The following is a 288,358-nucleotide window of genomic DNA, read 5'->3' on the forward strand; positions in this document are numbered from 1 at the left end:
TGTTGCCACGGCCAAAAGCTCCAATGTCCACGGCGATGAAGCGACAGTTCGCATCAGCTATTGCCATGAGCACAACAGAAAAATATTTTTTGTAGTTGAAATACTCCGATCCTGTTCTGGCAGGTTTGATAATGCGGATGTGCTTTCCATCCACCGCTCCTAAACAGTGGGGAAATCACACACACTCCAGAATTTTTCCGAAATTTCAAGCCACATGTCGACGGTGGGTAGGGGTATAAACTCATCCCGGAGTACATTCCACAAAGCCCGGCAGGTGTCCGCAACTATTCCGGACAGGGTGGATATTCCAAGCCGGTATTGGAAGTGGAGGGATGATAAACTCTCTCCGGTTGCCAGAAATCTGTAACAAAAAGAAACCCCCAAAAAATTACAAACTATTCTATTTCTGGTGTGGTTACGCTAAAGAAAGAAAGGAAAATACCCAAAACATACATGTCAGAAAACACAAAATTTGGACTGTCATTGTTTTAGATTTGGAACATACCTTAATGTAACCAGCAGACGTTCCTCTGGTGGAATCGCTCTACGGAGCTGGGTGTCCTGTCTCCGTATGGCTCCTTGGACACGAGCAAGCAAATCCCGGAACGAGTCTTGCGACATCCTTGTATATTCATGGAATTTCTCCGGGTTGGCATTAAGCTCGCCATACAGTGTGTGATAGGCTCCACGGCTCTCACGTAGTTCGATAATGGGGTGTCTCCAAAAACGCCCACGTTGTCTCCTTCTCCATCTTTCGCGATTTCTGTCTTGCTCCCAAGCTAAAGCACAGGCAAGAAACAGCTTGATGCTAAAATCCAGGTTGAAATAAAAGCTCTCCATGCGAAGATCCATCACGACACAGGATACAGGAGCAAAATCTGAAGATTCCAGCTGTTCAGGGGTCTATATAAAGAAATCCCATAATACACGCCCTCTGTAGTCCCATTGGCGGTGTCTGGTTAGCTTGATTTTTCTCTTGTGAAATTTCTCATCATGCGCACCAAAACCGCAAACGCATGAAAAACGCATATAAACGCGTACAAACGCGGCGTTTTTTTAGCCGCATGCGGTAACGCATGCGTCTAAATAACGCCGCGTTTGTACGCTGCGGATTTAAACGCTAATGTGAAACTAGCCTTACGCTACTGGGCTTACAGTATTTACCATTACTTGTGACACACACCTACCCGGATCAGATACCTTTTACTATTTTTAAACATTTGATTTTTCTTTGATTACACTGGTCAACAGCATTTTTGGTGCCAAAGATATTTCATCGAATTTAGGGTATTTTTGGGGTGCTGATTCTGAATATGTCATCAGTTTTCCCAGATTGGCTCAAGTTTTTGAGATTTTTGGTATCTTATTTATAGCACTTGTTGGTAAATGCGACGCATCATCTCATTAATTTCTTTGGATTAGTACTTGAACTGAGCAGTTCTCAATATAGTTTTGTGTTAATTAGTGTTCTAAAAGTTTGTTCATAGCTTGATTTTTGCACTAACTTTATGTTGTTGTCTGTTTTCCAGTGAAAAGCATGAACTCATCAAGAAGAAGTTGTCTTAACGATCCAGACTCATTCTGTTACATTTGTGGTGAATACACACTGCCAAAACATAGAAGAAACATAACAGACTTCGTAAAAAAAGTGTATTTTGCCTATTTTGGGGTTATGCTTGGGGACCAAGACAAGTTTTGGGCACCACACATAGTGTGCAAAGCATGTATCGAATTATTACGAAAATGGAGCAAAGGAAAAAGAAAAAGCTTCAAATTTGGTGTTCCAATGGTGTGGAGAGAGCCAAAAAATCATCATGATGACTGTTATTTATGGTAAACACAGGTACAGGCACATCTTCACAATGAGGGACAGGCCTTCTTGCAGATTCCATGTTACTCCCATTTTCGTTTCTTATGCTTATTGAATCCTTGCACTTGCACTGCACAGAAATAACAGTCATCATGATGATTTTTTGGCTCTCTCCACACCATTGGAACACCAAATTTGAAGCTTTTTCTTTGTCCTTTGCTCCATTTTCGTAATAATTCGATACATGCTTTGCACACTATGTGTGGTGCCCAAAACTTGTCTTGGTCCCCAAGCATAACCCCAAAATAGGCAAAATACACTTTTTTTACGAAGTCTGTTATGTTTCTTCTATGTTTTGGCAGTGTGTATTCACCACAAATGTAACAGAATGAGTCTGGATCGTTAAGACAACTTCTTCTTGATGAGTTCATGCTTTTCACTGGAAAACAGACAACAACATAAAGTTAGTGCAAAAATCAAGCTATGAACAAACTTTTAGAACACTAATTAACACAAAACTATATTGAGAACTGCTCAGTTCAAGTACTAATCCAAAGAAATTAATGAGATGATGCGTCGCATTTACCAACAAGTGCTATAAATAAGATACCAAAAATCTCAAAAACTTGAGCCAATCTGGCAAAACTGATAGCATATTCAGAATCAGCACCCCAAAAATACCCCAAATTCATTAAAATATTTTGGACACCAGAAAAAAAAATTTTTTTTGTTGACCTGTGTTATCACCCCAAAGTTAGTATATCTGTGTTTGCGATGTTGGATTTTGCTCTCCCTATTCCCTCTTTTTTATTATTTCATTTCCCCAATATAGATTTATACTGTTTGTATTGAACTCCGTCCCAGCACACATTTTCACTTTGTTGGTTTTTATATCCAATAGGTGCTTGTGGGACAGTTACCCTGCCTGATTTTATAATCCTTTTGCTTAAATAAAGATATTACAAATGGACGGACAATGGCAAGAAGCTTCATCAGTTATGAATGAGTGACAGCCTTCCATGTATAAATAGAAGTATGGCTGTCACTTATCGAGTAGAATGTGACTTATACGTCCCAACCTTTGGTGAAAAAGGCACATGTATGGTTTCTTCTTATATGTCATTATTTTTTAATTAACATGTTGCGCAAGTATTGCATCAAACTGTTAAACAATAAACATATTGGTGTTAGAAAAAAAAAAGTTATTTTTTAGAGCAACATAGTAGATTTATTAATACATGTCTAATTGTCTATTTTATTACCTGTATAACTTTTTTGTGAAAATAAGTTATCAGAACAGAGCACTTTTCTCCCCGTTACAATAGTGCGACAGTGCATGGGCTCCACAAGTGCTCCATTCATTCTCTATAACAACTTCCGAAAATGCTGCAGCACTTGGCAATCCCATAAAGAGTGAATGGAGCAGTGGCCAGGCATGCACACTGTCTCTCCATTCTATCAGGGATGAAAGTGCTTTGTTTTGGAAAGCGGTGGGGGTCCCAGTAGTCGGACCCCTACCGATCTATAAGTTATCACCTATCCTGTGGATAAGTGATAACTTGTTTTCACCAAACAATCTCTTTAATTACTATCAAGGATCACATCATTATCTGTAAACTCACATTCAAGGATACATCATGATTGCAAAAAATGATAAGGAGATGGTAACATGCTATCAAGTAAGCGGAGGAAGGTCGATTGTGGGGCAGGGGCCATAATTGCTAAAATTTAGTTTGTTAACATAATATTTATGGTTGTCATTATTATTATTATTATTTATTTATATAGCGCCATTAATTCCATGGTGCTGTACATGAGAAAAGGGGTTGCGTACAGGGTTATAGATAACGTTTTCAGTAAACAAATTTACAATGACAGACTGGTGCAGAGGGGAGAGGACCCTTTCCTTGCGGACTTACATTCTACAGGATAATGGAGAGGAGACAGAAGGTCGGAGGAGCGGCAGCTCTGGCGGTGGTGAGGTGGCAGCTCCAGCGGCTGGAGAGGCGGCAGCTCCGGCGGGTGATGACGCGGCAGCTTGGGTGGTGGTGAGGCGGCAGAATGGTTATTGCAGGCTGTAGGCTTTCCTGAATAGATGGGTTTTCAGGTTCCGTCTGAAGGATCCGAGGGTAGTGAATAATCGGATGTGTTGAGGCATGGAGTTCCAGATGATGGGGGATATTCGGGAGAAATCTTGGAGGCGGTTGTGTGAGGAACGAATAAGTATGGAGGAGAGTAGGAGGTCTTGGGAGGATTGAAGATTATGTGAAGGAAGATATTGGGAGATTAGTTCAGCGATATAGGGAGGGGACAGGATGTGGATGGCTTTGTAGATCAGTCTAAGTAGTTTGAACTGGATTTGTTGGGGAATTGGGAGCCAGTGGAGGGATTTGCAGAGGGGAGAAGCAGGGGAGTAGCGAGGAGAGAGGTGGATTAGCTGGGTAGCAGAGTTGAGGACAGACTGGAGCGGTGCAAGAGAGTTAGCGGGGAGGCCACAGAGGAAGGTGTTGCAGTAATCGAGGCGGGAGATGATGAGGGCATGCACAGGAGTTTTAGTAGATTGTGGGCTGAGGAAGGGATGGATTCTGGCAATATTTTTGAGTTGAAGGTGACAGGAGGTGGCAAGAGTTTGGATGTGCGGCTTGAAGGACAGGGCAGAGTTGAGAGTTACCCCGAGGCAGCGGATTTCAGGTGCAGGAGAGAGCATGATACCGTTTACCGTAATAGATAGATCAGGTAGGGGGGATACGCGAGATGGGGGAAAGATGATGAGTTGTAATCATCCGTGAGCATGAATGTATCTGCTGACAGAGGAGATGATGAAAGCTCCAGTACCACTGGAGTACCACCATTCCACTGCACTCAAACAAGCAACACTCGCATTCAAATCAGCTCACACCTCTGCTAAACAGGCCTACTTCACAACCCTCCTATCTTCTTTATCCCACAACCCCAAACAGTTGTTCAACACTTTTAACTCCCTCCTCCGCCCACCACTGCCCCCTCCGAGTTCCCTAATTGTTGCCGAGAACTTTGCCACTCACTTCAAAAATAAGATAGACCAAACAAGGCAAATTTTTGTTGTCAAACCACTACAACCCCTTTGCATACCAGACCAATGCCCAAACCCCATAACTTCCCTCTCCAAAATCACTGAAGGGGAGCTTGCTCATCTTCTCTCCAAATCACACCTCACCACTTGTGCACTTGACCCCATCCCATCCCACCTCCTCCCCAACCTCACCACCACACTAATCCCATCCCTAACCCATCTCTTCAACCTATCACTAACTTCTGGTACCTTCCCCACTGCTTTCAAACATGCCACAATCACACCTATCCTCAAAAAGCCATCCTATGACCCAAGCGCTATGTCCAGCTATCGCCCCATATCTTTGCTCCCATTTGCTTCCAAACTTCTTGAGCAGCACGTCCATACTGAACTTTCCTCTCACTTTGCATCTAACTCTCTCTTCAACAACCTATAATCTGGCTTCCGTCCCCACCATTCCACTGAGACTGCCCTGACCAAAATTACTAACGACTGACTTACAGCCAAAGCTAACAGACAATTCTCTATACTCCTCCTTCTAGACCTGTCCTCTGCCTTTGACACAGTTGACCACTGCCTCCTACTACAGATCCTCTCTTCCTTTGGTGTCAAAGACCTTGCCCTATCTTAGATCTCCTCATACCTTACCAACTGCACATTTAGCGTTTCCTACTCCCATACTACCTCTTCATCTCGCCCCCTCTCTGTTGGTGTCCCTCAAGGCTCTGTCCTTGGGCCCTTACTCTTCTCAATCTATACACTTGGCCTGGGACAACTCATAAGGTCCTATGGCTTCCAGTACCATCTATATGCTGATGACACTCAGATCTACCTCTCTGGCCCAGATGTCACCTCTCTGCTCTCCGGAAACCCAGAGTGTCTATCAGCCATATCATCCTTCTTCTCCTCTCGCTTCCTCAAGCTCAATGTGGACAAATCTGAACTAATTATCTTTCCTCCATCTCGCATATCTTCCCTACCTGATCTATCTATCAAAATAAATGAAATCACGCTTTCTCCTGTCCCCAAAATCCGCTGCCTCGGAGTAACCCATGACTCTGCTCTGTCCTTCAAACCGCACATCAAAGCTCTCGCCACCTCCTGTCACCTCCAGCTTAAAAATATTTCCAGAATCTGTCCTTTCCTCAACCCTCACTCTACCAAAATGCTCTTGCATGCCCTAATGATCTCCCGCCTCGACTACTGCAACATTCTTCTCTGTGGCCTACCTTCTAACACTCTCACACCTCTCCAGTCCATCCTTAAATCTGCTGCCCGACTAATTAATCTCTCTCCTCACTATACTCCTGCTTCCCCTCTTTGCAAATCCCTTCACTGGCTCCCAATTTCCCAGCGTATCCAGTTAAATCTACTAATGCTGACCTACAAAGCCAACCATAACCTTTCTCCTCCATATGTTTCCAAACTAGTCTCTCAATATCTTCCCTCACATAATCTCCGGTCCTCCCAAGACCTCCTTCTCTCCTCCACGCTTATTCGCTCCTCACCCAATTGCCTCCATGACTTCTCCCGAGTATCCCCCATCCTCTGGAATTCTGTGCCCCAAGAAGTCCGGTTATCCACCACATTTGGATCCTTCAAAAGAAACATGAAAACCCACCTCTTCAAAGAAACTTACAGCCTGAAATGACCACACGGCTACCTCAACACCATCGGAGCTACTGCAACCCTCGACCTACTGTCTCCTTCCCCATAATCCTGTAGAATGTAAGCCCGCAAGGGCAGGGTCCTCTCCCCTCTGTACCAGTCTGTCATTGTTAGTTTTGTTTACTGTAAGTGATATTTGTATTTTTATGTAACCCCTTCTCATGTATAGCACCATGGAATTAATGGTGATATCTAAATTAATTATAATAATAATAATAATAATAATAATAATAATAATACCAGGCCATGTGGTGTTCTCTGGGTCATGTTCCTAAATGATCACCTAAAATAATCATTAAAATATTAATTCCAAAAATTCACTTACCATGGGTATCAAAACCTAAAACTGGAGCAAGACTTAGGCTATGTGCACACGTTCAGGTTTTTTTCGCGTTTTTTCGCGCTAAAAACGCTATAAAAACTCATTAAAAACGCATGCATTATGCATTCTATCATTTAGAATGCATTCTGCATGTTATGTGCACATGGATGCGTTTTTTCCGCAAAAAAAACGCATCGCGGTAAAAAAATGAGCATGTTCATTAATTTTGCGGATTTTTTGCGTTTTTCCCGCAATTCTATGCATCTGGGAAAAAACGCACAAAAAACGCATCAAAAATGCGTCAAAAAACACGAAAAAAAAAAACGGATGCGGATGCGGATTTCTGGCAGAAATTTCCGTTTTTTTGTCAGGAAAATTTCTGCAAGAAATCCTGACGTGTGCACATACCCTTAAGGTACCGTCACACTCAGCGACGCTGCAGCGATATAGACAACGAGCCGATCGCTGGAGCGTCACTGTTTAGGTCGCTGTAGAGATGTCAAACACAGCAGCTCCACAACGATGCAGGAGCGATCCAGTGACGTAACTTTGACTCACTTATCGTTCTCACAGGTCGTTAGCTCCATGTAAAACATTGCTGGCATTGTTGCTTTTGATGTCAAACATGACGATACACGCCGACCTGACGACGAAATAAAGTTCTGGACTTCTAGCTCCGACCAGCGATATCACAGCGGGATCCAGATCGCTGCTGAGTGTCAAACACAACAAGATCGCTATCCAGGACGCTGCAACGTCACGCATCGTTGTCGTTCTCGTTGCAAAGTTGCTGAGTGTGACGGTACCTTAAGCGTTCTCATCAAAATAAAAGTTAGATTAACAAGTTAACTGGATATATCTTATCTACCCCTGGACACACCAATCACTGGAGCAATCCTATTACTTTTCTTGAGATAAGTGACACAAGATGTACTTGGCAGTTCCTTATCACCCTCCTCCAAGTGGAGGGTCTGTGAAGATAGCAGCCCAATGTGCATGGCCAGCTTCAGGCTGTTTGTGTCACACGTTTTACCTGAGCTGAAGTAATGATTATCCATTTCCATTATATTGTTTTTTAAAACTTGTGCCTAATCTCTTGAAACTGCGTTGTACAGCTTGATGACATATTTGCATGCATGGGTCCTATAATTACTAGGTCTAATCCTTTTTTGTGATAAATCATTATAGTAACTCGGGTGTTTGGTCAACTTCAGATGGGTTATTTTTTACTAGATTTCACAAATCCTGCTATGACCCATTAAAATGCCAGAACTTGAGATATCAGAAGATCCTCTGGTAGAACCACAAAACAAAAACAGATGAAAAAAAGCTTAATTTTTGTCATGGAAAAGATGTGCTGTGCTAGTACTTTAATCTCTTAGACTATGTACACACGTTGCGGATTCGTGTGCGGATTTTTCCGCGCAGATTCAGAAAAATCTGCAGGTAAAACGCCCTGCCTTTTACCTGCGGATTTACCTCGGTTTTTGTGCAGATTTCACCTGCGTTTTTACACCTGCGAATTCCTATTAAGGAATAGGTGTAAAACGCTGCGGAATCCGCACAAAGAATTAACATGCTGCAGAAAATAAACCGCAGCAATTCTGCGCAGAATTTTCCGCAGCATGTGCACAGCGAATTTGGTTTTTCATAGCTTTACATGCTACTGTAAAACGCATGGAAAACAGCTGCAGATCCGCAGCGTCAAATCCACTGCGGAACCGCAGCCAAATCCGCAAAGTGTGCACATAGCCTTAAATACACAAGATCTCCACCCCATTAATTCCACAGCGCTTTTTAGACATCATCATCATTGTCCCCATTGGAGATCACAATCTAGGTTCCCTATCAGTATGTCTTTGGAGTGCGGGAGGAAACCAGAGAACCCGGAGGAAACCCATGCAAATACGGGGAGAACGTACAAACTCCTTGCAGATGTTTTCCTTGGTTTTATTTGAACCCAGAACTCAGCACTGCAAAGCAACAGTACTAACCACTGATCCACCATAGAGTGCTAACCACGGAGCCACCATACAATGCTAACCACTGAGCCACTATACAGTGCTAACCACTGAGCCACTATAAAGTGCTAACCACTGAGCCACTATACAGTGCTAAGCACTGAGCCACCATACAGCGCTAACCACTGAGCCACCATACAGTACTAACCACTGAGCCAACAGAGTGCTAACCACTGAGCCACCATACAGCACTAACCACTGAGCCACCATACAGTGCTAACCACTGAGCCTCCATACAGTGCTAACCACTGAGCCACCATATGGTGCCAACCACTGAGCAACACTACAGTGCTAACCACTGAACCACCATACAGTGCTAACCACTGAGCCATCATACAGTGCTAACCACTGAGCCACCGCGCTGCTGATATCTAGTTCTAATACAAGTCAATCATATATTTGTTTTTTTTTTCATGGTAAGAACTATTGGCACCATTTATTCTGACGATGCAATTGCTGGCATTGTAGGTACCAAACGTTTCCAATGTTAGCACTTCACTCACTTGAAAAAACACTATAGATTTTGGGTCACATGCTGCTTCATTTCTCTTACTGTATAGAAAGTACATTTCTAAACGATTATGGTGAAATGCATTTGGAATTCTCAAATATCCTATTATACTATCCTGTGTCTGTTCCATAAATTCAGTATAAAAAGTCGATAGACCTTACATAAAACTTTATTTATATTTCCAGTTGTCAAATACTGTGTAGTCTTTAGCAAAAACAGCACTACAGGGGCTATTTCTAGCAAATTTACAAGGAGGAAAGCTCCATCCAAAAACAAAAGTGCAGTTCTCACCCACATGTGGGATTACACATGGGAGGGACTTTTCTAACCTTTCTCAGAGAAATTCTTCAAACCGTACAGATATATTTCAAAATATTCAGACTGTTTGAATTACATTTCATTCCTGCAGGAGTGAATTTGTTCACTTTGGTCCTCCACTGAGGCTTCTTCCCAGGGACCCCCTGCCTGGCCTGACTGGGACCCATGAGGCTTTGATGTGTTGATGATGGTGTTGAAGGTGACAATTCACACCTCTGCAGACTGGATAAAGACAGGACTGCACACTTCTGCTCACAATTCCACAAGCACTTTGAGAGGAAAAGGAGACATGGAAAACTCTTCTGTGCCTCTCTACCAGCAGGACAGCATGCGCCAGGCATGGGCCACTGTATGCCAGCATAATTATCCTAGCTCTGAGGGATACAGCAGTCTTTCTCCTGCATCTTCCACAGACTCCAGTGGTTTATCCCCTCCATATACTGGTTACCAAACATCTCAGGACGCATTTGGTAACATTTCTATACCTGCTTCTCAACCAATGGACTTGAATATCCAGCCTTCAGAAAAGAAAATTAAGAAGATGAAAGGAAAACTGCCATTCACCCAACGACAAAGTGCAAGTGAGAGAGAGAAGATGAGGATGAGGAACCTCTCCAAAGCTCTGCAGAACCTCAGAAGATATCTACCTCCTTCTGTAGCACCAATAGACAAGACCTTAACCAAAATAGAAACACTTCAGTTGACCATAAGGTATATCTCATATCTGTCTGCACAGCTGGGTCTCAGTAAAGAAGTATTGGAGCAGAGAAGACAAACTTTCAAGCAAAGGACAAAATGTGCCCAAAGCATTAGCTGCTACATTGACACGAGTCCCTCACTTTGCTCAAAACCTGTAAAAGAGAATATGTCTCTTATGGCATCTAAAGAGCATAAATCTTCAACAAGCTCAACTGCTGTTAGATCTCAGTGCCAAAACACACGAAAAAGCTGCCAGATGCCGTATGACTTCCCTCAATGCTCCGAGTTACAAGTACGACCACTACAGAACTATCCAGTAACCTTTGCGGCATTGTCACAGCCATCGAATGACCATGTCACCAGCCACCCACAGATGGTAAGCATCTCTTTATATAGAATATATACAGTGATAAATCATTTATACATTGATATTTGAGTATACGCATTCTAGATCTTTTGTAACATAGTCTATTAACTGAAAATAAGTGTTCTCAATTGCCTTTATACTCCAAGAGTGTGCGCTCAAAGAACATCCGAATCTCAAAAGTAAATGCGTCCTAGGAGGCATAGTCTGCCATACAATAAAACATAAGTGTAACTGATAAGATAAAATGTACGGCCCACTGTTCATGGGCATTTCATATTATCAAGTATATATTTGCTGCTAACCTGAATGTTATATTTCTCAGCTCTCCTGTGAAGAATACTCACACCTGGTGGAGATGTGCAGGACAGAAGCATCTCATCTCTGAAGAAGATAAGACTCCGTGCCTAGAAAAAGAAGACTTGCCTAAATTATTGTATTAAGTATATACATATATACGTGTGCATTTTATTTTGTTTGCATTGAACTTTTAATATTTATATCATTATTCATTAATCTACGGTATTTATTAAATATCTGTATTTTTCTAAATCTTCATTTGAGTTAAGGTCTTTACATAAAACAATAAAGCACAATAGATGTGAATAAGGTTATAGACTGGTGCAGAAGAAGTGAGAGTAGAAGTGTGCCGCATTATCATTCTAACTTGATGGATAGGTTTATATAAATAATGTAAGGCCCCTTTTACAATGTGTAAATGTAATGGTTGTTTGTCGCTATACAGTTTGCATGTTCTCAGCGACATGGCCACTGATTACACAAGGGAAAGTGCTGATGACCAACGATTATTTTTAGGTCCGGAAAAAAAATATGATCAGCTGACAACGACGCCTGTGATTGATTGTCGGCTGATTCCTGCATGGTACAAGACAGAAAAGCAGTCAGTGCTCACTGGTAAATTTATTTATGGTTTTATAGAAAATATCCAGAAGAGATGAGCAAATCGATTCCATTGGCCATGTAAGTAGTCTACGGTTGCTGGACGGTAGACCTGCGAACCTCCTATGTGTCGAAATCTCTGGCATCTCTTCTGATGCATATAGGTCTGGTGGGATATCATCATTGCAGGGGCACGCATACATGATGCTAACAATCAGAAGGGGTGCTGGTGATGCCGGCAGATAAGAGGCACTTCACATTGCCCCTATTTGGTGGTCCTGGGAATCAATTTGCTCCTCTTATATCCAGTGGACCCTGTTAGCTTATTGAATGCCAAGAGTGTCTATTTGGCATAAGCCAGGGCTGTTTGTGCCCACATACTGTTTTTTAATATATAGTTGCCCATCCTATTCAACAGAAAGGCATCCACACCAAAATTATAATGTGCGTTTTAAAGTAATGGCAGTGAATCGGTGACATATAGCGCTGGCTACTTGTACGTTGGCCTACGTCAGGAGATTCCGTCAGAGGCAGACAGTACATCTGGATTATTTCCTGACATTTACCTTTGACATAAAATACAAACAGTGAACACTGCCTAATACAAATGCTGGATTGTGCAGTGTACTCTGGTAGTTATGCTCCCAGCATGGTTTTCACATAGTTCATGATGCTTTTAGTCTATGTTCACACACTGCGTTTTTGCAGCATTCTTTTTTCTCTGCAGGCAAAACCTGCTCTCTTAGCAGTAAAGAAGTTGCTTACTAAAAACTGGTTTAACTGCATTTTTGCTGCTTTTCTTGGTGCATTTTTGCTGCATTTTTTGGTGCCGATTATATGTGTCATTTGTCAACAGTACATGTTTAAGAAAGTTCGTTTATTCAACAACAAAAAACAGCAAAAATGCACAAATTGCATTTCCTGAAACATTTTTGCATTTTCTCTTTGCTTTCTATGGTGAAAAAAAGCTGCAAAACCGCTGAAAGAAGTGACATGCTGCAGTTTTAAAAAACACAGCAGTTTTTCAATTCAGTCAGGAAACAAAAAGAAACAATTGTGTGCATGAGATTACTGAAATTTTATGCTGAAACTCTAAAAAAAAGTAGCTTTTAATTTGCAAAAAAACTCTGAAAAAAAAAAACCACTGCAAAAACGGAACATATGAACATAGCCTAAGGGGTCTTCCACCAATGGACAACCCCAGCATAACCAATTTAGAACATCAATTAAAATAACACTCCCATCCTACAGTGACACCGTTCCAGTGATGTCGGCACCTCTGTTCCTATAGAGGGACATTTATTCTTGTGTTATGTGCAGGCTGCCAATGAGTGGCGCTCATTCGCCACAACAAGTCTCTGTGACCCCGACATCATTGGGATGGCGCTGCGGCAGGAGGGGAGCAGAGACTTTATTTCAATTGAGGTCTTGAATTGATGAACGCATTAAAACGGCAGTCGATTATGGGCCTTATTCCCTCATCGCCGTATTAAAATGGCGATCGTGAATAGGTAAATAACGCCCCTGGCAGGTAAAAATTCAGCAGGTGACAGCTGTATATAACAACTGACACTCTGCAGAATCGTCCATGACTGGTTTTGGAGACAATCGGGTTGATCAACCCCTTAAATACCGCTGTCATTTGCAACAGCGGAATCTAAGTGGTTAAAAAGGGGTTTAAAGGCCCTCTCTGACACCTCCAGCCCTTTGTGATCGTAATCGCAGGTACCCATGATTGCCATGGAATCCCAAGGTCATCTGCTGACCCCAGGGTACATTGTCAATAGAAGAAAAACCTGGAGTAACAGTCCAAGAAAATTGTACTAAAAAGGTTTTTTCTTTATTAAATCACAAAAAGGCACATAAATATACAAGAAATTAGTATCATGACAAAATAGTTTACATAGGGAGGGATGGACAACAAAGAATTTGGGTCTCAACATTCATGTAATAAGGTGGGCAGAGCATTCAGAAAAATGCATAAACCATGGCACAATGTTAATTATTTTAAGCCCTTCACAACAGGGATCCATAAAGTGCCATATAATAATATGCTATATCACTGCTACCTAAACCAGACATAGGAAAAAATGCAGGCAGCACTCCATAGCTTAAAGGTGAAAAAATGTGGTTTTATTTCAAACCCACATGCTGTGGCAACATTTCGGCTCAAATGAGCCTTGAAAGTCTTGGATATTTTGTCTGGGAGGCGTGCACCCACCTATTGGTAAAGTGCTGTTCCAATTTTCTATGCTACCTAAGCCATAAATACAGAAATGCTCTTACCCATAGTACCTCGGTAAGACACCACAAACGCAGCCCCAAAGCGCATTTCGCGTTGGCTTCTTCAGGGGGCCATGTTTGAGGTACGTCTCAACAGTCTTTAAATAGAGCTCTAGTGCGTGCACCGGTAATTGGGCATTTTTTGGCATGTGTATCTCATCAGTCACGCCCGAAATTACATCACACTATGTAGCTCATGACGGTGCGGGTCACAGGGAAATCCCCGGTGATGTCATTGACCTGCACACGTCACTATAGGGCGCCGAGTGCGACGCTACAGGCGTCAAGCGATGGGAGACATGCGCACCTCCCACTTCCTGTTACAGCGCACAACTACTCAGGTAATTGCCATATTGAATGTGGGCAAAAAGAGAAGACATTTACCTCTCTACTATTCCTATACCAGAACGCAATTACAAAAAAAGGTTGAAGGGGAGAGGGCAAGGATAATTGATTCTCCTGAACGTCAAAACCGACATTATTATAAACAAACACTATGGCCCCTTTATATAAAAGTGACAGTAAAGTGCAATAGTGCCAAATATATATCAATTATAAAGTATATATATATATATATATATATATATATATATATATATATATATATATAAAACTAAACTGTGCAAATCTAATGACATTATATATACAATAAATTTTAAGAAAACAAAAAAAGAAAAATATTAAAAATAAAAATGAAAAATAATAATAAAAAAGTGACAATATGCACAATCTTGGGGCATGTGACATTATTAAGGTGATGGTTTTGACATTCCATGATCTCCAATGTCCAGGAAAACACCAGATGAATGAAGCTTGAAAGGATATTAAGAATAAGGACACTAAGACGAAGAACAACTAAAGAAAAAATAATGACTCCCAATTAAAATCATAAATAATAAAATAAAACCATGGAAACTAGATATTTAAAGAAAAGGGACAAAACTCAGTTGCTCATTCAAACCGGACAGTACCATAGTATCAAGAATGGAAATCCATTAGCACTCACGCTGTGTAAGGATACGTTTATAATCCCCACCCCTTTTTCCCAAATGTATATGATCAATACCCCACACCTTATATTCATTAGGATTACAATTATGTTTTAATTTAAAATGGTGTGGGATTGTCTTGAGAGTACTCGGATCAGCGACATCACGTGCCGCTATAATATCTCACATGTTCACGTGATTTCACACATAGCTCTCTAGATGTCAATCCAATGTATATTAAGTCGCAAGTGCAACGAGCATAATATACGACATATGATGTGCTGCACATGATGTAGTCTCTGATCCTGTACTCCTTCTGACCATCTGAAGACATAAAAGTTGTTGCCCGAATCTAACATTGGCCTGTTAGATTCTGCTGTAAGCCAAGTCTAAAAGACACTGACATATTACTGCCGGTCACATGCAGCAGCTCTCACGCTCAGCTCAGTGTGTCCCGGCTGGCTTGGTGAGCGGTCGCATCACTGATGTCATCAAGCACCTCACCATCTGAATGTAGCTGAGATGGGGATCATCGTGGGACATAAGCATTATGGATTATGGGTGGAAAGGCAAGTGTTTATTTCAATTAAAGTATTTTACTCTGTCTGTGTCTTTATTACTTCTGACAATGGGGTTAGTAATGGGGGGTCTGATAGACACCTCTCCATTACTAACCCTGGGCTTCATGTCAGTGAACATAAACTAGCTGACATCAACCCCACAACTATTAACCCACTTGCCACCGCACCAGGGCAAGTGGGAAGAGCGGAAGTTAAGCACCAGAATTGGCTGCACCATTTCTAGGGTGGCTGAGCGTTGATGTTTTTAGCCTGTTAGGGGGCCAATATCCATGGTCCTGTCCCAGCCTATTAATATCCGCCCACAGCTGTCTGTTTAGCCTGGTTAGTAATTATACCCATATCATTTTTTTGGAGTCCCCCTATAATAGCCAGTAAAGGCTAAGCAAACAGCTGTGAGCTGATATTAATAGCCTGTGAAGCTTCATGGTGATTAGCCCCTTCCCATAATATTACCACCAGCTCTGAGTTGTTCGCTTTCCCTCAGCTATTTCGATAAATTAAGGGGGACCCGACGCGTTTTTTTAAAACAGAATTATTTATTTTATATGTGCGATACACAGATAGTGGTGCTGACTACAAGTCTCCTCACCTGCTCCCTGCCCTGACAACCGCTGTCCACTGAGAGGCGCTGACCGCCGCCGGCACTTCCGCATCAGGGAAGCACCAGCAGCGGGTGACGTTACTCACTGAGCGAGCGTGTGACAGGCTCTGGTGTTCTGTGCGGCCGGGTGTTCGGTGTTGTACTGGGACAGTGACGTCGGGCGGGGTGCATGCCGGTGGCCGGTGGTAAGTGCTCCAGGCCGCGGCCGCGGGGACCCTGGTAATGGAGCTGAAGTCATCATGAAATGAGCCTGCCTGGCTGGCGCCTGCATGCATGGGGGGGGGGGGGGGGAGATGGAGCAGCGGCCAGCCCAGCCCAGCCAGGGGCAACGCAAAAATGGATATGTGTCACCAATTGACTTGTGAGTGAGTCTGAGGACTCAGGACTGTGAAACAAAGCCTTAGCCAGGGCCCCAGGGGGCAGCAGGAAGCCCTGGATGAAAGGCTGAATATATCATGATATGGGGTGGATGCGGATGGGGGCAGCAGCACGAATCAGGACATTATGGGGGGCACAATTATCAGGACAGTATGGGGGCACAAGTGACAAATCAGGACAGTATGGGGGCAGGGCACAAATGAGATCTGGACATTATGGGGGCACAAAGGAGATCTGGACATTAAATATGGGGGGGGCGCCAAACTGATCCTTTGCCCCGGGTGCAGGAAAGGCTAGATACGCCTCTGGGAACCAGGGCAAAATTTGGACTTGCCACCGCCCCACAGCATGTTGCTCAGATAGTTGGTGTTGCTGTATAATATAACAAAGTAAACATAACAATACGATCATTTTTTAAGTAAGGCTATGTGCACACGTCAGGATTCTTTGCAGAAATTTCCTGAACAAAACCGGACATTTTCTGCAGGAAATCCGCATGCGTTTTTTTGCGTTTTTATTCGTGTTTTTTACGGAGCTTCCCAATGCATTAAATAGCGGGAAATCCGCGAAAAATCCACAAAATTAATGAACATGCTGCATTTTTTATCGCAATGTGTTTTTTTCGTGGAAAAAAACGCAACATGTGCACAAAAATTGCGGATTGCATTCTATTAATAGGATGCTTAATGGATGTGTTTTTTTCCCATTTTTATTGCGTTTTTATAGCGAAAAAACGCGAAAAAAGCTAAAAATCCGTAACATGTGCACACCGCCTTTAACTTCTAAATAATAGTTTCCATACAACAAATACCATCACTATTCTATTACTGAACAAAACCCACTATTCCAAGGCCAATATCACCAAAATTAACAGTACAAGGGACAAATAATATTGTCACACAATGACCTATTGACATATTATCAGCACCTGGTGTACAATAGAGACTTAAGAATATTACATACTGATCAATAACAAAAAAACAGAGTGCTAAGACTAATATTACCCACTGTAAGAGTCATGTCGGTCTGGTAGTCGGGGGCAGGTATATCTCGCCCAGGTATTTGTCCTATGTGAATTAAGCCGCTCAGTATCTTCAGGATACCGAGGGGTTAATAAGTGCAGGAATAAAGGCTGACCAGCTGGAGGTTTCAGGCGTCAGCCTGGGGCACACAGAATGCCTGTCTGTGTGAGACAAACGTGAGTGGGAGCTGTGCTCATGCACTGTGTAATGTTAGCTGGGTGGGAGAAGCCCCCCAGTTGTTAGATAGGAACGTATTTGTATAGTTAGCGCCGGACAGGCAAGGATTTATTTTTATGTTTTGTTTTCTGTATTTGCTTTCACTTTAATAAACCTGACCTGAGGTCAGTTTACTTGGAAACCTGCTGTCGCCTCAGAGTTTAATGCACAAACCACGTGACCTTTGACCCCAGCAAAGGCGATCCCGGAGTGTTTTGTTACACCACATACAACAATGACTATAGTAGTATGTATCATATATACAAAGTTCTGAAGATTGTATTAGTGTATACAGCACACATAAATCCAGATACTCACCATTCACATCTCCTATTGCAGTCATCCATTTTTTTCATTCTTGTTCTTCCAGTCAAGACTCATATCTGCAGAATGTAAAACACAGACATCTATCGGTTATCACTTCTAAAGGGAACCAATCATGTCAAAAAACGCTATTAACCTGCAGATATAGGGTTAATGTGCAGGTTAATAGAGTAATAAAGCCATGCGGACACCACACTGAAAGCCAAGCTACCTGGAGGAATTGAATTTTATTCCTCCAGGCAGGCTCAGACTTTCAGTAATGGAGGCATGGCTGATGCAGCTTCAGTAACTGATCTGTGTGCAGTAAGTGGCGGCTGCGAGTTTGCATCGGCACTGACAGCCAGCTCAGCAGAACATAAATGCTGAGCTGACTGTCAGTCAGTGCTGGGACGTGGTTACAGCCACCGATCATTAAAACTTTTAGTTTGCCCCTGCTATGTGTCCATTTGTGGGTTCCATGATGTCTCCTGTCCACTTGCGGCTTCTTAAGTGTGTTCGCCTGCAGCTTCCACTGTGTCTCCTGTCTGCTTGCGGCTTCCAGGACCTCATTAAGACTTTTAATTTGCCTCTCCTATGTTTCTGCCTGCTACTTCCAGGACATCTCCTGTCCGCTTGCAGCTTCCAGGACTTCTGCTACCCTCACCTACTGTATCCTCCCCCTTCCCTTGTAGGCAGTTAGTCCTCATGGGCAGGGTCCTCTATCCTCTGGTACACAGTTTTTAAAAAAAAGACAATATTAGCTCACCCTTAGTGGAAACTCCCTGTGAGTTTGAGTGTTGGAAGCACAGGATCACGTCTCTGACATATTTCAATGTATACTTGCAAGGAAGGTGAGGATCCAGTTTCAGTCCAAAAAGTTTGCACTACTGCATACAACTTAGCATAGGTGTGAGTTGGGAATAAGGGGTATGAGGAAAACGACGGAGTAGTGCTTGCTATATTTTAAAAAGAAACAATAAAACTTTATGAATTTTATGGACTGAATCTGGATCCTTATCTTCTCTCCTTTTGTACCAGTCGGTGACTCTTTTTGTTTAGATTATTGTACTTGTTTTTTTATGTATACCCCTTTTCACATGTAAATTGCCATGGAATAAATGGCACTATAATAATAATGTCCATCTGTGGCTGCCATGGACTCCTGCTACATGTCCACCAGCAGCTTACAAGACGCCTTCTGACTGCTTGCAGCTTCCAGGACCACATTGAGACTTTTAGTTTGCCTCTACTATGTGTTCGCCTATGACTTCCAGGATGTCTCCAGTCTGCTTTCCGCTGCCGGGACCTCATTAAGACTTTTAGTTTGTCTCTGCTACTTGTCCACCTGCGACCTCCAAGAACTCTCCGTTCTGCCTTTGGCTTTCAGTAACTGCAACTTGTCTGCGGTCTCCTGTACGTCTCCAGTCTGTCTGCGGCTTCTAGTAATTCTGCAACCTGTCTGCGAGCTCCAGGAAATCTCTTGTCTGACAGTGGCTTCCAAGAACTGTACTGTCAGCGGTCCCAGGACCACTCCTGTGTGCCTGTGGCTTCAGGTAACCCTGCTACCTGTCAGCGATCTCCAGGACATATCCAGTAACTCTGCTACTTGTTTCTTACATGCATCACCTACCTGCTGCACTGACGCCTGTTGCGCTTGTAACATGGCCAACCACTGTGTCACCTTGCTTCCCACATAAAAAAGAAGGTAAATAGACTGTAAAAAAACCCAAAATAAATAATTATTTGTAATTTTTCCCACAATTATTATGCACTGTGATTCCTGGAAAAGCTGCATGAGAATGAACAGCTTTACTTAAAAAATTTCTAGGTAAAAAAAAATTCTGAGTACGGTACTACATGATATAATTCCTCCTAAGAAAATCTTGTTACTTACAGAATTGCAGAGGATTCATTTATTGGTCTCCTACTAAGTGAGTGGGTTCAGTTTTAACTTTATTCAGATGTAATTACAAGGAAGAGTTATTAGTTAGTAAGCATGTTCACACTCAGCCGTGTTGTAAGATTGGAAAATTTTATAGAAATAACTTAAACAACTGTAACTATATTAACCCCTTAGAGACAGAGCCAATTTGGTACTTAATGACCGAGCTAATTTTTACAATTCTGACCACTGTCCCTTTATGAGGTTATAACTCTGGAACGCTTTAACGGATCCCGCTGATTCTGAGATTCTTTTTTCTTGACATATTGTACTTAATGTTAGTCATAACATTTCTTCGATATTACTTGCGATTATTTATGAAAAAAAAAGAAATATGGCGAAAATTTTTAAAATTTTGCAATTTTCAAACTTTGAATTTTTATGCCCTTAAATCAGACAGATATGTCACACAAAATAGTTAATAAATAACATTACCCACATGTCTACTTTACATCAGCACAATTTTGGAAACAACATTTTTTTTTGTTAGGAAGTTATAAGGGTTAAAAGTTGACCAGCGATTTCTCATTTTTACAACAAAATTTACAAAACCATTTTTTTAGGGACCATCTCACATTTAAAGTCACTTTGAGGGGTGTACATGACAGACAATACCCAAACTTGACACCATTCTAAAAACCACACCCCTCAAGGTGCTCAAAACCACATTCAAGAAGTTTATTAACCCTTTACGTGCTTCACAGGAACTGAAACAATATGGAAGGTAAAAATGAACATTTAACTTTTTTTTTCAAACATTTTACTTCAGAACCAATTTTTTTTATTTTCACAAGTGTAAAAAGAGAAAATGAACCACAAAATTTGTTGTGCAATTTCTCCTGAATATGGCAATACCCCATATGTGGGGGTCAACCACTGTTTGGGCGCACGGCAGGGCTTGGAAGAGAAGGAGCACCGTTTGACTTTTTCAATGCAGAATTGTCTGGAATTGAGATCAGACGCCATGTCGCGTTTGGAGAGCCCCTGATGTGCCTAAACAGTAGAATCCCCCCGCAAGTGACATCATTTTGTAAACTAGACCCTTTAAGGAACTTGTCTAGATGTGTGGTGAGCACTTTAAACCCCCAGGTGCTTCACAGAAGTTTATAACGTAGAGCTGTGAATATAAAAAATCGCATTTTTTCTACAAAAATGATCTTTTCACCCCAAAATTTTTATTTTCACAAGGGTAACATGAGAAATTCGACTACAAAAGTTGTTGTGCAACTTGTCCTGACTACGCCGATACCCCATATGTGGGGGTAAACCACAGTTTGGGCGCATGGCAGAGCTTGGAAGAGAAAGAGTTCCGTTTGGAGAGCCCCTGATGTGCCTAAACAGTGGAAACCCCCACAAGTGACACCATTTTGGAAACTAGACCCATTAAGAAACTTATCTAGATGTGTGGTGAGCACTTTGAAAACCCAAGTGCTTCACAGAAATTTATAACATAGAGCTGTGAAAATAAAAAATCCTTTTTTTTTCCTCAAAAATGATTTTTTAGCCTGCAATTTTTTATTTTCTCAATGGTAACAGGAGAAATTGGACCCCAAAATTTGTTGACCAGTTTGTCCTGAGTACGCTGATAGCCCATATGTGGGGGGGAACCATTGTTTGGGCACATATCGGGGCTCGGAAGGGAAGTATCTATCTCCATCTACCCCCCCACCCCCTGAAGATGGCTGGACCATCACTGTAAATACATGATTGTAAATACACACCTGTACTTTGTATCTCCCCCACCTCATTGTAGATTGTAAGCTCTCACGAGCAGGGTCATCTTATTTTGTCTTATTTTGCTTTATTACTGTATTGTTAACGTTGTTACCTATGACTGTTGTGTTTGAAACTGTTAAACTGTAAAGCGCTGCGGAATATGTTGGCGCTATATAAATAAAAATTATTATTATTATTATTATTATTAAGTAGTGACGTTTTAAAATGCAGACTTTGATGGAATGGTCTGCGGGCATCATGTTGCATTTGCAGAGCTCCTGATGTACCTAAACAGTAGAAACCCCCCACAAGTGACCCCATTTTGGAAACTAGACCCCCCAAAGAGCTTATCTAGATGTGTGGTGAGCACTATGAAACCCCAACTGCTTCACAGACGTTTATAATGTAGAGCCATGAAAAAAAATCATATTTTTTCAGCAAAAATGATAATTTCACCCCCAAATTCTTACTTTCACAAGGGTAACAGGAGAAATTGGACCCTAAAATTTATTGTGCAATTTATCCTGAGTACACTGATACCCCATATGTGGGGGGGAACCACTGTTTGGGCGCATGGCAGAGCTCGGAAGGGAAGGAGCGCCGTTTTGGAATGCAGACTTCGATAGAATGGTCTGCGGGCGTTATGTTGCATTTGCAGAGCCCCTGATGTACCTAAACAGTACAAACCCCCACAAGTGACCCCATTTTGGAAACTAGACCCCCCAAGGAACTTATGTAGATGTGGGGTGAGCACTTTGAACGCCCAAGTGCTTCACAGAAGTTTATAATGCAGAGTCGTGAAAATAATTTTTTTTCCACAAAAATGATTTTTTAAGCCCCACATCAGGCACACATCAGGGCTCGGAAGGGAAGTAGTGACGTTTTAAAATGCAGACTTTGATGGAATGGTCTGCTGAGGTCATGTTGCATTTTCAGAGCCCCTGATGTACCTAAACAGTAGAAACCCCCCACAAGTGACCCCATTTTGGAAACTAGACCCCCCAAGGAACTTATCTAGATATGTGGTGAGCATTTTGAATGCCCAAGTGCTTCACAGAAGTTTGACGAAGAGCCATGAAAATAAAAAATCATTATCATTCCACAAAAATTATTTTTTTAGCCCCCAATTTTTTTTATTTTCCCAAGGGTAACAGGAGAAACTGGACCCCAAAAGTTGTTGTCCAATTAGTCCTGAGTACACTGATGCCCCATATGTGGGGGTAAACCACTGTTTGGGCGCACGGCAGAGCTCAGAAAGGAGGGAGCACCATATGACTTTTTGAGCGCTAAATTGGCTGTCAAGTTTGGAGACCCCCTGATGTACCTAAACAGTGGAAATCCCCAATTCTAAATCCAACCCTAACCTCAACACACCCCTAACCCTAATCCCAACCCGATCCATAATCCTAATCACAACCATAACCCTAATCACAACCCTAACCCCAAAATACCCCTAACCCTAATCCCAACCCTAACCATAACCCTAATCAAAACCCTGAGCCCAACACACCCCTAATAATAATCTCAACCCTAACCTCAAACCTAACCCTAATCCCAATACACCCTTAACCCTAATCCCAAACCTAACCCTAATCCCAAACGTAACCCTAATGCCAACCCTAACCCTAATACCAACCTTAACCCACACCCTAATCCCAACCCTAACCCTAATCCCAATTCAACCCTAATTTTAGCCCCAACCCTAACCCTAACTTTAGCCCCAACCCTAACTTTAGCCCCAACCCTAACCCTAACTTTAGCCCCAACCCTAGCCCTAACTTTAGCACCAACCCTAACCCGAACTTTAGCCCCAACCTTAACCCTAACTTTAGCACCAAAACTAACCCTAACTCTAGCCCTAACCCTAACTTTAGCCCCAACCCTAACCTTAGCCCTAACCCTAACTTTAGCACCAACCCTAACTCTAGCCCTAACACTAACTTTAGCCCCAACCCTAACCCTAGCTTTAACTTTAGCCCCAACCCTAACCCTAATTGGAAAATGGAAATACATACTTTTTTTATTTTATTGTTTTTTCCTAACTAAGGGGGTGATAAAGGGGGGGTATTTATTATTTTTTCTATTTTGATCACTGTGATAGGATCTCACAGAGACCAAAATAAAACAAGAGGAAGAATCTTCATCTGCCGGCCGGCAGATCACAGCGGGCGCACTGCGCATGCGCCCATTTTCTTACCGTAGGAAGAAGAGGGGACGCAGGAGGACCCAGGGACACCGGTAAGTATAACAGGGTCCCCGATCCCCCTATTTCTGTCCTCTGAAGTGCGATCACATCAGAGGACAGAGAATGACAGACATCGCTTTTTTTTTGGGGGTACCGGTAAACGGTTAATTACCGGCGATCGCAAAACAGGGGTAGGTAAAAACCGACCCCGATCATGTTCTTTGGGGTCTCGGCTACCCCCGGCAGCCGAGACCCAAAAGATCTGGCAGGTGCCGGCCGGTGGGTGCACTGTGCCCGCCATTTTTTTCCTGGAAGATGGCGGCGCCCATCGGGAGCCACGAGGAGCACTGGGGGACACGGGTAAGTATCGGGGGCGATCGGGGACCCCATTTCTCTGTCCTCTGATGTGCGATCACATCGGAGGACAGAAATTAAATGGGAAATCGTGTTTTTGGTTTTTTTTGTGGCCGCTGGTAAACAGTTAATTACCGGCGATCGCAACCCGGGGGTCGGTAAATATCGACCCGAATCATGTTCTCTGGGGTCTCGGCTACCCCCGGCAACCGAGACCCCAGAGAAAATCTGACTCTGGGGGGCGCTATACACTTTTTCCACAGCTCCGTTAATTAACGGTGCTGTGGTTTAAGTACCCTTAACTGCCGCCGTTAAAAGGCGTATCGGCGGTCGTTAAGGGGTTAAGTATATATAGTATGTATATTTATATATATATAGCATATCTCCCAGGAAATTATTGCACTTACACATGTTTTGTTATACACAGATTTATTTTCTTTGTGTACTGGAACAACACAAAAAAACTGAGAAAAAAGGCAAATTGGACATAATTTCACACAAAGGCCCAAAAATGAGCTAGACAAAATATTTAGCATCCTCAACTTAATATTTGGTTGCACACACTTTGGAATAAATAACTCTAATCAATCGCTTCCTATAACCATCAACAAGATTCTAACACTTCTCAACTGGAATTTTGGACCACTCTTCTTTGCAAACTGCTCCAGGTCTCTCATATTTGAAGGGTGCCTTCTCCCAACAGCAATTTTTAGATCTCTCCACAGGTGTTTCTTCACAGACCCATAGACTTTCATTGCCAAGATTGAGCCAACGCTCGGATCAATATCGGACATGTCTGCGATTTTGCCTAGACCACTAGGTCCGCAAAATATCACGGACATATGAACAGCCCCATAGACTTTCATTGACATGAGTGCTAATCATGAAAAAAAGTGGCCTAAGGGTTATATTTGTAAGTCTTTACCCGAGTAGCTTTCATAGCCTCCTGCCCTAGTGCTGATGTAGATGTCTGCACATAATATATTACCTGATGGTCAGTAGTAGTTTGCAATATAACTTAATTTTCTGTATTTGTACTATTTATCTTATGTAACTATTTGGTCGTTTCCTTTGTGTAATTCTCCCAATTTTATTAATTTTTTTTAATTGTCATTCATTAATAAAGATGAGATCAATTTATACATATTTTTATTTTCTGAATTGTTTTTTGATCAGTATGACAGCTCTGAGTCAGACACAGCAGAAATTGGCTCCTATAGGATATATTGGATATTGATAGTGTGGAGAAACGGGGTCAGTGGGTGCTCTCGTCCGCTGGCCCGGCTGTCTTTAGCAAGACTGCATGGACCACGGCTCATACCATTGAACGCCAGCTCTATCTCCCAGTGGGCAATACACTACACAGACAACACAGGGTTAAGGTAAAACAGTGTGGCAATACTTTATTGAACCACAACACACAATAGCAAACAGAACAATCCCACCAATTACCCCAAGATGGTGCACATTACAGGGCCTCGCCCTTCCGCTGACTCGCCGAGATAATGGTAGATGTTACGTCTGAGCTCCCAGGGTCGCTACTTCATCTGTGGATGCACGCACAGAGAAGAGGTAATGACAAGCATAAGGAGATGACCAAGAACTGTCCATAGAGTCCATACAAGGTCCAAAGCCAGTTGACACGAGAGTCACCACCTGGCTTATCTGACCATCTCCATGGAACCAGGCGACCAGCGGGTCCCAAACCTGGCTTTCTCCAAACATATCCATGGTTCAGAGATGGTCACTGGATCAGATCTGTGTCCTTCCAACCGGAGCCGAAAACCCCTAGGTTGTTTCCTATAGAATCATAGATCAGTGTCCCTCGTGATGGTGCCATGATGAATTGGCTGCAGTCCTTTCTCTTGTCTGTTGGGTGGTTTGCAGAATGTCTGGCTGGTAGCTCTGTGTTACTTCAGTCTCCCAGGATGTGATCTCTGAGTCTTTTTATACCCAAGGCATGTAAGCTATTTTTAGAATTACCCAGGGTCCTTCAGTCCAACATCAAGATAAGGTAAACAATGGTGATGGGATCAAGGTAGCACTATTAGCATATCAGCACACATCAATAAACAAAGCTTAACACACTCAATGTACAGTCACTCTTACAGACTTACACAGTATGTTAGATAGTATATCAGTTGGCAAGTCTGTCTTCTTGACCCACCAGACATAAACACTTAAATTCACAAGCCAATTTACAGATAAAAAGCCAGTTCTTTTGGTTTGCAAAAACATGGTTGTCTGGGAAATTAAGATACAATCTGGTTTCTTCACATTCCTCCCCCATCTTAATTAACCAGACATGATAGGCTTCCAATCATCCAGTTTCCCTAGAGCATATTCCATATGCTCCTTACAAAAATAAACTCCATACATAATTGAAGAGTAACTACTGGTATCCATTGGGTCCAAGCATGGCTTCCTCCACTGTTGTGAATTTACTTTTTGCTCCCTCTAGTGGTTACTAGTTTTTTGACTCTGGTTTTTCTGTCATTCCTTTTATCCGCACCTGGGTCGTTAGTTAAGGGTGTTGCTATTTAAGCTCCCTGGACCTTCAGTTCAATGCCTGGCAACGTAGTTATCAGAGCTAGTCTGCTGTGCTCTTGTCTACTGATCCTAGTTCCAGTTATATCAGCTAAGTCCGCTTTTTGCTTTTTGCTATTTTGTTTTGGTTTTGTATTTTTGTCCAGCTTGTTCCAAATATATATCCTGACCTTTGCTGGAAGCTCTAGGGGGCTGGTGTTCTCCCCCCGGACCGTTAGACGGTTCGGGGGTTCTTGAATTTCCAGTGTGGATTTTGATAGGGTTTTTGTTGACCATATAAGTTACCTTTCTTTATTCTGCTATCAGTAAGCGGGCCTCTCTGTGCTAAACCTGGTTCATTTCTGTGTTTGTCATTTCCTCTTACCTCACCGTTATTATTTGTGGGGGGCTTCTATCCAGCTTTGGGGTCCCCTTCTCTGGAGGCAAGAAAGGTCTTTTGTTTTCCTCTACTAGGGGTAGCTAGATTCTCCGGCTGGAGCGTGTCATCTAGAATCAACGTAGGAATGATCCCCGGCTACTTCTAGTGTTGGCGTTAGGAGTAGATATATGGTCAACCCAGCTACCACTGCCCTATGAGCTGGATTTTTGTATTCTGCAGACTTCCACGTTCCTCTGAGACCCTCGCCATTGGGGTCATAACAGTTTGCCAGGCCAGTATTAAATGTTTAATGCATTGCAGAAGAGGGATTATAAGAAAGAAGATTCTGAGTTTTTTTTTTTTTTTTTTCTTCTTCCCCTTTACCTCAGAGTGGCTATGCTTGCTGCAGACATGAATGTCCAGACCTTGATTACAAGTGTGGACCAGCTGGCTACTCGTGTGCAGGGCATACAAGACTATGTTATCAGTAATCCTAGGTCAGAACCTAAAATACCGATTCCTGAACTGTTTTCCGGAGACAGGTTTAAGTTTAGGAATTTTGTGAATAATTGTAAATTGTTTTTGTCCCTGAGACCCTGTTCATCTGGAGACTCTGCTCAGCAAGTAAAAATTGTTATTTCGTTCTTACGGGGCGACCCTCAGGATTGGGCTTTTTCGCTGGCGCCAGGAGATCCGGCATTGGCTGATATTAATGCGTTTTTTCTGGCGCTCGGTTTACTTTATGAGGAACCCAATCTTGAGATTCAGGCAGAAAAGGCCTTGCTGGCTATGTCTCAGGGGCAGGACGAGGCTGAAGTGTACTGCCAAAAATTTCGGAAATGGTCCGTGCTGACACATTGGAACGAGTGTGCACTGGCCGCTAATTTTAGAAATGGCCTTTCTGAAGCCATTAAGAATGTTATGGTGGGTTTTCCCATTCCCACAGGTCTGAATGATACTATGGCACTGGCTATTCAAATTGACCGGCGGTTGCGGGAGCGCAAAACCGCAAATTCCCTCATGGTGTTGTCTGAACAGACACCTAATTCGGTGCAATGTGATAGAAAAATCGCAAATTCCCTCATGGTGTTGTCTGAACAGACACCTGATTTAATGCAATGTGATAGAATCCTGACTAGAAATGAGCGGAAAATTCATAGACGCCGGAATGGCTTGTGCTACTACTGTGGTGATTCTACACATATTATCTCAGCATGCTCTAAACGTATAGCTAAGGTTGTTAGTCCTGTCACCGTTGGTAATTTGCAACCTAAATTTATTCTGTCTGTAACTTTGATTTGCTCACTGTCGTCTTTTCCTGTCATGGCGTTTGTAGATTCAGGTGCTGCCCTGAGTCTTATGGATCTGTCATTTGCTAAGCACTGTGGTTTTACTCTTGAACCATTAGAAAATCCTATTCCTCTTAGGGGTATTGATGCTACGCCATTGGCAGCAAATAAACCGCAGTATTGGACACAGGTTACCATGTGCATGACTCCTGAACACCGCGAGGTGATACGTTTCCTGGTTTTACATAAAATGCATGATTTGGTTGTTTTAGGGCTGCCATGGTTACAGACCCATAATCCAGTCCTGGACTGGAAGGCTATGTCAGTCTCAAGTTGGGGCTGTCGTGGTATTCATGGGGATTCCCTGCCTGTGTCTATTGCTTCTTCTACGCCTTCGGAAGTTCCGGAGTATTTGTCTGATTATCAGGATGTCTTCAGTGAGTCTGAGTCCAGTGCACTGCCTCCTCATAGGGACTGTGACTGTGCTATAGATTTGATCCCAGGCAGTAAATTTCCTAAGGGAAGACTGTTTAATCTGTCGGTACCTGAACATACCGCTATGCGTTCATATATCAAGGAGTCTCTAGAGAAAGGACATATTCGTCCGTCTTCTTCCCCTCTTGGTGCGGGATTCTTTTTTGTGGCAAAAAAGGACGGATCTTTGAGACCTTGTATTGATTATCGGCTTTTAAATAAGATCACTGTCAAATTTCAGTATCCTTTACCGCTGTTGTCTGACTTGTTTGCCCGGATTAAAGGTGCCAAGTGGTTCACCAAGATAGATCTTCGTGGTGCGTACAACCTTGTGCGCATTAAGCAAGGTGATGAATGGAAAACCGCATTCAATACGCCCGAAGGTCATTTTGAGTACTTGGTGATGCCTTTTGGGCTCTCCAATGCGCCTTCAGTTTTTCAGTCCTTTATGCATGACATTTTCCGGAAGTATCTGGATAAATTTTTGATTGTTTATCTGGATGATATTTTGGTTTTTTCTGATAATTGGGATTCGCATGTGGAGCAGGTCAGGTTGGTCTTTAAAATTTTGCGTGAAAATTCTTTGTTTGTCAAGGGCTCAAAGTGTCTCTTTGGTGTACAGAAGGTTCCCTTTTTGGGGTTCATTTTTTCCCCTTCTGCTGTGGAGATGGACCCAGTCAAGGTCCGAGCTATTCTTGATTGGACTCAGCCCTCGTCAGTTAAGAGTCTACAGAAGTTCTTGGGTTTCGCTAACTTCTACCGTCGTTTTATCGCTAATTTTTCTAGCATTGTGAAACCTTTGACGGATATGACCAAGAAGGGCTCCGATGTAGCTAACTGGGCTCCTGCTGCCGTGGAGGCTTTCCAGGAGTTGAAACGCCGGTTTACTTCGGCGCCTGTTTTGTGCCAGCCCGATGTCTCACTTCCCTTTCAGGTTGAGGTGGATGCTTCAGAGATTGGAGCAGGGGCCGTTTTGTCGCAGAGAGGCCCTGGTTGCTCTGTTATGAAACCTTGTGCCTTTTTCTCTAGGAAGTTTTCGCCTGCCGAGCGAAATTATGATGTGGGCAATCGGGAGTTGTTGGCCATGAAATGGGCATTTGAGGAGTGGCGTCATTGGCTCGAGGGTGCTAAGCATCGTGTGGTGGTCTTGACTGATCACAAAAATCTGATGTATCTCGAGTCTGCTAAACGCCTTAATCCGAGACAGGTCATTGTTTTTCTCCCGCTTTGATTTTGTTGTCTCGTATTTACCAGGTTCAAAGAATGTGAAGGCCGATGCTCTTTCTAGGAGCTTTGTGCCTGATGCTCCTGGAGTCGCTGATCCTGTTGGTATTCTTAAAGATGGAGTTATCTTGTCAGCTATTTCTCCGGATCTGCGACGTGTGTTGCAGAGATTTCAGGCTGATAGGCCTGAGTCTTGTCCACCTGACAGACTGTTTGTCCCGGATAAGTGGACCAGCAGAGTCATTTCCGAGGTTCATTCCTCGGTGTTGGCAGGTCACCCGGGAATTTTTGGCACCAGAGATCTGGTGGCCAGGTCCTTTTGGTGGCCTTCCTTGTCAAGGGATGTGTGGTCATTTGTGCAGTCCTGTGGGACTTGTGCTCGAGCTAAGCCTTGCTGTTCTCGTGCCAGCGGTTTGCTCTTGCCCTTGCCTGTCCCGAAGAGACCTTGGACACATATCTCCATGGATTTCATTTCTGATCTTCCGCTATCCCAGGGCATGTCCGTTATCTGGGTGATATGTGATCGCTTCTCAAAGATGGTCCATTTGGTTCCTTTGCCTAAGCTGCCTTCCTCTTCCGATCTGGTTCCTGTGTTTTTCCAGAACGTGGTTCGTTTGCACGGCATCCCTGAGAATATTGTGTCAGACAGAGGATCCCAGTTCGTTTCCAGATTCTGGCGATCCTTTTGTAGTAGGATGGGCATTGATTTGTCGTTTTCGTCTGCTTTCCATCCTCAGACTAATGGACAGACGGAGCGAACCAATCAGACTTTGGAGGCTTATTTGAGGTGTTTTGTCTCTGCTGATCAGGACGATTGGGTGACGTTCTTGCCGTTGGCTGAGTTTGCCCTTAATAATCGGGCTAGTTCCGCCACCTTGGTTTCGCCTTTTTTCTGCAACTCTGGTTTCCATCCTCGCTTTTCTTCGGGTCATGTGGAGCCTTCTGACTGTCCTGGGGTGGATTCTGTGGTGGATAGGTTGCAGCGGATCTGGAATCATGTGGTGGACAACTTGAAGTTGTCACAGGAGAGGGCTCAGCGCTTTGCCAACCGCCGCCGCGGTGTGGGTCCCCGACTACGCGTTGGGGATTTGGTATGGCTTTCTTCCCGCTTTGTTCCTATGAAGGTCTCCTCTCCCAAATTTAAACCTCGTTTTATTGGGCCTTACAAGATATTGGAAATCCTTAATCCTGTATCTTTTCGTCTGGATCTTCCTGTGTCGTTTGCTATTCACAATGTATTTCATAGGTCCTTGTTGCGGCGGTACATTGTGCCTATAGTTCCTTCTGCTGAGCCTCCTGCTCCGGTGTTGGTTGAGGGCGAGTTGGAGTACGTGGTGGAGAAGATCTTGGATTCTCGCCTCTCCAGGCGGAGGCTTCAGTACCTGGTCAAGTGGAAGGGCTATGGTCAGGAGGATAATTCCTGGGTGGTCGCCTCTGATGTTCATGCGGCCGATTTAGTTCGTGCCTTTCATGCCGCTCATCCTGATCGCCCTGGTGGTCGTGGTGAGGGTTCGGTGACCCCTCACTAAGGGGGGGGTACTGTTGTGAATTTACTTTTTGCTCCCTCTAGTGGTTACTAGTTTTTTGACTCTGGTTTTTCTGTCATTCCTTTTATCCGCACCTGGGTCGTTAGTTAAGGGTGTTGCTATTTAAGCTCCCTGGACCTTCAGTTCAATGCCTGGCAACGTAGTTATCAGAGCTAGTCTGCTGTGCTCTTGTCTACTGATCCTAGTTCCAGTTATATCAGCTAAGTCCGCTTTTTGCTTTTTGCTATTTTGTTTTGGTTTTGTATTTTTGTCCAGCTTGTTCCAAATATATATCCTGACCTTTGCTGGAAGCTCTAGGGGGCTGGTGTTCTCCCCCCGGACCGTTAGACGGTTCGGGGGTTCTTGAATTTCCAGTGTGGATTTTGATAGGGTTTTTGTTGACCATATAAGTTACCTTTCTTTATTCTGCTATCAGTAAGCGGGCCTCTCTGTGCTAAACCTGGTTCATTTCTGTGTTTGTCATTTCCTCTTACCTCACCGTTATTATTTGTGGGGGGCTTCTATCCAGCTTTGGGGTCCCCTTCTCTGGAGGCAAGAAAGGTCTTTTGTTTTCCTCTACTAGGGGTAGCTAGATTCTCCGGCTGGAGCGTGTCATCTAGAATCAACGTAGGAATGATCCCCGGCTACTTCTAGTGTTGGCGTTAGGAGTAGATATATGGTCAACCCAGCTACCACTGCCCTATGAGCTGGATTTTTGTATTCTGCAGACTTCCACGTTCCTCTGAGACCCTCGCCATTGGGGTCATAACACTCCACATTCCGTAGTTCCTGCATTAAATTCTATTCAATCTGTTGAAGCTGGAACATCTCCTGTAGTTTCCATTTCTTGTTGAGGTCATATAGCCACTCTGGTCCTCTTCCCAAGGCCGATTTGGTGGGGTTGGATATAGTGGCATCCAAAACCTGCTGTGCATGCCTCATCAATGGTCTGCTGGGTCTGTCTGTATACCTCCCTTGTTGTGGAGCCCTGGATGGTGTGTGAGAACACCAGTCCCCTGCAGCTCCCCCGGTTCCGCCAGGCTGAGTAGTGTCCCACTGCTGCCACCAATTGCGGAGAAACGGGGTCAGTGGGTGCTCTCGTCCGCTGGCCCGGCTGTCTTTAGCAAGACTGCATGGACCACGGCTCATACCATTGAACGCCCGCTCTATCTCCCAGTGGGCAATACACTACACAGACAACACAGGGTTAAGGTAAAACAGTGTGGCAATACTTTATTGAACCACAACACACAATAGCAAACAGAACAATCCCACCAATTACCCCAAGATGGTGCACATTACAGGGCCTCACCCTTCCGCTGGCTCGCCGAGATAATGGTAGATGTTACGTCCGAGCTCCCAGGGTCGCTACTTCATCTGTGGATGCACGCACAGAGAAGAGGTAACGACAAGCATAGGGAGATGACCAAGAACTGTCCATAGAGTCAATACAAGGTCCAAAGCCAGTTGACATGATGTCAGAGTTCCCAGGGTCACTACTTCATCTGTGGATGCACGCACAGAGAAGAGGTAACGACAAGCATAGGGAGATGACCAAGAACTGTCCATAGAGTCAATACAAGGTCCAAAGCCAGTTGACATGATGTCAGAGCTCCCAGGGTCGCTACTTCATCTGTGGATGCACGCACAGAGAAGAGGTAACGACAAGCATAGGGAGATGACAAAGAACTGTCCATAGAGTCCATACAAGGTCCAAAGCCAGTTGATACGAGAGTCACCACCTGGCTTATCTGACCATCTCCATGGAACCAGGCGACCAGCGGGTCCCAAACCTGGCTTTCTCCAAACATATCCATGGTTCAGAGATGGTCACTGGATCAGATCTGTGTCCTTCCAACCGGAGCTGAAAACCCCTAGGTTGTTTCCTATAGAATCATAGATCAGTGTCCCTCGTGATGGTGCCATGATGAATTGGCTGCAGTCCTTTCTCTTGTCTGTTGGGTGGTTTGCAGAATGTCTGGCTGGTAGCTCTGTGTTACTTCAGTCTCCCAGGATGTGATCTCTGAGTCTTTTTATACCCAAGGCATGTAAGCTATTTTTAGAATTACCAAGGTCCAAAGCCAGTTGACATGATGTCAGAGCTCTCAGGGTCGCTACTTCATCTGTGGATGCATGCACAGAGAAGAGGTAACGACAAGCAAAGGGAGATGACCAAGAACTGTCCATAGAGTCCATACAAGGTCCAAAGCCAGTTGACATGATGTCAGAGCTCCCAGGGTCGCTACTTCATCTGTGGATGCACGCACAGAGAAGAGGTAACGACAAGCATAGGGAGATGACCAAGAACTGTCCATAGAGTCAATACAAGGTCCAAAGCCAGTTGACATGATGTCAGAGCTCCCAGGGTCGCTACTTCATCTGTGGATGCACGCACAGAGAAGAGGTAACGACAAGCATAGGGAGATGACCAAGAACTGTCCATAGAGTCAATACAAGGTCCAAAGCCAGTTGACATGATGTCAGAGCTCCCAGGGTTGCTACTTCATCTGTGGATGCACGCACAGAGAAGAGGTAACGACAAGCATAGGGAGATGACCAAGAACTGTCCATAGAGTCAATACAAGGTCCAAAGCCAGTTGACATGATGTCAGAGCTCCCAGGGTCGCTACTTCATCTGTGGATGCACGCACAGAGAAGAGGTAACGACAAGCATAGGGAGATGACCAAGAACTGTCCATAGAGTCAATACAAGGTCCAAAGCCAGTTGACATGATGTCAGAGCTCCCAGGGTCGCTACTTCATCTGTGGATGCACGCACAGAGAAGAGGTAACGACAAGCATAGGGAGATGACCAAGAACTGTCTATAGAGTCAATACAAGGTTCAAAGCCAGTTGACATGATGTCAGAGCTCCCAGGGTCCCTACTTCATCTGTGGATGCATGCACAGAGAAGAGGTAACGACAAGCATAGGGAGATGACCAAGGACTGTCCATTTAGTCCATATAAGGTCCAAAGCCAGTTGACACGAGAGTCACCACCTGGCTTATCTGAACATCTCCATGGAACCAGGCGACCAGCGGGTCCCAAACCTGGCTTTCTCCAAACATATCCATGGTTCAGAGATGGTCACTGGATCAGATCTGTGTCCTTCCAACCGGAGCCGAAAACCCCTAGGTTGTTTCCTATAGAATCATAGATCAGTGTCCCTCGTGATGGTGCCATGATGAATTGGCTGCAGTCCTTTCTCTTGTCTGTTGGGTGGTTTGCAGAATGTCTGGCTGGAAGCTCTGTGTTACTTCAGTCTCCCAGGATGTGATCTCTGAGTCTTTTTATACCCAAGGCATGTAAGCTATTTTTAGAATTACCCAGGGTCCTTCAGTCCAACATCAAGATAAGGTAAACAATGGTGATGGGATCAAGGTAGCACTATTAGCATATCAGCACACATCAATAAACAAAGCTTAACACACTCAATGTACAGTCACTCTTACAGACTTACACAGTATGTTAGATAGTATATCAGTTGGCAAGTCTGTCTTCTTGACCCACCAGACATAAACACTTAAATTCACAAGCCAATTTACAGATAAAAAGCCAGTTCTTTTGGTTTGCAAAAACATGGTTGTCTGGGAAATTAAGATACAATCTGGTTTCTTCACATTCCTCCCCCATCTTAATTAACCAGACACGATAGGCTTCCAATCATCCAGTTTCCCTAGAGCATATTCCATATGCTCCTTACAAAAATAAACTCCATACGTAATTGAAGAGTAACTACTGGTATCCATTGGGTCCAAGCATGGCTTCCTCCACATTCCGTAGTTCCTGCATTAAATTCTATTCAATCTGTTGAAGCTGGAACATCTCCTGTAGTTTCCATTTCTTGTTGAGGTCATATAGCCACTCTGGTCCTCTTCCCAAGGCCGATTTGGTGGGGTTGGATATAGTGGCATCCAAAACCTGCTGTGCATGCCTCATCAATGGTCTGCTGGGTCTGTCTGTATACCTCCCTTGTTGTGGAGCCCTGGATGGTGTGTGAGAACACCAGTCCCCTGCAGCTCCCCCGGTTCCGCCAGGCTGAGTAGTGTCCCACTGCTGCCACCAATTGCGGAGAAACGGGGTCAGTGGGTGCTCTCGTCCGCTGGCCCGGCTGTCTTTAGCAAGACTGCATGGACCACGGCTCATACCATTGAACGCCCGCTCTATCTCCCAGTGGGCAATACACTACACAGACAACACAGGGTTAAGGTAAAACAGTGTGGCAATACTTTATTGAACCACAACACACAATAGCAAACAGAACAATCCCACCAATTACCCCAAGATGGTGCACATTACAGGGCCTCACCCTTCCGCTGGCTCGCCGAGATAATGGTAGATGTTACGTCCGAGCTCCCAGGGTCGCTACTTCATCTGTGGATGCACGCACAGAGAAGAGGTAACGACAAGCATAGGGAGATGACCAAGAACTGTCCATAGAGTCAATACAAGGTCCAAAGCCAGTTGACATGATGTCAGAGTTCCCAGGGTCACTACTTCATCTGTGGATGCACGCACAGAGAAGAGGTAACGACAAGCATAGGGAGATGACCAAGAACTGTCCATAGAGTCAATACAAGGTCCAAAGCCAGTTGACATGATGTCAGAGCTCCCAGGGTCGCTACTTCATCTGTGGATGCACGCACAGAGAAGAGGTAACGACAAGCATAGGGAGATGACAAAGAACTGTCCATAGAGTCCATACAAGGTCCAAAGCCAGTTGATACGAGAGTCACCACCTGGCTTATCTGACCATCTCCATGGAACCAGGCGACCAGCGGGTCCCAAACCTGGCTTTCTCCAAACATATCCATGGTTCAGAGATGGTCACTGGATCAGATCTGTGTCCTTCCAACCGGAGCCGAAAACCCCTAGGTTGTTTCCTATAGAATCATAGATCAGTGTCCCTCGTGATGGTGCCATGATGAATTGGCTGCAGTCCTTTCTCTTGTCTGTTGGGTGGTTTGCAGAATGTCTGGCTGGTAGCTCTGTGTTACTTCAGTCTCCCAGGATGTGATCTCTGAGTCTTTTTATACCCAAGGCATGTAAGCTATTTTTAGAATTACCCAGGGTCCTTCAGTCCAACATCAAGATAAGGTAAACAATGGTGATGGGATCAAGGTAGCACTATTAGCATATCAGCACACATCAATAAACAAAGCTTAACACACTCCATGTACAGTCACTCTTACAGACTTACACAGTATGTTAGATAGTATATCAGTTGGCAAGTCTATCTTCTTGACCCACCAGACATAAACACTTAAATTCACAAGCCAATATACAGATAAAAAGCCAGTTCTTTTGGTTTGCAAAAACATGGTTGTCTGGGAAATTAAGATACAATCTGGTTTCTTCACAGATAGGTTGTCTGATGTTTTGAGATGTTGAATCAATATGTCCATATCATTTCCCATGTATTATTTGACATTCACCAGTCCCTCCTAGGGCCAAGTACCCCCACAACAGGATGCTGCCACCATGGGATATTTGTTGGCTTACAAGCCACTCTCTTTCTCCTTAATGTGTAACAATGGTCAGTATGGCCAACGGTTCTAGCTTTGTTTCATCCCACCAGAGGACACTTTTCCAAAAGTAGTATCTTTGTCTTCATGTGTAGTTGCATACTGTACCCTGACTTTTCTATGGTGGTTTTGAATACTGACTGCTTCCTTGCTGATCAGCCTTTCAGATCTTGATGATATAGGACACGTTTTAATTGTCGATATTGACACTTTTCTATCTTTTTTTCTCCAGCATCTTCACCAGATCTTTTGCTTTTATTTTCAAAATTCTTATATTTTGCACCATAGTATGTTCATCGGCAGGTGACAAAATGCATCTCCTTCCTGAATAGTATGATATTACCACCAGCGGACTTACAAAACAAGTAGTCCAAAGAAGTGAACCATGTACAGGTTTAAACACACAACTTTATTTTAAATGTATTTAAAAAAACTATTAAAATAATTTAACAAACAATGATTTGGAAAACAAAAGTGTCCAGTGGGGGGAGCCCTCGCCTTGGTATATGCAAGATCACATGAAAAGAGTGGTAAATATACAGCTCTAAGATTCAGTAGCAATATACAGTAGAACAAAAATAATTTGAAGTAAATAATACTGTTTATAAATTATGAAACCTAATGGATAAAATCCAATAAGAATACCTAGAACTGGAAAGACCTAAGTGCTGATCCCAATGAGTGATAAAAATCACAAGATATGTAAATTTAGTATCAGGCTCTTAAGGAGAAAATTAATTTACGAGGGGCATTCATTAAAGATTTCCCCTGACCCACTTCCTGTGGACTGAGACCAATGAAACTTGGCAAAGCTATTAGTCCATCTCTACATACAGTAGGTGCCACCTAGGGACACACTCTTCTCCCATCTCTTTAAACAACTATAAACACCTTGCTTGTAGAAGTCGACAGGTTGCTCCAAAAGCCATGTTGTGACTTCGGAAATCAGAGTCTCATCATCTGGAAAACGCTTGCCCTTCAAAAATAACTTAATTGTTGGAAAGAGGTGGAAGTCTGATGGTGTGAGGTCGGGTGAATAAGGGGATGGGGTAGAATTTCAAAGCCACAGGAGCATGCTTCCATTTGAGCAAATGTGAGTTGTGGAATGGTGCATTGTCTTGCAGAAGGCGGACACCTTTGGTGAGCATGCCATGTCTCTTGGTTTTGATGGCCTCCCGCAATTTCTGCAGCAGTGAAGCATAGTATGCCCCAGTCATCATCGTTCCCTTTGCTAGGAAATCCATCAATACTACTCCGTGCTGGTCCCAAAATACTGTGGGCATGACCTTGCCTGCTGAGGGTTGGAAACGTGCCTTCTTTGGAGGCGGTGAGTCATGATGCTTCCATTGCATCGACTGGACTTTAGTCTCAGGATCATAGTGATGGGCCGACCTTTCATTCTGTATGATCAGTCTGTTGATAAAGTCCTCCTGGTTTCAATGGCACATCGTCAATAGAGCCTGAGAGCATTCGACTCGTTCCTGCTTCTGGAAAGGTGTGATTGCAGCCGGGGAACCCAGCGAGCAGATACCTTATGAATGTGAAGATGGTCTTGGATGATTTTTTTCCACAGATCCCACACTAATCTTGGCATTTTGGGCATTTGGAATTTTGGGCTAGGTAGTGAATGGTTACGTGGCTATTTTCCAAAATGGCGAACTCCACTTGCTGGATGGTGTGTTCATCAATAGCAGAGTGGAGTTATGGGGAATCATCGCCATGAAGCTCTTTCATCTCATCAAACGTCTCCTTTGGTGTGTGGCCTTTCAAGTAAAGGAACTTGATGACTGCTCTGTATTCGACTGGGTCCAAACCTCACACCACTTCAGCACCTATAAAATCAAGACTGTTATCAGTTCTGAGTTGCAAATTGGCACGTAACCTATAGACTTATATCATTACACATGCGCACTTTCAGCGTCCTGTGATAAATACAGTAGAAGTGGGTCAATGGAAATCTTTAATGAACGCCCCTCGTATATCACATAAGATGTGCAGAGGACGTTCCATATAACAAATTATTAACAAATTAACACCTCAGTTAAGGACTCAATAAAGAGTACAAAAATAATTAGGAACATAAATTCAGAAACATTACCTGCATGCAGAGTAGAGTAAGGCGAGCACTGAGAAATATTGGGAGTGAAATATTGGGAGTGGAGGAGAGATAACCCCCACCCCAACGTACATTTCACCCTAGCTTCTTCCGAGGGCCTGAATAGTATGATGTCTGTGTGCTCCCATTGTGCTTAAAGGGAGCCTCACCACTGATACATGCTCCACAGAGAGCATATATAATTTATTTATTATATCAGACCGTGACTGCATGATTTCAGCCATATATGTGTAACTCTGAAACATAGTTTAATGGCCGCTGGGGACCAAGCCGCAAGGAAGACTAGTCAGTCAGGCAGGTCCTTAGCAGCTTCTCCTCGCCCGCTGCCTTGGAGTGTCATGTCTCTCCCTGTGTCCATGTATAGGGAAATGAACATAAGGATGAATGACCTCGGGGAGATCAAAACATCCAACACCGCGGAGACACCATCACGTGTTTCTCAACGTAAGCAATGAATAGCCAGGTCTTTTACCGGGAAGGAACAACCACGGGAAGGGCAGCATCCAATAAAGGAAAACCACCTATGCCAAAACATGGTATCCATCCACAGACAGCGGTTTCGGGGTATTTGCCCCTCATCAGTGTGGAGTAGGAAACTGGCTATTAGGAGCAGTGCCTAGTGAAAAGACTATGAACATAAGGGTGAATGACCTCGGGGAGATCAAAACATCCAACACCGCGGAGACACCATCACGTGTTTCTCAACGCAGTGATCCAGAACACTGCCCCCATGGCATAGGTGGTTTTCCTTTATTGGATGCTGCCCTTCCCGTGGTTGTTCCTTCCCGGTGAAAGACCTGGCTATTCATTGCTTGCGTTGAGAAACACGTGATGGTGTCTCCGCAGCTTTTCTACATGCATGTATAGGGAAAGACCTATCAGCCATTGGCAGCAGGCTGGGAGAAGCTGCAAGGAATTTGCCTGTCCGACTACTGTTGCATACGGCTCGGGCCCCGACAGCTAGTAAATAGTTTTTGTCTGAAACAAAGTAGCGTTTCAGAGTTAAACAAATATGGCTGAGATCATAAAGCCACAGTCTGGAATATGCTGCCCATGGATCAGGCAGAATGCATCAGCTCTCAGGTTCCCTTAAAACTTGCAGATTACTGTCTGAACAGATGAATGTGGGACCTTCAGAGATTTGGAAATTGTTCCAATTGATGGACCGGATGTGTGCAATTTCACAATTATTTTCCTGATGTCTTAGTTGATTTGTTTTAATGTAAGGGTATGTGTACACAAGATCTTTTTCTGGTGAATTCTGCCTGGACTCTGCCTGACAAAGGCCAAATGTTCTGTCTTTTGTCACTTCTTTTAACCGCTTGAGGTTTCGAAAGCCATGAAGAGGCTAAAAGAAGTGACTGGTACAATGTGGATATGCTACTGCTGTCCTATCTATAGAATTTTAAAAAAGATACCAGTCACAAAGATACCACAAAAATGACAAAAAAGCAGACAAAGAAGAAGCTTCAGGAAAGACACCATCAGTACTTTCTTGAAACATCTTATAGCAAAAATGATGCGGGTACACCGGCATCTAAAAGACATACCATATATACTCATGTATAAGCCGAGTTTTTCAGCACTTTTTTTGTGCTGAAAACGCCCCCCTCAGCTTATACATGAGTCATGGTCCCAGAAAGCCGGCGGGGGAGGGGGAGCGGTGGAGCAGTGGGTCACAGAGGCCAGAGCTGGCGGTTATGGCTAAAGCCTGTGCCGCTGCTGTAATAGCGCACAGTGTCAGCCGCAGCCGCCGGCTTCCAGCACTCATCATACTCACCTACCGGCGCACCCTCGGTGCTGGCACTACATCTCGTTCCGGCCGCTGGCGCCTGCAGCTCTTCCAGTCGAGCAATCACGTGGCACCGCTTATTAAGGTAATGAATATGAATGCCTTTCCACTCCAATAGGCATGGTGCGCATATTCATTACCTTAATGAGCGGGGCCACGTGATCGCTCGGCAGGAAGATCTGCTGGAAGCCGGAACAAGATGAAGTGCCACCGATGGAGCGCAGGCAGGTAAATGAGATTTTTTTTTTTAAACAGGAATCATACATAGGGATAAGGGGATAAGGAGCCATGCACACCAGGACAGGGATTGGGGGGCCATGCACATCAGGATAGGGACTGGGGAGCCATGCACATCATGACATGGACTGCAGAGACAAGCACACCAGGACAGGGACTGGGGAGCTATGCACACCACGACAGGGACTGGGGAGCCATGCATACAATGACAGGGTCTGGGGAGCCATGCATACAATGACAGAGTCTGGGGAGCCATGCATACAATGACAGGGACTGGGTAGCTATGCATACAATGACAGGGCCTCGGTAGCTATGCATACAATGACAGGGACTGGGGAGCCATGCACACCAGGACAGGGACTGGGGAGCCATGCACACCAGGACAGAGACTGGGGAGCCATGCATACAATGACAGGGACTGGGGAGCCATGCATACAATGACAGGGACTGGGTAGCTATGCATACAATGACAGGGATGGGGGAGCCATGCATACCACGATAGGGATGAGGGGACAATGCATACCCAGCCTATACTCGAGTCAATAAGCTTACCCAGTTTTTTTGTGGCAAAAGTAGGTGCCTTGGCTTATACTCGAGTTGGCTTATACTTGAGTGTATACGGTAACTTTAAAGAGTCAAATAGACCTCGAGGGTAGGTCTTAAAGTACTGCCACATGTATACCTCAGATTACCTAATATGACAATTATCTTATCAGAAGCTTCTAAGATCGGGACATCATTTTCTGGAATTCTCTGAGGTACTTAAATGCACAGACAACTGGGTGTATGTAAACTTCTAACCCAATGGAGTTTTGATATAGTCAATTATAAATGCAATTATCTGTTTGTTTAAGGGGTTGTCCGGCAAAGATAATGTCATGGGTTTATCGAGACAGAGAGGGGCTAGTAGACTGCAGTGTCTGATTTCAAGTACTCCTGCACTAATCAGAAGCACTTCACCATTGAGAGCTCCTAGTAATTTCCTGCTTTGATTGCATCAGCTGTTCAGTGTTGGCCACTCCCCTCGGCTCTATATATAAGCACCTATGGCAATCAGTGATAGCCAGGGTTAGTTTCATAATGACTGGTTCTGGAGTTGGATGTCTTGGTTGCTTGAGGAGGCATTTGGAGTGTTGTTCAGAAGACTGTTGCCTGTTGATTTGTCTGTGTACATGTCCTCATCCTCTCCTATTTGTTTCTTCCTTCCTAGTGTTCCACCCTGTTTCTTGTGAGTGCATATTTGTATGATTATTTTCATTTATCCCTGTACGTCTTCCCTTGTTAGTCTGGTTTGTTTATTCTTATACACTACAACTCCCCACTTCCCTGGATGGGGAAGGAGACAGATAAGGCCTGACTTAGAAGCTCAACAAGGCACATGGCCCCGGCGTCCTCACCATCAAAAGTGATCCAGGGTGCAGGAATAGCTAGAGCGTCCATAGCTTTAGGGATAGGGAGGGAAGGAGCCCATAGCCCTGGGATATCCTGCAACAGTGCCATGACATTTACACTGGCCCAAACCATTTTCTTTTATCCATCATGGATCCAGTACCTGCTGTGGCAGAGCAATTGCAGCAACTCAGCCTGGAGGTGGCAGACCTATGGACTGTTGTTTTTGCAGCACCCAAACACATCTGTTTTGGGGACCGCGACTGCCAGGCAACCCCTGGTGGAGCCCAAGATTGCTTTGCCTGACAGGTTCTCTGGAGGGCGAGACAAATTTATTTTTTTCAGGGAAGCTTGTAATCTTTACTTTAATTAATGGCCTCGCTTCTCAGGAACCGCGGAGCAATGGGTGGGGATTGTAATTTCTCTCCTTCTGGGTGACCCCCAAGCCTGGGCACTTTCCTTTATGGGGAGGTTAGCAACACGAGTGTACATATTTCCTCTGTGGATAGATCACAATTTTTTTACCTGCCGAGATCCATCTCCGTAAAAATAGTGTGGTTATTTCAGCCTTTCTGGACAGTGGGGCTGGGTTTAATTTAATCAATGATAGGTTCATCCAGGCCTCAAACCACATAAACTGTCTAGATTAATGTCCATAATCACCATTGACTCTGCACCCCTAAGCCAGGGGTATTTCACTCAGGTCGTTCGAGTGTTACATCAACAGGTAGGGGTCATGCACTCAGAATTTATTGACTGTTATGTGATAGAGGGCTTACTGTCTCCTGTTGTTCTTGGACTTCCTTGGCTTACGCTGCACAATCCTGTGGTAGACTGGCAGACTCGAGATATGGTAAAGTGGAGTGAGTATTGTCAAAGATACTGCTTTGGCACCTGGCTAACTAGGGTGGGTACCCAATCTCTTCCTAGATACCTGTCTAACTTCAGGAATTTGTTTTCGGAACAGTGGTGTCAAGAACTTCCTCCCCATTGTCCTTATGATTGCACCGTTAATTTTATACCTGGGGACAAGGTGCCAAAAGCAGGCTATATAATATCTCTGGTCCAGAGAGGCAGGCCATGAAGGACTATATAGAGGAAAGTCTGGCAAAGGGCCATATCAGACCTTCTTCATCTACGATTGCCGTGGGTTTTTTCTTTGACCAGAACAAAGACAAGGGGTTACATCGCTGCCTAGATTTTCACACACTTAATCGGATCACAGTCCGAGATGCATATCCTCTCCCTCTCATCCCGAACCTCTTTAACCAGATCATAGGAGCAAAATGCTTTTCAAAACTGGATCTCGGGTGGGGTGCATAATCTCATTCGAATTGAGGAGGGAGATGTCCTATCCTTACCATCAGGGGGACAGAGAGAAAGACATAACATCTACAAGAGTTGTGAGGACCTTACCGAGAAGCTCAGCAGGGAGGTACTACAACACCCAGGCGCTAGAGGAAGGCTACTGATTTCCACCTGGATAAGGGGACTCTGGATTTGCCTTCAGACTGGCCGGACTCTGCCAGCCCTGTGATCTGGTGCTCTGGACTGTGGACAATGAAGCCTTCAGTAAAGGTAAAGAGACTGCAACCTTGTGTCCTCGTTCTTCACTGCGCCTCACACCATCCATCATCCACACTCTGGGAAGCCCTGGGGATACATTTCACCTGTGGGAAGGTACACCATCTAGCTGCCATCACATCATCCCCAGCGGACCCCTAAGCAGCGTCGGTCACTCTGACCGAATACCACAGGTGGGTCACGAACATTATCCCTTTAAAGACCTTTCCCCCATTTACAACGGACCTCCCGAGGGCCACGGACTGGGTCAGCCACCATGACATCCCCCTTTCGAAGGACCCGGTACCGAGTACCCTATAGCCCTACGGGGGCGCTCCATATGGATCCCAAACAGTGATCCGATTTAGATCCTGTAAATCCAAGCAGCCTCCCTTTTTTTCTTAACAAAGAAAACTCTGGCTGCCAATGGAGATGAGGAGGGTCTGATATGCCCCTTAACAAGGCTCTCTGTAATATAATCTTTCATGACTTGCCTCTCAGGACCTGAAATATTATACAACCTTCTCTTAGGCAACTTAGCCCCAGGAATCAAATTGACTAAGCATTCATAAGGGCGATGAGGTGGTAGTTCTTGACAACCTTGTTCCGAAAAAAGAATCCTCATAATCAGACAAATACTTCCATAGGAACCTGGTAGTTTGCCATGGATAAACGAGTGCTTGTGCAGTTATTTTGACAGTAATTGCTCCACCTCACTACCTCCCGTGCCTGCCAGTCCACTGCAGGATTGTGTAATGTCAGCCAAGGTAGGCCTAGAACCACTGGGAAGGGCAAGCCTCCTAACACATAACATTTGATGGATTCAGTGTGCATGGTCCCTACCTGAAAACGTATATCCTGAACGATCTGAGTGAAATGCAACTGACTCAAGAGTGCAGAATCTAGTTCGGTTATTGGAATAGGTCTTGACAACTCATGAGGAGTAAGGCCATGGGTCTCGAGGAACCGGGTGTCAACCAACTGAAATCCCGTCCCACTGTCCAAAAAAGCAGAAATTGATGGCTTTCTTCCTCCCAAAAACTTTCTGGCTTTAAGAAACACTAAAAGAAATCAAGAACAAAAAATGTGGTAGTCAGTAATGGTTCCTTTTTTTAACCAAGCATAGGGGAAAAATTATGGACTCACCCAGTAAATTTTCATACCGAAAAATAACACCTGCATCAAGTTAGATCTGCTCGTTAGTCTGCATCCAAAAAGGAGTGATCACTGTTATGATCCTAGTGGCAAGGATCGCAAGTAGGACTAGCTAAGTAACTAAACCGACTACAAACTCTGGGGAAGTGGTAACTGAATTGACCGCAACCTGATCCTATCCGCAAACAACTATAGGCAGCCGTGGAACGTTACCTGAAAATCCTAGACGTCTCTTCACGGCCTGAGAAACTGACTATTCCTAGAGGGAATGAAAGTCCTCGCTTGCCTCAGTGAAATGACCCCAAAGATATAGAATAGCCCCCCACAAATATTAACGGTGAGTTAAGGGAAAAACACAAACGCAGAGATGAAATTAGATTTAGCAAATGAGGCCCGCTAACACTAGAAAGCAGAAAATAGAAAGGGAACTGTGCGGTCAATTAAAAACCCTATTCAAAATATCCACGCAGAGATCGCTCGAGCCCCCGCACCAACTAACGGTGCGGGGGAAGCAACTCTGTACCCCAGAGCAAACCAGCAGAAGAAATCACATATTAGATAGCTGGACTAAACTCATCATACACAGAAATCATATTGCAGACTGATGAGCAAAAAATAATTAAACAGAACTTAGCTTCTCCTGAAGAGACTGAAACCGAAGATAATCAGGAGTAATCAGAATAGCACTGAGTACATTGACAGGCGGCAACAAGTGGAAGTGAAACAGAGCTAAATAGGAAACTCCCAAGTGAATAACGAGGCAGCTGATCAGCCACAGACCCGCAGGATAACAAACAAAGCCACCAGGGGGAGCCCAAAACAAAAGTCACACAATACCACCTGTGACCACAAGAGGGAGCCTGAAAACAGAGTTCACAACAGTACCCCCCCCTTGAGGAGGGGTCACTGAACCCTCATCTAAACCCCCAGGGCGATCAGGGTGAGCCACATGGAAGGCACGAACCAAATCGGCCGCATGAACATCAGAGGCGACAACCCAGGAATTATCCTCCTGACCATAACCCTTCCATTTAACCAAATACTGAAGCCTCCGTCTAGAAATACGAGAATCCAAGATCTTCTCCACCACGTATTCCAATTCTCCCTCAACCAGCACAGGGGCAGGAGGCTCAACCGGAGGACCCACAGGCACCACATACCTCCGCAACAACGACCGATGAAACACATTATGAATAGCAAACGATGCTGGGAGGTCCAAACGAAATGACACAGGGTTAAGGACTTCCAAAATCTTATAAGGACCGATAAACCGAGGCTTGAACTTAGGAGAGGAGACCTTCATAGGAACAAAGCGAGAAGACAACCACACCAAGTCCCCAACGCGAAGTCGGGGACCCACACAGCGACGGCGGTTGGCAAAGCGCTGAGCCTTCTCTTGTGACAGCTTCAAATTGTCCACAACATGATTCCAAATCTGATGCAACCTATCCACCACAACATCCACTCCAGGACAGTCAGAAGGCTCCACCTGACCCGAGGAAAAACGAGGATGAAACCCCGAATTACAAAAAAAAGGAGAAACCAAAGTAGCAGAACTAGCCCGATTATTAAGGGCAAACTCGGCCAATGGCAAAAAAGTCACCCAGTCGTCCTGATCAGCAGAAACAAAACATCTCAAATAGGTTTCCAAGGTCTGATTAGTTCGTTCGGTTTGGCCATTCGTCTGAGGATGGAAGGCCGACGAAAAAGACAAATCAATGCCCATCTTAGCGCAAAAGGTCCGCCAAAATCTAGACACAAACTGGGATCTTCTGTCGGAAACAATATTTTCAGGGATCCCATGCAAACGAACCACATTTTGAAAAAACAGCGAAACCAACTCGGAGGAGGAAGGCAACTTAGGCAAGGGCACCAAATGGACCATCTTAGAAAAACGATCACACACCACCCAGATGACAGACATTCTCTGAGAGACAGGGAGATCCGAAATAAAATCCATGGAAATGTGCATCCAAGGCCTCTTCGGGACAGGCAAAGGTAACAGCAAACCACTGGCACGAGAACAGCAAGGCTTAGCCCGAGCACAAATTCCACAAGACTGCACAAAGGAACGCACATCCCGCGACAAGGAAGGCCACCAAAAGGACCTGGCCACCAAATCTCTGGTACCAAATATTCCAGGATGGCCCGCCAACACCGAAGAATGAACCTCGGAAATAACTCTGCTGGTCCATCTATCCGGGACAAACAGTCTCTCCGGTGGACAACGGTCAGGTCTATCCGCCTGAAACTCCTGCAGCACTCGTCGCAAATCTGGGGAGATGGCAGACAAAATCACCCCTTCTCTGAGAATACCAGCCGGCTCTGAATCTCCAGGAGAGTCAGGCACAAAACTCCTAGAAAGAGCATCAGCCTTTACATTCTTCGAACCAGGCAGGTACGAGACCACAAAATCAAAACGAGAGAAAAACAACGACCAACGAGCCTGTCTAGGATTCAGCCGCTTGGCCGACTCGAGATAAATCAGATTCTTGTGATCAGTCAAGACCACCACACGATGCTTAGCTCCCTCGAGCCAATGTCGCCACTCCTCAAATGCCCACTTCATAGCCAACAACTCCCGATTACCGACATCATAATTCCGCTCGGCAGGCGAAAACTTTCTTGAAAAGAAAGCACATGGCTTCATCACAGAGCCATCGGCGCTTCTCTGCGACAAAACAGCCCCCGCTCCAATCTCGGAAGCATCAACCTCGACCTGGAAAGGAAGAGAGACATCTGGCTGACATAAGACCGGAGCCGAAGAAAACCGGCGCTTCAGCTCCCGAAAGGCCTCCACAGCCGCAGGAGACCAGTTAGTAACATCAGAACCTTTCTTGGTCAAATCCGTCAAAGGCTTAACAACACCAGAAAAATTAGCGATGAAGCGACGGTAAAAATTAGCAAAACCCAAGAACTTCTGAAGACTCTTAACAGATGTAGGCTGCGTCCAGTCAGGAATAGCCTGAACCTTGACTGGGTCCATCTCAATAGTAGAAGGAGAAAAAATGAAACCCAAAAAAGAAACCTTCTGGACTCCAAAAAGAGATTTTGAGCCCTTCACAAATAATGCATTGGCACGCAGGACCTGAAACACCATCCTGACCTGCTTAACATGGGACTCCCAATCATCAGAAAAAAACAGAATATCATCCAGATACACAATCATAAATTTATCCAGATATTCGCGGAAGATGTCGTGCATAAAAGACTGAAAGACAGAAGGAGCGTTAGTCCAAAAGGCATCACCAAGTACTCAAAATGGCCTTCGGGCGTATTAAATGCAGTTTTCCATTCATCACCCTGCTTAATACGCACAAGGTTATACGCACCACGAAGATCTATCTTGGTGAACCAACTAGACCCCTTAATGCGAGCAAACAGATCAGATAACAATGGCAAAGGATACTGAAATTTGACCGTGATTTTATTTAGAAGGCGATAATCAATACAAGGTCTCAGAGAACCATCCTTCTTAGCCACAAAAAAGAACCCCGCACCAAGAGGGGAGGAGGAGGGGCGAATAAGTCCTTTCTCCAAAGACTCCTTTATATAACTCCGCATGGCAGCATGCTCCGGCACTGACAAATTGAAAAGTCGTCCCTTAGGAAACTTACTACCAGGAATCAAATTTATAGCACAATCACAATCCCTATGAGGAGGTAGAGAACTGAGTTTGGGCTCATCAAATACATCCTGGTAGTCTGACAAAAACGCAGGGACTTCAGAAGGAGTGGATGAAGCAATTGACACCACAGGAGCGTCGCCATGAATTCCCTGACAACCCCAACTTGACACAGACATTGCTTTCCAATCCAGGACTGGATTATGAGTCTGCAACCATGGCAGACCCAACACGACAACATCATGCAAATTATGCAGCACAAGAAAGCGAATCACCTCCTGATGAACAGGAGTCATGCACATGGTCACTTGTGTCCAGTACTGAGGTTTATTCGTAGCCAATGGCGTAGCATCAATTCCCCTTAGTGGAATAGGGAATTTTAAAGGCTCCAAAACAAAACCACAGCGCCTGGCAAATGACAAGTCCATCAGACTCAGGGCAGCACCTGAATCTACAAAAGCCATAACCGGGTAAGATAACAAGGAACAAATCAGGGTAACAGACAAAATGAACTTAGGCTGTAAAGTACCAATGGTGACAGATTTATCAACCTTTTTTTTGCGCTTAGAGCATGCTGAGATAACATGAGCTGAGTCACCACAGTAAAAGCACAACCCATTTTGCCGTCTATAATTTTGCCGTTCACTTCTGGTCAGAATTCTATCACATTGCATAGACTCAGGTGTCTGTTCAGAAGACACCGCCAAATAGTGCGCAGGTTTGCGCTACCGCAAACGCCGATCAATCTGAATGGCCAGAGTCATTGACTCATTCAGACCTGCAGGCGTAGGGAACCCCACCATGACATTCTTAATGGCCTCAGAAAGACCTTTTCTGAAATTTGCAGCCAGGGCACACTCATTCCACTGAGTAAGCACCGACCATTTCCGAAATTTCTGGCAGTACACCTCTGCTTCATCTTGCCCCTGAGAGAGGGCCAACAACGCTTTTTCAGCCTGGTTCTCAAGATTAGGTTCCTCATAGAGCAATCCAAGGGCCAGAAAAAACGCATCAACACTGAGCAATGCCGGATCCCCTGGCGCCAATGCGAAGGCCCAATCTTGAGGGTCACCACGCAAGAAAGAAATTATAATTTTAACTTGCTGAACGGAATCACCAGAGGAACGAGGTTTCAAAGAAAGAAACAATTTACAATTGTTCTTAAAATTCAGGAACCTAGATCTATCTCCAGAAAACAACTCCGGAATAGGTATTCTAGGCTCTGACATAGGACCGTGAACAACAAAATCCTGAATACTTTGTACCCTTGCAGCAAGATGATCTACACTGGAGGCCAAACTCTGAATATCCATATCAGCAGCTGAGTTCAGAGCCACACCAAGATTAAGAGGAGGAGAGAAGCTAGACACACAGCAGCTAGACACACGGCAAAAAAAAAAAAAAAAAAAATCTCAAGGCTTCTTTTCTCCTGCTTCTGCCATGCAATTAACACTTTACCGGCCGGCTCTACTGTTATGATCCTAGTGGCAAGGATCGCAAGTAGGACTAGCTAAGTAACTAAACCGACTACAAACTCTGGGGAAGTGGTAACTGAATTGACCGCAACCTGATCCTATCCTCAAACAACTATAGGCAGCCGTGGAACGTTACCTGAAAATCCTAGACGTCTCTTCACGGCCTGAGAAACTGACTATTCCTAGAGGGAACGAAAGTCCTCACTTGCCTCAGTGAAATGACCCCAAAGATATAGAATAGCCCCCCACAAATATTAACGGTGAGTTAAGGGGAAAGCACAAACGCAGAGATGAAATTAGATTTAGCAAATGAGGCCCGCTAACACTAGAAAGCAGAAAATAGAAAGGGAACTGTGCGGTCAATTAAAAACCCTATTCAAAATATCCACGCAGAGATCGCTCGAGCCCCCGCACCAACTAACGGTGCGGGGGAAGCAACTCTGTACCCCAGAGCAAACCAGCAGAAGAAATCACATATTAGATAGCTGGACTAAACTCATCATACACAGAAATCATATTGCAGACTGATGAGCAAAAAATAATTAAACAGAACTTAGCTTCTCCTGAAGAGACTGAAACCGAAGATAATCAGGAGTAATCAGAATAGCACTGAGTACATTGACAGCCGGCAACAAGTGGAAGTGAAACAGAGCTAAATAGGAAACTCCCAAGTGAATAACGAGGCAGCTGATCAGCCACAGACCCGCAGGATAACAAACAAAGCCACCAGGGGGAGCCCAAAACAAAAGTCACACAATACCACCTGTGACCACAAGAGGGAGCCTGAAAACAGAGTTCACAACAGATCACACCTTGGAGAGCTGTTGCACCAAGTGGACTAACATGAATCATGGCTCCAACACGAGAGATGTCAACTGAAACAAAGGAGAGGATTATCAATGTCTTAAAAGAGGGTAAATCATCACGCAATTTTGCAAAAGATGTTGGTTGTTCACAGTCAGCTGTGTCTAAAATCTGGACCAAATACAAACAACATGGGAAGGTTGTTAAAGGCAAACATACTGGTAGACCAAGGAAAACATCAAGCCGTCAAGACCGGAAACTTCACCTTCTTCTCCACTTGGACTTCTGCATTCTGGTTCAAGATTGTTATTTTTTTTGTTTTACTCTATGGTATTTTAAGCAATTTCCCTAAAAAAAATTACAAAAAACTCCTACAAAAAACACAAAAAACAGTGTCGGCTACCTCCCTTCTGCCTCTTCCACCTATAACGCCTTGTCCATCTTCACCTTTTCCTCAGTCTCCTCCTCCACTTGGTTCTGCGCCTCCTGGCTCAAGAAAGAATAATAAAAAAATAACTATGTTATTTTAAGTCATTTTCCTAAAAAAACAAACAAAAAACAACAACAAAAAAAGACTTGGCTACCTCTGCACCTTCCACCTACATCGCCATATGCATCTCCTCCACTTGGACCTCCGCTTAATAGTCCAAGAATATTATGTTTTTATATTTTTTTATTCTATGTTATTTTAAGTCATTTCCCTATCCACATTTGCAATTTCCCTGCTCTTACCCCTTTTTTGTTTCGTTTTGCAGTCCCCTAGCCCTTACTACAACCATTTTACAGCCATTTTACAGCAGCGAAGTTCAGGTTCCCATTGACTTCTATTGAACACCCACAGGTCCGCTCATCCCTAATTATGCTGAGTAAAAACAAGCACAGTGGGCATGACACTGCACACACTAGGCCACGTTCACACATTGACTATTTGGTGAGATTTTTACCTCAATATTCGTAAGCCAAAACCAGGAGTGGAACAATCAGAGGAAAAGTATAATAGAAACACGTCACCACTTCTGTATTTATCACTCACTGCTGGTTTTGCAAATACTGAGGTAAAATACTGACCAAATACTGAACGTGTGGACATGGCCTAAAGGTATGTGTCCACGTTCAGGATTGCATCAGGATTTGGTCAGGATTTTCCATCAGTATTTGTAAGCCAAAACCAGGAGTGGAACAATTAGAGGAAAAGTATAATAGAAACATATGCACCACTTCTGCATTTATCACCCACTCCTGGTTTTGGCTTACAAATACTGATGGAAAATCCTGACCAAATCCTGATGCAATCCTGAACGTGGACACATACCCTAAGGGTACGTGTCCACGGTCAGGATGGCCGGCGGTATCGCCGGAGCGGCGAAGCCGCTCGGCGCTAAGCCCCGCCCCCTTTCTGGGACGCGATGATGCCGGATGTGTTAACTGTACACATCCGGGATCATCGCACCCTCGCATAGCGCCCTGTGATACTACTTGCGGCGACGCGATCTGAAAAGACGCGCAGCATGTCCGGAGTCGCAGGGAAGTCAGATGCGTGTTTCCACGCATAGTGGATATAAAGAAAACACCGTGTGCACTGCTATAATATGGTGCAGAGACTAAGTGCCCAAATCCTTATACAGGTCCTTCTCAAAAAATTAGCATATAGTGTAAAATTTCATTATTTACCATAATGTAATGATTACAATTAAACTTTCATATATTATAGATTCATTATCCACCAACTGAAATTTGTCAGGTCTTTTATTGTTTTAATACTGATGATTTTGGCATACAACTCCTGATAACCCAAAAAACCTGTCTCAATAAATTAGCATATTTCACCCGACCAATCAAATAAAAGTGTTTTTTAATAACAAACAAAAAAACCATCAAATAATAATGTTCAGTTATGCACTCAATACTTGGTCGGGAATCCTTTGGCAGAAATGACTGCTTCAATGCGGCGTGGCATGGAGGCAATCAGCCTGTGACACTGCTGAGATGTTATGGAGGCCCAGGATGCTTCAATAGCGGCCTTAAGCTCATCCAGAGTGTTGGGTCTTGCGTCTCTCAACTTTCTCTTCACAATATCCCACAGATTCTCTATGGGGTTCAGGTCAGGAGAGTTGGCAGGCCAATTGAGCACAGTAATACCATGGTCAGTAAACCATTTACCAGTGGTTTTGGCACTGTGAGCAGGTGCCAGGTCGTGCTGAAAAATGAAATCTTCATCTCCATAAAGCATTTCAGCCGATGGAAGCATGAAGTGCTCCAAAATCTCCTGATAGCTAGCTGCATTGACCCTGCCCTTGATGAAACACAGTGGACCAACACCAGCAGCTGACATGGCACCCCACACCATCACTGACTGTGGGTACTTGACACTGGACTTCAGGCATTTTGGCATTTCCTTCTCCCCAGTCTTCCTCCAGACTCTGGCACCTTGATTTCCGAATGACATGCAAAATTTGCTTTCATCAGAAAAAAGTACTTGGGACCACTTAGCAACAGTCCAGTGCTGCTTCTCTGTAGCCCAGGTCAGGCGCTTCTGCCGCTGTTTATGGTTCAAAAGTGGCTTTACCTGGGGAATGCGGCACCTGTAGCCCATTTCCTGCACACGCCTGTGCACGGTGGCTCTGGATGTTTCCACACCAGACTCAGTCCACTGCTTCCTCAGGTTCCCCAAGGTCTGGAATCGGTCCTTCTCCACAATCTTCCTCAGGGTCCGGTCACCTCTTCTCGTTGTACAGCGTTTTCTGCCACATTGTTTCCTTCCAACAGACTTACCATTGAGGTGCCTTGATACAGCACTCTGGGAACAGCCTATTTGTTGAGAAATTTCTTTCTGGGTCTTACCCTCTTGCTTGAGGGTGTCAATGATGGCCTTCTTGACATCTGTCAGGTCGCTAGTCTTAAGGCCCCGTCTCACTTAGCGATTTACCAACGATCACGACCAGCGATATGACCTGGCCGTGATCGTTGGTAAGTCGCTGTGTGGTCGCTGGGGAGCTGTCACACAGACCGCTCTCCCCAGCGACCAACGATCAGGGGAACGAGTTCGGCATCGTTGAAACTGTCTTCAACGATGCCGAAGTCCCCCTGCAGCACCCGGGTAACCAGGGTAAACATCGGGTTACTAAGCGCAGGGCCGCGCTTAGTAACCCGATGTTTACCCTGGTTACCAAAAAAAACAAACAGTACATACTCGCCTTTCGGTGTCCAGGTCCCTTGCCGTCTGCTTCCTGCTCTCTGACTGAGCCGCCGTACACTGAGAGCAGAGCGCAGCGGTGACGTCACTGCTGTGCTCTCACTTCTCACTGTACGGCCGGGAGTCAGTGAGAGCAGGAAGCAGACGGGAAGGGACCTGACGGACATCAGAAGGCGAGTATGTATTGTTTGTTTTTTTTTACATTTACGCTGGTAACCAGGGTAAACATCGGGTTACTAAGCGCGGCCCTGCGCTTAGTAACCCGATGTTTACCCTGGTTACCAGTGAAGACATCGCTGGATCGGTGTCACACACACCGATTCAGCAATGTCAGCGGGGCCTCAACGACCAAAAAAAGGTCCAGGCCATTCCGACACGACCAGCGATCTCGCAGCAGGGGCCTGATCGCTGGTACGTGTCACACATAGCGAGATCGCTATGAAGGTCGCTGTTGCGTCACAAAACTTGTGACTCAGCAGCGATCTCGCTAGCGATCTCGCTATGTGAGACGGGGCCTTTACCCATGATGGGGGTTTTGAGTAATGAACCAGGCAGGGAGTTTATAAAAGCCTCAGGTATCTTTTGCATGTGTTTAGAGTTAATTAGTTGATTCAGAAGATTAGGGTAATAGGTCGTTTAGAGAACCTTTTCTTGATATGCTAATTTATTGAGACAGGTTTTTTGGGTTATCAGGAGTTGTATGCCAAAATCATCAGTATTAAAACAATAAAAGACCTGACAAATTTCAGTTGGTGGATAATGAATCTATAATATATGAAAGTTTAATTGTAATCATTACATTATGGTAAATAATGAAATTTTACACTATATGCTAATTTTTTGAGAAGGACCTGTAGTAAACAGTAGAAGAAGTCTCGCACTCAACTTAAGTATAGATTTTTTCAGGTTTTATTGGTACTGAAGTAGCACTGGAGAAACGTTTCAGCCTATACTAGGCTTTCATCAGTCACGTACTGTATCTTATCAAAGTGTGTGGATAGTTCCAATAGTCGGGACGCAGATATGGCGAGTTGCAAAAAGTAGTCGCTTGTGGAAGCATATGTTGCTGTATAGATAGGGACCTGTGATAGACTCAGGTAACGTTGCCCAGATGCAAAGTACTGGCCTCCCAGGGCGACCTATTTGTGATTTGTGCCGGCTGGAGGGGAGCCGCTGTGGGGAAATGCGTTCCTAGCAGACACGGTATCCACCGTGTCTGCTAGGAACGCATTTCCCCACAGCGGCTCCCCTCCAGCCGGCACAAATCACAAATAGGTCGCCCTGGGAGGCCAGTACTTTGCATCTGGGCAACGTTACCTGAGTCTATCACAGGTCCCTATCTATACAGCAACATATGCTTCCACAAGCGACTACTTTTTGCAACTCGCCATATCTGCGTCCCGACTATTGGAACTATCCACACACTTTGATAAGATACAGTACGTGACTGATGAAAGCCTAGTATAGGCTGAAACGTTTCTCCAGTGCTACTTCAGTACCAATAAAACCTGAAAAAATCTATACTTAAGTTGAGTGCGAGACTTCTTCTACTGTCCACGCATAGTGGAGACGGGATTTCATAAAATCCCCTCCACTATGCTGGAACATCTGGATGCTGCGTGTTTGACGCTGCAGCTCTGCGCAGCGTCAAACAAGCAGCATTTACTGACCGTGGACACATACCCTTAGAGTGGAGCGGCAGTGCACACACCTGACAGCCAGGGTTTCCAACTTGACTTGTTTTCTTGGCAGTTTATCGAAAAATCACGGGCAGACAATATTTTTACGGACACATTGGAAAACCATAAGGGTATGTTTCCACGTTCAGGAAACCCAGTGCTTTGGATACCCCGCTCCGCCCAAAGTGCCGCCCCCTGTTGTCCACGCGGTGATTCCGGATATGTTCACTGAACACATGTGGAATCACTGCATTGTATTCACAGAGCGGGTTATTTATCTTGTGGAGCGTCTCCGCAAGATAAACAGACATGCTGCTGTCGGTAAAGGCGGTCCGCATGTCCGGATACGCAGGGCCGCCGGATGCGGCTGTGCACACACAGTGGAGACGGGATTTCATATAATCGCCTCCACTATGCTGTAACATCTGGACGCTGCGGATTGGACACTGTGGCTGTACGCAGCATCCAGTCCACAGCAGATCCTGATGTAATCCGGCACGTGGAAACATACCCTAACAAGTTATTCTAATTATCAGCGATCCGCTACATCCCATAATTGATATGAGACATCCGCTGCAGTCACTGTACACTGGAAAAAGATGATAACTACAAAGTAATCTCTACGACTACGAGTGTCTTCAGCTTCAAAAAAATCATGGACGCCTTAAATTTATTTTACAGACAGGACAAAAAAAAGTGGACTGCCCTGGAATTTCTGAACACCCCTCCATTCAGTCTCTATGGGGCAGGGGTGTGTAGTGCCCCATAACTGAAGAGCTATTAATAATGCCTATATGACTAGGTCCATCACTGGATGCAATGCCCTCCATCTAGGAATCTGCCGCCTCTCCCACTGCCGCACTTTCTCGCCAGTGTGTACAGTGCAGGCAGAGCCTTGCAGTTTAGTCTGACACCACCAGATGGCAGCACTGCAGCAGGCCGCCGTGGTAGACAGGTTACTGTATACTAGCAGTGTAATCTGAGGGTTCCACCAGTAAGTGGATGGCACAGGAGACGTGTGAAGTACCTTGCTCAGCACCCGCTCCCCCTCCATCCCTCGGGGTTGCTATAGAAACGCCCCGTCCATGGCCGGCACTCACTTGTTGCTATGGTAACACCGCAGTTTCTCCCCCTTCTGATTGCCCCCAGTACGGAAATTCGCAGCTCTCGCGGTATCTCCCTGTCAGCTCCGGACACCGGCCGCACAAAGGAACCGGACACTGGGGAGGGGGAGGCGGCACCGTGAGTATCGAGCGCCCTGCTCCGATCTGTGTAGTGACCAGGGGGCAAGTGCTGCTGTGCCCCTTATACTACTGTACCCTGTGCCCATGTGCTGCTGTGCCCCTTATACTACTGTACCCTGTGCTGCTGTGCCCCTTATACTACTGTACCCTGTGCTGCTGTGCCCCTTATGCTACTGTACCCTGTGCTGCTGTGCCCCTTATGCTACTGTACCCTGTGCCCTCTACAGTACTGTACCCTGTGCTGCTGGCTGTGCCCCCTATACTACTGTACCCTGTGCCCATGTGCTGCTGTGCCCCCTATACTACTGTACCCTGTGCCCCCTACAGTACTGTACCCTGTGCCGCTGTGCCCCCTATACTACTGTACCCTGTGCCCATGTGCTGCTGTGCCCCCTATACTACTGTACCCTGTGCCCCTTACAGTACTGTACCCTGTGCTGCTGTGCCCCTACCCTACTGTACCCTGTGCTGCTGTGCCCCTACCCTTCTGTACCCTGTGCCCCCCTACAGTACTGTACCCTGTGCCCATGTGCTGCTGAGCCCCCTACACTATTGTACCTTGTGCCTTCTACACTACTGTATCCTGTGCCCATGTGCTGCTGTGTATTGTGCCCTGTGCTTCCTGTACTGCTGTGCCCCGTGTATTGTGGTGCCCTTTGCCTCCTGTACTGCTATGCCCCTTGTATTCTGGTGCCCTGTGACGCCTGTACTGCTGTGCCCCATGTATTGTGGTGCCCTGTTTCGCCTATACTGCTGTGCCCCATGTATTGTGGTGCTCTGTGCCTCCTGTACTGCTGTGCCCCGTGTATTGTGGTGCTCTGTGCAGCCTGTACTGCTATGCCCCTTGTATTCTGGTGCCCTGTGCCGCCTGTACTGCTGGGCCCCGTGTATTCTGTTGCCCTATGCCGCCTGTACTGCTGTGCCCCATGTATTGTGGTGCTCTGTGCCTCCTGTACTACTGTGCCCGTGTTTTGTGGTGCTCTGTGCCTCCTGTACTGTGCCCGTGTATTGTGGTGATCTGTGCCTCCTGTACTGCTGCGCCCCGTGTATTCTGGTGCCCTGTGCCACCTGTACTGCTGTGCCCCATGTATTGTGGTGCTCTGTGCCGCCTGTACTGCTGTGCCCCATGTATTCTGGTGCCCTGTGCCTCCTGTACTGCTGTGCCCCGTGTATTGTAGTGCTCTGTGCGTCTTGTACTGCTATGCCCCTTGTATTCTGGTGCCCTGTGCCGCCTGTACTGCTGTGCCCCGTGTATTGTGGTGCCCTGTTCCGCCTGTACTGCTGTGCCCCGTGTATTGGGGTGCTCTGTGCCTCCTGTACTGCTGTGCCCCGTGTATTGGGGTGCTCTGTGCCTCCTGTACTGCTGTGCCCCATGTATTGTGGTGCCCTATGCCGCCTGTACTGCTGTGCCCCATGTATTGTGGTGCTCTGTGCCTCCTGTACTACTGTGCCCGTGTATTGTGGTGCCCTGTGCCTCCTGTACTACTGTGGCTCGTGTATTGTGGTGCTCTGTGCCTCCTGTACTGCTATGCCAGGCCGTGTATTGTGGTGCTCTGTGCCTCCTGTACTGCTGTGCCCCATATATTGTGGTGCCCTGTGCCTCCTGTACTACTGTGGCTCGTGTATTGTGGTGCTCTGTGCCTCCTGTACTGCTATGCCAGGCCGTGTATTGTGGTGCCCTGTGCCTCCTGTACTGCTGTTCCCGGCCGTGTATTGTGGTGCCCTGTGCCCCCTGTACTGCTGTGCCCGGCCATGTATTGTGGTGCCCTGTGCCTCCTGTACTGCTGTGCCCTGTGTATTGTGGTGCTCTGTGCCTCCTGTACTGCTGTGCCCGGCCGTGTATTGTGGTGCCCTGTGCCTCCTGTACTGCTGTGCCCCGTATATTGTGGTGCCCTGTGCCTCCTGTACTGCTGTTTCGACCATGTATTGTGGTGCCCTGTGCCTCCTGTACTGCTGTTCCCAGCCGTGTATTGTGGTGCCCTGTGCCTCCTGTACTGCTGTTCCCCGTGTATTGTGGTGCCCTGTGCCTCCTGTACTGCTGTGCCCCGTATATTGTGGTGCCCTGTGCCTCCTGTACTGCTGTTCCCAGCCGTGTATTGTGGTGCCCTGTGCCTCCTGTACTGCTGTTCCCCGTGTATTGTGGTGCTCTGTGCCTCCTGTACTGCTGTGCCCGGCCACGTATTGTGGTGCTCTGTGCCTCCTGTACTGCTGTGCCCAACCGTGTATTGTGGTGCTCTGTGCCTCCTGTACTGCTGTTCCTCATGTATTGTGGTGCCCTGTGCCTCCTGTACTGCTGTGCCCCGTGTATTGTGGTGCTCTGTGCCTCCTGTACTGCTGTGCCCCGTGTATTGTGGTGCCCTGTGACTCCTGTAATGCTGTGCCCTGTGTATTGTGGTGCCCTGTGCCTCCTGTACTGCTGTGCCCCGTGTATTGTGGTGCTCTGTGCCTCCTGTACTGCTGTGCCCCATATATTGTGGTGCCCTGTGCCTCCTGTTATGCTGTGCCCTGTGTATTGTGGTGCTCTGTGCCACCTGTACTGCTGTGCCCCGTGTATTGTGGTGCCCTGTGCCTCCTGTACTGCTGTGCCCTGTGTATTGTGGTGCTCTGTGCCACCTGTACTGCTGTGCCCCGTGCTCTTGTTCCAGGACCATCACTATAGCATAAAGCGATGTATAATAATATTATTACTGCTCTTCTCACTATTCCACCGCTCCTCTGCTCCGTGTACCCGCTTGTCACTGGGAGCTCTGCTACATGTCACCAGCACTGATTCCAAATCATTACTTGCTAAGTCAGGAAATCCCAAACTAGTTTCATCTGTGGAACATCAAATCATTTATCCATAGAGTCATATGTCACACACATGGGGGGATGGGTCATCTGTGTCACACACATGGGGGGACGGGTCATCTGTGTCATACACATGGGGGGATGGGTCATCTGTGTCATACACATGGGGGGACGGGTCATCTGTGTCACACACGGGGGGACGGGTCATCTGTGTCACACACGGGGGGACGGGTCATCTGTGTCATACACATGGGGGATGGTCATCTGTGTCATACACATGGGGGGGATGGGGCTGTGTCACACACGGGGGGACGGGTCACTGGTGTCACACATGGGGGGGATGGGTCATCTGTGTCATACACATGGGGGGATGGGTCACCTGTGTCATACACATGGGGGGACGGGTCATCTGTGTCATACACATGGGGGGATGGGTCACCTGTGTCATACACATGGGGGGATGGGTCATCTGTGTCATACACATGGGGGGATGGGTCACCTGTGTCATACACATGGGGGGACGGGTCATCTGTGTCATACACATGGGGGGATGGGTCACCTGTGTCATACACGGGGGGGGGATGGGTCATCTGTGTCATACACATGGGGGGACGGGTCATCTGTGTCATACACATGGGGGGATGGGTCACCTGTGTCATACACATGGGGGGATGGGTCATCTGTGTCATACACATGGGGGGACGGGTCATCTGTGTCATACACATGGGGGGATGGGTCATCTGTGTCACACATGGGGGGTGGGTCACCTGTGTCATACACATGGGGGGACGGGTCATCTGTGTCACACACATGGGGGGACGGGTCACTGGTGTCATACACATGGGGGGGATGGGTCATCTGTGTCATACACATGGGGGGATGGGTCACCTGTGTCATACACATGGGGGGACGGGTCATCTGTGTCACACACATGGGGGGAACTGGTCACCTGTGTCATACACATGGGGGGACGGGTCACTGGTGGCATACACATGGGGGGACGGGTCATCTGTGTCATACACATGGGGGGACGGGTCATTTGTGTCATACACATGGGGACGGGTCATCTGTGTCATACACATGGAGGTGCGGATCACCGGTGTCATACACATGGGGGGACGGGTCATCTGTGTCATACACATGGGGGAGGGGTCACCTGTGTCATACACATGGAGGTGCGGATCACCGGTGTCATACATCTGGGTGGACGGGTCATGGACCTGTATGACCGCGGTCACGGTGGTGTGAGATAAGCAGCCTCTGGACACCTCTCTTCATTGGCGGATCCCGCTGAGATTGGCCGTCACTGATAGCGCGGTGTCTGTGTACAGCTTGACGTACTTTCAGCAGAAAAGATCAAGTATGGATTGTGATCTACTTAAACTTCAAAATCCACGGTGAATCTGCAGCAAAATCCACGTTACCGTATTTACATTCAGATTTGTTGCAGATTTTACTCTATGCATTGCAAACAGTGAGAAAGCACAGCGCAGTTTAGGGAAGTCCTATCCATGATGGCACCATAATATACTGTGGCCAATATCCGCACTGTGTGAGCATACTCTAACACAGGGATCCACAACCCGCGGCACTCCAGCTGTTACATGTTGGGGCATCTGGGGAGCTGTAGTGTGGCAATGGCAGTTGAAGGTCACTTACCCCTGCCCCAATGGTCAGGCAGCTCATGCCTCCCGGTGTCTGTGCCCTCTAAGCTCCACATGCCTGCTGTGTGTGGCGTGGTATAGCCTGGCAGTGTGTGCATGGGGTACAGTACGCTTCCTCCCTGCTCACTACAATGGCTACTTCTCATCCAGTCATCCAGAACTCTCCGCTCCAGCGCTTTCACCTTCTTTGCTGTTTATGTTGTTAATTATTTGCAGGTATAATCTGTGCAGTTCTTACTTCCAACAATGGCGACGCCAGCAGCGGTGAACCCCAGCGGTGAGTACTGGCAGATTTCTGGGCTCTTCCATCACACTGCCCTCAGTATATTTAGTCTAGTATAATGATGGCAGAGACACTTATAATGATTCCATTTTTAGAAGCTTCTAGTTATTTTTATGTAAGAAGTACTGGGCTACTTTGATACATCTGACACATACGGTCTGAGGACTGACCACAGCATAGAGCTGCATCTGCAGAAGGAAAAAGTACCGTATGTGGCGTACTTATTCCTTTATAATGGAACCCTGTGGTTGACATATGCCACGGTGTGCCCATACAGTGTCATGTGTCAAAGTGTTTCATGGGTGTAACATAGATGAGCAAGAAGATGCAAACTACCAGTGTTCGCTTCTGCGCCAGCCATCCTCTGCCAGGCATCAGTAAGTGGAAGAGGCAGCAGGATGCTGGCATAGAAGTGACCGCTGCCCAGGTCTGGCTGCCACGTAAGATGGAACATGATGCCGACCTGGGAATCCCGAATGTTTTTGCTCATCTCTAGTGTCATGGGTTGGGAAATGTTGCTGACTTACTGTATGCCAGCGACGAAAGATTTAGGCCAAACACAAAGCTTTATAGTAACATAAATGTATCCCTCCCTGTAGTGATTTTCTTGTGAACTTTGCTAACTTTTGCTTATACAAATCAGCCTGTTACATGAAGTGGACCTGCAGTGTAAAGCTTGGGGGATGATGAAATCAGGAGCTTTATCCACTGATGAGTACTACAAGATAATGCATCTTAGCTGCAGTCACTAAGTACAACTGTGCACCTACAGAAGCAGAAAATAGACAAGAGAAGCCCGAGGACATATGGGGCAGGATGGGGCGCATGGGCAGGGGCTAGACAGCGGAAATACAGAACATGGCAGCGCTGTGAGGAGCTTTGTGTCCATGCACTTTATATTGTGTTGTATAGGAAATGGGCAACAAGTAGCTGGTGATCTTCCCCTTCTGTTCCTTAACATACAAGCTAGGATAAGCCATGCATTATTAGTGGCCTGGATGGCTGGGGATGGTCAGCGAAATCTGGGGTTGGACACATTTGATGATCCTTATCTTCTAAAAAAAAAAAAATATTGGCGATGTTAAAGGTAACATGTGGCCAATAATTGTTCCATCTGACAGCAGTCTACACTTCAGGGAGCTTACACACGCTTTGTAATGTGGTATTTAGCCCAAACTACAAGTGGATTAAAGACAGAGAAAAGTGTAACCTTTCCAATACTGTTTCACTTAATGTAATATCCATTCCTTGCTTTGACTTAAAAACCTCACCAAAAACAACATCCAAACGGCATAAGTAGTAGCCCCCAGAGACAGCTGGTGGCACCTATAGAAATCGGTAGCCTGTGTCTGAAATGGTTTACTATGTATTTCCAGATTTACACGTATATACTGTACATAAGGATTTCACCCCCCCAAAGCTACTTATTTTTGCATTGATAACAAAAGTCCCAAATGCATATTAGAATGTCGAGAATGTGGCGGGTAATAACGCCCACCCCCAGTCTAACTCAATCTGCTCCAAAGAAACCATGTGAATAAGGAGGAGAATGCAGAGCATCGATAAAAGTTGAGTAGCAAATTTTATTTTTATTAATCCATATAAAAGTTAAAAATATCACAATAACAAGATGACGCCAGTCAAAATGCTGAAAAACCACCCAAAACACCCCAAGGAAGGACACCCATGGTATTTGGTATTTGAAGGCCCTATTGAGAACCTGATGTCATCCCCATAATAATCAAGGAAAGTGAATCAGTGGATTACTCCCAAGAGATATAAATTCACAAACAGGGCAGAGTACAAAAACCACCATAGAATAAAAAAATAGAAGATTTTATTATCAATACTAATACAAATAAAACAACAATATAAATATACAGAAAAGAAGGAGATCAAGGAGACATACTGGTGCAGCAGAAGAGACTAAGTCACATATTCCCAAGGGTGAGCAGGATCAGAGTGTTACTCCAAAAAAGAGCTAATCATAATATACGTAATACATGGGAACTAGTGAACATTCAAGAAATACATCAATGCATCATACATATCAAGTTCTTAATCCTGCTTACCCATTATCAGAGGCAGTGACCATACGTCTCCCTGCTGGCCCTTTTGACGCGAGTTTCAAAAAGAGAGACCCCCTTTTTGAAAAAGCTGCCGCACGAAACGCGCGTCAAAAGGGCCAGCAGGGAGACGTATGGTCACTGCCTCTGATAATGGGTAAGCAGGATTAATCCCCTTGGGGAACTTGATGTGTATGATGCATTGATATATTTCTTGAATGTTTACTAGTTCCCATGTATTACGTATATATTACGTATATTTGGAGCTCAATGTGGACAAATCTGAACTAATTATCTTTCCTCCATCTCGCATATCTTCCGTACCTGATCTATCTATCAAAATAAATGAAATCACACTTTCCCCTGTGCCCAAAATCCGCTGCCTCGGAGTAACCCTTGACTCTGCCCTGTCCTTCAAACCGCACATCCAAGCTCTCGCCACCTCCTGTCGTCTCCAGCTCAAAAATATTTCCAGAATCCGTCCTTTCCTCAACCCACACTCTACCAAAATGCTCGTGCATGCCCTAATCATCTCCCGCCTCGACTACTGCAACATACTCCTCTGTGGCCTACCTTCTAACACTCTCGCACCCCTCCAGTCCATCCTTAACTCTGCTGCCCCACTAATTAATCTCTTTCCTCGCTACACTCCTGCTTCCCCTCTTTGCAAATCCCTTCACTGGCTCCCAATTTCTCAGCGTATCCAGTTTAAACTACTAACACTGACCTACAAAGCCATCCATAATCTTTCTCCTCCATATATTTCCACACTAATCTCTCAATATCTTCCCTCACGTAATCTCCGGTCCTCCCAAGACCTCCTTCTCTCCTCCACACTTATTCGCTCCTCATCCAATCACCTCCAAGACTTCTCCCTAATATCACCCATCCTCTGGAATTCAGTGCCCCAACACATCCGGTTATCCACTACTTTTGGATCCTTCAAAAGAAACCTGAAAACCCATCTCTTCAAAGAAGCTTACAGCCTGTAAAGACCACACAGCCACCTCAACACCATTGGAGCTACTGCAACCCTCGACCTACTGTCTCCTTCCCCATAATCCTGTAGAATGCAAGCCCGCAAGGGCAGGGACCTCTCCCCTCTGTACCAGTCTGTCATTGTTAGTTTTGTTTACTGTAAGTGATATTTGTATTTTGATGTAACCCCTTCTCATGTACAGCACCATGGAATTAATGGTGCTATATAAATAAATAATAATAATAATATTATGATTAGCTCTTTTTTGGAGTAACACTCTGATCCTGCTCACCCTTGGGAATATGTGACTTAGTCTCTTCTGCTGCACCAGTATGTCTCCTTGATCTCCTTCTTTTCTGTATATTTCTATTGATTGTTGTTTTATCTGTATTAGTATTGATAATAACATTTTCTATTTTTTTATTCTCTGGTGGTTTTTGTACTCTGCCCTGTTTGTGTATTTATATCTCTTGGAGTAGTCCACTGATTCACTTTCCTTGATTATGATGGATTTATTTAGGGAGTGAGGTGCTTTCCTCTCTTGGCCGCAGTGTTATATATTGCTTATCATTGACTATTGTTCTAAATGATAGAATAACATTGGTCCGATTTTTTATTTATCGGATTGCAGTCATCCGATTTCATCGCGAGTGGGAATGAGCCCTTACTGGTTTGTGTGTATGGGGTTTTCTTTTACTAGCGTAGCCATTTGTGGCATGCGCTCAGCTCCCGTGGAGACAGCACATACTTGGCCATTTGCCTGTTGTCCGTTCCACCAGTCGGACTTGTACAGATGACACTATTGTGCCATTTCTAGTTAGTTGCCTTAGACGACTATTGTAGAAAACCCTGTTTTTTGATGTTTACATTGAGGATGACGGTACCGCTTGGGCGCATCCCATCTGCATTCTCGGGCCCTACATATGAGGCATTCCCCATTTCCAACCTGTTTGATCGGAGATGGCGGTGTTTGGGGTGGGATGGTTGTTGAGACTGTTTTGTGCAGGCGGCTGAATCGTGATCGCTCTGAACAGAGGCAGCCAGGGATGTTGTCTTGTTCTGAGCTGAATACCAATTCTCGCCCCCTCCTCCATCCCAGCCATTGCTGCCAGGTTTCTTGCATACTGATGATGCTCTGTTCTCAATCTGAGATTCTCTACTAGGAGGGATCGGCACCAGCTCTTACTTATTCATTCTCCTGGAGGTAAAAGTTTATTGTTTCTGCATTGTCACCCAGCTTAGCTGTGATTAGCGGGGTGGTAGCCCCTGTGTGCCGTGTTATTGTGGCCTGGCTTCCCATGGTCTTTGTGTGAGGGGGTCGTCACTGGCAGTAGATCCATCTCTGCTTGGCTGTATCAGATGGATTGCAGATTCTGCACTAATGCTCATTCATTTGTGGAGCAGCGCAGCGATCTGTAGCTTCTCAGATATCTGTCTGTATGGGTCCTGGTGGCTCAGAGAGATCCTATTCTGACAACTTTGTCTCTTACAAAGTGCCAATATAAGTGGTGATATAACTGGTGTCTCGGCTGATACTTTACTTGCAGAGGTGGGAATCTTTTTTCTGCCAAGGTCCATTTGGATATTCATACCATCTTCCAGGGGCCGTACAAATTGCTCGATAACTCCGCGAACAAAGTACGTCCTGACGCTGCACTGGAGTCAGGACCTAATCTTTTATTGCACGCACCTCAGCTGGCTGCTGGCCTAAGCTCTGCGGTCCCGGGAATCTGCCCGGGGTCCAGATACAAGGTCATCGAGGGCCATAAACAGCCTGCGGGCCTGAGGTTCCCTGCTTTACTGTGTCATGCGGACAGTCTTAAGTATTGATTATCTCGCTTACATACAGCTTTGAGTCTTCATTCATTATTTAGAACAAGGTTGTCCCCCACCCATCCTTAGGAACCGCAATTAATAGGAGTCATAGAAATCTAGAGGATAATGGTGGACAGCTGCAGGTAAGAATCCTGACGTATGCGGTGGCCAATGGCTGCACAATATGAAAGGGCATTCCTCTGTCTGCCAGCGAGATCATGCAGCTATTAGCCACCGCTCCTGGGAGTGCTTTCAGCTGAATGTGGTAGCCACACTGTGAACACCTAGCCTTTACGCCGTGTTCACATGGGCATATTTCATGGTCCCGATACAATCTAATGCCTGGACACTTATGAGGCTGGAAGTTCAGGTCGTGATTGGGCTTTGCAGTCCAGAAATCTTCTCATGTGAACCTTACAGATGGAAACTGACTGGTTATTGGTAGTAACTGGTGATGAGCGAGTATACTCGTTGCTTGGGTTTTTCCGAGTATTTGTTAGTGCTCAGAGATTTAGTTTTAGTCTCCGCAGCTGCAAGATTTACAGCTGTTAGACAGCTTGATTACATGTGGGGATTCCCTAGTAACCAGGCAACCCCCACATGTACTCAGGCTGGCTACTAGCTGTAAATCATGCAGCTGCGGAGACTAAAACTAAATCTCTGATCACTAACAAATACTCGGAGACCACCCGAGCGTGCTCAGGAAAACCCGAGCAACGATTACACTCGCTCATCACTAGTAGTAACCCCTGGTTCTTGAGTAAATCTGTAATTCCCTATAGAGCAATCATTTTCAGATCATCCACTAGAAAAGCAAGGTGGCTTCCCTGGCTGCACAGTTCTTGGCCCTTATAGGTATAGGTATGATCAAAGTAAATTTGCTAATAATGGTGAGATTTCATTCATCTGTTATGTGAACATCCAGAAAGCCTCCAGTTCGGACACTTATCTGTGGCACAGCTGCTGGATAGTCTGGAAGAATCTGATAGTCCGGAAGGGTAAAGGAGTTTCTCTGTAAGGATAGTTCACACAACCAATGTTATTCAGTGGGGCAGTGCAGATGAGCGATTTATTTCAGTAGACCAAATCTGTTTGTGAAACAATGTCAGCCTGCACTAGTTTCTTCCTGGTGTTGGAGGAAAAGCAAAGAAATCGGATATCATACGGAGCCACTATGTAACATCTGATTTTTACGGATTCGTTGCAATTCTTTAACATGGGAAATTGTAAATGGTCTCATAAATGATTATTAACTGCTGCTATAAAGCAAAAAACGGATTGTATATGGATGACAAGTGAGAATATAAAATTGTCCCACTTTTCTGGATGAAATTGACAATTTTTAACGTGGTCGTGTGAACCTAACAAATATGACAGCTCTAATATTTGTATACTTGATCTGCAAAAATGTCATCATCTACTTGTTATTAATTGTATGGAGCACATACTATGTGGTTTGTTGGAAAGTACTATTTATCTATGATATTCTGGTTTCTGGTTCACAGAAATGACCACAGAAATACCAGGATCAGTGACATTACCAGGAGCGGCCATGGCAGCCGGGCAGGTCAGAATGGCTGGTCCCTTGCCATCACGGGGCGGAAAACGACGGTCCGGGTAAGATTCCAGGTGTCTCCATTCATTAGCCACATCAGCCTATACAGTGGTCACTGCCCCAGTAGTGTGATAATGTGTGCAAAACTGTAAAGCGCTGCGGAATATGTTAGCGCTATATAAAAATAAAGATTATTATTATTATTATTATTATTAGTGTCTCCATTCACTAGCCACATCAGTCTATACAGTGGTCACTGCCCCAGTGGTGTCTCCATTCACTAGCCACATCAGCCTATACAGTGGTCACAGCCCCAGTAGTGTCTCCGTTCATTAGCCACATCAGTATATACAGTGGTCACTGCCCCAGTGGTGTCTCTGTTCTTTAGCCACATCAGCCTATACAGTGGTCACAGCCCCAGTAGTGTCTCTGTTCTTTAGCCACATCAGCCTATACAGTGGTCACAGCCCCAGTAGTGTCTCCATTCATTAACCACATCAGTCTATACAGTGGTCACAGCCCCAGTAGTGTCTCCGTTCATTAGCCACATCAGCCTATACAGTGGTCACAGCCCCAATGGTGTCTCCATTCATTAGCCACATCAGTCTATACAGTGGTCACAGCCCCAGTGGTGTCTCCATTCATTAGCCACATCAGTCTATACAGTGGTCACAGCCCCAGTGGTGTCTCCATTCATTAGCCACATCAGTCTATACAGTGGTCACTGCCCCAGTGGTGTCTCCTTTCACTAGCCACATCAGCCTATACAGTGGTCACAGCCCCAGTAGTGTCTCCGTTCTTTAGCCACATCAGTCTATACAGTGGTCACAGCCCCAGTAGTGTCTCTGTTCATTAGCCACATCAGTCTATACAGTGGTCACAGCCCCAGTAGTGTCTCCGTTCATTAGCCACAGCAGTCTATACAGTGGTCACAGCCCCAGTAGTGTCTCCGTTCATTAGCCACAGCAGTCTATACAGTGGTCACAGCCCCAGTAGTGTCTCCGTTCATTAGCCACATCAGTGTATACAGTGGTCACAGCCCCAGTAGTGTCTCCGTTCATTAGCCACATCAGTCTATACAGTGGTCACAGCCCCAGTAGTGTCTCTGTTCATTAGCCACATCAGCCTATACAGTGGTCACAGCCCCAGTAGTGTCTCCGTTCATTAGCCACATCAGTCTATACAGTAGTCACAGCCCCAGTAGTGTCTCCGGTCTTTAGCCACATCAGTCTATACAGTGGTCACATGGTGAAAATAAAAGGATTAAATGAAGAAAAGGTAACACTCACATATTCTCAGATCATTGCATTGCAGGCAATTTGTCACGATTCACACCGTGACTGTTAAGGTCCCTTAGCCGCTGCCTACAATATGTCACGGATTGGGGTGACTTTAGACCAGCAGACGGCTATCACATGTGCAGGGGGGCTTATCCTAGTTATCCCTCCACTGCCACAATGTGATGAAAAAACACACACGAGGCTATTGACCTCTTAGTTTACAGCAGGGGCTTATTTTAGGTATCCCACTGCTCTTCAGTATACCATGAACTGCAGGGATTTGTGTCTATCCCGCTTACAGTTCCACTGAGCACTTGCAGCTCTCTGGCGCCCCCCTTACTCTCAGGTCAGATTCGGTACTGCACCTGGGGTAATTAGTCGCCAGAAAGGCTGCCTGCTATGTACTGGCTATTGGGCGCACTACAGCACGCGATAACTACTCCCACTCAGGCAGGAACAATAATTATCAAGCCGCAGTCGCTACAGTGACCCCCCAACAGCCTGCACACGGTAAGCTGCCACCAGCGCCGATTAAACGGGTTCGGCTGCTAACCCAAAACAGTAGCGTAAATTCCCTTCAAAGACAGGGTACGTTTTAGAGCATGGAGAACGAACTAGTAATAAATATTATACCCCATAAATGATTTTTAGGCAGTGTTTATAAAATATTTCACAAAGATGTTACAAATGAGACAATTGCAAATATGTACAAGGTAATTTTAAAAATAAAAGGATTAAATGAAGAAAAGGTAACACTCACATATTCTCAGATCATTGCATTGCAGGCAACAGGCTAGGAGCTTTCCATCTATCCCAGTGCATTGGCACTCGCAGTCTGGTCGCTTCAGGTAAAAACTCACAACTCCCCCCAGTCTATACAGTGGTCACTGCCCCAGTGGTGTCTCCGTTCATTAGCCACATCAGCCTATACAGTGGTCACAGCCCCAGTAGTGTCTCCATTCATTAGCCACATCAGTGTATACAGTGGTCACAGCCCCAGTGGTGTCTCCATTCATTAGCCACATCAGCCTATACAGTGGTCACAGCCCCAGTGGTGTCTCCGTTCATTAGCCACATCAGCCTATACAGTAGTCACAGCCCCAGTAGTTTCTCCGTTCATTAGCCACATCAGTCTATACAGTGGTCACAGCCCCAGTAGTGTCTCCATTCATTAGCCACAGCAGTCTATACAGTGGTCACAGCCCCAGTAGTGTCTGTGTTCATTAGCCACATCAGTCTATGCAGTGGTCACAGCCCCAGTTGGGTCTCCGTTCATTAGCCACATCAGTCTATGCAGTGGTCACAGCCCCAGTAGTGTCTCCGTTCATTAGCCACATCAGTCTATGCAGTGGTCACAGCCCCAGTAGTGTCTCCGTTCAATAGCCACATCAGTCTATACAGTGGTCACAGCCCCAGTAGTGTCTCCGTTCATTAGCCACATCAGTCTATACAGTGGTCACTGCCCCAGTGGTGTCTCCGTTCATTAGCCACATCAGTCTATACAGTGGTCACAGCCCCAGTGGTGTCTCCGTTCATTAGCCACATCAGTCTATGCAGTGGTCACAGCCCCAGTAGTGTCTCCGTTCATTAGCCACATCAGCCTATACAGTGGTCACAGCCCCAGTAGAGTCTCCGTTCATTAGCCACATCAGTCTATGCAGTGGTCACAGCCCCAATAGTGTCTCCATTCATTAGCCACATCAGTCTATACAGTGGTCACAGCCCCACTAGTGTCTCCGTTCATTAGCCACATCAGCCTATACAGTGGTCACAGCCCCAGTAGTGTCTGTGTTCATTAGCCACATCAGTCTATGCAGTGGTCACAGCCCCAATAGTGTCTCCATTCATTAGCCACATCAGTCTATACAGTGGTCACAGCCCCACTAGTGTCTCCGTTCTTAAGCCACATCAGTCTATACAGTGGTCACAGCCCCAGTGGTGTCTCCATTCATTAGCCACATCAGCCTATACAGTGGTCACAGCCCCATTGGTGTCTCCGTTCATTAGCCACATCAGTCTATACAGTGGTCACAGCCCCAGTAGTGTCTCCATTCATTAGCCACATCAGTCTATACAGTGGTCACAGCCCCAGTGGTGTCTCCATTCATTAGCCACATCAGCCTATACAGTGGTCACAGCCCCATTGGTGTCTCCGTTCATTAGCCACATCAGCCTATACAGTAGTCACAGCCCCAGTAGTTTCTCCGTTCATTAGCCACATCAGTCTATACAGTGGTCACAGCCCCAGTAGTGTCTCCGTTCACTAGCCACAGCAGCCTATACAGTGGTCACAGCCCCAGTAGTGTCTTCGTTTATTAGCCACAGCAGCCTATACAGTCGTCACAGCCCCAGTAGTGTCTCCGTTCATTAGCCACATCAGCCTATACAGTGGTCACAGCCCCAGTAGTGTCTCCGTTCATTAGCCACATCAGTCTATACAGTGGTCACAGCCCCAGTAGTGTCTCCGTTCATTAGCCACATCAGCCTATACAGTGGTCACAGCCCCACTAGTGTCTCCGTTCATTAGCCACATCAGCCTATACAGTGGTCACAGCCCCAGTAGTGTCTCCGTTCATTAGCCACATCAGTCTATACAGTGGTCACAGCCCCAGTAGTGTCTCCGTTCATTAGCCACATCAGCCTATACAGTGGTCACAGCCCCACTAGTGTCTCCGTTCATTAGCCACAGCAGCCTATACAGTGGTCACAGCCCCAGTAGTGTCTCCGTTCATTAGCCACATCAGCCTATACAGTGGTCACAGCCCCAGTAGTGTCTCCGTTCATTAGCCACATCAGCCTATACAGTAGTCACAGCCCCAGTAGTTTCTCCGTTCATTAGCCACATCAGCCTATACAGTGGTCACAGCCCCAGTAGTTTCTCCGTTCATTAGCCACATCAGCCTATACAGTGGTCACAGCCCCAGTAGTGTCTCCGTTCATTAGCCACATCAGCCTATACAGTGGTCACAGCCCCAGTAGTTTCTCCGTTCATTAGCCACATCAGTCTATACAGTGGTCACAGCCCCAGTAGTGCCTCCGTTCATTAGCCACATCAGTGTATACAGTGGTCACTGCCCCAGTGGTGTCTCCGTTCATTAGCCACATCAGTGTATACAGTGGTCACAGCCCCAGTGGTGTCTCCGTTCATTAGCCACATCAGTGTATACAGTGGTCACAGCCCCAGTGGTGTCTCCATTCATTAGCCACATCAGTCTATACAGTGGTCACAGCCCCAGTGGTGTCTCCGTTCATTAGCCACATCAGTCTATACAGTGGTCACAGCCCCAGTGGTGTCTCCGTTCATTAGCCAGATCAGTCTATACAGTGGTCACAGCCCCAGTAGTGCACATACATTAGCCACATCAGCCTATACAGTGGTCACAGCCCCAGTAGTGCACATACATTAGCCGTACAGGTAGCCCATACAGCAGTGGCTATAACTTTCCTGCCCCTTCAGCCCTCTGTGGCGAGGCTTCCCATTCTGCCCATGTGTCTGACTGACGTGGACAGATAATGCCGCCATGTAATGACGGCCTCATTTCTGACATTACACCTTGTGCCTTACCTTCTTCCTCCGGGCACTGCTCTGTGCTGGGCACTGCCATTTCTGTCCATACACTCCATTTCCATCTTGGATCTGGATCTGTCAGTGCCACTGGTTAGAGATATGATATCATTCATTTTTGGAGGCTCATACTAAAAAAAAATAAAAAAAATAAAATGCAGTGATGGGTAAGAGGTCCTGAAGGAATATCACCATGTAGCCAGATTACGTATACAGTATCCACCGTTTTATTTTTAATGATAAATCATCGGTACATGTGAAAATAAGAAACTTGTGATATATCCGATTGGATAAACCTGCTTCTCTCTCCTGGACTGATCTGTCACTCTGTAATCTGTATTCATTGCTGAGCTAGGAGATGTCAGCTATAACGCTCTATGGAGACGCTGACGTCTGCTGCGCGGTCTCCTCAAATTCTGCACTTTCATTTTCGGGTCCATTGCATATGTGTCAGTGTAGTCATACAGAATGGGGCCAAGCCGTGGGAACTGGGCAGTGTCTATTGTCCGTGGCAAGGTCAGGGGAGGCGCGTGGTTTTCCTTTTTCTGAACTAAAAGTTAAATAAATTAGTGTTATTAAGCTTAAAGAGGTTTTCCTATCTGACATACCCACAATGTGTGGGAACGGCATCTTTCTGCAGAGAGGTAGTTGGAAACCAGCACATGATGGGACCCCGTTATTGAGATAGATACGGATCCTCCACATCTTCTATACCCCTGTGAGACATTTCCTGTGGATATGAATGTATGAGACGGGAATAAACCGTCTCCCATTGTAGTACAGAATCAGTCTATCCTCGCTCTGACCATGACCACCTCTCTATGTCCTGGTGTGCTTGGGGTGAGTTTGTGCTAACCTGGACCAGTAAGGGCTGTGTCAGATCTCAGTGATGATAGGTCCGATGTCAGATTGCAAAGCACGGGCTGGCCGCACATCTCCTGACCCGAGCGTGACAGCCTCATGGAAATATTTCAATCTACCACACTCGGGTCATGAGATGCGCTGCCAGCCCGTGTTTTGCAATCTGACATCGGACCGATCATCACTGCCATCTGGAACAGTCCTAATACTGCAGTGTAAAGTATGGGGGAAACAGAGCAGCCGTCTGAGTCTAGGATTGTAAAGTAGATGGATTGAAGGCTACCTAAGACTCCCAGTAGATTTATCTATGGGTGACAACATCTGTATTTATGCTAAATGAAAGAAATGTTGCAGTTATTTTTTTAGTAGTTTATCTGGGCAGCTATTATATATTTCTATTACAAATTTGTGAAAACGTTCTGTCTTGTATGTGGAAATACAAGTCTGTGTTATGCTAGTTTAATGTGCGGACTCTGCCACCGGAGGGCAGCATCATACAACTAATGTCCTGTACAGCGAGCACTATAACTGGCAGGTTACTCAGCCCTGTCCCTGGCATTGACATTATGTTTTTGCTTCACTGAGTGATGATTGATTTTGTATTGTTTAACACCTATTTTGATAATTCCAACTACAATAAGACTGATCGATGATTAATTTTCAATTTTACATTGTGTTTTTCTCCTGTATGAAATATTAATTGATATATTTCTTCTTACCATTGGGGTTCCACAACTTTAGGACACTGAAAACATTTTGCATGCAGAGCTACAGTGAGGAAAATAAGTATTTGATACACTGACAGTTTTGCAAGTTTTCCCACCTACAAAGAATGGAGAGGTCATTAATTTTTATCGTAGGTACACTTCAACTGTGAGAGAAAAAATCCAGAAAACAACATTGTATGATTTTTACATAAGTAATTTGCATTTTATTGCATGAAATAAGTATTTGATACAATAGAAAAACAGAACTTAATGTTTAGTACAGAAACCTTTATTTGCAATTACAGAGGTCAGACCTTGCGCGCCCTGCAGGATTTTAATCCATTACTAATGGTAATATGTGAGACTGTGGTCCCAGCTCTCTTCAGGTCATTGACCAGGTCCTCCCATGTAGTTCTGGAATGATTCCTGACCTTTCTCAGAATCATCCTTACCCCACGAGGCGAGATCTTGCATGGAGCCCCCGACCGAGGAAGATTGACAGTGATCTTGTGTTTCTTCCATTTTCTAATAATTGTGCCAACTGTCGTTGCCTCCTCACCAAGCTGCTTGTCTATTGTCCTGTAGCCCATCCAAGCTTTGTGTAGATCTACAATTTTGTCCCTGGTGTCCTTAGACAGCTCTTTGGTCTTGGCCATGGTGGAGAGGTTGGAGTGTGATTGTGTGGACAGGTGTTTTTTATACAGGTAATAAGTGCAGAGTAGGAGGGCTTCTAAAAGAAAAACTAACAGGTCTGTGAGAGCCAGAATTCTTGCTGGTTGGTAGATGATCAAATACTTATTTCATGCAATAAATGCAAATTAAGTATTTAAAAATCATACAATGTGATTTTCTGTTTTTTATTTTTAGATTCTGCCTATCACGTGTGAAGTGTACCTACGATAAAAATTACAGACCTCTCCATTCTTTGTAGGTGGGAAACCTTGCAAAATCAGCAGTGCATCAAATACTTGTTTTCCACAATTAGTCAACAGTCCTGGGAACCTGACCGACATTATAATAAGTCAGTGAAAATGACAGGATCAGGACTTATCCGTTTGGATCTGGATCCGGCACAGCTGTGTCAGGACATGCCCATACTGTCTGGTTTGTCATTAGGAGCTTCCACCAGAGATTCTGAGGAATATCTGCTGCCTGGCTGTGAAGCAGCCGCATAGTCATGTAATGGCGCTGACTTCACAGCACAGACGTCCTCTTTCATTTCTTTCTGGAGCATATTGTGCATTAAACACTGTTTAATCTATTAAAGGGCATGCAGGAGGAATGCTATTGGATTTTTTTGTCAGGAGTTAGTCATAAAATCCATACTAAAATTCTGACAGTATCCACAACTTATATATATATATAAAGTCTAACGTCCAAATGCCAAGTCACAAATGTACAGAGAACAGAGCTTTCCACGTGTAAGAAAGTTTTATATTCAAAGCTTTAACTTCAAAACAAATATTCCAAAAAGTTTTCCTTCCAGTTGTGCAGTGTTGGGATGTCATCAGTAGATGGCAGTATCGTGCTGTGTCCCAGGAGCCATGGTCTCTAATTCCCTATGTTGGACCGCAGCAGGGGAGCATAATGTGTATTAATTATTACCTAGGTGAGTGCACCATGCATGTCACTAGTACACAGTGTCAGGGAAAACAGAGGCAGGCGCCTAGTGGCATCTATCAGATTATATAGCTCTTATTTTTCCAGTCCAGGATATAAAATTAAAGAAACCAATAAGTTGGCTGTGCTGAGCCACTTTCAAGGTCTTACAACATATCCCCCATTTGTGTCACATTTCTCTCATTGGCTTGCTACCGGTGAATGTGAAGTTTACCTCCAGTCTGAGGCCGGTCCTGTCCTGGTCCTTCATGCACAGCAGAAAGTTTCTTCCAATATTTGTAACACTAGCCACGAGATAAAGTTGACAGTGCGCCATAATCCACGGTCACCTTTTTGTTTGTCTAGGCAGTATCCTAGGAAAACGTGAGCATAGTTACAGCGATTGCCTGGAGTTAAAACCCAGAAAGCCACTGCGAGCATCTAATTTCATTTTTTGACATCACCCCGTGGACAGATCTTTCTGGTGTTATGGCTGGAGTCACACTAGTGTATGGCGTTGGATCAACATGATAAGGACGCTCGGCTGCTGCTCTCACATCCAAGAATGGCAGCACAGGTGCGGAGGAGATAGAAAAACATGTCTCCATGGCCTGGCTGTGCGTGTAATGGGCAGCACTAGGATGACGTCCGAGTGCAGTCCGATGTTATGCATCCATAGACTTGTATGGGCCATCGATATACACTGCCACACGCAGCATGCTTTGTCATTCCGAATCGGCATGAGAAAATAATCGCAGATCTGCTCTGCCCCATAAAATAACATTGGGCCGAGTGCTATCCGATAAAACATCAGGTAGCACTCGGCCATGTTATACGCTCGTGTGACCCCAGCCTATAGGTGCTTGTCATTCATTTACAGCTACTGATCAAGGCTGTAAAGCAATTGCCAATCAGCCACATACAAGACAATCAGCGGCCATTTAACGGCCTGTTTACACAGTCTGAGCAGAAATATGACTGTTCTGTGCACACATGATCTCATGGTTATCGGCACACAGGACAATATGCTGCTGATGACTATGATTTTAATGCCGGCTTGAGCAATCCAATTACTTGATGAATGAGAATTGTGCTGATAATAGGCGAAAAAGCGTGCTAGTGAATTCCCAATTATCTGCTCTGCTAGACGGGCCTTTATTGGCTTATTACAAGACTGTAGAATAGTCTGGTACATGTGAGTCCGTCAGTGAAGCAGAACATGAGTGCTGTGCAACCACTTTATATATGAGAAGACTGCGAACAACAGCAATTTCACTACACTTGTGTGAGGGTGGTGGTAAGTGACATGGCTGACCTATGGTATCTCTACAAGCCTACCCCTGCATCGCTGTTTCATTAAGATTTACCATTAAGGGGTCTATGACAGCTGGTTGACTGCTCATAAGTAAGCCAGAATAGCGGCCATATATATAGTCGCCTAATAGATATCACTAAGAAATAGCTGGATAAAAAGGTCCAGAGAAGAGTATAACCAGCCTATGACATTATAGCATGGTATTATTGTATTCCTGGAAAGAATAAAAAATCCACATAAACAGCTGAAGTATTGAGGAAAAAGCCTATGGCATACTGAGAGTGTACAAGGGCTATGGTGTACCAAAAAAGTGTACAAGGGCTATCGCATATCAAGAGTGTACTAGGGCTACGGCGTACCGAGAGTGTACAATGTACAAGGGCTACAGTGTACCGAGAGTGTACAAGTGCTACGGCGTACTGAGAGTGTACAAGTGCTACGGCGTACCGAGAGTGTACAAGGGTTACGGCGTACCGAGAGTGTACAAGGGCTACGGCGTACCGAGAGTGTACAAGGGTTACGGCGTACTAAGAGTGTACAAGTGCTACGGCATACCGAGAGTGTACAAGTGCTACGGCGTACCGAGAGTGTACAATGTACAAGGGCTACAGTGTACCGAGAGTGTACAAGGGCTACGGCGTACCGAGAGTGTACAAGTGCTACGGCGTACCGAGAGTGTACAAGGGCTACGGCGTACTAAGAGTGTAAAAGACCTACGGCGTACTGAGGGTGTACATAGGGGTGGATTAAGGGTAGCCAGGGCCCCGGGCTGTTCAGACACTGTGGGCCCCCCCCCCCCCCTCCCGGTCATGTGACGGGGGTCATGTGACGGGGGTCATGTTATACCCGAACCAGATTATTCCAGAAAAAATGGTCGGGCCCTACTCTACTGTAACCTATTAAATATTTGTTAAAATCTGCAATACAATTTAGGTATATTTTGACCAATAATATCACATACAAGGAACAAATACCACCGCACCATGTCAAGACCACATATTACCACCACATGGTGACCAAATAGCACATTCAAGGGACAAATACCGCAACACCATTTCCAGACCACATATTACCACCACATAGTGACTGAATACTACAATACTGATCAGTAATAAAAAAAACAAACAAACACAATACTATCACCATAAGTGCCAGTATTCACAGGAGATCTGTACTTAGTATGCAGTGTCTGTGTAGAGGTAATACAGAGATCACTGGTGACATTATACACAGGAGCTCTGTATATAATGTATAGGTAATACAGTGATCACTGGTGACATTGTACACAGGACCTCTGTATATAGTATACAGTGTATAGTGTCAGTGTATAGGTAACACTGACTCACCAGTGACGTCTCTAGGTGAAGTCCTTCATCTTTCATCCAGCACAGACCGCCATCATTTCTTTCAGCCAGGACTCGTTTCTGCAGGAAATAACACAGTTATCTCGAGCTCTGCTTGCAGAACACATTACTTAATTTTTCACAACTTCTACATTACACCACATGGAGAAAAAAAGGCGATATAGTGTCACTCTGCACAGTAACAGGACCGCCCCCCCCATTTAAAACAGTATACTCCAAAAATAAAATAAATACATCACTGCAGTAATAATATCCCTTAATTAGCCCCTATGGTAATAATATTCCCACACCCTGGCCCCGTGTGTCTCATTCCTGGCTCCAGCCATATGTTCTCCCATCATGCACTCATGAGTATCCATTCTACCCCATATGATCTCCCCATCTGTCTCCATCTGTCTCCAATCCTGCCCCCATGTCTTTCATTCTGCCCCGTGTCTCCAACCATGCCCCGTGTCTACATTCTGCCCATGCCTCCAGTCCTGCCCCCAGTGTGTCCAGCAATCTGCCCCAGTGTGTCCAGCATATTACCCCCAGTGTGTCCAGCAATCTGCCCCAGTATGTCCAGCATATTGCCCCAGTATGTCCAGCAATCTGCCCCAGTGTGTCCAGCATTACCCCCAGACAGTGTCTCCAGCAATCTGCCCCAGTGTCTGACTCCAGCATATTGCCCCCAGTGTGTCCAGCATTGCCCCCAGTGTGTCCAGCAATCTGCCCCAGTGTGTCCAGCATATTACCACCAGTGTGTCCAGCAATCTGCCCCAGTATGTCCAGCATTGCTGTCAGTCTGTCCAGCAATCTGCCCCAGTGTCTCCAGCATTGCTCCAGTGTCCCCAGCATTGCCCCAGTGTCTCCAGCATTGCCCCAGTGTCTCCAGCATTGCCCCCAGTGTGTCCTCCAGCATTGCCCCCAGTGTGTCCAGCATTGCCCCAGTGTCTCCAGCAATCTGCCCCAGTGTGTCCTCCAGCATTGCCCCAGTGTGTCTTCCAGCATTGCCCCAGTGTCTCAAGCAATCTGCCCCAGTGTCTCCAGCAATCTGCCCCAGTGTCTCCAGCAATCTGCCCCAGTGTGTCCTCCAGCATTGCCCCAGTGTCTCCCGCAATCTGCCCCAGTGTGTCCTCCAGCATTGCCCCAGTGTGTCCAGCAATCTGCCCCAGTGTCTCCAGCAATCTGCCCCAGTGTCTCCAGCAATCTGCCCCAGTGTGTCCTCCAGCATTGCCCCGGTGTGTCCAGCAATCTGCCCCAGCGTGTCCAGCAATCTGCCCCAGTGTCTCCAGCATTGCCCCAGAGTCTCCAGCAATCTGCCCCAGTGTCTCCAGCATTGCCCCCAGTGTGTCCAGCAATCTGCCCCAGTGTCTCCAGCATTGCCCCCAGTGTGTCCAGCAATCTGCCCCAGTGTCTCCAGCATTGCCCCAGTGTCTCCAGCAATCTGCCCCAGTGTCTCCAGCATTGCCCCCAGTGTGTCCAGTATTGCCCCAGTGTCTCCAGCAATCTGCCCCAGTGTGTCCTCCAGCATTGCCCCAGTGTGTCTTCCAGCATTGCCCCAGTGTCTCAAGCAATCTGCCCCAGTGTCTCCAGCAATCTGCCCCAGTGTCTCCAGCAATCTGCCCCAGTGTGTCCTCCAGCATTGCCCCAGTGTCTCCAGCAATCTGCCCCAGTGTGTCCTCCAGCATTGCCCCAGTGTGTCCAGCAATCTGCCCCAGTGTCTCCAGCAATCTGCCCCAGTGTCTCCAGCAATCTGCCCCAGTGTGTCCTCCAGCATTGCCCCGGTGTGTCCAGCAATCTGCCCCAGCGTGTCCAGCAATCTGCCCCAGTGTCTCCAGCATTGACCCAGAGTCTCCAGCAATCTGCCCTAGTGTCTCCAGCATTGCCCCCAGTGTGTCCAGCAATCTGCCCCAGTGTCTCCAGCATTGCCCCCAGTGTGTCCAGCAATCTGCCCCAGTGTCCAGCATTGCCCCAGTGTCTCCAGCAATCTGCCCCAGTGTCTCCAGCATTGCCCCCAGTGTGTCCAGCATTGCCCCAGTGTCTCCAGCAATCTGCCCCAGTGTCTCCAGCAATCTGCCCCAGTGTCTCCAGCATTGCCCCCAGTGTCTTCAGCAATCTGCCCCAGTGTCTCCAGCAATCTGCCCCAGTGTCTCCAGCATTGCCCCCAGTGTGTCCAGCATTGCCCCCCCCAGTGTCTCCAGCAATCTGCCCCAGTGTCTCCAGCATCGCCCCCAGTGTGTCCAGCATTGCCCCCAGTGTCTCCAGCAATCTGCCCCAGTGTCTCCAGCAGTCTGCCCCAGTGTCTCCAGCATTGCCCCCAGTGTCTCCAGCAATCTGCCCCAGTGTCTCCAGCAATCTGCCCCAGTGTCTCCAGCATTGCCCCCAGTGTGTCCACCGTTAGCTTATCAAAAAAAAAAAAACATCTCCTCACCTGACCAGCGATCCAGGCGGCGAGCTCCCTCGAGCAGCGCACACTCGCCGGCGACTGACAATGACGTCAGACGCCGGCGACGTGTGCACTGCGGGTGGCCGACTTCAGCTGCCAGCCTCCAATTGGCTGGCGGCTGTTGTTAACTATTGACGTGCGGGCGCGCGCCCGCGCGTCAATAGGAAACCGCCGCAGCGCCGGAAGGGGCCCGGTGAGCAGATGAGAAGGGGCCCGATGTGGGCCCCTTCTCTCTGCCCACCGGGTCCGGGGGCACATAAATGCCGGCGGGCATTCACAGTACTCGGGCGGATTATCAGAGGGTCAATCTGTGCGGTAGACCAGGGCCCCCCCACACCACTGGGCCCTGGGCTACCGCCCATATTGACCCTCTGATAATCCGCCCCTGGGTGTACAAGGGTTACGGCGTACCAAGCATGTACAAGGGCTACGGCGTACCAAGAGTGTACAAGGATTACGGGGTACCGAGAGTGTACAAGGGCTACGGCATACTGAGAGTGTACAAGGGTTACGGCGTATCGAGAGTGTACAATGGCTACAGCGTACTGAAAGTGTACAAGACCTACGGCGTACTGAGGGTGTACAAGGGTTATGGCTTACCGAGGATGTACAAGGGCTACGGCATACCAAGAGTGTACAAGGATTACGGGGTACCGAGAGTGTACAACGGCTACGGCGTATCGAGAGTGTACAAGGTCTGCGGCATACCGAGAGTGTACAAGGGCTACGGCTTACCGAGAGTGTACAAGGGCTACGGCGTACCGAGAGTGTACAAGGGCTACGGCATACCGAGAGTGTACAAGGGCTACGGCATACCGAGAGTGTACAAGGGCTACGGCATACCGAGAGTGTACAAGGGCTACGGCATACCGAGAGTGTAGAAGGGCTACGGCATACCGAGAGTGTAGAAGGGCTACGGCATACCGAGAGTGTACAAGGGCTACGGCATACCGAGAGTGTACAAGGGCTACGGCATACCGAGAGTGTACAAGGGCTACGGCATACCGAGAGTGTACAAGGGCTACGGGATACCGAGAGTGTACAAGGGCTACGGCATACCGAGAGTGTACAAGGGCTACGGCATACCGAGAGTGTACAAGGGCTACGGCATACCGAGAGTGTACAAGGGCTACGGAGTATCGAGAGTGTACAAGGGCTACGGCGTATCGAGAGTGTACTTGGGCTACGGCGTACCAAGACTGCACAATGTACAAGGGTTACGGCATACCGAGAGTGTACAAGGGCTACGGCGTACAGAGAGTGTACTAGGGTTACGGCGTACCGAGAGTGTACAAGGGCTACGGCTTACTGAGAGTGTACAAGGGCTACGGCGTACCGAGAGTGTACAAGGGCTACAGCATACCGAGAGTGTACAAGGGCTACGGCATACCGAGAGTGTACAAGGGCTACGGAGTATCGAGAGTGTACAAGGGCAACGGCGTATCGAGAGTGTACTAGGGCTACGGCGTACCGAGAGTGTACAAGGGCTACGGCGTACCGAGAGTGTACAAGGGTTACGGCGTACAGAGAGTGTACTAGGGTTACGGCGTACCGAGAGTGTACAAGGGTTACGGCGTACCGAGAGTGTACAAGGGCTACGGCGTACCGAGAGTGTACAAGGGCTACGGCGTACCGAGAGTGTACAAGGGCTGCGGCGTACCGAGAGTGTACAAGGGCTACGGCATACCGAGAGTGTACAAGGGTTACGGCGTACCGAGAGTGTACAAGGGCTACGGCGTACCGAGAGTGTACAAGGGTTACGGCGTACCGAGAGTGTACAAGGGCTGCGGCGTACCGAGAGTGTACAAGGGCTACGGCATACCGAGAGTGTACAAGGGTTACGGCGTACCGAGAGTGTACAAGGGCTACGGCGTACCGAGAGTGTACAAGGGTTACGGCGTACCGAGAGTGTACAAGGGCTACGGCGTACCGAGAGTGTACAAGGGCTACGGCGTACCGAGAGTGTACAAGGGCTGCGGCGTACCGAGAGTGTACAAGGGCTATGGCATACTGCTGAACCTGATTCCCGATGAGCTTATCAGAAGCAGGAACTTGTATCTTGTAATGAGGGACGATCATCCTGAGGATTTCCCAGAGGAACAGAACGTCGCCTCGCCGGTGGTGGCTGAGGAGGATGTGAGCTGTCAGACACTTTCTACCTTTGAATGATTCATCTGGGAATGCCGATGTGTCCTCCCTTCCGTGTGAGCGAAGAATCATCCGGCTATCAGTGGGAAGAGAGGCGTGTGTTTGTGTAGAGCAGGTCCATGCCTCACATCTCCTGTGTTTCCTGTTTCCTGACCAGGACGGTGGGAAAAGTTAGAACTCGCGGTGAGGAGATGTGGCCTTCTCTGCACTTAAATATATTGTCAATGTGCTAAAAAGTCCCATGTCAGCTTAATGGAAACGTGATTTGATCTGGCACTAGCAGGTCTATAGTGTTGGCCATTGGGTCTACATTTGGACATATGTGTATGTCTATGTGTATATACACATATATAAAGCGTGGTCCTTAAAATAATAAAGGATGCCACCCTCCCCTACCCATCCCTCTGGATGTATTATCAGGACTTTCAGTGGTGTGAGTTGCGTGTCTTTTCCAGGGTTGGTAATTGGCTGCCTCTATATAGGCGCCCCCGCTGATCAGCAGATGAATGGGCAGTGATGCTCAGCGGAGCGCCACACTACACAGCAGAGCTAATCTGTGCAATTGTGGTTGTGCTTGATGCCATGCATCTGCCACCCTAAACCCCATTCACCTGGATTAGGCACAGGCCCACTTATATAGACGTCTCTGTGCCAGCTACTGCAGTGAGTGCTCGTGCCATGAATGTCCCCCTGTGTATGGGCGAGTCGGAAAGATGGATGTCAGTAAATTTATTATTTGGCACACAGCTATCAAAGGTGTAAGGAGGCTGTAGAATGGTTCAAAATGAACTAAGGCCTGTTCCTCTTCCTTATCCTTTTTTAGTATGGAGTTTGATGATGAAGATGGAGAAGGGCCCAGTAAATTTTCCAGGTTTGTGAATACTCCCAGCTTGCTGCCTTGTTACCGCTAAAAACTTTAACTTTTCTTGCTTTATGTTAATGTTTCTCCTTTGCTTTCTATAGGTATGATTACAAGTGATGGAAGCTGAGAGGTAAGGTAGGAGATTGCTGGTAATGTTCTCCAGAGGTGCTGTGCAGGACTACTTACACTGTGATGTCTGGTGCATTATATTCACCCATAGGCACAGATGTAGTCGCAGCCTTAGGGTATGTGTCCACGTTCAGGATTGCTTCAGGATTTGGTCAGGATTTTATGCAGGTAAAATCCTGACCAAATCTGCACCTGAGGTCACTAGCAGGTCACCTGCGTTGTCCTTGAGTTTTTTCTGCAATGTAAGGACATGCTGCGTTCTTAAAAGACGCGCCGCATGTGAGTTTTCTCTGGTGTGCCGCATGCGTCTTTTACTGCATAGTGGAGACAGGATTTCATGAAACCCCCTTCACTATGCTGTAACATCTGGACGCTGCGTTTTTTATGCATGCTGCTCAATGCTGCGTCAAAAACTCAGCGTTTCCTGAACGTGGACACATACCCTTATATTCTTTGTGCTTATTGTAAAGGTTTAGCCATTAACAATTTGATTTCTGCCCACAGTATTCACATTTCCAGCTATGTTCATCCCAATATCATACAGGGTGAGAGCACAGAAATAAAATCCAATATAGTAAAAATGACTTGAAAGCATATAGTCAGCTGGCCATTTATACTCTAGCCTATACCTATCCAATCTGTCCCACTAGTGATCAAACAGGGTTTTGTTTCATCAGTCTAAGAACCTATTTAGTGTGCAGAACTCTTAGTTAAAGAAGAGTCTGTCACAAGGTTTCTGCCACCTAATCAGACAGTGGAATGATGTAGAGACAGAGACCTTGATTCCAGCAATGTGTCACTTACTGGGCTGCTTGCTGTAGTTTAGATAATCTCCTACTGATAAAATAGAGATTTTTATCATTAGAAAACTAGTAAACCTGCTGCCATGTAGTCCTCCATATTCATGATCTCTGTATAACTGTGTCCCCACCACTGATTGGCGGCTTTCTGCCTATGCACATTGACATCTTCCTGTGTACAATCAGTGGTGTGGGATGGGTAATACAGAGCTCAGCGTTCAGAGAACTGATAGATCTGCAGCAGATAAAATGGTAATTTTATCAAAACTGCAGCAAGTATCTCAGTAAGGCCTCGCTCCCACTGGCGATGAAAACAGACGAATGCAATGAGATTAAAAATTGGATTGCACTCGTGCCAATTTAATCCTATGCTTCTGTTCTCAATGACATTTTTTTCCCTGCGCCGACTGGATTGCGATTGGAAAAAAAACGCAGCATGCTGCGATTGCTTGCGAAATTCGGATTGCATGCACCCATATAAGTCTGAGGGTGTGTGTTAAACATCTCACTGCACTCGGATGTCACCCGAGTGCAGTGCAATTCCTGACTCTGGCTGTGGAGGAGATGGAGAAATTACTCCGCACCTGTGCCGCTATTCTCTCATGCGTGATGATCGGAGCACAGAGCACTGACACTCGGAAAACACTCGCAGCAGAGCAGGAGCCGAGTGTCATTATCATATCGCATCGGATGTGATACGCTAGTGTGTCCCCAGCCTAAGTGACACATTGCTGGCATCAGGGTCTCTGAATAGCATGCTGCTCTCATGTGGGATTGCAAAAACAGATTCTCTTTAAGCACCATTTACTATATTCTGTCCTTCATAGCTATTAGGTGTCATTGCTGTAATTTTGATGATTGGGGTCCCATCCCTGTATTTCCAACAGGTACTTTGCTGCAGTTATAATTAACTACTAATGTGCAAAGGGAAAAAAACATTTCAGGTAGCCAAGTATTTACCGTATTTTTCGGACTATAAGACGCACCGGACCATAAGGCGCACCCCAAATTTGGGGTGAAAATTGCAGAAAAAAATATTTTTATAAGATGGGGGTCCGTCTTATTGTCCGAATTTACAGTATCCTACCTGAGGGCTGGCGGAGGCAGCGCTCCATTACTGACTGGGCAGTGACACGCATGACCACAAGCTGGCAGTGACAGCGCTCCATTACTGACTGGGCAGTGACACACATGACCACAGGCTGGCAGTGACAGCGCTCCAGTACTGGCTGGGCAGTGACACACATGAGCACAGGCTGGCAGTGACAGCGCTCCAGTACTGGCTGGGCAGTGACACGCATGACTACAGGCTGGCAGTGACAGCGCTCCATTACTGACTGGGCCGCTGTTTACCATCTCGACCGAAACTAGCATTGCGGCCTGCTGCCGAGCGCCTCACACTCAGCCTCCATGTTGGCCGCGCCGCTTGTGTGTGTGCGCGGCTGCGGTGTGCGGCGTATAACCAGGCAGCAGCGAAATAAAAGCTCAGAGCAACAGTAACTGTGTATTGCATCAAGGCTCGGCCATTGCTCTCCACATGAGGGTGCAGAAGTCCCGCCATACCATACGCGTCCAGCACAACCGCTCACCGCACAGGCACATGACAGCTCACATCGTACTCACTTTTTCCACTGCTTTTTCCACTGCCGCGGCCCGGTGACCCACCCCCGCATTATGCCCCCCCCACGCCACTGCGTGAGAGGGGTCCCTTTCCCCGGTGACGTGATGCAGCAGCCCGGTAAGCAGCAGAGCCGGGTGAATCCTGTAGTAATCGGTGGTAGCAGCCATCTTCCTGAGGCCGCGCGTGCGCAGATGGAGCGCTCTGCTTCCCGGGGCTTCAGGAAAATGGCCACCGCGATCTCCATCTGCGGCCTCCCGCGGCCATTTTCCTGAAGCCCCGGAAAACAGAGCGCTCCATCTGCGCACGCGCAGCCTCAGGAAGATGGCCGCCACCACCGATAACTACAGGATTCACCCGGCTCTGCTACTTACCGGGCTGCTGCATCACCTCACCGGTGAAAGGGACCCCGCTCACTGCGCCTCCTCATCCCAGCACCTCTGCCGCCACATCTCTGCCGCCACGGTAAGCCTGCATTGAGACTAGTAGACGCACCCCCCATTTTCCCCCCTTTTTTGGGGGGGAAAAAGTGCGTCTTGTAGTCCGAAAAATACGGTAATCAATTTAAGCTGCAGAGAAGTATGTGATCCTTGAGTTACGGTATCTGTCATGTCGTTACTAATGGAATGGGATGATGACCCAGTAGACGGTCTGGGGTTTGCTGGCGCTATGTCTTGCAGGAGTTGGATTCCTGACCTGTCATCATTCATTGCTCTGCATCTCTCCCTGCTTCCTAGTGTCCTTGTCCTGGCCTGCATTCCACTGTCAGGGAAGTATGTACCATAAGATGTTATAGAGGTCTTTAGACAGTGGGAAATCCACAGCAGGAGCGTTCTGTAGAAATGAGACGCTCACTCTAAATATGCACAGTGTGTATTGCTATACCCTTACTTCATATACCTGTGATGACACCGTGGGTCCAGCTATGTCACATTTTTAAGCATAATGTATATCATTGATATTGAGGATCTCCGCTGTCAGTAATTTCGCTATTAAGTGACTTGATGTGTTGCAATGTGCATTATCTTATGTGGTGATTCTGCAGTAAATTCTAGAAACTCAGTCCAGATTGAAATGGTCATGAAGCTATTCTATGCAGGACCCATATTTATTTTTGAGACTGTAGTTTCAGGATCTGTCTTGTGCTCAGCACACATGGACCTGCAGAGCTACCACATGGTCATTTGTCCTTATGTTGTGGTTGTAATACAGATCCGAATTCAACAACTGAAAGCCAGACAATGTCCAGTTTCTTTTAACTGGTCAAAATCGCCTTGATATTCAGTTGTGAGCTGTATCATTGCTTTATAGGTAATATTGTCCTTATTTAGGTGCCAAAGCCCTTCATGGCATTAAAGGGAGCCTGGCAGCAGTATTGGCCAATATAAGATATGACCACTGCCTTTCAGGGCTGGTATACAGCATTCTATAATGCTGTATATAAGCCCCCAGTCCGACCTGCAAGATAAGAAAAATAAGTTTTATTATACTCACCGGGGGGGCTTCCGATGCAGCCTGGTGCGATGGGTGTCACAAGTCCCGGGACCGGAGCCTCCCATCTTCCTGCAACGCCGCCCACCTGCTTTCTTCTTCGCTCCCCGGCGTCAGTGCTCCTGCACAGGCGTACTTACCGTATCTTCCCTGTTGAGGGCAGAGTAAAGTGCTGCAGTGCGCAGGCGCCGGGAAAGGTCAGAGAGGCCCAGCGCCTGCGTACTGTAGTACTTTACTACTGCACAGTGATGTTCCTCTGTTACTCCTCAAAGACATTTTCTTAATAAATTAACAACTAGGTGTTATTATTCCCCTTGCCAAAGGAGTGTGTCCCTTCGCAGTCTGACACTGTTAGGCCACGTTAAGTATTTGGTGAATTTTTTACCTCAGTATTTGTAAGCCAAAACCAGGAGTGGATGATAAATACAGAAGTGGTGCATATGTTTCTATTATACTTTTCCTCTGATTGTTCCACTCCTGGTTTTGGCTTACAAACACTGAGGTAAAATACTGACTAAATACTGAGGTAAAATAGTGACCAAAGTGTGAACGTGGACTTAGCATTGAGAGTATGTATGGACGCAGCTCCAACTTGTAACACCCATTTGTCAATTTATTTGTACGTTTCTAGTAAGAATAAAATTAGGGATGGCAGAATACACAGTTTTATGAAATTACACCCCATAATTCTTGTGTTATGGGGAATATAATTACCGTAATTATTAAACTTACATAGCGACTGCTCCCACATATATCACATTTGCTCCTTCCATGTCACAAAAAATATTAAACTTTCAGCTGTTAGCCTAATCACAAACATTAATTTCTCTTCATCATAGTTTTTTTTCATATGTAGCCAAACATCTTATCACATCCCATCCCCTGCAATGACACAAAATGAATGAGTGAATGAAAAACTTGTTGCAAAATGAAGCTGTCACTGTCAGACGAGCAGTAGTGATTGCCTGGTATATACACGCAAGGCAAATCAACAATGAACAATACAAATACGCCGTATCCTTGGAGGAAAATGAGCAATCATACAGAAACTAAGATGATAATTTGTGTGATAAGATTGAGTTGTAACATGCAAATTTATTTCTTTCAACTTATCACGAGTACAACTGAATATGCAAAGTAATTTTTATACAGATTCTGAAAGATGAAGCATCCAGTCATTGTCTCAGGGCTCGCTCACACCGCCATATACAACAGACAAGTGCTAGCCGATGTTTTATCGGAAAGCACCCAGATCAGTATTATTCAGTGGGGCAGTGCTGATGACGGGGTCACACGACCGTAGATTCTCTCATCTGGGAGAATCGGGTTGATTATGCTAATGTCCGAGTTTGATCGGAGTGTGAGCATAGTGTGATCTGATTCTCTTGCATGAGAAGATGGAGAAAAAAAATCTCCTTCTTCTCCATTGTGTGAGTCTGCAGGTGTTGCATTAGATGTGGAAATTCCACAGGAAAAAAAACGCATGTACCGTAATTCACATGACTATATCAATAAATTTTTGTCAAAGCCAAATACCAGGAAGTATAAAAAAAGCAGCTTTTTTATAGCATGACGTAGCAAAAACAGAAGAAAAGAGTCAAAATTATAATAAAAACGCATGTAAAAAACACAATGGAAAAATCGCAAAGTTACCTTAATTACATAATATGAAACAACTCACAAAACTGTGAGAACGTTGCCTGATGGCCAAACATAGTTCAATCAATCATAATTATTCCCAGTCCCCGTTTCTTAGTAATATAGAAAAGTGACGCATAAAACCTTCTCTATACTTCTAAAAAAATTAATGGCATAAAGACAGTGAAATAGAACATAGGAGAACTGCGTCAGACCATTAGGATGTATAGCTCCGATGGGCATTACTTTTCATTACCTTTTTAGCAGCTTTCAAACACGCTCACTTTACGAAATCGTGCTGTAAACAGTAAAGGCTGCGGACAGCTCTAGTGATGTGTTTGTTTTAGTAGATCTGTATATTCCTCATGATATAAAAATTCTGGATAATCTTTATTGAGAGCTCTGTGTTCTGCCATTCCTCCTGGAAATGAATGAAAGTGGACATGATCTTTCCCCTAGTTACTGGGGTGTGTCTGCACCAATCTGACACTATCAGCACTGATGGAACAGTGACAGGTTGTGTAGGAAACACATCCATTGATGGAAGAAATACAGTGGAACAGCAGGACACAGAGTAGGGCTCCCACTATGAGCTTCTGGGGAGTCTTTGCTGTTGCAGATTTTCTGCACCTATCTTTGTTTTGTTTTTTCACTCGTTTTTGACACTGCGTGTTTTGTCTATTTTTGCTATTTCATTCTCTAAATAAAGCTACTTTCTTTTTGATATTTCCTGGTTTTTCGCTTTGGCAATTTTATTATAACAATCATGTACAGATGACCTGTCCTGTTAGTGCGTTTCCGCATTAGAAATCCATTAAATAAGCATGTGCTTTCTGTACCTGAGGATTTTCTGAATCTAATGCAAGTCTAAGACCGGGGTCAAACTAGCGATGAATACAGACGAGAGCTATGTGATAAAACCTGGACCAGTATTCATCTATGGGGCAGCTCATATCAGAGTTTTTTTTCTAGGCCGTTTTCAACATGCGAGTGAAATCACAGCATGCTGCGATTGTCACCGACACTCGGCCGGGTCTCGGCTCACTCGCACCTTTGTAAGCCTATGGGTGCGAGTGAGACTGCGCACATCACTCGGATATCATCCAAGTGATGTGTGATATACGCTGACCCCGGCAATAGAGGAGATGGAGAAATTAATTTCTCCGCCTCCTCCGAAGCTGTGCGAGAGGCTCGGAGCACAGACACATGACACTCGGCTCCCTCTCACAGCAAAGCAGGATCCGAGGGTCATTAGCATATTGCATCGGATGCCATACGCTAGTCTGACCCCGGCCGAAGGGGAAAATCTGCACATAAAACTCAGCGTACTCACAGCAGAAGTTGACATGTTGCAGATTTCAAACACGCAGCGGAGGTCAGGTTACACTGCATGAAAGAAAAGAGCAGTGGGCCTGAAATTTATATAAATCTCATCCACTCTCCTAGAACTGTATGCTCACTGAGATTTTGGCTCAGTGAAAATATACAGCGTGAAAATCTCGTCTTGGTAACTTAACCTAACGTCACGTGCACACGCTGAGTATTTTTTACCTCAGTATTTGTAAGCCAAAACCAGGAGGGAACAATCAGAGGAAAAGAATAATAGAAACACGTCACCACTTCTGTATTTATCACTCACTCCTGGTTTTGGCTAACAAATACTGAGGTAAAAACTCACCAAATACTCAATGAATGCACTTGGCCTAGTAGTTAAACTGCTTCAGGACTGTTATTTCATGATGAGTAGAAGCATTTCCTAAATATGACATGTCAGGTTAGCCCATGGGTTCTCTTTAGAGTGGAAATAAAAGAAAATGACCACTAAACAGATGTAGTTTTTCTCAATTTTCTGTTTTATTGTATTGTTGCCTACATTATTGATGTCGCATTCGCTCCTTTACTGTTGCAGTGGTTAGTCCATGAGCTATAAAGTCGTTGACATCCACCATAAGAGACATATTGATAGCTAAGGTTGTCACTAGTGATGAAGGAACGTGCTGGGATAAGGCGTTATTCGAGCATTCTCTGGTGATAACCGAGTGACTTCGGCGTGCTCGAAAGATATGTTTGAGTCCCTTTGGCTGCATGTCTCACGGCTGCTCGATATCCGCAACACATGTAGGGATTTCCTAACAAACAGGCTATCCCTGCTGTGTTGTGGCTGTCGAACATACAGCCGCGGGGACTCAAACATATTTTTCAAGCACACCGAAGTCACTCGGTTAACACACGAGCATGCTCCGATAACTCCTCATCCCAGCATGTACGCTCATCACTAGGTGCACCGCTAAAAACACAGAGGGAAGAACCCGTTATAGCTAAGAAATGGCTCTACAGAATTGGGGATGTTTGAGGTATGAGGACTGAAGGACTGTCCATTTCAGGTCACAATGTTCTGTTATAACTTTACCAGTAATATATGGATTCCTTGATTCATCAATGAGGTAAAGGGGTTGTCCTATGTGAGACATTACATAGAAATAAATTTGCACAAACAGGATCAAACTCAAGCATAATAATTTTTATTATACAAACCACATTAAAAATCAAATCCTAACATACTGTGGGATACTCTGATAAATGACAACTACGAAGGAGCCACAGGTCAGAGGCTATATTGAGGGTATCAGTACTATTACATGCATGTTTGTAGCCTCTGACCTGTGGCTCCTTCGTAGTTGTCATTTATCAGAGTATCCCACAGTATGTTAGGATTTGATTTTTAATGTGGTTTGTATAATAAAAATTACTGTGCTTGAGTTTGATCCTGTTTGTGCAAATTTATTTCTATGTAGGGTTTATTTGACATTTTTTGCATGGGATTTGTTATACAATAATCTCCTGTATGGGCACAGGTGCTAATTGTGGGCACACTGTTTATTGTTCATCAATATCGGTTTACACTATGTGAGACATTTATGGGATAGCCATAAGCCGGACCATAAAAGGCTGATAGATGCCAGTCCTATTTCTTCATCTGTATCTCATAGCAATAAATGGAGAGAGCCGTCGCCTGTGCGGACACCAGCCAGAACTGGGGATTGAAGGATCCCTGCTTTGGAGATAGGTGGAACCCCATCTACCAGACATTTGTGGCCTATCCTATGAATATACCATAAATATCTCATGAGGCATCAACTTTCACAATTTTGTTAAATAACTGTTTGTTTCACATGTCTTCATTGTTTGCGTCCCATTTTACAGGTAAGTTATATTATATTGTGCAGAACCAATATACTGCTGGGTCATGTAAGCCAATACTCGAGGCTATGAATAAAGACTAGTGCAAATAAGTAAGGTGGTGTTGCCCATAGCAACCAGTGAAAATTCTTTGGCATTTTGGAAACCTGAGTTTGCAAAATGTAAGCATTTGGTTGTTATGGACAGCACCGCTCTTTCTATGATACACTAGTACTTATACATGGCGGTCACGTGTCATGACATAAGACATAACTGATAAATGTTACACATCCAGAAAGTCGCCAGTGTTTTTTCAGCTGACAAGTCAGGATGAACAGGTTTTGGCTTAACACTGTTAGAAATTAAAAATGGCTCCTTGCCATTATTTCAGTAAGCTGCTCCTAAATGTAGTAGTGATTGCACAGACGCTGCTTGCAGCCAGCAAGGCCCATAGGACGTAGTGAATATTCCCAGCACTGGGATGGTGCTTTATAGGAATTTTCTTGTTTTATGGAAATTGAGCTTAGTCCTTTGTATAACAAAAAGTAATGCAATTTTCTAATGTGTTTCTGTAACAGTCCCTCTCTTGCTGTCATTGAATGGGAATATCTCTGCTTACATTCAGAGACGCTAACACTGCCCCGAAATTGTGCTGTGCACACAGGTGCTCGGCTTGATGCAAGGAAGAGCTTTACTACATGTAGGGTATGTTCACATGGAGTTAATTTGAAGATAGAAAAATCTGACAAGTTTTTCAAGATAATTCCTCTTTAGGAAACACTGCTTTTTTGTTTGTTTGTTTTGGCAGTCTTTTTCTTTTATTTACGGTAAGTGGTTTTGAGGAGGTTTTTGGAGCATTTTTTGCATTATTTTTGGCCTGACTGTCACATTTTATGTGGATTTCACAAGGAATCCTCATAGAAGTGACACATCATTTTTCTTATTCCCATTGTGATGTTATCAAAACCTTGTAGGTTAAAACCTCTCAAAAAAACTTGTTGGCTGAAGAGCTAAGAGGATTTTGAATTGAAATGAAAATGGACAGGAAGAGTTTTCACAGAGAATTTTAAGCAGTTTTTGGTGGAGATTTAGGATCCGATGTGTTTTAAAATCCTCCTTAAAAAACTTATTGTGACCCTAGTCTGTGGGAATGTGCACACAATATTTTTAAGATGCCGGTAGAGCCACTGAGATTTTCCTAGGCGAAGCATCTTCAAGAAAAAGACAGCATTTTTTTCTGGTGTCCTTTTTATCTTTTCTTTGTGGCATCTCCACCGTCCATGTCTTTTCCTTATGCTTCCACTATAAAGAGTCGGCATTCTTTTTACTAAAGCGGCTTTGTTGGCCGTTTTCCCGTCGTTTTTTGTGGCATCTCCAAAAATCTGCCTAAAAAAGATATGCCCTTAAAGAGCTATGCCCAAAGGGGAAGTAGCACTTTAGGACGGGTTTTCAACCTCTGAATGTAAGCAGGAATATTCCCATTCATTGGCAGCAAGCAATGAGCTTAGAAATTGTGAAGAGGTTAGATATTTGCATAGCTTTCTGATATACGATGTATAAGCTTTAGTAACCTAAAACCAGAAATACGACTGACTTTCATTACTATAATGGGCATGGTGACTGGCAGTGCGCCCTGCACTTTACTACAGTTGAAACCCAGCAGCAAAATCCATTAAGTAAGCAAGCAAATCTACCCTTTGAAACAAAGCCTGAAATGAAAAAGTAATCAGATGTTGGAGTATAATGTTACCAAGCAAAGGAGAACCAAATCATTACCAAGACCTGAGGCCAGTGAGAAAGTATGGAAACTGATATGGAAGCTGAACAGACACTGACAGACTCTTGTGTACACACATCCTCTCCAGTCCATCACACGTGTGTCTTCGTTGGGTTGCGGGGACCGTGTCCCTGGACGGCTCTGCTTGGTGCTGATTCTTATACTCTTCCGTTTTTTTCTCCTGCTCTGATTCTGCTTCCAGAGAGAATCACAGTGAAATTGAAAGACGTCGGAGGAATAAGATGACACAGTACATCACAGAGCTGTCCGACATGGTTCCCACCTGCAGTGCCCTCGCACGCAAACCTGACAAGCTCACCATCCTGCGCATGGCTGTATCCCACATGAAATCCATGAGAGGGACAGGAAATAAATCTACGGACGGAGCATATAAACCCTCCTTCTTAACAGAACAGGTGCTCTGCAAGCTATCCGCAATATGTGCCATTCTCACTAGCCATCCCTCATTATGTGTAGAGTAACTAAGTAGTGAAGAGGGTAGCAGTAATACAGCAGCTGAGTGTACCATATGTCAGTACATAACTGAGGGATCACACTGTACATTGAATGCCTACTGTATATGTGTTAACTGCTCTCCTGTGTGTTCCATATGGACTGATTTTTCCGGTTTCCAGTAAGTACAAGTCTATTTCTATCATTCCTTTATAATCTACTTACTGTATGTTTTTCAGTCATATTTAGTTTGATATGTCTCTTATTAGTTACATGGCATAGACATCTCATTATTAGGTGTTGAGTAGTAGAGATGACCCAGCACAGTAATGACCAACTCCCTTTGCAAGCCACCCTCATTAGCTGATAATTGCTCTATCCACATGATTTAAAAAGATCTTATGTGTTGCATGGTTGACCTAAAGCTGCAGTACACACCAACACCTGACTGTTCTCTGGCCGGTAGCTCTGTAAAGCCACATATTAAAGCTTTTTGTGAGAACTGTACCTGACTCCAAAAAACAGGACTGGATCCCCTTACTGGTATGCAGGAAAATTTTCCACAAAATCTGTAGGAGAAAGTTATATTGAGAAGTTCAGATCTGGGCCAGGTCCACACTATGGCACGATTCATCAAAGCAATTTTGCCAGAATTTTGGCGTAAATTGCTTTGAAAAGTCTCACATTTTTATGTAATACGTATTTGTTTAAAGCTGTTGTGACTTTTGGCTGAAGTAACATTTTTGGTGTGGCACACTGAGGCATGCGCCACTCGTCCAATGCTCGCTCTGTCTACGCACCGTCATCAAGACCGGTGAGAAAATCAAGCATTGACTTTTGTTGGCCAACAGTAGATGCAAGCAAGGGCCCGATTCCTCAAGATCTGGTGATTTTCTTACCTGTCTTAATGAGGTGGCGTGGAGGAGTCAGACGCTCCGACTGGAGTAAGATTTTTGTCGTATTTAATGACACAGCTCATCGTTCATTAAACGAGCTGTGGTGTCACTCTCCAGTCTTGCCCCAGCTCCTCCTGTTTTGGTGGAGCTTGGAGAAACTGGTGTGAAAACGCCAAATGTTGCTACATGTTTATATAACTTGGAGTTGCATTCAAAGTTTGCAACATTTCAAAGTAATTTGCCCCAGAATTCTGGTGAAATTGATTCTTAGTGTTCATCTGAATCTTGGTAATGCCAATTGGGCATCTGAAGCTAGGCGAGGGAGCTGTGGAGCAACTCAAGCCAAATAACACTTTCGTGCTGTTACTCATCTATAAGTAAATGGTGTAAAATTTCACATAAGCTCATTTTTTCAGGAGAAACAGTTGTATGTTGCACTAAATTTGCATCTTCCTGGCAGAGCATTAAGTATTTATTTTATTCATTGATAAACAGCACCTACAGAGATTGTCTTAACTTACATCCGTCCCTGTCTCGATTGGGGCTCATAATCTAAATTTCCATCAGTGTGGTTTTTATGCAGTGTAGGAGGAAACTGGCGAATGCGGAAGAAACCCACACACACACTGGGGGAATATGCAAACTTCATCCAGGTGTTCCAGGAACCCTGCACAAGTCAATAGTGCCACTGAGCTTCACACTCTCTCTTAAAGGGGTCTCCCACTTTCAGCTTTCTTCATCTCTGCGGCTCACAAATGTTGCATATTATAAGTACAGCAATACTCACCCTATTCCAGAGCTGCCTCTCTGCCGCTGCTCATTTTGATTGTTTACAAACTGAAGCAGTGTCCTCATGATTACAGTGTACATGACCACTGCAGCCACTCATTAGGTTCCTGCTGCCCATATGGGTAAAGTCACTGAGCCCAGTGATTAGCTGCAGCGGTCACGTGCACTGCAGTCCTGACATCACAGTTGCAGTCTGTCAGAGATCACTGGGATCTCTCCTGAACAATAAACAAGTAGGTTTTGCAATAAATGTTGAATAAATTGCATTGTCTGCAATTGATTAATATGTACAAGTGTTTTACATACGTCACTGTGGAATTTTACCCTCTGCTTGTTTCTTTTCTGCCCAGGAGTTGAAGCATCTTATACTGGAAGCTGCAGATGGATTTCTTTTTGTTGTGGCAGCAGAAACTGGAAGAGTGATCTTTGTTTCTGACTCTGTCACTCCGGTACTGAACCAGCCCCAGTCAGAGTGGTTTGGAAGCACGCTGTATGAGCAGACACACCCTGATGACATAGAGAAGCTCCGAGAGCAGTTGTGCACTTCAGAGAACTCCATGACAGGTTGGTTCATACAATACACATATTGTTCCATCTTGGACCTTAAATCCTAATGCCAAGTCATGAAATATCTAGAACCTTTTATCTCTCTTCCACCTACACTTATTTATCAAATTTAAAGCGCCACTCCAGCGTTTTTTTTTAACCCCTTTACCCCCAAGGGTGGTTTGCACATTAATGACCAGGCCAATTTTTACAATTCTGACCACTGTCCCTTTATGAGGTTATAACTCTGGAACGCTTCAACGGATCCCGGTGATTCTGACATTGTTTTCTCGTGACATATTGTACTTCATGATAGTGGTAAAATTTCTTTGATATTACCTGCGTTTATTTGTGAAAAAAACGGAAATTTGGCGAAAATTTTGAAAATTTCGCAATTTTCCAACTTTGAATTTTTATGCAATTAAATCACAGAGATATGTCACACAAAATACTTAATAAGTAACATATCCCACATGTCTACTTTACATCAGTACAATTTTGGAACCAAAATTTTTTTTTGTTAGGGAGTTGTAAGGGTTAAAAATTGACCAGGAATTTCTCATTTTTACAACACCATTTTTTGTAGGGACCACATCTCATTTGAAGTCATTTTGAGGGGTCTATATGATAGAAAATAACCAAGTGTGACACCATTCTAAAAACTGCACCCCTCAAGGTGCTCAAAACCACATTCAAGAAGTTTATTAACCCTTCAGGTGTTTCACAGGAATTTTTGGAATGTTTAAATAAAAATGAACATTTAGCTTTTTTTCACAAAAAAGGTTGTTGTACAATTTGTCCTGAGTACGCCGATACCCCATATGTGGGGGTAAACCACTGTTTGGGCGCATGGCAGAGCTCGGAAGCGAAGGAGCGCCATTTGACTTTTCAATGCAAAATTGACAGGAATTCAGATGGCACGCCATGTTGCGTTTGGAGAGCCACTGATGTGCCTAAACATTAAAACCCCCCACAAGTGACACCATTTTGGCAAGTAGACCTCCTAAGGAACTTATCTAGATGTGTGGTGAGCACTTTGACCCATTAAGTGATTCACAGAAGTTTATAATGCAGAGCCGTAAAAATAAAAAATCATATTTTTTCACAAAAATGATGTTTTCGCCCCCAATTTTTTATTTTCCCAAGGGTAAGAGAAAAAATTGGACCTCAAAAGTTGTTGTACAATTTGTCCTGAGTACGCTGATACCCCATATGTGGGGGTAAACCACTGTTTGGGCGCATGGGAGAGCTCGGAAGGGAAGGAGCACCGTTTGACTTTTCAATGCAAAATTGACAGGAATTGAGATGGCACGCCATGTTGCGTTTGGAGAGCCACTGATGTGCCTAAACATTGAAACCCCCCACAAGTGACACCATTTTGGAAAGTAGACCCCCTAAGGAGGTACATGTAGATGTGTGGTGAGCACTTTAACCCACCAAGTGTTTCACTACAGTTTATATCGCAGAAACGTGAAAATAAAAAAAAAAATATCCACAAAAATTATTTTTTAGCCCCCAGTTTTGTATTTTTCCAAGGGTAACAGTTGAAATTGGACCCCACAAGTTGTTGTCCAATTTGTCCTGAGTACGCTGATACCCCATATGTGGGGGGGAACCACCGTTTGAGCGCATGGCAGAGCTCGGAAGGGAAGGAGCGTCATTTGGAATGCAGACTTAGATGGATTGGTCTGCAGGCGTCACATTGCGTTTGCAGAGCCCCTAATGAACCTAAACAGTAGAAACCCCCCACAAGTGACCCCATATTGGAAACTAGACCCCCCAAGGAACTTATCTAGATGTGTTATGAGAACTTAGAACCCCCAAGTGTTTCAGTACAGTTTATAACGCAGAGCCGTGAAAATAAAAAATCCTTTTTTTTCCTAAAAAATTATTTTTTAGCCCCCAGTTTTGTATTTTCCCAAGGGTAACAGGAGAAATTGGACCCCAAAAGTTGTTGTCCAATGTGTCCTGAGTACGCTGGTACCCCATATGTTGGGGTAAACCCCTGTTTGGGCGCACGGGAGAGCTCGGAAGGGAAGGAGCACTGTTTTACTTTTTCAACGCAGAATTGGCTGGAATTGAGATCGGACGCCATGTCGCGTTTGGAGAGCCCCTGATGTGCCTAAACAGTGGAAACCCCCCAATTATAACTGAAACCCTAATCCAATCACATACCTAACCCTAATCCCAACGGTAACCCTAACCACAACCCTAACCCTGACACACCCCTAACCCTATTCCCAACCGTAAATGTAATCCAAACCCTAACCCTACCTTTAGCCCCAACCTTAACCCTATCTTTAGCCCCAACCCTAACTGTAGCCTTAACCCTAGCCCCAACCCTAACCCTAACCCTAATGGGAAAATAGAAATAAATACATTTTTTTAATTTTTTAATATTTCGCTAACTAAGGGGGTGATGAAGGGGGGTTTGATTTACTTTTATAGCGGGTTTTTTAGCGGATATTTATGATTGGCAGCCGTCAGACACTGAAAGACGCTACTTATTGCAAAAAATATTTTTTGCGTTACCACATTTTGAGAGCTAGAATTTTTCCATATTTTGGTCCACAGAGTCATGTGAGGTCTTTTTTTTGCGGGACCAGTTGACGTTTTTATTGGTGACATTTTCAGGCACGTGACATTTTTTGATCGCTTTTTATTCTGATTTTTGTGAGGCTGGATAACCAAAAACCAGCTATTCATGAATTTCTTTTGGGGGAGGTGTTTATACTGTTCCGCGTTTGATAAAATGGATAAAGCAGTTTTATTCTTCGGGTCAGTACGATTACAGCGATACCTCATCTATATCATTTTTTTATGTTTTGCCGCTTTTATACGATAAAAACTATTTTATAGAAAAAATAATTATTTTTGCATCTCTATTCTGAGGACTATAACTTTTTTATTTTTTCTTTGATGACGCTGTATGGCAGCTCGTTTTTTGCGGGACAAGATGACGTTTTCAGCGGTACCATGGTTATTTATATCCGTCTTTTTGATCGCGTGTTATTCCACTTTTTGTTTGGCGGTATGATAATAAAAAAAATGCAATGTTCCAGCTCAATAAAATATAAACAGTTTATTGGAAAAAAAATTTTTAAGTTAAAATGCAAATTGCAAAATAAATTATACAAAAAGTGCTCCTAATACATCACCATAGCCCCAGTGGGTAAAGCAACGCATTTCGACCGTACCGCGGACTTTGTCAAAGCTTTGACAAAGTCCGCGGTACGGTCGAAACGCTGGACCCGGATGCAGCGGCCATCTTGGATCCGGGCCTGCTGCAGGGAGGAGGAGGTAAGAGACCCTCGGAGCAACGCGATCACATCGCGTTGCTCTGGGGGTCTCAGGGAAGCACGCAGGGAGCCCCCTCCCTGCGCGATGCTTCCCTATACCGGGGGTTAATGTGTCGGGGGCGGTCCGTGATCACCCGGCCCCGATCGGCTGCGCTCCCCCCGTGAGCGCGGCTGATCGGTGATGACGTATTATCCCGTCGGTGGTCATACTGGCCCACCCCACCTCGACGGGATAGTACGTCTAATGTCAGAAAGGGGTTAATTACACCTCTGGAGTAGTGTTTTAAATGTAAGTCCCCAATCTCATACTCACCTTCCGGCGTTTTCATCTGTTTTTGCCATCGGTCTCCAGGGAAAAGTGACCTGCCTGAAGCTCCAGTGTTTCATGGATCTGCACAGAGGTCACTTTGCAATACAAGTCTATGAGAACCTTGTTCTTGCTCTCATTGCAAGAAGAATTGAGAGCTTGTGACGTAACGTACAGTACAGACCAAAAGTTTGGACACACCTTCTCATTTAAAGATTTTTCTGTATTTTCATGACTATGAAAATTGTACATTCACATTGAAGGCATCAAAACTATGATTTAACACATGGAATTATATACTTAACAAAAAAGTGTAAAACAACTGAAAATATGTCTTATATTCTAGGTTCTTCAAAGTAGCCACCTTTTGCTTTGATGACTGCTTTTGCACACTCTTGGCATTCTCTTGATGAGCTTCAAGAGGTAGTCACCGGGAATGGTCTTCCAACAATCTTGAAGGAATTCCCAGAGAGGCTTAGCACTTGTTGGCCCTTTTGCCTTAACTCTGCGGTCCAGCTCACCCCAAACCATCTCGATTGGGTTCAGGTCTGGTGACTGTGGAGGCCAGGTCATCTGGCGTAGCACTCCATCACTCTCCATCTTGGTCAAATAGCCCGTACACAGCCTGGAGGTGTGTTTGGGGTCATTGTCCTGTTGAAAAATAAATGATGGTCCAACTAAACGCAAACAGGATGGAATAGCATGCTGCTGCAAGATGCTGTGGTAGCCATGCTGGTTAAGTATGCCTTCAATTTTGAATAAATCCCCAACAGTGCCACCAGCAAAGCACCCCCACACCATCACACCTCCTCCTCCATGCTTCACGGTGGGAACCAGGCATGTAGAGTCCATCTGTTCACCTTTTCTGCGTCGCACAAAGACACGGTGGTTGGAACCAAAGTTCTCAAATTTGGACTCATCAGACCAAAGCACAGATTTACACTGGTCTAATGTCCATTCCTTGTGTTCTTTAGCCCAAACAAGTCTCTTCTCCTTGTTGCCTGTCCTTAGCAGTGGTTTCCTACCAGCTATTTTACCATGAAGGCCTGCTGCACAAAGTCTCCTCTTAACAGTTGTTGTAGAGATGTGTCTGCTGCTAGAACTCTGTGTGGCATTGACCTGGTCTCTAATCTGAGCTGCTGTTAACCTGCAATTTCTGAGGCTGGTGACTTAGATAAACTTATCCTCAGAAGCAGAGGTGACTCTTGGTCTTCCTTTCCTTTGATGGTTTTTGCCACTGTACTTGGGGACACTTTCAAAGTTTGCCCAGTTTTTCCGACTGACTGACCTTCATTTCTTAAAGTAATGATGGCCACTAGTTTTTCTTTACTTAGTTGCTTTTTTCTTGCCATAATACAAATTCTAACAGTCTATTCAGTAGGACTATCAGCTGTGTATCCACCAGACTTCTGCACAACACAACTGATGGTCCCAGCACCATTTATAAGGCAAGAAATCCCACTTATTAAACCTGACTGGGCACACCTGTGAAGTGAAAACCATTCCCGGTGACTACCTCTTGAAGCTAATCAAGAGAATGCCAAGAGTGTGCAAAGCAGCCAGCAAAGCAAAAGGTGGCTACTTTGAAGAACCTAGAATATAAGACATAATTTCAGTTGTTTCACACTTAATTCTACATGTGTTAATTCATAGTTTTGATGCCTTCAGTGTGAATGTACAATTTTCATAGTCATGAAAATACAGAAAAATCTTTAAATGAGAAGGTGTGTCCAAACTTTTGGTCTGTACTGTATGTCGGTCAGGCAGAAACTGGGGTCACAGGATGGCACCACAAGAGTGAAGTAGTGCCAAATAATGTTGACGATGTCAGAGGGTGAGTATGTGACTGGGAGCAGGAGATTTACATTTAAAGTGCCACTCCAGCAGTGAAAAAAAAATGCTGGATTGGTGCTTTAACTAAATACACCCATTCCATGCAAACTGGTAAAAATGTGTGACTTGTCAATGTACAGTACAGTAAATACCATGCTATTTCCACAAAAATAGGGGCATGTATTTTTAATCAACTGACAATAATGGATATGAGCACAGATTTCTCACACATCCATAGTCTGTACATCAAAGCCCCACTGCTAGACCACCTTAGAGACTTCCAGAAGACAATTGTATTGTAACACTATGATTATTTGATAAATAATAGGGAATCTACTGTAGATACTTCCTGTTCACATTCCTAGTTACATTTTTTCTTTGAATGACAAATGTCATGCGGCCAAAGATCACTATGTGAAATAGAGAGCTTAGCATAATAGTCATTTGTAAGATACAGATTTGCAATTCACAAAACGAGTGCACCCACAATACAGGAGTGCCGTTCATCCCAAGGTTTCTGTGAGTTGCTGCTACACTGCAGCTCAATACAAGTGCATGGTGTCACATTGTAACCCCAATGGTACTGTTACAAGCAAGTCGAAAAAAAAGTTACATTAATACATTTTCATGTAGTCTTGTTCCACTTAGAGAATTTTATCGGAAGGCCGCGTATGTGAACTGTAAGCAAATTGCTCTAGATGCTGAACGTACAAATGAGTCAATGCATCTGTTCTTACAACCATTTCCTTTTCAGAGGATTTTCGGGACCACATGTCAGATACACCTCTAGTGAAACAAGACGCTGACCGCAGCAGAGAGAATGTACTGCCTCAGTGGTTTTTAGCCTTTTAACTACTCTTTAACAACTTGTGTTTGTGGCTGTAGATCATCACTGATATTCTGACTTGCGTGCATCCAAGCCTAGATTTTGCCCTCAATAAAAATATTTGCTGTGGTAGTAAATCTACTATCATTAATTAGATCTTTTAAATAGATTGCAAATTTGGTGCGGCAGCACAGTGCTTTAAAGTGAACCTGTCTGCCTGCTGATTAAGGCAGCATTAATCAGATACTGGTGTTACTCTGGAGCGTTATGTTATTCAAGACAAAACATATGGTGAACAGCCGTCCGGGTATTGTGAACCTGGGATGTCTAGTCTGAGGCAGGTTCCCAATGGCTTCTTCCTACTCCGATCTGGACTGCATAGGGAGACTCCTGTCAGTAATGGGGATCAGAACCGGGAGAAGCTATTGGAGACCTAGGGTCTTCTCCAGACTCCCGTCCAAGACGCACAGTCACCTGCTTAATTTTCAAGGTATGATCTTAAACATACATGGCTACAATATCGCTGCCAATATCTGCTTCATTCTGTCTGTGGCTGGTGCAGCAAAATTAAGATGACAGCTTCCCTTCACTAATCATCAACGTATTCGAAGTTCATTACTACTATAGCTTTAGTTACTTTTAAAGGGAATCTATCACCAGGTTTTCCTTCTTAATCTGAGAGCAACATGATGTGGGGGCAGAGATCCTGATTCCAGCGATGTGTCACTTACTGGGCTGCTTGCTGTCATTTTGATACAATCACTGTTATGTCTGCTGCAGATCTAATTCTCTGATTGCTGAGTTCTGCATAACGCTGCCTACAGCACTGATTGGTAGCTTTCTGCCTATGCACAGAAATCTGCCAATCAGTGTTGCAGGCGAGGATATCCAGAGCTCATGAATACGGAGGACCTCATGACAGCAGGTTTACTAGTCCTCTAATGATAATCTGCTTCTGATAAAACAGTGATTTTATCAAAACTAGAGTAAGCAGCCCAGTGAGTGATATATTGCTGGAATCCGGGTTGTTCCACCTTCATCATGCTGCTCTCAGATTAGGTGGCAAACAGCTGGTGACAGATTCCCTGCAAGCATTATCAAGGCTAGCAAAATAGTAACGCTGTGATAGCAGAAACTCAGCCTTACTGTATGAGTAGACATTGCTCATTGGTGGTGACAGGGCCCCTTTAAATTATTATTCTAACCATAAAAAATGATCATTTGGAAAAGATCCAGCTTCTGTTTTATTATATTTAGCACATCCAGACAAAGTACCTAGTGGTAATTCACACTGGGGGCATATAGGCAAGAACATTAACCTATGGGCATGACGGAGTACATTGTATGGACCAGCACAAGCTCCACACAGCTTGCTCTGAAACGCCCCACCGTGCTCGGCAGGGCCCTGGCAGCAGCGCGTTCCTGACAGTTCACAACAGTCTAGGTCTAAAGTTTCACGGTCTCTTCCTGCGGTTTGTTATGGCAGATGTTTTGCTGGATCTAGTTCTGCTTCTTTTCAGAGTAAAATATTTATTCGCCCTGCCTTGTTTTGCTTCTCTATTTGATGGTACTTGAAAAATGTTTAAAGTTCAGCAACTTTTTCCCCCGCTTTGTTTTATTTTAGTTGTAATATTTCCGAGAGCTCAAATAGAAAAAAGATCCTTTGAAAGTTTATTTTTCTTTTTTAATTTGTTACAGAAATAATCTTCAATTTCCGTCAAAGGGCTGGGCGACATTCCTTATCAGCTGGATGCTGTGTCCATGCCGCAGTGCTCTTGCTTGTGTGCCTGGCATCATATTCTTCTATGGAATATTCCATATCAATATCTGCTCATTGTATAATTCCTGATGGAAGCACACCAATGCATTGGAATGAATTAGGCAGGATCCGCTCACCGTCTAATGTGTTTGGCGGCCCGACCCTTATGTCCTCCCTGGATATAAGCCTCCCCTACCTTTGATAATGCACGGCCAACCTGTATATGCACTTTTCATAGTTTTTCCCTGTACCTGATACTCTGAGCCTGAGCATCAGGAGCTGTGGCAGTCGCAGACCATTTATTGTGTGGTGGTACAGTAAAATTCACATTCTTACAGTCATGATTATAGACCAACATCTGTCTCATGGGAAGTTTCTGTTTCTGTATGCTTAAATGGCACTTAGGACCAGTACACTTACATTCTGTATCCCCAAGATTGTGAGGAACACGCTGTAATAAATAAATTCAGTGCTTGCCACCTGAAGTGAAAACCAGCCTAGCTACACAGACATGTCGCACAACAAGTAAAACAGCCAGGTTGCCAATAAGTTGTATGTCGCGGCAAGTGTGTCTCGTGCTACTTGTGACCAGCAACAGAAATTCCAAGACATTTGGAAACATTTGCAACTTTGTTTCGCAGTAAAGGCCCCGTCTCACATAGCGAGATCGCTAGCGAGATCGCTGCTGAGTCACAAGTTTTGTGACGCAACAGCGACCTCCATAGCGATCTCGCTATGTGTGACACGTACCAGCGATCAGGCCCCTGCTGCGAGATCGCTGGTCGTGTCGGAATGGCCTGGACCTTTTTTTGGTCGTTGAGGCCCCGCTGACATTGCTGAATCGGTGTGTGTGACACCGATCCAGCGATGTCTTCACTGGTAACCAGGGTAAACATCGGGTTACTAAGCGCAGGGCCGCGCTTAGTAACCCGATGTTTACCCTGGTTACCAGCGTAAATGTAAAAAAAAACAAACAATACATACTCGCCTTCTGATGTCCGTCAGGTCCCTCGCCGTCTGCTTCCTGCTCTCACTGACTGCCGGCCGTACAGTGAGAAGTGAGAGCACAGCAGTGACGTCACCGCTGCGCTCTGCTCTCAGTGTACGGCGGCTCAGTCAGAGCAGGAAGCAGCCGGCAAGGGACCTGGACACCGAAAGGCGAGTATGTAGTGTTTGTTTTTTTTGGTAACCAGGGTAAACATCGGGTTACTAAGCGCGGCCCTGCGCTTAGTAACCCGATGTTTACCCTGGTTACCCGGGTGCTGCAGGGGGACTTCGGCATCGTTGAAGACAGTTTCAACGATGCCGAACTCGTTCCCCTGATCGTTGGTCGCTGGGGAGAGCGGTCTGTGTGACAGCTCCCCAGCGACCACACAGCGACTTACCAACGATCACGGCCAGGTCATATCGCTGGTCGTGATCGTTGGTAAATCGCTAAGTGAGACGGGGCCTTTAGTTGCAGATTGAAAGGCGACACCATAGAAAATCATTACCTGCAATGTTGCGGTATGTCACTGTGATTTCAGTAACAAAGTTGCAAAGTAACACTATAGCACACTGCTCTAGAAAATAGGAAAAAATGAAGATACTTAGCACATAAATTGGCCAATTCATGTATGCCCGGCAGCAACGACAAGGCGATCTTCTTTGCTGGGAACCTAACCTAACATGTATCTCTCCTGGGCTAAAGGCCCCGTCTCACTTAGCGACGCTAAAGCGATCCCGACAACGATACGACCTGTCAGGGATCGTTGCTGCGTCGCTATGTGGTCGCTGGTGAGATGTCAAACAGTGAGATCTTACTAACGATCGCAGCTGCGATCTCACTGTTTGACATCTCACCAGCGACCTGTAGCGACCTGTACAACGATCTCACATGGGAGCTATTATGACGATTCAGTGTCTGAGTCGTCAACGAGGTCGTTGGTAAGGTGTCAAACACAGCGATGTGTGCTACCCAGCGGGACCTCAACGATCAAAAAAAGGTCCAGGCCTTTCCGACACGACCAGCGATCTCACAGCAGGGGCCTGGTCGCTGCTACGTGTCACACAAAGCGAGATCGCTACTGAGGTCGCTGTTGCGTCACGAAACTTGTGACTCAGCAGCGATCTCGCTAGCGATCTCGCTTAGTGAGACGGGGGCTTAAGAGCCTACAATTATATGGGTAGGTAGGGTCCTGCTGTGATTAAAACCGCCATAAGCTGATGGGTGAAGTGCTCAGTCAGAGAGCCTATGTATACAAGATTGACCGTCCCTTCCAAACAGAAAACAGGTGTGAACAGGTGCATAGTAAGAGTAGCCATCTCCATATACAGTCATGGCTGAAAGTTTTGGCATCCTTCTAATTGTTCCAAAAAATCAAAGGGAACCAGTCACCAGGTTTGAGTGATATAAGATGCGGCCACCACCCTTCGGGGCTGATATATAGCATTCTATAATGCTGTATATCTGCCCCCAACCTGACCTGCAAGACAAGAAAAAGAGCTTATATTCTTCTCACCTGGGAGGCGATCCGGTCCGATAGGTGTCGCGCTTCTTGGTCTGGCGCCTCCCTTCTTCTTGCAATGACATCCTCCTTCTTGCTTCGTCCCTACATCATCAACACAGTCTCTGGGCATCATGCTCCGGCACTGCTTTACTTCTCTGCCCTGACTAGGGCAGAGCAAAGTATGGCAGTGCGCATGAGCCGGGAAAGGTCAACGAGCCCGAGTCAGGCAGTACACCTGCACAGGAGCACAATGCCGGGAGACTGTGTGGATGACGTAGGGACGTGTCATCCACATGAAGCAAGAAGGAGGACGACCTCACAAGAAGAAGGGAGGCTCTGGACCAAGACCAGCGACACCTCTCAGACCGGACCACTCCACTGGAATTTTGGACTATTTTTCTTTTGCAAACTGTGTCAGGTCTCTCATATTTGAATGACTTCTTCTCCCAACAGCAATTTTAAGATCTCTCCTGAGGTGTTCAGTGGGATTTAGATCCAGACTCATTACTGGCCACTTCAGAACTCTCCAGCGTATTGTTTCCATCCATTTCTCGGTGCTTCTTGAAGTACGCTTGGGGTCAATGTCCTGCTGGAGGACTCATCACCTAGGACACAAACCAAGCTTTCTGACACTGTGACACAACTTTTCAACAAACTTTTTCTGCTGTCCACATCCAGGGAGATGAGCTACTCCCCCACACACCACCGATTGGCCGGTTTCTGTGTACACTGTGCATTGGCAGAAAACTGCCAATAAGTGGTGGCATCGGGCTTACACAGAGCTCATGAATATGGAGGACTACATGGCAGCTGTCCTCTAGTGATATTCTCCTTCTGATAAATCTAAGCAGGCCAGTAAGTGATAGTTACACCACTGGAATCAGGGTCTCTGCCCATATTCTACTGTTCTCAGATTACCTGGCTAAAACCTGGTGACAGATTTCCTTTAAAAGATAAAGTCTGCAGAGGGGAAAACAAGTGACAAGGCAGTATATAACTCATACAAGGGCCAGATATAGTGTTATTTCTAATGCACACACACACACGGGACTGCTTATTCTGAAAAAGAAATGGCTTAAAAAAATGGTTTCCCTTTCAGACATTTTTTCTCTCTTGAAAAGTGTCATGCTAAGGCCGGGGTCACACTTGCAAGTTCAATGCGAGAAACTCGCACATTAATACCCCGGCACTGCCGCCGGCACTCGGGACTGGAGCGGGCGGTTGCATAGTAATACATGCAGTCACACGCTCCGGTCCCGAGTGCCGGCGGCAGTGCCGGGTGTTGATGCCAGAGACTCGCGCGAATTTCTCGCATTGAACTCGCAAGTGTGACCCCGGCCTAATACTTGTGATGCCATAATGTTTAGTGGCTCTATGTCCCTGAGGTTACTGGTCCATAGACGGCTGTAGCCTTGTTACATAAACTCTTTCTGTCTTCTGTTATTTTTCTTTATTCCGATAGTTAATATATTTCCATTATTCATACCCTGGTCTCTTTTTCAGTTTAGTCTTATTAATCCGTTCCCTTTTCTGTCATCCTTCTGGAATAATGACATAGGTTTTGGCTGTGTCTGAAAAAATGTGTTTTGTGGTGACACCGTTCCTCACAAATCCTCCTTATTCTCTGGCTGGAAATCAGACACCTGCACTGCCCCACTGGCCGCTCGTTTCCTTGTTTTTTTCCTGTGCCCTCATCTGGCTTTTTCCTTTATGGGATTCTTCTTCTTCTTTTTTTGGACTCGAGTCTTGTTCTTATGAGACAATTCCAGTTATTTAGAATCTATCTTTTTCTAAGGGACTCGTAAAGTTTAATCCTTTTACTAATCGCAGCTGTTGATCCATATTTTTATTTGTATTAATGATGTAAGAGTCATCGTCGTTGTTGGACAGGAACTGTGCTGTGATTTACGGTAAATTCAATTGCAGAACAGTGGTGTTGAACTCTGGACAGCCGCCCCTCGCCTTTACAGCTCTCGCCTGCTCTTCTTTCACAAGTTGTCTCATTATGCTGTGCATGCGCTCGTCCCATGTGGAGCGCCAATTTTATAAATAATACGAGCTGCCTTCTGGCTGAGAATACCTTATAAGCGATCAATACGGATGTCTTTTATTATTGCTAAAATAAGCAAAAAATAATATGCTGAAATATGTTTATTTGGATCGTACAGTTAGATTTAAAGAAGCCCTCCCATCAAAGTTTTATCCTCATGATATATTGCAGTCATCATATTACAGTATATAGCACTGTGTACTTACAATTGCTCATGTTGCCTTTCTACCCAGTAGATTCTTCTCTTTTCTCTGCTCTATGTAGAAACAGGAAGTCTTTTTTTCCATGAAAAAAAAGAATTCCCCTCTTCAACTCCGGACCCAACTGTTGCCCCTTCCCCTGTCAGGGACTTTTGCAGAGACTCGTGACTCATACAGGGAAAATTGACCTCCTGTTTCTACATAGCGCCTAGAAAGATTCAGGTAGTCAGCTTTTAATGATGTGATGTCATAGACCTAATGGAAACAGAAGAACTACCATATTTTTCGGATTATAAAATGCACCCCAAATTTTGAGGCGAAAAATAGGAAAAAAAATGTTTTTTAATAAAATGGTGGTGCTTTTTATAATCCATGCGTGTTAATAACTTATTGGGTGTCTTGTGCTGCGGGGTTGTCCGGCACTGCTGCGAGTGCCCCATTGGTGCTGCGGGGGTGTCCGGCGCTGCTGCGGGGGTCTCCGGTGCTGCTGCGGGTGTCTCCGGTGCTGCCGGGGGCTCTGCCGACATTTTGTGAAAGGCCAGAGCCCCCTGTAGTTCCATGGTTTCCTGTGCGGTGGACACTGGGAAAATGGCCACCAGGGGGCGGCGCATGCGCAGATGGAGATCTCGGCACCAAGATCTTAGGAGATGAGATCTCAGCGCTGACTCTTTTTTTTGCTGTCGCCAAAATTCCCTTTATAACAGCGATTGCAATACTGGGGTTGGTAAAAACCAACCCAAATCATGTTCTCTGGGGTCTCATTTACCCCCGGTAGCTGAGACCTTGGAGAACTTCGGACTCTGGGGGGCACTATACACTTATTTCTCTGTGCCGTTAAAAAGCGCCACTAAGTCATAAGTACCCTTAACTGCTGCCATTAAAAGGCATATCGGTAGGTCGGTAAGGGGTTAAATCTGCAGCATGTCAGTTCTTTCAGCAAATTTCAGTCATACTAATGAGTGGGGAAAAATTTGTAAAACGCATAAATTTTAGGCAGTGTTTTCCTGCCAAGAGATGCAGAAGTGGTGTAGAAATTTTCGGAACCAAATACTTAATGTGTGCACATACCCTTAAAATCAGTGTTTTATCAGCAAGAGAATATCACTGCCGGACTAGGTGTCCTGTGCATGGCAGTCCAGCTAATCTGTGTAATCTGTGTAATCCTGCCCTCACCACTGATTGGCAATTTACTGACAATGGACAGTGTACACAGGAAGCTGCCAATCAGAGGTGTGGGCGGAGTTATGCAGAGCTCAGCATTTATAGAACTGCAGAGAAAACAAGGATTCTATCAAAACTGCACCAAGTAGTCCAGTCAGTGATACATTTCTAGAATCAGGTTCTCTTCCCATACATCATGTCACTCTGATTACAGAGCAAAAATCTGCTGAGAGATTCTCTTTTGATTGCTTTTTGTTGCATTTTTTTAACCCCTTCATGACCTTGGGATTTTCCGTTTTTCCGTGTTCGGTTTTCGCTCCCCTCCTTCCCAGAGCCATAACTTTTTTATTTTTCCTTCAATTTGGCCATGTGAGGGCTTATTTTTTGCGGGACGAGTTGTACTTTTGAACGACATCATTGGTATTACCATGTCTTGTACTAGAAAACGGGAAAAAAATTCCAAGTGCGGTGAAATTGCAAAAAAAAGTGCAGTCCCACACTTGTTTTTTGTTTGGCTGTTTTGCTAGGTTCACTAAATGCTAAAACTGACCTGCCATTATGATTCTCCAGGTCAGTATGAGTTCATAGACACCTAACACGACTACAGTAGGTTATTTTTTATCTAAGTGGTGAAAAAAAATTCCAACCTTTGCTAAAAAAAAAAAAAAATTGCGCCATTTTCCGATACTCGTAGCGTCTCCATTTTTCATGATCTGGGGTCGGTTGAGGGCTTATTTTTTGCGTGCCAAGCTGGCGTTTTTAATGATACCATTTTGGTGCAGATACGTTCTTTTGATCGCCTGTTATTGCATTTTAATACAATGTGCGGCGACCAAAAAAAGTAATTCTGGCGTTTCTAATTTTTTTCTCGCTACGTTGTTTAGCGATCAGGTTAATGCTTTTTTTTATTGATAGATCGGGCGATTCTGAACGCGGCGATACCAAATATGTGTAGGTTTGATTTTTTTTTTATTGATTTATTTTGAATAAATTGAATTAAACTTTTATATATATTTTTTTTTTTTCACATTTCCATAGGAGGCTAGAAGCTGGCACAACGCGATCGGCTCTGCTACATAGCAGCGATCACCAGATCGCTGCTATGCAGCAGAAATGCAGGTGTGCTATGAGCGCCGACCACAGGGTGGCGCTCACAGCTACCGGCGATCAGTAACCATAGAGGTCTCAAGGACCTCTATGGTTACTATTCAGAAGCATCGCTGACCCCCGATCATGTGACGGGGGTCGGCGATGCGATCATTTCCGGCCGGAAGAGCCAGTTAAATGCCGCTGTCTGCGTTTGACAGCATTTAACTAGTTAATAGCGGCGGGAGAATCGCGATTTCACCCGCCGCTATTGCGGGCACATGTCAGCTGTTCTAAACAGCTGACATGTCCCGGCTTTGATGCTGGCTCACCGCCGGATCCCTGCATCAAAGCGGGGGATCTGACCTCGGACGTACTATCCCGTCCGAGGTCAGAAAGGGGTTAAGCATTACGGCAACTGAAAAATGTTTTTTAATTTATTTATTTTTGGATGAAGGAAAGAGGTGATTTTACATTTTTTATACTTTTGTTGTTTTTTTCTATTGTTTGGGTTTTTTTACAAAAAAAAAAACAACTTTTTTTTTTCATTTAATTTACTTTATTTTTTTAGTCCTCTTTGGGGACTTGAACCTGCAATATTTTGATCGCTTATACTGCAACAGTACAATATTGCAGTAAATAGTAAAATCTCAGATTCACAGGAGGACCATGGTAGCCCATTGATTCTCTGCAAACACATCTCGGAGTGGTGGGGGGACGATACAAGCTAGCGAGCATGCGAACCGACAGTGGTGTTATTTAAATGTCGCGGTTAGTGCTTTACAGCGGCATTTAAGTGGTTAAACGATCAAACACTCGGCTCCACTCGCTGCAGTTACAGGAAGATGCTTAATGACCCATGATGAAAATGTGTGTTAGGGGTTGTTAACCAGTTAAAAAAAGCATTGCATATGTTACATGTGGTAGTGTGATGGCATAATTTTTCTTACAAGCCGTTCTAGGATCATTTCAAGATAAATAATGCAATATATTTCCAAAGAAATTAAGCTTTTATATAGTTATATCTATTTATAGCTGTAAAATGGTTTTCAAAAGTGGACATATATATTTGCTTTTGTCAAAATGTTGCCTACGTATACAAAGCTAATGATGCTTGCGCTAATTACCCTTGTTCAGAAATCTGCAGCCTTCTGGTGCATTTACGCTGGCTGACTGTCAGGCAACAAGTGTTATATATCTCTCAGGAACACTTATTTCCCTATGATGCATTAGCCATGTGAAATGGTTCTTTCTTGTTGCTTAACCCCTTAACGACCGCCCATACGCCTTTTCACGGCGACAATTAAGAGTACTTAAACCACAGCACCGCTTTTTAACGGTGCTGAGGTTTAAGGTTATAGCGCCCTCCAGAGTCGGATTTTCTCTGGGGTCTCAGCTGCCAGGGGTAGCCGAGACCCCGGAGAACATGATTCGGGTCGGGGTTGCGATCGTCGTTATTAACCGTATAACAGTAACCACAAAAAAAAGTGATTTCCCATTTAATTTCTCTCTCCTCTGATGTGATCACACATCAGAGGAGAGAGAAATAGGGTTCCTGATCCTCCCCCGGTACCTCCCGGTGTCCCTTGATCCTTCTGTTTCCCCGAACGGTCGCCAGCATCTTCTTCTGGTAAGAAAATGGTGGGCGCATGCACAGTACACCCGCCGAGATCTGCTGGCCGGCACCTAGCAACAGTAGGAGATTTTTCCTATTGGTTCATTTTGATCACTGTGATCTGTATAAAAAAAAATAGTAAATCTGACCACTCTTTTTTACCCTCCTAGTTATGGAAAAATAATAAAATAAAAAAATGTATTTATTTCCATTTTCCCATTAGGGTTAGAGTTGGGCTAAAGTTAGGGTTAGCGTTGGAGTTAGCGTTGAGGCTAAAGTTAGTGTTAGGGTTGGGGCTAAAGTTAGGGTTAGAGCTAGAGTTGGGATTAGGGTTAGCGTAGGGGTTAGAGTTAGGGTAGGGATTAGGCTTAGGGGTGTGTTAGGGTTGGGTTTGTGGTTAGGGTTGGGATTAGGGTTAGGTGTGTGTTGGGGTTAGGGTTGTGGTTAGTGTTATGGTTAGGGTTCGGATTAGGGTTAGGGGTGTGTTGGCGTTAGGGTTGGGGTTAGGGGTGTGTTGGGGTTGGAATTAGAATTGGGGAGACTCCACTGTTTAGGCACATCAGGGGCTCTCCAAACGCAACATTGTGTCCGATCTCAATTCCAGCCAATTTTGCGTTGAAAAAGTCAAACTGTGCTCCTTCCCTTCCGAGCTCTGCCATGCGCCCAAACAGTGGTTTACCTACACATATGGGGTATCTGCCTACTCAGGATACAACTTTTGCAATTTCTACTGTTGCCCTTGTGAAAAAAAATAATTGGGGGCTAAAAAATCATTTTTGTGAAAAAAAAAAATGATTTTTTATTTTCATAGCTCTGCGTTATAAACTTTAGTGAAACACTTGGGGGTTCAAAGTTCTCACAACACATCTAGATAAGTTCCTCGGGGGGTCTAGTTTCCAAAATGGTGTCACTCTACAAACGCGACATGGCGTTCGATCACAATTCCAGCCAATTCTGCATTGAAAAAGTAAAACGTCACTTCTTCCCTTCCGAGCTCTACCGTGTGCCCAAACAATGGTTTACCCCCACACATGGGGTGTCGGCGTATTCAGGAGAAATTGCACAACAAAGTTTGTGGTTCATTTTCTCTTTTTACATTTGTGAAAATAAAAAAAGCTGGTTCTGAAGTAAAATGTTTGTGAAAAATAGTTAAATGTTCATTTTTTCCTTCCACATTGCTTCAGTTCTTGTGAAGCATGTAAAGGGTTAATTAACTTCTTGAATGTGGTGTTGAGCTCATTGATGCGTGCAGTTTTTAGAATGGTGTCATTTTTGGGTATTTTCTGTCATGTACACCCCTCAAGCTCACTTCAAATGTGAGGTTGTCAATAAAAAAAATGGTTTTGTAAATTTTGTTGTAAAAATGAGAAATCGCTGATCAACTTTTAACCCTTATAACTTCCTACCAAAAAAAAAATTTGTTTCCAAAATTGAGCTGATGTAAAGTAGACATGTGGGAAATGTTATTTATTAACTATTTTGAGTGACATACCTCTCTAATTTAAGGGCATAAAAATTAAAAGTTTGAAAATTGTGAAATTTTAAATTTTTTGCCATATTTCCACTTTTTCATAAATAAATGCAAGTAATATCAAAGAAATTTTACCACTAACACGAATGAAGTACAGTATGTCACGAAATAACAATCTCAGAATCAGCGGAATAAAGCGTTCCAGAGTTATAACCACATAAAGTTACAGTGGTCAGAATTGTCAGTAAACAAATTATGTGCTGCCGAGAATAATGGCAGTCAATGATCACATAACGATTCTACAACAGATCATTCTGGCATGGCAAGTGACGTCGGTCTGTATAAACAGCTTGTATGTAGTTAATCAGTGGTTGTTTAATGCTATCATTCACATCTACTCATTTACATGTACTTTAATCTCTTTTTGTCAGTGCTATTGCCAGCACTATTGTTGTGTTGTGTCACAGTCCCAATGTCTGCAGTGATTTCCACGATGTTTGTAGTTACAGACCGCTTCTGACCATGATCACTCATAGATCCAGGGCTGTCTGACGTGTCAGCTGTTTTTAGTATCAAGCGGAGTCTATAAATACTGACAAAAAAAAAGAGAACTAAAACAGTTTGTCACATTAAAGGGAACCTGTCACCAGTTTTTTTGCCTATCAACTAAAAATATCATCTAATAGAGTGTGAGCTATACATTCCCCAACTACTTGTGAAACCCCCCCGACTCCCCATGAATCCCCCATAAGAACCTTTTATATTGCTCTCGCGCTGTATGGAAATATCCTCGGTCCGGTCCGATGGGCGTTGGTTCTGGCCCCTCTCTGCACCCCAAATCGGCGTGCTGTACGCATTCTGTTCGGGAATAGCGTTGTTCGCATACAGGTCCCACGCGTGTGCCTTCAAATTGCCTTCAGCGCGTGCGCAGTATGCTTTGCCCAACTGCGGGCAAAGCCGAAAAGCATTAGTGCGCATGCTCCGGAAGTACTATGTCCCTGAAGTCTTTTGCTGTGTTCCGGGACGTAGTTTACCGGAGCATGCGCACTAATGCTTTTCGGCTTTGCCCGCAGTTGGGCAAAGCATACTGCGCACGCGCAGAAGGCAATTTGAAGGCGCACGCACGGGACCTGTATGCGAACAACGCTATTCACAAAACAGAATGCGTACAGCACGCCATTTGGGGTGGGGAGAGGGGCCAGAACCTACGCCCATCGGACCGGACCGAGGATATTTCCATACAGCGCGGGAGCAATATAAAAGGTTCTTATGGGGGATTCATGGGGAGTCGGGGGGGTTTCACAAGTAGTTGGGGAATGTATAGCTCACACTCTATTAGATGATATTTTTAGTTGATAGGCAAAAAAGCTGGTGACAGGTTCCCTTTAAAGGGAACCTGTCACCTGCAAAATCGAGGGTGAGATAAGCCCACCAGCATCAGGAGCTTATCTACAGCATTCTGTAATGCTGTAGATAAGCCCCTGAGGTATCCTGAAAGATGAGAAAAAGAGGTTATATTATACTCACCCAGGGGTGTTCCCGGTTCTGTTCTGGTCCGATGGGCATCTGTTGTGGATTCTGTTTGTGGGCTCCCTCTGGTGGTTACTGCTGGTACTGGGTGACTTTGGTGGGTTGCGGCCTTTGGTTTCCACCTGTCCATCAGAGGCTGGGTGTTTCCTATTTTACCTGGCCTTTCTGTCATTCCCTTGCCGGCTATCAATGTATTCAGATGTGCTCTGTTTGGTTCCTGCCTACCTGCTCCCAGATCTTTCAGGATAAGCTAAGTGCTGATTTTCAGTTGTTGGTTTTTTTGTCCAGCTTGCTTATTATGTCTCTATGCTAGCTGGTAGCTCTAGTGGACTGAGGTTCTCCCCATGTGCCATGAGTTGGCACATGGGTTCTTGTAATCTCAGGATGGTTTTTTGATTAGGGTTTTTTGCTGACCGCTCAGACCCCTTTTGTATCGTTCTGCTTTCTAGTTTACAGCGGGCCTCAATTTGCTGAACCTATATATATCATCTCTATGTGTGTGCCTTCCTCTCATTTCACCGTCAATACATGTGGGGGGCAACTATACCTTTTGGGGTTCATTCCTCTGGAGGCAAGTGAGGTCTTTATTTTCTCTGCAGTACTAGTTAGCTCTTAGGCTGGTGCGTGGCGTCTAGAACCAACGTAGGCACGCTCCCTGGCTATTTCTAGTTGCGTTTGTCAGGCGTAGGGCAGCGGTCAGCCCAGGTTCCATCACCCTAGAGCTCGTCCGATATTTTGTATTACTTTGCTTGTCCCTTGCTATCCCTAGCCATTGGGATTCATGACAGTATAGCCGGCCCACAAAGTGTTAATTGTTTGGGCTGAAGCAGGAGAAAAAGAAGTGTTTAAGGGAAATTTTTTTATTTTTTTATTTTTTTTCCCTTCAGAGTTTTGCTGCCTAGCCCTTAATTGCTGTCTAGCTGCTTCTTACCTCCTCTTAACCCTTGAATGGCTCTGATATTAGCTGTTTAACATGGATGTCCAGAGTTTGGCTTCCAGCCTGAGTAATCTCGCGGCAAAAGTTCAAAACATACAGGATTTTGTTGTTCACACTCCCATGTCTGAACCTAGAATTCCTATTCCAGAGTTCTTTTCTGGAGATAGATCTACCTTCCTGAATTTCAGGAACAATTGTAAATTGTTTCTTTCTTTAAAATCTCGCTTCTCTGGAGACCCTGCTCAACAGGTCAAGATTGTAATATCTTTCCTGCGAGGCGACCCTCAGAATTGGGCATTTGCATTGGCACCAGGGGATCCTGCATTGCTCAATGTGGATGCGTTTTTTCTGGCATTGGGATTGCTCTATGAGGAACCCAACCTGGAGATTCAGGCTGAAAAGGCTTTATTAGCCCTCTCTCAGGGGTATGATGAAGCGGAAATATATTGTCAAAAATTTCGGAAATGGTCGGTGCTTACTCAGTGGAATGAGTGCGCCCTGGCTGCAAACTTCAGAAATGGTCTTTCCGAGGCCATTAAGGATATTATGGTGGGGTTCCCTACGCCTACAGGTCTGAATGAGTCGATGGCTATGGCCATTCAGATTGATCGGCGTTTACGGGAGCGCAAACCCGTGCACCAGTTGGCGGTGTCTTTTGAACAGGCACCTGAGACTATGCAATGTGATAGAATTCAGTCCAGAAGTGAACGGCAAAATTATAGGCGGAAAAATGGATTGTGTTTTTATTGTGGCGATTCAGCTCATGTTATATCAGCATGCTCTAAACGCACAAAAAGGGTTGATAAATCTTTTGCCATTGGTACTCTGCAGCCTAAGTTCATTTTGTCTGTGACTCTGATTTTTTCACTGTCTTCCATTTCCGTCGATGCCTATGTGGATTCGGGCGCTGCCCTGAGTCTTATGGATTGGTCATTTGCTAAACGCTGCGGTTTTAGTCTGGAACCTCTGGAAGTTCCTATTCCTCTGAAGGGAATTGACTCTACACCATTGGCTATGAATAAACCGCAGTATTGGACACAAGTGACCATGCGCATGACTCCCGTTCATCAGGAGGTGATTCGCTTCCTTGTACTGTATAATTTACATGATGTACTAGTGCTTGGTCTGCCATGGTTACAAACTCATAATCCTGTCCTGGACTGGAAAACAATGTCTGTGTTAAGCTGGGGATGTCAGGGGGTTCATGATTATGCACCTCCGATTTCAATCGCTTCATCTACTCCTTCTGAGATCCCTGCGTTTTTGTCTGACTATAGGGATGTTTTTGAGGAGCCTAAGCTCAATTCGCTCCCTCCGCATAGAGATTGTGACTGTGCTATAGAATTGATTCCTGGCAGTAAGTTCCCTAAGGGTCGTTTATTTAATCTGTCACTGCCAGAGCATACTGCTATGCGGAATTATATTAAGGAGTCCTTGGAAAAGGGACATATTCGTCCATCTTCATCCCCTCTGGGAGCAGGTTTTTTTTTCGTGGCAAAAAAAGATGGTTCCCTGAGGCCTTGTATAGATTATCGCCTTCTGAATAAGATTACAGTCAAGTATCAGTATCCATTGCCATTATTGACTGATTTGTTTGCTCGCATTAAGGGGGCTAGGTGGTTCACTAAGATAGATCTTCGCGGTGCGTATAATCTGGTGCTGATAAAACAGGGTGATGAGTGGAAAACCGCATTTAATACGCCTGAGGGCCATTTTGAGTATTTGGTAATGCCTTTTGGACTCTCCAATGCTCCGTCAGTCTTTCAGTCCTTTATGCACAATATTTTCCGTGAATATCTGGATAAGTTTATGATTGTGTATTTGGATGATATTTTGGTGTTTTCTGATGACTGGGAGTCTCATGTTCTACAGGTCAGGAAGGTGTTTCAGGTTCTGCGGGCCAATTCTCTGTTTGTGAAGGGCTCAAAGTGTCTCTTCGGAGTCCAGAAGATTTCTTTTTTGGGGTACATTTTTTCTCCTTCTACTATTGAGATGGATCCCGTCAAGGTTCAGGCGATTTGTGACTGGACACAACCTACATCTGTTAAGAGCCTTCAGAAGTTCTTGGGGTTTGCTGATTTTTATCGTCGGTTCATTGCTAATTTTTCCAGTATTGTTAAACCTTTGACTGATTTGACTAAAAAGGGTGCTGATGTTGCTGATTGGTCTCCTGCGGCCGTGGAGGCCTTTCAGGAACTTAAGCGCCGGTTTTCTTCTGCTCCTGTGTTGTGTCAACCAGATGTTTCACTTCCTTTTCAGGTTGAGGTTGATGCTTCCGAGATTGGAGCGGGGGCGGTTTTGTCACAGAGAAGTTCTAATGGCTCGGTGATGAAGCCATGTGCATTCTTCTCTAGAAAATTCTCGCCCGCCGAGCGCAATTATGATGTGGGTAATCGGGAGCTTTTGGCCATGAAGTGGGCATTTGAGGAGTGGCGTCATTGGCTTGAGGGTGCTAAACATCGTGTGGTGGTCTTGACTGATCACAAGAATCTCATTTACCTTGAGTCTGCCAGGCGTTTGAATCCTAGACAGGCTCGTTGGTCGTTGTTTATTTCTCGTTTCAATTTCGTGGTTTCATACCTGCCAGGTTCAAAGAATGTGAAGGCAGATGCTCTTTCCAGGAGTTTTGTGCCTGACTCTCCTGGAGACTCTGGGCCTACTGGTATCCTTAGGGATGGGGTAATATTGTCCGCCGTATCCCCAGACTTGCGCCGTGCATTGCAGGAGTTTCAGGTGGATAAACCGGATCGTTGTCCACCAGAAAGACTGTTTGTTCCGGATGATTGGACCAGTAGAGTCATCTCCGAGGTCCATTCTTCTGTGTTGGCTGGTCATCCTGGAATATTTGGTACTAGAGACTTGGTGGCCAGGTCTTTTTGGTGGCCTTCCTTGTCTAGGGATGTGCGTACCTTTGTGCAGTCTTGTGAAGTGTGTGCTCGAGCTAAGCCTTGCTGTTCTCGGGCCAGTGGGTTGTTGTTATCCTTGCCCATCCCGAAGAGGCCTTGGACGCACATTTCCATGGATTTTATTTCTGATCTCCCGGTTTCACAGAAAATGTCCGTTATCTGGGTTGTGTGTGACCGCTTTTCTAAGATGGTTCATTTGGTGCCCTTGCCTAAGTTGCCTTCCTCCTCTGAGTTGGTCCCTTTATTTTTTCAGAACGTGGTTCGTTTGCATGGGATTCCGGAGAATATCGTTTCTGACAGGGGATCCCAGTTTGTGTCTAGATTTTGGCGGACGTTTTGTGCCAAGATGGGCATTGATTTGTCTTTCTCGTCTGCATTCCATCCTCAGACGAATGGCCAGACGGAGCGAACTAATCAGACCTTGGAAACTTATTTGAGGTGTTTTGTTTCTGCTGATCAAGATGACTGGGTTGCTTTTTTGCCACTGGCCGAATTTGCTCTTAATAATCGGGCTAGTTCTGCCACGTTGGTCTCTTTTTTTTGTAATTCGGGGTTTCATCCTCGTTTTTCCTCTGGTCAGGTGGAGTCTTCGGATTGTCCTGGAGTGGACGTGGTGGTGGACAGGCTGCATCAGATTTGGAACCAGGTGGTGGACAATTTGAAGTTATCTCAGGAGAAGACTCAGCAGTTTGCTAATCGCCGTCGCCGCGTGGGTCCCCGACTTCTTGTTGGGGATTTGGTGTGGTTGTCTTCTCGTTTTGTCCCTATGAAGGTCTCTTCTCCTAAGTTCAAGCCTCGGTTCATCGGTCCTTATAGGATCTCGGAGATTCTTAACCCTGTATCTTTTCGTTTGGATCTCCCAGCATCGTTTGCTATTCATAATGTGTTCCATCGGTCGTTGTTGCGGAGGTATGAGGTGCCCGTTGTTCCTTCGGTTGAGCCTCCTGCTCCAGTGCTGGTGGAGGGAGAATTGGAGTATGTTGTTGAGAAGATCTTGGATTCTCGTGTTTCCAGACGCAAACTCCAGTATTTGGTTAAGTGGAAGGGTTATGGTCAGGAGGATAATTCCTGGGTGGTCGCCTCCGATGTTCATGCGACTGATTTGGTCCGCGCCTTCCATAGAGCTCACCCTGATCGCCCTGGGGGTTCTCGTGAGGGTTCGGTGACCCCTCCTCAAGGGGGGGGTACTGTTGTGGATTCTGTTTGTGGGCTCCCTCTGGTGGTTACTGCTGGTACTGGGTGACTTTGGTGGGTTGCGGCCTTTGGTTTCCACCTGTCCATCAGAGGCTGGGTGTTTCCTATTTTACCTGGCCTTTCTGTCATTCCCTTGCCGGCTATCAATGTATTCAGATGTGCTCTGTTTGGTTCCTGCCTACCTGCTCCCAGATCTTTCAGGATAAGCTAAGTGCTGATTTTCAGTTGTTGGTTTTTTTGTCCAGCTTGCTTATTATGTCTCTATGCTAGCTGGTACCTCTAGTGGACTGAGGTTCTCCCCATGTGCCATGAGTTGGCACATGGGTTCTTGTAATCTCAGGATGGTTTTTTGATTAGGGTTTTTTGCTGACCGCTCAGACCCCTTTTGTATCGTTCTGCTTTCTAGTTTACAGCGGGCCTCAATTTGCTGAACCTATATATATCATCTCTATGTGTGTGCCTTCCTCTCATTTCACCGTCAATACATGTGGGGGGCAACTATACCTTTTGGGGTTCATTCCTCTGGAGGCAAGTGAGGTCTTTATTTTCTCTGCAGTACTAGTTAGCTCTTAGGCTGGTGTGTGGCGTCTAGAACCAACGTAGGCACGCTCCCTGGCTATCTCTAGTTGCGTTTGTCAGGCGTAGGGCAGCGGTCAGCCCAGGTTCCATCACCCTAGAGCTCGTCCGATATTTTGTATTACTTTGCTTGTCCCTTGCTATCCCTAGCCTTTGGGATTCATGACAGGCATCGCGGTCCGGTCCGGGGCCTCCCATCATCTTACGATGATGTCCTCTCCTTGTCTTCACGCTGCGGCTCCGGCGCAGGCGTACTTTATCTTTCTTGTTGAGGGCAGAGCAAAGTACTGCAGTGTGCAGGCAACGGGCCTCTCTTACCTTTCCCGGCCCCTGGGCACTGCAGTACTTTGCTCTGCCCTCAACAGGGAAGATAAAGTACGCCTGCGCCGGAGCTACGGCGTGAAGACAAGAAGAGGACGTCATCCTATGAAGATGGGAGGCCCCGGACCGGACCACGATGCCCATCGGACCAGAACAGAACCGGGACCGCCCCTATTACAGAATGCTGTAGATAAGCCCCTGATGCTGGTGGGCTTAGCTCACCTTCGATTTTGGGGGTGACAGGTTCCCTTTAAAAGACACAGAGGAGTAAATATACCTAAAGGTTCCCCTTTACTCAGGCTTATTTGCCTCTATTTATATTTGGGAAGTATGGTACCCGATAATCATCTTGTTCTGCCCGTTGCTTTAATCATCAGTACTTTATGATTATTCTGTCCCTTCTTGAATAGAAATCACCACTGACGACCTGGTGAGCCTGGGATAGATTTATGTTCATAATACACTGCAGCCAATCAGGAGGGAGAGAGCAGCAACCTGGACCAATGATTAGGTAGTAGGTGTGTCTCAGACTACCACATACTTCCTGTGAGCACTGTAGATGAATTGTTGTCACAACTCTGCAATAATGGAACTGAGCTACAAAGCAAGGATTGTGAACATTAAATGAGGGCAAACTTCCCACTCCTCAATTTCCCTGACTCCGACTCCATAGTACTGCCCCCTGCTGAGCATGTACATAAAGTGCAGCACAGATTCATAAAAGCCGAGGTCCTTAGATCAGGAACAGAACAGACATTTGTAGGACATTTCATAACTTTCCCAAATTGTTGGTGAAAAAATGTACAGCACATCCTGCATTGTACTACTGACCCAATTTATTATATATTTTAGGAGTCGGTAATTTTATACCGATTCCAACTCCACCAAAATGGACACTGACTCCACAACTCCGACTCTACACCTCTGCATTACATAGTACGTAATCCTCACCTATACAATTTATTATAGCTCATAGAAAACCAGTGGGGTACAAATGACCTGGGAGGGATATATTGCTAATAGAAAACAGATGGGGAGAATCCAATTGCCTAACCCTCACTAACAGGCCATAAAACTTAAGGTACCTTCACACTAAACGATTTACCAATGATCACGACCAGCGATACGACCTGGCCGTGATCGTTGGTAAGTCGTTGTGTGGTCGCTGGGGAGCTGTCACACAGACAGCTCTCCAGCGACCAACGATGCCGAGGTCCCCGGGTAACCAGGGTAAACATCGGGTTACTAAGCGCAGGGCCGCGCTTAGTAACCCGATGTTTACCCTGGTTACCATCGTAAATGTTAAAAAAAAAAAAAACAGTACATACTCACATTCCGGTGTCTCGTCCCTCGCCGTCTGCTTACCGCACTGACTGTGAGTGCCGGCCATAAAGTAAAAGCAGAGCGCAGCGGTGACGTCACCGCTGTGCTCTGCTTTTACTTTACGGCCGGCACTCAGTCAGTGCGGGAAGCTCTGAGCAGCAGTGCGGACGCCGGGGAAGTGACAGACATCAGAGGGTGAGTATGTACTGTTTTTTTTTTTTTTACTTTTACAATGGTAACCAGGGTAAATATCGGGTTACTAAGTGCGGCCCTGCGCTTAGTAACCCGATATTTACCCTGGTTACCATTGTAAAACATTGCTGGCATCGTTGCTTTTGCTGTCAAACACAACGATACACGGCGATCTGACGACCAAATAAAGTTCTGGACTTTCAGCAACGACCAGCGATATCACAGCAGGATCCAGATCACTGCTGCGTGTCAAACACAACGATATCGCTATCCAGGACGCTGCAACGTCACGGATCGCTGTCGTTATCGTTGTTAAGTCGCTTAGTGTGAAGGTACCTTAAGACATTTGAGTCCCCCCCCAAGATGTTTCACTGCATACACGGCATCATTAGGGGAAGGGACAATAGCAGTAACTACATGTTGGGATACTTGTTCTTTTAATTCAAATAGTTGAGTTTTTTGAGTGATTTTTCAGGCATTTTTACAGTTCATTTGACTTTCTTCAAAAAGCTTCTTGTGTAGATACCCCAAGGCAGGGATTTCTACCCCAAGGCAGGGATTTCTACCCTAAGGCAGGGATTTCTACCCCAAGGCAGGGATTTCTACCCTAAGGCAGGGATTTCAAACTCAAATAAACAAAAGGCAAAAATTAAAAGCTTGAACAAAGTCACATTTATTTAAAAAAAGTACGGTATATACCTGTAATTGAGGAACTTTTTCCTTATCACCTTTTTCATATGGAAACAAACTTAAAGGGGTTGTCCCACAAACAAAGTACATTTTAATAGATCTTTGAACAAAACATTAGAATAACACAATGTTATGTAAAAGTAGTAAAAAGCATATGGCACAATGGCCTAATTTAAATATGTAAGAACAAAGGATAAAAACCCTTGAATAATGCAGATAATAAAGTATGATGCCAACAAAATTTCCTTCAAGCACATTACGATACCACCACAGTGAATTCCTCCATAGTATCCTCCACACGCACAGTATCATGACCCTAATGTACCCCCCTCCCTCAATCCCCCTGCCAAATTATACCCACACAGCCCTACATACAGTATAAAGGCCACAAAAAGTGCTCCATACACTAAAATGACCCAACATAGTGCTCCATACAGTATATAGCCCAGAAAAGTGATCCATACAGTATAATGGGCACCATGTAGTCCTCATACAGTATAACGGCCCCACATAATGCTCCATGCAATATAATAATAATAATAATTTTATTTATATAGCGCCAACATATTCCGCAGCGCTTTACAGTTTAACAGTTTCAAACAACAATCATAGGTAACAATGTTAGCAATACAATAATAAAGCAAAATAAGACGACCCTGCTCGTGAGAGCTTACAATCTACAATGAGGTGGGGAGATACAAAGTACAGGTGTGTATTTACAATGATGTATTTACAATGATGGTCCAGCCATCTTCAGGGGGTGGGGGATGGATGGGGATAGTGAAAGGGCTACACACACACAAACATAAAATGACCTTGATTAGTTAATGTGATAGGCAGCTCTGAACAAATGTGTTTTGAGGGAGCGCCTAAAACTATGCAAGTTGTGGATGGCCCTAATATCTTGTGGTAGAGCATTCCAGAGGATTGGCGCAGCACGGGAGAAGTCTTGGATTCGGGAGTGGGAGGTACGGATTAATGCCGAGGTTAGTCGAAAGTCGTTTGCAGAGCGCAGAGGTCGGTTAGGCCGATAGACCGAAATGAGGGAGGAGATGTATGGGGGTGCCGCATTGTGGAGAGCTTTGTGGGTGAGAACAAGAACTTTGAATTGTATCCTGTAATGAATGGGCAGCCAGTGTAATGACTGGCGAAGAGCGGATGCATCTGAGTATATATAATGGTTTCACATGATGCTCCATACATTATAATGGCTCCTCATATGCTCCTTACAGTGTAATGGCCTCACATAGTGCTCCATACAGTGTAATGGCCTCACATAGTGCTCCATACAGTATAATGGTCTCACATAGTGCTCCATATAGTATAATCCACATAGTGCTCCATACAGTATAATGGCCCCACATAGTGCTCCATGTAGTATAATGGCCACAAAAAGTATCCATACAGTATAGTGGTCTCACATAGTTCTCTCTATAGTATAATGCACCCCACATAATGCTCCATACAGTATAATGGCCACAAAAAGTGTTCCATACAGTATAATGGTCTCACAGAGTTCTCTATAGTATCATGCACCCACATAGTGCTCCATACAGTATAATGGGCCCCACATTAAAAAAAAAAAAATAATACTCACCTCTGCCCATTCCCCGCTGCTTCTTTCTATTCATGGTGTCTTCAGATCCTCTGCACATCTCGGTTCAGGTGGCGTGTTGTAATAATGTCATTGCGCCGGCTGAACGGAGACGTCATACACAGAGGGGGAATGATGGAAGAGGGAACGTCAGTTGATGCTGCTTCCTCCATCATTGCTTTTAACTATATCGACATTTAGGATACTGATATAGTTGAAAGTGCGATGCCCGGTGTCGTGGGCCAAATATGCTCACTGTGCCTGCCAGATTTGGCCCACATGCCAGAGTTTGACATACACTGACAAGGAAAAGGGTAACCATGTTTTGAACTCTTGACTTTCAGGCTTCATATCTCACCATCCACTACTGCTTCGAATGTGAGACTATCATCATTTTATAGACCATCATCTTGGCTATCTTATACATATATTTCAGTTGCTACTATTTAGCACATAATTAGTTATGCAGATTCTTGTCATGTCACTGCATTGTTACTGTTTTGCTCCTGGTGGTGGAAAAATCTCTTCCTGTACACTTTAAAAGATAACCTGTTCTCACATTCCCTAATAGTGTGTTATTAGGTTGATTCTCAAGCCAAAGGTCACTGGCTCAATTTGAAGAGCAGCCATGAATAAGATTTCCTAAATACAGAGAAATGTCATCATCTACCACATTGATTACGGTCTCTTGGCCAAAGAAAAATGCCAAACTGCATCATGCAAGTGCCATAACTGTTGTAAGAATACAATATGAAGTCTGTCCATCCATTGGAGAGCCCAGAGGTGGACGTCCAGGCAAAATATCGGAGTCAACAGGTCGGCTCATCACAAGGTCTATCAGTTCTGGTGCAACAAACACGGCAGTGGAGGTGGCTTGCATGCTTTGTAATAGTGAGATTACAGACGTCCATACAAGCACCGTGCAACGGGCGTTACACAAATCTGGAATGGTTGCTCAAAAAAGTGGAGAAGCCTCAACTTCAATATAAGAAGAAACGTCGGCTCGAGTTTGTACGAAAATATGAAAAGTGGACAACGGAAGATCACAGATGGGTGATTTGGAGAAATGAGACAAAAGGCAATAGACTAGGCTCTGATGGGTGCAAATGGGCTAACTGATCTAGAAATTGAAGGCACTGCCAAATTCGATGGAGGAAACCTAAATATATGGGGTTGTTTCACAGCTAAAGGTGTTGGTTACTTGACCAGGATCAATGGTGATCTCAATGCTGAGCTATATGGGAGTATCCTCCAAGATGAGTTATTTCGTACACTCAAGTACTATGGGTATGAAAAGGACGACATAGTGTTCCACCATGGCAACTACACGAAGCATATGTCGATATTGGCAAAGAAATGGTTCAGTGACAATGAAGTAGAGGTGCTGGATTGGGCTCCACAGTCTCCAGACCTCAACTTAATCGAACAATAGTGGGCAGCATTGAAGAAAAAGCTGTATACATACCCAAGTGAGTTGACCAGTGTGCACCAAGTTTGGGATCTTGTAGAAGAGACCTGGGATCAGATTTCTGTTGAGACCTGTTTGAATCTGATCGAGAGCATGCCTAGAAGGATTCAGGCAGTGCTGAAAGCCAACGGTGGATTTATAAAATACTGTAATAAAAATAAAAATTTAGATTTTTAGGAGCAAAGCAGTAACATGGCCAGGATCTGCATAACTAATCATATGCTAAATAGCTGCAAGTCAAATTTATGTATGAGATAGCCAAGATGATTGTCTATAAAATCATGTTAGTCTCACGACCAAAGCAGTAGTGGATGGTGAGATATGGAGCCTGAAAGTCAAAAGTTCAAAACATTGTCACCTTTCTGCTCATCAGTGTATGTGCCTTAAGAGTTTACACATATTAGGTGACTTTATTAGGCTTCCTTATTTAGGCTGTGCTCCTCTGTGATTTTACAGCATACGGTGACATTGTCCGGGAAATAGAAACCTTTAGTGACTGTCCTATGACCTTTTTATAATGTGTCGCCGGTGGCCATGGTCTGCTACACACATGCTGATCTTACCAATGAACCGGAAAAGCCTGGCACTTGTTCACAGAAGCCACACAAGCCACATGTCAAAAGGTCTTGGGCTTATAATCATTTTCTAATTAATTAACACAACATGGAACTGAAATTTCATATGTACAGTTCTTCAGCTACTAAAACCCAAATAAAATCAGATGTGTCTGTGTGTCATCTGCCAAAAAGATGAGCAATAGGAATGCAGGGAAAAATGTAAAGCGACATTGTGCAGAATAGCATATTTAGCCAGGAGTGTTCAGTGCTTGCCAGAGCAAATATTAAAACTGCATATGGAAATCCTCGGTCTTAGGCTGCAACAGGGTAAGTGTTAGGATAAGGCTGACAGCATTTCCGATAATGTATTGTAGTATAAGGAATACCAAAGGTTTAAGTGCTGTGAGGGGGAGCAAGGGTTTATGGTGACCACAGACATCCCCTACGTAATAATATTGTGGAGTTGGATGTACCTTTTTTATTTTTCAGTGTGCCGTGTGGCAGTTACATTTCACCAGGAAAGTCATTTTCGTGTGGCTGTTTGCAATCACATAGTAATCATTAAAGGGAATCTATCACCAGTTTTTTGCTATTTAATCTGAGAGCAGCATGATGCAAGATCTGAGACCCTTATTTCAATGATGTGTCAGTTAGTTACTAGTCTGTGTGTTGCTGTTTCAATAAAATCAGTGTTTTATCACCAGGAGATTTTCACTACATGACTAGTTGTCTTGTGCTTCCTTGTCAAGTGCTTTGTGTAGCCCGGCCTCCCCCACTGATTGGCAGTTTGCTGACAATGCGCAGTGTACACAGAAAGCTGCCATCAGTGGTGTGGACGGGGTTATACAGAGCTCAGCATTCAGAGAACTGATAGATCTGCAGCAAAGAAAATGGGGATTTTATCAAAACTGCAGCAAAAAGCCCAGCAAGTGACACATCGCTGCAATCAGGATCTCTGCCCCTACGTCTTGCTGCTCTTTTATTACATAGTGAGAAACTGATGACAGATTCCCTTTACGTGCACCCTACTGACTTTTCCCATGGGTTGCTGAGAACTGTTATATCATTGTACTGTATAGCTTATACACAAAAATATATTTTGTTTTGTGACCTTTTAACCCCTTCCCGACCTTTGACGCATACGCTGCGTCATGAAAGTCGGTGCCAATCCGACCTGTGACGCAGCGTATGCGTCATGGAATGATCGCGTCTTTGCAGATCGGGTGAAAGGGTTAACTCCAATTTCACCCGATCTGCAGGGACAGGGGGAGTGGTGCTTCAGCCCAGGGGGGGTGGCTTCACCCCCTCATGGCTACGATCGCTCTGATTGGCTGTTGAAAGTGAAACTGCCAATCAGCGATTTGTAATATTTCACCCCAAAAAACGGTGAAATATTACAATCCAGCCATGGCCGATGCTGCAATATCATCGGCCATGGCTGGAAAACCTAATCTGTACCCCCCCACACCCACTGATCTCCTCCCCAGTCCTCCGTTATGTGGTCCGCCCCCCTAAGTCGTCCTGTCCGCTCCTCCATCCTCCTGTCCGCTCCCCCCGTGCTCCGGTCCCCCCCCCTGTGCTCCGGTCCCCCCCCTGTGATCCGATCACCCCCCTTCATACTTACCGGGCCTCCCGGTGTCTGTCCGTCTTCTCCATGGGCGCCGCCATCTTCCAAAATGGCGGGCGCATGCGCAGTGCGCCCGCCGAATCTGCCGGCCGGCAGATTCGTTTCAGATGTGTTTTAATCACTGCGATATAGCCTATCACAGTGATCAAAATAAAAAAAATAGTATATGACCCCCCCTTTATCACCCCCATAGGTAGGGACAATAATAAAAATAAATAAAATATATATATTTTTTTTCTACTAGGGTTAGGGTTAGAACTAGGGTTAGGGGTAGGGGTAGGGTTAGGGGTAGGGTTAGGGGTAGGGTTAAGGGTAGGGTTAGGGCATGTGCACACAGTCTGGATTGACCACGGATCCACAGCGGATTGGCCGCGGATCCGCAGCGGATTGGCCGCTGTGAATTCATAGCAGTTTTCCATCAGGTTTACAGTACCATGTACACCTATGGAAAACCAAATCCGCAGTGCCCATGGTGCGGAAAATACTGTGCGGAAATGCTGTGTTGTATTTTCCGCAGCATGTCAATTTTGTGCGGATTCCGCAGCGTTTTACACCTGTTCCTCAATAGGAATCCGCAGGTGAAATCCGCACAAAAAAAACACTGGAAATCCGCTGTAAATCCGCAGGTAAAACGCAGTGCCTTTTACCTGCGGATTTTTCAAAAATGGTGCGGAAAAATCTCACACGAATCCGCAAAGTGGGCACATAGCCTTAGGGTTAGGGTTGGAATTAGAGTTAGGGTTGGAATTAGGGCTAGGGTTGGAAATAGGGTTAAGATTAGGCTTGTGGTTAGGGTTAAGGATAGGGTTAGGGTTGTGTTGGGGTTCTAGTTGTGGTTAGGGTTGGGATTAGGGTTAGGGTTGGGATTAGGGTTAGGGTTGGGATTAGGGTTACGGGTGTGTTGGGGTTAGGGTTGTGGTTAGGGGTGTGTTGGGGTTAGGGTTGTGATTAGGGTTATGGCTACAGTTGGGATTAGGGTTAGGGGTGTGTTGGGGTTAGTGTTGAAGTTAGAATTGAGGGGTTTCCACTGTTTAGGCACATCAGGGGTCTCCAAACGCAACATGGCGCCACCATTGATTCCAGCCAATCTTGCGTTCAAAAAGTCAAATGGTGCTCCCTCCCTTCCAAGCCCCGACGTGCACCCAAACAGTGGTTTACCCCCACATATGGGATACCAGCGTACTCAGGACAAACTGGGCAACAACTATTGGGGTCCAATTTCTCCTGTTACCCTTGCGAAAATAAAAAATTACTTGCTAAAACATAATTTTTGAGGAAAGAACAATTATTTTTTATTTTAACGGCTCTGCGTTATAAACTTATGTGAAGCACTTGGGGGTTGAAAGTGCTCACCACACATCTAGATAAGATCCTTTTGGGGTCTAGTTTCCAAAATGGGGTCACATGTGGGGTGTTTCTACTGTTTAGGCACATCAGGGCCTCTGCAAATGCAACGTGACGCCCGCAGACCATTCCATCAAAGTCTGCATTTCAAATGTCACTACTTCCCTTCCGAACCCTGACGTGCACCCAAACAGTGGTTTACCCCCACATATGGGGTACCAGCGTACTCACAACAAACTGGGCAACAAATATTGGGGTCCAATTTCTCCTGTTACATTTGTGAAAATAAAAAATTGCTTGCTAAAACATCTTTTTTGAGGAAAGAAAAATGATTTTTTATTTTCACGGCTCTGCGTTGTAAACTTCTGTGAAGCACTTGGGGGTTGAACGTGCTCACCACACATCTAGATAAGTTCCTTGGGGGGTCTAGTTTCCAAAATGGGGTCACTTGTGGGGGGTTTCTACTGTTTAGGCACATCAGGGGCTCTGCAAACGTAACATGATGCCCGCAGACCATTCCATCAAAGTCTGCATTCCAAATCATCACTACTTCCCTTCCGAGCCCCGGCATGTGCCCAAACAGTGGTTTACCCCCACATATGGGGTATCAGCGTACTCAGGAGAAACTGGACCACAACTTTTGGGGTCAAATTTTTCCTGTTACCCTTGGGAAAATAAAAAATTGTGGGCTAAAAAAATATTTTTGAGGAAAGAAAACACATTTATTATTTTCACGGCTCTGCGTTATAAACATCTGTGAAGCACTTGGGGGTTCAAAGTGCTCACCACACATCTAGATAAGTTCCCATGGGGGTCTAGTTTCCAAAGTGGGGTCACTTGTGGGGAGTTCCTACTGTTTAGGCACATCAGGGGCTCTGCAAACGCAACGTGACGCCCGCAGAGCATTCCATTAAAGTCTGCATTTCAAAACGTAACTACTTCCCTTCCGAACCCCGACGTGTGCCAAAACAGTGGTTTACCCCCAAATATGGGGTATCAGCGTACTCAGAAGAAACTGCACAACAACTTTTGTGGTCCAATTTCTCCTGTTACCCTTGGGAAAATAAAAAATTGTGGGCTAAAAAATCATTTTTGAGAAAAGAAAAATTATTTTTTATTTTCATGGCTCTGCGTTATAAACTTCTGTGAAGCACTTGGGGGTTCAAAGTGCTCACCACACATCTAGATTAGTTCCTTGGGAGGTCTAGTTTCCAAAATGGGGTCACTTGTGCGGGAGCTCCAATGTTTAGGCACACAGGGGCTCTCCAAACGCGACATGGTGTCCGCTAATGATTGAAGCTAATTTTCCATTCAAAAAGCCAAATGGCATGCCTTCCCTTCCGAGCCCTGCCGTGTGCCCAAACAGTGGTTCACCCCCACAAATGGGGTATCTTCGTACTCAGGACAAATTGGACAACAACATTTGGGGTCCAATTTCTCCTATTACCCTTGGGAAAATAAAAAATTCCGGGCTAAAAATCATTTTTGAGGAAAGAAAAATAATTTTTTATTTTCATGGCTCTGCGTTATAAACTTCTGTGAAGCACCTGGGGGTTTTAAGTGCTCACTATGCATCTAGATAAGTTCCTTGGGGGGTCTAGTTTCCAAAATGGGGTCACTTGTAGGGGAGCTCCAATGTTTAGGCACACAGGGGCTCTCCAAACGCGACATGGTGTCCGCTAACGATTGGAGCTAATTTTCCATTCAAAAAGTCAAATGGCGCACCTTCCCTTCCGAGCCTTGCCGTGCACCCAAACAGTGGTTTACCCCCACATATGAGGTATCGGCGTACTCAGGAGAAATTGCCCAACAAATTTTAGTATCCTTTTTATACTGTTGCCCATGTGAAAATGAAAAAATTGAGGCTAAAAGAAATCGTGTGAAAAAAAAGTACTTTTTCATTTTTACGGATCAATTTGTGAAGCACCTGAGGGTTTAAAGTGCTCACTATGCATCTAGATAAGTTCCTTGGGGGGGTCTAGTTTCCAAAATGGGGTCACTTGTGGGGGAGCTCCAATGTTTAGGCACACTGGGGCTCTCCAAACCTGACATGGTGTCCGCTAGCGATGGAGATAATTTTTCATTCAAAAAGTCAAATGGCGCTCCTTCCCTTCCGAGCCTTACCATGTGCCCAAACAGTGGTTTACCCCAACATTTGAAGTATCGGTGTACTCAGGAGAAATTGTCCAACAAATTTTAGGATCCATTTTATCCTGTTGCCCATGTGAAAATGAAAAAATTGAGGCTAAAATAATTTTTTTGCAAAAAAAAAGTACTTTTTCATTTTTACGGATTAATTTGTGAAGCACCTTGGGGTTTAAAGTGCTCACTATGCTTCTAGATAAGTTCCTTGGGGGGTCTAGTTTCCAAAATGGGGTCACTTGTGGGGGAGCTCCAATGTTTAGGCACACGGGGGGCTCTCCAAACGCGACATGGTGTCCGCTAAAGATTGGAGCCAATTTTTCATTCAAAAAGTCAAATGGCGCTCCTTCCCTTCCGAGCCCTGCCGTGCGCCCAAACAGTGGTTTACCCCCACATATAAGGTATCAGCGTACTCAGGACAAATTGGACAACAACATTCGTGGTCCAGTTTCTCCTTTTACCCTTGGGAAAATAAAAAAATTGTTGTGAAAATATCATTTTTGTGACTAAAAAGTTAAATGTTAATTTTTTCCTTCCATGTTGCTTCTGCTGCTGTGAAACACCTGAAGGGTTAATAAACTTCTTGAATGTGGTTTTGAGCACCTTGAGGGGTGTAATTTTTAGAATGGTGTCACTTTTGGGTATTTTCAGCCATATAGAACCCTCAAACTGACTTCAAATGGTTTTGTAAATTTTGTTGTAAAAATGAAAAATCACTGGTCAAATTTTAACCCTTATAACTTCCTAGCAAAAAAAAAATTTGTTTCCAAAATTGTGCTGATGTAAAGTAGACATGTGGGAAATGTTATTTATTAACTATTTTGTGTCACATAACTCTCTGGTTTAACAGAATAAAAATTCAAAATGTGAAAATTGCAAAATTTTAAAAATGTTCGCCAAATTTCCATTTTTTTCACAAATAAACTCAGAAATTATCGACCTAAATTTACCACTAACATGAAGCCCAATATGTCACGAAAAAACAATTTCAGAATCGCTAGGATCCGTTGAAGCGTTCCTGAGTTATTACCTCATAAAGGGACACTGGTCAGAATTGCAAAAAATGGCCAGGTCATTAAGGTCAAAATAGGCTGGGTCATGAAGGGGTTAATTCTTTATTAATGTTTATAGGTCTTTTTTTCTGTGCTTTCCCAACGAACAGATGTTTTTCTTGTTCTGTCCGGACAGGATGACTTCTTACATTTTTTGGCCACCGATTCATGTAGAAAATATGTAAAAAACAACTACATAATATATGTTCTGCGAGTTTCAAAACCACAGACTTGTATCCAGAAAAATAAGCCGGTCACATGCTTGAGGATAGTTATTTTTGTTTTAGGCCATGTGCACACGTTCAGGATTGTTAGCGTTTTTTTCGCGTTTTTTCGCTATAAAAACGTGATAAAAACGCGAAAAAAAACGCTTACATAAGCCTCCTATTATTTACAGGGTATTCCGCATTTTTGGTGCAAATGTTGCGATTTTTTCCGCGAAAAAATCGCATAGCGGAAAAAAAAGCAACATGTTCATTAAAAATGCGGAATTGCAGGGATTCCGCACACCTAGGGGTCCATTGATCTGCTTACTTCCCGCACGGGGCTGTGCACACCATGCGGGAAGTAAGCAGATTATATGCGGTTGGTACCCAGGGTGGAGGAGAGGAGACTCTCCTCCACGCACTGGGCACCATATAAGTGGTCAAAAAATAAGAAATAAAATAATAAACAGTCCTATACTCACCCTCGATGTCTTGCCGCCTCCTCGCACGCTGCCGTTCGGTTTCTGTACCTGGTGTGCGCTGAAGGACCTCGCCGAATGACGTCACTGTCCTGTGATTGGTCGTGAGCGGTCATGTGACCGCTCACGTGACCGTGACGTCACGGGAGGTCCTGTGCGCACAGACCAGCTATACGGAACGGACGCCGGTGAGATGTCTGGGTGAGTATAAGCATTTTTTTATTTTTGTTATTATTTTTAAACATTCTATCTTTTACTATAGATGCTGCATAGGCAGCATCTATAGTAAAAAGTTGGTCACACTTGTCAAACGCTATGTTTGACAAGTGTGACCAACCTGTCAGTCAGTTTTCCAAGCGATGCTACAGATCGCAGGGAAAACTTTAGCATTCTGCAAGCTAATTACGCTTGCAGAATGCTAAAAAAACGCGAAAAAAACGGAAAAAAAACGCAAAAAAAAAAATGCGGATTTCTTGCAGAAAATTTCCGGTTTTCTTCAGGAATTTTCTGCAAGAAATCCGCAACGTGTGCACATACCCTTAGGGTATGTGCACACGTTGCGGATTTCTTGCAGAAAATTCCTGAAGAAAACCGGAAATTTTCTGCAAGAAATCCGCATTTTTTTTTTTGCGTTTTTTTTCCGTTTTTTTCGCGTTTTTTTAGCATTCTGCAAGCGTAATTAGCTTGCAGAATGCTAAAGTTTTCCCTGCGATCTGTAGCATCGCTTGGAAAACTGACTGACAGGTTGGTCACACTTGTCAAACATAGCGTTTGACAAGTGTGACCAACTTTTTACTATAGATGCTGCCTATGCAGCATCTATAGTAAAAGATAGAATGTTTAAAAATAATAAAAAAAATAAAAAAATGCTTATACTCACCCAGACATCTCACCGGCGTCCGTTCCGTATAGCTGGTCTGTGCGCACAGGACCTCCCGTGACGTCACGGTCACGTGAGCGGTCACATGACCGCTCACGACCAATCACAGGACAGTGACGTCATTCGGCGAGGTCCTTCAGCGCACACCAGGTACAGAAACCGAACGGCAGCGTGCGAGGAGGCGGCAAGACATCGAGGGTGAGTATAGGACTGTTTATTATTTTATTTCTTATTTTTTGACCACTTATATGGTGCCCAGTGCGTGGAGGAGAGTCTCCTCTCCTCCACCCTGGGTACCAACCGCATATAATCTGCTTACTTCCCGCATGGTGTGCACAGCCCCGTGCGGGAAGTAAGCAGATCAATGGACCCCTAGGTGTGCGGAATCCCTGCAATTCCGCATTTTTAATGAACATGTTGCTTTTTTTTCCGCTATGCGATTTTTTCGCGGAAAAAATCGCAACATTTGCACCAAAAATGCGGAATACCCTGTAAATAATAGGAGGCTTATGTAAGCGTTTTTTTTCGCGTTTTTATCACGTTTTTATAGCGAAAAAACGCTAACAATCCTGAACGTGTGCACATGGCCTTAAAGTCAGCTTTTTTGAAGATTATCTTTTGATGGTGTAATTCCTATTTTTAGAAGCTTGCCATGTATGCTCGCTCCATGACCAAATATACATGGCCACCACAAGAGGGCGCACTACCTGCATGTCGGGGGGGTGGAGCAGTTTACCACTTTGCTGGTAGACTGTTGTGTGACTCCTGTGTGCAAGAATGAGGACGATAACATGGATACTTTGTAGGCGTGAATAATGCTTAAGTTATCATCACCGATCAGTTGAAACTTTATTCCTTCACTTTGGAGCTTTATTTCTAATACCTCAACTACTATGCTCATGACTACTGTAAGACTATTCCTACTGAGTGTATTGGGGGACACTCGCTTGGCCGCGATATTCAGCACACGGGCACGGGTTTTTAAAACAAAACAGTCTATTTGGTTTATTATGCCTCATAAACCACATCATGAACAGTCCATTTACACACTGTACCAGGACATCACATCAAGTTTCATATCCTTAGACTTCAGCAACTAAACACGCTGGTCCTCACTGACCAGTTGCCGAGGGTTACCACACAGTTCATGTTACAAGCACCAACAGCTTATGGAGGTACCTTATGGGAGCTCCTGCTCCACCTGCTGACTCCTTGTCAGTCCTCTCTCCTGGGGAAACTGCCTTACGGGGTTCACCAACTTGCCTGGCCGGCACACATCAGTCAGTCCAGAGCCAACGAAGGCCGGTAGCTTCCCCAACACCGATCATCCAGGTCCACAGTCTCTCAGGTGCTCCAAGAAGACTCCACTCGCCGGAGCTTCTCACACAGACTGTCCAGGACCATGATCACACTGTGGTCTTCAGGACGTCCATCCCACCTGGGACCGTCCACCACAGAGGCATGTGGCCTGACTGGGTGCTATTCAGGACTTAGTCCAACACCACAGGCCACCAGGTCCAAGCCGTGTGCTTTCCAGGAAGCCTCCTCCCAGGTCTTCCAACACAGGCCTCCAGGACCTTGCACTTGAACCTAACAGATCCAAAACACTGGAACCACACAGAAAACCATGTGACCCACACCCTGGTCACATTATGTACCTGTAACACACCCACAGTAATGGATCACCTGGGCTGGTCACGTGATCCTGACATCACTGCAGGTCGATTCTCACGGCCTCAACACGACTCCGTGCACATACCGGGGAGACCATGCAGCGCCCCCTACCTGTTACAGGGGTCACTGCATCACACTACAAACAAAAGTGCACTGCTCCAAATAAGTACACCGTATCAGCTTCTCTGTAGGTCAACATGCTACAACTATTCTATCAGGCCTCACTACAGACCTCTGACTGACCATACAGATGCAATAGCTGTCCACCGTACGCTTGCCTGGCCACGAGCTCTTCTGCCAAACTCTTTAAAGGGAACCTGTCACCTGCTTCATGCTGTGCAAACCAGACATTGATACTCAGAGACCAGATCCTGTATTCTAATGATCTGTGTTCTACTCTGAAGCACTATGACTATGGAGAACATAGTTAAGGACAAGTCCAAGAGGCAGGTCCCTGTCAGCTCCTCCCTGCTCGCTCAGCTAGACTGACTCCCATAGGGCAGGGAGAAGGCACAGGGACCTGCCTCTTTGACTAGTCCCTTTGTCCTAGATCAACCTTTCAATGATGTTCCTCTCTGAAAAAATGCAGTAATTTAGAGTAAAGCATAGCTATTTGTTATACAGATGCTGGTCTCGGATTCATGTTGCCTCTGGTTCAAGCAGCAGGGATCATCTGACTGGGTTCCTCTTTAAAGCACCACTCCAGCAGGGATTTTTTTCTCCAGCTCCAGAGTGACGCTTTAAATGTAAGTCCCCTGCCCCCGGTCATATACTCACCCTCCGGCGTCTTCACCATTTGTCTGCACCATGTTGTGACAGTAGCTTCTGACTGGTTGGAAGTGAGGAGCTACATCACAAGCTCTCAATACAAGTCTATGAGAGCCAGAACCCGGCTCTCATAGACTTGCATTCAAAAGAGACCTCTCGCAGCTCCACGAAATGCACTTCACTTTCCGCCAGAGACCGACGGGAGCAGTGGCAAAAACAGATGACAACACTGTATAGGATGGGGCACGGGACTTGCGTTTAAAGCACCACTCCAGCGGTGCAATAAAAAAACCACTTGAGTTGTGCTTTAAATACATCCATGCTCGTGGCTCGGCCTGTGCATGTTCATTTCATTTGGGAGACCATACTTTGTTTTCCATCTTTGTATAGCACCAAAACCTTCAGAATCTGATAAACTGTAGATGAAAATTATAGATTTCAGGCTACAATTGTAATAAACCTGAGGGATGTGATGTGTTTTGCTGAAACTGAGAAAAAAAGAGAAGACTCCATTCCTTCAAGATAATCTAGGGTATGTGGGCTTTGCACTGAGCCTCGATGTGTACACACTTTGAAGGGACTGTGTCAGCACAGAAAGATTGTTCAAACCAAGTACAGGCGCTTGGTGTGTCATAGTGTGGCCAAATATTTAAGATTATGTTTCCACCTACTTGTTTTCCATCTACAGTGGGGAAAATAAGTATTTGATACACTGATGATTTTGCAAGTTTTCCCATCTGAGTGGTTGAGAGGTCGGTAATTTTTATCGTAGGTATACTTCAAATGAGAGAGACAAAATCTTTAAAAAAAAAATCTAAAAAATCACATTGTATTATTTGTACATAATTAATTTTGATTTTATTGCATAAAATAAGTATTTGATACAATAGAAAAACAGTACTATTACAAAATATTTGGTAGAGAAACCTTTTGTTTGCAATTAAAGAGGTCAGACGTTTTCTGTAGTTCTTGACAAAGTTTGCACACACTGCAGCAGGGATTTTGGCCGACTCCTCCATGCAAATCATCTCCGGATCGTTCAGGTTTCGGGGCTGTCATTGGGCAACATTGAGTTTCAGTTCCCTTCAAAGATTTTCTATTGGGTTCAGGTCTGTAGACTGGCTAGGCCTCTACAGGACCTGGAAATGCAACTTATGGAGCCACTCCATATTTGCCCTAGCTGTGTGTTTATCATGCTGAAAGACCCATCCATGACCCTTGTTCAATACTCTGACTGAAGGAAGGAGGTTGTTGGCCCAAATCTCGCTATACATGACCCCATGCTTCCTCCCTTCATTATGGTGCAGTCATCCTGTCCCTTTGCAGAAAAACACCCCCAAAATATGATGTTTCCCCACCATGCTTCACTGTTGGGATGGTGTTCTTGGGGTAGTACTAATCCTTCATCTTCCTCCAAACACAGCAAGTGGAGTTGATCCTAAAAAGTTCTATTTTGGTCTCATCTGACCACATGACCTTCTCCCATGCCTTCACTGGGTCATCCAGATAGTCACTGGCAAACTTCCAACGGGCCTGGACATGTGCTGGCGTGAGCAGGGGGACCTAGTGTGCCCTGCAGGATTTTAATCCATGACAGTGTAGTGTGTTGCTAATAGTAATATTTGAGACTGTGGTCCCAGCTCTCTTCAGGTCATTGACCAGGTCCTCCCGTGTAGTTCTGGACTGATTTCTGACTTTTCTCAGAATCATCCTTACCCCACGAAGTGAGATCTTGCATGAAGCATGAGACCGAGGAAGATTGACAGTGATCTTGTTGCCTTCACACTAACTGCTTGCCTATTGTCCTATAGCCCATCCCAGCCTTGTGCAGGTCTACAATTTTGTCCCTGGTGTCCTTAGACAGCTCTTTTATCTTGGCCATGGTGGAGAGGTTGGAGTGTGTGGACAGGTGTTTTTTATACAGGTAAAGAGTGCAGAGTAGGAGGGCTTCTTAAAGAAAAACTAACAGGTCTGTGAGAGCCAGAATTCTTGCTGGTTGATAGGTGATCAAATACTTATTTCATGCAATAACATGCAAATTAATTATGTAATAATCATACAATGTGATTTTCTGTTTTTTATTTTTAGATTCTGACTCTCACAGTTGAAGTGTACCTACGATAAAAATTACAGACCTCTCCATTCTTTGTAGGTGGGAGAACTTGCAAAATCGTCAGTGTATCAAATACGTATTTTCCCCACTATATCCCTGCCCTTCTCTGGCTCTGCGAAGCCTGAGCTGTGAATCAAAGAGGATAGAGATTGTGTTTCCTTGCAAATAAGACCTACCAAGAAAATAAGTGATAGCATAATTTTACAGGATTTTTAAACTATCCTTGAAATATAAGCCCTACTCCAAAAATAAGCCTTAGGTACAGCCAGAAGTTTAGGGATGGGGTGAAAACTGGTCAATTGCCCAGGGCCCCCACTCTTTTAGGGGCCCCCAGCATTTCTATTCTAATGATGCCACCAAAATTCCTTTTAACTGCAGGAGTCTAGAGGAAGTAAAGAGGAGACAGACTGGCGTTAGGGTTAAGGGGGACAAACTTGGCAATTTCTCAGGGCCCCCAAGTTTTAGGGCCTCCAACATTTCTATTCTGAGATTAAGACTGCTTAAGGAGCTTTGGTGACTTCACGGTCATGTGACAATGAGGTCACCAAAGGTCCTTTAACTGCAGGAGTCTAGAGGAATTGAAGAGGAGACAGGCTGGCATGTAGCGTATGTGCAGTGTGTGTCTATTTACATGTGTATATGCAGTGTGTGTGATGACTTGATTATATTTTAATAAATGTTGATTTTTTTTTGTTGAATATATGTGGATTGTGTTCATGGAAAAAAAATAAGGCCTCTTCTGAAAAGAAGCCATAACCCATCTTTTGGAGAGGAGCAAAAAATAATAATAAGACCTTGTCGATTTTTGGAGAAACACGACAAGTGGGAAAGTGCACTTAAATGTTTGGCCACGCTTTGATGCACTGAGCGCCTGCACTTAGAACAGTCATTCTCTGCTCAGTCCCTTTAAGTGCACTTTATTAAGTCTGAGATCTGTGACAGTGTGCTCACAGCCTGAGCAGTAAAGTAACTGTGACTTCCAGTAAGTGGCCAGAAGGTCTAGGATTTATTTGTAGAGTTTGAGAAAATGAAGCTGTTTGAGGATAGTTTTAGAGAGAAGCGGTCAGGATGGTCTTAATAATGAAGCCAGCTGTGTGACTGTATAGATCATTGGACTGTAATGTCTTGTAGCAATGTGGTGTTCCAGTGCTGAGAGATGAACATATGAAGCACAATGCAAATTAGCCTGGAAGCACATTGTGGGCGTGGAGATGCATTCCTAGTGCATCGACTCTCCCTACATTAGTATGTGGCCTCCCTTTCTTTAATACTAGAGGTTAGGACCATCCCGCTGGTGGTACACCTTGACGCTGGTGGGATGGCTTTTATGCTTTTTTGATAAAAAACAGTGGTTGCTAAGTACCCTATGTTAGTTATATGTACTATTGCTTTTACTTATTCACTTTCAGCAGGGTATATGTTCATTTTGTTTTTGTCTTGGGTTTTGTGTGTTTTATGGCCAGTGTGAACATACTCCTATTTTGCATGCATACTAATTTATACTTCAGTTCATTTTTTGGGGTTATCTGTATATATAATACCAATGTATTAGAAGACTAAAGTATTTTTACAATTGAATTGCAGTCTGTCCCTTTACAATACAGAACCAAGGAAAAAGGACGTCCTGAGGCAATAGTATTTTCTTTACCACCTAATCTAGGCAAGCTAATGTGGTGTCATTTATGCTGTCATGATGGTTGTAATAATAGGAGACTGGATCAATGCAACCTGCAGATTTTCCGTGTGGCAGAGCGAGGACCAATACTAAATGCTAAGAACACAAAGATGTGAAATGATTTATTAGAATAACCAGAGACCTAGTGTTACTAATATTGAAAAGTAAGCTTACATGAAGGAGACGTGAGAAATTATTGTTTGGGTGTAAGGTGCTTCTCACAGAACATTTCACTATTTATTAATTTTGTTTGTGTCTTGTGATTAAAGGAGCATTCCCAAAATTGTACGTTATCTGCTCTCCCTAGGGTCCAACTGCTGGGAACCACAGTACTTCCAAGAATGGGGTTAAGGGTCCTGAAATGGGGCTCTACAAAGCCTCATCTTGCATGGAGCGGAGGTTTGCATGCTGAGCCTCCACTGCATTCACTGTCTAAGGGCTCCTTCACATGTCCTGATATTTCCGGTACCAGAAAAACCGTATGTGAAGTATCAGTGTCCATGTGTGTAATACTTGTGGCAACTGTGTGCCGCTCGTGTACCGCATCAGTGCCACACGTACCGGCACCTGGGAAGCAGCGGTACTGTTCGAGCTGTTCTCTGGCACTGGCTGCTGAAGACAGCTCTCATTATTCTTCCCTGCTCGTGCTGCGATCAGCACTAGCAAGGGAGAATGTTGAGAGTTGTATTCCGCTAAGGACAGCGAGAGAAGGTGGCATCTGATGAGAGTATTCATCAGCTGCCGCTTGCTCTACAAATAAGTGAACCGGCATTGGTTCCCCTGTATTTTTTTTATAACCATCTATGCAAAACTGACAGCTGCTGGCTGCAACCCTCAGCTGCAAGGCTAGTTATCAAGAATTGAGAGGTGCCCACGCCGTATTTTTAATTATTTAAATAAATAATTTAATAAAACAGCGTGGGTTACCTATCATTTTTGACAACCAGCCTTGCTAAAGCAGACAGCTGGGGACTGGTATTCTCAGGCTTGTGAGGGGCCATTGATATTGCCCCCCTCCGCCTAAAAATAGCATCCTGCAGCCGGGGAATTGAAGAAACTCATATAACTAAAAAAAAACAAAACCTGTGAACTACTGAGGGAGTTATACTTTCTGGTCATTTACTGTATTCATTTTGGGGAGCAGCTTTATAAGTCTTCTTCATTTTAGTGAAGAGGCCATCTTCTAGTAACAACTCACTAACAGAAACATGAGTATCTGGAAAGTCAACGTGGTGAAATCCTTAATTTAATAAGGAAGTTAGAAGGAAAAATATAATTCAATTTTTTTTGTTTTTCTGTATTTAGGACGGATTTTAGATTTGAAAACTGGCACAGTGAAGAAAGAGGGCCAGCAGTCCTCTATGAGAATGTGTATGGGATCACGGCGTTCGTTCATTTGCCGAATGAGGTAATGTGTCTTTACGAATGCTGATTTTTCAGAGTGCTTTATTTAGGAGTGCAGATTACATGATATCCAGTTCCTTTAATTAAAGGCAGAGCTTTTCTTCTAATTTGCTTATATGTTTTTTTCAGCATGAGTTTGAGAACAGCCATCCTGCCTGTTTTAGTTACAATAGTATTTAGAGATATGTTTTACGGCAGTAAGGTGGACCATAGGAATTTGTAGGCAGATTATTATGCTTGGAGAGGAGGAGGGAAGCTGTGACCGTCACTATTATGAGTGGTATCATTTTATTGTATGTATCCATGTTCCCTGCCATTGTAATCATTAGATGACCGCTGTCATTTCTGTAGTCTGTGAAGCTGTGGCCAGTCACAATGCAGGATATTTTTTAGCACTGATATTGACACAGAAAGAAATAATATATTACGCAATAAATTATTTTGGAATCACACATTGCAGTCAAAGAAAGCTAGCCTCAGAAAAAATACACAGTGTGTAATGAAGTTTTTATGATAAACATAATGGAAATAAACATTTTTAAACTTTTTTGTTTGTTTGATTACCTAAAGCAATGCATGGACCTGCCGTGGGTCTCCTGACCCAAACCTGACAGCCTCATGTATACTTATGAGGTTGCTGAGTTCAGGTCAGGAAACCTGTGGCTGCTCCGCGCATCTGACTGATGCGGATGTGTGAGTTTGGCCATAGGCTGATATGTCCTGATCTGCAGAGTTCACTTCACAGCAGTCATCTCATGATCATCACAAGCAGGATTACAGTGAAAGGTAATAGAAGCTGGAGGCAGAAGTCCACCATCTCCTGCTTCCTGCGTAGTGACCTCTGCACAGGTCACAGAGCGTGCCCACACCACGCTCCTCTAGAAGCCAATATATTGTTTGGTGACAGTGGTCTATATTCATGAGGATGCAGTAGAGCAAATCTCTGACCTGCTCCTTCTAGGCTAGCAGTAGTCCGAGATCTATAGCTGCCTCCACTAATGATCTACAGAAAATAGAAGAAAAATGCACTTAAAAAATAGATTTTAATATAGGTTCAATCCAATTTTCTAATTCGTAAAAAAAAAATAGATTAGAAAGAAAAGCAAACAATTTGATTTAATGAGTAAATGCGTAGCGCACCAAGGTATTAAAATAAGATTACTGGAGGGCATAGTTTGTCTATATGAACGCCTGTCCATGTGTACTATTATACATTATAGCTAGTTCGTTATCTTACAAGTATTTGCTCGCTCTGCCACTTAGGATTATTATTACACCTTTATCACTATTCCTTCCTTCATTGGATCTTAAGAAATCCAATCCTACAGAGATTGAGAAGTCCGGTGTTACAGAGTACAAGGATCCTAAATAACTGTGTACTGGCAGGCTTAGTGGGCGCTTTGGAAGATTATCTTGACTTTTTTCTTAGGGTACCGTCACACAGTGCAATTTTGATCGCTACGACGGTACGATTCGTGACGTTCTAGCGATATCGTTACGATATCGCAGTGTCTGACACGCAGCAGCGATCAGGGATCCTGCTGAGAATCGTACGTCGTAGCAGATCGTATGGAACTTTCTTTCGTCGCTTGATCACCCGCTGACATCGCTGGATCGTTGTGTGTGACAGCGATCCAGCAATGCGTTCGCTGGTAACCAGGGTAAACATCGGGTAACTAAGCGCAGGGCCGCGCTTAGTAACCCGATGTTTACCGTGGTTACCAGCGTAAAAGTAAAAAAAAACAAAAACGTACATGCTCACCATCTGATGTCCGTCCGGTCCCTTGCCGTCCGCTTCCCGCTCTGACTGTCTGCCGGCCGGAAAGTGAGAGCAGATCACAGTGGTGACGTCACCGCTGCACTCTGCTCTCACTGTACGGCCGGATCTGTCAGAGCAGGAAGCGGACGGCAAGGGACCGGACGGACATCAGATGGTGAGCATGTACGTTTTTGTTTTTTTTTACTTTTACGCTGGTAACCACGGTAAACATCGGGTTACTAAGCGCGGCCCTGCGCTTAGTTACCCGATGTTTACCCTGGTTACCCGGGGACTTCGGCATCGCTCCAGCGCCGTGATTGCAACGTGTGACCGCAGTCTACGACGCTGGAGCGATAATCATACGATCGCTGCGACGTCACGGATCGTGCCGTCGTAGCGATCAAAATTGCACTGTGTGACGGTACCCTTACTCCAATCTCCAAACTGTGAATCTTGTCTCAGCCTACTGCGATTTCAGCCATTGGTGAAGGAACAGCAGTCTTGCAGCTGGTGTCATCTGAGTGAGAGCCAGTCATTTTAGGCTTTTTAGGGAGAAAAATAATTATGGCATTGTTTTTGTCAATAAGATAAACCTGTGATATTGCTAAGTGATGTGTTTCTGTATAGTAACAGAGTGATTGTCTGGCTGTAGGTGCGGTAACGCCCCACTGGATCACCTATCTCTGAGCAGGATCACCACAATGCGAAAGAGATACCGGTAAGACGTGCATGGCTACATTCTTAGGAACAAGGCGTCATGGCTTCCACTTCCTATATGTGTTATCTGAACAGTTCCCATATGCCACAACAGCAGTTTACTGTCTTTTTCAGGAATGGGCTTGGGCCAGTGAAGGAAGGAGAGGCTCAGTATTCTGTAGTTCACTGTACCGGATACATTAAGGCCTGGCCTCCAGCAGGTAAGCAATATGTCATCCAAAAAGAAGGCGTGTGGTCGGCGAAGATGGCATTAGAAGACATGTCTTGAACTGGCAAAACTCAAGTGTCCTTCTCTTGATTTAACATTTGGCCCATGGTACAGAATATCCAATTTTGCCATGTAGAGGCCCCAGATTACAATGTGGCTAGGTGCACACATTGCAGGCAGGGTAATTGTTGGATTCCTGTAACAACTACGCCGTCCTGTAAGCGATACAACTAATCTAGATGAAGCGAATGTGGCCTCTCGGGCTTCTCTCCGCTGCTGGACTTTTTGTTGGCACTTGCTGACCAGTTTGGGCCTGCCAGTTGGTTGAGCCAGATCTAGATGCTTGTTTAAGGGCGGTCTTGTAGCATCGAGTTCATAAGTTCACATCCAACCAAGGTAATATCTGGAAGGATTTTCTTTGTTTTTTGCCCTTCTTGCACAAGTTTCCTCGTTGTGCTCCAGTTTTCTCCCCCACTGAGTTGGCTTCCTATGAAATTGGCCTCCGAGTATGAGGTTGTCTGCTAGTAATAGAGGCCGGGCGATGCTGACTATGTCCACCACTGCAGATTGTTGCAGCTTTATCATCAGTTAGAAGAACACAAAACCTGAATACACAATGACTGCCACTTCTCCTTGGATAACAGATGTTAGGTGACAGCCACTAAAGCTTACAGTGCTTTACACGAGTTGTCACCCTTCTTTTTACAGACTCTGAATGAAATATACATTTGCTTTGCTTTATCTGTTACCTCAATTCCCCTATTCTTTTTTCTCATACTGCTCTACCATCATCTAGAGCGGTGTGGACGGAGCTCTAGGTCTGTCTCAGATTGGTAGTATATGAAAACCTTAAGTTGTCTCATCAGAAAACCAACCCTGTAAAATGTGGGCAAACGGCAGCCCATCCTTGGTCTCGCTTCATGTTACACTGGCAAACAGCTGTTTGCTGAGGGAGGCCGCACTGAGCCCGGGCTACAGGGTAAATGTATTATTTTTAAAATGACTGTCCGTCCATGTAATGCCAAACCTGGGGCCACTCAGACCGATGGGTTCTTCATTCTCTCATCTGTGCCCTGCTAGTCTTTGTTTGCATGGCCACAGTGGAGAAATCCGGTCTACAACATATGACTGCTGCAGCTAATCACCATCTACCTCTGCATTACAGCTGAGCCAACTGATTGGCTGCAGCGTTAACATGTTAAAGACAGTATTTCACCGCTATAACCCTGTAAATAAAGAGCCCAAAGAGATGGCCAGAGGCCTCAATAGGTAAGAAATGTTTGTTATTATTGTAAAGCATTACCCCTTTATTATAAAATGTGATTGTCAGGTGTAAGTAATGTAATTGCCTTTTATAAAATGATCGGGTGAAGTGTCAGGAGTTCAGATACATGAGATCTGAGCTGCACTGTGTGAACCAGAGAAAACATGGCTCTAGGGTTGTTAGCATTAACCAGAGCAGAGAAAACAATGTGAGCTGATGATCGTACTGGACACTGTGATACATATAAGATGTGCTGAGATTTAGAACGCTTTTTCTTTTTATAGGTCAGATAAATGTTTAACATCAGAGTTTGGTGTTTTTCATTTGTTCCAAGTAGAAATGTGATTTTTTTTTATTGCTGAAAAATGATCCATCAGCTGAGATTCTCATAGGAAATGAAAGCTGCTGAATGTGTTTGCCAAAGTCTGTCGTACGGGCATCTCGGCTTTCCAGTCTAACCAGGGTCAAGTATTAGGAGCTGAGTCTGGAAATGAAGAAGGACCTGACTTGTGGATGACCATTCATTTTAAACCTTACAGGACCATAGGGATTTTCAGCACATTATATGGAATGTATTTTATTCCTGGATTGTTTATCACCCATTACTCTGCTCTGATATAGGAATAATGGCTCAATGCAACACACTGCAGCTTGTTCCAAGACAATGTTTGTTGGTGTCTAGTAGAATCGCATGGTCCTGTATTTTAAGACAAGGAAATCTGACTACTGCCCATGAACCAGTTCATTAGAGATCAGTTTCACCAAAATCACACTTGGGCTGTGTACACATGGAGTCTTTTTGCTGAGTTTTGAGAGCAGAAACTAAGAGGTTTGTTTGAGATTTAAAGGAGGATTGGAAGGGTATGTGCACACGTCCGGATTTCTTGCAGAAATTTCCTGAAGAAAACCGGAAATTTTCTGCATGAAATCCGCATTTTTTTTTTTTTACGTTTTTTTTTCCGTTTTTTTCGCGGTTTTTTAGCATTCTGCAAGCTTAATTAGCTTGCAGAATGCTAAAGTTTTCCAAGCGATCTGTAGCATCGCTTGGAAAACTGACTGACAGGTTGGTCACACTTGTCAAACATAGCGTTTGACAAGTGTGACCATCTTTTTACTATAGATGCAGCCTATGCAGCATCTATAGTAAAAGATAGAATGTTTAAAAATAATAAAAAAAATAAAAAAAATGGTTATACTCACCTGCAGGCGTCCGTTCCTATAGATGCCGGTGTGGTTCAGGACCTTCCATGACGTCGCGGTCACGTGAGCGGTCACATGACGGGTCTCGACCAATCACAAGACCGTGACGTCATCGCAGGTCCTTCACCGCACACCAGCTATAGAAACCGAAGCGGCAGCATGCAGCGGAGAGGCGGGAAGACATCGAAGGTGAGTATAGGACTATTTTTTATTTTAATTCTTTTTTTTTGACCAATTATATGGTGCCCAGTCCGTGGAGGAGAGTCTCCTCTCTTCCACCCTGGGTACCAACCGCACATAATCTGCTTACTTCCCGCATGGTGTGCACAGCCCCGTGCGGGAAGTAAGCAGATCAATGCACTCCTAGGTGTGCGGAATCCCCTGCAATTCCGCATTTTAATGAACATGTTGCTTTTTTTTCCGCAATGCGATTTTTTTCGTGGAAAAAAAGGCTACATTTGCACAAAAACTGCGAAATACACTGAAAATAATGGGAGTCATATGTTAGCGTTTTTTTCGCATTTTTATCATGTTTTTATAGCGAAAAAACGCGAAAAAAAATGCGAAAAATACTGAACGTGTGCACATGGCCGAAGCGTTTCCACCACAGAAACTGCTTGAAAAACTTTGTGTGCACATAGCCCAAGGTTATCTACACAATTGAGGGAGTGTGGCAGAAATTTCAGCACCAAAAATGCATCTCTTGGAAGGAAAAATGTTGCATAAACTACAAGCATTTTTGCATGTGTTGTTGTTAAGCTTCTTCGCCATTCATTTGAAAAACATTGAAAGAAGTAACATTCTGCCAATATAAAACTGTCTCAAATCTGCAAAGAGAAAATAACCAGCGTGTGCGTGAGATTTCATAAATGTTATTCACTTAGGACAGTAAAATGTTTTGTTTTTAATGGCAGAAACACACGAAAAAAACAAAGCAAAAGCATATTGTGTGAACAAGCTGTAAGGCCTTATTCACACATCAGTGATGCCTTTAAAAATCAGGCCATTTTTCATCAGTGCGTTGGATCTGTTTTTGGCTCCTGTGACCACTTTTATCAACTGTGTGTCAGCCGTGTTTCTCATGTGCAAAAAAATGGAGGTTTCCTAAGCGTCTCCCAGGAACCAGTCAGGGAAAAGCAGACAGAATACAGGTGGCACCAGTGTGCTGTCCATTTCTTTTTACTGACCCATTACCTTTTCTGCCCCCAAAACAGACCATAGTAGGACATGGACCATAATCGCGCAAAAAAACACTGACATGTGAATAGCCCCATAGAATTTAATAGATGCAACAATCACTGACGTGTGAATAAAAACTTCCTTCACGTATAGTTTTGTTTTTACCATTTATTTTGGCATGTTTATATAAATATGTAGCACATAAAGTGTTCAAAAGAATCAAAAAAATAACACAAAATAAAACTGTTCTGTAGTAAGCGTCATCGTGTCCTATTGACTTACATCTGGCTGCAGCCTTTTTTGTGGCAAAAAAATAATAAAAACGATTGTAAAGCCTGCAAGTGGCAAAAATATGTTGCACAAAAATGTGATGACTTCTGATGTATTTATGCCAGCTGTGATGACTTTTTGATAAATGGGCCGTGCCTAGTGGGAGGGGGTGTAGCCAAGCACCGTGCAATACATTTCTCATAATTTATGCAACAAAAATGGCATAAATTACAGCTGAAATATACTTAGCCTATACCTGAGGAAGATTTCTGATGCATGGCAGCTGAAGGATGCTGTAGGTTCATTGTAAGGCACTTAGTAATGACTTTAGCGTATCTCACTTCAGCGCACCCTAGATCAACACTGGGCTACAAAATGTCAGTCTTGATGAATCTTCTCAGTGTATGAAGCCCCCAAAGGTACTTCCACCACCTGGGACATTTCTGCTATGGCGTTTCCACCACTGAAAATCTGCTGTGATTGTGCCGAGGCAAAATCTGCATCAAATGGGGTCGATTTGGATGCAGACTTTGCTACAGGTTGTGCCATCTACATCAGCACTGCCCCGTGATTGACTGCAGCGCTCACATACACTGTAGTCATTACATCACTGCTGCAGCCAGTGAACAAAGAGTAACTGGCAGAGAGGCAGAATTGGGTCCTGGCGGAGGGTGAGCAAATCTTTTTTTTTTTTCTAGTGTTATTCCTAAGGGAATAATAATAAAATTAAAATGGAAGCCCTGCTTGAATAAAGAAGACATGTAGACATTCCACATGTAGAATGGTCTCGTTGTCGTGCGGGTAAATAATGCTCTTTAATGCATATGTTACAGGATATATCTTCAGTGGGGACCTGGGCTAAAATCTGCTACAAAACTCAAATGTGTTGCATATAATTTGTGCTGCAATTTCTGCCTTTGCAAGAAGTGTAATCTGCAGCAAATTCAGGAAAAAAATATTTGATTAGACGCAAAGACACATTTTTTCGCAGCTTCTGCTTTTAAGCTTTGTAAACCCACCAGTCATTGTACTGTGCATTAATTGTGGATTTCTGACACCCATTCACATGGGGAATGGGCTGATAATCCGCTGTGTGTGCATAATGCTGTCATATTATAGCGTGCTGGAAACTGAGGCCAGGAGCAGATGGTTTCCGGTACCTTTAATCCACTGGAAAGCCACAGAGTACCACACTGCAGCATCAGATGCTAAGCTCTGTACAGGCACCCAGGTACAGGTTTTCAGGTTCTTTCTTCCTGCTAGTTGTCATTGCCCCCCTATAACCTGTGCAAATTCCTGGGTTATGGCGTGTGCTGTTTTGTCCTGTGGGAAAAGAGATTTTGCTCCGAAATCCTATGTATAGCCATGTTTAGCCTGCAGCCAGCAGCCCCTTTTCTAATGCATGGCAGGTGGGAATTCAGCGTTCCAGCACACGCAAAGGATCACTTATGTTACATTGTTTGTGTGTTCAGATCGGAACAATCCCACTGATGTGAGGTCATCGAGAGTAAGACCCCCTAATGGGGCAAGCTCAACTTTATCATGAAAAAATGTAAAAACTGTAGGATGGAAACAATTCAGGCAAATGTAAGCAAATTGAATTCCTAAATGTCAAGGACAGAGGTCACTAACTAATTGAGCTCTTATTCTGTAAATTAGTGCTGCATTTTTTCCATTCAAGCTCATTACCTGTAGCATATATTACACAAATGGCCACTAATATTTTTTTGTTTTTTTACAGATTATTTTTTTTGTATAGATGAGCAGACATAATATTGTCAGTTTGCCCATTTACGGATAGAATAGGATACGATGGTAGTGCTAAATATCGTCACCTAGACCAGATTCACATATAAGGTGTTTTGCGGGCATGCTCTCCTGCATTCATCTTCTATTATATAATAAAAGACTATATACCCTTTAAAGGGGTTGTCAAGAACTGCTGTATTGAGGATCTTTCCGCTACATCCACCAATCAGCTGAAGGACACAAATAACATATCTGTAACACTACAGCGCCACACACCATGTGTGACTATTGGGTACGGCAGTTCAGTTCCCATTGAAGTGTATGGGTCTAATAAGTCCTATGCTACAATGCATAAATTGGTCAGTCTAGTTTGGAAATGTTTTAGAGCGGTGCTTCTTGAAGTGTGAGGCCTCACAGCCCTATGTTGCTGGTGTGGCACTGTTGGGGAGGCGGTTTTGATAGAAGTGATTATACACTGAACAGGTCTTTCCATGGTGGCACCAATCTGTGGTTTAAGAACATGACTAACTCTTTTTATACTTATGTAAAGGAAGCCCCCAACACTTTTTTCCCCTAATCATGTTTAACTATCCATGTATTGTAGTGTAAGTGCGTTTATATATTTACTGATCGTCATCTTCCCCAGTTTCCAGCGCCGCTCTGGTCCTCTTCTAAGTCACATGAGTGTTCCTCCTCTTAGCCGGCTCACACGTGGACCATTGGGCTGAGTGCTGCTACGTCCTCAGTGTAGGCTGTGTGGACCCTAACAAAGATCCATAGACTTCCATTGAGTAAGTGACACATCAAACCCTGTGTGATCTGGGAAGTCGGAATTTAAGTCATGTGACTTAGTAACGGACCAGAGTGGTGCTGGAAACCGGAGGAGATGGCGATAGGTAAGAATATTAATATACCTAAACTACATTACATACTGCAGATAGCTAGAGAGGATGAAGAAAAAAAATAGTTGGGAGTGCTTCATTAATGTTATACATTGTTGTATAACAACGCCCCAGTAGAAGAGGACTGAGGAACCTGCATGTAGGCCTCTTTCACACTTCCGTCTTTTGTCTCACGTCGAAATCCGTCGAGTTTGAAAAATCAGGATCCTGCAAATTTTTATGCAGGATCCTGTTTTTTCCCATAGACTTGTATTAGCGACGGATTGTGACGGATGGGCATCCGTTTCATCTGTCGTGCACTGGATCCGTTGGAAAATAGCGGTCCATCGTGGAGAGAAAACGTTCAGAGGAACGTTTTTTCTGGACTTCGGAAAATCGGTCAGCGACAGATCCTGTCCTTCGTCAGCTATAATGGAAGCCTATGGGCGCAGGATCCGTCACTGACCGCCACTCACAGGAATCCAGCGACGTATCCTGTTTTTTCCCTCTGAGCATGCCCGGAAGGATTTCAAGGCAGGGGAAAATCTCTCTCTCCCTCTCTCTCTTTCCTCTCTCTCTCTTATCCCCGAAGCCTTGCCAGACAGGTTCTGCAGGACTCCAAATATGCAGAGATTTTTCCCCTAGACCCAATGCTTTTTGGGGGAAATACTTCTGTATATTCAGAGTCCCCTTGGACATACCGGTATTTTTTGGGGGGGTCAGACAGTAAAGTCCCCAATTTTTTTCCTGGCAGCATTTAAAGGTGTTCAGCACAGTATACTTCTGTGTGTAATTGGGGGCATGTGTGTTTATAGGAGAGGCCTCCTGCACCTCTGTGCCAACCCCAGTGCAGCACCTTACAATATATAGACACAATATGGCCACATGTTCGAGCCCTATGGCTTTATATTTGTCAAAAATGGACCCAAGTTATGATATTAGAGCTCTCTAAAAATGGCATATATGAAAATAAAAGGAATTGTTTGGAAAAAGTACTGTGATTAGCTTACCTTCCAGCCCTAGGTGTTGTTACAAGGAGGCGGACTCGGATATTTGCCCCGGTTGTGACCAGGTATTCTGGCCAGATAGATTCCGCATGGTGAAGCTAATGTTGACTGCGAGTGAAAACGTCTAATGCTGCCAAACAACACTTAGCTGAGAACCCTTTATGGGAAACCAGATCTATCTCACATGCAACTGGTATTCAACGTCTAAATATGTCCCTTCATATTGTGTCCATCTTTGTACTACAATAACCATACATGTCTGGCACGCTTGCCGACCGCGCACGCCAGGCCCAGAGCTGCAGATTTTCCGTTGTGTTAAATCCCAGATTCCGAGCAGCGGTTGTCCTGCCAAGACTTTCTTTTCTAGGCTGTTCTTTAAGCGTCTTGGATTTATTCAGCAGTAGCATGAAGAAAGTCCCCTAAAAGGAGAGTGTAACTACAATCACATCTGGCGTGCACAACAAAGCCACGGCCTGCAAACCATGCTTGTGTTAAATGTTTATGGACCTTAAGACGTGTCCCTTTATATCCCTCCAAAAGAAGGATCACTCTCATGTGCTATATAAATACTTACCATTTATTTCTGGAAAAGTGCTGTATTCATTATAATGGATTTTTGAAATGGCATTTCTTGAAGGGTCACTGAACCCCAAACCTTCAGCTTTTACTGCCTCTTGTATGGAGACAGACTCTGTAGAAGAACACAACCTTTTTTGGCCCAAAGGCCACATTGTCATAGTCAGGGCCACTAAACTAATCCAGGGGCCACACTAATTACTTTATTTCACATTTGTGGCATATCGAAAGCATTTACCACAAATGTCTCATAGGTACAAATTCTACTTACAGGACTTTTACCTCCAAAAATCAGCACTTTAATAATAGTGCGTTCACACAGAGGGTTTTTACGGAGATTTCAAAATAGATTCTGCTTCTAAATCCACATAAAAAACGTTTCGGGTTAAGAGACCCCATTCTCCTGGTGTCTGAGGCACCCAGAGATGTCTACACAGGGCACCATTAGTACTTGCCAGCTTCCATCTCACAGGCAGACAGGGCTGCAATATTGTTACACTATAGCAGAGCTCAGAGAGAAACAAAAATGTGTTTGCAAGAAGACAAATTTCATTTCTCCTGTTGTGTGTTAGTTACTTGTCTCACACTGATATCTCTACCTTCATGTAAAATCAGCTCTGGAGGCAGAGTTATCTCCAGTCGCCATCCTCCCCAGAGCCTGGAAGAGGTCACTTATATAAAGTGATGACAGATGATTTCTCAACAACACATCTGATATGGGACACACAGGGAGGACTGATTACAGATCACTATAACCTATATGCCCATATTAATAGTTTAGATAGATCACCACATTTGACCTATGTAACAAAAACTATGTGAAAAAAAAACTACATTGGAAAAAGGATTACAATAAGTGTAAATAGGAATTGTGATATTTTTTCCATATCAATCCATCTGTCAATACAAGTAGTGTCTGGGTGCATGCACATGGTATAGAGCCTGTTCTGCAGAACATAGGAGCCGTACAGATCCCTAGTGCAGGTCCATGTAGCCTCTGTGTGCTGCCATACACATGGAGATATTTTGGAAACTATTGGGCATATTTATCAATACTATCTAATTACTAGACTGTGCCAACATTGACTAGACAGTCCTAAACTGTGCCAAATGTATCAAATTGGTTCATACTGTTTAAAATATCTGGTGCATCTTTATACCGTCTGGTCCAAGATTACACCAGTTGCTTTGTGGCAAAAATTAGCAGTAATATTTTTGCACCTTTTTTATTTGTGTATGGTGTCATATGGTAAGACACTCCACCTTTCATAGAAGACGGGACGAGCCATGGGAATGGTCTAAAATACATAGTACGGTCATAAAGGACGATTTTTCTGGAGCATTTAGCTTGATCAATCTGATTGTTCCCATATATATGGCACCGCCATGCCACAAATGTTATTCTGTTGAAAAAGCCTCTTCATGAAATTGTAAGGTTACAGAGCTAGAATAGAGGCCCAATGCCTCTCTATGGGAGCCACGGAGTCCTGCCTCTCTATGGGAGCCTCGGAGCCCTGCCTCTATGTGGGAGCCTCGGAGCCCTGCCTCTCTATGGGAGCCTCAGAGTCCTGCCTCTCTATGGGAGCCTCAGAGTCCTGCCTCTCTGTGGGAGCCTCGGAGTCCTGCTTCCCTATGGGAGCCTCGGAGTCCTGCCTCTCTATGGGAGCCTCGGAGTCCTGCCTCTCTATGGGAGCCTCAGAGTCCTGCCTCTCTGTGGGAGCCTCAGAGTCTTGCTTCCCTATGGGAGCCTCGGAGTCCTGCCTCTCTATGGGAGCCTCTGAGTCCTGCCTCTCTATGGGAGCCTCTGAGTCCTGCCTCTCTATGGGAGCCTCTGAGTCCTGCCTCTCTATGGGAGCCTCAGAGTCCTGCCTCTCTGTGGGAGCCTCGGAGTCCTGCCTCTCTGTGGGAGCCTCGGAGTCCTGCCTCTCTATGGGAGCCTCGGAGTCCTGCCTCTCTATGGGAGCCTCGGAGTCCTGCCTCTCTATGAGAGCCTCGGACTCCTGCCTCTCTATGGGAGCCTCGGAGTCCTGCCTTCCTATGGGAGCCTCGGAGTCCTGCCTCTCTATGGGAGCCACAGAGTCCTGCTTCTCTATGGGAGCCTCGGAGTCCTGCCTCTCTATGGGAGCCTCGGAGTCCTGCCTCTCTATGGGAGCCTCAGAGTCCTGCCTCTCTATGGGAGCCTCGGAGTCCTGCCTCTCTATGGGAGCCTCGGAGTCCTGCCCCTCTATGGGAGCCTCGGAGTCCTGCCTCTCTATGGGAGCCTCGGAGTTCTGCCTCTCTATGGGAGCCTCGGAGTCCTGCCTCTCTATGGGAACCTCGGAGTCCTGCCTCTCTATGAGAGCCTCAGAGTCCTGCTTCTCTATGGGAGCCTCGGAGTCCTGCCTCTCTATGGGAACCTCGGAGTCCTGCCTCTCTATGGGAGCCTCGGAGTCCTGACTTCCTATGGGAGCATCGGAGTCCTGCCTCTCTATGGGAACCTCGGAGTCCTGCCTCTCTATGGGAGCCTCGGAGTCCTGCCTCTCTATGGGAGCCTCGGAGTCCTGCCTCTCTGTGGGAGCCTCGGAGTCCTGCCTTCCTATGGGAGCCTCGGAGTCCTGCCTTCCTATGGGAGCCTCGGAGTCCTGCCTCTCTATGGGAGCCTCGGAGTCCTGCCTTCCTATGGGAGCCTCGGAGTCCTGCCTCTCTATGGGAGCCTCGGAGTCCTGCCTCTCTGTGGGAGCCTCGGAGTCCTGCCCCTCTATGGGAGCCTCGGAGTCCTGCCTTCCTATGGGAGCCTCGGAGTCCTGCCTCTCTATGGGAGCCTCGGAGTCCTGCCTTCCTATGGGAGCCTCGGAGTCCTGCCTCTCTATGGGAGCCACAGAGTCCTGCCTCTCTATGGGAGCCTCAGAGTCCTGCTTCTCTATGAGAGCCTTGGATTCTGCGTCTCTCATGTGCACAGCCAAAACAACGAACATTGTTCCGAACATCAGCTGCACAAAACCCTCGGACAGTATTGAGTATAGCACAATATTAATGTCTTAATACTTTTTTTTGTGTATTGCAAATCTGCAGCACATAGGGCCATCATTTTACAAATAATGTATGGTGGTATGACATCATATTGTAAAATAATCATCTAGTATTATCTTCAGGTAAAGCATTTCCTGCTGCGATTATCAGAAGTATCAGTTAATTCCCACGTCAGATATCGTATACAGTCGTGTCTGCTGCCTGTTTAATGCATCCGCAGCGGAGGAGCCGAGGTGAATTCTAAAACGCAATTTATAGGTCACTAGGTGAAGCATTTTCCATTTCTAACCCCCCGTAGCTTCTACTGCTTCAAACATTTGGTTTAAATAAGTCAACGAAAAAAAATAAAAGAAGCGCAACAATTTGTTATAGACTGGGCCGACAGGCTCCTGGCGTCCACTGCGACTCCTGGGCTCATTGACTTATTAAAAAAAAAAAGTTGCGTTGTGGATGCATTATTTTACAGTAGTTTGGTCATTTCATTTGTACGCTGTCCGCTGTAGACAATCCCTAATTATTGGAAGACTTCGCTGAGCTGATAACAAACCCCCAGCAATCAGCTGTAATTGTATGAAAACTCCACAATAAGCGTTCAGCTTCATTATAGCGCCACCAAAAGAAAAATGAAGCATTGCACCGTGTCCATGGAAATCAGTGGGTTGTGTGCAGGGCAGGACCTCCAGAGTGACAGCTGCTCGGTGCAGCCTCTCTCCATATTCCCCCAGAAATAAGGACCCTGAAGAGATCTCATTTCCTAATAGAATAAATGGAAACATGTTTTATAGTTTTTATCTGTGGTAATTCTGACTTTCTCACAGGATTAAAAATGACAAATACTTCATGTTATCAACTAGTGCTGCTGTATGAGAGCTAAGGACACTACTGGGAACTATGGCGCTGGTTCATTGAAGCTTTTACACCAGAAAAGGGGCAGAAAAGTCACAAATGATATGTGCGCAACGCTGAGTTGTCAACAAGTTTGCTACATCATGCCATTTTGAATCCGCTCCACCAAAATAGGCAGAGCTGGGGAGGGTCGGGCATGATCACATCCGCCTGCTCAATTCATCAAAAGTGCCAGCGTTTTGTATAGAAGAAATGCTACTCCAGTCACTGACTGAAGTTAGCATTTCTAGCGCGGTGCACGGAGGTAGACGCCACTCAGAAGTGCTCTTCATGAATTCCAGCAAGAATGGTGTAGCGTAAATGTGCACTGCGCCAGTCTTCATCCGCATGTGAGTGTATGGATACAAAGATCGTTTCCTGAGATGAAGAGATCAGCATACCATTTATCTATTTTCTCCCCCTTTCTTGCATACAAAATGTTTATGATCCTCCTAGATGCCACAGAGATTGTCTTCTCTGTAAATCACAAACTGCATGGATATGTAGTGAGGAATAGTCAAGGCCAGGCCCCATGTGGCCTCCATGCTGCAGAGATCTTTTACACTAGATGCAATGCTTCCACCGTTAAATCAGGTAATCTACAGGCAACTATTTTTTTCACGTAGGATTCTATATATATATTTTAATGGGCAAACCGTTGTATCTCTGTGTCCACCCTAGGACCACTTTGGAAATGCCACTTTGTGATGGGGTTTTCTTAAGTATTGTGTGCTCTCTTCAGTAGGACTGTTCTGGCAGAAAGGGGACTGTTGGAAGTTATAGTATGGTAGGCGGCATAATGTTCCGCTAGGTCCTAATGCTTTCATGTGCGTGGGAAACTTGTTCATGAGACTGGAGGCAGCTCACATTAGAGACATATCGTCAACTATTGTTTCTCACCCATTTGATTAAGAAACTTCTAAAAATGTTGTTGAACTTGATAGTTCGTTGCATAAATTTGTATCTATTTTTTTGAGTCTTGATGGAAAGCTATAGAAAGTAATTTACTATAGTACATGACAAAAACAGAATAGAAGATGGAAAAGGCTGAAATTGTGCATCATTCCTGCTCCTTTATTTAACATGAAGCAGGGATTAAAATATTCCTCCTTGACTTGTTTCTAGGGCTATGACTTAAGGTATCCAGCTACAGCTCCCCACCGCACTTTGCATATGGTGCGGCTATAGTCTGTATACACAGAGCAGCCCCTTTGAAGCTATGTTTAGCCATGTAACTGTGCGCCAGCTTTGTGCAATGTGGGAGATCAGTCATTTCCCGAGCCGTCGTGAGCTCTTAATGCCCCTACATGGAGTAGTGCTATTAATTAGTGTGGTCAATCTTCTATCAATCAAGATGGGCTCTGACCGAATCCCATTTGTGCCGTCACTGCTGAACTTGAGCTTTGTGAAATGAGCTTGGAAAAAATGCTGAAACCAGCTCCTCAGATGAAAAGCGGCATTTTTTCCAAATGCATAACAGGAAGTTTGGATGGCTCGGAGCAGTACAGAATTGCATGTGATAAAAATACCTCTAATGAGACACAAATGTGCTCCATCGCCTCCGATTTGCTACCAGTAAACAACATTCTTGAGCCGTGTGTCTGCGGAACAGTGGAACTAGGGACAGCAGCTTCTCATATACCCCAGGCCGAGGGTGCATTAGCTCCTGCTGTGTCTTCATGTGACGCATTAATGCCGCCTTATTGTGACACATTAGCTCAGCTACATACTGTATAAGGTTAGCGGCTAAATCATTTCCCAATTCCTGTCCGACCATGGTGCTATAAATATATTGTGGGTGTATGAATGTGTAGTACGCACTATATACATGCTCATTCCTTACAGATGAAGTTTATTAACAAAACATGTCAGTGGAAACTAGCTCAAAACATTCTTTATATTTGCACATATAGACGTCATTTACAGCACAGCCATGCACAATGGCATCATGTTGGGGAAGCGGTTATTATGAAACCAACATTTTGTGTTTTATCTGGGAAAATACTTTTTTTATGGAAAGCAATGGATTATTGTTCTTTTAGCCCCCTTTTATTTGTTACAGGTATGACTATCCCTGAAGAGGATGCCGAGGTTGGACAAGGGAGTAAATATTGCCTTGTTGCCATCGGAAGACTGCAGGTCAGAATGCTAATGTTACTATAAAGGGTTATTCCCAGGATAGTAAGGACAATGACCTGGGCAATACTAAGGAAATCATGAAAACATTATTTGTTGGTGGCTCGTAATTGCTGGGTGTCTGAATGCTGGGACCCCCAGAGGCTTGTAAGTTATCCCCTAGCCTCTGGATTATCTTGGGAATAACCTTTTACTCCTTCTACTTCTCAATGTGTGTTCATAATTCAGTTTTTGTCCAGAGTTCAGGTACATACACTATATGGACAATATTATTTGGGCCACCTATACATTACACAGACAGAACCTTTTATGAGATCCTATTCCAAATTCATAGGCATTTGGTTACCATTTTCCAAATAAAACATCTTCAGCTTTTCTGGGAAGGCTTTCTACAAGAGTGTGTTTGTTGGAATTTTTGCCCATTCATCCAAGAGCATACATGCTAGTGTACCCCAAACTTGGTGACCAGGGAAAGCAGAGACCTCTGCTCACAGCGTTCTCCCTCCTCAACACGTTCTCACTATACAATACACAGTGACAGTGCGCTCTGTTGCCGGTTTGTCACTTCTAATTAGAGGCGGTGAGGGAGCGCACTGTCACTGTTACAAAAGGAATATTGCACAGGGAGTTCATACTGTGCATGCAGCCAACGTATAATTAGCAGACCAGGCACTAGCCCAGCCAATGAAATGGACGTCACTGATGACTCTTTGTTTCACAGTGGAACAGCAGCTGCGGCAGTGACCGAAGCCCTGGCCCCTCATGACATCCAGTTTGAGTATCCCAGCATGCACTGGGTATTCTCAAATGAAATGTCATCAAAACAAGTAAAAGAAATAAAGAAATTAGGTAGCACAGAGAGGGAATGGCAGAGACTTTTTAATTAAAATACTGTATATTAAAAAAGTGATTATATAGACATTTAGGATTAAAATCAACTTTAGTTTTGGACCATCCCGTTAAGATTTTCATTAAGTGAAACTAGGGGGTCTAGGCCAATAACCCTCCTCAACCAATCATTATAGTTGGCACAATGCAGTCAGGCAGGTAACGTTCTCCTGACATTCAGCACACTGAGACTTATCACATGTCTCTATCTCACATGTCTCTATCTGGCAGTCTGATGGACATGTCTCTCCACAGAACATGCTTGAGAGTAACGTGCTTTACAACCCTCCATGTGGCCCTTGGCATTGTGCTTGGTGGTGGAAGACTTGCTTGCAGCCGCTTGGTCATTGAAACCCATTCCATGAAGCTCCTTGTACAGTTTTTTTGCTGTTAATGCCAGAGGAGGGTTGGAGCTCTGCTATTGAGTCAGCAGTATGGTGGTCACTTATGTACTTCGGTGCCTCAGTACTCGGTTAACCCATTCTGTAACTTTATGTAGTTTACAATTTGTGGCTGAGTTGCTTTGGTTCCTAGCTGATCGTTAAATATTTAAAGGGGCTGTCCACTACTTGGACAACCCCATCTCAATCACTATGTTCCCGCCTTATAAAATAATAACCGCTGTACTCTCTTCCAGCGCGAATGCCATTCTACATTGTGTCACGCGAGCCCTGCAGCCAGTTGGCGGATGCTTCATTCTCTCCTTCGAATGTAACTGACATCCGGACGAAGTCTGAGCTTCAGCTGTTCTCACTTTCTCCGGATATCTGATTTGTCTGAAGGATGGGAGAGTGAAGCGGTTGGTGGTGGCTGCAGGACTTCCGTGACATAACTATGTAGCGTGAGCCCCAGGAGAGCCAGTGCCTGGCTAGATAATGGATTTTATACACCTGCGGCCAATGGTACTGGATGAAAAAACAGAATTTAGTGATCAAGAGGTGTGTCCCAATACTTTTGTCAACATAGTGTACTACTCATCCAGTGTTAGCATAAAACAGAGTATATAAACTTTTCATTATATCTTCATCCACCACCTAGGCTTAGACCACCATTGTTCTGTTTTCTAAAAACACATTTTTTCTTTTTGCGGTCTGTCAGATGCATCTCACTCCATATTCCCTTCTCACACACGTGCACTGATTCATTCGTAAGTTCTCTGTATTATTTCTACCACAAAGTATACAGTATATCACGGGATAAAGTTTATACTAACTAACTTTTTCAGGTCACAAGTTCTCCTGGGAGCCTGGATATGAATGGAATGTCTCTCCCCACCGAATTCTTATCGCGACATAGCACAGATGGAGTGATCACATTTGTAGACCCCCGCTGCATCAGCGTGATAGGGTACCAGCCACAGGTTAGTGGTGGGACGAGTTACCATCTGTTGTATGTCTGCAGTGTAGCAAGCAAATGCTTGTGGTGAGGGTTAATTCTGCTGTAACGGCTTGTCTCACTGTCCTCTAAAATCACTGCTTTCTATTTATTTACTGTTTCATGATCCACTCCTTTGATCACACTTTGGACATTTTTGTTGGTTCTGCATTACTAATTTAGAATTTATGTGGCCTACATTTGTACTTTACATTTTAACCCCTTAATCCCACATGACGTACTATCCCGTCGAGGTGACCTGGGACTTAATTCCCAGTGACGGGATAGTACGTCATAGCGCTGCCGGGTGTCAGCTGACTATCGCAGCTGACATCCGGCACTATGTGCCGGGAGCGGTCACGGACCGCTCCTCGCACTTTAACCCCCGGAACACTGCGATCACACATGATTGCAGCATTCCGGGGGCATAAGGAAGCATCGCGCAGGGAGAGGGCTCCCTGCGTGCTTTCCTGAGACTCTCGGTACAAGGCGATGTGCTCACCTTGTACCGAGCGTCTCCTCCCTGCAGGCCCCGGATCCAAAATGGCCGCGGGGCTACTTCCGGGTCCTGCAGGGAGGTGGCTTACAAGCGCCTGCTCAGAGCAGGCACCCGTAAGCCTGGAGCAGTGCACATCAGATCGCTGATCTGACACAGTGCTCTGCAAAGTGTCAGATCAGCGATCTGATACTATAGCATGATGTCCCACCCTGTGACAATGTGATAATATAAAAAAAAATTTAGATGTGCAAAAAAAAATAAAAAATTCCTAAATAAAGAAAAAATATATATATATTGTTCCCATAAATACATTTCTTTAAATAAAAAAAACAATAAAAATACACATATTTAGTATCGCCGCGTCCGTAACGACCCGACCTATAAAACTGTCCCACTAGTTAACCCCTTCAGTGAACACCGTAAAGAAAAAAAACAAACAAGGCAAAAAACAGCACTTTATTATCATACCGCCGAACAAAAAGTGAAATAACACGCAATCAAAAAGACGGATATAAATAACCATGGTACCGCTAAAAACATCATCTTGTCCCGCAAAAAACGAGCCGCCATACAGCATCATCAGCAAAAAAATAAAAAAGTTATAGTCCTCAGAATAAAGCGATGCAAAAATATTTTTTCTATAAAATAGTTTTTATCGTATAAAAGCGCCAAAACATAAAAAAAGATATAGATGAGGTATCGCTGTAATCGTACTGACCCGAAGAATAAAACTGCTTTATCAATTTTACCAAACATGGAACGGTATAAACGCCCCCCCACAAAAGAAATTCATGAATAGCTGGATTTTGGTCATTCTGCCTCACAAAAATCGGAATAAAAAGCGATAAAAAAATATCATGTGCCCGAAAATGTTACCAATAAAACGTCAACTCGTCCCGCAAAAAGCAAGACCTCACATGACACAAAATATGGAAAAATTATAGGTCTCAAAATGTAGAGACGCAAAAACTATTTTTTGCAATAAAAAGCATCTTTTAGTGTGTGACAGCTGCCAATCATAAAAATCAGCTAAAAACCTGCTATAAAAGTAAATCAAACCCCCCTTCATGACCCCCCTAGTTAGGAAAAAAAATGTATTTATTTCCATTTTCCCATTAGGGTTAGGGCTAGGGTTAGGGTTGGGGCTAGGGTTAGGGCTACAGTTAGGGTTGGGGCAAAAGTCAGGGTTAGTGCTGGGGCTAAAGTTAGAGTTAGGTTGGGGCTAAAGTTAGGTTTAGGGTCGGGGCTAAAGTTAGGGTTAGGGCTACAGTTAGGGTTGGGGCTAAAGTTAGGGTTAGGGTTGGGGCTAAAGTTAGGGTTAGGGTTGGGGCTAAATCTAGGGTTGGGGCAAAAGTTAGGGTTAGGGCTACAGTTAAGGTTGGGGCTAAAATTAGGGTTTGGATTACATTTACTGTTGGAATTAGGGTTAGTGGTGTGTCATGGTTAGGGGTGTGGTTAGGGTTATGGTTGGGATTAGGGTTAGGGGTGTGTTGGGGTTAGGGGTGTGGTTGGGATTAGGGTTAGCTGTGTGTTTGGCTCAGGGTTTCAGTTACAATTGGGGGTTTCCACTGTTTAGGCACATCAGGGCTCTCCAAATGCGACAGCCAATTTTGCGCTAAAAAAGTCAAATGGTACTCCCTCCCTTCTGAGCTCTGCCGTGCGCCCAAACAGCGTCCGATCTCAATTCCAGACAATTCTGCGTTGTAAAAGTAAAACAGTGCTTCTTCCCTTCCGAGCTCTCCCGTGTGCTCAAACGAGTTTACCCCAACATATGGGGTATCAGCGTACTCAGGACAAATTGGACAACAACTTTTGGGGTCCAATTTCTCTTGTTACCCTTGGGAAAATAAAAATTTGGGGGACTAAAAAAAACAAAATGTTTTTTTATTTTCACGGCTCTGCGTTATAAACTGTAGTGAAACACTTGGGGGTTCAAAGTTCTCACAACAAATCTAGATAAGTTCCCTGGGGGGTCTAGTTTCCAATATGGGGTCAGTTGTGGGGGGGTTCTACTGTTTAGGTACATCAGGGGCTCTGCAAATGCAACGTGACGCCTGCAGACCAATCCATCTACGTCTGCATTCCAAATGGCGCTCCTTCCCTTTCGAGCTCTGCCATGCGCCCAAACGGTGGTTCCCACCCACATATGGGGTATCAGCGTACTCAGGACAAATTGGACAACAACTTTTGGGGTCCAATTTCTACTGTTACCCTTGGGAAAATACAAAACTGGGGGCTAAAAAATAATTTTTGTGGAAAAAAAAGAATTTTTATTTTCACAGCTCTGCGTTATAAACTGTGGTGAAACACTTGGGGGTTCAAAGCACTCACAACACATCTAGATAAGTTCCTTAGGGGGTCTACTTTCCAAAATAGTGTCACTTGTGGGGGGTTTCAATGTTTAGGCACATCAGTGGCTCTCCAAACACAACATGGTGTCCCATCTCAATTCCAGTCAATTTTGCATTGAAAAGTCAAATGGTGCTCCTTCCCTTCCGAGCTCTGCCATGCGCCCAAACAGTGGTTTACCCCCACATATGGGGTATCGGCGTACTCAGGACAAGTTGTACAACAAATTTTGGGGTCCGGTTTCTCCTCTTACCCTTGGTAAAATAAAACAAAATGGAGCTGAAGTAAATTTTTTGTGAAAAAAAGTTAAATGTTCATTTTTTATTTTTTTTTTTAAACATTCCAAAAATTCCTGTGAAACACCAGAAGGGTTAATAAACTTCTTCAATGTGGTTTTGAGCACCTTGAGGGGTGCAGTTTTTAGAATGGTGTCACATTTGGTTATTTTCTATCATATAGACCCCTCAAAATGACTTCAAATGTGATGTGGTCCCTGAAAAAAAATGGTGTTGTAAAAATGAGAAATTGCTGGTCAACTTTTAACCCTTATAACTCCCTAACTAAAAAAATTTTGGTTCCAAAATTGTGCTGATGTAAAGTAGACATGTGGGAAATGTTACTTATTAAGTATTTTGTGTGACATATCTCTGTGACTTAAGGGCATAAAAATTCAAAGTTGGAAAATTTTGAAATTTTCACCAAATTTCCATTTTTTTCACAAATAATCGCAGGTAATACCAAAGAAATTTTACCACTATCATGAAGCCCAATATGTCACGAGAAAACAGTGTCAGAATCACCGGGATCCGTTGAAGCGTTCCAGAGTTATAACCTCATAAAGGGACAGTGGTCAGAATTGTAAAAATTGGCCCGGTCATTAACGTGCAAACCACCCTTGGGGCTTAAGGGGTTAAAGAACCTGAAAAGCTATAGATTTTACCAAGACACTATTTACTATCAGAAAACAGCTTTTTCTTGTCTGTGTAGGATCTTCTGGGAAAGGACATTATTGAGTTCTGCCATCCTGAAGACCAAAGTCATCTTCGAGAAAGTTTCCAGCAGGTACATGGTGTTGACGGACATTGAAACAAATGACTTTCAAAGTTATTGAAAAATGATGTCGAGGTTTTTGTGTATGTCTTGTGTATATCAGTGTTGTTTGACGTGCTATTTCTGGATTGTTTGCTGTCTTAATTCCTTCTTGCACTGTGTTTTACCTAATGCATATTACATTTCCCATGATACCCCTCTGGTTGTGTTACATTACATAGTTCTTCTCTGCTGTTCCCTGTTGTATGCGGTAGCGTCCCGGAATATCCTGTATGATGCAGCTTTAGCCTGTATGTCCTGCCTTCTGCTGGGGCTGAATGTCTTCCTCTCAGTTTTTAGTTGTGTGCAGCTGCATTTAATAGAAATACCCTGAATATTTAGCAAATAGCACTTATAGAAATAGACAGGCAGTGGGGGGTTAGGAAAGTTCTCATAGTTCTGCAGATTATTCTATGGACTATTATCACTGTACTACATATAATACAGACATTTTATAATGCAGATTTATGAAAACCCTGTGAAATAAAAAAGAATCTTTCCAAATAGCACAATATGCGCATACACTGGCCTGATGCATATTTTAACGTTTACATTTTTTGCACTACATATAATATAGGTTATTGGTTATTTGTAACCTTCCTCCTTGCCAAGCTTGTTAGACAGTTTAACTTTACATCTAATTCTATAAGATAGACGCAGAGATAGATATATAATATCCAGATGTTGAATTGTAATGGAACATCTGCTTTATATAATGCCCTTCCACTTACATTGACATATTTACATGTCCAGCTTTGTATGTGAACCTACATAACGATTTTCTGTGCCTGTTAAATGGGTACAATCTTCTATCTGAAGAAGTCAAAAATCCAGGAGCGCTTGTGCAAAGTAGCCGTAAGGGTATGTTTTGCTTGTTGCAAAGTACGGCATGGTTTTAAAATCTGATGTGGACGGGGTTTCATCCGTAGCAGCACTGTAGCTTGCAAATGTTCTCTGACAAATGTCTGCCCTAGCAGATGGTCTTTAGGCCACATAAGGCTCAGTTAATACTCAGATTCCCTGTTTGTCGCAGAGGCAGACACATTTTTGGCTTGCAGATTTGACAAATTACATACAGAGGAAACTACAAAACGTTTTGCTGCCACTTTATAGGATCGTTTTGAATCTAATTTTTTGCGCTGTGTGTGAGCACAGTCTGAGTATTGCTCATTGTGTTAGACATCTGTCAAAGTTCAGCTACTTATTGAATCTCATGTTCTTGTAAAGACTAGAAGACAATATTTGGACAAATGATATTAATGACCTATTTTAGGGTAGGTTACTAAAATCAGATCAGTGGGGATCCAACACTCAGCACCTCACCGATCAATTGTTATTCGCTCTGGCGACATCCGGGCGTAAACATTGAATAGAGCTGAAGAGGCACCGCATATCAGGGACCAGCGCTCACAGATCTGATATTGACGACTCATCCTATATGTTCGGAAAGCCCCTTTAAATGTCTGCAATAGAAAGTTATTAAAGCTGTATCCCTAAAGCTAAACACAGTTAAAAGGTTATTTCCAAAATATCCAAAGCATAAGGGATAACTTACTGTTTACTTGGGGTCCAACAACTGTAAGAGCCAGTGATCCGGGAATAGGGCTCCGGAACCTGGTAACTTTCCTCTGCAGAGCTCCATCTTGGAATAGAGGTGTGACTACTCATTATTAGTGATGGCCGAACGTGCTCAGATAAGCTGTAATCCGAAGAGTGTCTTCGGCGTGTTTGAAAGATATGTTCTACTCCCTGCGCCTGCATTTCTCTAGGCTGTTTGACAGCCGCAGCACATGCATGGATTGCCTAAAAACCAGGCTACCCCTGTATGTGTTGCAGCTGTCGAACATGCAGGTGCGGGGACTTGAACATATTTATCAAACACACCGAAGACACTGTGAGCACACAAGCGTGCTGGGATAACATCTTATCCAAGCACGTTCACTCATCACTACGCAATATCTGCTCCATTTATTGTCTATGGTGTCCTCCCGAAAGGCGAGTGTTGTACTGTGCTTTTTCCAGCAGTCCCATAGACAATGAATGCAGCGAACCTTGGTCATGTGCTCCCCTACTATATTTATTTTTATTTATTTCTATATTCAGACTGGGCTCTACAGAGACTGGTTCCCAAGTTCCAGTGGTCTCTTCTCTAGATCCTAGGTGGTCCCAGGTGTGGGATCCTCAGTGATCATTACGTTATGGTACAGGATAGCTTTTTTGGAAATAACCCTTTAACAGTACTACCAACCATCTATAGGTAGACAGTGACACCGTTCTAAAATAGTTAATATATTGTTTCTCCAGACTGACAACCGTGTTGGCACTGTTATCTGATCGGTAACATGAGTGATATATTCTATAGGAGTCGTCTATTCTGCTATAATATAATATGTCTTCCACTAGGTGGTGAAGCTTAAAGGACAAGTGTTATCAGTGATGTATCGTTTCCACACTAAGACTCGAGACTGGATGCTACTTCGCACCAGTAGCTTCACTTTCCAGAACCCGTACTCTGATGAGATAGAATACATTATCTGTACTAATACCAATGTGAAGTAAGTAGTCTGCAAGCCATCTCTAGCAGCCCTTTCCTATATAATGTACACAGATGTATATGGGGTGTCTTTTCTTTTTATTATTATGCTTTGATTAGATAGTGCTATCTTATTCCGCAGCGCTTTACAGACATCACCACTGTCCCCATTGAGGTTCACAATCTAAATTCCCTGTCAGTATGTCTTTGGAGTGTGGGAGGAAACCGGAGACCCCCAGAGGAAACCCACGCAAACATGGGGAGAACATGCAAACTCCTTGCAGATGTTGTCCTTGGTGGGATTTGAACCCAGAACCCCAGTGCTGCAAGTCTGCAGTGCTAACCACTGAGCCACCGTGGTGTACACACTGTACAGAGATGTATATGTTTAAGTGGTTTGTCCTGCCATTTAGAGAAATCAAACACCTGTTCAGAATAGTGCAATAATAAAAGAAGTACTACTGTACCAATCACCTGACACTCCCAGCCCCCCGTCCTTCTCTTCACTTCTTGCCCCTCTAGGCAGATGTGTGACCACTTCAGTTAATCACTGACCGCAGCGGTGAACAGCCCATCACTGCTCCAGCAGATTGACTGCAGAGGCCACATGTCTGTGTAGGTGGACTGCGAACTATTGACTATGAGCAGCGGTGGATCGGCATGGTAAGCATTGCTTCTTTTATTTATTTAAACCAGTGTGAGTGTGTTTGTAGAAAGTGTAAGTGGTTGGACAACCCCTTTCTATTACTTGTAAGGTAATGCAATGCATACAGAAATGTATGTTATATAACACATTGTCCTTATTTCGCATAGTGTTCTGGCTTGGGCCACTGTGATATTATTCAGACAAAAGCTGTTTGACTTGGCATCAGCGTTGCTGGCTGCAGGCATTCTAGCCTTGGAGCAGCTGAATCATGATGTGTGCGTAGCCTTATGTATGTGTAAAACGTGGCACAGCTGTGAAGGTGCTCACAAAGAGGTTCCCACACCAGTGTCCGTAGTCTTAAGCTGGCACTTTAACTTGCTCACAAAGTCGATATTTTACTGTTCCCAATGAGACCTATCTTCATGTGTATTAAGACAAAAAAACATGTATGACATGTAATTACTATAATTGTTCTCTGCATTCTGTAAGTACTTTAGAAGTGTCCACACATATAAAGGAAGTATAAAAACATGGACGTTATGATTTCCGATATTTATTAGAAAAGTGTTGAGCAGTTTGAACCTTGGAAATGAATAAGATCTGCCTCCGATCTATTCTAGTACACTATTGTCCTTCTATACCCAGACTTGTCCCAATATCTATATCACACGGAGAAAATAGGAGTCATTAGGTATAAAAATAGTAAATTTATTTGTACTTCAAAAAAATCAACATACTTAATCCATTACATCAAAAAACAAGTATCTGCAGGAAAATTGAAACAGAAAAGAAGGAACCCTGCTGATTACCCCTGCCCCCTCTGTGCAAACCCGGGCGTGGGTTTTTTGGGGCATCCACGCCCGGGTTTGGAACCTCCCTGCCTTTGGTAAGCACTTTGTCACTCTCTGGCCGATACACTGATAGAGTGATCTTAGAATCCTGGCTGGCTTTTTCTTTTTTTGCTTACCTTCTATGTGCAATATATTACTGCACTTGCACCTTATCTAATGCGATTTTTGCACAGAGTGGGCAGGGGTAATCAGCAGGGTTCCTTCTTTTCTGTTTAAATTTTCCTGCAGATACTTGTTTTTTGATGTAATGGATTAAGTATGTTGATTTTATGAAGTACAAATAAATTTACTATTTCTATACCTAATGACTCCTATTTTCTCCGTGTGATATATATATTTTGGAGTTGGTTTGCTTTGCTGTTTCTTTTGTTTTGGAATGGGCTATTTTTAGGCCCTATTGTAATGATTACAATATGTTATTGAAGTTTTTGTTTCTATTGTCCCAATATCTGTTGACATCTCCACTTTGTGCTGACTCTTCAGTCTTCACCACACAAGGGAAGCTTTACGATTATGCGTTTAGTTCTGTATGGACCACATGGGTGTTTCTTCCTATAGTCACAGAAGCATAGGAACAGAATATCATTGATGGATAAGAAAACATTGCTCTCTCTTCTAGTATTCACACCTTGATTTAATAATCCTTCAAATAATTATTTTAAGGGTTATACAACTTTTTAATATTCTGGAAACTTGAGCTGACCCTTTACTTCTGCCATATACTCATCCTAGACGCCCTGCACTTCTGTCAGTTGGAGGCAATCAGGATAAATAAACTATAATAATTCCTTTTTTACTGAAAGCGAGTTGTTGAAAATGGTGAAGAATTGGGGCTCAAGGTACGTCAGAAGGTTACAGAGACTTTTATTATACAATATTGAATCTTTGCCCACATGACTGAAGATCCTTTTTAAAGGGAACCTGTCACCCCCAAAATCGAAGATGAGCTAAGCACACCAGCATCAGGGGCTTATCTACAGCATTCTGGAATGCTGTAGATAAGCCCCCGATGTAACCTGAAAGATGAGAAAAAGAGGTTAGATTATACTCACCCAGGGGCAGTCCCACTGCGGTCCGGTCCGATGTGCATCGCGGTCCGGGGCCTCCCATCTTCATACGATGACGTCCTCTTCTTGTCTTCACGCTGCGGCTCCGGCGCAGGCGTACTTTGTCTGACTGACTGATCACATGATCCTGACATCACACAGATCCTGTAAGGACACTGCAGGGGAGATACGTGGACATTCTCCCTCCCGCTATATGAATATCCGCTAAAACCAACCCATAATATGACTTTCAATAAACCAACCCAACACATAGTGTGCTGGAGGAAACGATTCTGGTTTTACATCACTGACGCCATCATGCGCAGTGACACATATCTCCCCTCCATCACTTCACCAGTGACTCTGTCACATCCCTTATATATCTGGCAGATGTGGCACCTGAGTGCCATTCAGCCAATGACATTACGTGGCGTATGTGAATTTGGGTCCACGTCTTCCAGACCCTCCTCCATTAATCATGCCTAATCACGCAAGTCCAGGAGAGGTGATGTCATACTGGAGATGACACAGGAGCCTGCTGCGCACGTGCACCAGCTGGTGGAGATGGGTGTGTATGTCTGTACACTATATGTATATAGCCATTTTGGCTATGTGGCATAATTATTAAATATATGATCTAGCTCATGTCTTCATTTGTCTCTCCTGTGCCACTTCATTGCCTATGATCATCTGTTATGCTATAGTCATGTTGTTAACTGCATGACAATAAAAACTGTTATTTTTTACATAGTTTTTGGACTCCTAGTCCTCCCTTTGAGCGCACTCACTGTGTATTGAGCGGTGACTGTAACCACCCCTATGAATGAAAGCCAGCAGCTACAGGGAGGATGCCAATTAATTTTCTCCAGGAGCCACTCTTCCAGTAAGGTTGCCAGGCAGGACTTTAATACTATTGACCTGCAGGTTATCCTTATATCTGCAGGTAAATAGCATTTTTGGACATGCCATGTTCCCTTTCAGATCTGTGGGTCGAACACTGCATATATTGGGCACAGCTTAGGGCAGCATTGGTGTTTATTTGTTTCGGTCATATAAACTATCTGTGCTGTTATAGCCTACAGTATTTCCGCAGCTGTTTCTGTGTTCTTAGGCAGGTCCAGCAGCAGCAGGCCGAGCTGGAGGTTCATCCAAGGGACAGCCTGTCCTCCTATGACCTGTCACAGGTGGGTATCTCCCACATAGTTCTCCCTACCATCTTCTTGCTGTGTGCTCAGCCTGTGTTTGCTTTGTGTCTTTTCAGGTGCCTGTCCCAAATCTCACTGGGAATGTTCACGAAGGGGGGAAGTCTGTGGTTGATAAAACAGAATCCATATTTTCCCAAGACCGGGACCCAAGGTTTGCTGAGATGTTTGCTGGAATCACAGCCTGTAAGTTGTCCATATTACCCCCTTGGACCAGTCACAAGATGTTAGAGGTGATAAGTTTCCCAGCGTCATTATTGGGCACACAGCCTGTCCATGTGTCGTCAGGATCTTTTCTTGCACTTGCCCTTGACACCTCAGTACCTAGAGGACTATCAATGCTCTTATTTTTTATCTTGACCCTAATAGTCCGTCTGCCTACTTTCATCAATTTATTACATCTTTAAAAGGATTACGTGATCTTAGATACCTATCGAGTTCAGGCCAGGACAGTTCAGAGCATGCTATAGAATTCAGGGACCCCAGGGATCTTGGTTATGTGTGTTTTCAATAAACATTTATGAATGTTTGTTAATGCAGCGAAAGGGTCAAATGGCGAGTCTTCATTGTGCAGGAATGTAATGTAACGTATCCTCCTGCTAGCCTGCTTGTCGCCATCAGTGCATAGATCCAGAGGTAGCCGGGGCCTGTGTCTCTGATAGAATGAAGTGCGGAATGTCTGCACGAGATCTGAGGGCTTGTAAATCATTTATATACTGTTACTGAAGTCAGATAGATGGAGTGTGGGTTTAATACTCTAACTGCTGGAGGCTGATTTACTTTACTGACATATTGATTATTATTTCTGTAAGCCTTACATGAATGTTCAATGTGTTTGTAATATCAGGAGGCGTTTTCTGTGCGAGTCGAGTTCTGCTGCATAAGTTGGCCTAAGCATACTTAATGTGAGATCTCAGAGACATTTTTTGTCTGCAGTTGAGATTACTTAAAGGGGTTGTCCGGTATTCTGCTGAATGTCTGCATTCACTTTATATGATTGCAGACTTCTGAATCTTAGAAAGCAGAAATCGCACGCCGTCCGGATACTCAGACATTGCCAGTGACAGCAGTGATCACATTACCACAAGCATGTGAGTTACATACTTACAGCCACATTCCAACGAGAAATCATCAAACTAGGTATAAGAGGGTAAAACAATATAGGCTAACATGAAAGAACCCCAGTATTGAGAAGATATAAAATATACCTTTTAATATTCATTTTAAAACAAGGGACAAGCAACAAATACAAACACCACACTAATAAAGTGCACACTACATTCACCCTAGAGATGAACCCTGAGCTGTATGCCTGACTGCGGAGGTTGGCACCCTAAAACAAGCCACACGAGAATGGTGCCCCCGCTCACCGATGACTGACCCTACTGTCCTATTATGTCCTATAGATAAGTGCCAGCTGATACACTTTCATAACATATGAGGACAGTACCCAATATTACAGGTCAGAAAGAAAAGCAGTGCATATATATACAAATCAGGTCAGGGAAAACGGGTGAATTACCATGCCTGATAGAAAATGATGCATAGAAACATGAATGAGAAAAGTATAACCCTCTAGTCTGTACCTCCACTGTAGCCTGCCTACCAGCAGAGGTTGGCACCCTACTTGTCATCGGATATGGCGGCCCCCCTCAACGGCGGCTGGCCCTAAGAGACCCTATAATCCATAGACCCCAATATTAAATGAACCAATATAGAGGGTGCTTCAAAATTAATGAAATAACATAGTTAATCACAATAATCAGATATTAGAATAGTCCATAGATTAAAATGGATATTGCAGTATCCATTTATCTAACCTCTTGATGAGCCGGGTGGTGAAACGCGTAGAGGTTATATGACATCTGTAATGATAAGTACCTCTCATGATTTAATCTATGGACTATTCTTATATGTGATGATTGTGATTAACTGTTATTTCATAAATTTTGAGGCACCCTCTATATTGGTTCATTTAATATTGGGGTCTATGGATTATAGGGTCTCTTAGGGCCAGCCGCCGTTAAGCAAGGGGCGCCATATCCGATGACAAGTAGGGTGCCAACCTCCGCTGGTAGGCAGGGTACAGCGGAGTACAGACTAGAGGGTTATACTTTTCTCATTCATGTTTCTATGCATCATTTTCTATCAGGCATGGTAATTCACCCGTTTTCCCTGACCTGATTTCTATATATATGCACTGCTTTTCTTTCTGACCTGTACTATTGGGTACTGTCCTCATCTATATATATAATTGTCTAAGGGTTTTTCTGTCTGTCCTGGAAATCCCGCGTCTCTGATTGGTCGAGGCCGCCAATCAGCGACGGGCACAGCATGGCGACGATGATGTCATAAAGGTTGCCTCGACCAATCAGCGACGGGCACAGTCTGCCGCGAATTCGCCTCGACCAATTAGCGACGGGCACAGTATCGACGTAGATGTCATAATGGTTGCCATGGCGACGATGATGTCATAAAGGTTGCCTCGACCAATCAGCGACGGGCAGAGTCTGCCGCGAATTCTGGAATCATCATTGTCCATATACTACGGGGACATGCATATTCTAGAATACCCGATGCATTAGAATCGGGCCACAGTCTAGTATGTTATGAAAGTGTATCAGCTGGCACTTATCTATAGGGCATAATAGGACAGTAGCGTCAGTCATCGGTGAGCGGGGGTGCCATTCTCGTGTGGCTTGTTATAGGGTGACAACCTCCGCAGTCAGGCAGGCATACAGCTCAGGGTTCATCTCTAAGGTGAATGTAGTGTGCACTTTATTAGTGTGGTGTTTTCTATTTGTTGTTTGTCCCTTTTTTTAATGAATATTAACAGTTATATTTTATATCTTCTCAATACTGGGGTTCTTTCATGATATATATATATATATATATATATATATATATATATATATATATATATATATATATATATATATATATATAACTAGATTGTCAGCGCACCTCCTCCTCTGGTTAATATGTCCTCCAGGCTGCACAGATCTACTGGGTGAAGGTTGATATGCATCAAATGGTTAACATCCAGCGCCTCTTTGGACAAATGATTCCAGGAAATGCAAGGTTTCTTAAAACATCTATTTATTTCTTCATATTAAAAGCAAGGTAACAAAAAAGGTCAGGCAGTTTGGATACACTCATGATTAAAAAAAAGGCATACACTGTGTGCCAAATTATTATGCAAATTGGATTTAAGTGTCATAAAGATTTAATTGTTTTGTCTTTCAAATAAACACATAAAAACATTAGATATTTCACGAAAACTTAAGCGTGATCATTTTACTGTTAAGAGATTTGTGGCTAAATCTGAGCACAGACGTGTTCATGCTGATAAAGGCATAATGAGGAAGGTTTCTGCCAGACAAATTCATTGGATTAAGAGAGCAGCTGCCAAAATACTATTACAAAGCAGCAAACAGATATTTGAAGCTGCTGGTGCCTCTGGAGTCCCTGGAACCTCAAGGTGTAGGATCCTTCAAAGGCTTGCTGTGGTGCATAAACTGTTATGACCCCAATGGCAGAGGGTCTCAAAAATACATACCAAGTCTGCAAACACAAAAACCAGCTCATAGGGCAGTGGTAACTGGGCTGACCATATATCTAATCCTAGCACCACAAATAGCAGCAGCCGGGGAACGTGCCTACGTTGGTTCTAGACGTCTCGCGCCAGCCGGAGAACTAACTAACCCTAGAAGGGAAAAGATAGACCTTTCTTGGTCATATCTGTCAAAGGTTTAACAACGCTAGAAAAATTAGCGATAAAACGACAGTAGAAGTTAGCAAAACCCAAGAACTTCTGAAGACTCTTAACTGACGTGGGTTGAGTCCAATCATGAATAGCTCGGACCTTGACTGGGTCCATCTCCACCGCAGAAGGGGAAAAAATAAAACCCAAAAAGGGAACCTTCTGTACTCCAAAGAGACACTTTGAACCCTTAACAAACAAAGCATTCTCACGCAAAACCTGAAACACCATCCTGACCTGCTCTACATGCGAGTCCCAATCATCAGAAAAAAACAGAATATCATCCAGATAAACAATCATAAATTTATCCAGATACTTCCGGAAAATATCATGCATAAAGGATTGAAACACTGAAGGAGCATTAGAGAGCCCGAAAGGCATCACCAAGTACTCAAAATGACCTTCGGGCGTATTAAATGCAGTTTTCCATTCATCTCCTTGCTTAATGCGCACAAGGTTGTACGCACCACGAAGATCTATCTTGGTGAACCACTTGGCACCTTTAATCCGGGCAAACAAGTCCGACAACAGAGGCAAAGGATACTGAAATTTAACAGTGATTTTATTCAGAAGCCGATAGTCAATACAAGGTCTCAAAGATCCGTCCTTCTTGGCCACAAAAAAGAATCCCGCACCAAGAGGGGAAGAGGATGGACGGATATGCCCCTTCTCCAGAGATTCCTTGATATAGGAACGCATTGCGGTATGCTCAGGTACAGACAGATTAAATAATCTTCCCTTAGGAAATTTACTACCTGGAATCAAATCTATAGCGCAGTCACAGTCCCTATGAGAAGGAAGAGCACTGGACCTGGACTCGCTGAATACATCCTGATAATCAGACAAATACTCAGGAACTTCCGAAGGAGTAGAGGAAGCAATAGACACCGGTGGGGAATCACCATGAATTCCCTGACAGCCCCAACTTGACACAGACATTGCCTTCCAATCCAAGACTGGATTATGGGTCTGTAACCATGGCAGACCCAAAACGACCAAATCATGCATTTTATGCAGAACAAGAAAACGAATCACCTCCCGATGTTCAGGAGTCATGCACATGGTTACCTGTGTCCAAAACTGCGGTTTATTTTCCGCCAATGGCGTAGCATCAATACCTCTAAGAGGGATAGGATTTACCAACGGCTCAAGAACAAAACCACAGCGCTTGGCAAACGACAGATCCATAAGACTCAGGGCAGCACCTGAATCCACAAACGCCATAACAGGGTAGGAGGACAATGAGCAAATTAAAGTCACAGACAAAATAAATTTAGGTTGCAAATTACCAATGGCGACAGGACTAACAACCCTAGTTAGGCGTTTAGAGCATGCTGATATAACATGTGTAGAATCACCACAGTAAAAACACAACCCTTTCTGACGTCTATGATTTTTCCGTTCATTTCTGATAGTGCCTGGCATCGTTGTAATCAGTTCCTTTCTGTTTGCTCCTGTCTGCTGGTCTTGGATCTTGCAAAATTAAGCTAAGTCCTGCTTCCTTGTTTTTTGGATATTTGCTTTGCTCATATTTTTTGTCCAGCTTGTACTAAATTTGATTCCTGATTTTGCTGGAAGCTCTAGGGGGCTGGTGTTCTCCCCCCGGGCCGTTAGACGGTTCGGGGGTTCTTGAATATCCAGCGTGGAAATTTTGATAGGGTTTTTGCTGACCATATAAGTCATCTTACTATATTCTGCTATTAGTCAGTGGGCCTCTCTTTGTTAAATATCTAGTTCATTCTTACGTTTGTCTTTTCTCCTTACCTCACCGTTATTATTTGTTGGGGGCTTGTATCCAACTTTTGGGGTCTTTTCTCTGGAGGCAAGAAAGGTCTATCTTTTCCCTTCTAGGGTTAGTTAGTTCTCCGGCTGGCGCGAGACGTCTAGAACCAACGTAGGCACGTTCCCCGGCTGCTGCTATTTGTGGTACTAGGATTAGATATATGGTCAGCCCAGTTACCACTGCCCTATGAGCTGGTTTTTGTGTTTGCAGACTTGGTATGTATTTTTGAGACCCTCTGCCATTGGGGTCATAACAATAAACCTACTATTCGGCCACCCCTAAACAATGTTCACAAGCAGAAACGGTTGCAGTGGGCCCAGACATACATGAAGACTAATTTTCAGTCTTGCTTACTGATGAATGTCAAGCAACCCTGGATGGTCCAGATGGATGGAGTAGTGGATGGTTGGTGGATGGCCACCATGTCCCAACAAGGCTGCGACGTCAGCAAGGAGGTGGAAGAGTCATGTTTTGGGCCGGAATCATGGGGAAACAGCTGGTAGGGCCCTTTAAGGTTGCTGAAGGTGTGAAAATGACCTCTGCAAAGTATATAGAGTTTCTGACTGACAACTTTCTTCCATGGTATAAAAAGCAGAAACGTGCCTTCAGGAGCAAAATCATCTTCATGCTGCAAAGAATACCTCTGAGTCATTGGCTGCTATGGGCATAAAGGAGATAAACTCATGGTGTGGCCACCATCTTCCCCTGACCTCAGCCCTATAGAGAACCTTTGGAGTATCATCAAGCAAAAGATCTATGAGGTTGGGAGGCAGTTCACATCAAAACAGCAGCTCTGGGAGGCTATTCTGACTTCATGCAAAGAAATAAAAGCAGAAACTCTCCAAAAACTCACAAGTTCAATGGATGCAAGAATTGTGAAGGTGATATCAAAGAAGGTTCCTATGTTAACATGTAACTTGGCCTGTTAGGATGTTTTGGAGTTAAATAGCTTTTTTGTTCAGTGAATGTGACCTCAATAAAATTCGATGTATACTCTAACGGGTGATGACTTTTATTAGACTGACTGTCATTTGCACCGACCATTTAGGAAAATCCGAGAAAATATCATTTGCATAATAATTTGGAACATGGTGTGGAGACCTATGCCTTGTTTTTAATGGTGTGTGCATCCAAACTGCCTGACCTTTTTTGTTACCCGTTTTTAATAGGAAAAAATAAATTGATGTTTTAAGAAATCTTGGATTTCCTGGGATCATTCGTCCAAAGAGGTGCTGGATGTTAACCTTTTGATTCTTTCATGTTAGCCCACATTCCAACTAGACGTGCTTGGCGTCACTCAGTTCACTTGTATTCAGCCAGGCTGAGCACGTCTTGTTGGTATGTGACAGAAGGATGCCATCGGCATACTTGTGTTCACATGATCAACCGATCTCACTGTCATTGTCGGAGAATTCTGGCCGCACGCGGCTCGTGTACTGATTCAGAAGTCTGCAGTCACATTAAGTAACTGCAAACTTCTGAGTATTTTCACCACAAGACCGGACAACCTCTTTAAAGTAATTTTGCATTTCTCCTTCGCCACATTGGGGGATACAGGACCATGGGTGTTATGCTGCTGTCACTAGGAGGCTGACACTAAGTTGAGACAAAAAGAGTTAGCTCCTCACCTGCAGTATACACCCTCATGCTGGCTTGCAGAGACCCAGTTCAAGCTTAGTGTCCGTAGGAGGCACACTGGATTTTTAAAACTTCTTTTCTGGACGAAGGGAGGAAGGAACCTTTCAAGGCTCCGATCTCCCCGAAACAACAACAGGCGAGCACGGGAGTTTTACCTCTCCGTATCCTCTCCTGCGACGTGGGATGCCACTGCCTGAGCTGACCTTTTTTTGGGCGACGGGCCCCTTCAAGGGCACTGATCTCCCCCCTACTTTACAGACGAGCACTGGTGTGTTACCTCCAGTATCCTCTTCTGCAGCCAGGCCCTTTTTTGCCGGACATCTGCCCTCCCCACCAGGTCTCACCCTCGGCTGTTCAGAGGCACTCTGCGCCATCGAATCCCTCCGCCAAAATGGGGTCATCGTTCCGGTTCCGGAACGCGAGAGATTCAGAGGTTTTTACTCAAACCTCTTCGTCGTGCCAAAAAAGGACGGGACGGTGCGCCACATTTTGGACCTGAAGCTCCTAAACAAGTATGTAAAAGTACGGCACTTCAGGATGGAATCCCTCCGGTCGGTCATCTCCTCGATGGAGAGAGGTGAATTTCTAGCATCAATAGACATCAAAGATGCTTATCTTCATATCCCAATCTTTCCGCCACATCAAAGGTTCCTCCGCTTCGCCATCCTAGAGGACCATTTTCAATTCACGGCCTTACACTTCGGTTTTGCCACAGCGCCCAGGGTATTCACGAAGGTCATGGCGGCTGTCATGGCCATTCTACACTCCCGGGGAGTGGTCGTGTTGCCATACTTAGATGACCTTCTGATCAAAGGTCCATCTTATCATGCCTGCGAAGCAAGCGTCCGCATTACGTTGGATTCCCTTTTGCGCCTGGGCTGGTTAATCAACTTGGACAAGTCGTCCCCTGTTCCAGCCCGACGGATCTCTTTCTTAGGCATGATCCTGGACACGTCCAAGGGGCTGGTTTTACTTCCAAGGCCCAAGCGCTTCAGCAGGAAGCCCGGACGCTCTGTCGCCCTTGTCCGCAGTCCATTCGGTTTGCCATGAAGATCCTGGGGAAGATGGTGGCCGCAATGGAAGCGGTTCCCTTCGCCCAACTGCATCTCCATCCCTTGCAACAAGCTCTACTGGACAATTGGGACAGGAGTCCCTTAACCCTCGACCGGCCATGTCCTCTGCCCCCGCGGACCAGGCAAGCGCTCAAATGGTGGACTTTGGAATCATCTCTCAACCAGGGGAGGTCTTTTCTCCCGATACATTGGCTGGTGGTGACCACCGACGCCAGTCTCCTCGGTTGGGGAGCGGTGTTTCGCCACCACACTGCCCAGGGACGTTGGACGATTCGGGAGTCGAAACTTCCCATCCAAGCTATCAGATTTGCTCTGCGACGCTTTCACTTCCTGCTCACGGGTCACCCAATCCGAATTCAGTCGGACAACGTCAGCGGTGGCGTACATAAACCATCAGGGGGTACCCGCAGCAGGGCGGCGATGCAGGAGGTCTCCCACATTCTCCGTTGGGCCGAGGCCAACCACTCCACCATTTCCGCAGTGCACATTCCGGGCGTCGAGAACTGGGCGGCGGACTTTCTCAGCCGTCAGGGTCTCGCCTCGGGAGAGTGGGAACTCCATCCAGAGGTTTTTCAACAAATCTGCCTTCGCTGGGGAACTCCGGACGTGGACCTGATGGCGTCCAGACTGAACCCCAAGGTCCCCAACTTCATAGCACGTTCTCGGGATCCCCGGGCCGTCGGGGTGGATGCACTGATATCCCCATGGCACCGGTTCCAATTCCCGTACGTGTTCCCTCAACTCCCTCTGTTGCCGAAAGTGATCCGAAAAATCAAGATGGAGGGGGTTCCGGTGATCCTTATCGCCCCGGATTGGCCACGTCGCGCATGGTATGCGGAACTTGTTCATCTCGTATCCGACGACCCCTGGCGGTTACCAGACCGCCCAGATCTGCTGCACCAAGGACCGATCTTCCACCAGAGCTCAGGGGCCCTACATTTAACGGCTTGGATGTTGAAACCTGGATCCTAACTCAAGCAGGTTTCTCCCAGCAGGTCATCGCCACCATGATCAGCGCTCGCAAGACATCTTCCGCTCGCATCTATCACCGCACCTGAAAAGCCTTCTTCTCATGGTGCAGGCTCCGCGGTCGCCCCCCTCTCGTTTTCTCCATTCCTTCCATTCTGGAATTTCTCCAGTCCGGCTTGGATTCCGGTCTGGCGCTCAGTTCCCTCAAGGGTCAGATCTCAGCGTTATCGGTGTTGTTCCAGAGTAAGATTGCTGCTAACTTGCAAGTCAGGACCTTTATTCAAGGGGTCTCCCACGTGGTACCCCCCTACAGAATGCCGTTAGAGACCTGGGATCTGAATTTGGTCCTGAGCGTCCTTCAGGAATCTCCATTTGAACCTCTGCAGGACGTCCCGCTGACAATCCTATCCTGGAAGGTTGCCTTCCTTGTGGCAGTAACATCTATCAGGCGCGTCTCGGAGTTGGCCACACTATCCTGCCGGGCGCCTTTCCTTTCCTTCCACCAGGACAAAGTAGTCTTACGCCTATCTCCGGCTTTTCTCCCTAAGGTGGTTTCATCCTTCCACCTTAATGAAGATATCATTCTTCCCTCCTTCTGCCCACAGCCGAGACATAGGGTCGAAAAGGCCCTTCACACCTTGGACGTGGTACGGCACCTCAGGAGGTACGTTTCTAGGACTGCTCCCTTCCGCAATTCGGACTCCCTCTTTGTCCTTCCGGAGGGTCACAGAAAGGGTTCAGCCGCGTCTAAGGCCACGATAGCCAGATGGATCCGATTGGCTATCCAAGAATCTTATCGGGTCAGGGGCAGACCTATCCCGGCGGGGGTTGGAGCACACTCTACTCGGTCAGTGGGTGCTTCCTGGGCCATTCGGCACCAGGCAACTGCGGAGCAGGTTTGCAAGGCCGCAACATGGTCTAGCCTGCATACTTTCACAAAGCACTACAATGTCCACACTCAATCTTCCGCGGATGCGGCCCTTGGCAGACATATTCTGCAGGCGGCCGTTGTGTACTTATAGTCAGATGGTACACAGAGTTATTCGGTTGTGTTGTTCCCCACCCAGGGACTGCTTTGGGACGTCCCATGGTCCTGTGTCCCCCAATGTGGCAAAGGAGAAATAGGGATTTTTGTGTACTCACCGTAAAATCCTTTTCTCCGAGCCACTCATTGAGGGACACAGCACCCACCCTGTTAGCCCTATGGCTTGTTACCTTTTTGGTTCTTGACTTTCTGACATGTTATACTCTAATGTTATGTAATATATTGTTATTAATCTCTTACTGCTTTTGTACTGAACTGGGTCTCTGGAAGCCAGCATGAGGGTGTATACTGCAGGGGAGGAGCTAACTCTTTTTGTCTCAACTTAGTGTCAGCCTCCTAGTGACAGCAGCATAACACCCATGGTCCTGTGTCCCCCAATGAGTGGCTCGGAGAAAAGGATTTTACGGTGAGTACACAAAAATCCCTCTTTTACTTCTTGAATATCATGAAATATATTATTTTTATCAATATATTGTTAATTGCTAGATGCAACTTCTAAACCATCAAATAGAATAGAAGTACCGTATATACTCGAGTATAAGCCGAGATTTTCAGCCCAAATTTTTGGGCTGAAAGTGCCCCTCTCGGCTTATACTCGAGTCATGATCGGTGGTGGGGTCGGCGGGTGAGCACTGTCATATACTTACCTAGTCCCGGCGATCCTGTCGCTCCCCCTGCCTGTCACACGGTCTCCGGGTGCCGCAGCCTCTTCCCCTGAGCGGTCACGTGGGACCGCTCATTAGAGAAATGAATAGGCGGCTCCACCTCCCATAGGGGCGGAGCCGCCTATTCATTTCTCTAATGAAGCGGTGCCGGTGACCGCTGATAGAGAAAGAGGCTGCGGCACCGAAGACAGGCAGGGGGAAGGAGCGGGAAGCCGGGAGCAGGTAAGTATGACATATTCACCTGTCCTCGTTCCACACGCCGGGCGCTGTCTCCATCTTCCCGGCGTCTCTCCGCTCTGACTGTTCAGGCAGAGGGCGCGATGACGCATATAGTGTGCGCGCCGCCCTCTGCCTGATCAGTCAGTGCGGAGAGACGCCGGGAAGATGGCGCCGAGGAGCTGCAAGACAGGTGAGTATGTTGTTTTTTTTTTTTTATTGCAGCAGCAGCAGCAGCAGTAGCTAATGGGCAATAATGGACGGTGCAGAGCACTATATGGCACAGCTATGGGGCAATGGTGCAGAGCACTATATGGCACAGCTATGGGGCAATAATGGTGCAGAGCACTGTATGGCACAGCTATGGGGCAATGGTGCAGAGCACTATATGGCACAGCTATGGGGCAATGGTGCAGAGCACTATATGGCACAGCTATGGGGCAATGGTGCAGAGCACTATATGGCACAGCTATGGTGCAACGCAACGGTGCAGAGCACTATATGGCACAGCTATGGGGCAACGGTGCAGAGCACTATATGGCACAGCTATGGGGCAATGGTGCAGAGCACTATATGGCACAGCTATGGGGCAACGGTGCAGAGCACTATATGGCACAGCTATGGGGCAATAATGGTGCAGAGCACTGTATGGCACAGCTATGGGGCAATGGTGCAGAGCACTGTATGGCACAGCTATGGGGCAATGGTGCAGAGCACTATATGGCACAGCTATCTATGGGGCAATGGTGCAGAGCACTATATGGCACAGCTATGGGGCAACGGTGCAGAGCACTATATGGCACAGCTATGGGGCAACGGTGCAGAGCACTATATGGCACAGCTATCTATGGGGCAACGGTGCAGAGCACTATATGGCACAGCTATGGGGCAACGATGCAGAGCACTATATGGCACAGCTATCTATGGGGCAATGGTGCAGAGCACTATATGGCACAGCTATGGGGCAATGGTGCAGAGCATTATATGGCACAGCTATGGGGCAATGGTGCAGAGCACTATATGGCACAGCTATGGGGCAATAATGGACGGTGCAGAGCACTATATGGCACAGCTATGGGGCAATGGTGCAGAGCACTATATGGCACAGCTATGGGGCAACGGTGCAGAGCATTATATATATGGCACAGCTATGGGGCAACGGTGCAGAGCATTATATATATGGCACAGCTATGGGGCAACGGTGCAGAGCATTATATATATGGCACAGCTATGGGGCAACGGTGCAGAGCACTATATGGCACAGCTATGGGGCAATGGTGCAGAGCACTATATGGCACAGCTATGGGGCAACGGTGCAGAGCACTATATGGCACAGCTATGGGGCAACTGTGCAGAGCACTGTATGGCACAGCTATGGGGCAATGGTGCAGAGCACTATATGGCACAGCTATGGGGCAACGGTGCAGAGCACTATATGGCACAGCTATGGGGCAACTGTGCAGAGCACTATATGGCACAGCTATGAGGCAACTGTGCAGAGCACTATATGGCACGGCTATGGGGCAACGGTGCAGAGCACTATATGGCACAGCTATGGGGCAACGGTGCAGAGCACTATATGGCACAGCTATGGGGCAACGGTGCAGAGCACTATATGGCACAGCTATGGGGCAACGGTGCAGAGCACTATATGGCACAGCTATGGGGCAATAATGGTGCAGAGCACTGTATGGCACAGCTATGGGGCAATGGTGCAGAGCACTGTATGGCACAGCTATGGGGCAATGGTGCAGAGCACTATATGGCACAGCTATCTATGGGGCAATGGTGCAGAGCACTATATGGCACAGCTATGGGGCAACGGTGCAGAGCACTATATGGCACAGCTATGGGGCAACGGTGCAGAGCACTATGGCACAGCTATCTATGGGGCAACGGTGCAGAGCACTATATGGCACAGCTATCTATGGGGCAATGGTGCAGAGCACTATATGGCACAGCTATGGGGCAATGGTGCAGAGCACTATATGGCACAGCTATGGGGCAATGGTGCAGAGCACTATATGGCACAGCTATGGGGCAATAATGGACGGTGCAGAGCACTATATGGCACAGCTATGGGGCAATGGTGCAGAGCACTATATGGCACAGCTATGGGGCAACGGTGCAGAGCATTATATATATGGCACAGCTATGGGGCAACGGTGCAGAGCATTATATATATGGCACAGCTATGGGGCAACGGTGCAGAGCATTATATATATGGCACAGCTATGGGGCAACGGTGCAGAGCATTATATATATGGCACAGCTATGGGGCAACGGTGCAGAGCACTATATGGCACAGCTATGGGGCAATGGTGCAGAGCACTATATGGCACAGCTATGGGGCAACGGTGCAGAGCATTGTATATATGGCACAGCTTTATGTGGAGCATCTATGGGGCCATAATGAACGGTGCAGAGCATTATATGTGGCACAGCTTTATGTGGAGCATCTATGGGGCCATAATGAACGGTATAGAGTATCTATTTTTAATTTTGAAATTCACCGGTACCTGCTGCATTTTCCACCCTAGGCTTATACTCGAGTCAATAAGTTTTCCCAGTTTTTTGTGGCAAAATTAGGGGGGTCGGCTTATACTCGGGTCGGCTTATACTCGAGTATATACGGTATACAGGCAGCAGAATTATTTCTATGTGAAATATACATATATTAGGCCAAAAAATACATATGTTAGTGATAACAGTTGGCTGAAGCATTGCATTGTTTCAAGCTGCATTTTCATTCTTTTTTTTTTTAAGTTTTGCCATGCAGTTTCTAGCTGTAGATTTGATGTGAGATCTATGTGTCCAGGTTGCTGTTGTTGTGTCCGCTACCTCTCATGTGTCAGGGACAGCCTTTATTCCAGAAACGATTTCCCCAGAATACAGCTCATGTGTTTTGCTTCTAATCTACAGCCCTCCTGTATAACGTGAGCTTTCCCTTCCCTCTGCATTTGTTTTGAGTATGTAACGGCTACAGGCTTATGTTGGGCATGGGGGGTCAGGACTGTATGGTGCAGAGAGCAAATGGCACTGTGCTAACTGTTACTGTTTGTTGATATGTGAAGTCGTTTCTCTATAATGCACTGTGTGACTGCTCTGGTTTATTTGTGTTGGTTCTTCCCTGTATGTACCATGTTCGAATGATGGAGATAATGGTTGCAGTGTGTCCTAAGTAAGGCTAATTTCACATTAGCGCCTTTGTGTGCAGCGTATCATCTGCATGTGCAAATGCATTCAAACGCATGGTTACACTGCATTTTTTATCTGCATCAGCTTACGCGTGACGCCCAAAAAAACGCTGCATTTGTATGCTTTTTAGCCTACGTTTGCGTTGATATTTCCAGGAGGGCATGTCTCATTGGGCGTGTCGTGGACATGCCGAGCCTAAAATACGCAAGCGCGTCGAACGCATGCGTACATATGTCATTGTGTACCAATGCGTTCCCATAGACAGAAATGCGTTGTTTATACGCACTCATCCGCATGTGTATGTCTGCGCTAAATTGACGCCTCAAAAAATGCAACATGTTTCGTTCGCCGCACACCATGAAACGACGCATGCTAGCGCATGTCCCTGCCTACACAATGTTAAATATATGTACGCAAGACGCATACGGACCAGTAGGCAGGTATAGGGTACGCACACATACGCAAATGTGAACCCGGCCTAAAACCGTTCATCCTCCCACAATGTCTGCGTGCTGAATGGTTCTGCTCAAATCTGCATCACTGTTTCCGAACCCAACCCTGCTGCTATCCGTAACACCGTGAGAAGGGAGGAGGACGTCAGAACTAGGATCAGTGCCAAGGTGTACATAGCTTTTCAGTATTCCTACATCTAGAAACCGTGGATTATAACAGAGCTAAAGAGCTAAGACCAAGAAATCAAACAGTGGCTTCCACAGTGTTGGTCTTTGGACTTACAAAGACAATTAGAAGTTTTGAAGCTGCATTGTAATGTAAATATGGAAAGTAGTCAAATTGTAAGAAAACTGACTTTGCTTTCACCTCTTCTTTGTCAGCTGAGAAGAAAATGTTGTCATCATCCAGCGGTGGTACTCAGCAGTTGTACTCTACAGGGAGCCCCTTCCAACCCGGTCACAGTGGCAAGACCTTCAGGTACTTAGCAGAATAGGACAGGAAGGATCGTTATAGCTGAGCGAATCATCTACATGAATAAATGATTAGGCCCAGGCTACACAAAGCCAGTAAAATAATAACAGAATAAGGCACGATGATCCACGCTTTTCAATGAGTGCTGCCAGAAAGCTTTGGATCACCCAATGTGTACAACCAAATAAGGTCACCACAAATGCCAATCAGCGAAACGGATATCAACGCCAGTATGTTGTAGTAATGCTGTGACCTTCTGTTCTGCAATGCTAATCAATAGATATGCTGCCTGCAATTACGGGACATTTCCAGGTTGCTAGTCCTCTATCATGATCTCAGCACTTTCCGTTATAAAATGTGATTTGCAATAGTGGTATAGATTATTAAATGATATATGAAATGCATATGTGTTATTTGTACACATACACTGGATTTATTAATTATACCTATAAGTAGTATGAATAGCATTTGTTTTACTTTATTAGTCATTATAACCCCTTCATCTCCCAAGCCTGTTTTCAGCTTCATGACCAGGCCAAATTTTACAATTCTGACCAGTGTAAATTTATGAGCAAATAACTCTAGAACGCTTCAGTGGATCCCACTGATTCTGAGATTGGTTTTTTTCGTGACATATTGTACTTCATGAGAGTGGTAACATTTTCAAACTTTTATTTTTTTTGCCATTTAAACCAAAGAGCTATGTCACACAAAATCGTTAATAAATACCATTTCCCACATGTCTTCTTGGGGGGTCTATATGACAGAAAATGACCAAAAACAACAACACTCTAAAAACTGCACTCCTCAAGGTTCTCAAAACCACATTCAAGAAGTTTATTAACCCTTCATTTGCTTCACAGTGACTGAAGCAATGTGGAAGGAAAAAATGGACATTTTATCCTTTTTTCACAAAAAATGTACTTTCAACCCAATTTTTTTTATTTTCACAAGTGTAACAGGAGAAAATGTACCAAAAAATGTATTGTACAATTGCTCCTTAGCTTGCAGATACCCCATATGTGGGGGAAAACTACTGTTTGGGCACACGGCAGAGCTCTAAGGGAAGGAGCACTGTTTGACTTTTTAAACACAAAATTGGCTGTAATCGAGAGCAGAAATTGTGTTGGGTTTGGAGAGCCCCTGATGTGCCTAAACCGTGTTAACCCCCACAAGTGATGCTATTTTGGAAACTAGACTCCTCAATAAATGTATCTATATGTGTGGTGAGCACCTTGAACCCCCAGGTGCTTCACAGAAAATTATAACATTGAGCTGTGAAAATAAAAAATCACATTTTTCCCCAAAAAATGTTCTTTTAGCCACAATTTTTTTTACATTTTCACAAGGGTAACAAGAAAAATTGCACTATACAATTTGTTGTGCAATTTCTTCTGAGTGCACTGATACCTCATTTGTAGTCGAAAGGTAATTTTGAGGCACAGTCCAAAGCTCAAAAGGGAAGGAGCGCCATTTTCGTGCTCAGATTTTGCTGGAGTGGTTTGAGGTAGCAATGTCACATTGGCAGAGCCCCTGAAGGACCAGAACAGCAGAAACCCCCATAAAAGACCCCATTTTACAAACTATACCACTCAATGAATTCATCTAGTGGTGCAGTGAACATGTTGACACCACATGTGCCTTACAGAAGTTTATACCATTGGGCGGTGAAGTAAAAACAAATTACCTTTTTACCGCTAAAATGTTGTTTTAGCCCCAAATTTATCATTTTTATAAGGGCTAATAGGACAAAATGGACCTCTCAGTTTGTTGTGTAATTTGTCCTGAGAGCGCCAATACCCTACATTTAATCGGGAACCAATTACTGTTATGGTTTGCAGGTGCCATGACCCACTGGGAGAGTACCTGAGGTGCCAGAATAGCAGAAACCCCCATAAGTGACCCCATTTTACAAACTGCACCTCTCAATGAATTCATCTAAGGGTCCAGTGATCATAGTCACCCCACGGGTGTGTCACAGAATTTTATACTATTGGGCAGTGAGGAAAAAATAAAATTTTACCACAAAAATTTTGTTGTAGCCCCAGATTTTACATTTTCACACTGGAACATTGGTAAAAATGGCACCAACATTTTTCACACAATTTCTGCTGAATGTAGAAATACACCATATGTGGCTGTACAGTACTGCTTAGCCACACAGTCAGACACCGGAGGGACGGAGCGCCATTTGCCTGCTGGAGCTACAGATTTTCCTAGAATAGTTTGCGGACACCATATACAGAGCCCCTAAGTGCTAGAAGAGCAGAATCCCCCCTCAAATGACCCCATTGTGGAAATTACACCCCTTTGAGAAATTATCTCCAAATGTAGTGAAGATTTCGACTCCATGGGTGTTTTCCAGAAACAAATAGCAGTGGACATTGCCGAATGAAAAAAGCAAATTGCAAATGTGTTATTGTAGTGCCCAGCTCATGCTTCTGGAGACACGCACCTGTAAATTAAGATGGCTCTCATCGCTACAGAAATTTCAAACATGTGGACGCTATATGTGGTTTAGGCACAGAAGGGAGCGGGTATTTGGATTTAGGAGTGCAGAAATCCGCTGGATTTCTTTTCGGGGGTGAAGAGCCATAGTGGTTTTCCAGAGCCTTTGTGCTACCAGTAACGTAGAAGGCCCCTATATTTCCATTAACAGATGACAGACCAGAGTGAGGACTTGCTTTTTTTGTGGATTGAGTTGAAGCTTTTATTGGGAACATTTTGCATAACTTTTGGGATCACAGTTATCTGGCGCTCTAGGCGTCACAACTTATATTGGAGTTTCCTTCTAAATCTCTGAGTGACGTGATTCAGATGAAACCCTGAGGGATCCATTCACTATAATGAAGCAGCAGAGTTACTCTGGACTCCGTCTGGCCTCTGAGAGGTTCAGCAATGTCCTTCTTTTCAGAGGTACACAACACTGTGGAGGACCGCACTTTTATGTACACCTAAAAAGACGGACACTGCCAGATTATAGGCCAGACGGCATCCACACTGCCTCCATCTGCCTCATTATGGGGAATCTTCTGCCGGGGTCTCCATCTGAATCACGTATTACAGAGATTTACACATCGCCATATTTTGAGAGTTATAATTGTTCCATATTTCTGCAGACAGAGTCATATTATGGCTTGTTTTCTTGCCGGACAATTTGCTGTTTTTATTGGTACCGTTTTAGGACACATGACATTTTTTGATCGCTTTCTATTACGATTTTTGAGAGGCAGAATACACAAAAACCATCAATTTAGGATTTATTTTTTTGAGGGTTTTTAATGCCGTTTCGCATGTGGTAAGATTGGTTAGGCAGTTTTATTCTCCGGGTCAGTACGATTACAGCGATACCACATTTATATATTTTTTTCTGTTTTGGCGCTTTTACACAATAAAAACTATTTTATAGAAAAAATAATTATTTTTGCATCGCTTTATTCTTAGAGCTATAACTTTTTTATTTTTCCACTGATGGAGCTGTTTGGCGCCTTGTTGTTTTGCGGGACGAAATGACAGTTTCAGCGGTACCATTTTTATTTACATGGGTCTTCTTCTTCATCATTTCTTTTTTAGGAACATTATCCATTTGTAGAAGCCATCCTCTTTTTAACTTCAGCTTTTTTATAGATGGTGATATGTTTGCATCAAGAATTTGTTGAAATTTCAATGAATCCATTATTCCCTCTACCTGTGACGTATTCCCAGTGCCATTGGTTGCAACGCAACCCCAAAGCATGATTGATCCACCCCCATGCTGAATGTTTGGCAAGATGTTCTTTTCCTGAAATGTTGTTCCCATTTTTCTCCACACATACCTTTGATCATTGTGGCCTAAGAGTTCTATTTTAGTCGCATGGGTCCACAGGACTTGTTTCCAAAATGCATCCACACTTCTGCTCCATTTCAGACCGGGCTCTACAGAGCCTCATTCTTAGGATTCCTCGGGGTCCCTGTAATTGGACCCTCACTCTAGGTTAACCCCTACAATGTAAATAGTGGATAACTTTTTATTCTGGGAATATTTCCTTAGAGCAAGTTTAAGAAAAGGATATCGTAACACTTTTGAGAACCAAGATTGAGGCCATATCCTAACTTTAAGCTAAAAAAGGGGAGATTGTTGTTCTTGGCCAGTTGTGAAAAAAAGAAGAAAAACGGCACAGGAGTGATTACTATTTGTAAGAGTTCCGTCTTTAATACTTTTGGAGTAAGGAAAGAGACATCCATCTACAGTGTTAGGTGGAGACTGGAGATTGACTTTAAAGTAATATTTTGATGTGTCTGAAATAAAATAAATAAAATGTGTATATCACACCCCGCTACACACAATATTGACTTATATTGTGCACTAGACAGTCCTGCCAAATGTCCCAATATCCACACTTTACTATCTTAGTTAATGAACTGGTCACCATATTGAAAACCCTGATGTACCATACCAAGGATACACCATACCGGCTCACAAGTAAAATGAAAACGCAATCATTTTTTTACTGTACGTTTATTATTCCAGCTCTTCAGTTGTCCACGTGACTGGGGTGAATGAAATTCAGTCTCCAACGGGCACAGGACAGAACTTAAACCAAATATCTCGCCAGATTAATGCTGGGCAGGTCTGGACAGGAAGCCGACCGCCTTTCCAAGGACAGGTATTATCATTACCAGTTATCTGTAGGGATGTTTGTTATGGCTTTTTTACTTTCAGAAATGGTGATATATTTAAATGTTTCTGAAATCTTTGGCACCAATTAATAAATTTGTCTCCAGGGGAGTCTGTATGACAAGTGTAGTCCAGTCAGATATCAACAGGGAAACTACCTGCGTGATTATACACATTACAACCCCATTTCCAAAAAAGTTGGGATGCTGTGTAAAATGTAACGAGGACAAGAATGCAATGATAAGGAAATCTATTAATGCCGTATTTATACACAGAACAGAACATGGAACACAGATCAGCAGGTGAACGATAGGCATTTCTCCATTTCATTTGAGGAAAATAACTCACTTAGTAATTGATGACAACAACAAATCTCAAAAAAGTTGAGACGGCCATGACTTTTTATAGCAGTCTGTAAATGTCTGGGAAGCATGGAAACTAGAGTTGATCGAATAGCTTCGGATTAGCACTTATCCGAATAGCTGCATCGGGAACCTGGATACCCCGATAATCAGCTGTTCGGTGCCGCAGCTGCATGTTTCGTGGCAGCACAATACATGTATGGAGAGCCTGAGTGTTGTGCCTGTCACATATCCGCAACACACGCAGCCGCGGCGCCAAACAGCTGACAATCGGGAGCGCTCCAGGTATCCGGGTTACCGAGGCAGCTATTCGGATAAGGACTTACGCAAAGCTATTCCATCATCCCTAGTGGAGACCAATTGCTGGAGTGTTAGGAGAGGAATATTGTCCCATTCTGATCTGATATTCTAGCTGCTCAATAGTCCTGGTCTTTGCCAGATTTTTCATTTCATAATTTGCCAAATGTTTTCTATCAGTGAAAGGTCTGGATTGCAGGCGGCTTGTTCATCACCCAACTCTTCTTCTGTGAAGTCATGCTGGTTTGATGTATACAGTATGTGGTTTAGCATTGTCTTGCTGAAATATGCAAGGCCTTCCCTGAAATAGCCGTTCTCTGGATGGAGCATATGTTGTTCCAAAATCTCTATGTAATACTCAGCATTGATGGTGTCTTTCAAGATGTGTAAGCTGCCCATGTCATAGGCGCTAATGCATCCCCAACCATCAGAGATGCAGAGTTGTGAACTGTGCGCTGATAAGCTGGATGGTCCCTCTCTTCATGAGTCTGCAAGACACAGCGGCTATGGTTTCCATAAAGAATTTCACATTTTGATTCATCTGACCACAGAACAGGTTTCCACTGTCTCAGTCCATTTTTAATGTGGTCCAGAGAAGACGGCAGCATTTTTGGATTGTGTTGATATATGGCTTCTTTGCATGATAGAGCTTTAATTTGCATTTGTGAATTATATGGCAACCTAGACAGACAATGATTTCTGGAATCATTCCTGAGCCCATGCAGTGTGCAAATGGATTTCTGCAGAATATCTGAATCTTTTTATGATATTATGTACTGTGGATGGTAGGATATTCAATGTATTTGCAATTTTACTTAAGAAATATTTTTCTTAAATTGTTCTACGATTTTTAGACGCAGTGCACAGACTGGCGAAACTCTGACCATCTTTGCTTCTGAGAGACTCTGCCTCTCTAATATGCTCTATTTATACACAGTCATGGGACTTAGTTGAGTATTGACCCTCCGGAGATTTTTCATTAGTTCAACTTACTATTTCAGCCTTTTGTTAATTCTGCTCCCACTTTTTAAAGATGTGTTGCTCCTGTCAATTTCTAAATGAGTGTTTGTTAAATAAAATGGAAAATTTATTTATTTTACTTATATAGCGCCATTAATTCCACAGCACTTTACAGATATCACCATCGCTGTCCCCATTGGGGCTCACAATCTAAATTCCCTCTCAGTATGTCTTTGGAGTGTGGGAGGAAACCGGAGAACCCGGAGGAAACCCACGCAAACACGGGGAGAACATACAACTTCTTGCAAATGTTGTCCTTGGTGGGATTTGAACCCAGGACCCCAGCGCTACAAGGCTGCAGTGCTAACCACACTGCCCAAATTGTCTATATTGCAACTTCTAATCTGTGTCCTATGTTCTGTTGAGAATAAAATAATGGCAATAAGAGATTTCCAAATCATTGAATTTTTTTTTTTCATTTTACGCAACGTCCCAACTTTGTATTGAGGTCATATATGGTCGTCATTTCTAGCTTAATTTGGTGAGGTCAGTTCAGCACTGGGGTTTTCATCAGCTGAACCTGCCGATCGCCGACCACCTATTTTGACAGGTTTGAGGATGAAAGACTCTTTAATTGTAAAAATTGTGTGTTCCTCACTTGTTTTATCGTTTGAAGCAACTTCATGATCAGATATTTGTTTTTGTATATTTCACAGCAAATTACTACACAGTCTGGAAAAGCGCAAACTTCTCCATTTGGTATTGGAACGAGTCACACATATACGTCAGACCCATCTACATATAGCCCACTCTCAAGCCCTGCCACATCATCTCCCAGTGGAAATGCTTATTCTGGCCTGGGAGGAAGGAACGCTGCCTTCAGTAAGTTTACATCTTTTGGCTTTTTACGACCCAGAGTGAGGTGTCCTTAGATTAGTGACATGCTCCATAATATATGTAGTGACAAAAATGTAATATATCTTGGCACACAAGAAATATTTCCGATTTCAGCAGGAGGCATGGCTGCATATGCGAGGCCATCTCTGTCTGTCTGCCTACTGTCACCGTCACTTGTCATCTTCAGCCTACGCTAAAAGATTCTCATGTCATTCAGATATTATGTATCTGTAATTTGCAGTATATGAATGAGTAGCGTGGCTTCTATTGCTGATATGATGCAGTTGTTCTGATCTTCCACCATCTTTACTTGATAATGCTGAAGAATCTCCACATATTGTTTATATATATACATATATATATATATATATATATATATATATATATATATATATATATATATATATATAATCAGTTGGGCTCCGTTCTCCAATCAAGGAGTGAGGCGATTTTCTCTGTCGTGTCTCAAGCACTTCTCCAAGGCTGTAAATGGATGATGTTTTTTTTAATGGTTAAACCTCTTTCCATTAGCTTTTCAATCTTTTATGCAGTTTTTGTTTTTATAATAACATCAATGACAGATAGAAAATAAGAAACAAGGCTGATGACAATCCGCTCATCCCATTTTTCATTGTAGCACGGTGCACCAGGAAACTCTTACAAATACAATTACAAAAACAGATCAAAACCTGAATGTAGTGACAGATGACAGCTGATGTTTTTCCTCCAAGGAAAAAATATGACAACAGATACATTTTCTCCATCTGTTTTTCAAGAAAACAGAAAAACATTAACACTAAAAATAGCCTTGCTGGCTCACATCTTCACTACATTTATTTCACGGTTTTATCTTACTCACGTCTGGTTCATTTAGCCGACAATGTGTTCACTCTCCGTTGCTGCCATATTTATTGCATGGCTGTTTATTGTTAGCTCTTGTATGTATTCATCTTATCATTCTGTGCAGCCGAAACTGGGCAGAGCGGTAGCCAGTTCCAGGGACGGGCTTCAGAAGTTTGGTCCCAGTGGCAAAGCCAACATCATAATCAACAGAGCAATGACCAGCACTCCCATCAGCAGCCCGGACAAGCAGAAGTGTTTCAGGTACTGTGCAATTCCTCATCTATTTATGTAATTACCTTAAAGGGAACCTGTCACCATGTTTTTGGAAGATGGGATAAAAATAGCGTTAAATAGGGGCAGAGGTGGGCGTTACATTAGTGTGTGTGTTATGCGTTTATTACTCACCTAAGTTGCCGAAATAACTTTGCAAAGTCTCCGTTTTCGCCTGTCAATCAGGCTGGTCAGGTCGCATGGGCGTTGTCTTCCCCCAGATTTGGCGTAGTTTTCCGTTGGTGGCGTAGTGGTGTGCGCATGCCCAAAGTCCGGAATCCTCTTCCAGGGGATTTAAAATAGCGCGGTGTTCGTTATTGCATTGGTGATCGGTGGGCGCGGCCATCTTCCTTTGGCCGCGCGTGCGCAGAAGCGGCGCTCTGCTGGCCGCGGCTTCAGGAAAATGGCCGCCGCGATATCCATCTGCGCACGCGCGGCATCCCGCGGCCATTTTCCTGAAGCCGCGGCCAGCAGAGCGCCGCTTCTGCGCACGCGCGGCCAAAGGAAGATGGCCGCGCCCACCGATCACCAATGCAATAACGAACACCGCGCTATTTTAAATCCCCTGGAAGAGGATTCCGGACTTTGGGCATGCGCACACCACTACGCCACCAACGGAAAACTACGCCAAATCTGGGTGAAGACACCACGCCCATGTGACCTGACCAGCCTGATTGACAGGCGAAAACGGAGACTTTGCAAAGTTATTTCGGCAACTTAGGTGGGTAATAAACGCATAACACACACACTAATGTAATGCCCACCTCTGCCCCTATTTAACGCTATTTTTATCCCATCTTCCAAAAACGTGGTGACAGGTTCCCTTTAAATTGTCTGTCACCCACTTCCGTCTGGACGTCCTCGAATCCCACAATCCACCGCGCTGCACCAGAAGTACGCCGACCGCCATATTGGAATACCCAAGTGATGGGTATTCCAATATGGCACCCACTGGTGGTACCAGGCTGCTGAAGTACCCAGATGGCGGCAGTGTTATGTCCTGGTGTTAGTGCCGCATTGAGAGAGGGTAAAAATGGCTGCGCTTCCGGGACTGGGCACATTACCATAGCAATCCGGTCCCTTCCCCGCTGGAGGTGTGTGCGCGCTCCTTGCGTCATTGATGTGCATCTGCCCGACCGACGGCGACAGAAAAGAGTGTGGGGATTAGAGGACGCGGGGCGGCGAGGAGAGCAGCAGCAGACGTGTGCGTGAGGGGGCACGGGGCGGGTGAGTGGGGTGCACTGCACGTCCCCCCTGTATAGCGCTGCACATCCCCCTGTAGAGCACTGCGCTTCCCCCCTGTATAGCGCTGCACGTCCCCCTGTATAGCACTGCACGTCCCCCTGTATAGCGCTGCACGTCCCCCCTATATAGCGCTGCCCGTGTCCCCTGTATAGCGCTGCACATCCCCCTGTATAGCACTGTGCATCCCTCCTGTATAGCGCTGTACGTCCCCCCCGCATAGCACTGCCCGTCCCCCCTGTATAGCGCTGCCCATCCCCCCTGTATAGCGCTGCACATCTCCCCTGTATAGCGCTGCACGTCTCCCTGTATAGCACTGTGCATCCCTCCTGTATAGCGCTGTACGTCCCCCCCGCATAGCGCTGCCCGTCCCCCCTGTATAGCGCTGCACGTCCCCCCTATATAGCGCTGGCCGTGTCCACTGTATAGAGCTGCACGTCCCCCTGTATAGCACTGTGCATCCCTCCTGTATAGCGCTGTACGTCCCCCCGCATAGCGCTGCCCGTCCCCCCTGTATAGTGCTGCACGTCCCCCCTATATAGCGCTGGCCGTGTCCCCTGTATAGAGCTGCACGTCCCCCTGTATAGCACTGTGCATCCCTCCTGTATAGCGCTGTACGTCCCCCCCCCGCATAGCGCTGCCCGTCCCCCCTGTATAGCGCTGCACGTCCCCCCTATATAGCGCTGGCCGTGTCCCCTGTATAGAGCTGCATGTCCCCCTGTATAGCACTGTGCATCCCTCCTGCATAGCGCTGTACGTCCCCCCCGCATAGCGCTGCCCGTCCCCACCGCCGGTGACCTTCCTCCCAATGCGATATCATTGGGCCCCCACCTAGTTTACAGTATAAGTCTTGTCCTCTACAGTAGTGACCTCAGTCTATGCTTTTTCCCTACTGGACCATCATCAGGCAGAAGACTCATTTACAATATTCTCTTTCCATTAAGAAGGGTAATAGATATTTAAAAGGGATATACCATAAGTATAATAGTGATCCTCTATTAATTGGATAGATGATAACTTGTTGATCCCACTGCTGAGACCACCAGCGATCTTGAGAGTGGGGCCCATCTGAATGGAGCAGAGGTCAAGCTTGCACAAATCCTCTCATCTGGCGGGGGAGAGTCGGGGAAGCCACCATACACATTCGATAGTCATCCGATCCTGCCCATACCAGGGGGTTCAGACAACTTTAATATGTTTGAGGGGTCCTTTTGACTTCCTCTTAAAAAAAACAAACAAACTGTGTTTATTACATTATAAAGAGGGTATAAAGTGATAAGTCATTTCTTAATTTAACATTTTTTTTGGTATGCCCAGGACATGCTGCCTATGTCTGGAGACCCCACCCAAGGAACCGGTAACTATAACATTGAAGACTTTGCAGATCTGGGGATGTTTCCACCTTTTTCTGAATAATCTGATGGAAGAGGTCTCCTTTCTGTGTTACCTGTATCCGCTTTGTCTTGTAAGACAGTGAAGACCAGAGACTGTGTTATCTCTGCACTTACACTTGCTCTTTCCAAGTGGTAATCATTTTGCCCTGTCTGTATGTAAAACCATTATATCCCATCTCTCACAAGCTGGACAACTTCGTATGAGCCCGTTGCTGCATCAGCCCCCCCCAGCAATCCTTCCATGTTACGGACTGCTCCTCTAACAGCGAAATGTACACACAAGATGGAAAACCTATTGCAATCAACTAGCGTAATGTTATACAAAACGACACTGGCTGCTACAATGGTTGTATGCCTATAAGTGGAAAACCATCTTCAGATTTACAAGCTTAGAATGTAATGGAAGTAATATATATATATACGACCTAGAAATGATTTGTCTGTCTTCACCATATTACATGAATACAATCCATTGCTCAGGTCTGATGGTCGTGTAGCGCTCAGATCCCCTGTCCTTTACCGTAATTCCCAGTTTCTTCCATAATCTGCAGTGAACTCGGCCCTAATACGGCTTTATTAGTGTCCGGTCACACAGTTACTCAACCATTAAACCGTTATGTTATGTGAAGCGTATACGTTGTGTATTTTGTACTACTGAATGTCCTGTACTAATTCTCATATTGCATAGTCTGACTGTGCAGGGTTTTGTTAATGTCATTTTATTAAAGAGTGACAATGGCCACGTTGTTTCATTTGTGAACTGTTCTTCAGTTGTGTGATTGTCGGATCAGATTTCACAATCAACAAAACTAATCAGGTAAATTATCATGTGGGGAAAAATCTACTTGGGTGCTGTAAGACACCTCTTTGTCTTGTTTTTTTTCTATGATTATTAATAGAAGGAAATAAAACTATAGGTAGGTGGAATGTCCTGTTTTATAACATAAAGGAATAGCAGCCAATTAAGATATTACTTTCATGATGTCACCAGCCTTCTTTAGCTGGCCATACACATAAGATTGCCTTTTAAAAGCGTATTCTGAACCTGTCTTTTGAGCATCTCAGAGCTACAGTAGTGTTCAAAATAATAGCAGTGTGTTCAAAAACAAGAGTTAATCACAAACTCTTTTTACTAGTTTTTATTTCCAGCATTGGGAACATTGCACACTGTTTTCTAATTCAAAACATGAAGACAAATGTATATAATTTTTGAAGGGAACCTGTCACCCCCAAAATGGAAGGTGAGCTAAGCCCACCGGCATCAGGGGCTTATCTACAGCATTCTGTAATGCTGTAGATAAGCCCCCGATGTAACCTGAAAGATGAGAAAAAGAGGTTAGATTATACTCACCCAGGGGCGGTCCGATCCGATGGGCGTCGCAGTCCGGTCCGGGGCCTCCCATCTTTATAGGATGACGTCCTCTTCTTGTCTTCACACTGCGGCTCCGGTGCAGGCGTACTTTGTCTGCCCTGTTGAGGGCAGAGCAAAGTACTGCAGTGCGCAGGTGCTGGGCTTCTCTGACCTTTCTTGGTGCCTGCGCACTGCAATACTTTGCTCTGCCTTCAACAGGGCAGACAAAGTACGCCGGAGCCGCAGCGTGAAGACAAGAAGAGGACGTCATCGTAAGAAGATGGGAGGCCCCGGACCGCAGGGGGACCTCCCCTGGGTGAGTATAATCTAACCTCTTTTTCTCATCTTTCAGGATACATCGGGGGTTTATCTACAGCATTCCAGAATGCTGTAGTTAAGCCCCTGATGCCAGTGGGCTTAGCTCACCTTCGATTTTGGGGGTGACAGGTTCCCTTTAACTACTTTACCGAAAATAACAAAAACGAACATTGGACTGTCCTAAAAATAGCAGTGTCTGCAATTGTCTTTACAAACTCATAATATGTACCTTTTTTGTGGATTTAGCATTCCTATGAGTTACTAACATAATATTTACTTGTATACCCACATTTTTTTATGACTGTTTCACATCTATGTTGCATAGTCAACCAACTCTATGGAATGAAGTCAAAGAGGAATGTTCTGATATTAGTGGGAGTTTTTTGGAGCATTTATTCCCAATATATTTTTGGTAAAGGTTATTGGGCCCGGCATGTGAGAAACTAACTTATTGGAAGAGGTTCCCCAAAGGTAGGAGTTGGGGTGTACTGCGGCTGGCCAGAGTTTCTCAACCTCCATCCTTCTAGAAATTGCTCTGAAATTAGACCACGTTTGGATATGCCGAAGATGAGCCGCCCAATAATACTTGATGATATCAAGGACACCCAGTCCTCCTCACAAGCATAATTTGTTTTTTAACCCTATGCCTTTTGTGTGCCCAAATAAATTAAAGAATAAATGATTGGAGATTACGTAATTCCCTATAAGGGACACAAATGGGGAGAGCTTCAAACAGGTATAAGACTTTTGGAAGTATGGTCATTTTGACCGCTGAGATTCTTCCAAACAGGGAAAGTTCAAGCTTGTTCCATATATCAAGTAATTGCCTAAGTTCCTGGAATAATTTTGGAAAGTTATGCTGGTATAATGTTTTGAACCCCTAGATTTGTTAGGGAGGCGTATTTCCATCTGTAATTATAGTTCCCTTTTAATGGATTTAATGCAGAATCTGACACATTTAGAGGAAGTGCTTCTGTTTTGTTAGTGTTCGCTAAGTATCCTGATAATTGGCCAAACCTTCCCAGAAGAGTGTGCAGATTAGGGAGGGTGATATGCAGTTATGATAAGGCCCCGTCACACATAGCGACGCTGCAGCGATACAGACAACGATGCCGATCGCTGCAGCGTCGCTGTTTAGTCGCTGTGTGGTCGCTGGAGAGCTGTCACACAGACCGCTCTCCAGCGACCAACAATGCCGAGGTCCCCGGGTAACCAGGGTAAACATCGGGTTGCTAAGCGCAGGGCCGCGCTTAGTAACCCGATGTTTACCCTGGTTACCAGTGTAAAATGTAAAATAACAAACAGTACATACTCACCTTCGCGTCCCTTGCCGTCCGCTTGCTGCACTGACTGAGCGCCGGCCCTAACAGCAGAGCGGTGACGTCACCGCTGTGCTGTACTTTCACTTTCCGGCCGGCAGTCAGTCAGTGCGGGAAGCAGACGGCAAGGGACCTGACGAACACCGGAATGTGAGTATGTAGTGTTTGGCTTTTTTTACATTTACGATGGTAACCAGGGTAAACGTCGGGTTACTAAGCGCGGCCCTGCGCTTAGTAACCCGATGTTTACCCTGGTTACCAGTGAAGACATCGCTGGATCGGTGTCACACACACCGATTCAGCAATGTCAGCGGGACCTCAACGACCAAAAAAAGGTCCAGGCCATTCTGACACGACCAGCGATCTCACAGCAGGGGCCGGGTCGCTGGTACGTGTCAAAAATAGTGAGATCGCTACTGAGGTCACTGTTGCGTCACAAAACTTGTGACTCAGCAGCGATCTCGCTAGCGATCTCGCTATGTGAGACGGGGGCTTTAGTGTCAGTAGAACATCGTCTTCAAATAGAGACAGTTTGAGTCCCTCACCACAACACCATGAATGTTTGGGTCAAGGCAAATGGCAGCAGCCAGGGGATCAATACATAAAACAAATAATAGAGAGGACAGGGATCACCCCTGCCGGGTACCATTATGAATTAAAAGAGCCCGAGAGAGCGCGTGTGGGAGTCTAACCAATGCCGCTGGTTGTAAATACCGACTCTGCAGGGCCGTGATAAACGGCCCCGAGAGTCCAAATTGGTTCATAGTTTCGAAGATAAATGACCACCCAAGGCAGTCAAAGGCCTTTTTGGCATCTAGGCTAAGTAGCAGTGCTGATCCCTCCATCCTGTTTACAACCTCAATGAGGTCTATTACCTTCCTTGTATTATTCCCCCCGCCTACATGCTATAAACCCCACTTGGTCCTTATGGATAAGATGAGGAAGCCAAAACAGACAATCGCAGTGCCAATATTTTAGTGAAGATTTATAAATCTGCATTAAGTAAAGCAATTGGCTTGTAATTAGCTCAATCTAGTGGGTCCTTCCCTGGTTTTGGATTGAGAGTAATATATGAGTGTAGCATAGTAGAAGGTATTACCGAACCTGTGAGAATTTCGTTAAACAGAGTGACAGAATGGGGGATTAGGAGTGTTTTAAATGCTTTAAAATATAAATAAATTAGCCCATCTGGTCCCGGAGATTTGCCGTTAAACTACTTCCTAAGTACTTCATCTAATTCTTCCTGCGTAATTGCTTTATTAAGAGAGGCCAAGCCTCTGTGGAAAGTTTAGGGAGATTACGTTCCTGCAGGAAGGCCTGGACAACCATCTTCCTCTTTTCTGGGCTAGGAGGAAGAGTATCCAGAAGAGAGTATAATTTGGATAAATAATCATGGAAAATCTTAGCAAATGTATCAGGATCATAAACGATTGTCCCCTTGTTATCTCTAAGTGCATAGACAAACGTCTTCCCCCTATCTTCCCTGAGTTAGCTTGCTAGAAGCGTATGAGACTTGTTCCCTTGATTGTAGACAGACGTTATGATAAAGTAATAGTTTCTCCATTTTGTACATAGTAATATCTTTTATTTTTAAGCGAATTGAAACTATATCTCTTGGATGGCGTTATAGTTAGTTTAGCCTCAAGAGTCTTTAGTCGGTCAGTCAGAAGGTCTATCTGGTGCAATCTATGAGGAGAGTTGAGATGGTTGGTCATCGAATATGTATGTGGATGTGAAAAGTCATAAATAGCATGTCTTCAGTTTCTATGAACTTGGCAAACTTCTCACTTGTTTTGTCCAGTGTAAACATACATCAATGACAAATTTTCTAATTTGTTATTGATGGAATCTTTTATGATGACCTAAAAATTATTAATTAATCTGCTAACCATTAGCTGCGTGAACATGAAGAATGACAAATGGGTCTAAAAAGCAATTAAAATTGCCAAAAAAATTGACTTGTTAAATATAAATGCTCTGGTTGCGAACATTAAAAATTGCTACATTGTCGATAATGTTCATTTTTACAAATTTATCCTCACACATTAAAGAACCTTTTTATTGTTCTGGATTTAAAAAAAAAACTTTTATCCAAACCTGCACGTGTGAGAAGGGCCTTATCCAACCCATTTATGGTTTTCAGTTTCGGGATGGCTCATGACCGCTGTGGTTAGTGGTTGGCTGCAGTGGTCACATGTTCATACCACCAGAATAGAATTATTTTACAGTTGTATGGACATACAGGGTCAATCAATCACTGGCCACATCTGTCACGTGCCCCACCAAAGAGAAAGCAAGGAGAAGGATGGAAGACCCAGACACTGCTAGGAAACGGAAGGCGGGGGAATCACTCGGTGAATATGTTATCTTTTTATTTTACACCATGCTTGGCTACTTTTCAACACAAAAAGAAGGGGTGGACAACCTCCATAATCCATCCAACCCCTCTCTTTGATTGACATATGAAACAATGTTATTCTGTGTCTCATGTAGACTCAACATTAGCGTTCATGTACCCTGTCTACACAAATGTCGTCAAAATATGTACATGTTAGAAGCTGATAGGCCTGTATTTCGAAGGGTTAACTTGAAAAATTTGGATTCACTCATCTAAAGTATACAAGGAATGCCCATATTGCTCCATCCTTCTGTTTATTTTCAGGCTGACTGAGCAGTTTGCAGATATATACATATACAACATGTCGACAGCTTCTAATATAAATGAAGCTTGTACAAAATATAATATAAATAATATGAACGACTGAGAAAACAAATAGGAAAAGAAAATGGCCGAAATAATGGAATAGAAGTTCCAGAAAGGTTCAGCTCAAAACATATTTAGCAAAAATCCAACGTGGGTCCTTAGATCACCATTATGGAGAGACCCAACCAGTAGCTGTCGCTCTCCACCAGCTGTATAAATATAGCCACACAATTAGTCATTACATGAACGCAAGAGAGCAAGGAACCCGTGAGCTGCATCCTTCTTTCTCTCAGCACGGATTGTTTTTGGGTTCCTGAACCCGCCCAGATAGAATTTGGAACGTCCACCAGTGGAACAACAAATACTGTTTTCCTTCAGGCCATGAATTACGATTGTTACACCGCAATGAGGTGATCCATTGTTATGTCAGCCCATTAATACTATGTGATCTTACAAGGGGACAATTAACTGAAACTGAGTCATGTTTTCTGTCTGTAGCATTTCATGGAGCCCATTGTTCCATTTTATATCCGATTCCTGGTGCTGACTCGGGTTACTGTTCTACTCTACAGATTAGACATATGTAATCCAGTCCCTAAGGTACACTTATGGAGTGTTTTCTTGTCTACACCCTCATGTGAAAAGTCATCTTGCTCATAAATAACACTGATCTTTTTTCAGGAAGATGTTATTGAGGAGACATTCAAATAAAAAAATCCACCACAATATACCATGCAACAATGAATCAATGGCAATAAAAAGAATAGTGTAGTGGATTGTATCAATATTCAGCTGATATTTAGGATAATATCCCCATGTGTATGGTAAGGGGATTATAATTGTTAGATGTAGGCTAAAAGGCTAGTAAACTGGGCCTTGTAGTGTAGGCAATTGGCCATATGGGTGTCATAAGGCATTGTCATATTTCAAATGTACAAAACGAGCGTGCCCCAAACGAAGTGTAAACAGAACTTTAGTGACTACCTATTTTTATTTTTTTGTGGACAAAATTTGATAGAAATGTCCAGCACCACAATTGTATTAAAACCTACTTTTTCTTTGTTTAGCTGTTATTAAAAATAGAAGACTGTCATGTGTAGTCTTTAAAGAAGCACTCCTCCTCCCATCAACGTTTTTATCTTAATTTATTGCATTTATCATATTATACAGCACTGTGTACTTACAATTGCTCATTTCTCTTTTCTCTGCTCTATATAGAAACAGCAAGTCTCTTGTTCCTGCATTTATCATCCCCTCTTCAACTCCTGACCCAGCTGCTCCCCCTTCCCCTACCAGGGACTTTTGCAGTGACTCATGACTCATACAGGGAAAAGAACTCCTGTTTCTGTATAGATCTTAGAAGGATTCAGCTAGTCAGTTTTTAATCACTTGATGTCATACACCTAATCTAAATTTTGACGGGAGTGCTAATTTAAGCATTTCGGTTCACAACAATCCTTAGGCAGGGTTCACATTGCACTAGGGCAGTCCGTCTGACACGTTTTTAAGCAGCCAAAACGCAATGTAATGGACATTGTAACGTAACCATAGACTTTCATTAGTGTAACGCATCGTAATCCATATCAAAATTGGCATGCGTTTGCAACATTCCTTTTTTTTGACGCACCTTCCAACGTGGCCTGCAGCGTTTTCTGGTCCTGTGCAGCGAACGCACGGGTAACGGAAGCGTTATTCCTGCCATTGAAGTCTTGCAAATGCATCCAGACGCAAATCAAGCAAAATGTCAAAATTAAACCATGCGTTGGATTGCATTAATGAGGGTTTTCCATGTGGTCATGAGACAGGAAATATGATTTCAGCCATTTTGGAGCATACAGTCTGCAGACACCATTCAGAACGCCAGCTGCACAGGTTGTCTAGTGTGTGAGCGACCTGAGGCAATGTAAGTACAATTATATATGTATATACAGTTATATGAAAAAGTTTGGGCACCCCTATTAATCTTAAGCTTAATGTTTTTTAAAAATTGTTTTTTTTTTTTGCAACAGCTATTTCAGTTTCATATATCTAATAACTGTTGGACACAGTAATGTTTCTGCCTTGAAATGAGGTTTATTGTACTAACAGAAAATATGCAATCTGCATTCAAACAAAATTTGACAAGTGCATAAGTATGGGCACCTCACCAGAAAAGTGACATTAATATTTAGTAGATCCTCCTTTTGCAAAAATAACAGCCTCTAGTCGCTTCCTGTAGCTTTTAATGAGTTCCTGGATCCTGGATGAAGGTATTTTTGACCATTCCTCTTTACAAAACAATTCCAGTTCAGTTAAGTTTGATGGTCGTCGAACATGGACAGCCCTCTTCAAGTGATCCCACAGATGTTCAATCATATTCAGGTCTGGGGACTGGGATGGCCATTCCAGAACAGTGTAATTGTTCCTCTGCATGAATGCCTGAGTAGATTTGGAGCGGTGTTTTGGATCATTGTCTTGCTGAAAGATCCATCCCCTGCGTAACTTCAACTTTATCACTGAATCATTAACATTATTGTCAAGAATCTGCTGATACTGAGAGGAATCCACGCGTTCCTCAACTTTAACAAGATTCCCGGTGCCGGCATTGGCCACACCATCCACAAATGGATAGAAAGGACTACTCCAAAAGAGTGCACACCACTGTAAAACTTATATATAAAAAGGCAAAACTTTTATTGATACAAAAATATAAAAACACTTAAAAAATACATGTAGACAACAACATCCCCAGTGATCCTGCCAAAGTAAAGAAGGTCATAATGTAAATCCAAAAGATATTCGGATAATATAAATAATAATGATGTAAGAGTGACCTTAAATATAAAAAATACCATGCTCACACCCCCCGGAAGGGTATAAAACCGATGGGCAATAATAGCAAAGATGGAAACAACACTGTAGACAATGCTCCCTAAAACATATGAACCAAAAATGCCTGTATGCTGACGCAATAGTACACTGTCAGTGGTCACAAGACAGCAGCATGGAGGAAGGCACAGAAAGATCAGTATTGCACCAAAGGCCAAAAGGCACAAGAGACCGGGGAGTTCAAGATGAAGAACTGTGCCCAAATACACTACTGCAGCCTGAAATCAGCAAGCATCAGCGGAACCCATGAATAATGCAGCCCAGATGGAAAGCTCTGCAACCGGGGGAAAGGCAAGGTCGGGCAGAGATCAGCGTGGGGAGGAGCCCAACGCGTGTCGCCGTTGCAAGGACGGCTTCGTCAGGGGAAGATGTAGGTAAGATGATCAATAGCAGTTTAAATACCTTTGGTATAATCAGGTGCAGGAGCGAGGCACACCAAGGACCGGAAGCGGAAGTGACACAGCGTGAGGGCAAGGGGCTGTGCAAGCAGACGTCTCTGCCAGTAGTACACAATGCACATGCGCTGAAGGAGTTCAGCGGAGTGCATCATGAACCAATGGATAGGGGGAAATATAACGCCGGAAAAGAAAAAAGAAAGAAAAATATGCAAAAAATAACGTTTAAGCAGTGTAAAGTAACACTGCAGGGGTAAACAACGTAAAAAAAGGGGGAAAGGGAATGAGTGCCGAACAAAGATGACAATACTAAGAAGTAATAATGAGAATGACAAGAGACATGCACATTAGGGTTGGTTAATGGGGAAGTGAAAAGACACAAAAGGAAGAGATGAATGATTATTGAACTGGATACTGGGAGTGTTCCACATAAAATGTGTGGATCTAAGCGATCTGTAGAAAGAAATGGATTTTCATTGGCCACACAGCCCCAAAGCATGATGGAACCTCCACCAAATTTTACTGTGGGTAGCAAGTGTTTTTCTTGGAATGCTGTGTTTTTTTGCCGCCATGCATAACGCCTTTTTGTATGACCAAACAACTCAATCTTGGTCTCATCAGTCCACAGGACCTTCTTCCAAAAAGAAATTGGCTTCTCCAAATGTGCTTTGCATACCTCAGCCGACTCTGCTTGTGGCGTGCTTGCAGAAACAGCTTCTTTCTCATCACTCTCCCATACAGCTTCTCCTTGTGAAAAGTGCATTGTATAGTTGACCGATGCACAGTGACACCATCTGCAGCAAGTTGATGCTGCAGCTCTCTGGAGGTGGTCTGAGGATTGTCCTTGACTGATCTCACCATTCTTCTATGCCTTTCTGATGTTTTTCTTGGCCTGCCACTTCTGGCCTTAACAAGAACTGTTCCTGTGTTCTTCCATTTCCTTACTATGTTCCTCACAGTGGAAATTGACAGGTTAAATCTCTGAGACAGCTTTTTGTATCCTTCCCCTGAACAACTATGTTGAATAATCTTTGTTTTCAGATCATTTGCCAGTTGTTTTGAGGAGCCCATGATGCCACTCTTCAGAGGAGATTCAAACAGGAGAACAACTTGCAAGTGGCCACTTTAAGTAGCTTTTCTCATGATTGCATACACCTGGCTATGAAGTTCATAGCTCAATGAGGTTACAAAACCAAAAAAAGTGCTTTAGTAAGTCAGTAAAAAGTAGGTAGGAGTATTTAAAACAAGAAAATGATAAGGGTGCCCATACTTATGCACCTGTCAAATTTTGTTTGAATGCAGATTGCACATTTTCTGTTAGTACAATAAACCTCATTTCAAGGCAGAAACATTACTGTGTCCAACAGTTATTAGATATATGAAACTGAAATAACTTGCAAAAAAAAACAATTTTTATAAAACAATAAACTTAAGATTAATAGGGGTTCCCAAACTTTTTCATATAACTGTATACATCCTTTGAGTGTGTAGTGCCTGTCCGATGTATGTGTACTAAATGTATGGTTTTATATGTACACAGATGTCGGATAGTGAGGGATCAAGCTGCAGCATCGTGTCTGCTGTCTTTTCATCTGAATCGGTAAAGTCTTGCCATTTATAAAAAAACCCTACAAAATGTTGTGTTACACTGTAGTGTATTGAGGGGAATCATGTGTAATCATGTTTTCTTGTAAATAGAAATCTTCAGATCCGAAACCGACCAGGCCACCCCCAAAAAAAGTCTAAAGTGGCCAAAAAGGTACATGCCAGAAAATATGTTAAACATAAATTCCAACATGAATAGTAAAACTCTTTTTTTTTTTTTACATTGTAGGTTATTCCAAAGGAAAAAAAATGCCTCGGTGCGTTTCATCACCTCACCTTCAAGTGGTAATTATCACACAAAGTATACATTTTTAACCAACCCAAATTTTTTTTTGTTTGTTTCACCAAATCTTTAGATACAAAACACATGAAATACCACAATATAACAACATTTAAAACCCTTTTTTTAAAAATCTACATTCATTTCATAACATAAACCAAAACAAACAGTACATGGACACCCCCTAACAAACATATTACTATAAACAAATTAAATTTTTGTTTAAAAAACTTTGTATTTTCATAGTCAAAGCAGCCATAAAAAAAAGGAATATTGAGGTTGATGAAGAGCCCTTGGACATCGATAATGAGACAATGATAACATTGGTGGAAGCGAATCTGTCCATATGGGATCAAAGTGACAGTTCGCACAATGATCTTAGTAAAAACCGAAGGTTGTGGGAGAAGATACTTTGCGAGTTGGACCCTCGGTATCTGGCAAAGTCCGCCTCCTCTCAAAAAAAAATTGGTAATTAATGGTCAACTTAAATTGTTAAAATGTTCATTAAAAAGATTGTTAAAGAGAAATACATTTTTGTGGGTTTGTATTTTTTATTGTAGCCGATGCAGTCCATACCCGGTAGAGATAAATTCGAGATAGATTTGACCGGGACTACCGAAACAACCAAAACACCCCCAGTGAGTCTTCAGGCAACCAAGTCCCCCCGTATGTTCATTACAATCAATGTTTCTACAGAAAACGTTGACCCAGCGATCGTAAGTAAACATAATGTTGCTGAATGTGTGGGTAAAATGTGTGAGAGCAACAAGTGTTTCTGAAAATCTATATATTTTATTTTTGTTGGTAGAACGATCTGCAGTACAGCTGCTCCGCAAGAGGCAGAGGAACCGGAGCCATCTCGACAGGAAACAAGCCAACAGACGGGCACTGAAGATGTGTCTGTCCTAAGCGAGCCATGATCAATGGACAGTAGTACTGTGGCTCCTGTTGTCAGTGCCTTTGTGCAAGCACAGTGCGGACGCAAGCGATCATCTGCCAAAGATGAAGTCGATGCCATAATTGTCGATGGACTCCAACGGTTAGAGGATCTGTGTCGCAGCGAACACAGATATAAGGCGGGAAATTAAGGACTTGCAATCATGAGAATCAGTGTATGCAGTCAATGAGTGGAAGCTCCTGTTTTTATCGTATATCCCTGTAGCCCAAAAGATACAGCCGCACAGAAATTTACTGTTTAGGCAAAGATTATATGATCTTTTCGAAGAATTTTTGGCCCCTCAGGAACCCACTTCCTCTAGACCAAAAACAAGAACAGGACATTGTTCCATGGACATGCCATCATACCAAGCACCAACAATTCAGAGGCCAGGGTTAAACAGGTATGGAAATGCACAGGCAATGTAGCAGTCCAGCGTACAGTTGGCCCCACAATACACCCACTCAATACCACAATCTGTAAATATTTTTTACAAAATTACATAGTTCGGCAATACCTTGACAATTTTTGTTTAAATTTAAATAATGTAAATTTGAATATTTTTGTACATCCCTATGGGATCGCATATGTTTAAAATGTCTACCAACATTCTGAGTGGAAGCCCATTGTTTTTCAGAATTAAATTATTAAAACAGTTACATTTGTTATAAGAGTTTAAAAGTTTAATAAGGTATCACAAATGAAAGACCCCCCAAAAAACATAAAATCACTAGCCACACACATTGCACATATACCATTAAATAACAGGTTTTATAAGTATCACACATGGATGTTTTGCCATGGAACCAGACATTCACTGATGAAATAATTAGCAAATTGATCACGAATCTGCATAACCTAAACTGGCGAATGAACAGTAGTCGAATCAATTCTCATGAGGTTCGACTCACAGTCATCAGGGTCAACCAGCAGGAGATTTCTTCCGAGTTGAAATACCTTATCCCCAACTAAAACATAGGGCTAACTTGGGCCTTCCGTGCCTGGAAGAGGTCGTGCTGAGGGTATGTTGAAGCGGGTTCTGTACCAACATTTCCCCATGTTGGACTCTTTGAAGACTCTGGAATCGTCCATAGGCACCGATATCCACTGCAATAAACCGGTATCTAGCATCCACAATAGCCATTAATACAATTGAAAAGTATTTTTTATAGTATAGGGATCCACTATGCACTGGTTTCTGAATCTGAATGTGCTTCCCGTCCACAGCACCAATTGGGAAAATTAGCCACAATCTCAAATTTTTGGGAAATCGATAGCCACATTTCTGTTGTCGAAGTCGGTAGTACAAGTTTTTGTAAGTTATTCCAAATGGCATCACAGGTTTCCCGAACTAGTTGGCAAATGGTCGATTTCCCATCCAAAATTGAAAGTGTAGTGACGCAAAGGTTTCTCCCGTAGCCAGGTATCTATTGAAAAAAAATATATATGTGACTATGGACGTATGGTACAGATTTTGTCTTACAACAAACAGAAAGGCAACTGAAAATGGACTAGGACAGTTGGCTACCTGTATAACATAACAAGTCATGCACAGCGATAAATTACATCCTGTCTTTGACTCTGGCACAATGTCAAGAAAAGGAAAATTACCTCAGGGTCAACACTAAACGTTCTTCCACAGAAATACTGTCCCGGAAAGTGCTGCGTTGATGATGTATCTCATCCTTCACATGCGAGAGCAGAATATCAAAAGTTTCGATGGACATCCGAAGATAACGCTGAAATTTAAATTGATGATCCTGAAGTTGAACATACAGGGTGTAAAAGGCACCATGCGTATTCCTGAGAAAATTCACTTCATGAATCCAATATCTCCTTTGGGAAATACGCCTTCTCTGACGACGTCGCAACTGCGTCAAGCGAAATCTAACAAGCTGAGACACAAACATCTTGCTTGAAGCAGAAGTTCACTCAATTCTTCCAAAATGGAGAATGTGTGCCCACTCCCACATGACGCAGACAAAAAGCCAACTTTGACAGTGCCTGAAGGCAGACAAACGGAGGCTTCAGGAACGGACATCAAAATGACAAACGCAGTCACATGCATTAACACAACCATTAACGCGAGGGCAAATTTAGACAAAATTTGTCTACTTTCAACATATCCGTTTAATGGATCCCTTAAACGGATTCTACAAAATGCAATGTGAACCCTGCCTTACTCATACACAAACTTTACTGATGTGAAGAAGAGGATGGTGACAAGTAGGCAAGAAATATTCATATAAATGCCTAAGAAATGTATCATTATGCAACACAAATAGCCAAACAACAATACATCACCTATCAAAGAATAACGAGCTATATGCAAATATAAAACAAAAATGTATTAAAAATATATAGATCTTTATTAAAGCACCAGTCCAGCGTTGTTTTTTTATTTTACCACTAAAGTGATGTCATTAATGTAAGAGTCCTGACCCTTTTATTATACTCCCAAACTGCTGTCGTCATCTGTTACCGACACCCCTCTGGTCATCTCCTGCAGATTGTTACCTGCTGAGTTCCTCCAGTGTTTGCTGGGCGATCTGGACGTTGCTACTCAAGGTAAGTCTCTGAGAGCCAGAACGAGGCCCTCATAGACTTACACTGAGAGCTTATGATGGTTACCTCTGACTTCCAGACAGTCAAAGTTGTAGTCACGAGTTGGATTGGGACCGGAGCAGCGGCTGGAGAGTATAATACCAGGGGCAGGGTACTTACACTAGTGGCACTACTCTAGCGATGCAATAAAAGAAAATGTTGGCGTGGTGATTTAATGCAAAAAAGTAAAATATATAAGAGTGAGTCATATTGTTGAAAAAGGCAGCATATCCAGAGGAAACAAGGGAAAATTCTGAACCACTAGCCAGAATCTTTGAAAAATCCTGGAGAACAGGAGAAGTCCCAGAAGATTGGAGTAGGTCAAATGTCTCTATCTTCAAAACAAGAAAGGAGACGGAGCCAGGAAATTACAAGCCAGTGAGCCTTTGTTGTGAATTAGACTTTTTTGGCTTCCTCTTGTGGTCACTAGTGGTATGACTCTGAGATTGTCTTTCCCTAGTTTGGCACCCACCTGGGTCGTTAGTCCAGGGGTGTTGCTATATGAACTTCCTGAATTCTTAGTCTGGTGCCTGGCATCGTTGTAATCAGTCCTTTCTGTTTGCTCCTGTCTGTTGGTCCTGGTTCATGCAAAATTAAGCTAAGTCCTGCTTCCTTGTTTTTTGGTTATTTGTATTGCTCTTATTTTTTGTCCAGCTTGTACTAAATGTGATTCCTGATTTTGCTGGAAGCTCTATGGGGCTGGTATTCTCCCCCCGGGCCGTTAGACGGTTCGGGGGTTCTTGAATATCCAGCATGGATATTTTTGATAGGGTTTTTGCTGACTGTATAAGTCATCTTACTATATTCTGCTATTAGTCAGTGGGCCTCTCTTTGCTAAATACCTAGTTCATTCTTACGTTTGTCTTTTCTTCTTACCTCACCGTTATTATTTGTTGGGGGTTTGTATCCAACTTTTGGGGTCTTTTCTCTGGATGCAAGAAAGGTCTATCTTTTCCCTTCTAGGGTTAGTTAGTTCTCCGGCTGGCGCGAGACGTCTAGAACCAACGTAGGCACGTTCCCCGGCTGCTGCTATTTGTGGTGCTAGGATTAGATATACGGTAAGCCCAGTTACCACTGCCCTATGAGCTGTTTTTTTGTGTTTGCAGAATTGGTATTTATTGCAGAGACCCTCTGCCATTGGGGTCATAACAGTATGCCAGGCCCAAGTTGAATGTTTAATGCATTGCAGAAGTGGGATTATAAGAAAGGAAATTTTGATTTTTATTTTTTTTTTCCTCTCTTTCTTCCTCCCCTTTACCTCTGAGTGGCTTAAGCTTGCTGCAGACATGAATGTCCAGACTGATTACAAGTGTGGATCAGCTTGCTGCTCGTGTGCAGGGCATACAAGATTTTGTTACCAGTAGTCCTATGTCTGAACCTAAAATACCTATTCCTGAACTGTTCTCTGGAGATCGATTTAAGTTTAGGAATTTCAGGAATAATTGTAAATTGTTTCTTTCTCTGAGACCCCGTTCGTCTAGAGACTCAGCTCAGCAAGTTAAAATTGTTATCTCTTTCTTGCGGGGCGACCCTCAGGATTGGGCTTTCTCGCTAGCGCCAGGAGATCCGGCATTGGCGAATATTGATGCGTTTTTTCTGGCGCTCGGATTGCTTTACGAGGAACCCAATCTTGAAATTCAGGCAGAAAAAGCCTCGCTGGCTATTTCTCAGGGCCAGGATGAAGCTGAAGTGTATTGCCAAAAATTTCGGAAATGGTCCGTGCTTACTCAGTGGAATGAGTGTGCTCTAGCCGCAAATTTCAGAAATGGCCTTTCTGAAGCCATTAAGAATGTGATGGTGGGTTTCTCCATTCCTACAGGTCTGAATGATTCCATGGCGCTGGCTATTCAAATTGACCGGCGTTTGCGGGAGCGCAAAACTGCTAATCCTCTGGTGGTGTTGTCTGAACAAACACCTGATTTAATGCAATGTGATAGAATTCAGACTAGAAATGAACGGAAAAATCATAGACGGCAGAATGGGTTGTGTTTTTACTGTGGTGATTCTACACATGTTATATCAGCATGCTCTAAACGCCTTACAAGGGTTGTTAGCCCTGTCGCCATTGGTAATTTGCAACCTAAATTTATTTTGTCTCTGACTTTAATTTTCTCATTGTCTTCCTACCCTGTTATGGCGTTTGTGGATTCAGGTGCTGCCCTGAGTCTTATGGATCTGTCGTTTGCCAAGCGCTGTGGTTTTGTTCTTGAGCCATTGGTAAATCCTATCCCTCTTAGAGGTATTGATGCTACGCCATTGGCGGAAAATAAACCGCAGTTTTGGACACAGGTAACCATGTGCATGACTCCTGAACATCGGGAGGTGATTCGTTTTCTTGTTCTGCATAAAATCCATGATTTGGTCGTTTTGGGTCTGCCATGGTTACAGACCCATAATCCAGTCTTGGATTGGAAGGCAATGTCTGTGTCAAGTTGGGGCTGTCAGGGAATTCATGGTGATTCCCCACCGGTGTCTATTGCTTCCTCTACTCCTTCGGAAGTTCCTGAGTATTTGTCTGATTATCAGGATGTATTCAGCGAGTCCAGGTCCAGTGCTCTTCCTCCTCATAGGGACTGTGACTGCGCTATAGATTTGATTCCGGGTAGTAAATTTCCTAAGGGAAGATTATTTAATCTGTCTGTACCTGAGCATACCGCAATGCGTTCGTATATCAAGGAATCTCTGGAGAAGGGGCATATCCGTCCATCCTCTTCCCCTCTTGGTGCGGGATTCTTTTTTGTGGCCAAGAAGGACGGATCTTTGAGACCTTGTATTGACTATCGGCTTCTGAATAAAATCACTGTTAAATTTCAGTATCTTTTGCCTCTGTTGTCGGACTTGTTTGCCCGGATTAAAGGTGCCAAGTGGTTCACCAAGATAGATCTTCGTGGTGCGTACAACCTTGTGCGCATTAAGCAAGGAGATGAATGGAAAACTGCATTTAATACGCCCGAAGGTCATTTTGAGTACTTGGTGATGCCTTTTGGGCTCTCTAATGCTCCTTCAGTGTTTCAGTCCTTTATGCATGATATTTTCCGGAAGTATCTGGATAAATTTATGATTGTTTATCTGGATGATATTCTGTTTTTTTCTGATGATTGGGACTCGCATGTAGAGCAGGTCAGGATGGTGTTTCAGGTTTTGCGTGAGAATGCTTTGTTTGTTAAGGGCTCAAAGTGTCTCTTTGGAGTACAGAAGGTTCCTTTTTTGGGTTTTATTTTCTCCCCTTCTGCGGTGGAGATGGACCCAGTCAAGGTCCGAGCTATTCATGATTGGACTCAACCCACGTCAGTTAAGAGTCTTCAGAAGTTCTTGGGCTTTGCTAACTTCTACCGTCGTTTTATCGCTAATTTTTCTAGCGTTGCTAAACCTTTGACGGATATGACCAAGAAAGCTTCTGATGTTGCTAACTGGGCTCCTGCAGCCGTGGAGGCTTTCCAAGAGTTGAAGCGCCGGTTTACTTCAGCGCCTGTTTTGTGCCAGCCTGATGTCTCACTTCCCTTTCAGGTTGAAGTGGATGCTTCTGAGATTGGGGCAGGGGCCGTTTTGTCGCAGAGAGGCCCTGGTTGCTCTGTAATGAGACCATGTGCTTTTTTCTCTAGGAAGTTTTCGCCTGCTGAGCGGAATTATGATGTTGGCAATCGGGAGTTGCTGGCCATGAAGTGGGCATTTGAGGAGTGGCGTCATTGGCTTGAGGGTGCTAAGCATCGTGTGGTGGTCTTGACTGATCACAAAAATCTGATGTATCTCGAGTCTGCTAAACGCCTGAATCCTAGACAGGCCCGTTGGTCATTGTTTTTCTCCCGTTTTGACTTTGTGGTCTCGTATTTACCAGGTTCAAAGAATGTGAAGGCTGATGCTCTTTCAAGGAGCTTTGTGCCTGACTCTCCTGGAGTCGCAGAACCAGTTGGTATTCTTAAAGAGGGAGTAATCTTGTCAGCCATTTCTCCGGATTTGCGACGTGTGTTGCAGAGATTTCAGGCTGGTAGACCTGACTCTTGTCCACCTGACAGACTGTTTGTTCCTGTTAAATGGACCAGCAGAGTCATTTCCGAGGTTCATTCCTCGGTGTTGGCAGGGCATCCGGGAATTTTTGGCACCAGAGATTTGGTGGCTAGGTCCTTTTGGTGGCCTTCCTTGTCGCGGGATGTGCGGTCATTTGTGCAGTCCTGTGGGACTTGTGCTCGAGCTAAGCCTTGCTGTTCTCGTGCCAGCGGGTTGCTCTTGCCCTTGCCTGTCCCAAAGAGGCCTTGGACACACATTTCCATGGATTTCATTTCAGATCTTCCGGTGTCTCAGGGCATGTCTGTCATCTGGGTGGTATGTGATCGCTTTTCCAAGATGGTCCATTTGGTATCTTTGCCTAAGCTGCCTTCCTCTTCCGATCTGGTTCCTTTGTTCTTTCAGAATGTGGTTCGTTTACACGGCATTCCTGAGAATATCGTGTCTGACAGAGGATCCCAGTTTGTTTCCAGGTTCTGGCGATCCTTTTGTGCTAAGATGGGCATTGATTTGTCGTTTTCGTCTGCCTTTCATCCTCAGACTAATGGACAAACGGAGCGAACTAATCAAACTTTGGAGGCTTATTTGAGGTGTTTTGTTTCTGCGGATCAGGATAATTGGGTGACCTTCTTGCCGTTGGCTGAGTTTGCCCTTAATAATCGGGCTAGTTCCGCTACTTTGGTCTCGCCATTTTTCTGCAACTCTGGTTTCCATCCTCGTTTTTCCTCGGGACATGTGGAGCCTTCTGACTGTCCTGGGGTAGATTCTGTGGTGGATAGGTTGCAGCAGGTTTGGAATCGTGGTGGACAACTTGAAGTTGTCACAGGAGAAGGCTCAGCGTTTTGCCAACCGCCGCCGCGGTGTGGGTCCCCGACTTCGTGTTGGGGATTTGGTATGGCTGTCTTCTCGATTTGTTCCTATGAAGGTCTCCTCTCCTAAATTCAAGCCTCGCTTCATTGGTCCTTACAAGATATTGGAAATCCTTAATCCTGTGTCCTTTCGCTTGGATCTTCCGGTGTCGTTTGCCATTCACAACGTGTTCCATAGGTCTTTGTTGCGGCGGTACGTTGTACCTGTGGTTCCCTCTGTTGAGCCTCCTGCTCCGGTGTTGGTTGAGGGCGAGTTGGAGTACGTGGTGGAGAAAATCTTGGATTCTCGTCTCTCCAGACGGAGGCTTCAGTATCTGGTCAAGTGGAAGGGCTATGGTCAGGAGGATAATTCCTGGGTGGTTGCCTCTGATGTGCATGCGGCCGATTTAGTTTGTGCCTTTCACGCTGCTCATCCTGATCGCCCTGGTGGTCTTGGTGAGGGTTAGGTGACCCCTCCTTAAAGGGGGGGTACTGTTGTGAATTAGACTTTTTTGGCTCCCTCTTGTGGTCACTAGTGGTATGACTCTGAGATTGTCTTTCCCTAGTTTGGCACCCACCTGGGTCGTTAGTCCAGGGGTGTTGCTATATGAACTTCCTGAATTCTTAGTCTGGTGCCTGGCATCGTTGTAATCAGTCCTTTCTGTTTGCTCCTGTCTGCTGGTCCTGGTTCATGCAAAATTAAGCTAAGTCCTGCTTCCTTGTTTTTTGGTTATTTGTATTGCTCTTATTTTTTGTCCAGCTTGTACTAAATGTGATTCCTGATTTTGCTGGAAGCTCTAGGGGGCTGGTATTCTCCCCCCGGGCCGTTAGACGGTTCGGGGGTTCTTGAATATCCAGCGTGGATATTTTTGATAGGGTTTTTGCTGACCGTATAAGTCATCTTACTATATTCTGCTATTAGTCAGTGGGCCTCTCTTTGCTAAATACCTAGTTCATTCTTACGTTTGTCTTTTCTTCTTACCTCACCGTTATTATTTGTTGGGGGCTTGTATCCAACTTTTGGGGTCTTTTCTCTGGATGCAAGAAAGGTCTATCTTTTCCCTTCTAGGGTTAGTTAGTTCTCCGGCTGGCGCGAGACGTCTAGAACCAACGTAGGCACGTTCCCCGGCTGCTGCTATTTGTGGTGCTAGGATTAGATATACGGTCAGCCCAGTTACCACTGCCCTATGAGCTGGTTTTTTGTGTTTGCAGACTTGGTATTTATTGCAGAGACCCTCTGCCATTGGGGTCATAACAGCCTTACATCTATACCAATAAAGATCCTTGAACAAATTATCAAACAGCATGTATGTAAGTACCGTACTTGGAAAAGAATACAGTAGTTAACCAGAGCCAGCATAGGTTTGTAGCAAACAAGTAATTCCAGACTAATCTAATTTCCTTATAGGATGGAATCACTGACTCGTGGATTAGAGAAATGCGGTATATATAGTAAATATCGACTTCAGCAAAGCATTTGATAAAGTATCTCATACTATCTTTATTTTAAAAAATGACCAAGTATGGGATTGACAAGGCTATAATTAGGTAAATTCATAACTGGCTTTGTGATCGTACTCAAAGAGTGGTAATAAATACTTGCACATCCAATTGTAAGGGTACTGTCACACAGTGGCACTTTGGTCGCTACGACGGCACGATCCGTGACGTTCCAGCGATATAGTTACGATCTCGCTGTGTCTGACACGCTACTGCGATCAGGTACCCCGCTGAGAATCGTACGTCGTAGCAGATCGTTTGAAACTTTCTTTCGTCGTCAAGTGTCCCGCTGTGGCGGCATGATCGCATCGTGTAACAAAGGTTGTATACGATGTGCGCACAGTAACCAACGGCTTCTACATCGCAAATACGTCATGAAATTATCGCTCCAGCGCTGTGCATTGCAAAGTGTGACCGCAGTCTACGACGCTGGAGCGATAATGGAGCGACGCTGGAGCGTCACGGATCGTGCCGTTGTAGCGACCAAAGTGCCACTGTGAGACAGTACCCTAAGGGTGTTTCAAGTGGGGTACCCCAAGGCTCTATCTTGGCCCCAGTGTTGTTCAACATTTTTATAAATGATCTAGGTAAGGGAACTAAAGGTAAACTAATCAAATTTGCAGATGATGCAAAACTAAGGAATAGCTAACACTAGAGAAGACAGAGGATTCAGAAGGATCTAGATAAGCTTGAACAATGAGCAGTGACTAATAGAATGGTCAAGAAAAATGAAAATTATATCTACATTATGGGTGGAATAGAACTAAGCAAGAGCACGTGTAAAAAAAACGGGTATACTAACATCACAAACTGCACATGAGTCAACAGTATGATGCAACAACAAAAAAGGTAAACACAGTTCTGGGATGTATTAAGAGAAGCATAGAGTCTTGGGTGTAATAGTACGCTGATGTTGGACTCCTCCTGTTTGGTGCAGGCTCCGGCGCTGAGCCCACACCTTTCTGGGCACATGTCAGCTGATATATACAGCTGACATGTGCCCCCAACAGCCGCGGGTGCAATTATGATCCACCCGCGGCTGTTAACTAGTTAAATGCCGCTGTCAGTCTCTGACAGTGGCATTTAACTCATGCTTCCGGTAAGTGCAGCGGGAATCCCACCCAACAGTGACCCGTCACTTGTTCACGGGTCACCGATGGATTGGCATGATACCATTTTTCACCACTTAAATAAAAAAGAACCTAGACATGTTTGGTGTCTATGGACTTGTAATGACCTGGAGAATCATAATGGCAGGTCAGTTTTAGCATTTAGTGAACATGGTTAAAAAACAAAACCTGTGGGATTGCACTTTTTTTTGCAATTTCACTGCACTTGGAATTTTTTTACACGATATGTTAAAACCAATGGTGTCGTTCAAAAGTACAACTCGTCCCGCAAAAAAACAAGCTGTCAAATGGCCATTTTGACAAAAAAATAAAGTTATGGCTCTGTGAAGAAAGGGAGCAAAAATGAAATTGCAAGAACAAATATACCTCTGGTCGTTAAGGGGTTAACAAAGACATTGAAACACTGGAGCAAGTTCAGAGAAGAACTACCAGGATGGTGAAATGGAAGGTGAATGATGAGCAAAGTATACCCTACGAGGAACTGTTAAAGGAGCTGGGAATGTTTCGCTTGCAAAAAACAAGGCTAAGAGGAGACTTAATAGCTGTCTACAAATATCTGAAGGGATGTCACAGTGTAGGGGGATCATCATTATTCTCATTTGTACATGGAAACACAAGAAGCAATGGAGTTACACTGAAAGGGAGAAGATGCAGATTGGATATTAGAAAAAACATTTTGACAGTGATGGTGATCAATGAGTGGAAAGATGTGGTGAGTTCTTCAATGGAAGTCTTCAGAGGCTGGAAAGACATCTGTCTGAGATGGTTTAGTGAATCGCATGACCCTGGAAGTCCCTTCCAATTCTAACATTCTATCATTCTAAGATGAGTGTGGGGACCAAAGTTTGAATCCAAATGGATTGGGACACTATAGATCTCGAAAACCGATGGACTCAGTGAGTCTCTAGAGGGAATCTATCATCAGGCTTTGTCACCTAATCTGAGAGCAGCATAATATAGAAACAGAAACCCCGATTCCAGTGATGTGTCACTTACTTAGTTGCTGTAGTTTTGATAAGATCAGTTTTTATCAGCAGAAGATTATCACTAGAGAACTAGTAAACCTGCTGCCATGTAGCTCCCCATATTCATGAGCTCTGAATAAAAATACACCACCACTATTTGGCAGCTTTACAGCAGTGTACACAGAGAGCTGCCAATCAGTGGTGTGGGCAGGGTTAGGCTAGGTTCACATTGCAGTCCGTTAACGCATGCGTTAAACGGACTGCGTTAACGCAAGTGCCGAAAAAGATTGCATTAGGCGATCGCGCTAGCGCAGATGCTTCATCTGTGCTAGCGGTGACGGACCCGAAAACGCTGCAGACCGCGTCTGAGGGTCCATCACAGAATAAGGCACATCGCTAACGCATGCCGATTATGACATGCGTTAGCGATGCGCTACATAATGGCAGCTAATGGGTGCGCTAACGCATCCGATACATAGCGTTAGTGCTGCTATGTAAAGGATGCCGTCAGTGCATTGCCATTGACACAATGTGAACCCAGCCTTATACAGAGCTCAGCATTAGAGAACTGCTAGATCTGCAGCAGGTCGAAACTACAGCAATCAGGAATATTCCTTCTCTAATCTTCTTCCTTCTCTATAATCAGCGTTCCTGCTCCTACATTGTGCTGCTCACTGATGGGGTAGCAAAAATTTGGTGACTGATTCCCTATAATTTTGCCTACGTCTGTTCTATTTTTAAGATATCTTTTCTTTTAACCATCGTGTTATTTTTCCTGACTTTCCTACCATAGATTAACTTGGTATGTACATAAATAACAATAATAATCCAGAATGTGTTTTTATATTCTGTAGGAAAAGTAAAGATTGGGAATGGAAGATGAGAAGGAGTAGAAGAATCATTTCTTTTTCCCATTTGTCAACTTGTTTGAATACATGTTCACCCCAAAACTAACTTTATACATCTTCTATTGTGGATTTCTATTGGTCCACAGTTTATACCATAAACCCTGTAAAAACACTCACGTTTACAATATTAGTTCATATTTCAAATTCTTTAAATACAATTATTATGTATTTTAATATCTTTCATAAAATGCATATGGTATGTGCTATTGTGTATTTAGATGTATGCATGTGGTTTCCATCTTTTCATCATTTTTGAGCCTACGTTTGGTTTAACGTGTGTATTGGTGTGCATCATATTTACCTTTATCCTTTTGGGCAACCTTCATATACTGTGAGGCAGTGAGGTTATGTAGGAGAGGTTCTGTCACAGGTGGTGAACAGTCACCTAATTGAGTAGCAATCTTACCCCAGCAGAAAAAAATTATAGCGTAGTGGAGAAGGATTGCTTGGCCATTAAGTAGACATTGGAATCTTTTTGTCATTATTTACACGGGCAACAGTTTCACTTGGTAACGGACCATCACCCTTGGTCTGGATGAGGAATGCTCAAGTCACCAGATGGTTTCTGTCTTTGCAAAACTCTAGCTTCTCGGTGGAACATCAAGCTGAGAAGGCGTAAGGAAATGCTGATGCCCTGTCACTGTCAATCCCCCCAAGTTTGAACAGAGGGGAGGGGTATGTTTGGCAGTGAGGGGAATCATATGCGAGGGTCGTTATGTGTCCCCCAGGATGCGCATAGAAGCACACTGAAACCACTGGAGTGCATTGTAATTACAGCCACAGCTGTGATAACAATGCAAAATAAAAGAGTGGATTTGGTAGATCTATTTAACCATGTCAGATTTAAGAAAACCTGAGATGGGGTTTTATTTTTGGAGAGATCTGTAGGATGGTAGTGGGATGATCTGTCCCTCCATTCCGGGTCTTGGGAGTGGCCCATGTCCACAATTCCCATTTAAAATTTCAGTTAAAGTTTGGGTGTGTCAGTTTTTTTGTTTTCAAGCATCAGAGTAGAAGGCTCTGTGTAGGACAGGTCTGTGTGAGACTGAACATAGGCCAGAGGCAGAAAAATCAAAGCCACTGGTGCATCCACAAGTGATACGGCGGTGCCGTCGCCCATGGCTATGGATTTGATACGGACAGTTACAGACAATCCGACTGTGAACCGGAGGATAATGTTTGAGTTATTTTTGTAAGTTGCCCAAATGAAGATGTTTAAGTTGGACTAACGTAGGTCACTGCCTCATTACTGCATTCTCGTGAAAGTCGCTGCCTTACAATACATTATCATTACTCTATTGGTTTATCGGCTCTTGTCACATTTTCCTCATCTGTCATCCAACTTTCATTCTTTGCATTTGTCACTTTATATTATATGTTTTTAACATGCACACATTCCTTTTAATTCCCAGAAATTTGTTGTCAACTTTTATTTCTAGGACACCGGAGAAATCGCAAAACAAATGTTGGGGTCTATTTTCTCCTGATATCCTTGTGAAAATGAAAAAAAATGGGGCTGAAGCAATATTTTTATGGGAAAAATATATATATTTTTTAATTTTTACAGATCCAGGTTGTAAATTTCTGTGAAGCACCTGTGAGTTCAAGGGGATCACCATACATCTAAATAAATGCCTTGAGGGATCTACTGTAGTTTCCAAAATGGGGTCACATGTGGGGTTTTCCACTGTTTAGGCACATCGGGGGCTCTCCAAACACGACATGACGCCCGCAGACCATTCCATCAAAGTCAGCATTCCAAAACGTCAATCCTTCCTTTCTAAGCCCTGCCGTATGCCCAAACAAGTTTTCCCTCACATATGGGGTATCTGCATGCTCAGGAGAAATTTCACAACAAATTTTGGGGTTCATTTTCTCCTGTTACCCTTGTGAAAATAAAAAAAAAATGGGCTAAAAGAACATTTTTGTGGGAAAATTTGTTTTTTTTTAATTTCACAGCTCTACGTTATAAACATCTGTGAAGCACTTGGGGGTTCAAGGTGCTCACCACACATCTACATAAGTTCCCTAAGGGGTCTAGTTTCCAAAATGGTGTTTCTTGTGGGGAGTTTCCACTATTTAGGCACATCAGGGGCTCTCCAAACGTGATATTGTGTCTGCTAATAATTCCAGTAAATTTTGCATTAAAAGTCAAGTAGCGCTCCTTCCCTTCCAAGTCCTGTGCGCCCAAACAGTAGTTTTCCTTCACATATTGGATATCGGTGTACACAGGAAAAATTGCACAACACATTTTATGGTGCAATTTCTTCTGTTACCCTTATGAAAATGCAAAATTTGGGGCTTAAAATCATTTTTGTTGGATTTTTTTTCATTGTTATTTTCATGGCTCAACGTTATAAACTTCTGTGAAGCACCTGGGGGCTCAAGGTGATCACCATACATCTAGATAAGTTCCTTGAGGGGTCTAGTTTCCTGAACTGTACCATTTGTGGGGGGTGTCCACTCTAGGCACATCAGGGGCTCTCCAAATGCGACATGGCGTCCTCTAATGATTGCAGCAAAATTTACATTCAAAAAGTCAAATGGTGCTCCTTCCCTTCCGAGTCCTGACGTGTGCCCAAACAGTGGTTTTGCCCCCAATATGGGGTATTGGTGTGCTCAGGAGAAATTGCACAACAAATTTTGTGTCTAATTTCTTCAGTTACCCTTGTGAAAATGGAAAAATGTAGGTCTAAAGTAAAATTTTTGTGAAAAAAAGTAAAATGTTCACATTTTCCTTCAACACTGCAAAAACTCCTGTGTAGCACCTGAAGGGTTAATAAACTTTAATGTGGTTTTGAGTACCTTGATTGCTGCAGTTTTTAGAATGGTGTCAATTTGGGGTATAGATCCCTCAAAGTCACTTCAAATATGATGTGGTCCTTAAAAATTGTTTTTGCTAATTTTGGAAAAATGAGGTCACTGGTCAAATTTTAACCCTTATAACTTCCTAACGAAAAAAATTATGTTTCAAAAATTGTGCTGATGTAAAATAGACATGTGGTAAATGTTATTTATTAATTATTTTGAGTAACACGACTCTCTGATTTAAGGGCATAAAAATAAAAAGTTTGAGAATTGCTAAATTTTCAAAATGTTTGCCAAATTTCTGTTTTTTTTCACAAATAAACACAACTCATGTTAAATAAATTTTACCACTAAGATGAAGTACAATATGTCATGAATAAACAAACTCAGAATCAGTGGAATCCGTTGAAGCATTCCAGAGTTATTACCTCATAAACTGACACTGGTCAGAATTGTAAAATTTGTCCCAATCATGTAGGCAAAAACAGGCTTGGGGGTGAAGGGGTTAATACCAGAGCACTTGCTGATATCCCCTTGATTTCACATCAGTCTGGGGCCCTTACATTTCGCTTTCTATTATAATCATGTTCTCTACACCTTCGATACACGAGCATGTATAGTTATATTTCTGTACTGTTATATTCCATGTCTTTATTTATATCTTTTTTTCTGTCGTATGGCTCACTTTTTATATACGATTTTACTTTTTTGCTTTAGTAAAAAATAATATATTTTTCATACATGTTTGTGTCATATTTGCAGAATGATCATTATTCTTTGATCGGGTGTATTATGTGGAGCAAGCAGTAGTTTTTATTAGTACCATTTTGTAGTACGGTACATATGAATTTTACAATTTTTTTGGAAATGCAACCTAAAATACAGCAATTCCGATGATTTTGGTTCTTTTCACAGCGTATAACATGTGACATAATGAATGCGATATTGTACCGGCAGTAGAATAGCTACCGGGGGGCAGAGGGGGCCATCGCCCCGGCCCCGCGCTCTGAGGGGGCCCACCCGGAGGTACGCTACTGTAACCGCATCATGTACGCTACATGTAACCGCTGCGCGCGCCAATACAGTTTCATTCTGCGGCAGAGCATGGAGGATCAATCTCCCTGCTCTGCCGCTATGGGGCCCCTGGGCAGGCAGGGGGGCCTGGGCAAGCAGTGGGCCCCCTGCCCATCATCGCAAGGTCACCTGTATCGGCATCTAGCCGATACAGCTGACCGCGGTGATGAGGGAAGGCGCACTATGCTCCTTCACGCATCATCCCCCACATCGTCTGATGTCACCGCCCGGCGCCCGCTGTCAGGAGATGATCGGGAGCAGGGAGCGCCGCTGGAACAAGGAGGAAGAGAGGTGAGTATTGTGTTTTTTTATGGGGGTGCTGCCTTCCATACAGGATCTGCCTATGGTGGGCTGCCTTATATACATGATCTGCCTATGGGGGGTGTGCTGCCTCACATACAGGATCTGCCTATGGGGGGGTGCTGCCTTATATACAGGATCTGCCTTTTTGGGGTGTGCTGCCTTACATACATGATCTGCCTATGGGGGTGCTGCTTTAAATATAGGATCTGCCTATGGGGGGGGGTGCTGCCTTATACACAGGATCTGCCTCTGGGGATGTGCTGCCTTACATACAGGATCTGCCTATGGGGGGCTGCCTTATATACAGGATCTGCCTATGGGGGTGCTGCCTTATATTCAGGATCTGCCTATGGGGGCTGCCTTATATACAGGATCTGCCTATGGGGGGGTGCTGCCTTATATATAGGATCTGCCTTTTTGGGGGGTGCTGCCTTACATACAGGATCTGCCTATGGGGGGCTGCCTTATATACAGGATCTGCCTATGGGGGTGCTGCCTTATATACAGGATCTGCCTATTGGGGTGTGCTGCCTTGCATACAGGATCTGCCTATGGGGGGCTGCCTTATATACAGGATCTGCCTATGAGGGGGTGCTGCCTTACATACAGGATCTGCCTATGGGGATCTGCCTTATATACAGGATTTGCCTATGGGGGTACTGTCTTATACTACAGGATCTGCCTATCCTATGGGGGGTGCTGTCTTATACTACAGGGTCTGCCTATGGGGGTGCTACCTTGTATTATATTGAGGACTGTCTGGCACATTATACTATATGGAGGTTATCTATGGGGCCATCATACAGTGCCGATTACAGTGAAGGGGCCATTATACAGTGTTGAAGCCATCAAACAGTTTGGAGGCTACTAAGGGGTCAGTATACTGTGTGGGTGGTACAATACAGTTAGGGGGCATTATACTGTGTATAAGACAGCATCATGCTGTGTATAGAGGAGCTGCACAGAGGGGAGACTCTGGACATTATTAAATGTAAAGTGGGCACTTATTGTTATAGGGGAACTCAGGTTACTGTGACTATCAAAGGGGCACACACAGGACATTATTACTTTCTAGGGGCAAAATGTGGGTGCTGTTTTCTAGGGCACTTGCACCTGGCATTACTATATTATAGAAGGGTGCTTTAGAATTTAGAGGGCACAGAGAACTACACAGCAGGTGCAGTAATAGGGTCACATAGGGTAGCAGCGGCTCAGTATTGGGGTATCAGGTGCAGTAATAGGGACACATACGGCAGCAGCGGCTCAGTATTGGGGTATCAGGTGTAGTAATAGGGACACATACGGCAGCAGCTCAGTATTGGGGTATCAGGTGCAGTAGTAGGGACACATACAGCAGCAGCGGCTCAGTATTGGGGTATCAGGGGCAGTAATAGGGTCACATACGGCAGCAGCGGCTCAGTATTGGGTTATCAGGTGCAGTAATAGTGACACATACGGCAGCAGCGGCTCAGTATTGGGGTATCAGGTGCAGTAATAGGGACACATATGGCAGCAGTGGCTCAGTATTGGGGTATCAGGTGCAGTAATAGGGACACATGGCAGCAGCGGCTCAGTATTGGGGTATCAGGTACAGTAATAGGGACACATATGGCAGCAGCGGCTCAGTATTGGGGTATCAGGTGCAGTAATAGGGACCCCTATGGCAGCAGCGGCTCAGTATTGGGTTATCAGGTGCAGTAATAGGGACACATACGGCAGCAGCGGCTCAGTATTGGGGTATCAGGTGCAGTAATAGGGACACATACGGCAGCAGTGGTTCAGTATTGGGGTATCAGGTGCAGTAATAGGGACACATATGGCAGCAGCGGCTCAGTATTGGGGTATCAGGTGCAGTAATAGGGACACATATGGCAGCAGCGGCTCAGTATTGGGGTATCAGGTGTAGTAATAGGGACACATACGGCAGCAGCAGCAGCTCAGTATTGGGGTATCAGGGGCAGTAATAGGGACACATACGGCAGCAGCGGCTCAGTATTGGGGTATCAGGTGCAGTAATAGGGACACATGTGACACCGAGTTGTTATCAAGGCTACCTGGTTAGGGGCCCACTCAGAAGCTTCACCCCCCCGGAACCAAAACCCTAGCTACGCCTCTGTGTACCAGTTAAGACTTTTATGGATGCAGTGATGCCCATTATGTTTATTATTTTCTTTTTTTTTTATTTAACAAATACGAAAAGTAATTTAGATCCCAACTGCCATGACAGCGCATCAGCACCCCATAAGAAAGGATGTGAGAAAGGGGGCTAGCTCAGATATCTGCATCTAACTTTATCTGGAATATATCTGTGGATATAAATAAAATTGGTTTTGCTGTAATATATTTTGTATATTTAGGTTTCATAGTTTTTTTTAATGAATAAATAATTATCTTTTGCATCATAAACTATTATAGCCAAAGCATTGATGTTGTAATAACGTATTATTTCCAACAGTGAAAAAAGAGGAAACAATCAGCTCACCCGAGGTAAGGACATCCTGAATGTTTGGAAAACCTTGTAGTACGGCTAGTCTTCTAATAGGAAATAACAGTACATCCAGCAAAACGATCCTTAAAAATTGGCATTTATTGAAAATCCATTGAAATCCAATCCATCATCATATGACTCGTTTCAGATTACATCTTTACTTTATTGCTAACTAGCTGAAGAGCCCGGCGTTGCCTGGGCATAGTAAATATCTGTGGTTAGTTATAGCACCTCACTTCTCTTATTTTCCCATCACGCCTCTCATTTTCCCCATCACATCTTTCATTTTCCCCCTCACATCTCTCATTTTCTCCCTCACACCTCTCATTTTCCCCCTCACTCCTCTTATTTTCCCCCTCACTCCTCTCATTCCCCCCTAACACTTGTCATTTCGACCTCACATCTGTCATTTTCCGATCACTCCACTATTTTCCCTCACTCCTCTCATTTTGCACTCACACCTTTTCATGTTTGTCATCTCCCTTATATATAGTATACACCTGTATGTCATCTCCTGTATATAGTATATACCTGTATGTCATCTCCCCTGTATATAGTATATACCTGCTGTGTGTCATCTCCCCTGTATATAGTATATACCTGTATGTCATCTCCTCCTATATATAGTATATACCTGTATGTAATCTCCTGTATATAGTATATACCTGTGTGTCATCTCACCTATATATAGTATATATCTGTGTGTCATCTCCTCCTGTATATAGTATATACCTGTATGTCATCTCCTCCTATACATAGCATATACCTGTATGTCATCTCCTGTATATACTATATACCTGTAGGTAATCTGCTCCTGTATATAGTATATACCTGTGTGTCATCTCCTCCTGTATATAGTATATACCTGTATGTCATCTCCTCCTGTATGTAGTATGTACCTGTATGTTATCTCCTCCTCTATATAGTATATACCTGTGTGTCATCTCTCCTGTATATAGTATATATCTGTGTGTCATCTCCTCCTGAATATAGTATATACCTGTGTGTCATCTCCCCTGTAAATAGTATATACCTGTGTGTCATCTCCTCCTGTATATAGTACATATCTGTATGTCATCTCCTCCTGTATTAGCCCTCGTTCACACGTTATTTGGTCAGTATTTTTACCTCAGTATTTGTAAGCTAAATTGGCAGCCTGATAAATCCCCAGCCAACAGTAAGCCCACCCCCTGGCAGTATATATTAGCTCACACATACACATAATAGACTGGTCATGTGACTGACAGCTGCCGGATTCCTATATGGTACATTTGTTGCTCTTGTAGTTTGTCAGCTTATTAATCAGATTTTTATTTTTGAAGGATAATACCAGACTTGTGTGTGTTTTAGGGCGAGTTTCGTGTGTCAAGTTGTGTGTGTTGAGTTGCGTGTGGCGACATGCATGTAGCGACTTTTGTGAGATGAGTTTTGTGTGGCGACATGCGTGTAGCAACTTTTTGTGTCGAGTTGCATGTGACAGGTTAGTGTAGCAAGTTGTGTGCAGCAAGTTTTGCGCATGGCGAGTTTTGCGCGTGGCGAGTTTTATGTGTGGTGCCTTTTGAGTATGTGCAAGTTTTGTGTGAGGCAACTTTTGCATGTGTTGCAACTTTTGTGCATGTGGCAATTTTTCTGCGTGTGCAAGTTTTGCGTGTGGCGAGTTTTCCATGAGGTGAGTTTTGCACGTGTGGCGAGTTTTGCATGTGGAGAGTTTTGCGCGTGGCGAGTTTTGAGCGGCGACTTTTGTGTTTCGACTTTTATGTGGCGAGGTTGGTGTATGTGTGGTGAAATGTGCGCTGAGGGTGGTATATGTGTTCGAGCACGTGGTAGTGTGTGGCGCATTTTGTGTGTGTGTTCATATTCCCGTGGTGGTGTGGTGATTATCCCATGTCGGGGCCCCACCTTAGCAACTGTACAGTATATACTCTTTGGCGCCATCGCTCTCATTCTTTAAGTCCCCCTTGTTCACATCTGGCAGCTGTTAATTTGCCTCCAACACTTTTCCTTTCATTTTTTCCCCATTATGTAGATGGGGGCAAAATTGTTTGGTGAATTGGAAAGCGCGGGGTTAAAATTTCACCTCACAACATAGCTTTGACGCTCTCGGGGTCCAGACGTGTGACTGTGCAAAATTTTGTGCCTGTAGCTGCGACGCCTCCAACACTTTTCCTTTCACTTTTTCCCCATTATGTAGATAGGGGCAAAATTGTTTGGTGAATTGGAAAGCACGGGGTTAAAATTTCACCTCACAACATAGCCTATGACGCTCTCGGGGTCCAGACGTGTGACTGTGCAAAATTTTGTGGCTGTAGCTGCGACGGTTCAGATGCCAATCCCGGACATACACACACACACATACATACACACATACACACACACATACACACATTCAGCTTTATATATTAGATTTACTATTTTTTCCTTCATATTATTTCCACTATATTTTAAAGGGAACCTGACAGTTGCTACATGCTGCCCGATCCATGGCAGCACACACAGTATCAGGCACTGACTGTTTGATCTCAGCCAGGTATGTTTGAGTCTAAAAAACTGCGGCATCTTAGAGAAAAACATACTTTAACAGATGCCGGTGACTGAACCACACAGGAGATTAGTCAGACAGACTGGTACCAGGTGGGTCATCCCTTCTCAATCCCCAGGAGTGACAGGTCTCTTTCTGCATGTGTGTATAGGGAGAAACTTGGCACTCCAGGTCAGTGGACTTGGAGAAGATGCCAGGGACCCACCTGCCCGTTATCATTAAATGGGGTAGAAGAGGGCATTAGTGATATTGGAAAGGGCATTATTATTATAAGAGGGATCAGGATTATTGTAACTGCATGGGGGAACAATTACTGTGTGGCGGCACATAAGGGGTACTATAACAATGCTGTGGTATAAGGGGTACAGTGTGAAGGGGGGCGCACAAAGCCAGCGTATGGCCATGAGGGATGGAATTATTACTGTGTAGAGTGCAGTTTCATTAATTTAGACTGAGTAAAAGCGATGAGACAAAAATTTCTGTGTAATGTTCTGCAGAAAGAAGATGCGGATGGAATAAGTTGTCCTGGTCGTCTGGCTGGATGGAGAAGAATAGAGGAAATAAATGACTTTGATCACAGATAACGTTACCAGTGAGTAACTGGATTTACCTCTATATACCACACATATGCAGTACAGAGCATCTACCACTGTATCGTCACTGAACGATGGTAATATCGGTCTTCATGCAGTGAATTTTTTTAATGATCAATATGGTAGTATTATTCGGTCACCATTTGGAGATAATATGTGGTCATGGTGTGGCGGAGTATTCCTTATGTAGTTGTGTTGTTGGTAGTATTGGTGTTAGTATAGTGGCATTTGGTCAATAACAGTATGGCGGTATAATTACTTGTGTACTGGTATTACTTGCTAGCTGATAGACTGTAATGTTTATATATTTCTGTTTTCCTTAGATCCTGTAGATCTTAGCTGACTCCCAGGGGACCACGCATCAGAGGTGTCCAAGGTAGAAAATTTGCCCCAGGGCCCATATGACTACTTAAGCCCCTGGTTCTACTGAATAGCTTATACACAATGAGTATCAATCACATGATGCTTTACATTCCTAGGTGAGTAAAAAAACCGATGATAAATTACATGAATGTTGTCAGCAAGCTGACCATTGTTTTTTGTTAAACCCATTTTCATATTCTTGCATTGCATTGTATCAGACATTAGTACTGAATGTCCTGTACACAATTGTACTATTCATAACTAAGGAATGTTACATGATACCAACAGTCAGACTTTAATACTAATTTTGTCTCCTCAAAACGGAAACTAATATATTGGTGTAAATAGTAATTTTGGGGACCCTAAATCAGCCGGTTAAGCAGCGGTCAGGTTGCACTGAACAATTCCTGGGTATATTACTTGCTGAGATTTACATGTAAGAACAGTAATGGTTTGAGTGAAGTACGTTATGGAGATATGCATAGACACAGTTTTAATAATATGTCATATAAACCTTAGATATTTTTAAAACACCACTACAGCGTTTTTTATTTATTATTTTTATTTTTCCAGTCGAGTGATGCTACTAATCTCATTTCCTTGCCCCTAGTCTCATACTTTCCAGCTGATTGGTGGTCGGCGCTCATAGTAAGTGAGTAATACTGCTACATACAGGCAATCTGATCATAGCCTACACATATTTGGTATCGCTGCGTTCAGAATCGCCCGATCTATCAGTAAAAGAAAGGATTATCCTGATCACTAAACGGCGTAGCGAGAAAAAAAGTCAAAACGCCAGAATTACTTTTTTTTGTTGCCACAACATTGCATTATAATGCAATAACGGGTGATTGAAAGATCGTATATGGACCAACAGATCATTAAAAACGTCAGCTCAGCACGCACAAAATAAGCTCACACCCAACCCGAGATCACGAAAAATGGAGACGCTACGGGTATCGGAAAATGGTGCATTTTATTTATTTTACAAAGTTTGGAATTTTTTTTCACCACTTAGATAAAAAATAACCTACACATGTTTGGTGTCTATGAACTCGTAATGACCTGGAGAATCAAAATGGCAGGTCAATTTTACCATTTAGTGAACACAGTAAAAAAGCAAAACAAAAAACAACTGTTGGATTGCACTTTTTTTGCAATTTCACTGGACTTGGAATATTTTTTCTTGTTTTCCAGTACAAGACATGGTAAAACCAATGGAGTCGTTTAAAAGTACAACTCGTCCCGCAAAAAAACAAGCTCTCACATTGCCATATTGATGGAAAAATAAAAAAGTTATGGCTCTGGGAAGAAGGAGAGCAAAAAACAAAAGCGAAAATACCTCTGGTCATGAAGGGGTTAAAAAATAATATATTTTAGGTGCATGTCTGTGTTATATTTGTAGGATGCCCGTTACTCTTTGATCGGGTGTATCATTTGGAGCAAGCTGTAGTTTTTATTGGTAGCATTTTGAGGTACATATGAATTTTCCATTTTTTGGTAAGCAAAAAATTACATTTGGATTCATTCACTTCTCTGGAGTTTTTGTTTGTTGCAGTTGTTTGTGTGTGATTACTCCTTAGGGAACTGCTCCTCTGGTGATATTGGGAGCTGCTTAGGACATTCTGGGTAAACCGCCGTCAAGTGGGGGCACTATTACATTATCTTATGGAGCCAATCTCCGCTGTCAGGCAAGGTTAAGAGAAGGGCGTTTCCTAGTCTGAACAGGGACCTGTCAGGTTCACATGTTTTCCTCCCTGGTTTATAGATTAACCTATTTGAATGTGCAAAAAAGTCCAAGTAGTTCCGGCTTTTCGTGACTCACTGCCATAGACTTCACAAACGACTTATCTGAGATTTGGTTTGTTTTTACAGCAAAATCGCAACCTTAAATTTAGTCACAGAACAGCAAGTTAACTTTATTTATTAGATACCAGACCCCCACCACAGAAAAGTAAACAAAAATCTGTATGCAAAACAAGCAGAAACTCAAAATGCATTTAGATGTTGTACATAAATCATTGGCGGAAGAAGAAAACATTTACATCCTTGAGTTAATGAAAGTTTCTATGGATATAGCAACTATTATGTTCCCTCATTAACAAACCAAGCCAGAGAGAAAGTTGCAGAACATTTCTTGCATTTGTTGGCATAGCCTGCACTGGAAAACTGTCGTCTTCTGATTAGTTTTCTAACACCATGGAGAGCTGCCTGAGTTCTCTTATTGTGATGCGCTTCCTTGGAGATGCTCACAAATGATGCATACAGATGCCCCAGCTCAGCCGGCGTGTCTCGGAGATCCGCGATAACCTAAAACCATTGGAATTCATTAAACGTCCGTGTTAAACTGAACCAAGATGGGCATCATGATCTCTTCAGTTTATATCAGGTTCCATGTACAATTTCACATTAGATTGGTTTTCCAGGCAGTAATGACTTTTCCATGATATAAACAATCCTTTTATTTTAATGACTGAAGTCCAGTAAAAAGTCAGCCCTTAGTAAAGGTCAGATAAACTATGGTGCCATCCGTATGTATCAAAGCTAATGAGTGCGGAAATCAACAGTAAAACATAGTGCAATCACAGCAGGCTCCAGACCTTGTCTGGTTTCTGGGAATTCCATCAACATTGCAAGGGTTTGGCATGAGAAGGCACCTCAGCCAGGAGGATAAGTGGGTTATATTTCTGCTTTTGTTGTCTAGTAGTATCAAATATAAACTGAGAGAAACTGAGAGAGATGTGTATGCAGTGTCGGACTGGGGTGGAAAGGACCCACTAATAACATCTCTTGGTGGGGCCCACTGTTCAGCTTCATACAAATAAATTTACTTCTATATATAAATATACATAGTGTACATCTGTACATAGTGACTTCATGTATTGCCAACTACTGCTCATGTTGGGGGTAAATGGCTCACTCTTGCATAGGGGCCAGGGCCGGACTGGCCATCTGGCAATTCTGGCAAATGCCAGAAGGGCCTGTCTGGTCATGGGCTGCTTTGTCTGCTACGTTGTTAACGGAATCGGTGTTTGCAAGAGTTGTGATGGAGCACAAAGTCGCTGACCCCGTCACTTACCCCAGCAGGCCATGGCTATCATTAGAAATGTTGGTCTTGTAGAAAATCTTCCTTTCCAGTCCGTACCTGATAGGGGCCCACTGGAGGGTTCTCCTGTTCTCCAGTGGGCCAGTCCGAGCCTGTGTGTATGCCATCACACAGTTCACTTTACCAGTCTAGTGGGCATCATTTTTGTATTCTGAAGGGATTTTGAAGCCTGAAAGTTATCCTCTATCATTGAGCTAGGGGATACATTTCCGATTGCTGGTTTCTGACCGCTGGAGCCCTCACAGTTTGGGCGCTACACCATAGTAACATAGTAACATAGTTATTAAGGTTGACGGAAGACTTTAAGTCCATCTAGTTCAACCCATAGCCTAACCTAACATGCCCTAACATGTTGATCCAGAGGAAGGCAAAAAAAACCATGTGGCAAAGAGTAAGCTCCACATTGGGGAAAAAAATTCCTTCCCGACTCCACATACGGCAGTCAGACTAGTTCCCTGGATCAACGCCCTATCAAGGAATCTAGTGTATATACCCTGTAACATTATACTTTTCAAGAAAGGTATCCAGTCCCCTCTTAAATGTAAGTAATGAATCACTCATTACAACATCATACAGCAGAGAGTTCCATAGTCTCACTGCTCTTACAGTAAAGAATCCATGTCTGTTATTATGCTTAAACCTTCTTTCCTCCAGACGTAGAGGATGCCCCCTTGTCCCTGTCTCAGGTCTATGATTAAAAAGATCAGCAGAAAGGTCTTTGTACTGTCCCCTCATGTATTTATACATTAAAATAAGATCACCCCTTAGCCTTCGTTTTTCCAAACTAAATAGCCCCAAGTGTAATAACCTATCTTGGTATTGCAGACCCCCCAGTCCTCTAATAACCTTGGTCGCTCTTCTCTGCACCCGATCTAGTTCAGCTATGTCTTTCTTATACACCGGAGACCAGAACTGTACACAGTATTCTAAGTGTGGTCGAACAAGTACAACTTGTATAGAGGTAAAATTATGTTCTTCTCATGAGCATCTATGCCTCTTTTAATGCATCCCATTATTTTATTTGCCTTTGTAGCAGCTGCCTGACACTGGCCACTAAATGTGAGTTTGTCATCCACCCATACACCCAGGTCTTTATATCAATATGTCAATATCTGCTGGCTAATCACGTTACTTTACATGACAGGTTCCCTTTAATGGGAGCGCTGGAGATTGATGAGCGCTGAGCTCAGCTGATGTTGGTATTAGGGTATGTTTCCATTGTCAGAATTGGCAGCGCTTTTGACGCAGCTCCATCCACAGCGCTGCCGGATTTGTACGCGCGATGATTCCGCCTGTGTTCAATGACCAAAAAATGCATAAATAAAAGGAAAAACAATAATAATAAAATAGATACAAAAACACCTTATGGATTGAATCTGTGAGATCTTCTGGCAAAGGAGACACCTTTAGAGATTTGACAAATCTATGAAAATTGTCATTTCTCCTGGGTCCAACAATTATTTTTTTATCGCATGAGAGATTTTAATGAGTCCCATGCCCAACCCTCACCTTTCTTCCTGGTCAGTTGAGAGGATTGTTAATTGCATGCAAGGAAAAATGGGTGCAGGACATAATTCTAATATTAGATTTTCCCACAGAAACGTGTAATGCTGGTGGCAGGGCCGGCGTCAGCACCCGGCGTACCCGGGCAAGTGCCAGGGCCCTGGTGAGACAGGGGGCCCATTCAGGGCCAGCATTAGGGGCAGGCAGCTGCCAGTGCCTAGGGCCCCCACTCCTCCAGGGGCCCTAAGCTAGCGGCATATCACGCAGCCGCTATGGGGGGGCCCGCCTGTCGCAAGCGCCAACTCCCCCGCCATCGCTTTGAACTTTACCAGCATCTGCCGGTAAAGTTCAAAGCAAATGATGGAGGAGAGAGCGTCACCTGACGCTCCCTCTCCCATCATTCTCTACTCTACCTCTGACACTGCCGCTGCGGGTGCGCGATGACGTCATTGCGCACTCGCTGTGCGTCAGGCAGTGCAGCGGCAGCCGTCGAGACCGGAGCAGGGAGGGAGCAGCGTGGTGCGGGAACGTTGAGACGTGAGGAGTGTTTGTTTTTTTTTGTAACTAACAGTGAGTACTGGACTATGGGGCCATTCTTGGGGGGAGGGGGGGCTGTGCTGTATACTACATGGCTGTTCTATATGCTACGTGGCTGTGCTATATACTACGTGGGCCGTGTTATATACTACATGGGCTGTTATATCCAATCACCAAATGTCCAACTATAATGACTGGCACTTCTCAATACATATTACTCAAAACTCGGTCTGACCTCACCAGACAGCCGAAACAAAGCGATCCAGAGTAAAAAGGTTAAATTAAAGCTTTATTGTGTACAATTTATATCACATGCACAAATGCCCAAAGCACCCTAACAAAGTGGGAAGCTGGATAATACATATCAAGCTCAGTAGTCCGTAATGCAGGATAATACATTTATATCCCTTAGACCTGTCCTGTACATTTTCCGCTGCCTCAGCATACATATAATACAGATATAAATAACAAATGAAGGTGATATCTACCTTCGATACAGCGTCCCACCTCACCCCATATATGCTACGTGGGCTGTGCTATATACTACATGACTGTTCTATAAACTATGTGGACCGTGTTATATAATATGTGGCTGTGCTATATACTATATGAGCTATTATATGCTACGTGGGCTGTGCTATATACTACATGGCTGTGTTATATGCAACGTGGGCTGTTATATATTACATGGCTGTGTTATATGCTATGTGGCTGTGCTATATACTACGTGGGCTGTGTTATATACTACATGGCTGTGTTTATATACGATCATGAATCGTGGTATATGTTAAAGGGGTGGCCCACTGAGACTCTTTCGCCCGGGGCCCTCAAAAACCTGGAGCCGGCCCTGGCTGGTGGATATGGACTCACTGTGCCAAGGGCTGTGCTTACCCTGAAGGGGCATAACTATCTGACTACCGGGAGTTCACTAGAGCCACTGATGGTAAGGATAGGCTTTGCACTCCAGGACAGTCCCCGGGTCTGCAGCCGCTGAGCGGAGGGTCAGAGGTGCCGATGCGAGGTACAGAGGGGTGAGACAGAGGCATAGTCAGACGGTCCAAAATTGGAGCAGGCAGAACAGGTTCAAAACAGGTAGCTGAGAGGAGCAGAGGGGTCAGACAGGATAGGTAAACAGGCTGGGTCATTAATGAGACACAGACTATGGAGGAACCCTAAATGGGTTCTATAGAAAGAGACTGAACTTCAGGAGAGGAGTGTTTGGAGGGGCTGCCTAATACAGGCGCTGCCAGCACATAATAGGCCAGGGAAAATCATTTCTGCAGGACACAGTAGGGTTAAATTCCTGCAGAGATCCGCCATGCCTCCTAAGGCAGAATGATTGCAACATGTAGATGCAGCAGGGCTGCATGAAACAGACTCAGCACGACGGCTTGATGCGAGAAGAAACCACACGGTGAGTAAAGAGCCTCTGGGGAGGCTTATGCGTTACCATCATGACTATACCTCCTTTTTTCCCCCTCCTTTTTTTGACCAGACCATTGGAGGAACCTTTAGAGAATAGCTGGGGTGTGGATGTTCCCAACGGGCTCCCAAGAACTCTTCTCGGGACCAAAACCCATCCAATCAACCAAATAGAAGTTCTTTCCCTGGACCTTCTTAGAGCCCAAAATATCCTTAACTTCGAACACACCTGATGGGCTTCCAGAAACAGATGTAGGGGCAGGAGTTTGAACCTTGGAGAATTTAGCACTACCGGATTCAAAAGCGAGCGTAGAAGGCATTTGAGATCTGAACATTGGGCGGCAGCTAAAGCTTATAGGACACTGGGTTGACCTGCCATAGTAGCGGGCACTTAAGGATGCTGGGAGTATACCAGGAAGAATGGAGATGCTCTGGAAGACTCCCCGATGTGGTTGTTGAAAACTGTGCCTAGGGGAGTAGTTGAACCCAGTCATCCTGACAGGCAGAGATAAAGTGGCGAAGTTAGCTCTCGAGGATCTGATTCACCTGTTCCACTTGCCTATTGGTCTGCAGATGGAATGAGGAGAAGAATTCCAGCTGGACATCTAGCAGTGTGCACAGAGCTTGACAAAACTTTGAAGTGAACTCAACTCTACGTGCTTATAAGCAGAGGGAACACCATCCAGGGAAATGAAGTAAGTCATCTTAGCGAACTGATCCACCACAACCTAGATGGTATTGTAACCCTCGGAGAGAGGCAGGTCAGTAATGACATCCATAGCAATATATTGCCAGGGAGCAGAATGAATTGGCAGTGACTGGAGGAAACCAGAAGGCTTATCTCTGGAAGACTTGTCTCTGGCGCATTGTAAACAAGTGGTTACAAAGTCCTGGACATCCTTGACCAGTGAGGGCCACCAGAATGGGCGAGTGATCAGCTCATTGGTCTTATGTATGCCCATATGACCAACTTCGAGTCATGTCTGTTGTGAATTTGCTTTTTGCTCCCTCTAGTGGTTTCTAGTTTTTTGACTCTGGGTTTTCTGTCATTCCTTTTATCCGCACCTGGGTCGTTAGTTAGGGGTGTTGCTATATAAGCTCCCTGGACCTTCAGTTCAATGCCTGGCAACGTAGTTATCAGAGCTAGTCTGCTGTGCTCTTGTCTACTGATCCTGGTTCCAGTTATATCAGCTAAGTCTGCCTTTTGCTTTTTGCTATTTGTTTTGGTTTTGTATTTTTGTCCAGCTTGTTCCAAATCTATATCCTGACCTTTGCTGAAAGCTCTAGGGGGCTGGTGTTCTCCCCCCGGACCGTTAGACGGTTCGGGGGTTCTTGAATTTCCAGTGTGGATTTTGATAGGGTTTTTGTTGACCATATAAGATACCTTTCTTTATTCTGCTATCAGTAAGCGGGCCTCTCTGTGCTAAACCTGGTTCATTTCTGTGTTTGTCATTTCCTCTTACCTCACCGTCATTATTTGTGGGGGGCTTCTATCCAGCTTTGGGGTCCCCTTCTCTGGAGGCAAGAAAGGTCTTTGTTTTCCTCTACTAGGGGTAGCTAGATTCTCCGGCTGGCGCGTGTCATCTAGAATCAACGTAGGAATGATCCCCGGCTACTTCTAGTGTTGGCGTTAGGAGTAGATATATGGTCAATCCAGTTACCACTGCCCTATGAGCTGGATTTTTGTATTCTGCAGACTTCCACGTTCCTCTGAGACCCTCGCCATTGGGGTCATAACAGTTTGCCAGGCCAGTATTAAATGTTTAATGCATTGCAGAAGAGGGATTATAAGAAAGAAGATTCTGAGTTTTTTTTTTTTTCTTCTTCCCCTTTACCTCAGAGTGGCTATGCTTGCTGCAGACATGAATGTCCAGACCTTGATTACAAGTGTGGACCAGCTGGCTACTCGTGTGCAGGGCATACAAGACTATGTTATCAGAAATCCTAGGTCAGAACCTAAAATACCGATTCCTGAACTGTTTTCCGGAGACAGGTTTAAGTTTAGGAATTTCGTGAATAATTGTAAATTGTTTTTGTCCCTGAAACCCTGTTCATCTGGAGATTCTGCTCAGCAAGTAAAGATTGTTATTTCGTTCTTACGGGGCGACCCTCAGGATTGGGCTTTTTCGCTGGCACCAGGAGATCCGGCATTGGCTGATCTTGATGCGTTTTTTCTGGCGCTCGGTTTACTTTATGAGGAACCCAATCTTGAGATTCAGGCAGAGAAAGCCTTGCTGGCTATGTCTCAGGGGCAGGACGAGGCTGAAGTGTATTGCCAAAAATTTCGGAAATGGTCCGTGCTGACACATTGGAACGAGTGTGCACTGGCCGCTAATTTTAGAAATGGCCTTTCTGAAGCCATTAAGAATGTTATGGTGGGTTTTCCCATTCCCACAGGTCTGAATGATACTATGGCACTGGCTATTCAAATTGACCGGCGGTTGCGGGAGCGCAAAACCGCAAATTCCCTCATGGTGTTGTCTGAACAGACACCTAATTCGGTGCAATGTGATAGAAAAACCGCAAATTCCCTCATGGTGTTGTCTGAACAGACACCTGATTTAATGCAATGTGATAGAATCCTGACTAGAAATGAGCGGAAAATTCATAGACGCCGGAATGGCTTGTGCTACTACTGTGGTGATTCTACACATGTTATCTCAGCATGCTCTAAACGTATAGCTAAGGTTGTTAGTCCTGTCACCGTTGGTAATTTGCAACCTAAATTTATTCTGTCTGTAACTTTGATTTGCTCACTGTCATCTTATCCTGTCATGGCGTTTGTAGATTCAGGTGCTGCCCTGAGTCTCATGGATCTCTCATTTGCTAAGCGCTGTGGTTTTACTCTTGAACCATTAGAAAATCCTATTCCTCTTAGGGGTATTGATGCTACACCATTGGCAGCAAATAAACCGCAGTATTGGACACAGGTTACCATGTGCATGACTCCTGAACACCGCGAGGTGATACGTTTCCTGGTTTTACATAAAATGCATGATTTGGTTGTTTTAGGGCTGCCATGGTTACAGACCCATAATCCAGTCCTGGACTGGAAGGCTATGTCAGTCTCAAGTTGGGGCTGTCGTGGTATTCATGGGGATTCCCTGCCTGTGTCTATTGCTTCTTCTACGCCTTCGGAAGTTCCGGAGTATTTGTCTGATTATCAGGATGTCTTCAGTGAGTCTGAGTCCAGTGCACTGCCTCCTCATAGGGACTGTGACTGTGCTATAGATTTAATCCCAGGCAGTAAATTTCCTAAGGGAAGACTGTTTAATCTGTCGGTACCTGAACATACCGCTATGCGTTCATATATCAAGGAGTCTCTGGAGAAAGGACATATTCGTCCGTCTTCTTCCCCTCTTGGTGCGGGATTCTTTTTTGTGGCAAAAAAGGACGGATCTTTGAGACCTTGTATTGATTATCGGCTTTTAAATAAGATCACTGTCAAATTTCAGTATCCTTTACCGCTGTTGTCTGACTTGTTTGCCCGGATTAAGGGTGCCAAGTGGTTCACCAAGATAGACCTTCGTGGTGCGTACAACCTTGTGCGCATTAAGCAAGGTGATGAATGGAAAACCGCATTCAATACGCCCGAAGGTCATTTTGAGTACTTGGTGATGCCTTTTGGGCTCTCCAATGCGCCTTCAGTTTTTCAGTCCTTTATGCATGACATTTTCCGGAAGTATCTGGATAAATTTTTGATTGTTTATCTGGATGATATTTTGGTTTTTTTCTGATAATTGGGATTCGCATGTGGAGCAGGTCAGGTTGGTCTTTAAAATTTTGCGTGAAAATTCTTTGTTTGTCAAGGGCTCAAAGTGTCTCTTTGGTGTACAGAAGGTTCCCTTTTTGGGGTTCATTTTTTCCCCTTCTGCTGTGGAGATGGACCCAGTCAAGGTCCGAGCTATTCTTGATTGGACTCAGCCCTCGTCAGTTAAGAGTCTTCAGAAGTTCTTGGGCTTCGCTAACTTCTACCGTCGTTTTATCGCTAATTTTTCTAGCATTGTGAAACCTTTGACGGATATGACCAAGAAGGGCTCCGATGTAGCTAACTGGGCTCCTGCTGCCGTGGAGGCTTTCCAGGAGTTGAAACGCCGGTTTACTTCGGCGCCTGTTTTGTGCCAGCCTGACGTCTCACTTCCCTTTCAGGTTGAGGTGGATGCTTCGGAGATTGGGGCAGGGGCCGTTTTGTCGCAGAGAGGCCCTGGTTGCTCTGTTATGAAACCTTGTGCCTTTTTCTCTAGGAAGTTTTCGCCTGCCGAGCGAAATTATGATGTGGGCAATCGGGAGTTGTTGGCCATGAAATGGGCATTTGAGGAGTGGCGTCATTGGCTCGAGGGTGCTAAGCATCGTGTGGTGGTCTTGACTGATCACAAAAATCTGATGTATCTCGAGTCTGCTAAACGCCTTAATCCGAGACAGGCCCGCTGGTCATTGTTTTTCTCCCGCTTTGATTTTGTTGTCTCGTATTTACCAGGTTCAAAGAATGTGAAGGCCGATGCTCTTTCTAGGAGCTTTGTGCCTGATGCTCCTGGAGTCGCTGATCCTGTTGGTATTCTTAAAGATGGAGTTGTCTTGTCAGCTATTTCTCCGGATCTGCGACGTGTGTTGCAGAGATTTCAGGCTGATAGGCCTGAGTCTTGTCCACCTGACAGACTGTTTGTCCCGGATAAGTGGACCAGCAGAGTCATTTCCGAGGTTCATTCCTCGGTGTTGGCAGGTCACCCGGGAATTTTTGGCACCAGAGATCTGGTGGCCAGGTCCTTTTGGTGGCCTTCCTTGTCAAGGGATGTGCGGTCATTTGTGCAGTCCTGTGGGACTTGTGCTCGAGCTAAGCCTTGCTGTTCTCATGCCAGCGGTTTGCTCTTGCCCTTGCCTGTCCCGAAGAGACCTTGGACACATATCTCCATGGATTTCATTTCTGATCTTCCGCTATCTCAGGGCATGTCCGTTATCTGGGTGATATGTGATCGCTTCTCCAAGATGGTCCATTTGGTTCCTTTGCCTAAGCTGCCTTCCTCTTCCGATCTGGTTCCTGTGTTTTTCCAGAACGTGGTTCGTTTGCACGGCATCCCTGAGAATATTGTGTCAGACAGAGGATCCCAGTTCGTTTCCAGGTTCTGGCGATCCTTTTGTAGTAGGATGGGCATTGATTTGTCGTTTTCGTCTGCTTTCCATCCTCAGACTAATGGACAGACGGAGCGAACCAATCAGACTTTGGAGGCTTATTTGAGGTGTTTTGTCTCTGCTGATCAGGACGATTGGGTGACATTCTTGCCGTTGGCTGAGTTTGCCCTTAATAATCGGGCTAGTTCCGCCACCTTGGTTTCGCCTTTTTTCTGCAACTCTGGTTTCCATCCTCGCTTTTCTTCGGGTCATGTGGAGCCTTCTGACTGTCCTGGGGTGGATTCTGTGGTGGATAGGTTGCAGCAGATCTGGAATCATGTGGTGGACAACTTGAAGTTGTCACAGGAGAAGGCTCAGCGCTTTGCCAACCGCCGCCGCGGTGTGGGTCCCCGACTACGCGTTGGGGATTTGGTATGGCTTTCTTCCCGCTTTGTTCCTATGAAGGTCTCCTCTCCCAAATTTAAACCTCGTTTTATTGGGCCTTACAAGATATTGGAAATCCTTAATCCTGTATCTTTTCGTCTGGATCTTCCTGTGTCGTTTGCTATTCACAATGTATTTCATAGGTCCTTGTTGCGGCGGTACATTGTGCCTGTAGTTCCTTCTGCTGAGCCTCCTGCTCCGGTGTTGGTTGAGGGCGAGTTGGAGTACGTGGTGGAGAAGATCTTGGATTCTCGCCTCTCCAGGCGGAGGCTTCAGTACCTGGTCAAGTGGAAGGGCTATGGTCAGGAGGATAATTCCTGGGTGGTCGCCTCTGATGTTCATGCGGCCGATTTAGTTCGTGCCTTTCATGCCGCTCATCCTGATCGCCCTGGTGGTCGTGGTGAGGGTTCGGTGACCCCTCACTAAGGGGGGGGTACTGTTGTGAATTTGCTTTTTGCTCCCTCTAGTGGTTTCTAGTTTTTTGACTCTGGGTTTTCTGTCATTCCTTTTATCCGCACCTGGGTCGTTAGTTAGGGGTGTTGCTATATAAGCTCCCTGGACCTTCAGTTCAATGCCTGGCAACGTAGTTATCAGAGCTAGTCTGCTGTGCTCTTGTCTACTGATCCTGGTTCCAGTTATATCAGCTAAGTCTGCCTTTTGCTTTTTGCTATTTGTTTTGGTTTTGTATTTTTGTCCAGCTTGTTCCAAATCTATATCCTGACCTTTGCTGAAAGCTCTAGGGGGCTGGTGTTCTCCCCCCGGACCGTTAGACGGTTCGGGGGTTCTTGAATTTCCAGTGTGGATTTTGATAGGGTTTTTGTTGACCATATAAGTTACCTTTCTTTATTCTGCTATCAGTAAGCGGGCCTCTCTGTGCTAAACCTGGTTCATTTCTGTGTTTGTCATTTCCTCTTACCTCACCGTCATTATTTGTGGGGGGCTTCTATCCAGCTTTGGGGTCCCCTTCTCTGGAGGCAAGAAAGGTCTTTGTTTTCCTCTACTAGGGGTAGCTAGATTCTCCGGCTGGCGCGTGTCATCTAGAATCAACGTAGGAATGATCCCCGGCTACTTCTAGTGTTGGCGTTAGGAGTAGATATATGGTCAATCCAGTTACCACTGCCCTATGAGCTGGATTTTTGTATTCTGCAGACTTCCACGTTCCTCTGAGACCCTCGCCATTGGGGTCATAACACATGTCCCTAGGACAGAATTCTCCTCCTAGCAGTGGGGACAAAGGTTTAGCCCAGTAAAGTCATTAAACCGAACAGGGGCAGCTGGCCTGGTCAATGATGTGCTGAGTCTCCTACAGGGAATCGGTCACATTAAAGGATCAAGGCACAGCATCTGCTTTGAGGTTTTTCTCCACAAGACGGAAGCAAAATTAAAAGTTAAAGTGAGCGAAGAAGAGTGCCCACCTGGCTTGACGGAGATTTAACTGCTAGGTGGACTGCAACAAGGTCATATTTTTATGGTCCATGCAATTCATTACGGGGAGCTGGCACCCTCCAGTAGATGTCTCCACTCTTCGAACACCATCTTGTTAGCCAGAAGCTCATGCACCCCAATAGTAAAATGTTGTTCAGCTAGCAAAAACAGTTTGGGGAAAAAAACAGAAGAGACAGACTAGCCCGAAGAAGTTCTTTGTAAAAGTACTGCCCTAGCTTTAATAGAGGAGATGTCTATTTTGTTGGGCGTTGGGATTGGGTTGATGCCGCACCAGAGTGTTTCCAAAGGCCTCTCTCAAATGCTTTAAGATGACACTGCTGACTAAGGCCAGTCTCTGGTGTTGAGTCCCTTCTTAGTTAAAGGGGTTGCCCAGTAGTAGGACAACCCCTTCTTAAACTTAATGTTCGGCCCCGATAAAATAATAAAGCCTATACTCACCTCCCACGCTGGCACCGTTCCCGGGGCCGTGATGCGGTGTGACACGTGACTCCGGCTCCCAATCAGGGCAGGTGTCACTGTCTCCGCCTTCAGACAAACTAAACATATTGAGGAAGCCAGGGATCATCTGCAGCCCAGGATTCCTCTTCATGTTCAGTTTGTCCGAAGGATGAAGCATAGACAGTGACGCCAGCTCTCATTGGGCGCCAGGCATCATGTGTCTTTCCACCACATCACAGCTCAGAGACCGCGAGTGCCGAAACTGCTGGAATGGGGCACAGTATAGGCTTTATTATTTTATTGGGGCCGAACATTTAGTTTAAGAATGGGTTTTCCTAGTAGTGGACAACCCCTTTAAGGTGGAGATAGGTGCCATAAGGGACAAGAAGTGTGGAATAACTTGCCTGTAGAAGTTGGCAAAACCCATGAAGCCCCGAATAGCATGCAGGCCTTGAGGACAGGGCCAGGATAGAACAGCTAAAACCTTCTCTGGATCCATTTTGAGACCTTGGTTTCAGACAAAGTAGCTAAGGAAGGGCAAGAGGGTTTTTTCAAAGAGACATTTGGATAATTTGGAAAACAAATTGTTCTCCTGGAGATGCTGCAGAAACTGACAGACGTTTCTTCTCTGGGAAGGAAGATCAGGGGTTACCATATATACTCGAGTATAAGCCGAGATTTTCAGCCCAAATTTTTGGGCTGAAAGTGCCCCTCTCGGCTTATACTCGAGTCACGGTCGGCGGCAGGGTAGGCGGGTGAGGGGGAGAGGGCGCTGAGGCATACTTACCTGCTTCCGGGGCTCCTGGCGCTGTCCCTGCAGTCCCACGGTCTCCGGGTGCCGCAGCTCTTCCCCTGTTCAGTGGTCACGTGGGACCGCTCATTAGAGAAATGAATATGGACTCCACTCCCATAGGGGTGGAGCCGTATATTCATTTCTCTAATGAGCGGTAACGGTGACCGCTGATAGAGGAAGAGTCTGCGGCACCGAAGACCAGCTGTCCGGGGGAAGGAGCGGGACGCCGGGAGCAGGTAAGTATTACATATTCACCTGTCCGCGTTCCACACGCCGGGCGCCGCTCCGTCTTCCCGGCGTCTCTCCGCACTGACTGTTCAGGTGAGAGGGCGCGATGACACATATAGTGTGCGCGCCGCCCTCTGCCTGATCAGTCAGTGCAGAGAGACGCCGGGACGGGACGCTGAGGAGCTGCAAGCAAGAGAGGTGAGTATGTGTTTTTTTTTTATTGCAGCAGCAGCAGCAATGGCACAGCTTTCTATGGTACATCTATGGGGCAATAATGAACGGTGCAGAGCACTATATGGCACAGCTATGGGGCAATAATGAACGGTGCAGAGCACTATATGGCACAGCTATGGGGCAATAATGAACGGTGCAGAGCACTATATGGCACAGCTATGGGGCAATAATGAACGGTGCAGAGCACTATATGGCACAGCTTTCTATGGTACATCTATGGGGCAATAATGAACGGTGCAGTGCACTATATGGCACAGCTATGGGGCAATAATGAATGGTGCAGAGCACTATATGGCACAGCTATGGGGCAATAATGAACTCTGCAGAGCACTATATGGCACAGCTTTCTATGGTACAGCTATGGGGCAATAATGAACGGTGCAGAGCACTATATGGCACAGCTATGGGGCAATAATGAACGGTGCAGAGCACTATATGGCACAGCTTTCTATGGTACAGCTATGGGGCAATAATGAACGGTGCAGAGCACTATATGGCACAGCTATGGGGCAATAATGAACGGTGCAGAGCACTATATGGCACAGCTTTCTATGGTACAGCTATGGGGCCATAATGAACGGTGCAGAGCACTATATGGCACAGCTTTCTATGGTACAGCTATGGGGCCATAATGAACGGTATGGAGCATCTATTTTTATTTTTGAAATTCACCGGTAGCTGCTGCATTTTCCACCCTAGGCTTATACTCGAGTCAATAAGTTTTCCCAGTTTTTTGTGGCAAAATTAGGGGGGTCGGCTTATACTCGGGTCGGCTTATACTCGGGTCGGCTTATACTCGAGTATATACGGTACCATACCAAGATATCGTCCAAATACACAATCACGGAAACATAGAGGAGATCCCGGAAGATGTCAGTAACGAACTCCTGAAACACGGCAGGTGCATTATACAGGCTGAGGAGCATGACGAGACACTTGTACTGACCGCACTGGTATTAAAGGCCATTTTCCATTTGTCACACTTACGGATATGAATCAAGTTGTAAGCTCCTCGGAGATCCAACTATAACTGCTGCTGATGAGATTCTATGTAGATAGAAAAGTGAGGAGGAAGGAGCTCTGCCTCTAGCTCCTCCCTCTTCCCGTCTACATAGAAGTGTATCTGTTGCAACTGCCATCTCCTACCTCAATAATGTAACAATCTGTCTTCACTGAATACAGATTTTACCTCAGAAATTAGAATTTTGATACAGACTGATCAATCCCGGCAGAGAAAGATGAAAATCTCCCTGATAAGATATACAATGGTACGGAAAGTATTTAGACCCCTTTACATTTTTCACTCTTTGTTTCATTGCAGCCATTTGGTAAATTCAAAAAAGTTAATTTTTTTCACATTAATATACACTCTGCATCCCATCTTGACTGAAAAAAAACAGAAACGTATAAATGTTTGCAAATTTAGTAAAGAAAAACTGAAATGTCACATGGTCATAAGTATTCAGCCCCTTTGCTCAGACACTCATATTTAAGTAACATGCTGTCCATTTCCTCGTGATCCTCCTTGAGATGGTTCTACTCCTTTATTGGAGTCCAGCTGTGTTTAATTAAACTGACAGGACTTTATTTGGAAAGGCACACACCTGTCTACACAAGACCTCACAGCTCATAGTGCATGTCAGACCAAATGAGGATCTTGAGGTCAAAGGAGCTGGCCAAGGAGCTCAGAGACAGAACTGTAGCAAGGCACAGATCTGGCCAAGGTTACAACAGAATTTCTGCAGTACTAAGGGTTCCTAAGAGCACAGTGGCCTCCATAATCCTTTAAATGGAAGAAGTTTGGGACCACCAGAAGTCTTCCTAGACCTGGCCGTCCAGCCAAACTGAGCAATCGTGGGAGAAGAGCCTTGCTGAGCCCTGACCTAAACCCAATTGAGCATATCTGGAGAGACCTGAAAATGGCTGTCCACCAACGTTCACCATCCAACCAGACGGAACTGGAGAGGATCTGCAAGGACAAATGGCAGAGGATCCCCAAATCCAGGTGTGAAAAACTTGTTGCATCATTCCCAAGAAGACTCATGGCTGCACTAGCTCAAAAGGGTGCTTCTACTCAATACTGAGCAAAGGGTCTGAATACTTATGAACATGTGATATTTCAATTTTTCTTTCTTAATAAATTTGCAAAAATTACTACATTTCTTTTTTTTCTCAGTCAAGATGGGGTGTAGAGTGTACATTTATGAAAGAAAAATGAACTTTTTGTACGCGCAGTGATTCCGTATGTGTTCATTGAACAGTGCGGAATCACCGCATCCTATGCATTGGACTGTGATATTTATCTTGTGGAGACTGAGCGTCTCGACAAGATAAATAGACATGCTGCGGTCTAGAAAGACGTGCCGCATGTCCATTTACTCAGGGTTGCCGGAGGCGTCCCTGCACACATAGTGGTTATGGAATTTCATAAAATCCCATCCACTATGCTGTAACATCTGGTCGCTGCGGATTGGAAGCTGCGGCTGTACGCAGCGTCCAATCCGCAGCGAATACTGACCGTTGGAACGTACCCTAATTGTTCTGACCTGAATCATGTTGTAGGGACATTTTTACCATACAATGAATGCAACAAGAACAAAACCCTCAAAACAATGGAGGACTTGTGTTTTTTCACCGTCACACCATAAAATTGTTTTCTTGTTTCTCAGCAGGTTGTAAGGCAAAGTGGATAGTGTCATTCACAAATAAAAACATTAGGGCTCTTGGAAGAAGGGGAAGAAAGATGAAAATTTGCCCTGTCTTTAGAGGATTAATAATTGCAAAATCCTGCTAAATATGTTGACGCTTCAGAAGAAAAATTATTGTTATTATTAATATAAATGTAATAATCTATTTTTCATGTGGATTGGTCACCAAAAATGTTCCCTATTACTATTGTTATTGGTACCCCTTGTACTTTCTTTAACTATATAAATAGGCTGCTGCAGTCTGACATTGCAGTTAGATTTCTCCTGTTATGTTTTTGTTTTGCATATGACAATATTGGACCGGATACAGAAAGAAAGAAAATGCATTCTTGGAATTTCATCCAGTATGAGCCTGCAGCCATTTATGGCACATGAACGGTGTTCAGATGGGCTCCACTCAGAACTGGTTTTCAGGATGCGTAGCTCTGTCATGTTAGTACACAGTGTGCTCCGCAAGCTGTTGATCTGTGTGAAGATGTATTCTTGCTTGCATAACACTGATTATTTAAGGAACATTTAGCAATTCTTGTTTTCATTTTGCGGTAATGGCTGATGCAGAAATGTAAGATGATTAATGAGGGGACTGCTAATGATCTGAAATAGCAAACATGATTCCAGTCTCACATCTAATTCAAAGATGACCTTGATGGCCTTTCTCCATATGTGCACTGCTGCTGGAGGTAGTTCAGAGGTTGGATTATCTAAACCCCCATTGTCTGCACAGCTAGCGACTTAAGTCGTTGCCTGCATTAACGAAATAAATATGTTACAGGGTCAAATCACAGTCCTCTAATGGGCTACTAATAAAATGTTGCAATTATCATTTCAGAAGACCAGCAATCTGTGTGCAGGGTGAGCTGTCCCTCAAACTGCTGGGGCATGATTACAGCCATGGTCCCAGTATACTGAGCGGTGACGTAATCACTCTCCCGCATCGACATAATGACTTGGAGAGAGCTGATTACCCCATGATCAGACCTTCATTTTCTCTGTGTAGCTGAACTTCAAGTCAACCGGCTACACAGGGTTTTAATGCTATTTACCTGTTTTATTAAACCAATATCTGCAGGTAAATAACATTATTGGCAATGACAGATTCCCTTTAAAGGGAACGTGTTGTATGGGAGCTGTCGTGGAGAGGTTTGCTTTGCAGTAGCCAAACAGCCGTTGCGGTACCCAAGTGTGTGTGATTTATAGAGTTGCTGCTTACCCCTATTCAGACCACAAGTTGTTTGATGGTATGCAGACATTGAAAATATGTGGTAAATCAGGGAGACCAGAGTCCGATGTAAAAACATAAAAACATCTTTACTGGAGTTCCTTAAGTAGAACTGTAACAAAAACAAATTGTATAAAGAGTAAATACTTTTATTAGAACACACAATTTAAAAAGATTAAAAATGGAGATGCAATCAAACAAGACAGAAACTGAAAACAAGCAAACACTGGGCAGGTGGGTGGGTTATGTCCGGAATTTTGCATGAACACCTTGCTGAATAGACTCTAAGGCCGGGGTCACACTTGCGAGTGTGATACGAGAAATTCACGCAAGTCTCTCGCATCAATACCCGGCGCAACCGCCGGCACTCGGGACTGGAGCATGTATTTCTATGCAGCTGAACGCACCCGGCCTAATTCATATATGAGCAAATGCATAAAGTAATAAATGAAATAAAGTGTAAGGTGCAAATAACTAAGGGGTGCAGAAAAGGACATAAATTAGCTGGACACTATTGGGGTTTGTCTCTGGTAACTCCTAGCAGGGGTTATACTAAATGTGTGATAGAATAAGTAACACAAACTAAGTGGTTCATAGGAGAATCCAGAGACAAAAATGTTTTGCACACCATAGCTCAAAAGAAAAAGTAGGTACATAGTATCACATAGAGACCCGTAGAAGCGCAAGCACAGCGCGAAACAGCCGTCGTCCTCCCCTGCTCACACGAGCTTCGGCTCCCTTTCCCCTGGCCATGAATTTTATCTGAAGATGGAATTAATAAAGAGTTGCTTTTCTGAAGACCGGTGAGTGCCTTCTTAATTATTTTTGTATGGACATAAATAAATACCCACTGGCAGCTTCAAGTTATAAACATCTGTCCCCAGCTGTCCACTTTCCCTCTGCTGGATAAAAAAATTTTGGGGGACCCCAATTTATTTTTTTCAGAAAGTAATTGATTTATTAATTAAATACATATACTGTAAGCTACACACGCAAGACACTGATTATATATCTCAGTTATATATTTATATCCATCTCTATCTACCTATCTGCAACGCTATGCTCTGCGCCCCTGCATGGTCTCCCGTTCTGTCATCATGCGGGGACAATGGTTTACTCACTGTCTCAGCTCGTGGCGCGATCCCCAGCGTGCTCCAGTCCCTGCCTTCTTCCTTTTCGAGACACAGTGCGGCGTGCCTAGGGCACGGGTACGTGCGCTCACCTGTTCGTAAAGGGGCAGTGTGCGCACATGGTAAATGCTCCCAGCAGGTGCTGGGAAGCATTTAGTAAAATGTGCATTCACCTGCAACGTGTCTCCCACCCAATAGCTGGGAGACATCTTGTAGGAGAGGCACCCTTCCCTACTGGGAAGTGCCTGAGCAACCACTATACTTCTGTTAGGTGGTTGATGGTAACTGTATGTTACCATACCAGGTCCTCTGCCCTAGTCTCATAGTTTCCCATGTCCCATTTTCCATTTCCCGAGTTCCCGCTAGTCCGCTATAGTTAGCCCTAGTTTCCTGTGACCGCTTCGGTGGTGTCTGTACAAAGGAATAAACATGGTGTTGACACTACATTGGAACATTACTGAAGCCCAGTTTCCCACATCAAGCATTCACGGCCCAAGTTTAGATGGTCATATATGCTGTTGAGGTTGGATCAGGAGTCCCACAGCCGATCACAACATTGTCGTTCATACTTGGACCATTATTGTTGGAGTTGGGAAACTGGCCTTACTTACAGTGGTGATCACTTTTGGTCCAGGAAGTGTCCACGCTCTATATCTATTTGCTTACAAATTAAGTTTCTAATAGCAAATGATCACATGTGGGTAAATATAGCTGCAGTTGTGCAGGAGCACAAAGTTTACAGGATTTAAATGGGCTGATTATTTAACATTTTAGGCCATGTGCACACGTTCAGGATTTTTCGCGTTTTTTTCACATTTTTTAGGTATAAAAACGTGATAAAAACGCGAAAAAAACGCTTACATATGCCTCCTATTATTTACAGGGTGTTCCGCATTTTTTGTGCAAATGTTGCATTTTTTTCCGCGAAAAAAACGCATCGCGGAAAAAAAAGCAACATGTTCATTAAAAATGCGGAATTGCGGGGATTCCGCACACCTAGGAGTGCATTGATCTGCTTACTTCCCGCACGGGGCTGTGCACACCATGCGGGAAGTAAGCAGATTATGTGCGGTTGGTACCCAGGGTGGAGGAGAGGAGACTCTCCTCCACGGACTGGGCACCGTATAATTGGTAAAAAAAAAAAAGAATTAAAATAAAAAATAGTGATATACTCACCTTCGATGGCCTCCGGAGTGTTCCCGCCTCTCCGGTGCATGCTCTCTCTTCCGTTCCTATAGATGGTGTGGTTCAGGACCTGTGATGACGTCGCTGTCTTGTGATTGGTCGCGTGACCGCTCATGTGACTCACGCGACCAATCACAAGCCGCGACGTCATCGAAGGTCCTGAACCACACCGGCATCTATAGGAACGGACGCCGCTGAGATTGGCTGTCTGCAGAGGGTGAGTATAACCATTTTTTTATTTTTTTTATTATTTTTAAACATTCTATCTTTTACTATAGATGCTGCATAAGCTGCATCTATAGTAAAAAGTTGGTCACACTTGTCAAACAGTATGTTTGACAAGTGTGACCAACCTGTCAGTCAGTTTTCCAAGCGATGCTACAGATCGCTTGGAAAACTTTAGCATTCTGCAAGCTAATTACGCTTGCAGAATGCTAAAAAAAACGCGAAAAAACCGGGAAAAAAACGCAAAAAAAAAAAAAGCGGATTTCTTGCAGAAAATTTCCGGTTTTCTTCAGGAAATTTCTGCAAGAAATCCGGACGTAACAAGCCTGCTGAGCACACACGGCTAGATGTTTGTTTGGATAATGGGAGATCACAATACAATAACGAAACACAGCTAAGATTACAAAGCGCGGACTCCTAATTGCTCTTATTCTCCATTTTAACACTTTGTGAGCAAAATAAAATGTTATTAATTTGCACAGGGGTATATTTCCATGCTGAGCAGTACTGTCAGAAAGAGATCTGGAGCATTTGCAGCCACTTGAGCACTTTGAATGCCTTCATGGTTGCAGGACTCTCTTCTGGTGGTCAGGGCCAATTTTAGGCAAAGTGGCAGATGTAAAATGGGCAGATGTAAAAAGTGGGACCCTGGGCAGATGTAAAAAGTGGGACCCTGGGCAGATGTAAAAAGTGGGGCCCTCAAATGCTAAAATATTGCATCTTCACACAGAAACATTTAGGCTGCGTTGCAGACAACAACCAAGCATGATTGACTATATTGAACTTGTTTCAAGCTTTTTTATTGGCCTTTTTACACAGGCTGATGAAGAATGATGGGTACAGAACAATCATTCTGTCCCCATACAGTATCATTTTATCGGCAGCACATCTGTAGTTTACACAGAGCGGTGTGCTGGAGAGAACAATGATTCTTGTTCTGGCATAGACAATCCAAACACCCAATAAATTATGATAATTTTGTTTGTTCATTAGGTGATTATTGGCATATTTACACTTACAAGCTCTCCTCTGCGTTGCCGGTATTTAGAAATGTGGATACTACACACATCAATATATAACACACACACACACATTACATGTTACAAACCCACATAAACATAAAACACACACAGACTGCATGCTACATACACACGTCAGTATATAACACATTTTGCATGTTACATATACGCATCAGTATAAAATACACACAAATCAGTATGTAAAATATATACTGCATGTTAATTCAGTATATAACATACACAAGCACTGCATATTACACACACATAAGTATATAAGTATATGGGAGGGGGAAACTTTTCATGATGGGTGGTGACCATGGCGGCCATTTTGAAGTTGGCCATTTTGGATCCAACTTTATTTTTTTTTCAATGGGAAGAGACACATCAAACTTAATGAGAATTTCACAAGAAAAACATGTCGCAGAGGTTAACACATGAGGAGCAGATAGAAATTGTGTTGATGTCTGGTGAACGCAGTACCTGGGTCATTGCAGCAGATTTCAATGCAAGACACCCTACGCAAGAAAGCTGTCACCATTCCCATTTTATTTAGGTGTATCCATATAAATGGCCCACCCAAAAAAGTTTACTTCATCACTGAACATAATGTTCTGTGTAAACTGAGGGTCCTGTTCCAATTTTTGTTTTGCCCATTCTGCATATTCAGCGCGCCGATCTGGGTCACCAACTATTCCCATTTCATTTAGATATAGCCATATAAATGGCCCACCCTGTATTTTCATCTTATACATTTACATCTTTTCAATTCTCGTTTGAGGGATTTTCATCCATTCTTCCAGTTCTGTGAGATTCCTGGGCTGTCTTTCATACACTGCTATTTCGAGGTCTAGCCACAGATTTTCAAGGATATACAGATCAGGGGATTGTGAGGGCCATTGTAAAACCTTCAGTGTACGCCTTTTGAGGTAGTCTATTGTGGATTTTGTTTAGGATCATTATCCATTTGAAGAAGCCATCCTCTTTTCAACATCAGTTTTTTTTTTACAAATGGTGTTATGTTTGCATAAAAAAATTGATATGTAATTGAATCAATTTTTCCCTCTACCTGTGAGTTGTTCCACATGCCATTGGCTGCAACACAACTCCAAAGCATGATTGATCCACCCCAAATGCTTAGTGGTTGGCAAGATGTTCTTTTGCTGAAATTCTGTGCCCTTTTTTCTCCACACATACCTTTGATCATTATGGCCAAAAAGTTCTATTTCAACTTCATCGGTCCACATGACTTGTTTCCAAAATGCATCGGGATTGTTTAGATGTTCTTTTGCATACTTCTGACCCTGAATTTTATAGTGAGGATGCAGGAGAGATATTCTTCTGATCACTCTTCCATGAAGGCCATATTTGTGCAAGTGTCTCAGAACAGTAGAACACAGTACCACAACTCCAGAGTCTGTAAATCTTTCTGAAGGTCTTTTGCAGTCAAGCAGGGTTCTGATTTGCCTCTCTAGCAATCCTACAAGCAGGTTTCACTGTGAAACTTTGCTTTATCTTCCATACCTTATCTTGACCTCCACTGTCCCTGTTAACTGCCATTTCCTAATTACATTTTGGACTGAGGAAAGCGAACTTGAAAATGCTTTGCTATCTTCTTATAGCCCTCTCCTGCTTTGTGGGCCTCCACCATTTTTATTTTCAGAGTGCTAGGCAGCTGCTTAGAAGAACCCCTGGCTGCTGTTTTTTGGCACAAGTTTAGAGGAGGCTGGGTTTTCATAAAGCTGGGAAATTTGCATCACCTGGCCTTTCCTAACGATGATAGTGAACAAGCCATAACCCTAACAGGCTAAGACCCAACAATGCAGATGAGCTGAAGGCTGCTATCAAAGCAACCTGGGCTTCCATAACACGTCAGCAGTGCCACAGGCTGATCGCCTCCATGCCACGCCGCATTCATGCAGTAATTGATGCAGAAGGAGCCCTGACCAAGTATTGAGTGTATTTGCTGAATATACATTTCAGTAGGCCAACATTTCGGATGTTAAAATCATTTTTTCAAGCTGGTGTTATAAAGTATTCTAATTTACTGAGATAATGACTTTTGGGTTTTCATTGGCTATAAGCCATAATCATCGACATAAACAGAAATAAACACTTGAAATAGATCACTCTGTAATGACTCTAGCTAGTATATGAGTTTCACTTTTTATATTGAAGAACTGAAATAAATTAACTTTTTGATGATTTTCTATTTTTGTGAGATGCACCTGTATATAGCGCATAGATACACACGTCTACAAGGAGTAGAGGAGTACACACACACACACACACACACACACACACACACACACACACACACACACACACAAGTACATGCATACTGTATACACTTACCAGCCTGTCTCCTCCTGTTCAGTTCTTCTAGACTCCCCCAGGATACAGGACCTTCATTAACATGAAGGTCACATGATCTCAATGTCACCAAAGGCTCTGCTGCATTTTTAACATCGGAAACTGCACTGATAATGCAGGACTGGTATTATCAGTACAGTTTCTGCTTGTAATAGCTGGGGGCCCTTAGGGCAATGAAGGTCCTGGGCAGTTTCCCAGTTTGCCCACCCAACTCCAGCCTTGCCTGTGACCACACTATACTGATGTGACCTCTGGACCAGGGTTCTATGAAATCATTTGCTCATCTCAAGTCTTTGTCATTTTGTAATTCACTCAGTAACGTGTCTGTTATTTTCATTATCTAAATGTTTTTGGTGAATTCATCATTTGAAACATTTTGATATTTTGTAACTTTTTTTGCACAATTGTACTCCAGTATCCTAGCTGAGTATAAAATAATCTTTATTGCACAGTTGACAACTAACGTGTGACATTTTAAAGCTTAGGCTATTTATGGAAACCATTACCTGCACCAGCCATAACCTGATGAGGAAGAACAGTGTTCTTCAAAACGCATAGGTTGTTGGCTCCAGCAGGATTCCGTACCGGGCAGTCAGTGACATCACATTCCTCCTCACTGCCAGCATATGTGGTTTCTAGGGACTCTACTGGCCTGAGTGTCCTGCATGCTACCAACGGAACACCACAAGACACATTAGGATTCCTTCTCCCAGTACTCCTACCACACCTGGGACTTTGTGGACATCTCAAGACATATGAAGATTTCTTCTCCCAATACATATAATGCACCTGGGACTTTGTGGACTAGTCCAGTTTGATATTTAACCATATGGACAGTAGCTTGATCGGAAAGTAAGTGGACTATGGGGGCTCTTCACAATAAGAACAGTAGCACGTACCACTTGCTGAATGTTTTACTTGTTATTTGATTGCTCACTTAAACCAATCTTGACTGAGATGTAAAGGTACCGTTACACTAAACGACTTACCAACGATCACGACCAGCGATACGACCTGGCCGTGATCGTTGGTAAGTCGTTGTGTGGTCGCTGGGGAGCTGTCACACAGACAGCTCTCTCCAGCGACCAACGATCAGGGGAACGACTTCGGCATCGTTGAAACTGTCTTCAACGATGCCGAAGTCCCCCTGCAGCACCCGGGTAACCAGGGTAAACATCGGGTTACTAAGCGCAGGGCCGCGCTTAGTAATCAAATATTTACCCTGGTTACCATTGTAAAAGTAAAAAAAAAAAAAACAGTACATACTCACATTCCGATGTCTGTCACGTCCCCCGGCGTCCACAGGGTTACGCGCTGCTGCTCAGAGCTTCCTGCACTGAATGTGTCAGCGCCGGCAGTAAAGCAGAGCACAGCGGGTGATCAGCGACGAAATAAAGTTCTGGACTTCTAGCTCCGACCAGCGATATCACAGCGGGATCCAGATCTCTGCTGCGTGTCAAACACAACGAGATCGCTATCCAGGACGCTGCAACGTCACGGATCGTCGTCGTTCTCGCTGCAAAGTCGCTTAGTGTGAAGGTACCTTTAGTGTGTTCATTGCACTGTTATCTCTTATGCAAATGCATTGTAATCTATAGATTTTATTGTAAAGTAATTATTCGGCTTTATTTGCTGACTGACCGAACGCACTAGGTGACTTGCCTATTACTACAACCCCCATTAGTCATTTGAACCACCTCACCCATCAGTCATTGGAGTACTATTCATATAGAAGCAGTGGATGTTACCTACACATAGTCTATAGTACATGCAGCTACTAGTTCTATTTTGATCCAAGTTAATCAATACTTTGTGTGTTCATTGCTTTGTTATCCCATATGCATATCAGTTATAATCTATAGATTTTATCATTGTAAAGTAATTATTTGGCTTTACTTGTAGTCTTACTGAGCACACTAGGTGGCTTGCCACCTACTACTACTACTACTACTACACCCATTAGTCACTCGGACATCCACACCCATCAGCAACTGAAGCACTATTAATGCAGTTACCCAGAGCTGCTTACAGCGTTTAGCTTTTAGTAGAATTATTTTAGGCTTAGCATTTGAGCGTGGCTTTGGGCTTTTTTTGATCTCATACATTTTTAAGCTTACTGAAATTGCTATACAACATAATACTCAAAAAAAGGCGCAAACACTGTATAGCAAAAGAGCAAAGAAAAAGCATCGTTGAATTTGTGCCAAATTCAGAAAAACGTTATGCGCCATTTTGATAAATTTGGTGTCAAATCAACCAGCATATAAAGACCACACAAAAAATACTTAATACACCTGTAAATCTTTTCATAGCTATGGGGCAGATCTATTACACTGTCCCTTCTCTGAAAAACCAAAAGATTTTCAGACATCAGTGATTTCTCACATATTGAAAAAATAGTCCAAGTGTCATGATTGTATTTTATCTGATTTTCATCAGTGTTTCAGTTTTTACCATAAATAACATGGTGCAAAATGCTGATGAAACAACCACTCCCAGCACTGCCATTCATGGGGTGGTTGTCTAGTGTTATAAATGCACATGGATAAGGCTTGTATAGGGTACCAATCACACAGGAAAGTGTCTGGCTTACAGCCTATTAGATTGAGTGGACCGCCTGCACCCCACAGGTACAGATACCCCAATTTTCCCTGTCTACATTTTGCATACAAATAAAAAAATGTGCAATAAGATAAAAAAGATGCTTCATATATATGAGGTTTTGATCAAAATATCAGCCAAAATACACAAATTACTGACACCCTACACAAGCCTTCTCCTTATGTATTTTACTACTAGGTTACCCCCTCCTCCATGAGTGGTAGGTTTGTGAGTGGTTGGTACCTGTGCTGCCCCTGTCTTTATCATGGGAGTCTGCTGCACCCTGCGAGTGCATTAGTATTGTGACCAGGTGTTGGTAATTACGGCGGCTTTTTTTCCTGCTCTTATTTTTTTAATTTTATGTCCTTTTGATAGGTTTTGCTTGTACCTAAACTGATAATGATGGCTCTACTTGGGATCCCTGCAGTCAGGTGGGCGGTGTGAAGCAGTGACCCCTGTTACAGCTAGGGGACGCTGCATGTGTTTCTCAGGATATGCATGGAGGCATATCTGTGTTTATAATGGTTGAACTAGCCACCTCCCACCTATGGGAGTGGCTACAAGTATATAATGTGACCATGTGGGTCACATGGGAGAGAGATAGATGGTCCTGAGTGGTCTGTGTGCCAGGTCCTGGAGGGCCTCTGTGTTGGGAGGTCCTGGGAGTAGGACTAGATCCCTGAAGAGCATATGGGGGAGGCCTTGGACCTGGGGGCCTGTGTGTTGGACGGTCCCAGATGGGGATGGACGTCCTGAATAGCGCACAGAGGGCACGCGTGTGCAGAGTCCGTGATGGCACTGCGTTTGGGGAAGCTACAGCCCATCTGAGGATCTGGACTATCAGGTGACCTGGTGAGCAAGGCATGGCCGGGGACGGTGATACCAGTTCGGCAGCTTCCCTGAGAGAGAGTACTGACAGGAGTCCGCGCATGGAGCAGGAGCTCCTGGAAGGTAACCCAGTGTATGGGGAACCGTGCAGTCACCCATGGTAACTGGACGGAGTAAAGTCCAGCATGATTAGAGACTGCAACCGTATTGTCGTATGTTGGTGCCTGTTGTGCTCCATGGACATTAATGAACTGTATGGCGTGCGGTCACCCACGATAACTGGACACAGAGGTTTGGCGTGTTTAGTGACCGCGTTTCAAAGCCGTATTGTGAAGATTGATGTAAAGACTGTTTTCTTGTTGTTCATATATCTGTGGCTTATGACTCCATAATAAACCACATGGACTGTTAAAGTGAAAACCCGTGCCTGACTATGTTAATCCGCTGCCAAATGAGTATTCCCCAATACGCTAGTGAGCGCTATTTCACAGCGGCTTCAAAATAGTAAAAAAAAAACCCCTGAACTCCAGTTATTATATGGCAATAAGACATTTATGAAAGTGTTGCTAAATGTGTCAGCACACTTACTGGAAAGGTAATATTTCTTTTCTTACAAATAGAATGCCAGTGTTAATGACGAACAATTCCCATTTACTTCTGGCTGAATGTGGAGTAAATAAGCTTTTATTACCAGCGGTGCCAGTCCTAAAGTAACTTTGAGCTCATGGGAGCCATAAGTCATTTCCTTATTTAATTGCACAGTGAGCGATAACGTCATGAAGTGATGATTCCTACAGGAAGGGTCTTATTTTGTGCCTTTCTTTTTGTCTGTTGGGGGATTTGGCCGCAGTATAAACTCCGTCTCTCCGGTAACTGGAAAGTGCAAATGACATTTTGGACCAAGTGTTAAACAAAATGCTGTGTAAGTTTCCGTGGAGAAGTCGGGTGAAAATGAATGAGAGAGAATGGTTTGGGCTGTCCATGAAAGTTTAACCTATAAAACAGGATGCTTTGTTAGCGCTCATTAATGCTGACGCAGACCCCTCTATGCTCATCTGTCTGTAGGCGGAGATGAAGGTCACAAACATTTACCGGACCACGAGTTAACTATGTATGAAAACGTCCGCAGAACACAATACTTTTAATAATGTGTGTGTGTGTTTTATTAACCATTTCGTACTATTGGATTAATAATGGATAGGTGTCATAATTGACGCCTCTCCATTATTAACCTGGCTTAATGTCACCTTACAATAGCAAGGTGACATTAACCCTTCATTACCCCATATCCCACCGCTACACAGGAGTGGGAAGAGAGAGGCCAAGTGCCAGAATAGGCGCATCTTCCAGATGTGCCTTTTCTGGGGTGGCTGGGGGCAGATGTTTGTAGCCAGGGGGGGCCAATAACCATGGACCCTCTACTGGCTATTAATATCTGCCCTCAGTCACTGGCTTTACCACTCTGGCGGAGAAAATTGCGCGGGAGCCCACGCCAATTTTTTCCGCCATTTAACCCTTTATTTTACAAGCTACAGCGCACAAATTTTGCACATACACACTACTAACATTAGTAGTGTGGAATATGCAAAAAAAAGGGGATATGAGATGGTTTACTGTATGTAAACCATGTCTCATCATGTCGGGTTTGGGAAGGAGAAATGAAAAGCCGGCAATTGAATTACTGGCTTTTCTCTAACACCGGTGTGTATTTCTCGCAATGCACACGCATGGTCCGTGTGTAATCCGATTTTTTCTCGCACCCATAGACTTTCATTGGCGAGTCTTGGCCGAGATACGCTGACAATCGCAGCATGCTGCGATTTTACTCGGATCATGAATACGGCGGAGAAAATATCGGATGATGGCAGCTGCACCATAGATTAACATTGGGCCGAGTGCTATGTGATTTTTTTTATCGCATAGCACTCGTCCGTATTACGGTCTAGTGTGACCCCGGCCTTATAGAGATGTCCCATCACAAAATTACCATAAATATCCCCCAATAAACATTGCAGAAATCAATCGACATTGTAAAGGGAGCTCTTCTAAGTACATGTTAGGAAAATGGCTCATATATCATTTAGAAACTTCGCTTTACTATTCCGGTATATAACATGTATATTTGTTTCGCAGAGCAGCGCTGACGCAGAGATGCGAAAGAATCGTTTTCTCCTAAGTAACTGAAATAAGTGATTTTTTTTCCTGCTTGTTATTCATTTGTTGTGTCACAATCATGTAAAAGAAGCTCATTTCCAAGCAGAGATGTTTTATGGCCCATTACAATGTACATAAGAAATGGCAACTAACAATACAATATAAACTGATTAACCCCTTCTGGTCACAGTCTGTGTTTTGTCATAGTGATGCTCCACACAAAATCTGCTCAATGCCAAAAATGATTAGAGTTTTTCATCTGTTTCATATTGAATAGTTGATTACCTCTAAAGCGTGCGTAACCTAAGAGCATAATTTTACAAGATATATACTGTATATGTGTATAATACAGTTATATGAAAAAGTTTGGGCACCCCTATTAATCTTAAGCTTAATGTTTTATAAAAATTGTTTTTTTTGCAACAGCTATTTCAGTTTCATATATCTAATAACTGTTGGACACAGTAATGTTTCTGCCTTGAAATGAGGTTTATTGTACTAACAGAAAATGTGCAATCTGCATTCAAACAAAATTTGACAGGTGCATAAGTATGGGCACCCTTATCATTTTCTTGTTTTAAATACTCCTACCTACTTTTTACTGACTTACTAAAGCACTTTTTTTGGTTTTGTAACCTAATTGAGCTTTGAACTTCATAGCCAGGTGTATGCAATCATGAGAAAAGCTACTTAAAGTGGCCACTTGCAAGTTGTTCTCCTGTTTGAATCTCCTCTGAAGAGTGGCATCATGGGCTCCTCAAAACAACTGTCAAATGATCTGAAAACAAAGATTATTCAACATAGCTGTTCAGGGGAAGGATGCAAAAAGCTGTCTCAGAGATTTATCCTGTCAATTTCCACTGTGAGGAACATAGTAAGGAAATGGAAGAACACAGGTACAGTTCTTGTTAAGGCCAGAAGTGGCAGGCCAAGAAAAACATCAGAAAGGCAGAGAAGAAGAATGGTGAGATCAGTGAAGGACAATCCTTAGACTACCTCCAGAGAGCTGCAGCATCAACTTGCTGCAGATGGTGTCACTGTGCATCGGTCAACTATACAACGCACTTTGCACAAGGAGAAGCTGTATGGGAGAGTGATGCAAAAGAAGCCGTTTCTGCAAGCACGCCACAAACAGAGTCGGCTGAGGTATGCAAAAGCACATTTGGAGAAGCCAATTTCTTTTTGGAAGAAGGTCCTGTGGACTGATGAAACCAAGATTGAGTTGTTTGGTCATACAAAAATGCGTTATGCATGGCGGCAAAAAAACACAGCATTCCAAGAAAAACACTTGCTACCCACAGTAAAATTTGGTGGAGGTTCCATCATGCTTTGGGGCTGTGTGGCCAATGCCGGCACCGGGAATCTTGTTAAAGTTGAGGGACGCATGGATTCCTCTCAGTATCAGCAGATTCTTGACAATAATGTTCATGAATCAGCAAGACAATGATCCAAAACACCGCTCCAAATCTACTCAGGCATTCATGCAGAGGAACAATTACACGGTTCTGGAATGGCCATCCCAGTCCCCAGACCTGAATATCATTGAACATCTGTGGGATCATTTGAAGAGGGCTGTCCATGCTCGGCGACCATCAAACTTAACTGAACTGGAATTGTTTTGTAAAGAGGAATGGTCAAAAATACCTTCATCCAGGATCCATGAACTCATTAAAAGCTACAGGAAGCGACTAGAGGCTGTTATTTTTGCAAAAGGAGGATCTACTAAATATTAATGTCACTTTTCTGATGAGGTGCCCATACTTATGCACCTTTCAAATTTTGTTTGAATGCAGATTGCACATTTTCTGTTAGTACAATAAACCTAATTTCAAGGCAGAAACATTACTGTGTCCAACACTTATTAGATATATGAAACTGAAATAGCTGTTGCAAAAAAAAACAATTTTTATAAAATATTAAGCTTAAGATTAATAGGGGTGCCCAAATTTTTTCATATAACTGTATATCAAGTTAACTTACATGAAAATTAGTAACTGAGTAAATAATACATTATATATTTCGCATTGATTAAAAATTACAAATTTGATCATAAATATTGCTGATTGTCAAGAGAAACAATTAATCTTGTTGACACAACCTCAGGAGCTTTAATATATGATTCCCCTTGAAGGTAATCTGTCAGCAGGCTTTTGCTATGTAATCTGAGCGCACCCTGATGTAGGGGCAAAGACCCGGATTCCAGTGATGTGTCACTTACTGGACTGCTTGGTGTAGTTTGGATAGAATATCTGTTTTCTGTGTTGTAGATGTAACAGTGGTCATAATGTTGAGTTCAGTATATCCCCTCTCACACCTGTAGAAATCGCAGGAATGTGGGATGTCGTCACAGACAGGAGGCAGATCAAGAGTTAACAGTTTTATTAACAATAAACGCACTCCACGCAGGGAGTAGTAGGTTGCAGGGTGACGATAGGGAAATGGGGAAGAACTGGGAGAGTGGCAGGGTAGGTCAGGGCCGTACGATGGTTCAGTAATTAAAGAGGAGAACTTATCCGACTGTAGTTTTCTTCTGTGCAGGGTTCCAACGGTGGCATCAACAACAGCGGCATGTGACGTCGTGATGAAGTCTGTGACAGGCAGGAATCCAACGGTGGCACCGACAACAGCGGCACTTGTCGTCTCGACGAAGTCTGTGAGGAGAGGATAACTTTTCTGTGCTCACGTGTGTCTAGCACAGTACTGAGTCCAATGTGTGGAACCGCCGGAACGTAACTGCTCCGCGGTGTAAACAGGTGAAAGGTCACCAATGTCTATGCAGCACTAAGTACTCTACTTGCGGCCCGTGCGCTGTATTGCTCAGTCACTAAGTGCACGGCTCCTCGATCTCTGTCAGTTACTGGGTGCGCTGCAACATGCGGCTCAGTTCTGCTCTTCATGGCTCTGTACTGCGCAGCTCTGTTCCTCACTGCTCAGCACTGCGCAGCTCTGTTCCGCACGTCTCTGTATTGTGCAGCTCTGTTCTGCAGGGCTCTGCTCTGTACGGCTCTCTCTGCAGACGACGGGGGCTCCTTTTATTTGACCCGTCTCCAAGCCGGTACTCTCTGGCGAGGGAGGCAGGGCACGCGACTCACCGCTCTGTGTGCTGCTCTCTGTCCTGCCCTCCACACTGCTCTGCAACAGCCCCAGAGTGTCCTGCAGCGTGCACTTTTTCCCACTCTATCTCCGCCTTCCTTTGTAAGCAGGAAGCTCCGTCTCACCAATGCTTCCCTCATGTAGCAGGGGAAGGTCTGCCTCTCTCAGGCTTCCCCCCCCCCCCCCCGAAACAGAGGATGCAGCTGGAGCGCCCCCAGTAGGGCCGTGGGGTACTCGGTACCGGGTCCTTCGGTTCTCGGCGGAGATGTCACGGTGGCTGACCCGTTCCATGGCCCTAGGGACGTCCGTTGATGATTGGGGGAAAGTTCTTTAAAGGGATAATGTTGGTGACGCCACCTGTGGTATTCAGTCAGGGTGACCGATGCTGCTTAGGGGTCCGCTGGGGTGATGTAATGGCAGCTAGATGGTATACCTTCCCAAAGGTGAAGTGTATCCCCAGGGCTTCCCAGAGTGTAGGTGGTGAACGGTGTGAGGCGCAGTGAAGAATGAGGACACAAGGTTGCAGTCTCTTTACCTTTACTGAAGGCTTCAGTGTCCACAGTCCAGGGTACCTGACCACAGGGTAGACAGAGTCCGGCCGGTGTGAAGGCAAATCCATAGTCCCCTTATCCAGGTGGAAATCAGTAGCCTTCCTCTCGCACCTGGGTGTTGTAGTACCTCCTGTTATGATCCGGTGACCTTGGAGCCGCATGAGACTTTCTCTGGAATAGGTGGTACCTGTACTGACCGCAAACCCTAAACTGACACCGCAACTAGAAGTAGCCGTGGGGTGTACCTAACACATCCTAGACACCTCGACACAGCCGGAGGACTAAATACCCCTATAGATAGAAAAGGGAATTCTATCTTGCCTCAGAGCAGACCCCCAAAGGAAAGGCAGCCCCCCACAAATATTGACTGTGAGTATAAGAGGAAAGACACACGCAGGCAGAAAACAGGATTTAGCAAAAGAGGCACCTCTAGCTAAATAGAAAAGGATAGGACAGAGTACTAAGCGGTCAGTATTAAAATCCTAAAAATATCCACAGCAGATAATACGAAAATCCCACATCTAACTAAAGACAGGGAATGTATATCTGCATCTCCTGAGAATCCAACAAGACTGAAAAAATCCAAACACAGTCTAAGCTGGACTAAAAACACAATGAATTGCACTGAATTGTAAAGCACACTGCATGTGTGCTGCAGAGACAAAAACCAGTCACTTATCTTAGCTGAATTGGCTGCAGGGCAGGAGGAGCAGGACAGAGATGCAAACCCTCCAAGAACAATGGACAACTGGCAAGGGCTAATAGATCCTGCAGACCTAAATAGCCCGATCAGAGCTGCAATCAGCAGAATCACCTGCCCAAGATTGCAACCCAGAGAGGACTGCACTACCACCAACAACCACCGGAGGGAACCCAAGAGCAGAATTCACAACAGTACCCCCCCCTTGAAGAGGGGTCACCGAACCCTCACCAGAGCCCCCAGGCCGATCTGGACAAGCCAGATGAAAGGCACGGACCAAATCAGCAGCATGGACATCAGAGGCAAAAACCCAAGAATTATCCTCCTGGCCATAACCCTTCCATTTGACAAGGTACTGAAGCCTCCGCCTCGAAAAGTGAGAATCCAAAATCTTCTCAACCACATACTCCAACTCCCCCTCAACCAACACAGGGGCCGGAGGATCAACAGAGGGAACAACGGGCACCACATATTTCTGCAACAAAGATCTATGGAAGACATTATGGATAGCAAAAGAGGCCGGAAGGGCCAATCGAAAAGACACCGGATTAATAATCTCAGAAATCCTATAAGGACCAATAAACCGAGGCTTAAACTTAGGGGAAGAAACCTTCATAGGAACAAGACGGGAAGACAACCAGACCAGATCCCCAACCCGAAGCCGGGAACCAACACACCGACGACGGTTAGCAAAACGCTGAGCCTCCTCCTGAGACAATACCAAATTGTCCACCACATGAGCCCAAATCTGCTGCAACCTGTCAACCACAGAATCTACACCAGGACAGTCAGAAGGCTCAACCTGCCCCGAAGAAAAACGAGGATGAAAACCAAAATTACAAAAGAAGGGCAAAACCAAGGTAGCCGAACTAGCCCGATTATTAAGGGCAAACTCGGCCAATGGCAAAAAGGCCACCCAATCATCCTGATCAGCAGACACGAAGCATCTCAAATAAGTCTCCAAAGTCTGATTAGTTCGCTCGGTCTGGCCATTTGTCTGAGGATGAAATGCAGAAGAAAAAGACAAATCAATGCCCAGCCTAGCACAAAAGGCCTGCCAAAACCTAGAAACAAACTGGGAACCTCTGTCGGACACAATATTCTCCGGAATACCATGCAAACGAACCACATGCTGAAAAAACAGCGGAACCAAATCAGAAGAAGGCAATTTAGGCAAGGGCACCAAATGAACCATCTTAGAGAACCGGTCACAAACAACCCAGATAACCCACATCCTCTGGGAAACCGGAAGATCTGAAATAAAATCCATAGAAATATGCGTCCAGGGCCTCTCAGGGACCGGCAAAGGCAAAAGCAACCCACTAGCATGGGAACAACAAGGCTTAGCCCGCGCACAAGTCCCACAGGACTGAACAAAAGAACGCACATCACACAACAAAGAAGGCCACCAAAAGGACCTACCAACCAAATCTCTGGTCCCAAAAATACCAGGATGGCCAGCCAACACAGAACAATGAACCTCAGAAATCACTCTACTAGTCCATCTATCAGGAACGAACAGTTTCCCCACTGGACAGCGGTCAGGTTTGTCAGCCTGAAATTCCTGGAGAACCCATCGTAAATCAGGGGAAATGGCAGAAAGGACCACCCCTTCTTTCAGAATGCCGACCGGTTCCAGGCCCTCAGGAGAATCAGGCAAAAAACTCCTAGAGAGGGCATCAGCCTTAACATTCTTAGAACCCGGAAGATATGAGACCACAAAATCAAAACGGGAGAAAAACAGGGACCATCGAGCCTGTCTAGGATTCATCCGTTTGGCAGACTCGAGGTAAATCAGATTTTTATCATCGGTCAAGACCACAATACGGTGCTTAGCTCCCTCAAGCCAATGTCGCCATTCCTCAAACGCCCACTTCATAGCCAACAACTCCCGATTGCCGATATCATAATTGCGTTCAGCAGGCGAAAACTTACGGGAAAAGAAGGCACACGGTTTCATCAAGGAACCAACAGAATTCCTCTGAGACAAAACGGCCCCTGCCCCAATCTCAGAAGCGTCAACCTCAACCTGAAACGGAAGAGAAACATCCGGTTGACGCAACACCGGGGCAGAAGTAAATCGGCGTTTAAGCTCCTGAAAGGCAGACACAGCCGCAGAGGACCAATTCGTCACATCAGCGCCTTTCTTCGTCAGATCGGTCAAGGGTTTAACCACCCTAGAGAAGTTAGCAATGAAACGGCGATAAAAATTAGCAAAGCCCAAAAATTTCTGAAGGCTCTTCACGGATGTGGGCTGAATCCAGTCATGAATGGCCTGAACCTTAACCGGATCCATCTCTATAGATGAAGGAGAAAAAATGAAGCCCAAAAAAGAAACCTTCTGCACTCCAAAGAGACACTTTGACCCCTTCACAAACAAAGCCCGAAGGATCCGAAATACCATCCTGACCTGTTCCACATGAGACTCCAATCATCGGAAAAAATCAAAATGTCATCCAAATATACAATCATGAATTTATCAAGATAAGTCCGGAAAATATCGTGCATGAAGGACTGAAAAACAGATGGAGCATTAGAGAGCCCGAATGGCATCACAAGGTATTCAAAATGGCCTTCGGGCATATTAAACGCAGTTTTCCATTCGTCACCCTGCTTAATACGAACAAGATTATTTGCCCCCCGAAGATCAATCTTCGTAAACCAACTAGCCCCCTTAATCCTAGCAAACAAATCGGAAAGCAAAGGTAAAGGGTATTGAAACTTGACCGTGATCTTATTCAAGAGGCGATAATCAATACAAGGTCTCAAGGAGCCATCGTTCTTAGCAACAAAAAAAAATCCCGCTCCCAACGGTGAAGAAGATGGCTGAATATGCCCTTTCTCCAAAGACTCCTTAACATAACTCCGCATGGCGGCACGTTCAGGCACAGACAGATTGAAAAGTCGGCCCTTAGGAAACTTACAGCCTGGAATCAAGTCAATTGCACAATCACAGTCCCTATGCGGTGGAAGGGAACTGGACTTGGGCTCATCGAATACATCCTGAAAATCAGACAAAAACTCTGGAATTTCAGAAGAGGAAGAAGAGGAAATTGACATCAAAGGAACGTCATTATGAACCCCCTGACAACCCCAACTAGTCACAGACATAGACTTCCAATCCAACACAGGATTATGTACCTGCAACCATGGAAAACCCAGCACAATAGCATCATGCAAATTATGCAACACCAGAAAACGACAATCTTCCTGATGGGCTGGCGCCATGCACATAGTCACCTGTGTCCAAAACTGGGGTTTATTTTTAGCCAAGGGTGTAGCATCAATGCCCCTTAAAGGAATAGGGTTCTGCAAAGACTGCAAGGGGAAACCACAACGCCTGGCAAACTCAAAGTCCATTAAGTTCAAGGCGGCGCCTGAAGCCAGAAACGCCATGACAGAAAATTATGACAATGAGCAGATCAAGGACACAGATAACAGAAATTTAGGTTGTACGGTACTGATGGTAACTGAACTAGCGATCCTCTTTGTACGCTTAGGGCAGACTGAAATGACATGAGAAGCATCGCCGCAATAAAAACACAACCCATTCTGACGTCTGAATCCTTGTTGTTCCGTTCTAGACAGAATCCTATCACACTGCATTGGCTCAGGCATCTGCTCTGAGGACAACGCCACAGCGTGCACAGTTCTGCGCTCCCGCAAGCGCCGATCAATCTGAATGGCCAGAGACATAGAATCACTCAGACCGACAGGCATGGGAAACCCCACCATAACATCTTTAACGGATTCAGAAAGACCTTTTCTGAAAATTGCTGCCAAAGCATCATCATTCCATTTAGTCAACACAGACCATTTTCTAAATTTCTGACAATACAATTCTGCCGCTTCTTGACCATGAGACAGGACCAACACGGTCTTCTCCGCTTGATCCACAGAATTTGGCTCATCATGTAATAATCCTAAAGCCTGAAAAAAGGCGTCTACATTAAACAAGGCCGGATTCCCAGATTCCAGGGAAAATGCCCAATCCTGAGGATCGCCACGCAGCAGGGAGATGACAATTTTAACCTGCTGAATGGGATCACCAGAGGATCGAGGTCTCAGAGCAAAAAACAGTTTACAGTTGTTTTTAAAATTCAAAAATTTGGACCTGTCCCCAAAAAACAAATCAGGAGTAGGAATCCTAGGCTCCAATACCGGAGTCTGAACAATATAATCAGAAATACCCTGTACCCTAGCAGCAAGCTGGTCTACACGAGAAACTAATCCCTGAACATCCATGCTGGCACAAGACTCCTCAGCCACCCAGAGAAAAAGAGGGAAGGAAAGACAAAACAGGCTACAGAAAAAAAAATGACTCAACACCCTTCTTCTGAGATGCATTTAACTCATTGTTGGCCAGTTGTACTGTTATGATCCGGTGACCTTGGAGCCGCATGAGACTCTCTCTGGAGTAGGTGGTACCTGTACTGACCGCAAACCCTAAACTGACACCGCAACTAGAAGTAGCCGTGGGGTGTACCTAACACATCCTAGACACCTCGACACAGCCGGAGGACTAAATACCCCTATAGATAGAAAAGGGAATTCTATCTTGCCTCAGAGCAGACCCCCAAAGGAAAGGCAGCCCCCCACAAATATTGACTGTGAGTATAAGAGGAAAGACACACGCAGGCAGAAAACAGGATTTAGCAAAAGAGGCACCTCTAGCTAAATAGAAAAGGATAGGACAGAGTACTAAGCGGTCAGTATTAAAATCCTAAAAATATCCACAGCAGATAATACGAAAATCCCACATCTAACTAAAGACAGGGAATGTATATCTGCATCTCCTGAGAATCCAACAAGACTGAAAAAATCCAAACACAGTCTAAGCTGGACTAAAAACACAATGAATTGCACTGAATTGTAAAGCACACTGCATGTGTGCTGCAGAGACAAAAACCAGTCACTTATCTTAGCTGAATTGGCTGCAGGGCAGGAGGAGCAGGACAGAGATGCAAACCCTCCAAGAACAATGGACAACTGGCAAGGGCTAATAGATCCTGCAGACCTAAATAGCCCGATCAGAGCTGCAATCAGCAGAATCACCTGCCCAAGATTGCAACCCAGAGAGGACTGCACTACCACCAACAACCACCGGAGGGAACCCAAGAGCAGAATTCACAACAGTACCCCCCCCTTGAAGAGGGGTCACCGAACCCTCACCAGAGCCCCCAGGCCGATCTGGACAAGCCAGATGAAAGGCACGGACCAAATCAGCAGCATGGACATCAGAGGCAAAAACCCAAGAATTATCCTCCTGGCCATAACCCTTCCATTTGACAAGGTACTGAAGCCTCCGCCTCGAAAAGTGAGAATCCAAAATCTTCTCAACCACATACTCCAACTCCCCCTCAACCAACACAGGGGCCGGAGGATCAACAGAGGGAACAACGGGCACCACATATTTCTGCAACAAAGATCTATGGAAGACATTATGGATAGCAAAAGAGGCCGGAAGGGCCAATCGAAAAGACACCGGATTAATAATCTCAGAAATCCTATAAGGACCAATAAACCGAGGCTTAAACTTAGGGGAAGAAACCTTCATAGGAACAAGACGGGAAGACAACCAGACCAGATCCCCAACCCGAAGCCGGGAACCAACACACCGACGACGGTTAGCAAAACGCTGAGCCTCCTCCTGAGACAATACCAAATTGTCCACCACATGAGCCCAAATCTGCTGCAACCTGTCAACCACAGAATCTACACCAGGACAGTCAGAAGGCTCAACCTGCCCCGAAGAAAAACGAGGATGAAAACCAAAATTACAAAAGAAGGGCAAAACCAAGGTAGCCGAACTAGCCCGATTATTAAGGGCAAACTCGGCCAATGGCAAAAAGGCCACCCAATCATCCTGATCAGCAGACACGAAGCATCTCAAATAAGTCTCCAAAGTCTGATTAGTTCGCTCGGTCTGGCCATTTGTCTGAGGATGAAATGCAGAAGAAAAAGACAAATCAATGCCCAGCCTAGCACAAAAGGCCTGCCAAAACCTAGAAACAAACTGGGAACCTCTGTCGGACACAATATTCTCCGGAATACCATGCAAACGAACCACATGCTGAAAAAACAGCGGAACCAAATCAGAAGAAGGCAATTTAGGCAAGGGCACCAAATGAACCATCTTAGAGAACCGGTCACAAACAACCCAGATAACCCACATCCTCTGGGAAACCGGAAGATCTGAAATAAAATCCATAGAAATATGCGTCCAGGGCCTCTCAGGGACCGGCAAAGGCAAAAGCAACCCACTAGCATGGGAACAACAAGGCTTAGCCCGCGCACAAGTCCCACAGGACTGAACAAAAGAACGCACATCACACAACAAAGAAGGCCACCAAAAGGACCTACCAACCAAATCTCTGGTCCCAAAAATACCAGGATGGCCAGCCAACACAGAACAATGAACCTCAGAAATCACTCTACTAGTCCATCTATCAGGAACGAACAGTTTCCCCACTGGACAGCGGTCAGGTTTGTCAGCCTGAAATTCCTGGAGAACCCATCGTAAATCAGGGGAAATGGCAGAAAGGACCACCCCTTCTTTCAGAATGCCGACCGGTTCCAGGCCCTCAGGAGAATCAGGCAAAAAACTCCTAGAGAGGGCATCAGCCTTAACATTCTTAGAACCCGGAAGATATGAGACCACAAAATCAAAACGGGAGAAAAACAGGGACCATCGAGCCTGTCTAGGATTCATCCGTTTGGCAGACTCGAGGTAAATCAGATTTTTATCATCGGTCAAGACCACAATACGGTGCTTAGCTCCCTCAAGCCAATGTCGCCATTCCTCAAACGCCCACTTCATAGCCAACAACTCCCGATTGCCGATATCATAATTGCGTTCAGCAGGCGAAAACTTACGGGAAAAGAAGGCACACGGTTTCATCAAGGAACCAACAGAATTCCTCTGAGACAAAACGGCCCCTGCCCCAATCTCAGAAGCGTCAACCTCAACCTGAAACGGAAGAGAAACATCCGGTTGACGCAACACCGGGGCAGAAGTAAATCGGCGTTTAAGCTCCTGAAAGGCAGACACAGCCGCAGAGGACCAATTCGTCACATCAGCGCCTTTCTTCGTCAGATCGGTCAAGGGTTTAACCACCCTAGAGAAGTTAGCAATGAAACGGCGATAAAAATTAGCAAAGCCCAAAAATTTCTGAAGGCTCTTCACGGATGTGGGCTGAATCCAGTCATGAATGGCCTGAACCTTAACCGGATCCATCTCTATAGATGAAGGAGAAAAAATGAAGCCCAAAAAAGAAACCTTCTGCACTCCAAAGAGACACTTTGACCCCTTCACAAACAAAGCCCGAAGGATCCGAAATACCATCCTGACCTGTTCCACATGAGACTCCAATCATCGGAAAAAATCAAAATGTCATCCAAATATACAATCATGAATTTATCAAGATAAGTCCGGAAAATATCGTGCATGAAGGACTGAAAAACAGATGGAGCATTAGAGAGCCCGAATGGCATCACAAGGTATTCAAAATGGCCTTCGGGCATATTAAACGCAGTTTTCCATTCGTCACCCTGCTTAATACGAACAAGATTATTTGCCCCCCGAAGATCAATCTTCGTAAACCAACTAGCCCCCTTAATCCTAGCAAACAAATCGGAAAGCAAAGGTAAAGGGTATTGAAACTTGACCGTGATCTTATTCAAGAGGCGATAATCAATACAAGGTCTCAAGGAGCCATCGTTCTTAGCAACAAAAAAAAATCCCGCTCCCAACGGTGAAGAAGATGGCTGAATATGCCCTTTCTCCAAAGACTCCTTAACATAACTCCGCATGGCGGCACGTTCAGGCACAGACAGATTGAAAAGTCGGCCCTTAGGAAACTTACAGCCTGGAATCAAGTCAATTGCACAATCACAGTCCCTATGCGGTGGAAGGGAACTGGACTTGGGCTCATCGAATACATCCTGAAAATCAGACAAAAACTCTGGAATTTCAGAAGAGGAAGAAGAGGAAATTGACATCAAAGGAACGTCATTATGAACCCCCTGACAACCCCAACTAGTCACAGACATAGACTTCCAATCCAACACAGGATTATGTACCTGCAACCATGGAAAACCCAGCACAATAGCATCATGCAAATTATGCAACACCAGAAAACGACAATCTTCCTGATGGGCTGGCGCCATGCACATAGTCACCTGTGTCCAAAACTGGGGTTTATTTTTAGCCAAGGGTGTAGCATCAATGCCCCTTAAAGGAATAGGGTTCTGCAAAGACTGCAAGGGGAAACCACAACGCCTGGCAAACTCAAAGTCCATTAAGTTCAAGGCGGCGCCTGAAGCCAGAAACGCCATGACAGAAAATTATGACAATGAGCAGATCAAGGACACAGATAACAGAAATTTAGGTTGTACGGTACTGATGGTAACTGAACTAGCGATCCTCTTTGTACGCTTAGGGCAGACTGAAATGACATGAGAAGCATCGCCGCAATAAAAACACAACCCATTCTGACGTCTGAATCCTTGTTGTTCCGTTCTAGACAGAATCCTATCACACTGCATTGGCTCAGGCATCTGCTCTGAGGACAACGCCACAGCGTGCACAGTTCTGCGCTCCCGCAAGCGCCGATCAATCTGAATGGCCAGAGACATAGAATCACTCAGACCGACAGGCATGGGAAACCCCACCATAACATCTTTAACGGATTCAGAAAGACCTTTTCTGAAAATTGCTGCCAAAGCATCATCATTCCATTTAGTCAACACAGACCATTTTCTAAATTTCTGACAATACAATTCTGCCGCTTCTTGACCATGAGACAGGACCAACACGGTCTTCTCCGCTTGATCCACAGAATTTGGCTCATCATGTAATAATCCTAAAGCCTGAAAAAAGGCGTCTACATTAAACAAGGCCGGATTCCCAGATTCCAGGGAAAATGCCCAATCCTGAGGATCGCCACGCAGCAGGGAGATGACAATTTTAACCTGCTGAATGGGATCACCAGAGGATCGAGGTCTCAGAGCAAAAAACAGTTTACAGTTGTTTTTAAAATTCAAAAATTTGGACCTGTCCCCAAAAAACAAATCAGGAGTAGGAATCCTAGGCTCCAATACCGGAGTCTGAACAATATAATCAGAAATACCCTGTACCCTAGCAGCAAGCTGGTCTACACGAGAAACTAATCCCTGAACATCCATGCTGGCACAAGACTCCTCAGCCACCCAGAGAAAAAGAGGGAAGGAAAGACAAAACAGGCTACAGAAAAAAAAATGACTCAACACCCTTCTTCTGAGATGCATTTAACTCATTGTTGGCCAGTTGTACTGTTATGATCCGGTGACCTTGGAGCCGCATGAGACTCTCTCTGGAGTAGGTGGTACCTGTACTGACCACAAACCCTAAACTGACACCGCAACTAGAAGTAGCCGTGGGGTGTACCTAACACATCCTAGACACCTCGACACAGCCGGAGGACTAAATACCCCTATAGATGGAAAAGGGAATTCTATCTTGCCTCAGAGCAGACCCCCAAAGGAAAGGCAGCCCCCCACAAATATTGACTGTGAGTATAAGAGGAAAGACACACACAGGCATAAAACAGGATTTAGCAAAAGAGGCACCTCTAGCTAAATAGAAAAGGATAGGACAGAGTACTAAGTGGTCAGTATTAAAATCCTAAAAATATCCACAGCAGATAATACGAAAATCCCACATCTAACTAAAGACAGGGAATGTATATCTGCATCTCCTGAGAATCCAACAAGACTGAAAAAATCCAAACACAGTCTAAGCTGGACTAAAAACACAATGAATTGCACTGAATTGTAAAGCACACTGCATGTGTGCTGCAGAGACAAAAACCAGTCGCTTATCTTAGCTGAATTGGCTGCAGGGCAGGAGGAGCAGGACAGAGATGCAAACCCTCCAAGAACAATGGACAACTGGCAAGGGCTAATAGATCCTGCAGACCTAAATAGCCCGATCAGAGCTGCAATCAGCAGAAACACCTGCCCAAGATTGCAACCCAGAGAGGACTGCACTACCACCAACAACCACCGGAGGGAACCCAAGAGCAGAATTCACAACAACCTCCCTGCTGAGCTTCTCGGTAAGGTCCTCACAACTATTCTGGATGTTACGTCTCTTTCTCTCTGTCCCCCTGATGGATAGGATAGGACAAACCCGTATGACTGGCGGCCTGAGGCTTTTTACAGGGACTCTACCACGCCCCGGCCCCCACAAGTTGCCACTGTGCCTCCTGGGTATAAGGTCAGGCAGCTAACGTGGAATTAACTGTCCTGCCAGTCTCTGAAGTAAAGCGTAGAGATCCTTACTCCCTCGGTATGCTGGCCACCGGATTCCTGCGCCTCAGAAGGAGGCAGCCTTTCACAGGGCAGAACTCCTTCTGGTTTCCTCTCCTTTTTGCTATGACTTTGGTTCTCACCTTCTGCAATACACTTCTCTTCTAATATCTCTTTCTTAGGATGCTTGCGCACGTGGGGCAGGCACAGCTCCGTGGACCCTCGTCCTCCTCAGACCACAGTCTGGATCTGGCGCCTACTCCCTCCAGCCAGCTTCTCCCTCCTTCTCCCTCACTTTCTGCCTCACTTTCTGTCCAGACCACCAGTTTTACCTAATTGTGAGGAGTGCCCTAATAGATAGGAGCGTAGCTCCCCCTGGCAGCCTAGAGTGTGAAGTGTAGTGTATGGTTTGTGATACCTGGTAAAGAAATCTCCTTTATTGCCTTCAGACGTAACATCACTCCCCCTGGTGGAAGAATGACATTACTGCAACGACCAGGACTCTGGGGCGCTGCACTGCCTTTTCAGTTCAGGACCCGGCATGCAGGTACCCGCAGTCCAGTCTATCTCCTTACACACCCCTGATTGGAAACTTCCTGTGTACACTGTACACAGTGGTGCTGGCGAGGTTACATAATTAGCTGACTGGCCAGCACGTGAGACCTAGTCCTCTAGTGATAATCTCCTATTGATAAAACACTGATTGTAGTGAAAGTACAGCACAAAGCCTAATAAGTGTCACATCCCTGGAATGAGAGTCCCTGTCCCTATATTATGCGGCGCACAGAGTAAATGGCAAAAACAGATCCGCTAGCAGATTTTCTTTAACCCCTTCCCGACATGTGACGGTATAGTACGTCACATGTCGGGACCCCCGCTTTGATGTGCGCTCCGGCGGTGAGCGCACATCAAAGCCGGGACATGTCAGCTGTTTTGAACAGCTGACATGTGCCCGCAATAGGCGCGAGCAGAATCGCGATCTGCGCGTGCCTATTAACTAGTTAAATGCCGCTGTCAAACGCAGACAGCGGCATTTAACTACCGCATCCGGCCGTGCGGCCGGATATGAGCGCATCGCCGACCCCCGTCACATGATCGGGGGTCGGCGATGCTCCTCCATTGTAACCATAGAGGTCCTTGAGACCTCTATGGTTACTGATTGCCGGTGGCTGTGAGCGCCCCCCTGTGGTCGGCGCTCACAGCACACCTGCAAATCTGCTGTGTAGCAGCGATCTTATGATCACTGCTGCATAGCAGAGCCGATCGGGCTGTGCCTGCTTCTAGCCTCCCATGGAGGCTATAGAAGCATGGCAAAAGTAAAAAAAAAAAGTTTTTAAAAATGTGAAAAAAAAAAAAAAAATATAAAAGTTTAAATCACCCCCCTTTCGCCCCAATCAAAATAAATCAATAAAAAAAAAACCCAACCTACACATATTTGGTATTGCCGCGTTCAGAATCGCCCGATCTATCAATAAAAAAAAGCATTAACCTGATCGCTAAATGGCGTAATGAGAAAAAAATTCGAAACGTCAGATTTACGTTTTTTTGGTCGCCACGACATTGCATTAAAATGCAATAATGGGCGATCAAAAGAACGTATCTACACCAAAATGCTATCATTAAACGCCAGCTCGGCACGCAAAAAATAAGCCCTCACCTGACCCCAGATCACGAAAAATGGAGACGCTACGAGTATCGGAAAATGGCGCAATTTTGTTTTGTTTTGTTTTTTGCAAAGTTTGGAATTTTTTTTCACCACTTAGGTGAAAAATAACCTAGTCATGTTAGGTGTCTATGAACTCGTAGTGACCTGGAGAATCATAATGGCAGGTCAGTTTTAGCATTTAGTGAACCTAGCAAAATAGGCAAGCAAAAAACAAGTGTGGGATTGCAGTTTTTTTGCAATTTCACTGCACTTGGAATTTTTTTCCCGTTTTCTAGTACACAACATGCTAAAACCAATGATGTCGTTCAAAAGTACAACTCGTCCCACAAAAAATAAGCCCTCACATGGCCAAATTGACGGAAAAATAAAAAAGCTATGGCTCTGGGAAGGAGGGGAGCGAAAAACGAAAACGGAAAAACGGAAAAAGCTCCGGGGGTGAAGGGGTTAACTCAGCCATCAATAGACTTAAAATGTCTGGATGGTCCGCAGGTGCAGAGAGCCAGCTGTCACACACAGCCTGAATCCCCATAGAGGAGGCAAAGATGTAGCTGTATACACATCACTGAACACGTGCGATGTATACTGTATAGGAAGTGCTAACAGTACTTTCTCCTCTGGACCCAGTGTTCATGGACATGTATTGTCAAAAACTGAAATAACGTTTTTTTTCCATGTTAAAAATATATATATATATATATATATATATATATATATATATATATATATATATCGTAAATATTTACAGTATTATTTTTCTCTGCCTCACAATAGACTAATGTTCCTGATCTGCAAAGATCACCCACATATATAGATAGCACAGGATCTACTACTATTCAGAGGCAACGGTCACAGCTCTCCTCCTCCCCTTCCCTGCACTATGACCCCTGCATGCATAGAAAACTGTTCCATAGAAGCCTATAAGTCATCCCAAGTCCATACCTTTCTGTACAGCATGTATCTGAACTGTTAACAGGCCAGAGCAGCAGTTTAGATAAGATGGCTGCCCCCCCCCCCCCGAGAGAAGTAAACAATCTACAATCAGAACAGATTATAACTAAATGTTTCAGTACTTGGTCTTAGTAATACTTCATTTGTCCGCCCACCATTTTGATGATGGTTTCAAATGGGATTTAGATCTGGGGAGTTTCCTTGCCATGTACTCAAAACTCACACAGGACTCATGGTAGAGCTCACTTTTTCTTCTCCGAACGATCATTTTTCCAGATGTCCCAAACAGTCTTCAGGGGGCTTCATCTGAGAAAATAACTTTGCAATAAGTTCAGGGATTGGACTGGAGAGAAGTATGGTAAAGGTACAGGCATCCTGAGACTATTCATGTGTGGGGGCTTTTCATCCATGGACTGGGCTCACTCACAATTTTGCCAAGGAACACTGTCATGAATAAAGAATGGAATCTAAATATTCTCCAAGAACATAATATAATAATAATAATCTTTATTTTTATATAGCGCTAACATATTCCGCAGCGCTTTACAGGTTGCACACACATTATCGTCACTGTCCCCGTTGGGGCTCACAATCTAAATTCCCTATCAGTATGTCTTTGTAATGTGGGAGGAAACCCACGCAAACACGGAGAGAACATACAAACTCTTTGCAGATGTTGTCCTTAGTGGGGCTTGAACCCAGGACTCCAGCGCTGCAAGGCTGCTGTGCTATCCACTGCGCCACCGTGCTGCCCATCTTCTCCCATCGATCCTAGAGCATTTTGTTGATGAGTAATGCTTTTCTCAGCATGATGGAGCACTATTTCACAAGACAAAAGTGATAACTAAGGGAACAAAACATTGTCATTTTGGCTCCATGGCCAGAAAACTCCCCAATCTCAATCCTCAAAAAGATGGACAAACAAAGTACAGAAATTGTGATAAACTCCAAGCACTAGTTAGGCAAGAATAGGTTCCCATCAGTCAGGAATTGGCCTATTAGCTGATTCCCAGTATGCCAGGATGAATTGAAGACTTGAAAAATAACTGTAAATTTTCAGTCTTTACATAAATGTGACGTGTTTGTCAGTAAAAGTTTGAAAACTCATGAAATTCTGATAAATGTAATTCAGTAACCATAGAAACACGACTAAAAGAACTAAAACACTGATGTAGCAAACTTTTGAAAATGAACATTTTTGTCATTCTCAACATTTTTGCCCACAAGTGTAGAGTCAAGATGTGGCCAGTGTTCATTATGGCTCAGGCTGCTGAGAATATGTTTAGTATTACAGAGTTCTGTCCGTCCAGCCAATCAGTAGGTGAGAAAATCAACCTGGACCTCTTTCACACTTCCATTTTTCCTTTTCCGTCATACCTCAGCATTCTCTTTTAACATCCTCATTCTTTTTCAATTCACTAATGACATCCTCCCAAACTTTAACTGCTCTACCCCAAAATCTTTGTTACTGTATTTTTCGGACTGTAAGACGCACTTTTTTCCCCAAAATTTTTGGAGAAAATGGGTGCGTCTTATTGTCAGAAAGTACTTACCAGTAGTGTGGCGGCAGCAGGAGTTGGGCGATTCTGCGGTGGTCCAATGCTGCAGGCTGGTGCGGCTGTATTCAGCGGTGCTCGGTGGTGCAGGGGCTCTGCCACATTTTGTGAAAGCCCGGAGCCCCGCACTTCCTTTGCTGTGATGCTGTGGCTTCTGGGAAAATGGCCTCTGGAGGCGGCGCATGCGCAAATTGAGATCTAGGCAGCGAGATGTGCGGGGGGCTCCGGGCTATCACAAAATGTCGGAGGAGCCCCCACACCACCGAGCACCGCCGAACCTGTCGCACCAGTCTGGGATGGGAGTCATATCATCGCTGGACCACTGAACACCCCCTGTGACCCCGCTCCACCAGCGCTATCGATTTGCCCCACCCCCGTAAGCTGAATTCGGACTGTAAGATGGACCCCCAATTGATGCATTATTTTTTTTCCCTATTTTCCTTCTGAATATTTAGGGTGCGTCTTATAGTCCGAAAAATACGGTACATTGCTGCTTGAATTATTTTCCATCCTCTTTCTGCCCTATGAAAATCCATTTTTTACTTTATTTAAACGTGTTATCTGGTCACAAGATATTGATGAGATATCGTCTGGATAGGTCATTAATATTTGCTGGGGGTCCTACACCTGGTACCCCCCCATGATTAGCTGTTATAAGCTGCAGCAGCCGGATATAAACCCAACCCATTGAACGGAGCTGTACTGAACAGAAGAGGCCACTGGTGGATACTACAGAACAGCTCCTATTCCCTTGAATAATGTCAGACTTTGGCCTATCAGCCTCTCAGTAGTCTAGAAATTCACACAATTGCAGCACTCTAAAAGGGAAAAAAGTAAACTATTGCATTTTATTTCAGGTTGTGAATTGAGTGTATTGCTTGTCTAGATAATACGGCCGCTATCACGAGAAGGAAACCCTGGCACATGGGATATTATTTAAAAAGGATTTGTTACATGGTCAAAAGTGGGCAGTTTTTGCTCTTATTGTACCCTTAAGTATTTCATTTTTATTTATTTTTTTTCAAACCCAAAATACAGTTCTAGATTTATGGACCTTTTAACTTACTGCTAATATTAATATCATATAAAAAATGGCAGCTATCCAAAGGGTCAAAGTAAGAAAACAAAGGAATGAAAACAGTCAGATCACTACCATATAACGAAAGCTATAAAGAATGTGTGTGATGTATAATGATTAATAATGCAGAACAGAGTACAGGTATGCCACTAGAGAATCCTGTGAGCCATGCCCGCTTGTTAGCATTAAAGGGAACCTGTCACCACGTTTTTGGAAGATGGGATAAAAATAGCGTTAAATAGGGGCAGAGGTGGGCGTTACATTAGTGTGTGTGTTATGCGTTTATTACCCACCTAAGTTGCCGAAATAACTTTGCAAAGTCTCCGTTTTCGCCTGTCAATCAGGCTGGTCAGGTCGCATGGGCGTTGTCTTCCCCCAGATTTGGCGTAGTTTTCCGTTGGTGGCGTAGTGGTGTGCGCATGCCCAAAGTCCGGAATCCTCTTCCAGGGGATTTAAAATAGCGCGGTGTTCGTTATTGCATTGGTGATCGGTGGGCGCGGCCATCTTCCTTTGGCCGCGCGTGCGCAGAAGCGGCGCTCTGCTGGCCGCGGCTTCAGGAAAATGGCCGCCGCGATATCCATCTGCGCACGCGCGGCATCCCGCGGCCATTTTCCTGAAGCCGCGGCCAGCAGAGCGCCGCTTCTGCGCACGCGCGGCCAAAGCAAGATGGCCGCGCCCACCGATCACCAATGCAATAACGAACACCGCGCTATTTTAAATCCCCTGGAAGAGGATTCCGGACTTTGGGCATGCGCACACCACTACGCCACCAACGGAAAACTACGCCAAATCTGGGTGAAGACACCACGCCCATGTGACCTGACCAGCCTGATTGACAGGCGAAAACGGAGACTTTGCAAAGTTATTTCGGCAACTTAGGTGGGTAATAAACGCATAACACACACACTAATGTAACGCCCACCTCTGCCCCTATTTAACGCTATTTTTATCCCATCTTCCAAAAACGTGGTGACAGGTTCCCTTTAAATAAAAAAGCTCCAGATCTCTGCAACTGTATGGGGGATTTAAAAAATAAAACATACTCAGGGGATCAGCGGGAATAAAATAGGAGAAAACTGTTGGCTTTGGACTTGATGACAGGTCTTTAGGTTGGAGACTTCTAAAGATTATTAAGTGCGGAATATGTCTTCCCATGATGCAGTATGGCTGAGTAAAGGTGAAGTTTCTTAAGGATGTGCTAGATTTTGCAAACTAGGTGAACACTAATTTGACTAAATGATAAAACAACTTTTTAGATTAATATCAACCTTTATGTGAATTCCTGCACAATGACCTATCTCCACAAGTCCTTCTATTTCTTAAACCACAAGAATGCAGGGCTGGTATTATCTGTGCATTCTCTACTTTCTCAGAGCAGTCAGTCCCCTGACTGATTGGTCCACCAGAAAATAACTTGGCCAGGCAGATTTCCAGTCCAGGCCTGCTTGTTCTCCAAGCTTCCATGTTGCTAGGGATGATAGTGTTTGTAAGTAATGGGGCCAGATAAATTCATATGAATAATAATAATAATAATTTTTATTTATATAGCGCCAACATTCCGCACCGCTTTACAACTTATACAGGGGACTTGTACAGACAATAGACATTACAGCATAACAGAAATCACAGTTCAAAACAGATACCAGTAGGAATGAGGGCCCTGCTCGCAAGCTTACAAACTATGAGGAAAAGGGGAGACACGAGAGGTGGATGGTAACAATTGCTTTAGTTATTTGGACCAGCCATAGTGTAAGGCTCGGGTGTTCATGTAAAGCTGCATGAACCACTTAACAGCCTAAGTATGTAGCAGTACAGACACAGAGAACATGATGCGAGGAACCTGATTATGTTTTTTTTTTTTATTTATTAGGCCACACAGGGATAGTTAGGTTAATGCGTTGAGGCGGTAGGCCAGTCTGAACAAATGAGTTTTTAGGACACGCTTAAAACTGTGGGGATTGGGGATTAATCGTATTAACCTAGGTAGTGCATTCCAAAGAATCGGCGCAGCACGTGTAAAGTCTTGGAGACGGGAGTAGGAGGTTCTGATTATTGAGGATGCTAACCTGAGGTCATTAGTGGAGCGGAGGGCACGGGTAGGGTGGTAGACTGAGACCAGAGAGGAGATGTAGTGTGGTGCTGAGCCATGGAGCGCTTTGTGGATGAGGGTAGTAGTTTTGTACTGGATTCTGGAGTGGATGGGTAGCCAGTGTAATGACTGGCACAAGGTAGAGGCATCGGTGTAACAGTTGGTGAGGAATATGATCCTGGCAGCAGCATTATGTGAATGTGACAAGTTTTATGGGAAAGGTGGTACTATAAAGCGCTGCGGAATATCTTTGCGCTATATAAAAATAAAGATTATTATAGGTAAACAACAGAAAACCATTAAAAGGAATTTGTCAGCGAGTCTTTGCTTCCTCATCTGAAAGCAGCATAATGTAGGGAAATACATCCTGATTCCAACTATGTGTCAGTAAGATTACTGGGTGCAGCAGTTGTGACACAAGCAGAGATTTTAGATGTAGCATCTAGCAGACCTCAAAAGCTAAACGCACCCTCACTACAGCTTTGTTTGTCAGTGAGCTGCATATCAGAGGAGGGAGCTTGGTTGGACCAGTGCTCACATGAACTCTAGTCCAGGCAGTGATAATCTCCTAGTGATAAAACATTAATCGTATTGTAACAAGAGCACACAGCCTAATAAGTGACACATCCTGAAATCTGACAGACTCCCTTTAATGGAATATTAATGGTTTTAAAAAAAATGGCTGTTTACTTTTTACATAGAATGGCGAAACACCTGTCGATGGGTTGTTTCTGGAGTTTAACCCCTTAATCCCCGGAGTTTTCATTTTTTGCTCCTCTTCTTCCCAGAGCCGTAACTTTTTATTTTTCTGCCAATATGGCCATGTGAGGGATTGTTTTTCGCGGGACGAGTTGTGCTTTTGAGTGACACCATTGGTTTTACCGTGACGTGTCCTAGAAAACAGGAAAGAAATTCCAAGTGCAGTAAAATTACAAAAAAAAGTGCAACCCCACACTTGTTTTATGTTTGGCTAGGTTCTTGCTTATCTAAGTGCTAAGTGGCGAAAACAAATTCCAAACTTTGTTAAATAAAATAAAAAGTTTGCACCACATTCCAATACCTGTAGCGTCTCCATTTTTCGTGATCTGGGGTTGGGTGCAGGCTTATTTTTTGCATGCCGAGCTGACGTTTTTAATGATACAATTTTGGTGAAGATAAGATCGTTTGATCGCCCGTTATTGCATTTTAATGCAATGTCGCGGCAACCAGAAAAACTGAATTTTGGTGTTTTTAACTTTGGCGAAACCAAATATGTATATGTTTGATTTTTTTTATTGTTTTATTTTGAATGGGGTGAAAGGAGGGTGATTTGAACTTTTATATTTTTTTATTTTTTTATATTTTTAAAAACATTTTTCTTTAACTTTTGGCATGCATCAATATTCTCCATGGGAGACTAGAAGCTGTCACAAACTGATTGGCTCTGCTACATAGAGGCGATGATCAGATCGCCTCTATATAGCAGAATCACTTACTATG

The 288,358-nt window shown here is 44.5% G+C and overlaps 2 protein-coding genes across 6 annotated transcripts; both read left to right on the top strand.

The window, feature by feature from the left end:
* Positions 1-9,991: 9,991 nt before the first annotated feature.
* LOC143774909 (uncharacterized) lies at positions 9,992-13,102 on the top strand. The gene is made up of 2 exons (XM_077262694.1): positions 9,992-10,777; positions 12,986-13,102. The coding sequence occupies exons 1-2, from the start codon at positions 9,992-9,994 to the stop codon at positions 13,100-13,102; spliced, it is 903 nt and encodes a 300-aa protein (XP_077118809.1).
* A 44,093-nt stretch (positions 13,103-57,195) lies between these two features.
* Positions 57,196-201,050, top strand: ARNT2 (aryl hydrocarbon receptor nuclear translocator 2). Of its 5 annotated transcripts, XM_077263498.1 has the most exons (20): positions 57,196-57,449; positions 62,122-62,182; positions 68,554-68,665; positions 84,694-84,741; positions 95,568-95,781; positions 97,854-98,067; positions 144,699-144,801; positions 147,209-147,274; positions 147,388-147,473; positions 161,564-161,640; positions 163,751-163,885; positions 167,735-167,809; positions 170,240-170,391; positions 174,024-174,096; positions 174,174-174,300; positions 189,298-189,394; positions 193,899-194,034; positions 196,381-196,546; positions 197,529-197,665; positions 200,234-201,050. In XM_077263498.1, exons 2-20 carry the CDS (start codon positions 62,152-62,154, stop codon positions 200,330-200,332), a joined length of 2,148 nt encoding a protein of 715 aa, XP_077119613.1. In that variant the 5' UTR covers positions 57,196-57,449; positions 62,122-62,151; the 3' UTR covers positions 200,333-201,050. The 5 variants fall into 5 exon arrangements, with proteins under 5 accessions (XP_077119613.1, XP_077119614.1, XP_077119616.1 ...); XM_077263499.1 differs by lacking the exon at positions 84,694-84,741 and having other exon boundaries at positions 57,317-57,449; XM_077263501.1 differs by lacking the exons at positions 57,196-57,449; positions 62,122-62,182 and adding an exon at positions 66,258-66,437.
* Positions 201,051-288,358: the final 87,308 nt, after the last annotated feature.

The sequence above is a fragment of the Ranitomeya variabilis genome, chromosome 5 (genome assembly GCF_051348905.1).
Source record: "Ranitomeya variabilis isolate aRanVar5 chromosome 5, aRanVar5.hap1, whole genome shotgun sequence".
In the NCBI taxonomy this organism is placed as follows: Eukaryota; Metazoa; Chordata; class Amphibia; order Anura; family Dendrobatidae; genus Ranitomeya; species Ranitomeya variabilis.

Bases quoted from the DNA above. Each gene is read 5' to 3' on its own strand.
- LOC143774909 (XM_077262694.1), top strand. From the start codon at position 9,992: ATGGAAAACTCTTCTGTGCCTCTCTACCAGCAGGACAGCATGCGCCAG. The intron at 10,778-12,985 runs GTAAGCATCTCT...TGTTATGTGCAG, and splicing joins TCACCAGCCACCCACAGATG to GCTGCCAATGAGTGGCGCTC.
- ARNT2 (XM_077263498.1), top strand. From the start codon at position 62,152: ATGGCGACGCCAGCAGCGGTGAACCCCAGCG. The intron at 189,395-193,898 runs GTACTTAGCAGA...TTATTATTCCAG, and splicing joins CACAGTGGCAAGACCTTCAG to CTCTTCAGTTGTCCACGTGA. The intron at 197,666-200,233 runs GTACTGTGCAAT...TGGTATGCCCAG, and splicing joins GACAAGCAGAAGTGTTTCAG to GACATGCTGCCTATGTCTGG.